This window comes from Anopheles marshallii, chromosome 2 (genome assembly GCF_943734725.1).
Source record: "Anopheles marshallii chromosome 2, idAnoMarsDA_429_01, whole genome shotgun sequence".
Lineage (NCBI taxonomy): Eukaryota > Metazoa > Arthropoda > Insecta > Diptera > Culicidae > Anopheles > Anopheles marshallii.
This window is the reverse complement of record NC_071326.1, coordinates 50,850,429-51,124,182: the sequence shown is the minus strand read 5'-3', so window position 1 is coordinate 51,124,182 and position 273,754 is coordinate 50,850,429. Positions and strand designations below refer to the sequence as shown.

The 273,754-nt window shown below is 41.2% G+C and overlaps 10 protein-coding genes across 10 annotated transcripts; 5 read left to right on the top strand and 5 right to left on the bottom strand.

The window, feature by feature from the left end:
- Positions 1-23,995: 23,995 nt before the first annotated feature.
- LOC128718102 (AF4/FMR2 family member lilli-like) lies at positions 23,996-45,592 on the bottom strand. The gene is given in 10 exon segments (XM_053811776.1): positions 23,996-24,523; positions 24,908-24,990; positions 28,294-28,896; positions 29,828-29,906; positions 30,080-30,550; positions 30,666-30,752; positions 30,754-30,783; positions 40,696-40,877; positions 42,625-42,817; positions 45,581-45,592. Coding segments are annotated over 10 exon segments (2,268 nt in total).
- A 22,474-nt stretch (positions 45,593-68,066) lies between these two features.
- LOC128708991 (uncharacterized) lies at positions 68,067-76,177 on the bottom strand. The gene is made up of 3 exons (XM_053803973.1): positions 76,166-76,177; positions 68,416-68,659; positions 68,067-68,329 (listed from the first exon to the last, which is right to left on the bottom strand). Exons 1-3 carry the CDS (start codon positions 76,175-76,177, stop codon positions 68,067-68,069), a joined length of 519 nt encoding a protein of 172 aa, XP_053659948.1.
- A 9,947-nt stretch (positions 76,178-86,124) lies between these two features.
- LOC128708181 (cytochrome c oxidase assembly factor 6 homolog) lies at positions 86,125-86,382 on the top strand. The gene has a single exon (XM_053803142.1). It carries the CDS (start codon positions 86,125-86,127, stop codon positions 86,380-86,382), a length of 258 nt encoding a protein of 85 aa, XP_053659117.1.
- Positions 86,383-86,524: 142 nt separating this feature from the next.
- On the bottom strand, positions 86,525-87,190 carry LOC128707850 (N-alpha-acetyltransferase 38, NatC auxiliary subunit). Its single transcript, XM_053802809.1, has 4 exons — positions 87,173-87,190; positions 86,987-87,058; positions 86,835-86,933; positions 86,525-86,773 (listed from the first exon to the last, which is right to left on the bottom strand). The coding sequence occupies exons 1-4, from the start codon at positions 87,188-87,190 to the stop codon at positions 86,525-86,527; spliced, it is 438 nt and encodes a 145-aa protein (XP_053658784.1).
- A 1,089-nt stretch (positions 87,191-88,279) lies between these two features.
- On the bottom strand, positions 88,280-89,867 carry LOC128707405 (retinol dehydrogenase 5). The gene is made up of 3 exons (XM_053802358.1): positions 89,694-89,867; positions 88,696-89,263; positions 88,280-88,620 (listed from the first exon to the last, which is right to left on the bottom strand). The coding sequence occupies exons 1-3, from the start codon at positions 89,865-89,867 to the stop codon at positions 88,403-88,405; spliced, it is 960 nt and encodes a 319-aa protein (XP_053658333.1). The 3' UTR covers positions 88,280-88,402.
- Positions 89,868-93,991: 4,124 nt separating this feature from the next.
- On the bottom strand, positions 93,992-95,217 carry LOC128719946 (probable galactose-1-phosphate uridylyltransferase). Its single transcript, XM_053813589.1, has 3 exons — positions 95,032-95,217; positions 94,503-94,937; positions 93,992-94,426 (listed from the first exon to the last, which is right to left on the bottom strand). The coding sequence occupies exons 1-3, from the start codon at positions 95,215-95,217 to the stop codon at positions 93,992-93,994; spliced, it is 1,056 nt and encodes a 351-aa protein (XP_053669564.1).
- An 18,739-nt stretch (positions 95,218-113,956) lies between these two features.
- On the top strand, positions 113,957-115,193 carry LOC128710124 (pancreatic lipase-related protein 2-like). Its single transcript, XM_053805165.1, has 3 exons — positions 113,957-114,014; positions 114,082-114,891; positions 114,973-115,193. Exons 1-3 carry the CDS (start codon positions 113,957-113,959, stop codon positions 115,191-115,193), a joined length of 1,089 nt encoding a protein of 362 aa, XP_053661140.1.
- Positions 115,194-116,887: 1,694 nt separating this feature from the next.
- Positions 116,888-120,302, top strand: LOC128719587 (segment polarity protein dishevelled). Its single transcript, XM_053813212.1, has 3 exons — positions 116,888-118,583; positions 118,909-118,944; positions 120,073-120,302. The coding sequence occupies exons 1-3, from the start codon at positions 116,888-116,890 to the stop codon at positions 120,300-120,302; spliced, it is 1,962 nt and encodes a 653-aa protein (XP_053669187.1).
- A 19,865-nt stretch (positions 120,303-140,167) lies between these two features.
- LOC128718101 (titin-like) lies at positions 140,168-231,695 on the top strand. The gene is made up of 8 exons (XM_053811775.1): positions 140,168-143,919; positions 144,186-144,300; positions 144,379-144,436; positions 144,494-145,050; positions 145,117-145,215; positions 145,356-145,584; positions 146,617-146,757; positions 231,442-231,695. The coding sequence occupies exons 1-8, from the start codon at positions 140,168-140,170 to the stop codon at positions 231,693-231,695; spliced, it is 5,205 nt and encodes a 1,734-aa protein (XP_053667750.1).
- Positions 231,696-233,152: 1,457 nt separating this feature from the next.
- On the top strand, positions 233,153-271,762 carry LOC128718100 (uncharacterized). The gene is made up of 6 exons (XM_053811774.1): positions 233,153-233,573; positions 265,506-266,342; positions 266,934-271,015; positions 271,091-271,253; positions 271,320-271,488; positions 271,585-271,762. Exons 1-6 carry the CDS (start codon positions 233,153-233,155, stop codon positions 271,760-271,762), a joined length of 5,850 nt encoding a protein of 1,949 aa, XP_053667749.1.
- The last annotated feature ends 1,992 nt before the right edge of the window (positions 271,763-273,754 follow it).

Here is a 273,754-nt window from a genome sequence, read left to right as displayed (position 1 = left end):
TTGAGATTAGTGTTTAGGTGTGGCAAACGGAACGAGCATCCGACACCACCGTTCGTTGTGTGGAGCTTGCACGTAGCTTGCAAGGCGAACGTGGCCCGGATACCGCTTGTCACAAAATGTGTAAATGCTAAGTAAGTTAAATAACAGACGAAAAATAGTTCTTCCTTCTTATGGCTTCGATCGGAGCCGGAGAAGCGGCTAGGGGACTCTTTAAAACTATAACTAGTGTTAGTAGTAATGGTAGTTGAAACAAATTAAACGAAAGCGACAGTCAAAGGGTAGATTGAACTAAACAGACAACTGCATCATAAAAGCCTTCAGGCTAAGGGCACTGTTAACATAATTCCTATCCTGATCACATAGTAAAGGAAATCCAAAGGAAACATATGTGAATAGAAAAATCCAAAAGGCGTAAAAGTACCCAGACGAACAAACAAATATTGGAAAGGAAATTTAAGCTCAGTACAAAGTATTTGATACAACATTTAAAAGTCAAACTAACAATTTACAGCTGCCCTATGCAGTTGGGTGGTGTCTATGGTGCGTGTCTGTATATGGGATTGCTTGAGTAATAATAGGTGAATTGTGAAACTATCCTTTAGCATCCTACACACGTTAGCAAGAAACCGCCGTTTTTCTTTTGTGCATTTTCTATGGTAGTGGAATGATGGAAGATAATGGAAACTAAATAATACTGTTAAACTTTCGGTTACGAGAAAGTAAAAAAAAGGAAGACATATAGGCTTGTGTACATTTGTTTAAGTTTCATCTCGTTTTAAAAGTTTATTGAAATGTTAAAATCGATCACATGTTTAAAGACTGTCCTATTGGAATTTGTAGCTTATTACGGAATGGCTCAAGTGTAGAGAACGATGAAAGGGAATATATTAATTAAACTACATCCAGCTGATTTACAAATCAAGTTTTTTGCATTTAGGTTCCATTGATCTATGCGCGAAAGGCGTTTGATTAAACGAGATTTTATTGCGTTCATTCATGGGAATTCATTAAAGGCAAAAGGCAAACATCTAATTTAAAAAGACCGTTAAAGAAATAGGTGCGTTTTAATTGATGTTATATTGCTCCACACAAAATCAACATTCCACCAAACATTAACGAGTAACATTGCGTCGTAATGTCCGTTACCTGACGGGCGTTGTAAAAAACTTTTAAAGCTTTTCAATTAGCGTACTGTTAGTTTTTTTTTCTCTTTTTGGTGCTTTTCACCACTTTCCACCAGAAACAACAAAAGCAAAAAAAAACAGAAATGTTAACTTTTCAGCAAACCAACCAACCACGACCCGTGACAAACTCATTCACTTCCGGGAAAATGTCCGTGCCCGATGTTGAAAAATCAGCGTCCCGTTTACGGTCAATCAGATATCCAATCTGAAAGATATCAACCCTTGACCTTATCGTACCATCCCATCAAAACTGGAAAAGTTTGCGTTTTTCGTGTTGTTTATTTTACGTTCTTCTGTTGATAAATTCTTTCGGAAATTTATATTTCTCCCAACGCAAAGAGTGTTGTCACTAGCGATCACGATGTTCTGTTTTGAGGAAGATTTTTCGATCGGCGAGATCGGTCGTTTGTTTGGAGGGCTGCTTTGAACTGGTTGCGGTTGCTTTAAATGCTCAAATTAATTTGTCATCCTGTGAGTTCAGTTTTACCGGTGTCAAATTTCAGGTACAGCAAAATGCTGGCAAAAACCACACGCCAATAGACCAAGCCTTCCTATCTAGCGTTCATCTGGCCCACTGGTCAAAAAAAGTTTTCATGTTCGTAGGCTGTAGGCGATTAGATCAGAGCCCAGAAGCGATGACTGAACAGGCGCAGCATCCTAATGCAATAAGGAATGAAAAAAATGCTATTAATTTGGCCCACTCGGCCATGACACGCTGTGTTCATCCCCGGTGTGAATTTTGACTTTTTCACAAGGTAAAGGACTTTTACCGGTAAACATTTCGCACATTTTTTGTTTTGTTTTCGTCGAAAAAACTGATATTTCATTATGACCGTTTCGAGCATCCCTGGTACACAAGATTGTCGCCTCACTTTCAGTTAAGGATCCAATCTTAAGGATGGAGCGCAAGGATACAAACCAGCCTGGGAAAGGAAACAAATCCAATGGATGCTTTCTTTTGAGTAGAGTTGGAGAAACTTTTTGCGATGAAATGGGTAAAAGCAACTAACCGTGAAGAAGCGAAGCAATAAAAAAAACAGCCGTACCAACTTTGAGGCAGGGATTTTAATTTCTGAACGCATTAATCACCTGTCAACGTCCGATGTCCGGTGTCCGGTTTCTTTGCTGGAAAGCAGTTTCTTTCGAATGGGTAGCTTTTTTTCTTATATTTGTCCCCATCGTTTTGTCTCGTCCACCCAAATATTGTTACCGATTTTAGGTGTGTTTTGAATGGTTTTCGTCCGTACGCAAGATAACGAACTTACCAAAAAGAATGTATCTTACGAAAAAACGTGTCCAAATGGATGAGGAATTGTAAGTCAGAAAGCGACAAACAAAAATTGAGACAACCTTTGTCAGCGTTACAGAGTGTTAAGAATCGAGCTTTTCCCCGACGTAAAACAACCCACACAAAAAACCCACAGACACACTGTTACACAATCAAAATCTGGATTTCTGGAAGCCTCCACGCCACTAAAGTTTTTATTGTCAATAGCCCCGATGCGGACTACGTTTCAAATTTATATTCTCTCCGCTAAGCTGCTGTTTTTTTTCCTCTGTAGTGAGAAATGGGTGATCCTTTCCTTACACCTCTTTTCCAGCCCATCTGTTGGTGGTACGAACAATCCTGCTATAGCTTTTACTTTCGGTCACGTAAAACGCATTACTTCAATGCTCTGTTTTCCGTAGATTCCATAAAAAACAACAACTTTTTAATGGTATCTTTGGCGGTAACACAAGAGCAAAAAAAAACTAAACTCCCGAGAAAACTACTACAGCAAATGTCAAAATGACATAAGAACCGGAAGAATTTTTTCTTCTCCTTTATGTCATGCCTCAAAATGAAAGGTACACTGCGGTATTTAAGAATCGATAGTAAAACTTTGTACGCCTGAACGAATAAGTTGACAAAAAATGAAACTCACGAAATCATTTTTCTTTGTTAAAACGCACAAAAAAACACGACAGTCAAAGCCTATTCACGCAAGACTACACGACAACTTGTATTTTGATTTTTCTTTGCAACGATTGGTATGAAATGTTTTCACTTCACTTAACTGTTTCGCTTTGACAGAAAACTTCCAGTATCGCATGACTTGAATCAATAAATCAAGACTGTTTGCTAAAACCATGTTTAAGCTGGGTGGTGCAAATTTTCGGAAATGGCCCCATCAGCGTACTGCGAAAAGCAGGGCAAATGGAACGCTGTTTCTAATCAATTTGTGCTGTTAAAACCCTTTTCCTCATTAAAAATACACGATCAAAACACCAAACCTGTGGCATGGGAAGAATTCACGTTCATAACATAAACAAACTCATAAATATCGCTGCAAACAAACAATTCATCAAAAGTGTTTAAATTGAAGGTAAGACAGAGCTCACACTCGTAACTCGTTCCCATTTCAGTGCTGTAAACTTTTTCTTTACATTAATCTGCTTGTGGCCTGTGGAAAATGGTACAGCTTTCATTCATAAAACCGCAGTTAATTAAGTTTTGTTCTTTTTTTGCTCCTTTTCATTTTGCTCATTCTTTCTTGTCCTCTCTTTTTCTCTATGGACCCAAGCCAATGGACGAGTAAATAAAAGTTTTTGTTTTGTTTCCACATCGCTCAACCACTCTCAGTGGAGTTGATTAATGAGAGGTGTAAAAATTTAATCTAAAACCCACCATACAGCAACACATACACACACCCACAACTTCTCCATATGCACCAAGGCTGAACGTACGATGGTCATTAAATGCTAAAACGTTAGATGACTGAATTTAATACACCCGATGACAGCTGCTCCAGTCACGCGAAACCCGTTCCTTGAAACTGACCCCCTTCTACACCGGTCCCCTATCCGAGGTTTAAATTTGACACTCAAACAATAACCACCCCCCTACGCGTAAATTGCACTTACTCACGTGCATTTTCAACCTCCATTCTTCCTTCCAGTGCTGGATCCCCGGTGGATGTCGAGAGGGTCGATTCAGTTAAAAGCGTTTGTTTATCCAGCCATACGATTTTATGCTTCCCCGCTACATGACCCCCATGCATCGGCACGGATAACGAACGATGATGATAAAGGGGTTTTAGAGAATTAGAAGGCATGAATACACACGGTCGTCTATCTGGCTCGATGGTACCGGTTATCAACGCGCCGGGATGCATTGCTGTACTCTCCAGCGAACGCTGGACAGGACGAGCTGAAACGAAGCGTACGGTTTGCGATGAATTTAATTGCTTTCGTAATTACATAAATGCACAAGCATCATTTGCATGCATCTAAAGTCCTTTGGAGAATGTGTTGTGCCAGTAGATCGGAGAGAACGGAGACTGCAAGGGCCAATTTAGCCAGGATATGGAAGAGAGTATCCACAATAATCCGTGACCGCTGGTTAGCCTGATGAGGCGAAGGAGGAACTGTCCTGCTTCTCAGTATGATCACGCTCTATCTTTGTGTACTCGCCTGTTCGTTCCAATATCAACTTACCTGTTCAGCAGCAAGTGAAATCAGCGGAAAGACGGAAGCAAACTTCGGATCCCCGTGGTGCTCAGGTAGGATGCAAAGAGAATTTTCCCTGTCCTGAGCAAGGACAAAAGACTTGCTTCGCGGAATGACAAGACAAACGAAGTAAGCTGTTTACTGGTTTACGGGTGTTGTCAATATTCGTAAACTGATCGTCTGCTGTGTGGAAAGAGTGTTAAAACTTAAGTGATTATTAATTGAAACCGTTCAACACCAATTCCTTAGAGCATGGTGAATGATTTTGTTCGGTTGAATGGGTTCGGTTTAACAATGAACACCATGTCAGTTTATTTGCCTGCGATGCTGTACGCTTATGCCTGCATACAAATGGTCTGGAATTTTGTGTTATTGTAAAACACTTGTTTATTTTAGATTTGACAAAATATGTAATTAGATTGACAAGTTGCTTCAACGATAGATAATAAAATTATGAAAAGTATTATAGCACTATACAGGTAAAATTGTACAGTGTTCAAGAGAGAAAACATATTACTTTAATAATTCAATCATTTTGGGTTAAAATCAAATTTAAGACCTTGATTTTTTATCATCAAAAAAGTAAATACCGATGAATTCTCGCTACCTGATCAACTGATTAAAGACACCTCTTGGTCGTATTCGCCAGTCACAAATACAAGTTTTGAAAAGGTGAATTTTGTTCCCTGTCATCATCATATTTCTTTAAAGCTTGTCATAATACTTTTCCACATGTGTAAAACATATCTACTGCACTTGTGTGTCGTTACCAGACAAATCAATGGAGCACATTCGACATCCTGCAGCTAATAAATATAATGAACCTTTGATACGCGCGTCATCGGACGATAAATTTCCAATGACAGTCATTGAAAAATCCATCAATCTGATTCTTCGTCTGCCGTGCTAGCACACAACACAAGCAATACTTCTCGGAATGGAAGGAAAACTGCTAATAGCATCCGCACCCTGCCCGTTTGTTCCTGTTGCCTGCTTTCCCACTCGCCGTACAAACGATGGCACGTAGCTCTGAGACATTTGCCAGCGTTCTGAATGAAACACACTTCGACCCGACCAATAAGTTTCGAACGATCTAGCGTTTGGCCATCCGTCCCTATTAGAAAATCTCATCTTTCTTCATTATAAAACATTAGCTTCATAAAATAAATCAAGCCTAGGTCGGAAACCAGCCAGGGGTCGATTTGGAGCGCTGAGGATGGGGATTTTTCTCTCTCTTTTACATTTTTCCTTTTTAAAACCTGACTTCTACAGACATTGCTGCAGTTGACTGGGAAGAGAGAAAAGGCAAGGAATGATTATCCAAAAAACAGGCATTTCTTTCGCATTGGCATTAAAAGGGCATACCCAAATGAAAAGCTCATTGACGCTCACCATATGCCCTCGTAAACAACCACTCGCACTATCTGCGTTCCGGTCGTTTGGTTTTGTTTGTTCGCTCGCTCGTTTTTTCCGGTAATCGTATTTCACCTATGTAAGGGGTCACCCTGTGGGTCGCTTAAAGATCGGTTACCAAATCGGTGATACAAATCGTTAGTACGGGAAATGTCGGAAGGTTGCTAGTGAAAGCAGACCGCTACCAACATCAGGCCAGGCAAGAAAATACACAGTTCCCTGGCAGTATGGACTGATGATCAAAGCAAATTTCCAAAGGACACACCGATACACCATACTGGGAAGAAAACAACACTGGTTCAAATATCATTACAACGAGAACAGTGAAAGTGAGTAGGTGTGTGTGAGAGCAAGAAAGAGAGACAGAGCGAGAGAGAGTAAGAGAGATAGAGTGAGAGGGAAATAAATGGAGTACGAGATAGAGATAAGGGGCGATGTAAAGAGTGAAAGAGAACGACATTCGATTAAATTTACTAAGGCAACAGAAGATTTTTTTACTCCATCCATGGGGGAGACTTTTCACCCTTCTCGTGAATTTGAACTGTTCCTGGGAATCACCCGGGCTCCCGTGGCCTGAAACTCCACCAGCTCCACCTCTGCCTAGATATGATTGGGTTCTGTTGTATTTTTTTATTCTCGCTGCTTTTTTCTTTCGGCTCATAAAATCCGATAATAACCTCCCGAAATGAACAAAGTCCCCCCTTTCTCGACCTATCCCACCGTACACGATCTACCCGGCATTAAGCTCTACACCGAGCCACATTTTAAGCCCTCATCAAATAATCCCCTCACCACGGTTCAGTGGAAAACGATGGAGGCTCATTCGTTTGTTGTTTTTTCTTTGTACGAGCGAGACGCGGCAAAAATAAACGGATATCGATATTTAATGGTCGATATGAATCGGTTGGCGTTTAAACTGATTATTTCTTTTTATGATTACCATAGTTAAACCGGGTTATGGAACGGAACGCGAGATTGACTGCACGTTCGATCCGGTTCGGCTCCAGTGATGACGGGTATGATGCCAAAGATGGTGATGGTGATGGTGATGACTGCTGTTACGAGCGTTATTTAAAGGGACAGCCCACCGACCAGGTGTTCGGCGAACGTCGACTAGAACCGGTGCATAGCTCGTAAATATTGCTTTTGGCAAAATGATTACAAACCTATAACAAACGGCATTATTTGGCACTGAGTGGTACCGGAAAGTGGGTCTTTTTAAACGTTCTTCACTCGATGGTTGTGGCACTGTTTAACGGCTTATTTATTGACCAACTGACACATATTTTTATTCGCCAAACGATCAGAATAACATCATGTTCTACGGTGGCATTGTTTGGAGTATTTACCATTCATAAAATAGCAAATTATCACACGATGAATGTTTAAACAAACATTACCATCACCACGGGATGGTATGATATAACTTAACGGTTAGCAAAAATAGAATATCTTTGTGTGTTTCATTCTTATTTTCAAGTTCATCCAAGCTTTTGTAACATGGTTCTTCATTTACAACAAGTCGTGATTTACTTTCTTCCTTCAAATTCGTCATCCACCAGGCGCCTCCATTGCCTTCGAACGTTTGTTATGAAAATAATACTGCGGATCAATCTTTTTTCGTACTGTAGCATGTTATCGTACAGGCAATAAACAACAATATTCCGACGTGGTTTCGAAAAAAAACTCCCTAAGGAAATAAAAAATGCATCACATCTCGACGATAACAAGTTCCAGCGAAACCGAAAAGCTCCGTTCACATTTCCGGCCCAACGTGTGTGATGAAGAGTAAACTTTGTGTCAAAACTGACACCACAAATATACCATTTTGATTGACACCAGCAGTGTGGAACGAGAACTTGTTGTTGATATTTTGTTATTTTGTGAATCTATAATGAACCTAACGGCTTGTTTTCATTCGGTGTATTATTTTTCTTCCTTTGGAATTCCTTGAAAAAGTCGTGTTATCAGTTGAAACATTCATCGCAAATTGTTATTAATTGCCAAATGTCATCATTACTTACTGGTTTTTGTCATTATGCATCAATACGCTCGCAATGTTTCCACTGGCAAACTTCCTCTGTACACCTGTAAAGCAAAATGTAAAAGGAACGTAGTACCATTCCTTGGCGATTTTTCCTTTCACACCAACTAATAAGCGTTGAACATCGTGAACATGTCTTCTGTGTATTCTGATGCACAATCAAAGCACAGCCGTGGCAGCGTCATTTCCTTTATTCTTATCATTCCATTCAACTAACCATCATGTCCATGAGGGGAAAGTAAAGTTCAATTATGGGATGCCAGAAACCGGTAACGATGGTAACGGCGCTATACAATGCAATCGGAACAGACAGCAATTAAACATTACGTCTAAACGAGACACCAGGAACGAAGAACATTCGACCACTATCCCTAACTTGTACCTGTTAGCACGTGAAACTCGGACGGGAGAACGGTGGTCGTCTGCATCCGAATGGGGTTGGCAGTTACTGAGGATCTTGAGTGCACCTTGCAAGTTAGCTGTCATCAGCACGTTTGCTCATTCACGTTCTCCATTTCACGTGGTTCGGTTGGGTGACCAGCTCATCGCACTTACCTACAAGCTTGCCACTATGAACGCTTCTAGCAATGGGACAATTTTTTTTTCGGACAATCGCCCTGCACCTCACGTATCCAGATCACGTACGTTTGATTTGCCTTTGCAGATTCGCTTGAGCATTCGAGCGTGGTTCTGTGGCGGTTATCGTATGCTGAGGCATCGCAACAAATTACACCATCACCATGACGATATGGCCTTTGGCCAACTTCTTTCCCCTCCAAGGAACCGCATCTGAGCGAGTGATGCAGGCCGGGATTCTAACGCAACTGGTGCTTCCTTCGTTATGGCATGGACAGCGAACAAAAAACATCGTAATCGGGTGCATCCTGTGGTGTTCTAACAAGTGAACCCGTCGTCCATCCTTTGTCATAGTGTTTGGGGTTTGGGCCGTTTCACTCCGCAACACATACAACCGCACAAGCGGAGACACATACTATACGTTCTGCATATGTAAACGACCGACAAACGATACACACATACAGAAACTCAGTTTTGAACTGCATTCATTGCACCAGATGCACGTGAGTTACAGTAATTCATCGTAGCTTTGGTTCGTTGCCATTTTTTATCATTTTCCACATCGCATTATTCTTGCTGATGCGATTCTGTAGCGAGGTGCGATCCGGCCCATCATAGATAAACCGTTAGAGTGAGGTACATGTTGCGTTGGTAAACCACGACCATAGCTTACCGGAATCAACCAACAAGCGAACATGCTTTTTTTGTGCATCGAGAGCAATCACAATGAATGGGGAAGCTGCAGGATGTATCCATATTTCCGGCTCAGGGTATTGTGATTTTTTGTTTTGTAAAGAATATTGGTACAACTCTATAATAAAGGTTTAGCACTACACTTTTGATTTTATGTTAGAATTGTCAATGCACAATCGGGATTCGAGAGGTTTCCCAACAACCATTCCGATGCTAATTTTGGGTGACTATTTCGTTTTTGGTATGGATTATTTTAATCATGCATGAATGATGATATAAACTTTGAAGTTTTTGCATAATTCTATTACTTACAGTTTTACTTACCTTTATATGGGTTCGATATATTTCAAACAATTCATGCTCAAATTAAAACATTCCGTTGTAGAAGTTTTACTCCCCTGAAATGAATAAAACTCATTGCATAGCATTGATTTGTTTGAGACCGTTTATAATATGTACGAAATTATTGACACAAAACGTTCACATACATTTATTATGATTCTTGATAAAAATAATACTTTTATGCTAAAAAGGGGTTAGCTTGAATAAAGCTGCCAACATTTTTGTGCATTTTTTACAACAACAAAAACACATACACACATAACCATGGCAGTCAAATCGTCCTATCGTGTGACATAAATAACGCGATTGCTACCGTGCCGGAAACGGATGCCTTTCGTTTCCGGGAGTATCGCCTGCGATACTTTTCACCATTCGAAAGGTTTCAATGTTTTTGCCTTCGTGTTCAGTTTTTTTCTTTCTCTTTCTCCTTTCCTCTCTTTTATTTGTTCGCGGTATTGTATGCTCGCTAGCATCGGATGCTCGATACGAACCAAGGATCACCTAAGGTGCTTTGAAAGCATTCAATTCAGTAAATCAGTTTAGCAGCTACCAATACGAGAAAGGATGTGTTACCGCGTCGGGAATTGGCAGGAAGCTAAATCAACGATCAGTGCCACCGTCCCGGTACGGAAGAAGCTCGAGCTTCAATAAGCTTGGAAGATTTAAACTTGGTTTCGGCAGCCTAGTAATTCGTTTGCCAGACACCATCGTTATACAACGAGAAATAGGCATTGTGTTCGTGCATTTTTTGTCATTACAGATGCCTTTTTGCCGAAGCCGAAAAAGATAGCTGTATAATCCATGGTTTGCATCCTATTTGATGTACCGTGAATACGGATTCGCTGGACTTGAACATCTTGGCGAGCTGAAACGATACTGCACCACAAAGCCACAGCAATTATCATGCGGTCATTGTGCAATCGCGGTTGGAATTCATAAACCATCGAATCGCTTTCAACCATCGTTACCATCAAGGAAGCAATTTCTCACCATCGACAGAGACCATTGCAAATCGCAACTATGCCACCAAATCTTTTCCATCTATGTCGGTGCGCAGCTACGGAACAACAGAACGGACGAAACGGAACGCCCAGCACACGTACCCAGTAATTCAATTCACTGTAAAACGATGCTTAAATTGGATCACCACCGAGCCAATGGAGAAGGCAGGCAAAAAAGGATTTACTATCTTCCGCCTCTGTGTCGCTCGACTGGTCTATGGACACCAGCAAGTTGAAACGATTTTTTCTATGCAGACATCCTCGATGCCATTGGTTGCCAACTGTTCTGTATTATGATATCGGGAACAATTTTTTTTACAGCTAGTCTGTTCTGTTCCAAACGATTCAATTGGTTCGTTTGGATATTAAAAACTGCTAACACCTTTATTCGGTATGCTGTCCAATATCGCACATTATTTGATATTTGAGCGTAAAGCGCTTTTCAATAACAGGAGACATCAGTAGAATGAGTGCTAATAGATGCAAAAGAAAAATTATAGTAACATTGTACTATTTGCGTAATGCTTCTTGAAAAAGCAGAATTTGTACTGAATACCTAATTACCTGATTATATGTATAATTATATGCTAAATATTCAAGGTAATATTGTCAAAAGTTTGGTTTGAATTGCAACTACCAGTGTGTTTCGAACGAACTAAAATCATGTTTATTATCTACTATTTATGTTACCAAATCTTGTCGCGTGTAGCGCCAGATACGTAAAGTAATGTGAATCAATAGCTATCAATAGCTGAAGCCGAATATTAGGAAGTGACGTTCAGTGGGAGGGTGTCTTGTACCTAAGATTATTTAAGGAACCGACGTCCTCAGCTTTGTATGAGTTCATATATGTCATACATCATTTTAAGCTATACCGTACTGAAATGTGATCTTGTATTTCACGTTTAGGGGCAAGTGTTCAATTGAAGATATGTCGTTTACTATATAAAGCATTTTTTGCAAACTTCTGCTATTTGGCGTGAATCGATGGGACCATCCCATAACCATGTTCATGTTAACGTAATCGATGTCATTGAAGATTCCCACTTGAATGATCCCAAACGATGTTAACGGATTGTCATTCGATCTATCAGTGTCGTCCGATTGTCCACTTAATCCAGTTAATGCAAAGTGGATACACATGAAATGCTCAATTCTTGAAACCAGTGCAGTTGAACCATGCTTATCGCAGCAACAAGAACATATAATTTAATGCAACACATACCATGTTTGATGCTTCATTACGTGTCGTTCGGATTTCGGTACATTTTTTTCCTTTTCCTTTTTTCACACCAATTTGCCACTCCAATTGCCACTTCTTCACTCTCCCTCCGGAGTGACGAATATCATTTTGTATTCGCAATTCCGCAATCCCAGGACGAACGAAAGCCGCGTCATCGTCACCATCAGCTCGTGATTATCATTTATTGAATTTGATTCGGACAAATTGTGCCTCACATAATCAATCAATCAGAGCAGCATAACAAAGCGCAAGCACAAAACTTCCAATGCTGCGTCAATGAAATGTTTCCTTTCGTTGTACAACAGGCAATCGTACAGTTCAGTGACACGAGGCAGGGTATGGAGACACTGTGGGTGTGATATGATTGGTCCACCCGAACCCAACGGTGGACGATGGTAAATTCGACAATCGAATGGAAGAAAATCAATTTGTAAACGTCACAATAAATCCGGTCGCATCAATAATCGAGCGCATGCTTGAATGCATCCATTTTGAAGCGTTGGGTCACAATGGGGAATTCGCCACAATTACATACTCTGTTAGAAACAGTTTATTTTTTTAGTTGAACACTTTCATCTCTTAAATAATGATGTAAAATTTCTCATAAAAAATTAACAATAAAATTCATACATTTATTCAGATTTATTTGATGTCAAAAATTACGGAACCACATATGCAGCAGTTACGATCGATAAAGTAATGAGATAAGAATTATTAAACCACATATTGATCACAAAGCAACAAAATACTGCCAACATTTCTGCATGATAGGTTTATTTACACTCAGTCGATGCCGCGAATCTATCCGCAAATATTTAACATGCAATCATTTCCAGTTAATAGCAACATTTAACTGTCGACATTAAACCACAATCCGTATAAACCATCCGCGTTAGTTACAACGCAATAATACCGACCGTTGGTTCAGACAGTGTGCAATGGGAATATAGCATTTTTTCTCGTTCACCATACTGTAGAATCCACCAGTCACCCACTGGTGTTATTGATAAAAAAGTCAAATGATCCATCGACAATAGTTAATTAGTGTAATTCCGTCGTCGAAATCGTGCCAGTGTAAAATATGCGTGGGTGACTTTTTGTTACTTATTTTTTGCTACTTATAGCAGAAGGCAATCTGAATGTGATTCGTTTATTAAATAGACTGCCAATTCATTCAATCTACACATTTGCACTAGATTGTACGTCCTGGTAAACAATTAGACAAGCTAATTCATTTGGTTTTTAAGTTCGTTAAAAGGCTCCTGAACAAAGCAAAATATGATAACGCTGTGCTGTCTTTCGTTTAACACCTCCAATGCAATTCTAGATATTCGGTAACACAAGATCAGAGGATAATGTTGAATAGAGTTAGTGGACGATCTTTGTTTCATTTAGGTTGTTATTGTAGTAGAGATGTAATGGCTAAGATTTTAATGAACTTTTCCTTCGAAATAGCCTCCAAAAACAATTCCTCTTGACGGAAACAACTCTAACTAGGCAAGTCAATAAGATAACGACCTCAGTAATAGGAACTCTACATCGTTTATGGTTTATTAACATAGAAATTACTATATGTTCCAAGATCACCTAAGATCACTTACTACATTCGTACAACGCCGTTGTTAAAGTTTCCTACGCCTATGCTGTCTATTTCGCCAGTGGTTACAACCTATGGACTTTTTTTCTCCGGAGTAGCAAAGTGGACTGTTAATTAACCATACCCCAGGTTAATAATCATCGTTAGTACACTGTATCAAGACAGTACTACCGTTCTTTTGATTACCGCAGTGTTAAGTCTTGATTGAAGTAGCAAGACTTAGCAATTTGAACTTGGAATCAGATATTTGAAAGACGTCCTATTAGAAATTGAACTTGGTAATATAGTTGCAATCAATAATGTAACTGTGAGGCAAGATGAACAAAACCCTCTCGTGAAAACCATCTGATGTACTGTCACAGCTTATATAAATATTTGGTTCGAAATGGCATGCACTACACTTACAATGTTTATTTTACACAATACTTTTACTTCGCGTTAACCTGAAAATTTTCTTCTCGTTGCAATTGATACTGAATAGTAAGCTTACCGTCTAATCGCATGTACTATTCCATCTCTACTCGAACTACTTCTTCTAGCTTCTGCATTGCGCAAACAAATCTTGAAAACATAACGCTCTCCTCCCGAAAACAATTCGTCTTCATGTCACTACTTTCGAGAGCCCTTTTAAAATTTAATCCCTACCTCACCACTGACCCATTTATGTTAGCACAGCATCGATAAGCCATGAACAGCATCCACTAGCCGGTAGCACGTGTTATAGAAATTGTAATTCAATGGTGCCGCAAACAAACCGCAAAACCACACAGCAACAGTCGGTGTAAACGCTGAACATGTTCAATAAGTGCTACACCATGTCAACAGCAGGGACCACATTATCCATCTTTGCTCGGTGCTATCTGACAAATTGATAAATGATTACTCTATTTAAAAGCCATCCAAACGACTAGGGGCGATAAGAAGGATCTAGGAGAAATGATGGTGGTTGCAGAAACTATTATCCTTATCGTCTGACTTTGTTTTGTTGTATCGATATCAGTAGAACGGTCATGCGTTGTTCATCGCCAGTTGAGCTTTGAACAGATCGCTTCCCATGAAAAGAAACCAAATAATGTTTTTAAATCACTCGCCTTTCACGCTCTTGAAAGAGTTTTTTTTAATTTGATTGAAAAAAATCAACCGTCAACATATAGTGTTTCCTATGTGGCAGACCGATAACATATCTATGTTCCAAAATTGCATATCAAAACCAATCTACATAGAAGAGAAAACAAAACTACCAAAGAAAGTTGAATCCAACACGAGAAGCATGTTAGACGCGAATCAAAAAGAAACATTGTACGGAAGGAATTCAATTACTTTCACAAGTGTTCGCTAACTACAGCAAAGTCACAACCAAAAGGAAAACTATTTCAATCTGCTTCTTGCTGGTTACCGGTTCGGGTTAAAGGTTTTGTGTTCTTTGCCTCACTGGATTGAATCGTTTGTCTCTACGCCACTACTAATAAGTTTACGTACCTGTACAAGCACCTGCGTGCTAGAAATGTGAAATATGTAAATTGTAGCAATAGTGACATTGCTCAACCGAAGCCACTCGATGCTTTACTCAACCAGTGCAGTATGGCTTGGTCAAAAAGTTTCACATGTTCGTTGAATGCCTAAGCAGAGCGAAGGACCGCAAGTGCATTTATTTCGAACTGAATTCGCGTTCTTTTTACAAATATTTGTAACTTCGCGTACTTCGCATGCTTAAGCACGGTAATCGAATTACCAAACAAACAAATTTACCCTCAACGCGAACCCCATGCTCGAAGTTAGTGTACGAGTGTAGCAAAACGTGTGCTGATTTAGTTTGAACAAACGGGACGTGTCACAGCAAAACAATCGAAGCACAATAAATCATTCAGTAATGCTCATTCTAGCTCTGTAAATGTAGCGATGTACCAGCCCCTTTTGCTACACTCGATGAGCCCCAGCAATTTCAGGTGTGGGAGAAACTTTTTCATACAAGCCATGTGCATTATTTACCTTACATCTAAGCTACGCTAAAAGCATACACATCTTCTTTTCGTTATCTACCTAAAGTAGCATTTTGGTAACGTACATAGATAGTCGGTAACAATAACGGAAGGATAGGCAACAATACTGTTGTTTTAGTTTCGTAGAAAAATGAAAATCAAATTAAAGTTGTACGATTTGTATAGCAAATGACTACGACTGTTAAATACTACGAATGCTGCATGAAACTGCCTGCAGTTTGAAAGCTTAGAGCTTTCAACAGCAAAAACACTCAAACTCATGTTGTTAGTTTCAATGATTTATTAGCGCCCCAATTCTAATCCTGCGCTGGATTGTTTAGAATTTTATTTATTTTAATTTTAGCACCTTGCTCATCCGTCATTCATTAAATATCAAAATACTCATATAAACACTATTAGCGAATCTGAAGATCAAATTTATCTCAGAACAAAGGTTTTACAACAGTGTAAATGCCAATCGCTGTATCAAAACCAGCGAATGTCATACACGAAATGTTTTCTTCGACATGTAAGTGCAAATTAACGTAGAGTTGGAAAACAAAAGGAAAGTGAAAACTAATCACCAATAAAAGATGGTATGAAACACACTTTAATAAACGCGACACATTACTATTAATCGTAGGTGCGGTGAGGTGGGAATATAAGAGTCAAGACCCGGTAAACGGTAGCAGCCAAAAATCAAACACATTAAACTAACGCACTGTCGCATGCAAACGGTATGACTTCAGTAGACCATGTTCATCATCTAGTAAAAAGCAGCAAATCTAAAATGCCACCTCTATTCTGTCCAGTGCGCCGTCAGTTGGAAGATGGCCCCGTTGAGGCGGAGTAAAACGAAAGTGTGCGGAAAACTTTCCAAATCAAATTTGTCTACAAACGATTGCTATATTTGTGGCACGCTAGAGACCATTCATTCTACCGTAGTGAACAAAACAATACAAATTTAAAATCAATCAGAAATTTACTGCTAATGTACATGTGCGTCAACATTCCGTGCTCCGTGAGATATATTTTAAAAAGCTAACGGAAGGTCGGTCATAAGGCCGGCAGTACGCTCTTAGTCCTACTACTCAAGAATTTGTAGCAAATGTGGTGGTGTGTATAAGCGCTAGAGAACAAGAAAGAGAGACAAATATTATTATATAAAATAAAAGGCAGACTAAACTTATGGAATTTCTCAACCACGGTGTACTATTAATATACGAAATTCGATCACACATCCGAAATTATTTTCGATACGGGTTCTACAAGAACCTCTATGAATCGTAGACTTTGTTGAATAGATAGCAAGTTTTTGAACGCATTCGAAAGTAAGAAGTGAAAGGACATGGATGTGTGGAATAACATTATAGAAACTACGATACAATGATTCAGTTTTGGACCTGCACCTATGATCAACATCATCATGATGAATTAACGTGTTGTGAGATTATGAGTTTCGGAGAAAGTGTTTTTGACGCAACGCACAATATTTAGGAATTATTAACAGAACGTTTTATTCAAACCGGCAGTTCGTTCGTTTCGGTACTGTTGCAAAAATTGATCATTTTTAAGTTTGGGACATATTATTCTCAATATAACGTCGTTTACTTCACTTATCATGAAAGTTATGATCATGACGTAAGTATTACATATTCTAAAGGTTATATAATAAAATATTTATTTATTAATAATGTATTAGGGAATGTGAAATATTAATTACAAACAATACGGCAATATCGATGCGGTGTGTCCTAACATGACTGACAATTTATTTACTAAAAATTTAAGATTTCTGAGAAACAAAGTCATTTAAATTCATAATTTTGCTTTTTTGCTATGAAAGTGAAGAAATTAAAGTGAAATATAATAATTCATTTATAGGAATGTATGACTATCAACTAATAAAAATATGCTTTCGCTGACCTAGCTGACATATCTCTTGATGTTTTCTATTATTTTGTTATGATTCTATTTCTGTTATTGCTAATGTCGATGTTCTACTGAAAATCGTACATAGTCCTTTGTTATTTGTACGTTAATAATATTTGTTCTATTTTGCTACCTAATTGTTTGCATTGTTGCGCATTGAGAAAGAGAGAAAGTTGAGAAAGAATTTCTATCTTTTCTCGTCTCGTGTAGACTGTGATGTTCTACAAACCATTCTAAAAAAAATTTCATCATCATCAAACTTGTTCAAATATGATGAACTTAATTTTTTTCTTCTTTGTTTTTTCTCGGGGATTAAGTTATATACGTTTAACTGTTGTACAGACTTAAGGGCAAACACTCGATAAACATATGAAAATGAAAAAAGTACTGTACTTTGTACTGGACCTTTTAGATACACGGGCATGTGGTCTAGAATCGGCATTATCTGTATCTAGGCATGAGAGGCACGAGCGGCGAGAGGCGTTGAGAGGCGTTGGTGATAACAAATTGCTTTGGCAATTACATAAAAAATAAGGGTCCCTTGAATTATATTTCGAATAAGAGAATCATAGGTCCTCGTGTAACAGTGTTTTCGTATTCAGTATTACCAATTTTCTATCGCTCTTTACTCTTACTTTATTTACTATACTTTTTGTTGGTACGGCTAAGAGACACTGTTTCACTACTTCTCAGAAAAACAACTGCTCAAGATATGATCAAATTCTGATAGCTGAAATCAGCATACTGAGCTCCAGAACAAGGGAGCACAATGATCTGTATCTAAGCACTATCCACTCACAAATATCAAACAATGAGTATCGTTTGTTAGAAAATCGCAGTTGTTATTAATAAGAAACTATTATATAAGAAAATCGAACAGGAACATCTTTATTAACACATTAGCCCAAGCTCATGTCTTACATGACCAAGTTTTACGTTGCATAGGTTTAACGGTGTTATAAACACACCATTTGATATAATGTAATCGATATAGTTTTCTTATTTAAGCTTGATATGCACGTTTAAATCATATCCATTGAGTATCGTTAGATTATTACTATTTTTCTAAATTAGTAAGGGAACTTAGTTTTCATTTTGAAGAGTCTTTTTTAGCTTCCCAATGCGTTCCATCCATTTCAAACACAATGAATATCCAACACAATCCCATCATTGTACTTTCGATTCACTGCACACGATGAGCAAACAAAGCTAAGGCGACCTGGTCTCCTTCATTACGCGAAATGTCAAACAGTTCAAACAGATAACGAAATCCCGCAAACTATTTTGCAGTGTTCGTTCGATTGGTTTTTCTTTTTATCCTTGTCAAGAACTGTATTCCCTGACCTCGATAACTAGGGATTCTTACTGTTTTGGACTCTTTCGATGTCCAGATAGCAACACAGTTGTTTGGAAACGTAAATGGAGATGGAGAAGAAAAAAAACTGGACGGAAACGGTAACATTCCCTTCGATACAATATCGAAAGAAATGGAACCCGTTTTCATGTCATCAACTTGGCATACTGTCCACAGTGGCATGAATCATCGGTCCTGTGTTGCCCTGTGTGTTTCATTCTGTTTGAAAAAATAACTTATTCAAAGCAGTCACAACTACACCAATTCTTCATTGTGCTCTTTTTATCTTTTCCTTTGTCAGTTGAACAGCTTGCCTTTGGTGGATGGAAAATCCAATTCAAAGCCAAATGTCGTTATTATGAGAGTCGTTTATCTCGACATTTCTTCTTGATTTTGGGTTTCTTTCATACTTGGTATGGTTCGACAACATCCTTGCTTGAAAGCCTTGCTTTCGTTTCTTGCCACACCACATCGTTTGTCTGTGGAAATTATGTTTCATAAACGATTTGACCGTTGTTTGTGATTGATTTAAACAAAAAAATCGAAGTGTTTTGCTTCTCATATCAATCGATTCAAACTCAACATAGGTCCTCGTGTAACAGCATTCCAGCAAATCCACAAGGACAACAAGGACGTTGATAACAACACAAAAATGTCCAACATCAGCTGTATATTTTCGAAAATTGACACCACATTTCACTGAGCTCACGAATCCAGTTGGAAATAGGCGACAGATCCGCGGTAACGTGCCTCGATAAGCGATGGTCATGTTTTTGATCAGGATAAACGAAAACATGAGCATATTCTATCCTTGTTATTTTGGTACTCTATGATGCCATGAATGGTACTATCCCTGTACGAACGCAACGTTGTGGATTTTCAATTTATTTCACTGTTTATCTGGGGGCGCAATAGCTTGAAATAGATATCCTACTTGACGATGTGAGCGTGAAGTGATCATTTTTTCTTTCTCATTCTTTACATCTTCTCCCATTTGTTTGTTTATTCCGGGTGTTTCAACAGGACATCGCAGGTCTGGTCCGATAATGGATACGGCGCAAGCTCGAGATCAAACGAGTGATTTGATTGAGTGTCTGTCGTGATCCGCGTGAAAGATGCGAGTTATTTTTGGGATGTATTATTTTTCCATCGATAAAACGCTTAAAGATCATCAGAAATTGAATGCCAACAATCAAAGAACGAACCTTAATAATTTTAAACTGGGCTTTTGTTTGCAGTAGTCAATCGAACTTTCTGCATAATAAAAAATCCCTGAGTATTGAATATAGTATACGGAATATTTAAAAAAAACCCAACTATTGGTTAAAATTAAAACCTTTCTCTAGAAGTTGTGTGAGCAGCATCGTGTGATCTTAACTTAAAATAGAGTTATTTATGTTTGGATTCTTTTGCATTCGGATGAAAAGTATCTTATCTTGCCATAAGTTCCATTTTCAGAATCCGGGTTGTAGTTTCTTTTTTTATATTACATATTAATTCATTGTAACACGATATATTGAGTTTTTCACATGTACAGTGAAACTAAACAATATTTATCTAATTCCATTCTGCAGTTTTTGGAAGAGATAGGCAAAAATAAATAACGTTAACTTGTCAATTTGAGTTTCTGGTTCTTGATGAAATATTCGTAGCTAACAAGCTCCCCAGTAAAACCTCTTGGTGGACTTACCAAAATTTACCAGCTATGCATTATAAAAAGTGTAACTTGAAAAATCAAGTGAAAAATTTGTTTTTGTAATGGTGTACAATCTAACGTACTGTCGTTCTTACTATTGACCGCTCAATCAATCCACTGCTCGTCCAGTAAGTTATTTGAGAAAAACTAGTTTTAAATGAACCACCACACTTCATCGTTCCATAAAAAAAAAACATGATTCTCATAAATATTTTACTACTACTACTCACCTTGAATAACGTACAATATAAATTCAGCTTTCCATCAGAAATTCACAAACCTGCTATGTAGCGACTACATGCAATCGAGTTCCCAGGCGAACCATTCAGTTGTTTCTTTACACGCGGTTTTATGAGACCTGCCAGCTTCCCGTGAGGCATCTACACATTTGGCATTCAACGGCATCGGTGAGCCTATGGAACTATTAATTCGTTAGTAAGCGATTTTCCTGCCGGTGACCGTACGACCAAACGCAAACGGTACACCCACTGCGACAAGCATCATAAAAGTCACCAACTGCACTGCCATACGTTTCATCATCGTATTAATCAGCGTTGCCACGGTACCTTACATAGTAAGCTTTTGAATAGTATCAACCTTTTTCTCCAGCATGCTGAACTACGCAAATCTACGAAAAAAAAGACCCGTACTATTGCGAAAAGCAGTACACTACCGATGAAAGGGAAAACTAACCATGGTATTAGTTTGCCTTTTGTGTGAAACTTTATTAGCGTCTGCTCGTGGAAAGAACATGAGTTGCCGGTGGTTCATTCACTACACCGCTGCTCTACTAATGATGCTAATTCAGGATTTGGACATCACAACGCAAGGGTGGTCTTTTCGTTCGTTTGCCGTTGGTCATTGCAGTCAATAAAACCCCCATGCCGATATCACCTCTGGAAGTGAAGGAGAGAAGATCCAACGCCACCCGGTTCCGTTTAATCGTTAATTACAGCTCTCGACGCCCGGCACAAAATATGGCCCTGAGACGCCCTTATATACGGCATCGGTCGTGTAGTAGCGCAACGCATAGCTTATGGCAAGGTCCGTGATTTAGAGGATAATTCCATTGAGGAACGACTCACTCGGTAAACTACATACACATGCCGAACGAATTTTCCAACCAACGACAAAACTCGCCTGTGTCGGGAGTGCGACTCTCGTTTGGGGCCCACACTGGAACTGGTAGGTGGTTCGAGACGGTCGATTTCGGGCCACCCGAAAAAGTTATACTTTTACGATCGATTTGGTTGATTTATATGGCTAATATTGTGGGAGCCGAGCAGGACTCAGCCAACCGAACAGTAAGCACTACCAGCACCAAGGGCAACCCCTTTCACGCCCGGTGCTCCAGTTCCATTTCTAATGTGTTCCCTTGGCGTGGTTCCCCTTTTTGTGTGCAACGATTGTTGGGTTTTGCCTACCGAAAGCTGAACACGAGCCTCTCACCTCCTCATTTGGCTTACATTTCGTGTGAAAAGCCAGTGAAGGATGCCTTTACAGTAGAGACCGCTTCCTTTCCGGCGAAACGATGGGGAATGAAACGGAAGCAGGTTCGGGAAAACTTTTGCGCCTCGTGCTGTACTTGGCTGCTACTTGAGCTGCTCGGCAGCTTTTTCTGTCTTTCAAACCTCGGGCATGTTGTTCGGGCTTTTAGCTTCCTCGGCAACTTCGAGCCCAACTTTTGTATACATTTATTTGTCTTTGCCAAAGGACCTTTGGGTGATTTATATTGGAGTTGTCTTCTGCACGCCCACATCCGCACGATCCGTCTACCGATACCGTTCTGCAACCCGAATGACGCTGTAACAGGCGTAGGCCGCAATTCGCACAATCCAATCAAGTCACATCATGTGCTCAACTTGTCACTAACGCTTCCCGCGTACGGGTAATGGCAGTTCCTTAGTAGTCGCCTTCGTCATTGCTCCCATACTATGGCCATATTAGTTATCGTAAATCGCAAATCGATCGACGGCACGAAACTTTCCCATCACCGCGATAAGACCGGCAACCTGAAGGGTGTATATTGCTATCATGCATTTCTAATGTGATTGAGACGACAAAGTTTGGGACCGTCTCGCTGGCTGATCATTAGCGGGAATTGTTTTCGCGGTGACGAGACTGTTTGCATTGCATCAGTTTGCCGAAAATGATTACTGCTTCAAGCAGCATTCAAACTTTGGAACACACAAAAAAAACGAAAGTTCTTTCCTAGCTCCTCAAGTACAAGGTGCAATTTTGCAAGCAAGCCATAACGAAAGACAATGGTTCTTGAAAACTAGTTCAAATGTTTCCCCGGTCTCGTACCTTACTTATGTAATAATATTTGTTTGTCTCGTAAAAGACACTGTGTAACTCTTGGTCGAAATGATATAGCCATAATAACCGTAGTCGTAGCAATCTAAAGTATGTTTATTTATAAAGATTTTATTTTCGACCAATACTCCTCTAACTTTTAGTGGTAGCATTAAAGCCACCGTGCTTCTTAACAATTATTTCTATTTGCTTCCATTGATCTAAACCCCGGACTGTTAAGAATTATCTTAAGCTATGTTACGATTAACAGATGTTCAATTAAATTTTCCCTTACTTACTGAAAATATATTTATACTTACCAAAAAAAAAAAACATTTACCCATAACAATAACATCCCCAACGATGGTCTAAGGTTATGTTTAGCTGTTAACTTATGAACATAAACGAAATAACCTTAAAAAGTATGGAATTCTTAATAATAAAATAACAAACTCAAACACATAAACAAATACAGGAATGAAAGAGTTTCCTTTAAACTCTTTTCGTGGAACAGTTTATTCTATTTGTTCTATTATGAAAATAAAATATATTTATAGCCTTACATTTCGCTTTCGCAAACAAGTAGCATAAACCTAATCTCCCATTGAACAGATAGTTGCTTAATTTTTTTTTACCTATGTTACAAAAAAACTCAAATGGCTGCCAAGTTGACAGTCAACTTTAGTCAACAGTATTTTTGTGTTACCTGGCCAATTGTGTAGGTGTGAGGAGAAACACTTTATCACAACAGCTTCAAAATGAAATGTTATAAAAAACGACACCGACCGCCATTGAAACCATTTAAGCTCAGTATGCGCCCAATCTAGAGATGCTTTCCGCTCATAGCAATCCGATGATGCGATCTGAAGCCGCTCGCATTCACGTGTTTCTACGTGTAATTGGTACCAATAAATGCGGATCAAAGCTTGTATGTAATCGAATCGTCCCAACCACCCTTAAATCTACGCGCTCGTGGTTTTCCCTCCTAGCTCTATCCAATGGTCTAAACATTATGTATGAGGCCGGTTCCACGTTGTTCCTATTCAACTGCTGCAGCAGCGTGACCTACATTCTCGGATTGGAGAACCACAGTAAGAACAGTGGAAAATACGCCATCGTCTGTCACTTTTCAACCCGCGGGGAATAAACGAAAACGATTAGTGCAACAGATAGATGGACCCTCGGCCTCCAACGTTGGTGGAAACGCCGTTCTGCGCGTAGGTGATTTTCCCCTGTGAAGCCTGTGGTTGAAAAAGTGCTCCGGCCGCAACCGACTGCTGCTGAGGAGCGTAAGCATACGCGCCGTACTGCGATGGTACCGGATGGTTGAACTGACCGGTCGAATAAACCAATGGAGTCCTTTGCAAAGGACTTGCTGCGGTTGAGTAAATCTGAACTCGTTGCTGTTGCTGGGCTTGCTGCTGGTACTGTTGCTGCAACTGATTTCGGTAATAGACATTGGGCTGTTGTTGGAACGTCTGTTGCTGCTGCTGTTGGACGTTGGCTGTGGCGGCGGTGTTAAAGTAGGATGGTTGCGTCTGCAGCAGACTCTGTGGTACAGGCTTCAAATGCGCTGTCAAAGGGACGGATGCAGCGTGCGAAGGTTGCGTGAAAGCGGTGTAGCTGATGCCGTTACCATGATGTTGGGTCGTGGTGGCGGTTGTAACGGGCACTAAGGATTTAAGCTGCAATTGAAGGTCATCGGTTTAGCCGGATTAGGTTATCGTTCAATAGACACAATATATTTATTTTTTGTTTTATCCTTTAATATGATTATTCACACTCTACATGTGATTTTGCTGTTAGTAAACTTTGTCCTCTATTGATTTTATTACGGAAGATATCGAACAACAAAACTTATTTAAATTGAAATATGAAAACATGATGTACGTGACATACTTCACATTTTGAATAATTAATTTAACGGCTTTGAACTAGATACAATACATACAAAAAAACGATGTAAATGAAGCTCACCTTCTTAATGACAGAGGAAACGAATATCAAGGAAACAAATATGAGGAAAACAAACCCTAAATGATACTTCAATTCGAGTTGATTTTACTTACTTGAACGGGAGTGGCAACGGTAGGAAGAAGCTGTTTTCCGGCTAAACCATTACTCGCACTGCCAGCCGCATGTTGATGGAAAGCTAAAATAAAAGGAACCCAGTTTGGGTCAAATATAATCGAAAAAACGTTCGGTTAGTGAGGAACATAATACTAAAATAACCTGTAATATGGGTATAATAGTACGATCCGAGCGAAGTGATCCGTCCTCTCATTAAACGGGTTGATCCTGAAACAGTAATGGAATTTGAGGAAAAAGCAGTGCACCAACAACTTCTTAGTAGCCAATGCGCAACTCAGCTTAGGCACTGGTTTGCAGTGTCTTTGTATGAAGGCGAGAAAATGAATGAGCTTTCGAACACCAGCACTCCTGGTGAGAGCACGAATGCCCGGTGGATTATCTCGAGCGATGATTAATTACCCTAGTCTTGTTGCAAAGTGCTGTTTCATTTACATAAAACTCATCATCAGCAATCCAGGAATAAGGCTTGAACGTCTCATTCGGCATGCCTGAACAGGGCCGATGGAAGGAGACGGCTTGGAGATGGTAAGCGCTACCGACGACTAAGAAATCTGAAACATCCGATTCGCTCGCATTCCGAAACAGGCGAGCATAGTCAGCCCCCATAAGAACTGGGCATGCAATGCAATAATCCTTTACCGATCCGGTATTTCTGTGTCGGCACAAATTGTTTCCACCGGCCGCCTAATGGAAGCTTTGCCGTTTTTAATGGAATCGTTTTTCCTCGAAAGATAATTCATTTCTATCATCTGAATTAACATCGGGCAATCGGATTGCAACATTTCATTGGTAGACGCAAGGTCTTTAAGTTGAAGAATTTATATTCATCCCCTCATTCACACATTTGTACGTACGATATAATTATCAATACTGACCCTAGCTCACTGAAACATTGCAAATGCTTTACTTTAAGCGTCGATTGATAAGCTTTAAACGGTCCACATAAATTACGGAAACGGACGAAATCATGCTCCTGCTGTAAAATGTGCCCACTCAATCAAACCAATGTTACAAATTATGTTCCTTCAACAGAAACAACTTCACAAAACCCGCGTGGAGTGTAGCGTTTGTTTGAATGCACAGCACCATAAACTTGCTACTCCGTCTTACAAACGCATCCACCCAAGCGAACAAAATAGAAAACGCAAGAAAATACGAAATGGAAACAAGTTTTCAAATTGGTACCAAGCACGCCAGTCGTTCATGGTTCCGCTGCTTTACCGACCGTTATTGATGGATTGCGACCAATGAAATGGCAATAATGAAACATAAGTGGTCCGTTTTCTTGCCGGTTCCGTATTTTCCCTGCCGTCTTTTGGCACTGTTGGAGCTGGTCGAATTGCCTTTCGATAATGTTCATTTCGGTCGAACCTAACGCAACACAACTTTGATTAATAGCTTAATTCGAACAGGAACATAGAAAAGATGTTTATCAAATAAACCGTTCGCCACAGGGTCCCGAGTTGTAGTTATGCATTTTCTATTTTGTTTTATTTCATTATGAGAAACGATATTTTTTTTAATTGTTCATTTAAAAAAACTACAATACAACACAACATATTGCATACGATATTGTTGTGTCTGGAAGAACGTCCAACCGCAGACAAAACGAACCAAAAAATTAGATAATTGAGCATTCGTCGCATGAAGCAAAATAATACGACCATTCACAAACAGATTGGCAAAAACTTTACCAGGCATGCAATTTCCAAAACTGCGGGCAAAAAACTTGTTTTCACACTGCAGACCAAACCATACTGCAGGTTTTATCGCTTTGGCTGAGAAAACTTTGCTCTGTTGGGTGCAGTTGACTATGCAACGAAAAACACTCCGTCGGTTCTAATTTGGTGCCTGTGTTCTAAATCTGCTTTTTAACCCTTTTTCGTACACTGTCGTGGTTTTAAGCTACCACTTCGATTTTCTTCAAAATCAGCGTTAACGTTGAGATGAAATTAGTTAAAACTCAAATCAAAGATTTTAAATAACACACACATTAAACTTTATTTTTTTGAAAAACCAACCATGTGCTTGATTGTATCATTGTAAGTAATCATTGTACTCAACAGTCCTAACATGCCTAACAATGCATCAACAGTTTGTCTTCCTGTACTGCTAGTAAATCGGCAAAGCAAAATAGCTGTAAAAGCTATATAGGTGTCCTAATATTCAAAAAATCTATATTAAGTTGCATCCTACTGAAAATCCTCTGCATGTCTCAGATTTTTATCCGGTTGAACCTGATATAAATAATAAGTGTTTCAATTTCATCATTGCCAACCGGGTGTGCCTTATCCTTCATATACCCAACTCACCAGCTGTAAGGTATATCATTTAGTATAAGCTCTCACCGGTACAAATCCCAGCCCTGGGGCAGCCATGCCTGAGGTTATACTGTTTTTGCATTAGAACGGTCTATTTGGTGTTATTAGTCCCATCAGTACAAACCGCAAAGGAAACCACCCGAAATAGTACACGAAACTTGGTCAAGTAAATACCTAAAAGGAACCGTAGGAAAATGGACAAAAATGAGCACAAGAGCAAAGGAACTGTATTGTAGCGTGAATGTGATGGACTAAATGGGCAAATGTCGTCTCGACTTCGAACCATATACACGCATTCTTTAAGCACCCTGCTGCTGTTGCCCTATTTCGGGACGGCTTGAAGATGGGAGATAATGCTGATTGCATCATCATCCCTGTTCCTCCCCCTTTTCGTGCTCGGTTTGTCGGCCGTCGAACAATTTGGCCCGGCTAGTTGCAAGAACGGTTTCACTATCACAAAATATTGGCACCAAAGTGCTTACGGAATGCATCAGACAGTTTGAGACATCCCAACGCTACTTGCTTTATGGCATGACATTCCGCCCGATTAAGCTCGTTCTTTTATCGAACTTCGGACAGCAAGGACGAAACAAGGACACAGCCGACGGAGTGAAAAGATGCTGCCGAAAAGATGGGTCGCCGTCAGCTGCAACTGAATGACAAGTGCTTGTGGTGCATTAGCTGAACTGCAAGAATCGCACCGAGAACCGACGTTCTGTGTTCCGTGTGTGTTCTGTGTGGAACGAAGAATGCATCGCGATGGAGCTTGGGTGAACCACATTCGGGAGCTGAGAAGATATCACATTTCAAATCACAACTAGGTGAAAAAAGGGTCACAAGGACATGCGGTGAGTTGTGTACCTAGTGCACTTGCAGGAACTTTTCGGGGGATTTTGTTGGTGAAGAAGCAAGTACGCGACCGACCTTGACGGAGGCTGAACGTTAAACGACTACGAAGCGTAAACGTAAAGGATGAACGAATAAATACGGACATCGCTCAAGACCGGATTAGTCCAGATTCCTTCTGTGCGAGTGGTTCGCACTGTTGAGCGATGAGGACGACGACGAGGATGGTGACGACGAGGACGTTGACGACGAGGACGTTGACGACGAGGACGTTGGTTGAATGGACTTTGGTGTGCGGTTGCCATCGCCGGTAGTGTCCTGGCGGCCATACCGATAATAACTGTAGTACTTGCCCTCGTAGTACTTGCCCTTAAGCCGCTTGTCCGATTCACCCGGTGGATGAATCAGCTGTATACGGTCCGTATTGCTGTTGGTATTGGGTTTGGACCGTGGTTTAGTCGGTGTTCCACTAGCACCGGAAGCCTTCAACAGGGCCCGTGCCACGTCGTACGCACGCCACATGTTGTAGAGATTCCGGTTGAAAGCGCTTGGTTGTCCCGATTTCTTGCTATCCTTCTCGCACGGTTCATCCTGGACCGGTGTTCGGTTGCTAGAAACCGTGGGTTCGTCCCGGTACAGCACACCGTCCTCGCTGTTGTCGCCGTCACTGCCGTCGTCGTCCTCATACTCAGTGATCGGTCGAACGTCACCGGGAATGGGTCTAGTGGAAGGACGCAGAGAGGTAGTAAGGAACCGGGGAGTGGTAGGATTAACGAGGTTTGTTAGCGTGTCCGGATCACCTGCACGTTTGGGAAAAAGGATTGGAAGATAGAGGTGGAAAATCGCTCCGTTAGAGACCGTCGCTCGGACCTGACCGCCTGTGCTGGTATCGGTTTCGTGCTCGGACCGGGTGATGAAGCTAACACCGGATGAGATGAAGCCTAGCGAGAGCGGAAGTGCACTGGCGAGCCGGTCCCAACAACCGAATGTGAGTCATGTAGGTGCAGGAATGTGAATATGAGTGACGCGTGTATAAATGCGACATTAGATCAAATTTGACTAATTTTTTTTGTAGCGGACACAAACTGGAACACAATTAACGACACAGAGTTACTCAGAGATTACTTCCCATGTGCGATTCGATTGATCGAAATAAGGTTTGCTAGCTGCTTATTAAGATATAACTCCGCTATCTAAACATAATAACAGAAATTCGAGCCTTCAATTCTGCAGTGCAGTTTTCACTAAACTACCAAGAAGTCGCAGGGCATACTATATCATTGAAATTTAAATGTCTCTATGCAACTCTCGCGAAGTATCTACCACAAATTTAGTTGCCTATGATGTGAAACAATTATGTAGTCTTTTGATATAATACATCTTTTCACGACCGAAAAGTTAAACAAATCCAGGCACCAAACTAAACATAAATTCATTCATTTTCATCTGTCCGTCCTTTGATATCTCGTTCAGACGAAGCGAATGGTATCAGAAATTGACACAATATTAGCAAACCAACACCACTAAATTTATTCCACCAATAATGCAACGCAGCATGATCGTATATTCTCCAGAACTCCCAACATATCCGTACACCATTGTGTGTCCCGGTGTCCGGCAAACGTTCGGCGATGAGAGTAATGAATGTTCTAACGATTGACTGTGCCGAGCCCGGAAGAATCATTCCGGGGCTGGGTGCAGTAGAAATTCTAACACGTCCGAAAGACTTACCGTAGCTGGGAACCGTCGAGTAGATCTGATTTTGCTGTAGTCCGCCCGTACCGTAGTATGATTGTGCTGCTACTGGATACTGTGGACGAGCGGAAAAGCAGTACGAACGAAAAGAGGAAATTAGGCAACATAGTATATGAGCGTATTTCCATAAATTGCTTCCGATATTAAATGCAATCCCCGGGAGAGTGACCATTTCCTCCCATCTACACCCTCTCCCGAAGGGAGGTTATGATTATGCGATCGTCTTACCTTCGTCAACTGGCCTTGGGTAGCATAGACCTGCTGCGCCTGGTGTACCTGATTGATAGTGGCAATCGGGGCCTGATGAACGATCGGAACTGCCGGCTGTGCTCCGGCCTGGTTCGCCTGGTAGTGGATGGCTTGTGTGTGACTCAGGGGAAGCTGTTGTTGCTGCTGTTGGTAATTGTGTTGGCCAGCATGAACGAGCGATGCCGGCACGGAGTAATGGATGGCTGCCGGATGGTGTGCGTAAATGGGCTGCTGATGAGCGTACGCTGTATGCTGTTGTTGTTGCTGCTGTTGCTGCTGGTGTTGATGAGCAATCTCATGGACGGTCGCCGTAGCCACCGGATGTTCGTGGAGTTGATGCGTTGCATAGATCGCGGACGGCTGAACTGCACCGGGGTTAGCCTGGTGGTGGTGATACACCTGATACTGAGGGTAATGTGCGTACGCTAGCTGTGGTACGGCATAGTTGTACTGTTTTGTGAAGATAGAGAAAATTAAAAAATAAACAATAGGATTCTTCTTTCACTTATTCATTTATTTTTTTCATTAGCCATAAGGATCCTTAAACTGCTCTCCACCGGACTACCTTCGTCACAACCAAACTAACGGGCTCTAGATGCAGATGGAAACCCTCGGAAACGGTTGCCAACTTGAGCGATGTCGGTGATGTCGGTCGCTACGTAATTCAACTTGTGTATCACGTGCTGTAAAATAGTCGTTCACACACAATTTACAAAAACGGGTGTTACGTTCCTTACCACGTGTTTCTGTCGAGCGATTTAAAATAAAGCCATCCATCCCACGCGAACAGTTGTTGCGTGATTTCGTGCCCAGTAGCTTATGTAAGTGTGTTTGAAAAGCTTAAAAGCATCAGCACGGAAACCATTCCCAGCAAAAAGGACTGTTGCCTTTTTATATCCTTGTTTTTGGCCTCCCGGTTGGTATATTTCAGGCAAATCAATGCAAACGAGCGTAGGTAAGTGGAGCAGCTTTCAGTGTGGTTCGTGACACGCTGCAAGACCGTAGAACGTCTTTGTGAACTTTAGCAAAAACAAGTGAACCATACATGCAAACACGCAAATAAGCATATCAGTTACTACCGCCTAAATATTGCGTGCTGATGTGTTGAGAAAAGCTTGTATTTTCATTAATTTAGATTCATTCAGTGTTTTTTTTTTGTTCAACAACAAAATAGTTGTTGGAAGGGTAATACGATCAATTTGGCTTCAAAATAATACTTGTTCAAATGATATTATGATAGGCAATGATAAAAATGATTTTCAATATCAGATAAATATTAGACAGCTTTCTCCTTCGCAATAACGTAAATTAATTCATATTTTCGTTCAAATTTGTACTGATGTGAAAACAGTACAGAACATACCATAAAAAATAAAATGTTTAGTGATCCATAATGCTTTCTTCGACGAATACGACATCACTAGGGGCATGTCGCTTAACATCTGAATGTGTTTTTTATTCAGAACGATTCTTTTCTGATCTCACCTCCATGCAAACCATTCTGATAGCCTGATGTTGATTGGTTTGCAATCGATACACAAGCTTCGCTTCGACAAACATGCCAGATAATTCAATGCAAAATCAACGTTTATTTTCCAAGACAAGTCGATGCACCGTATAGAAACATCCCAATGGTTTGTGTTTTGTTTCGGTTCATTCATCAAACAAGATTTCATCAAACAAACGTTTATTTTGTATGCTGGATACTAACCGTCATCTCTGTTTTCTTCTGTTTACCTTCGAAATGATACACAATCCGAATCAGTTTCCGAACTGCCAACGGAATTGCTCAACGCAGAGCAAAATCAATCGCTTTGCCTGGGCTGATTTAACTAGTGCTCAAATGGAACTGGTGCTGGTCTTAAAACGATACAACATTTGACTACTTTAACCGATGTTGATGCAATACGTAGGATGTTGAACACACAAGCTATTTTCTATAATGAAGGTTTCAACTTCAACAAAAAGGCATAATAGTTTTGATTCCATTTTTGTAAAGGTTCATCCCTGTTCACCAAACATATCACACTTTCTCAAAAAATGGCAACTTTAATCCAAAATCAGAGCCACCATCATCAGCAACTCGTTTATGTGAGCGGCCATCGTGTTCGGTGCTTCAATCGAAAGCAATTTCTAAATTCGAAACGTGTCGTGACGATCGTGCAAGATGCTTCACCGCCTTGGAGTCGTCTGAGCATCAGTTGAGACCGGATAAAATAAAAACGAAATAAAGTAACAGCCTCCAATTGTCACCTTGCTGCACCTGTTCGAGCTCACGCTAAGACATTTCATCCCATGCTGCCAGCTTATCGTATCGACCTGCCGTACTCAATGTGATCGGTGCAGTGGTGGTTCATTTTGGCGCTCGCTTCATACATTTTTACTGCTTCATTTTCTTCACCAGGTTGTGACATCGAACGACCGAACGAGTGATTTTGCGTCCCGGATCATTTTTTGTCCTCTGCCTTTGCCTCTTTGTTCTTTGTGATCCGTTTCATTACACTACGCGAAATATGTTATGCCCGTTTGTGAAGGTCAGACTGCACCGAAAATCGCTGCATCCGAATGGAAATCTTACACATACACACACTCTTCTGAGAAAAAATGGAATGCTTGAAACTTAATTAAATGCTTCAGCTCAACCAGATACGATGAGGCACTGTGTTTTGGATGGTTCGATGGGTCAAGGTTTTGTACTCCCTTTTGTTCATTCTGTTGACTTCTTACCTTCTATGTTCATAAAGCTAAAAAAAGCTCCAGTCCTTTTGGAGGGTCGTTTGTGCAAGTTTTAATTTGTCCTTTCATGCGAAATATAATTTGATTGCCGTCAATTCCCCAGCGTTGGGCCAATTCGCAGGCTCATTTCGGGCTGGCTTTTGGCACGGGTACGAGCAACCATCGGTTCGAGCTAACGATACAGGCCAAAAAGATAGGTTCCGCACATTAGCAACACTTACCACAGCCTGTCAAGCGGTAGTAAATGAGTTGCAAAAATAGGACCAACACTGCTCACCCGCTCCACGGGTTCCAGCTTTTCCGGTCGACTCGTTCGGTTTTTATTTTTTCACACCATTTACGCCACTTTATACTCGCTTACGAGCGGGATAACGCGATATTTTTCCTGCTGCAGCTTATCGTGTACCATTGTGCGCCGTTGGCCTTGTTGCCTAACGGAAGTTAATGAAGCTCATCTGTACACATATTCTCACCCGCCACGACACACGTGCGCACCAAAAAACACACTAGCCATCCAAAGGTATGGCAAATGCTGACCGTGAAAATTGAGCAAAATTTGCACGCGCCGCGTGCCTGCGTTATCGGTAGCATAAAAGCAGAAGCCAACGAAGCTAAAAATATACAATAGAGACGAAAAGGAAGCGACACTCTCGTAAACCGTGATACCAAACAAAACCAAACCGCCAGCGGGTATCGCCTGGTTTGAGCAACAGGAGCCTTACATAACGAATTTATTGCTTGCCCCAGCTCTTCCGCTTACGGCCGTCCCCGGGCAAAACTTTCAACTTTTTGCCCACGACCAACTGTTCAAGCAATATTAAATCGGCAGCCAGCTGAAGAAAATTGTCACCGGTGGCATTACTATTGCCATTATTATTTTAACCCAACCGAACACGAGGCGATCGCAATCCTTTCCAATTTCCATTCCGATTTGAACCAACAATGGGACACAATTTAATAAACGGAACACAAAACTTTAGCCCGCGAATCATTGGTCTGGAATTTCAATAGAACCCTCTTATCCCATCCCATTGGTTGGTGTGCAGGGGTGTCCCTGGTGTTGTTTATTGTTGCCGGGCCGAGCGGCGATTTTGGGGTCCTAAATGGGTTAGGACATTTTCAAAATTTTCATTATAAATGCCATTTCGCGGATGAATTTATGATACCAAAAAAACCTATTGCCTATTGTAATCCGACTGGGGATGTTGGGAGATGATCCCCAGTTGATGATGTTTGGCTAACCGGATATAATTTGAATATTTTAAAAGGAAATGTGAAACCGGAATACATGTTAACACAAAGCTAAAAATGTAGCAAAAACCATGCAACAGAATCATGTTTTGATAACTACATGCTTCTTTAAAACACGGAAATAGACCAACTACTCTGCTGCTTTCGCCCCTTGCTACAGATTACATTGAAAGCTACCGGGCTGGGTTTGTTGGAGAAAAATCGACTATGAAAATGACGATGAAATTTACTACATTACTATGCGGCAGATCCTTCAGAAATGCCGAGAGCACCCGATCCCTACGCACTCCCTGTACATAGACTTCAAAACGGCCTACGATACCATAGATCGGACCGAGCTATGGATTACCATGCAGCAGTACGGATTACCTGAGAAACTGGTACAGCTGTTGAGGGTCACTGTGGACGGGGTGCAGTGCAAGGTGAGGGCTTTGAACATGCTGTCAGAATCGTTCGAATCTCACCGAGGTCTGAGGCAAAGGGACTGGCTCTCCTGTTTAACATCGCTCTGAACGGTGTCATGCGAAGAGCTGCCATCGACATCCGGGGTACGATTTTCACCTGATTCCTCCAATTCCTAGACATCAAAATCATCGGATGGATCGGATCTGCGGTGGTGTGCGAGGCTTACTCCCGACTGAAACGCGAGGCCGATAGGATCGGATTGAAGATCAATGCGACGAAGACAAAGTACCTGCTTGCCGGAGCCTCTGATCGTAATAGAACCCGACTCGGAAGCAGAGTGTCAGTTAACGTCAACGATCTCGGTGTAGTAGAGGAGTTCTGCTACCTTGGTACGATTGTCACGATGTTGATGATCCGTGACGTTGTTGGCACGATTGGGAAATCGTGCCTGCTACGGGATCAACAAACTCCTACGATCCAGAAAACTCCAGCAACACACGAAATGCACGATATATCGCACACTGGTACGTTCGGTAGTTCTCTACGAATAAGAGTACGGGACTATGCTAGCCGAGGACTTCAATACACTCGCGATTTTCGGCGGGTGCTCTAGTCTATCTTTGGCAGTGTGTGCGAGCATTGTGTGTAGAGAAGAAGAATGAACCACGAGCTCGCTGAGCTGTTTAGCGGAGCTGATATCCTGACGGTAGCCAAAGCCGGAAGGATACGCACGTGATGAGGATGCCAGAGCCATGCCCTAACAAAAAGCTGCTCGTCAGCGACCCGTAGAGGAACGAGGAGTAGAGGAGCACAGCGAGTTCGTTGGTTGGATAAGGTGGAGTCGAACCTGTCGGAGATTGTTTACAACCGTGGATCGAAGAATTCAGCACTCGACCGAGTTTCCTGGAAGCGGGTTGGCAATCTGGCCATGTTTATACGACGTGCTTAGCCCTGAACAGGCCAAGCAGAAGAAGAAGACCAATAAGTTTGTATGGTAACAAATCTTACTTATGATCAACGTCAGCTTGCGGCTAGAATTCAATCATTGCCTATTATTTGCTACAATAATTTTAAACACTGCTGGTTGTGACATAAGTTATACCAAATTTTAAATTATCCTAGTAAAGATTGTCTACATTAATTTTGGGACTTATTCGATACATATACTAGTACTTTATACTAAATACTGAATTCTGTACACTACATAAATTAAACTTATTAATTCGGCTATATCATATCAACTCATTTACAGTCATTGAACATTGAGCAAAAGCTGCCAAATTGTATGGCGAGTGTTTGTTCGTCGAACACATTTCCCATGCGATTTGACAGCCCTTGCTCAATGACTGTACACCGACGGGTAAGACCTCGAAGGGATTATAAGGATACTTCAAAAATTTCCTATTCTTCTTTTAAAGTTTCGTGACAGGTTGACCAGCTACAATAAAATTACTTTAATTGCTCTCACTCTAAACAATATCGATTGTTATAATTTTTTATAATAACAATAATCAAAAGACAGACCCTTGCAAGAAAAAGTACCAATCTACTGGATGACGGAATATTTAACAGCAACAGGGCCGAGTACACCCGAGATAAGATGACCTTTCACTGTTTGGAGAAGGCAATGTCTTCAATGGAATGTGAATAGTATGTTTGATTCAGTTACCTTTAGTTATAAGCAATACGGCCTGGCCGTTCTTCTGGATTAAAAAAATAATGCCATAGTCTATATAACTAACAACATTTTCTCCTAAACTTTCTCGTTTATACTACTAGTCTTGGTAATGGATTTGTTAGCTTACAGAATCCCATTAAAAGCATTGTTAATCAATACACTACATCAATACACTCAGCTCAAACGTTTGCCACATATCAATTTCCAATAACCAACATTAAAATGACACATCTGCATGCTTATCACCATTCGTGCAGAGCTCCGAATGACATCTTACCCAAATTACCCACACGAGTATCTCTTCGAATGGCTGTAAAATACAAGAAAGGCGAGCTAATGTGCATCACACATCGACGACTACCAAGAGCAACAACACAACTCGTAACGCCCATCAGATCTTATTACAAGCCGCAAACCAACTAGCTTCCCCCTTCATCCCCCAATCACAATCTCATTGTGCTGGACGCCTTGGCGTACATAATTGCTCCTGATGCGTGTGATGCAAAATTAGATGCATGCAAAACATCACTTCGCACCAACCGAGCAATGAGCGTTTCCGTAATGAAACCGGCCTCGACAGGGACTGCACCGACGATGCAGCTTCTTTACAAATTACACTTGCCCTCTAGGGGTGGTTTCAAACGGTGGCTTTGTTTGTTCGGTTCCCGCTCCACTGAGCAAGAAAATGAGGCATAGATTATTCCATTACCGGTGAACCGGTTCCGGTTGTAAAATGTTTTTGCCAGCGTTTAAGTAGTGTGCACGGTTCGTTGTAAGCCGTCCGTGTCAACTGCCGCATGCTTGAGGGCAAGTTAGCATAAGGGATATAAACATTAGCTATACTTTGTCGTGAGAGGCGGATGTTCCGGGACTTTACCACTTTGTGCAATTAATGTTTGATTTTTCTATTAAACATCGATGGTAAATAAAATTTAAATAAACAATCCTTCTATACCATTGGTAGCAAAGTGAGATGTCTAGCATTGTGATTGGAAATGTGTCAAGCACTGTAAAACAAAGCGATTAATTGGGCTACGAATAATGTCGATAATTAACGGAGCAAACGCGGAATTAGGCAAAAGACAAGTAGAAAATGGCATAAGAAAATTGTACTTCAGCCCACATGCAGTTGGAAATCATAACCCCCGTCATAATAGAAAAGACAATAATAGAATAAATTAATAATTTATACGGAAATAATTTACGGAGTGTGATTGTATCCGGTATGATTGAGTACAATCGTACTTCCGACGAAATTTATTTTTATTTGCTTTTCAGACTTTGTTAATAAAACGGAAATTTCTATTTTTACACAATTATCTGGTGCAATTCAGGCGTAATTATGTCAAACACTTGATAATTTCCAGCTTCAGCACCACTCCGAACTTTGGCTAATGAGTACCGTAAACGTACAGCTTCTCTGCTTCCACGGTAAACGAAGAACATTCCCAGGCGGAAGTAAATAATGCCTACCCGAGTTTTTACTCCGGTTGCCAACCACACAAACCCAATAAAACGCGTTCCTCACGTGGAAAATCTCGTTAAAAAGTTTAGCTAGCAACTTTTTCGCTTCTATCCACACGCTATCCAGGGCTTCTATCCAACGCGTCCGGGGTGTAGCAAATCCTTTCGGAACGCAGCGGAACCGCGAGCATCCATCCATCAAACAATCGTACGACAGCCTGCCACATCGCGCACACTGGTTGCTTCGGTGAGCTGAAGTGAAAATTGGCTGCGAAGATGACGTCTTTTCATGCGAGAAAACAACCGCTCGCACTCAAAGCCGTGACATTTGCGATCTCATTAAAGTAAAACCGTTCACATGTTGGAACGCCCGGTTTTGCCGGGGCAGGCACATTTTATATCGTCACGCAGTACCGACGAATCGGTTTTTACACTTTGAAGGAGACTGGTTGACAGGGAGCGTTTGAAACAGGATGACACTTCTGGGGGACAGCACGACAGAAGACAGCGAAGGTGCGTTTTGTACGGTTTTGTTCTCCAGCTGCGTCCCCCGGGAGAAAAAGAAACATTCGTTAATTATTTCACCAAGTTTCATCCATAACGCACTGTCCCGGCCTTGGTCTCGCTGAAACCATTTTCAACCTTCTACAACACCGATCCATCCTTAACACTTAATACGAGCCGTTCCCGATGGGAAAGCAATATGTTACCATGCGCACGAAAAACCACACATACGCATACTGCTTGTACATCCTGCTCCCGTGGGTGCTCACCACGCGCCTGAGGTTCAAGCATTACTTTTTACCACTTGGAGGCTATACACCTCAAGACATGCGACGATCATTTGCGATGCCCCAAACGACGATAGAGTTGTACGTTCTCGGGCGAAGGGGGCGAAAAGTTGACAGCACTGTTGCGTAATAATTGATGACATTTAAATTGATTTCTTATTTTCGTCAACTTTCCCCGGGGGAAGAATGTCGCGTTCGGTCGACGACAAACGCCACCATTAATGAACGCAAAGTATTGAATAACAGGAACGTGGAGCACCGGAGCACATACCGACACCAACGATGGGTGGGAGTGAGATTGATTGAGCAAGTTTTAAGGTGATGGTGAAACTGACGTGATAATTCTGGAAAGTGTTTCCGCGGAGTTTCTATCCCAAGTGGTGACACTCAGTACGTGTGCAAGGTTATTTCAGCCTTTTGTGACTGAGTACAATTTGGTACCATCGAAATTTTAGCAAATTCATCGAAATAATAGACTCGAGAGTTGTCGATTGTCTGAATCAGTAAGAAAGTGTTGTTTTCGTCCAATAGGGCGGGAATTTTTCTTAGAAGCATATTGTTCATGTTTTACAATGGGTTTATTCAATAAACTACAACAAACATGGGCTTTTCCTATTCACTCCATTCAATCCACTCTCCAACATGTATTAAAATCTTCTGTCCTTATGCAATTCCAAAAATCCCGTTGATAACCGGAAACTCATTTAATACCAACATATGTGTCGAATTTCAAAGAAACATCCACCGCCATCGCTTCGGATCAGATAAATCGTCACGGGATGCTGCAAAAAATGTGATGCCTTACGGGTCGGAATGCAAATGTTCCCTTCGCTCCATATTGCCTTCATTATTCATTGCCTCGGAAAAGCCTCATGCTGCTATCTTTTCTCTTCCGTCGTCAGAGACCCGTCAACATATTGTCTTACTTTATTCTTTAAACCGGCACTCCGATCGTGAGATACGTGGAGTAAAATTTGCGCATCAAACAGCTTGCTCGATCAGTGGACTCCCGGAACCATTTGGAGGGATATGTGAAGCGAAAACAAAAAACAAGAACGCATGTTTTATTTCTCCATTAACAAGGGTTAAAGCATACACACACTCGCAGATACTGATTGCTTGTAAATATTTATACATGCAGCAACACGTGCGCCCAATCAGAAAAGGTATGCCCACAAGGTTTTTGAGGCAAAACTTTCACTTTCGATGCGAAGGGTGCGGCTTCGTTTTTGGGTCTACGGTCAAAGAAAAATTATTTTACTAGACTTTACCGGGTGCTGTTTTTTTCTTAGTATAAAAAAAGAAAAGTTCTCATAGCAAATAATCATCTGTTAACTATACCAACTAGGAATAATCAGGTCATATATCAGCAACATCATACACCAACACCATGCCACAGGTTGATAGCCAATCAACGCATGAAAGACCATTATCTGCCTAGCCCTTTTCTATCAGAAGCGATACCTTGCTATGAATAATAATAGCATCATTACTTCAACACTAAGTTTTGGTTTATTCGTAAGCTGGAGATCACTTCATTCTAAACCTTCATAAGCAGCTGCTCGTTTACAACGATTAACAAACGTAACAGATGATTTACAACATTCAAATTCGCAATACTGAAAATATTTATTACATTGTTCATAGAGCTTTTTAAAATTATATTATCCATAAAAATACAACTATTTGAAAGGAAATATTATCAGCTTTATTGTGTGAAGCATAATCGATTGAAGTAGCTTTAAACCCGCACTGTAACTAGAAACCCACAAAAAATTGTACTTGGATGCCATATAAATATAAAACTTTAAAGAATAATTTTCTTTGCTTGCAGTATGAACCAACAGTGCGAAAAATATGAATTATGTAACAGCTATATTCTATTTCCATTTTTATGTTTTATGTGTGTCACACGACAGCATAGTTTTTAGTACTTACTGTGTGTAAACATAAAGCCTACCCAACTGTCAACTAGCTTTGTTCTCAAGTGCCGGTAAAGCTTATCAGTAGAAAAATTGCTATCAGCTAAAAGGTTTCAGCCGCAAGCCCCTTGAGTTATTGTTTTCCCCCTATTTGCAATGCAGCGTTTCGTGTGCGACCTGCACATCCTGAACAAACGGAAAAGAAGTGCGCATGCATGTGCAACAACATCAGCGAGGTGGATATAATAATCCGCTAGCCGCTAGTGCACAACTCAGCGACATAATCTACTGCCTGTCGGTGGTCACCAATGCGTCCATTTTTCACGTCCAGAAAATCTACCAACTCACCTGGTGTCCTGTCGTTACGCTGGGTGTCTGCAGGAGGTGGCCGGTGCTGGTTACCGCATGCCCATACCCAAACGGTACAGCACCGATGGCTGCGTGTGAAGCGTGGCCAGAAATGGGCGCAGCTACGACGGTTGCTCCGGCAACGTGATGATTTATGTAAGCCGTATGCTGTGCTGGCGTACCTACCGAAGAGCGGTTACAGGGGGTTTGGCATTAATTTCACCTTAAGCTATCGTATGTGTAAACATCAAATAATTCCATCAACAAATTGCCACTCCCACTGCGTTATCACTCGTCGATGGATGAACAGCAGCCCTCAATTGAATTTCTCGTGAGACAGATAAATGACCTTCAATTGGTGGTTACAAACCCCAAACGCTGAGCATGGTTCAGATTGTGTTTGCTATTAATTAGCACGTCAGCACAACCCATCGCTAGACACTGTGGATATGGTTCGGTTCTGGTCCTGGGAAATGGAGCTCATCTAATCGCATCGTGGTTAAAACAAAGGCATTTAATCTCTATCAAGCACCAAAATGATTACGCTCACTGACCACAAACGGATGACGTCCTTAGTAATCCGTTTCGCATGTCCTAGGACAAATAGAGCAGATATTATTCTCCCCTACGAATTGGTTTCAATTTAGCTCTTACCATAGAACTTATGTAAAACCATACGAGCATACCATAGAAGCGTTTATCTGTTCTAAGTCGAACGTGTTCAATTGTGAGTTTTTGGAGGATATTGAATGCATCGTTATTCTGTGGGAAATATCATAAACCAATGTCATTCAATACAATCAACGGATTTAATAACTTAATCTGATCTGGAAGTTTGAAAAATGAAAGAGTTTATATGGAATTTATTTCAATTTACTAGGTACCTGATGCATGGAATCAACTAACAGTTCGAAGAAACACATTGTGAATTTCACTTGTTGGTTAACGGCCTTTTTATGCATGCTACGCATAATGGCTTTATGGTTTCAGAACATATACTACATAACCCACTTTTACCTTCTTTTGTTTACATATCGATGACATTCCTATTTCCATAAAACCTTTCTCATCAACATTTCAAATTGAAAGCGTACCAATGAAATTGAACCAAACAAATGCCGCACTGCTGCAGATAATGCATACCAAATCCTATCATCCGGGCGTACAAAAAAAGCTTACACATTTGTTGCATATTTCAAAATAGACCACACACATCCCCACGCATGTGCACTCATGTTGGCACGAACCAACGCTGGTCCGTAAGCTTTCACTGCGCCATTGTAAATGGTTTTGCATCCAGGGAAATACAGTGTTCTTCCGTCTGACGGCTATCCTTGGTGCAACAATTTCTCATGACCGACACAGTGGTGCAGGAAAGCATGCGATGAAAAATACATATCCTATGCTCCCCGTTGTAACTACGACCAGGCTACCATGTTGTTTATGATCGCGTTTCGGACAGGGACCGGATACCGTTGGCTAGGATCAGCGAACCACCATTACAAGAAGCAAAACTAACGACTTCAATCTGGGCACCTGTGCACATTCGCTCCCGAAGACTGCTTCCGTTCCGGCTAGCTGTCGGTTTTACATATAAATTCCAATAAAACATTCAAAACCGACGACGTGACGCTTGCACCTTCGGCTGTACGACCCTCGACAGCGACAATCTCCCAAGCCCATGCAACAAGAGCGGAAAAACTATCATCAACAACATGAACGCGACGTGCCCGGAAACGTTCAGCTATACTCGTTGATGGCCACCCTCTACCAAACACTAGATGTACCTTCATTTCACACTGCTACTAACCGGTACTGCCGCTGACTGATTGTATCATTTGCCCAGTGAGCGCGACTATCGCTTGTGGTAAGCCGTCGGTACTGCTTCTCATTTGCTTGCATAAGGACATTCTCTACTCTAGTACTTACCTACGACCACCGGTATGTCCGGAGCGCCTCTTTTGTTCTGCGATTTGTCCACGACACCAGCCACGTTTTTGCTGGCATTTTCACCGCCTGCCACGGAATGGGATTGTTCCTGTTGCACTGATTGTTGGTTCGGTTGTTGCTGCCCATCCGCCAAACAACTGCAGGACAGCAGTAATAACAGTGGTATATTTTGCTGTTTGAAAAGGATTGATTTAAAAAACGAACAAAAGCACAAGATGTTAATGCGAATTAAAATGTAAGTACCGCACCGTTACATGAATAAACAATTTGTCAATCAAAGCTGAATCTTCTTCTAGTTTCTGTTTTTTATATTCTTTTAAAACGAATTCATTGCAATGTGCATCATTGTTAATTGAAGATGGCAAAAACCATATTGAATCGAACGATAGTTCATGGATTATTCATACCCTCTTCTACAGGCTAGCATTCTTTCACGAGCACATTGTAGATAAATTGAATCACACGATTTACAAGCAATCCTTAGTTTCAAATCGAACGATTAAAGATGGTGAAGAATTTATTGTCTCTGCCAGATAATCTTCCAATGGCTTTTGTCTCGTTTGCCACACTGTGCATATCTGCTATGAATATTCCACGAAAAAATAAAGTTCGATACAGACGAAACAACCGGAAATAGAACCATTGCTGCAATATCATATTTCTATCTACCACCATCCACTAGACGATGGATACATCAGGACTACACCTGACTACTGTACTAGTGACTGTTTCAAACCGATCCTGTATGCATGATTTGCACCTTTGTAACAAGACCAAACAAACATGGTTGACAATTTTCATACAGGTGGTTGAATCGTCTGTTTCACTTCGCTATGCATATTGGATTCTCAGAACAATATAACACAATGAATTTGGCAGACCAAATATAACATACCTTCATAACAATTAAATATGTCAAATAAACATTAAATTCGCTGGTACATAGTGTTAAAGTTTTGAAAATCTCCAGTTTTTTACTGTGTTTGCTTCCCATGATACACACGGGCATTGAGGATTAATGTGCACATTTGTGATCGATTCCATGCAACTGGATTCGTTGTGGTCGTAAGCCGAACCTATTTTTCAACAATGACATTCAACGGGGGTGGACGGTGGAATCAATGTGCCACGTACCATAATAAATGACCGTTCCTCGGTCTGAGACCAATTTGAATCCTTCAATGCTAACTATAAATCAGAAATACAATTCAATCAAGTTGAATTTTTTGAACATTTGAATTCCACAGATTCGGATTCATTGCAGAGCGGATGGTGTTTAATTTAAAACAGTCGCTAGTTTGATAAGAAAACATTATGTTTGATGGAATCAGGTATAACTTAATATAAAAAAGAAAGCAATACCTCTTTAATAGCAAATATTTTAGAGTTTTTGGTCAAATATAATCAAACTGATTGATAAACCATAAATTATACACGAATGACACATGTATTCCGAATCTACTGACGGTTCCCAAACATCAAATCTAAATCATTTATTATTCGTATTAGTCAAATACCGTCAAATCCCTATGCTCCCCCATGGCAGTTAATCAATTCCAATCACGATTTTAACTTTCACCCTTACACAACGAGCCACACAACCATGAGTCACTCTGTTTCTTGGTTTGGATCTTTGGCTGATTTGAGTTGGAAGAACTTTCTTTTCTACTGACCGTTCCTCTCGTTGGCCTTTTTGCCGTAAATAGAAGCAATCACCATTTATTCCTATTTAGCGCACTTTCCACTTTGGATGTATTGACTCTCCTTCTGATTTTTTTTCACACCCCCGGCCCCCGGCCACTCACAAATCTTCTCTAGCTAATGGAATTATAGAACCAGAAGGGAGATAGATAGAATACAAAGAAATCGGACCGCGTACCGCGGTGATGGTAAATCGCATTCGGAAACCATATTTTATAGTTAGGACCATTATTTCTTCATTTGATAAATCTTAATCCTTTCTGCACACTGTAAAGCTCATTCTTTCCTTCTTACGCTCCCATATTCACTCGCGTACAAGACACACACACAAAACAGAACAGACTCTGCTCGGTATAACCGGGAAAGGTGAACCGCTGGTGGCACGGGAGCATCAACACAATTGCTTGACGGTGGTGCTCAGAGGCCACTGGAACACCGGGATAGTACCGGCGCTGCACGCTTACGAGCATGCATGTCCTGCGACACGAGTGTGCCACACAGGAATGATATTCTTGGCTAATCCGTACGAGCCGACAACGCTAGCCATCCAGAAACACCGCGCCACTGTTCGCACTTGGTAGCATGCCGGGATGAGCATACCAACCGGCAGAAGCATCAACATCGCATCGTGCAATCCCTTGCACGGTATTCCGCGTGCAGAACCGTCAGTCGCATCGTCGCCAGCTGTCCGTCGGTGGCTGCTAAGCTTCTCGAATATAGGACGGATTTAACGGAAATCGGTAACAAGTGTTCCTTATTTTATAACCCAACGAATTCTGAGCTATGTCGGAAAGCAGATGCAGCACCATGTGCATCCTGAACACTCGACAATCTGACACCTCATATGCACTAACGGAACCGGCTGCCAGCAACGGTGTGGTATGTTCACTTTGTTCGTTTATTTTTACTGCTTCCTTTCTTTAAGTCACTTATCCCTTTGCAGCAGTATGTTGAAAAAACGAATAACCATCAATTTGTTTTTACTCGTTCCTTTAAATACCGATAATCATATTCTTTATGTGGCTTTATGTAGCACTCCAGGTAGTTTGACATAATTGACATACTTCTTTTATTTCATCGTTTAACTCTTCTGATATAAATTGTAGAACACTAATTAGTTGTTTGTTCATTCTTTTAAATTAGCTTTTCATACACTTTATTTTTATAACAGCTTAAGTTTTGATCATATGCATAGAGACAAATCATAAGCGCTAAAATAAATTTAATCACGTACCATAAACTTCATTTTACACCAACTTCACTTAATCAGTTGAAAAACGTAATTATCTTTTTTTCCACTGAAACAACAAGTACTCGATAGAACTTAAGCAATCAAGTTAAAACTCTTTAATTGAAACACAAAATCCCAACCCAATCCGCACAAACATAAAATCAATTTTGTATAAAAACAAGTACAGCGCAAACGCTAGCTCTACAAATCGTTGCACCGTATAATCCGACAAGCCGCGAGAAGGTAAACATTCAACTGAAAGTGAATTTAGCGAACAATTCCGATTTATATGGATGTAATATTTTTAATTAGTGTCAGCCAACACCGGTGTTTGGGTGGGAAAGCTGGATAATTTTCCTATCCATTCCTTCCCATTCATTTTCCATCACCATTTTTGCTTCGCTCTCGCTCGTGCCGTTATCGGATGCACTTCCATACCGTCGGATGCATGGAGTAGTGTTGCAAATTGGCACGAGCGAAACATCAACACCATGTGCAATCCCTTCCACTCTGAACGTTAGATCGTCGGTTGTTGTTTTATTTTCCTCTTCTCTAACAATTTTCCCCAGCGTAACTCCGTTTCACTTGCACTTTTTGTCGTGCACAACAACGGCCTTGGCTGCATCTCGTCTTCTCTCCGATCCCAGGTCGGCTCCATGCCATAGTAGGTAGTAATGCTTCGACCCAGCCACAGGGCAACATAATCCGATACTAACTACTATCTTTCAAGCTTCCACTTTTGACTGACTATCTGGCTGAGCAATCGCAATGGTCGGCATCTGGTAGTATGGATAGCAGCTTAGCCTTGCGGTCACTACTCGATTCATTGCAAATTAAAATTAAGCTTTATTAGCCCCGACTACACACCCGACTGCCGAGTGTATGTGGCGTGATATAAACGACTGAAACACGCGGAAAACAAACCCAGCATACGGATGGTTTATTTGGAGGTGGATTTGTCGGTGCACCGGAATCTGTGCAGCGGTCTCAAACCGACCCACGGGAACCGAACACGCCGTGCAGCATAATTGTGCTCAAGCTATCTGTGCAGAACCAACAAGAAGGAGGTGTAGCACTGCAAACAGAGGCATGCAATGGCTAGCAAAGAAAATTGTTCATGAGTACAAATATTTCTAGTGAAACGATTGGTGTGAAAAATTGTGAAATTATTATTATACGATGATTGTGAGTGCGTATTTACACTTTCCTAGTGTAAATGGAAATGAATTTTGAAAATTTACTCCTAATTTCATTGATTTCAAATACAATAATTCATGCGATATAATACTTCATTACACATAGATAAAACTTAACTGTTTTTCATCTTCATTTTATAAGAAAAATGGTTATATATTATAAATGTTTGTTTGTTAGTATAATGCAAACATTCATTAAAACTACTTATGCAATTAAAAGCCTTAATACACCTTAATAATTGGAATATCCATTTGTATAACATATTTCGAAGATACTTTGAATCAGCCAGCCTTATGGTACGCAATGAGACCGAAAGCATTAAAGAAGCACTTTTTTGCACTTGTCAATCAAGAAACTATAGTTGCTGTCTATTAACATGATCAGCAGTAAAAAAGTGGTCCCATGCATTCCTCCCATCTTATACATCATTAGTGTATGCATTTCTCCGTTTGTGTGTACATGTCTGTATCAATAAATGTAGCGCCTCATCTGCAACTGCATCGTTAGCCCCGGATGGAGTAGTGCTTGTGGGCTTCTTAATTGCCGCGTGATGCATGTACACTGGTTTAATCGTAATTATTTTTAGCACAGTTATCAATGGCATCGGGTGAAGTATTCGTTCACAGATGTGTTATTGATTTTTTAATCCATCCCAAAGATTGATATGATGGAACAAAATCATAACATGCACATGCACTCTCACATAAACTGATCAAATTATCGGGTTTAATTTATCTAAGGGCAGTCTACTGCATAAAATTAATATAATCGTTAGCTATATATTAACATAATCGTTAGCTTATTGTTGGGATAAACAAAATGGGCCGCCGTCGGAAAGAAAGTCGTGCTGCTGTTTGATTTATGTCCGCAATCCTTTATCGCAACATCCAAATAATATTGGTGGAACTGGTAGCCTTAATTGACCGATGGGTATTGGCTTAAACTAAAATAAATTAGAGCTCATACGATATTCAATAACTCTAATTGGAGAGCTAATTCCATTTGTTGTTCCTTCCTGAGTGCAATTCCAAAAGACAAGTTATAGAAAATAACACTGTAACCCGTCAATGAATTATCACTTCATTAAATGTGCATGATAATTGCAAATTTCCACATTGATGTAGGAAAATCTCCCTCGAAATTCAGTTGTTCAGTATTATAGTAGCCTGTTGATTATATATAATGTATGCAAACAGTACGATAACCGCGATGATAAATGTCTCTTTTATCATAGTCCAACACCGATCTCATTATCAACGTGATCCAATCCTACTAAACTGGCCAGCATGCAAGCGTTCCTTGTACCTGTATAAAGCTCACGGTGGAATCGACTGCATTTTCAACCACACCGTTTTGAGGGTGAGATAGTACCCATTAATCGGTGCCTATTCATTCCTGGGTGCATAAATTACCGACCAATAAAGTAGAACCCAAGCAAACCAATGCACTTCCCGATTGAATGGAGTAACTATTTTCCATACCATCATGACCGAGCTTTTCCTAACAGCGCCACGCCAATGATGTAGTAGTGGGATGTGGCACACTACCAGCGAACAACCTATTCACCAGATTCCACAGTGAAACCACAGTCGACCGATTCCTTGTGCGAGGACCTGGAAGCTGAACTACTCATTCGGCAGTACAAGACAAAAGGTGCGTAGGCACCGTTTACACAGTCATTAGTGTTGGTACAAAGCTACAAACTGTGCAAGCAACAGTGACCAAAAACGCATCGAATTTACGACCCCTTCCACAACTGCGCACGGATACATCTTTGTCAGAGCGTGTCGCGATGGGCGCCATCAGGCGTGCAGGGAGAATGTGCATTTAATTAATTCCAACAGTGGATCCACCATGCCAACGTACGTAGATGGCTACATGACGTGCACGACACACGACACGACAGCAGACAACGGCTCACCAGATTGGCGTCAACGACCCACGGATACGGTGCTGAACATCGGGCGGGAAAATCGGGTTTCCCTACCAAACGCTTGGACAGTTAACATGCCTTGCTCAACGTGCTTCAAATGTTCGGTGCTGGTGAGGCCGTTTGCAACACGGAAACAAGCGGTCCGCTTTCCATCTTCCATCGAACCGACATAGACAAACGATTGGTGTAACCATTAAACGTGCAATGTTTTCCCACAACACATGTCACGCGTTCTCGGATCTTAACTGAGAAACGAGATGCACTACAACTATACCGTACAGAATGTTTGAGGGCACATGATTTGATGCACAATCACGGGTAACAACTACATCGAACATGTCATTGCATTAGCAGTTCAACTGTTCAGGTCATACATGACTACAAATAGGTTTTTAATATTAGCATTTAATATCGAGAAAAAAAAATAGGGAAATAATCATATTCTTTTTTAGCACGCCATTTGTTGGTAAAATGTATGGCAAATTCCGTCTGTATACTACTAAAACTATGGCTTGGCTATCAAATATTTATAATACCACGGGTTGTTCCTTGAATGATATTCAAGGAATCATTTAGCTACTAACATTGTTTTTAGAGAGAAGAAAAACCACAAGTATCGCTTGCAATCGACTGTGAAGGCCTCCAGAGTAATCTTTGAGGTTAGGATCAGATATTATTAGAGAATTCATTCACGATTCATAATTTAAAACTATTTTTAAAGGTTGATTTATATCGAAGCATCTAAGCAAAAGACGCATTAAGCACATTTTTGTTATTACTTAAAGGTATTTTAAGGTAAAGGATTTTAATTTTTGATAATAAACCTTGAAACCCCATTTTATATGAGAGCAATTCGATGGAAGATTTTCTGGGTGTCCAGAAGGTTACTGAAGGTCACAAGGTAACGGTCAGTTTTGAACGACTTTAACGAACATCATCAGAAAACGCACATGATAAATATCAATACAAAAACATTAAAATATGTTTTGAAACAATAACAAAAGGCGTAGCAATGATTACATTGTTCTCTTCATTCCACATCATTGCTTCATTTACATTCCATCTGAAGATATTCCTTTCCATGCTATGGTACTATTTGCTTCGAATGAAACCTTTAACGGCGATTTCCTATTAAAACTCCATCGTTTTCGCCGACACTATAAAGGATAGATTTTATTTCCGAACCTGATCGAAATCAAGGTACTTTACACCATCCAATATAAATCGGGCTTTTATTATTCTGCTCACCAAATCTCAACGTCCATTAGGAGAAATCTCTTTCTTCAAGCAGTTTCACGCCATTGCGATCTGTGTCTTTCCATCTTTAAGGTGGTCAAACAAAAGAAGTTCCATCAGGGAACGTATTCCGATAATAGGGGGTTTGTTTATCGTACTTGTTTCATCACTTGCAATCAAAGCTCTAAGAAAAATATCTCGAGAAATTACCCAAACCACACCGTCTATGCTGCTTCGGCGCTACATTCATTATGACAGTCACATAGGTACAGAACCCGATCGGTGGCAAAAAGCAACCGACACAAAACAAAAATAACAAAAATCTGTGGGATGCTATTTGCGTAGGTGATTACCTCGCACTTCTCAAGAAAGTACTGCTGATTCTATTCCTTAGAACGATGATAGACGACTAGCGCCAGCCACCGTCTATACTTTTCGATCAGGCGTCCCTTGTGTTGGTACCTACGTCGTCCATTGAAGCTTTTTCATTGGCGAAACTTTGCTCATCAAAGCTGCCCCTATTTATTGCTCTAGTGCTGAAACGAATATGCAAGAAACCATGGGAGGTTGTGGTGGTGAATATGAAAGGGCATAGTTCGGTCTACGACTTATGATACTGAATCGAATAACGAATGGATCACGCTTGATGCCCAGCATAGATGGGACCGGTGCTTAAGATGAGAAGGATGTTTGGGAAAAGTTTTCCACTTCAGAAACTTACCACCCTTAAAAAGGTGTCGGTGTAGATAGATTTTCAGAATGATCTTTTACAGCCTGAGATCAATTTGTGGACGCGGGATGACATCACCAAAGATATCTTGTCCGAAAAGCAGTAATTTACCATCCCTATCCCAACGTACACTCAGACCATAATCCGGTGATGCTATACATTGAAATTATCCAGGTGTAATAGCTAGCAAGTTGGCGAAATTGTCGTAAATAATATCCTCCGCCGGAAAGCTCCAACAGCTGCGAAGAGTCTTTCTATTTTTAAAGAAGATAATAAACCTTTCTAATTATTCTTTCATTCTTATGTTGGTATCATAAAGGCGTTCCGAAAAGGCATTAACTTGTGCAGGGCATTCTAGGCAACAGCATCATTGATAATAAATATGAACGTGATTTATGATTGTAGCGACTAGCAAACTATATAGTATGCATGAGCGGGCTTCAGTATTTTCAAATCACAGATAAGAAAAAATAAATTAATTTACATTATTACCTCAACTCATGGCTATTTTCATTATTATCGTTTGACTGGTACAAGTTCACGTTCATGTTACACGTCTACGTTATTACAGATAAAAATAGATAATACCAAATACATCAAAGAAACAACACAGTGATGCAAAATAGTTATGATTGAGATGTAGTTGTTTATAAAGATTTTAACATAAATGAGATGTTTTTCAAACTCCCTCCCAGTTATGAGCAACTGTTTGATCTTACGGTATTCACAGAATCTCCTTTCTCTATAAGAGGGAAATGCTGAAATGGAAGAAATGCTTGATCAATATCGTTGTTGTCGCAATGCTGTCTTTTAAATCCCGTCAGATACCTGTAGCCGGATTGCTTCCAGAAAAATATATAAGACTTAAACTGAAATTATTTTACAATTCATTTCATTCTGCTTGAAGGCTCTTCATTTTGTTCATGAATCACTTTATGAAACTCCTACTATGCTACTCAATCTAGCAGATTCTTGCCGGCATGGCCAATATTCCACATTCAGCGCATAGTGTATATCGTATGAAACAAGTGGACATGGAGTCTCCAAGACACGGAGTATGAAACAAACATCCAATGAGCTCCACGGACATCCACGGATATTTCACGAGTATGTTATCACAAAGTCCAACAGCAATAAAGAAAAACATTTCTCCTCACACCAATTCTAGCGTTCCAATGTGATTATTTTTCCAACGAAGTATATCCCGTAGGTTGGATAACTTCTGAGCGATGCTTCGGTGGTTTTGTTTTTGATGTCTTCATTTTTTCTCCCTCCCTGTTCCGCTCATGGCTTAATCTCGACCCTGTGATTCTATCTGCGAGCAATGCAAAAGTGCTTCTATTGAACGGGGATGAGTCGCAGGAAAAGCGAAAACTTAACGAGAATGAAATTAGTTTTCCACTTTCATGCATTCCGGTCGCCAAATTCAACATGGCCGTGTCTCCAGGGACACAGGGTAGCTTCTTGCCAAAATGATTGCCCTTTTGCCACGTTCAGCTATAGAACGGGGGGCACCCTCCTTATTGCCCGTTCTGGCTGCGAAATCTTACAATCGCTAAACTTAATCGCTTTTTAACTGCCTCTCTGCCTTGCCTTTGCTTGCGCTCTTTCTCATCAACATACACAGTCTCTGTACCATTCCTAAAGTCATCAGAATTAAAATTAGTTTAGCAAATATTTACACACAGTCACATACACCGCGGCCAGTAGCAATTCCCCGCATAAGTACGTTTATTTTAACTTGTATGGTGCATACATTCCATATGCCAGGGAGCTCTCGGCTCCACGGTGAGGCGATCGGCACACAAGATCATGGCGGAACATCGCCTTCTTCTTCATCTACATCCCGAACTGCAGCGCAGCCGATAAGCGTGTAAAGAAATTGCCCTCGTTCCCAAGGGAACTCAAATAAAATGCTATTTACAGGATTTTGCCACGAAAAAAGGTGACTTAGTGTCCCAGTATGAAGCCAATTCCGAGAGCTGTTCGAGATATGTTCTCTGCGCTTGATGGTATACTTTGGCGTTCTAACGACATCACCACCAACCACCACCAGCACCGATGTCAAAGCAAACGCAATCGGGGGCTCATTTGCTATGCGACAGAAAGACGGCTAAATTATTCAACGAAACGGGAATTCGTCCTGCAGGAGTGCTGAGGTCGCAAGTCCCCTGTGTGCTATCGCAGTGGAATGAACGCGAGAAGGCTTTTCTCGTGTACTACCTAAGGTCTTTTGGTGCGACCATGACCACCGCGGCTAATGACTCGCGAATACGTGCCCCTTCCCCTCTCGTTTTGCTCTTCCAAACCGAAAACCATTACCCCTCCGCATCCGGTGAAACGTATGCGCTCTGTATGTTAATGAGATTCATTATGAATTACGGATCCATTATTTGCAACGGACGATGCTGGTTGCATACGAAATGCGATGTGTGCGATCGAAAAACAAGAACCAAGGAACCAACACTAGAGTAGCTTTTAAACTGTTCATCCTTAATGAGTGTGTATGTCAACGATCGGACTAACAATTGCATTCTTGATAAAGATTTGACTTTTGACCTGCATCACATCCACCCACGATGCAGGTTTGCATAAATATACTAATTAGAGGATCAATCACGATGCCTACCTGTTAACAGATTTAAATTAGTTGAAATGATTTTTTATGGAAATTATATTATATTATATTATAAAGCTCTTACATTCTCCAAAAAACCTATAAATCACATTAATTATATTAATCACTTCAATAGTGAATTAGTTGAAATATGGAAGTATGCCTGTATTACCAGAATATACACGATTTCCCGAGCGACTAAATAAATGTTTCAAGTAGTATTATTGAATTATATAATATTTGATTTCATCATAACACTTAAATTATTTACAAGTAGCAATTTCATTCTTTAATTATAATTATAATTTCATTATTTTCCGAGAAAGGAAACGGAGCATCATTTAATATTTTATTGTTTATCTACATTTTTACGCATTCATGGAATCTTTTCAATATCCCTAATGATCTAAGATATATTTTTCATCTATTCGAGTTGCATGAACAATATTTTTAATATCTATTACGTATGTTGAAGTTTGAATACAATAGTTCATTTTGAAAACATCATCCGATTTTTAAAACTCAAATGACTCCGCGCGAACATAATTTCTCTAACTCATCATCTACATCTAACTTAATAAACTATTTAATGATAAAGATATCAATAAGCGATTTAAAAAAAAAATCATGTTGCTATCTCAAAGCAAACAAGTTCATCATATCAACAAGTGTTTCAAATTATGTAGACTCTCATGGGTAATTTGCCCATCTGGCCCTTTGTTCCATTAAAACGTACCTAATCGAGAGCTTTTTTACCGCACAAAAGTCCATTCACACCATCCCAAACGCGCACTCGTGCGAATCCATCGGAGAAGCTTATTAATTAATAAATTTCCTACGTTAAGGAACACAGAAATGTACGCCTAATTAGTTTATTTTACGCCCAGTCGCGATTAGCCGTGGAGATCACTTAAAGAACATCAAGGGCGACATTACGATCATTATGATCAATTTTTTGTCATTCCGATGCCGTTGATAAAACATCTTATCTCGGGCACGGGACAGCAAGCCACACGAAGCAAAATATACCTTGGTAGCTCCGCGTACGTGTCATTGAAGGTGAACCTCATCGGTAGAACGAAACGAGGAAATGCCAAACGTTGCCGCTACTGTGTTGAAAAATCTAATTAAATGATAATGGTAGACCGGTGCGATTGTGAGCATAAATTGCCACTAACTTTTTCCGAGCGATTCGATCGGAAGGGAAGCGGAAAAGCGAAACATCTTAAAATCTCCGATAGCTCGATCAGTAGATGAGATAAGCAGCAGTCGTTCCGTCTACTTCCGCCACAAGAATACGCGCTACTGCCCGAGAATAGTAATCAAAACGGGAAGCGGAACCGATGCGGAAGCTGATTTTGACTTGGCCTTCATTATTTGTCCGATTCGCAAGATGCACCAAGCAATCGAAAATGGAATCTGGTAAAGTTGCATCTATCAAAGATATTTTTGATCTGTAATGGGTGAATATACGAAGTTTGCTTGCATGCTAAATTGTTTATGTACAGTTTGTTGGACTGTGCATGAGCGTGCAAGCAGTAGCATCATTTTACACACCATTGGCTTTACTTCGAACACATTACCTACGGTCGATTTGAAATTAAGTTCCGCATTTGACTACGCTGGAAGACTTCAAATATGATTTTTTTTTTCAAAATTATAGAAAGTCTGTAAAGCATCATGCAACACAATCTGAACCACTACGTGCTAAAAGTACTTAAAAACGCATTTCTTCCATATTATATATGGTTCATTAATGTTGCAGTGGATTTTTAACGGTCCCAGTCTTTGGCCACTCGTTCTGCATCACCAAACAAACTAGTGTTCGTTCCTTGACACTATGTTAAAACGTCCGTAATTAAATATTCCTTCATGCTACGTCGACAACCTTTACCAACCAGTTCTCCGTATAGTGTGCGAACAAAATACCTTTTTCATGACTACAACTTACTCGATTCTTGGTGCTGCTCAAGCTCGGTTAAAAGGTGCGATTTGATATGATTTATGAAATCTTAATCGTCCATATAAGCATAAACCAGGGCGTTTTGTTATGGCTCCAGTTTCAACCTTGCAGCCTCGAACATGCACTTCAAGCACTGCTTGCATAAATTCAATTAATCATTCGTAAATTTGAGAACACTTCAGAAGGCACATTCGTTAAAATTTTACCACAAAAAACTGCTTCATCCACACTTACGTGTCCAGGACGGAAATGTGTGGCTAACGATACAGATTTACATATGCTTTCCACTTAAGTACGTGCGCCTCGCGCTGAGAGGAAAGGTCAGTTACTTTGCTCCTGCATAAAAACTGACTGTGGATGAGTTTTTGTACGTTTGCTTCAAACGAAGTTAATTCGTCCCGGATGTTGATAGCTCCGGGGTGCATGTAGTAGTACGCAGTAGCACAGTTCGTGTATCACGAAACCAGACACAGAGGTGAAATTTCGACTTCATTTACTTCTACTGCAACCGATGAAAACCTTGGATAAGAACCAAAGCTTGCTTCCTTCCGGGTGGCCCCAGTTCTAGCGTGCCTTGACGAAACATGCACAACGCCCTTGAGATGCATTCTTCCGGCCAGCAAGCCGGAAAGTTGCACTATGATCGTTACCGAACCTCTTTCCCACACGGTTAGTACCTTTTTTTCTTGATTCCCTTTTCCCACTCTTTACCCTGCTACGTAAGTCTTACTCGATACTAATAGCTAGCCAGATGGCGTGACGAACGGTTCGGAAGGGCCCACGAACAAAATGAAGCAAACTACGCCATCGACTGCATGGGTCGTGTTGCCTCAGTAAGCAGTGCGATTCTCGATACCGTTGGAAATGGATTATTAAACTCACCGTTACTCAATGTTTCATACGAGTTCTTAAGTACGTCTAATGGTGAGAATTATACTCATGGATTGCATATGGAACAGTGAAGTATATTTTAAAATGATTGAGAGTTCAGTTTTAAACAACTGATAGTATATGCTTGAGGGATACTTGAGTGTATGTAGCGATCAATTCGATAGGATTATGATGAGAATGGAAATAAAACCTTGAAACAAATTAACATTATAAAGAATTATACGTACTTCAAAGACATATGACTACGTAGGTCATTTGGCACTACGTACATAAAGACAATGTGAATAATTAATAATATTGGGAAACACTTAATATTGGAAAACATCATTGAAACTGATCTGTTGTTTCGCAACCACGAGGATCGAGTTTCATAATGCCGAGGATCAGTTAAGAAGAGAAAAACGACACCTTGGTTCGGTTTACACTCTATTCTACCCTTTTCTATTCTTCTACCCACTATTCTGATAGACTTTTCAGCGATACCTCGTTTTCGGTACGCGAAGCTTATCCGATCCACCTGATCCAAGTGAATGTTCGCCGTCTCGTCGGATCGAGGCGACTGGGTCGTCCTTCGTAGTGGCCAGGTACGGATGTCAAAAGTTGCTTTAGCAACAAGATCCTTTTTATTTTTCCTACATACATCAAACCAACACTTAAAATCTTCTGCAGTGGGCTCTAATTCATGGAGTTTCAAGCCGATTAAGGCACCTAAAACAATACAAAAACAATTATCTGTGCTATTCCGGGCAGTTCTTTAGAAAATTGAATTTAACTACACGAAAATCATTGCTGCGCAATATGACCAATTCATAGTGCCACAACCCCAGTATCAATAATACTTAATCTTTACGATTTTCGATATTGCCAGTACTTCGAAATGCCAGTCCTGAAGAAATCATTCAATATGGTTACTACTATCAGCCAACAATTATCTCTAAAAACGCTCATTCCATTCCAGGGTCCAACATGAGCAAATGCCTTACATTTCGTTTGTCTCAGCGATGTCTGGGAGGAGTCGCCCTCAAATGGACAGCGTTTACGTTTTTACTATTTTCCATTCATGCTAGATACTACCATTCGCCGGGCGTTGAAGCGTTACTGTTATCTAAAATCTAATTCGTGTTTGATTTCCCATCAAAACCAACACCCTATCCGTTGGGTGAATGAACAGCTTGTAGATGTTATTTGGTGATTCGATCGCCGCAGCACTTTACCCAGACAACAACAAAAACGACAGCATTTCCACTTTTTTCTATAGATTCAATGAAAGCAACGTATAGATGGAGGGTGATACACATTTTGGATGCATTTAAGGATATGGGTCCTGCCCTCTTTTGGGACGGTGTTTTCAGTCTTCAGATAGTGAAATCGACATCAGGATGGCAAAACCGTCGGAATATCTTGCTCCTTATTTCACACCCTGGCCTGCTGAAGCAACGCTTATCACATCTCTAAAACACACACAAAAACTGCTCGGAGCACGTATGCTATGTTCCCGATCTCGATATAGTCTGGTCTTAAATTATGAAACTCTTCCGTTCAACTGCAAACTGTGTTCACATTGTGCTTACTCAACAAGACCAACTGATTCCTTGGAGGTGGACCGATATGTAAAGACAGTATAACGTCCTCATTCTTTCCGGTAGCTTTTCTTTTCCTACTCCTTCCTTACTGGCAAAAAGGCGTGCTCGATTTCATGTCCTATCCTCATGCCTCGTGACTGAGTTTCGCAATTCCATTTCCGGGTTTTATGGTCACACGACCCGAACCCAAGGGAGTAAAGATTAAATGCTGATTTCTCAACCCGACCCGTTGTGCTAGGTGTCCGAGAAGATAAGAAACAGGTTTTTTATTCATTCCTGTCCGAGCCTATTACTATTTGTCTGCTTTCTCAAACGCCTTTGACACGACTGTCACTGTCATCAGCACACACAATTTCATGTCCGTCGGTATGAATGAAGCTCTAAGGATCTATTGACCAAACACAAACACGGGATTCAGAGTTTTATACCAACAAGCTGTATCTATGTCGTTTCTATGTAGCTACACTCTGCTGTGAAACATACTTGGAACGGACCAAAAGTTTACCTTTACAACAAATACAAATTGATTGCTTTATACTGTTCTGCACAATGTTTTGAAAGATCGACATAACATTTGCAACACACATTTGACCCTTTCAAAATAAATGCCATCTTGTCTAAGATGAAACTGTCTACTGTGGATCATTATTTGATAAAACAATTTCCAAAAATTCCCTCCACCAAATACACACATGAGAACACATGTATGCAATACAATTCTCAATAAATGATTTGAAAAGGAACATCTTCGAGTCAGCATAATGCATTACAAATGTGGAGTGTATTTAGATGAAATTATCAAAACAAGCCTTAGCTCTATGAGTCCGATGAGTACTATGGCATTAGCACCATAAGCTGGCCTTTTCTCTTTTAATATTTGGTTTACTAGACTTTTTATCATTCAGTTCTTGCAGTAGTCAACAATCAGGATGAAATTTTGTTGCCGATCTTATTGAGAATCTGCGCCGGTACCATGAAACGCCCGGGCCGTCGCAGACCATATTTATAAAAAACAAAATATTAAAATTATAATGCAGTTCGTACCTATAGTACAGTATACACCTATAGTTTTTTAAAATTGTAGTCCAGCCAAAAAAAACTCATAAAAAATAACAATCACAATTAACATATTTTCATTATCATAAAACTATGTTTCTTCTAGAACGGTGCAAAATGTTGAAGAATGTTAAGCCATTGATCCCCAAATCTCAGAATCACCGAATCATATTTTTCGCTCATCTGCAGTTCGCGTAAATTCCAGCTGATGCATAATTTTTCATTTTACTGTATGGAAGGAGAGTATCATTCACAGCGTCATGCTCTCTATTATCGCGGTAAACAGCACGAGGGATTATGAGTACATGTTTGTGGCGACGTTGGCAAAGGAAGAAGAAATTTACGATCTCAACCGACTTCAAATGCTTACCGGTTCCTCATGCTGCTCAGTGCTAATGCCTAACCAAGCTCGAATCATAACAAGGTGATTAATTCATTAAATTCTTCTACCTTCATTACTAAACCAGGCAGGCCACCAACAGACGAGATCCTCACCAGTGAACCCCGGTTTCTTTTTCGCCACGCCATCATTATTAAATAATCTTATCGAAATGTCATAATTCACTGCCACTGCCGCCGTGTGCGCACGAAGGTTTTCTACGATTGAGTTGGGTGCTTTCGATATTGCGTGCCCCAATCTCGAGTATCTTTCCCTTCATCAAGACCTGGCGCTTAAGTGACATGGGCCCGTTTGCTGGAATGCGGGCGACGCTGTTCGTTACACAATAATTAGTACAACGCGATTACGTTCGCAAAAGAGCCACATCACCTATCGCAGTGAAAACCATGGTTTGTCTCAAATGATGTGCAAACTGCGCACAATTATGATGATGATGGAGTTTCAGGTATTGGCTTAACTTCTCACGATGATTGCATGATACGAATGTGTTTAAAATATGAACAAGAAAAGGCAAAGCATGAGGCGAAGATAATCAAAGTATAGTTCACTAACGCTGCGTTGTTGCTCACAACTCGTATACATAGGAAACATGTGTATTTTATCTATCTTGTATTTATTACACCATTTCACTCGTAAAGGTCACGTTGGATGTTTGAGAAATCTATTCCAGAGCTTCAGATAGTTCAAATCCGTTTTAATTCCAAAAGAATTAAAATCGCTAACCGGTTTAATTAAATCGCTTTATTCTTGATTAAAATACGTCATGCGTTATTTTTCATATGCTGCTCGTCTACCAAAAGCTATCTAACTTTTAGAAGTATGCAAAACGTTACCATGTATGTCTCTGTTTGATGTCAACAAAGCTCAAACACGCAAAACATACCGGTACACTTTGCCATGTTTTTAACAACCCCTTGGCTAGCGAACACACGATAAAAGCAACACATAAAAACAAGCTTTATTTCATAAAATGTTGCTAATTAAGATTCAACCGCACATTTCGCAGTGCCTTCGCCGGGGCATTCCTGTCGCATCCCAAAAATGGATGCTGCTGTAGAGATGATAGCGCTAGTTCAACCTCAAAACGTCCCTAGTAACGTCAACCTTCCAAGGGCTAAATGTTTCGGTGCGCCATTAACGTAAATATTTAATTTGGCAAAAATTTAATCCTACTTAGCACCAGACCTGCATCGCTTTTACAATGTGTAACGTGTAATTGGGATGAAGCCTGGCAGAAAACGGAACACGCGCGCCTGTTCCCTATAAGCTGCATTCAGTTTCAGCTACTGCTGAAATAGGATTGTCCTGGATATCGCAACGTGAAATGTTTACCCATTTGCCGGTCAGATTCCAACCGGTTTTGGGTCACATTCCACTATGACGGTAATACAAAGACAGTTTCACTTAAGAGAAACGGTAAATTGCGTTCATTGAATCCATTTTACATCTCACGCAATATTAGGAGTGGATAGTTTAGGACAACATTTAATGTTACAAATAAAATACACAATGGGAGGAATAAAAAGATTAAAAGCAGGACAATTTACATGAATAAACATTAATAATAAAGTAATTTTAGAGTTTGGCTGACACACTAATTTGCTGTAGTTTGCTGTAGATTTGCATAAAATCGTCATGCATCAGTATCTTTTTAACCGCAAATATTCCAGTAAAATTGACAAAGAAACATATTTCAAATGAATTTTCATACAAAAAAAATAATGAACGATGCATTATAAAATCAAACACATTTAACGCTAAACTCATAGACACTTTCTAAACATCAGTCACCAAAGATCATCTCCCTGTGCCAGTCTCCTCTACCTTCAACCCTAGCAAAACGCCAATTACAAAGCGGCTGCTACTTGGACGTTATAAATTATTATTACAACGACCAGTATTCGGAAACGATCCATCCATGGGAACCTCGGAACGATCTGCACGAAATCAGCATAATTTATCGCCAAGTGTGGTTTTTATCCCCAGCGAAATTCCATGAAATAACATTATTTTTAATTAATTTGTTTCGGCTTCTTCGTTGCCAGTGACAGGACACCGTTGTGCCATTGCAGACGAGCTTTGACCCAGAAGTTCCTGAAGCCCGTTTCAAAAATTCCCAACACAAAACCACATCCCACAACGCATCCTCGCGTCACTCTCGGTGAATTCTAAGAACTTCGAAATGAGTACGGTGACGTAGGATGGGCCAGGGCAGGGGGCGCTAATTTATTGCTAATGAGGTTCGATGAGAAACATTACCGGATCCCGTGCCCTCTGCCAAATCGGAGATACTTTGCGTGCTCTGAGTACGAACCGTCTTTAGTACACAGGAAGTATACGATGCTCAGGGTCGACCAGCAGGTGATGTGAGAATGACTTTTGTGCTGATTTTCCCGATATTCACTCTCTCCGCTCATTTCCATCACCTTATCATTCAACAATTCTCCCGACTGCAATAGATCCTGCCAAAAGGAACACCCCCGGGGAACACTTTCCAGGGGAAGGACTTGGGGATGGACTACACTTGGGAATAATTAATTTCCAGCTATATTTCGTCAAACGCCAATTTCATTCTCCACTGTACCGACCACACCCGGAGGTAATTAATGTATTCTTTTGTCAATTCCTATTTGAGGCAGTGCTCCTTTTCCATTTCGCGTTGTGGAGGGTAACAACTTAACACCTGATTTTACTAAATTAAATGCTATTTCAACGACACCGAAAGATGGAGAACTTGCAACTGATTAACCAATTCAAACGATATTTGTTGTTTTATTCTGCTCTTCATGACAATTTCACTGAACTCGTTGCTAATTGACTTTTGTTGTGTTTGCGTGTCTTTCCACATTTGATTGGTAACATACGTTTCTGGGAAATTTTACACAATAACTCTATGTTCGTAATGATCAAAGTAAGTGTTTTAACGATTGATCGCATTCTATGAATGTTGCTCAACCTGCAGTAACTGCAAAATGTCCTATTTAAATTTCAAGTTTTGCTAACTCACTTTCAAAAAGCTAATGTTGCTTCAAATAAACTTAAATCCATTTTCATACAAAACGCAGCATGTGCCACATCGGAAGCTTAATGTTTCACGTTCGCCGTTATTTACTCCTCTTATCCATTTATGCTTCCCGTTTTACTAATTCCCGTAACTGTAATCGAGCTGGTTCTACACGAAAAGCCCCTAGCAACACAGCTCTAAGCAAGCACAGCAGCAAAATATTTCCTAGCAACTTCTACTTAATGCTGAACCTCATGGACTAATGCACAGAATGGATCGGTCGCCTAAACAACAGCCATTCATACCTGCCCCAGTAGTTTTAATTCTTCCCTGAAACTTTTCACAATTTTCCTCATGAAGCATTGCAGCACTTCGACCTTTAGAACTGACGCACGCAAAAGTTTTGCATCTACCGAAGAAATGTCTCGTTGCGTTTATTGGATCCTGATGACCATAATGCTATGACGACTCAGTTATAGTTTTGTTCAACCACAGTAGGACAACCCTCACTTTCGACCAAGTCTGTACGTTTAATTATGCTTTTGATTATCTCTCCGACATTTTAGGATAAGTACCGCCAACAGCGCTTGGTTTCGAAATAGACTACGGTCACAGTTGACTTGCGATTTTCCAAAACACTGCAAATAATCCAGCCTTTGTTTTGTAATTCGGCAAGGATTTACCTGTTGTGTGCTACCGCTTGAAACGACTCGTTGCCTTACGATACGCACGAATGCGACTGCTTTGGACGGATCCGGGTTTTGACTGTTCGCCATTGTTAGAGTTTACTGAAGCGTGACAGGATTTTGACGAAAAATGGGAAGATTCTTCTCACATTGTTTTGATTCGATCATGATTTTATTTGGCTTAGACAATTTTTACACTTAGATGCTTTTAACGTAGTACTGCATTTCCTATCATATGTTTTAAAAATGTTCTTATATAACTCTTGAATCTATGTGAACTGGTAAGTTTTGAGCATAATGCAATTTCAAAAATGCGATTAATTAGAACAACATAACCGCTATAGTGGTTTGAACATTAATCGAAATTTCTATTTTTTATTTAATACAATTATAACGGCTTGTAGTGACACGAAGAGTAAACGCGACCGCAGCATTGTTACTCATTAAAAGTGCGTGAACGTAAGTAAATCGAGCACATAAACGGAACTCACACAGGACTCATGAACATTACGATAGAAATAAAATTAGCTTTATCTTGACCAGCTTCGTTTCTCATCATTATAATATCACACGTTAGCTCTATGGGTAATATCCCCATAGGCTCTTAGCCGTATCATCAAACACAACTTCTAACTACAACTAAAATTGCAAAATTACTTCATCGTTTCTTATTACAAGTATTGGATGATATCACAAATGATAACAAACTAATCACTGTATGTTTGGATTTTATTGCAATTTGGAATTCTGTCAATTTGGCAATTTGGAATTTGGAAATTAATGCCAATTTGGATTACAGATATGTGCACAATAGTTTAATAATTTAAACAACCTGACATAAGTACAACAACTCCAGTACATACATGGAGTTGGGAGTTGCAATGATCTTATTTTCCATGACCACAAGAGGATTTTCTGAGGAGAGGAGAGGTTTCAAGGAGATTAGGATGGCTTATAACGGTGCGGATATTATTATTTCAAGTTGCATCTTCTTCTCATTACGATGCTCTGCAGCATATTGATTAAATATGATGTGTTCATACAACGACTACATTGAAACCCGTAGTGCACGAGATGGGGATTGCGAGAAATCGTATGGCAAAGGTGATGAAATTAATCATCCGTAAATGCTTTCTTATTCCGTTCCTCGAACTCGTACATGGTTTTCTTGTTTACCACCCGCTCGCCAACGTCCGAAGTAACCGACAAACTAAATACGCATTTGCATCCCAATGAAAAGCGATCAAAGCCGTACGCAATCTGTTTGTTTCATCTTGGAAAACACGCAACGGCCATGTCCTTTGCGACCAAACCGAACAGATAGTAAAGAAGCGCACAGTGCAACATTGCGCGTTCTGACTGTTGCTCAATCAATCACCTTCATCTTACCGTACGGCGTACATTATGATGGCTTCATCTGTGCAGTTACGAGCCATCGCTATAGGATGTGATCGAGCGTGGCTGAAAAACAGCCGACAACAGTCAGCCCATGACGTGCCTTCGAAGGCAAATCAGAGCAAACACAAAAAAAACACATTATGATAGCAGAGACCTTACACGAAGCAACAAACACCAGAGGCGAGGATAACACTCCCTGACAACGCCTACAAAACATTTTGTTAGATCGAACAAGACAAGACACCGCCTGCTGATGTGACTCCTTCTTGGAGTAGGCCCAGTGGTATAGGCTTCTCGATGTAGTGCTTGGATGGTTTCAGTTAGTGCTTCAAAGTACTTTCCAGCGCATAAACAATTGCGCTCAAATTTGTTGGATCTGTCCATCATTTCTTGTCCCAACTTTACAGCATCTTGCCCTGTGTGGTTGTCGTGTCGTTAGTGCTCCACCCCATTCCATCAAAGCAAGCTAGATATTCTTCGTCGAAAATGGGGAACGGACCGGTCTGAGAGCGAAAGCGAACCAAGGCACCGCGAGCTGAATCTTCTTCTGTCGGCATGAACGACGAGTACGATACGCAGAAAGACAGCAAACGTGTGGCGTGTCTGAATGGAGAAAGATCCCGACGAATCCAAAAACACAACCATCGCATTACATCACGGTTCAGTGGAGAGTACCAGCCGGCGCTTCCGCCATGCGTCGGAAATGGAAATGGAACACTTAATAAGACAAATTGCCATCACACGGCCGATGCCGAACAGGCCATTTCCGCTGCAAGGATAGCGAAAAAACAACCCAGGACCATCTGCAGCGAAATCGAACAGAATCGAGCCCTCGGTGTAAGTAGCGGAAATTTTTTCCAAGTTCTTTTTTTTCACACACACATTCTTGTCATGAAACACAGCTTTAAATATTCCCGATTCGAACTGTTTGTTGTGGGTGAAAATTGTAGAATTCGCATTCCACACATATTGTTTTACCATAAAAATATCATTTTAAAATATTTTCTTTAAAATGTACTACATGAAGTTATTCCAATGAAATAAATTCCACCACATAAGCTAAAACTACCTGCCATATTTATAACATTTTGCCTTCAAAATTTTCATCTTTTCGTTTCAAAATATACGGTATGACCATTCTCATGAGAAGGAAATACTTGGTATGACCATTCTCATGACCAAATTCATGAAAAAAATGTAATCCTTCCTCTCACCAACGAGTACAAATTTAATTAAAGCCAACAGATCACCGTATGTCTGCTGCTGAACATCAAAACACTACTGTTGAAAAAAAAGCACCAATTTGTGATGAAAATTCTTCATTTTTCTGTAAAGAAATTCCAATCTCTTTAATCTTAGACCCATCTGGTACGCAGTTCTTATGCGATGTTTTTTTTACATTTTTTCATGTCTCTGTGGTTGGAAGCTGTTAAAGAGAATGCGATTAAGAGCGCTGGGAAAAAGGCAGGTAGCGTGCAAAATGTAAAACAAGCTGATAATTACCGCCACGGACGATAATTGAACCAAATCATGCCAATTATTTAAGTGACTTTGATGCTACCTGTTTCCGGCCCGTTCGCCTCGAGTCCCTGATGCTCGCGCATTGGCATTTGGTGGTGCGGAAACGTTCTGCTTCCTTTATGATTATAATGGATAATTTCAACAGACGAGCATACTGTTTTTTTTTGTATCTTTTGCTATATCAATACCGTGCAGGATGGGCAAATGTAGTACAAATGACGTGATACAAAGGTAAATTTTAGTCAAAATTCCATTCGCGATTATAGATAGGATGCGATAATATGTCTGTTTTGTAAAGTATCGGTAAAGTATAAGTTTCTCAGAATTGGGATATAGAAGTTCTAATCCTATATCAAAGCAGTTTCAGGAGCATTAATGACCACGCTAATAGAAAGAATAGGGATTCTTTCAGATTTTGGTTTTCGCGCATTTATGTTTATGTATGTAATCTTCTACTTTACCGGCACAAAAAACTCAAAAGGTCTAGGGCATATGTGGCGTATATGGCATATGGCAAAGACTAGAAAATCAGTACTGTGTACGAAATATTGTTGCGGGTGGAATTTGGACCGATCCTGTCGTGTGAAGAGCTGCGCCGCTACCAGATACATCATAGGGCCGCCCCTTATGAACGCAACAGAAAGTATAGAAACCATCCAAAATTCCACTGCTTTTTAAAATAATCCTTTATGAAAATACATGTATATGAAAATTCTAAAGTTTTTAAGATACTTTCTTGCAAAAAGAAGACTATCCATCTTGAGAGAAAATATTTATCATGTTTTTTTCGGGATGATATGCAGATTATGTTCGCTTGCATAATCAGATGAAGACGCTGGTCTTCTGGTTGGATACGTTTTGCACAAACAATCTCAATGATTATTACTCTCTTTTGATGACGGTGGTAAATATTGTGGCGCGGCCAGTTTCATACGATAGGACCGGCACAAAACATGCATTAGCTGTTCCCCCGTTCCACTCCAGGTGATAAATAGCAATCTACTGAACCGATCTAGCTGAAATTGTTCAGGTATTTCTATTAAATTAGTATTTCAAAGAGTGATATCAAGTGCTACTTCATCGACATACCTGGTGCCAGAAGCAAACCCATCATATGTCTCGAATCACATTAATCATTTTCCGAAATTGATCATTCGTGCGTTATGTATGTTTGCGGCTGGGTATTCCAACATCTCACAAGGCACGGTATTGCGCACGATTTATGAAGAGACCGTAACGTTTGTGAGTAACAACCCTAGCCGTGGCCATGAGGTGCGAAATGAAACCATTCCGGATCTGAGAAATCATAGCTCTACTGACCGCCACGCTCTGTAATTGGTGGCAAAGTGCTCTGTCCAAATGCCATTTCCGGTAAAAGCGGAACAGTGTGTTTACCTTGAAAGGGATACATAGAGAGAGATACTATTTTTTACGTTCAATAATTTCCCCGGCTAATGGAAGGCATCAGCTTCCGTGAACCGTGTGCCGATCAGATGATATTCCGCACCGACAGATGGCAACTATAATTACCAACCCTGCACGGAAGACGCGGTGCAGATGTGCGAATTGGATATTTTTATCCTCATCATTTCACGCAACACCGGCATTCCGGACCGCAGGTAGCGTTCCGTCGGCAGACGGAACGATGGCATCTTCTGTACGGTGCTTCTGGCGGGATAACGAACACCCGCCAATATGAGAGCTGATTAATTATGGTAAGACGTGTTAGTTTGATGGATACTTGTCCTTGCGGTTGGCTGTCGGCAATGTATTGCATCCTGTGATTGGTTTCGGATTTAAGCTTAATTAGAGTGCAGCCGGGTTGATTTGCGGACGTCATATCGACATCTGCATGCAACAGCGGGTAACATAATTACCCTACCGGCACAAGCGATATCCAATAGGTAGTGAATGTGACATCCCATGCAATTTCTCTATGCAGTATGATTTGAATGAATAGGTCGTTTATTTGATATCAAATGGATTTGTAAATAGTGAATCATACACATCGTTTATTTTACGCAAATTGTACACCACGGAAAGGGTAAATGGTTGTAATGATTTTCAAATTTCCACACGTGATCATAACCGGCATACAAACCGAAATCTTCCCAAATCTTGTAAAACTATAACGTTTCCAGAATTTGAAATAAAACGATAATGAACCAGATCCACTTTGGGTGTCATTTTATTTCCATATCAAATCAATGAAAGACTCCATTCCCGACTTGCCCACGACGTTCCAATCACTCCTGCTCCATTTTCACTCACTGGCTAGTAAACGTATCCCCCAAGACTGCCCACACCAGTGTAGCCTGTAACTGCCGGTGTTCCCGCCGCTACCAGCGTCGCTGACGGATAAGTTTGGATGACCTTAGTGTATGTGCTAGTGGCAGGGTGAACGATCTTGCTATAGCTGGCCGGAGCTGCGAATGCACCGTATCCTCCCGTACTGAACGCACCGTAGCTGGCTGGATAAAATCCACCATAGGCGAACTTACTATGGGCTGCATCGTAGGCTGCCGTATGGTACGTGGCTGCGTGCGTAGAACGAACGGAAAAGATTAAACAAGTTATCACAATACTATCGAAACACTTTTTTAACCTCCACCGTTTCCCTTACCTGCCGCTGGAACGGTGTACGTTGATTTGATTACAGTCGGTGTGATGTACGCGGTGGCAGGATAACCAGCCAACCCGAGCGATGTATCATAACCACCAAAGCCAGATAGCCCGGTGTACGCAAGTCCAATGCCACGCTTATCCTGCCGTTTTTCTCCACCATCAACTGCCACCGTTTGCTGCAGCCCATCCAGGGGAGCACTTAGAATGACATCAAACACGGACGCCACCAAAATCATGCATACCTGTGAAACAATAAATAAGCATTATGGATAGATACATAAGATATGTAGAATACAGAGATCGTCAGAGTTGTATAGTAATATATGACCTAACAACAGGTCTGTTTTTGCCTCAAATCTGGACTTATTACCTTTATGGCCCATTTGATATTGAAATGATAAAAATATGATTTTACTCATATTTGATTTTGCTCATAAAATGATTTTAATACTTCATGCTGCAAAACTCTTTTTTTTTTAATTTCTTAGTTCAATTCTCCAATTTTTTCAAATTTATAATATTCATGGTTGAAGATCAAGCACACAGAAATTCACTTGAAGGCTAAGCGTATAGTTGCGTCTCATTCATAGGAAATGACAATAGAAAAAAGGATTTGGTCTTGTTTAAACACAAATCTGGAGTGGCGCCAGTCTTCACACGAACGGAACGAACCAAAATCACTTCCGGACCGATTCCCCGTAGCAAGGAAACAAAAACATTCAGGTAACAAATAATAAAAGTTGAAAAACTTTAAAATTTTAAAAAGTTTAAAAATTTAAGAATGAAAAAGAAAAAAATAATTCTTTAAAATAAAAAAATAATTTGAAATACAATTATAACAACATGGCCATGAGGCTAGAAAAAATATGAAAAGAACATTTTCAGCATCTTCCTCTCGAATGCGTCTCAACGATATGTGAGTACTTTTACTATAAAAATAATTGTGACCAGTGTTTTGAGTAGAAAAGCTTTTTCAGAATGAAGAACAACCGGTTGGCAACCAACCCTCTAGCGAATAGTTGCTCTGGCGGCATGTCATTAAAAGCCCCAAAGTTTCCACCTCTGAGTCCGGGATGGCCCTCTCTAGCGCTAGATTGAAGAGTAAATAAGCTAGCCCTTCTTACATTAACCATCATCTGGCATGTGGCGTTGGTCATTGTAACTCGTACTAGTCTAGTAAGTTTGGCCGAGATTATAAAAGCTTATTGCGTATCCAGTACAGTACAGCACATCGCAGTTGCTGCTCATCTTCATGATCGGCCACATGGATCTTTTACGAATGGGACAAGACGATCGTGTAGTATAATAAGAGAGAATATATTGTAGGCGATATTCAACACCATAATATGGAGTTAGGTTGGGCAGACGGATCCTTGCTACCACCCTACAAACATCGTTACCATCTTATGCTCATAGAAACTTTAGAAGTCAGGCGCAATAGGGCTCAGGTTATATTTATTACAGGACTACTACTAGGAACCATAGATGATCCGTCACTAGTATGTAGCATTTCGTTTGCTGTCCCACGATCGGTATCTAGACACCGACAAATGTTGCACGAGCCTCGCGCTAACAGAGTGTACGGTACTAACGCCCCACTTAAAGCCATGATTAGGCGATTCAACCAATGTTCATCTCAGTTCGTTTTATGATGTCTATGTCCCTATTTAAAAGTCCTTTGCGTTTATTCTAAGTTCATGATCCTCGTTAAACCGTTCTAAGTGGACGAATTATTTAATAAGTACTAAACATTAATAATATTTTTACAATTCTAATGTTATTGTAAACTTATTTTCTTAATACATTAAATATAAAAAAGTGAGGGCATATGTCTGCCGATTTTCATGGATCAAATTTGACTCATTGCTAAGGACAACTTACTGTACGCAAAGCACATAATGCAAAGTAATCACAACAATATTGTTAAAAAATGTAACAAAATACTGCTATTTATTTTTAAAAAAATGTAAATAGACTAAATATATATTATTGCTACATTTCTACACAACCAAAAAATACCATGTGAAGCATACGTAAAAAACATAAGTACGTACATTTACACGCAAGCGCAATAAATTGTAGCTTGTATTACAAACACTATCAATAAAGTACAAAATCCAAATGATTTCAAAATCAATCTCATCAAATTGCTTTGCTACCATCGCGATTGCCTTTGCTCTGCTGTCCATCGCAAACATTTGTCAACGCTTTTGTCTCGCCGGATCGTCTGGCAGCGTTCGACCCGTTTTCGTATAAAAGCATCCACAAAACGTGCAGATACAGCGCCATAATGAACGCTTTATTGGTGACTCCGGGACGACCGTCCCATTGAGAGTCCCGCCATAAATTGGACCGGAACCTCTCGCTAGCAGGTTTGCGGTTACCGTCGCAGCCAATAAACTCAGGACGCGGTTGCTGCCCGGTCAGCTACTGATCAACGAATAGCATCCACCGTACGGTCCCCGCTCAGCTGGGATTTGGGCCGAAAATCACGACGGCGAAATGAAATTTTAATCAATGTTCCAATCCAGCAGAACGGTTCGTCTGCATGAGCTGGTGCATCGGAAGTAACAGCACACATTAGCTACCGGCGTAACGGTCTTTTTACCTGCCAGAAAACGACCACTCTCTCGCTACCAGTGAGTACTGATAAACGATTTTCCTCGTTTTTGTTTCGGTCTGGTCTGGAAGGATGAGCTGCAGCGAAGCTACCGTATTGAACCGCAAGCTACATGCAGTTTGCTCGGCTGAAGCGCTTTTTCGTCGGAAGGGTGCTCTTACCAACTCCGAACAAGTCGCATTGCGACGGAATACCGTGTGCTGGCCAAACTTACAACGTTCTGTTCGCGTCCAGTTGATTGAATGATTGATTTTGGCCTGAATCTGGTTTCTGTTTTTCCAACTTACCACGAGTGAGAAGCGCAAGGTAGCAATAAAAAACACATGCGAACCAGTGAGGCAACAACATGGTTGACTTCAGCGTCAGGTCGGTTCACTTTCGAGCTGTTCTAAGTTAATGAGTTCCCAAGAATGCAAAACACACACCCTCTAAGCACACAAAAACGGACATTAATTGATGCTAAAGGGAAGACCGTAATAGAACGCAGAACTGCCGACTCTGTGCTCGGGTTTGAAAGTACGATGAAACCTGTAATAAGCATTGCCTCCTTTGCAGCAACGACGACTTACAACAAACAGGCCAAAGCTTGATGAGCCTTTTCGTGTTTATCATCTCGAGCGTGAACGGGAATTCATGGTTGGGCTTCAGAAAAGATGGCAAAAGTTGCACGCGCTGTTTCTGAGATTGCAACATTTTCAAGGGAACAAATAAATATGTTGTATCTTATGTTTTATATCGTTCATGTGTAGTATGCTCTTTACAAACTGTTCTAAAAGATTGTGCTTTCTTGTCTTCTAATTTGCTACCGCTCAGCACCTCAAGTATCAACCATACGCCAAACGTGTATTTTTTATACTTGTGCATTGAAAGTCTTGTACGTTTCGGTTACTCAAAGCTGATACACAATGCTTCCAGACTGTAACTTAAAAAAACATTCCATACCACTTTCTTATTTTTTCCTTACGAATATCATGCTCTCATTCTTCAACCCTTTGACCACCGGGTTTCTTCGGTTTCGTCTTCTGCATCCTAAAAGTTACAACACCAGCTGCGATGTCAACGGCGCCAACACAACATCCGGATGATCCGTTACAAGCGCTACCGCGATTGGTGGTGCCAAACTTTTCCTCCCAATAGGTTACCCGGCTGCAACACTCACGAAATCGTTTGCCAAGTTGCCGCAGCACGCTTGCGAGACTCGCTCCTTCGCTAGAAGCAGAACAAACTTTCCGTCCATCCGTCCGCCGCATCTAATGAAGTTTCAGAATCAGCGTCAGCTAGCACCGATAATGGCAGCGGCACTTCAACACCGACCAACACTGCATCCGAAGGAACTCCAGGCACGGCGTACGTCAGTAGATATTCATTAGCAACTCGCAGTCTTCAATGTTTCGGAACATATGTGCGGAGAACTATCTCACCTTTCCACATTCTAACAACAGCCCGCACACCCGCTCGGTACCGTTCGTTGTCTTTGGTCAGCGTTTCCGGGTGTCTTGTATGCGCCAACATACCGTAAAAACTTTGTCGGAATTCTACGACACAACTTTACCCCACAAGTGCACTCACGATAGCTCGGCTCGGTCGTGATTGCAACGATAGTGAACCACGTGATGATCGTCCCGGTCCAGGTGATGATGTTGCTAAACCCTCGACTAGCATTTACCCTCTTGGGGCAAGTGGAACTAGAATAAACAGTGCTAAAGTTCTACGAATGTTTCGTGATTACTTTTATCCCAGGTGTGGAATTAAGCGACAGCCGAGCGAATGAGACGCGATACTTGGTGATTATTTGGTTTACCCTAACAGAACGGTAACAGTTTGAAGCTATTGCTGTTTCGGTTTGAAAACTAATTTAGTTATCCTTTCTTGCAGCGAACAATTTCCTTTATCTGGATAATGGAGTTCTTGTATTACAATTACAAACAAATTAATTATTTAGTTGCAAATCGATCCACGATCAATTAACTTTACTCACAGACATCAGTACGCCTTTTCTATGAAACTTTATCCTCTCACTGCATGGCAAAAGCATAAGTCACCCTTTTCCACAAACCACTCACTTGAATCGAACGTTAAAAATCTATATTAAAACCCCTCTATGAAGCTGCCATGATCATGCACACCTCATTCGTTTTGGTAGGGTGTTAAACTTTCCTACGAATCGTACACATTCGAGAACCCATAAAAAAAGGCGTTCCAACTCAGTTGTCCAGGGTCGTCTGATGCTTTTTTGTATCGCTTTTTTACTGATTATTTTTCAAATCCACTTTCATCCTTTTCTCTCGCTCTCCTCTCTAACACGATTGCAGTAACCACGGTCTTGTTTTCAACTAGCATAAAAACACCCAGAATCCTCCAGTTTGTAGGAGAGCATAAAAAAATGGCGACGAAGCGTTGCCCAGTCTGAAGCGAAGAACCCGGCTCGAAAGCCTCCCCAGACACGGAAAAACCTTTTCGATGTTACGGTTTGACTATCTTCCCACTGTACCACACTCTGTCTCCTGCCCGGAAGTCCCGCGAATGCCACAGCATCCATCTTCCGTTTTTAGTGGACCCTAATACTGAACGAACCATTCTTTTTTTTCAGGCGTTAGTGTTGGCCCTCATTTCGGTACCGGCAATCAGTAGTTTCTCATTTCCTTTCCCTTTTATCCCAACCAGCTCAAACATGCGGTTAGGAGGAAAGGATTCGCACCAGCATTAAAAGCTCGACTGGCTTTTAATCCGTTTTTTTCTTGCTTCTCCAAAAAAACCAAGGGACGACGGTAACTTTCATTAACTTTTCCCATCCAAAGTAGGTTCCACTCGACAGGTTCATTATCGATCAGGCGCGAAAAAGTGCACACGGCGTCGGGTGTGACAACATGCTCGTACACAAAAAAAAGGAAAATAAGGATAAGATCAGCTACTTATTACTATGCCGCTGTACGATTTCGTTTCGTTTCGGGTTTGATTTGCTGGTTTTTATCTCTTTCGTTTACTCATCTGCTTTCGTATCGGGGTTTGTCTACTCCTACGAACTGGGAAAACCATCAATTTTGTACCTATGCCGATGGGATTTCCCATGATTCGAAAGCACTTTTTATTTGTAGAAGTTAACGGATTTGTTGTGAGTAGTGTTTTTTTTTTACTTTTTTGCTTTCTGTTCTATTTTTCCTTCCTTGGTTTTTGTGCTACATTTTTGTGGTATTTTTTCTGCGTGCTTTATTCGATTGTTGTAATACATTTTTCGTACGACCATGGAACCCTTTCTGCACCTTTTGCCGACTTTTTCCTTTTTTCCTATCTCTGTGTCTCTGTCGTCATGACTTTTTTGTGCGTGATCGTAAAAGAAGATTAAAATCAAATAAACCATCCCCGACTGCTACGGCAAACGACCGAGTTGGAAGATTGTCAAGCTCACAAACCAAGATTGTCACTTCTAGCCGGGTACCGAAAACTGAAAATCAAATTCGTATCGATTTAACGAGTGCCAAACAAACTCATCGCTTTTTTGTATCATATAAAATTAGTTTAAAGATTTAAAGTTTTTTGGTTGGAAGAACTGTTTAATAGAGATGTAATAAAAACAAATATGGAAAATTTATCAATTTTCTTGTTCATGTGGGGATAGCAAATTAGTCATAAATTGAAAAATTACACAATTTCGCAGCAAATTGAGCTAACTTTAATACGAGTTCTTTTCATTGTTATATTTCAGCCTTCTAATTAAACTTTCAACTCCTTCTTTTTTTTCGGCACAGCAACCTCAAGAGGTCTAGGTCTGTCATTTGTATCTTTCTTTGACTTAATTCACTGGTAGCTGGATAGTTAACACAGCGTACGGAAGATTAGTCCGGTTACGATTTTGGATCGGTCTTGCCGTGTGAAAAACGGCACCGCTACCATAACACGGCCTCAAACACAATGTAAATTATTCATTCTGTGTTAATTCGTATCCCAGACAATCCATTCAACAAGTCGGCAAACTCCCCATTGTCATTCAAAAGTGAAAACTTTCCGAAATAGTTTCAAACTACTTTATGCATCCACCGAAAATAAGTAAATCGAATGAATGAACTGCTCCTTCTTCAATCTACGTACTGTCGCTTTCAGCCACAAGCAACAACTTTTATTCGTTGGTACTGCACTGATAAAATAGAATACAAAAACAAAAAACAACCCAAAATCCCTACGTCTTTGGCTGCTACTTCGTGTGAAGAGTGACACTCGGCAAGCTATGCGCCAAACTGTGCCAATTAAAGTTTTACTCGCCAAAACTCGCATAAACAACACTTACCCGAGTCTGGCCAAAAAGTACATGAACTTTTCTACTGCGTACGTAGGACTCTTTCGTACGTCCTATTTGATAATTTATTGTTACTCCAGCCAAGGCGTCCTTGCCTGTCTAACATAACAAAGAACTAGTGCAAAAACGAAGGTTCTGACACAGCAGATTAAATACAGTAAAGAAAACAAACGCAACATTACACTTCTTTCTCAGTATAAATTTTAGACGCTTAAACTCGTCAAGTTCCGACGCATCTAAAGCGTTTCGGGAACTAGTTCCACCGTACTAAAATAGCTCCACTGAAACCCGTTCTATTACCTTCACTGTAAAAACCGAACAAGCATCTTTCAGGCTCTACTATGCGTCGTTATTTTATAATCTCAACTCCACGGTTCGATTCATCGCGTAGAGATGGTGATGCTCTTCAACGATCGTTTCCCTAGTGCCGTACCAAATAGTTCTTATGGTTTTCACTATTATCAACATGATTGTTTACTGTGCTCATTAGCATTTTCGCAACAAAACACACTTCATTGCAGTTTTTATGCATCCAATGCAAGCACCAAAACAATCACCAGCATCGCCCGAAATGTTCAGCATTTTTTTCTTCTTCTTGCAAGTTAATTTTCACCTCACCAAACACTGGTGCAGCCTTGGGCTGCCGCTCCCAAGAACCCACAGAATCACTCACTGTTTACAGAAAGTGTGCGCACGCGAAACCCCGTAAAGAAGTGTAATTTAACACCAGCAAAAGTGGTAACAGAACCAACGACCGTGCAGTTTTTACGCGTTCGCATTCTTTGTCCTTCGCAGGACATTCCGACTGGGATTGGTGACTCTTTAGAGGCTACTCACCAGCACTTTCATCTTGTTGATGGTTTGATTTTTTTACAGTTTCGTTTTGCGATGCAATTTGAGAATGCACTTCTCTGCCACTGACACACCCGATTTGGGGGAGAATTCACCGAACGATAGGAACTTACTGCTTCGTTGCGTCTGGCATTCTCTTATATTTATACACCCACGCCAAACCCACACTGGAGTAACCGATGGGAGGCCAACACTGTACGCCTTGAACTGGGAGGAGGTCATGCATGCTTTGGTAGGATGCAGTGGGTATGGCCATCTGGGGTGGTGGCCGGTGAGTCTAATGGAAAGGGTAAACAGATGAAAATGGTAATTATGCAACATGACGCCTTTCCCACCGCACGCGATGCACTGCAGGTGTTGGTAGGGCACTGTCGGTAGTATTTACAGTAAGACGAGTAAGCTCAGTAGATTTTCTGCTATGTTATCTCAGTGGCCTATAGTGTTCCATTCTGACTCATCAGCAACGTAGAATCAATTCCTTTCTAAATGAATATATTGCTTCTTCGTACAGTAAACGCTGCGGAACAGGCATATTCTTCCTTACAACCTGGATAATACAACCGTTATAACCTGGAAGTGCATAATTTCATCCAACTTTTTCAACAGCTTTTTATAAGACTACATGGCAATATGGTACATTGCATCTTTATGCATGAGCTTAAACACAATTCGCACATAATGTTTACATGCATATTTACATTTCAATTACCGGTATTGACGAAATAATCAAGAAAAATTTTAAACTTAACTGATGAATGTTATACTTTCTTATATTCAAGAAAAACCACCATGGCCATGGTCTTCTTCTTGGCGTAACGACCCATTAGATCATACCTGCCGTGACTGGCTTACTAGACTTGTTTTTTTAATCAGTTTTCAAAGAGTCAATCCTTACTACATTTTTCTTTTTTAACGACACAAAAACCTTAAGTAGACCACTTAAGACCTGCTATTTCTTGGCGCTACTGGACACAAAACGCTTGATAAAAATGTTTTACGCGTATCTAATCGATACCTATGTCTAAAATATTGGTTTGTGGTTTTAAATGACATTATGCGACCAGTTCAATTTAAGACAAATTGATAAGGTTTATTCATAAGATAAATTTTATACATCATGACTAATACATTTTTGTTTTCTGTCGAACCTGAGCGAACGCATTTTGCTATACCAAATAGAATTGAATAATTTGTTTAAAAGCTCGAGCAGTATGTTTCTTCAAAACGATTAATTTTTAATTGTATACCTCGTTCATTTAAATCAAATAGAATTCCCTTGAATCAAATGGTGATGCTGAATATATGTTATGGGCATCTTAAGTTTTACACAAAATTTACAACTTTGAGCCCAATTGTTTATTTTTTGCCCAATTGTTGTTTCTAAAACTCATGATGTACGTCACAACGTTACCAACGGTAATTTACCCTTGGATGCAGCTCACACCGTAGGAGTGTGCTGGTGCATGTGCTCAAAACCTGGGAAACAACGTTTGAACAAGCTAAACGCCTTCGCGAAAAGCTTTGAAACAATCAGTAGCGCTAGCAATAATGAACCTCGCTTTCAAATATCGTTTTGATCCCTCAATGTTGACCGGAAGCTCAAAAGCTTGCAAAGTTACCGATGCTTTCCCAGGTTTAACACTATGTCTTTCTGTTTTTTCTCTTCGCAACCAATGTTGGTCTGGTTAGAAGGAACGTTCAATAAAGGTTATCAAGCAGTCTATAAACAGCTTTCTTTCCGGGGTTTTACTCAGCAATCATTACTTAAATTACCCCGATTCATCATTCGTATAGTACTATCAACAAAGAAAACGAAGATTAAGCAGAATCACGATAGTGTCTCATTTTTTATGAACAGATTTTCCAATCAGCCTTCACGCAACTCATAAGCAATAATTACCCAAAAAAAACACATCTGCCTGCAAGCACTGTTCACCGGTATTAGATATTAGATCCATTGCATCACCAGTTCTCAGTCTGCCTACCAAAACAGACACGGCCAATGATCGTAGACCTGGGCGATTTCATACAAAACCCAACAACCTTACCAGCATCTCGTGGAATGAGTTGGCTGGGAACCAAAAGTTAAATTCACGATTTCATTGGCACGAGATCAACTCTAACTACCGTATGAGCTTATGATTATCACACCGGGTCATTATCACACCGAGGGTATGAAAGCGTAGCAAATAACACTATAAATCTATTGCTTTGTTTCTTAAATAATGGCTTAGCGTGAGCACACAGTAAACCTTCAAGCTGTTGCGTTTTTATCATTGTTAGTAAAATAAGAATTATTTTATTTGTTGTTCCCATTTTTATGTTCCGATATGGATTATGCACATTTATTTTATAGCCTAGACATCTCCCTCGCTATACTAGGAGCAAACGAAGCGGCTGTACCATTGGTCATGTTTGTAACTTTTGATTACTTAACCTTAGTCCATTAAAATTGTTGCCATGATCTTTTATAGTGTTTATGTGTAAAACTTTATGAATAACCACCATCCCACATTTAGAGCAAAGTATGCTGTTTAAATTGCACCTGTTATTAATGCTACGGTGACTAATACCACGTTATTCAAGAAGAACGGCTGTATGCCACTGTTTTGGTCCCTGCAATTACAATTTCGATTTTATTTTCTAGTGGCAAACCGTTCTGGTTTAGTAGGGACTTTGATTGACGCTTCGAACTGTCTATTATGGTATTTTCAGAGAAGATTTGCACGTACAGTCGATACCCGAGATACGCGGTAAATGCGTGCCCGTGAAATCTGCGTATCCCGAATATCCGCGTTCATTGGGGTTCATTGAGTAAAATTAGAAAAAATAACTTTTTTCCCTAAACATCAGGGGGTCGTTAAACACGCGCAAAAAATGGTACTACGTTACGAAGCACATTCAAGATTAATATTTATGCGTTTATTTCAAGAATTACAATAAATTGTTGTACATGTCAACCAAACAGAGTAAAGCTTTTTTGTATAATACTAATACAAAAAAACTTATATAGCGACTTTGGCTGTTCCGCCAGTTAAACAGATTTAACCGTCCAAGTCACCTTTCTACAAGGACATCTGTTTACAGTGGTTTTTGCAAATAAATTAATCACTTTTAAGCCCGAAATACAATAAAAAAAATATTTTAAAAAAATAAATGCCGAAACTAATTTTTTTCGTGTTTGTCACACACGAATCACATTTTCCAATATTTTATTTACATTCCAGTTCCAATGAGAAAAATACAATTTTTGCATAAGATAACTAATTCTGCAAGTTATTTGATAAATATACAAGAAGTACTAGCTGGATTGGTACCTAGCTTGCATAAAAAATATTCTGATTCATCCAGACGCCTAAAATTCCTTTAAAAATTTCCCGCGACCCACATGCATGACATGTCTGATCTAAAGCCTAAAATGTGTGAAAGTAATGTCACGTACAACACACAACTTCGCGTTACACTTCAGTAAGGAAAATCCTTTCGTTAATCAAGATTCCGCTTTAGTGCTCCCTACCGGGTCCGTTATCTATACGCCTCGGTGACAAATGGGTCACTGCGTACCTAAACTGCCGAATATTTCGTTACAAAGTGCATTGATAAAAGGGACGTATACCATTCAGAAATACACGCCTATTTGATCACACCCGAGCACCAAATGCCAACCTCTGTTTCGCTCATTCAACTGAACTGAACCCTGTCAGAACTTAATTAGCCGTAAATCAGGTAATAATATGCACATGGAACCCTCATTCTCCAAGGACTGCAATGGCACACCACTGCAATGGGTGCTTTTAGCATGCAGTGTCCCAAACCACTCACTGAATACACTCCCTTGCAAAAGCGAAAGCCGAAGCTCGATCCTGAAAAACCCAACAGCAGGAACTGCACACCTCTAGTCACCCGGTCATTTTTGCTGGATGGCGCCTCTGGAACTGTATGCACATAGGCGCCCGTGTTTGTAAAGTTCGCTAGACGTCGCTCCAATAAAAGGCTTGACATAATTATGCTGATTTGTGCCTCGAATGCACTGCATGCGGAAACAATAGGCTCGAACCATCTCCAACGCGTACATACGTACATACACACTCACCCCGTCATTCCGGGGTGGAAGAACTGATTTCAAAGCGGGAGAATAAATCGCACGTTACCTGTTAAAACAACGACAAGGTGCCAAAATGAATTCCAGGGGAGCAGAACCGCTTATTTATGGCAAATAGGGTTGTGCTATCGGAAACGAGAAAATCGTCGTACAGTCTGATCAGCTGGGTACAAGAGAGCTTTGAAGCAAGGCACGAGATAATTCGCAAATTTCATGATAATTCGCCATTCACGCTCCAGCGTTTGTACGTGTGTCGATTGCACTGTGCCAGTGCATTTGGGACTGCTTGGCGCCGATTCACGCATAACAGGTGCATCAACGAAACCCTATGAAAATCATAACAATGCATTTGTTATACTTCCTGCTGCGCGGGTTCAGAACGATAGAAAGCACTGTACTGGGAATTGCATGGTTCCGGGACGTAGTAGCTTTGTGCCGGTTAGGCCACAAATCAAATGCATCCCGTGAATCGTGACGCAATAATGGGTGATTGTGTACAGGTACGAATAATATCGACACTTTATCAGCTGTTGACACTTGCTAATAAATTGAGTTTCGGGCTGCACTTTTTGGAAGAGATCAACCATGTGTAATGAGGTTTAGCTTCCCCCACGACACCGTGATAGAAAATATATTGCTTCACCAGATAGAAACGGTGAAATTTAGGCCTAATCTGCAATTGGAACAAGGACGAAAATTTGAAAAATTTGCTGAAAATCCTTCCCTAATGGAGACATGATGTAAGCCAAACTATCAGGCTTAGAGTTAAAGGGTATCTTAAATTGAAAATAACTGGTAGGCTAGATTTCAACAATTGAAAGGGGAATAATGGTGAAGAATATAACCTATGAAATAGTTTTCAAGTCTGCAAAGTCGTTGTGGCCACCTTGAAAAGACACATGCTATAGCGAAGGAAACCTGACGAGACGTTTGATTTGACTCTATCAAGCGACGTGTAAGGGAGCTCGTTCGTAAGTAAGTAAGTAAGTAAGTAAGTAAGTAAGTAAGTAAGTAAGTAAGTAAGTAAGTAAGTAAGTAAGTAAGTAAGTAAGTAAGTAAGTAAGTAAGTAAGTAAGTAAGTAAGTAAGTAAGTAAGTAAGTAAGTAAGTAAGTAAGTAAGTAAGTAAGTAAGTAAGTAAGTAAGTAAGTAAGTAAGTAAGTAAGTAAGTAAGTAAGTAAGTAAGTAAGTAAGTAAGTAAGTAAGTAAGTAAGTAAGTAAGTAAGTAAGTAAGTAAGTAAGTAAGTAAGTAAGTAAGTAAGTAAGTAAGTAAGTAAGTAAGTAAGTAAGTAAGTAAGTAAGTAATAGTCTCAGGAAACTTCTCTTCTCAAAACACCTGTCGTGACGAAAGAAATTTGGACTACATCCTAACCTATACAGACTCTGATACATGGACTTCGTCCTATCCTCTTAGCCGCGTTCGAGCGGAAGACGCTCAGAAGGTCCCGTGTGTGGAAGGACAATAGAAGAGCCGCTACAATGACGATGGGCTGGTCACGTCATGAGAATGACACCGGACGATCAAGTCCGTAAAGTCCTTTTACATCATCCCAATGGTTGAATGACCAAATGGCGTTATAGGCCCAAATTGAGACGGAGTGGTGGTCACCAGGAAGATCGGGACAAATGGCTGACAAATTATAATAATTAAGTAGTATAATTAGAAAACATTGCAAATCCATCCAAATCAAAACGAAATTATTCAAGATTTAAAAAAATAAACTAGCTGCAGATGAATTTAATGTGTTATATTTGTTTTTGTGGTCATCGAGCCAACAAATCCTTCAACTACTGAATTGCCTGAGCTACTATTCTTGTAGTCTTGAAACAATTTGCAAACCTTTTACCTGGGCCTACAAAATTAGATGCTCACTATTTTATAGTTTATTACATTGATTCTGAATAAATTCATTACATAAGTGACATAGGGACGAGTCATCAGATGCATTAGTGAATAATTTCGTATTACCGTACCAACAGTCTGTGACAGCACAATCATCCATGAAGTCTCTCCTACATTCTGGCATAGTTTTCCAATCAGGCGGAAAGAGCGTAAGATACAAAGAAAAGCTCCACTTGCCGGCTTCTCCATCTGACCAGTGTGCAAATGCACGTAAATGCGATGCATCCGGTGCCAGGTGCACGCTCGCAAACTTGTTCGTCTTCCTTCGCAGCAAATTATTATGGGTTTTATTGTTTTTTTTTTCTCCCATTTGCTCCATCTACTTTCAGCTGGTATGTTGGCTGTACGATGCACAGCTTTTCAAGTGCATCATAGTCGTGCGCCGGAGTGCGCTTCGCGAAAGACGCGTCGAACGGCTAATATTGACTAAAAACCGGAAGATCTAATTAGATTTAAACTTCATCATTGAATTTAAACTATTTGCCCTCCATTTAAGCGGGAAGGCAGCAAGCCTGGAATTAAAATAACCGGCATAGCGGCGATTGAAGCGAAAAAAAAGCTCGTACACATACACGCAATACGCAGCAGAAGGGAGCACTGACAGCAGCCACAGTTTGCCCATCAGCTGTTGCGGATGCACTCATCCATTCATGAAGTCGCTTCACTCGAGAAAGGCACAATTTATGCAAATGCAATTGGCGAGTTTTCTTCCCGTCCGGCTTCCGGGGTAGTCGCATCTATACTTGGACGAGCGTGTACTTAGGCTCTGTTGGCTTTTATGAATTAATATTGGTTAATTTATTTAAAAGCTGGCTTTTTTCTGCGTGTTTTACTGTGTATTCATTTATAAGGTTTTTACCATGAAAATAAGGAATATTTTACACACAGCATTCAAACATCAAACCTCCATATGGCAATCAAACATTTGAAAACGCTGTGAGCTATGAGTGTAAAAGAAGCCTCTTGCCATCCTTAAGCCGTATTCGAAGTATTGGAAGTGTTCAACACTTCCCACAACTCATTTGCTAGATCAATTTGGAACAAAACCTGTCGCAGATTGGATTCACCTGAGGTGGACGAAAGCACCTCAAGAAAATAGGTCGGTGGCCTGGCCATGTCGACACAACGTGGTCAACTATGAACGGGTCAACTAATTACTAAATAGTGTTAAATATTACATGTCCTGAAGAAGTTAAGGAACCTGATCTACATATTTTGCTAAGGATTATGTAAACTGTGTAAAACTATGCTGTAGCGACTTGAGCTGACCAAGCATCTAAGGACACCTCTGACATGTTCAACTATACTTGAAATAGTCAACTCACACGCTTCTCGCGTGTCTTGTCCATATCTTTAGAATTCGATACAAGATCGTGTCTACCATTGGACCATCGGATGTCATGATCGCCATTGTATTATGTGCCAACTGTATCGTAGGCGTTTGTATACTACATAGAATGCACAATTCTCTACCTTGGTTCAAGGTGGTCATCGTCAACTGATACGCTGTTTCAAAGTCGAAGTGACGTTTCACAATCTCTAACAATCTGGTACTTCTTCTGTATTCCATGGTATCCTCAGATGACCTTCTGATGATAAGTACTCTCCCCTAGAACCAAATTCCCAAAAGAGTCTCAAGAGCCATACTAGTTTACTCTGCAATACTCGCATCGGCAGAAGAGCATTCCAGAGAGGAACTTGCGGGCGTCTTTTACAACAACAATCATACCTCGAAAGTTTTCAGCAGATCTTGCCGATGCTGATATTAGTGCCTTGGTGACTTTTTACATGATTACCAGATATTCTACAGACTGTTGTGTTTTTGACCTCCACTGCTGTTTATGACTTTTACGCTATCGCTATCATTTGCATCTGCTACATTCATTGAAGTAAAACTTCTACCTATCTACCAAAATTATTTGTCTAATTTGTTGGATATTCTGCTGAGCTGAGATAGATTTGCTTCATTTGGATCCCCCACACAATAAAAATTTTCAACAATAATCTTTCAAAGTGTTAGAAGACCATAAGCTATTCCGTTGTGGTGTTTTTGATTACTCAAATATGAATATGGAAATGTGGTCTTTATAGTCAAACAAACTCATCATGAGTCATACAGCAAAACTGTAATTTTCGTATAGATGTCGCTGACGTTTAACACATTTCAGTTCTGCTCGGCCTTGCAAGTGATTTTTTGCACAAGTATGGAAATTTCATTATTGGAAACAAATGAGAATGATTAAATAAAATACGATTATGAATTCTCCGCTAAACAGCTGGAATGAAATAAAAAAAAATCACACACCAACACGCATTCAAAATCTGTTCAAAGCAATTAGAGCTAAAAGTTCCGCTGAGGAAAAAAGCACACACCAAAATGGCTGGTCTCGATATCTTTTATATTTCCCGCGATGGCAAAAATTCCTTTTCCTCTGATAATGGCATTTTTCGCTCATCAAAAGGAAATGGGCAAGAGAAATTGGGTGCGAAAAAAAGGGTCCAGTCTCGCTTCATGCTGTCAATTCAATTTCTTCTCCAGCCCAGAACCCGCCCAATCGGTCCCTGGCGATGCTGGGAAAATAATCGTAAAAAGGATTTCCCATTCGGATGCCTTTGAACCTCCAGCGAGTGGCAATCATGGTACCATGGGCGTGAGTCCTTTGTGTTTTTAGCACTTTCACATTGTAAAACGATCTAGTTTTAATTGGAGCAAAATAGCCGTTTGTAAGCCGGATGCCACGAAGACAAACGAACGGACGATACAATGAAAAAAAAAAAGCTTCAAGAACAACAAACAGCAAACATTTTTTGCAGCCGCAGCCAACAAACAGGCAAAAATCGTTAACGCCCCATTACAAGCTGGCATTCACTACAAATAGCCCGCTTTTTCCCGGGGACCTGCTCGCTGCAGAATATTTCGGGTGCCTAATTAATGCCGATAAACATCAAACAACGGTTGTTGATAGTGACCGAAGCATAAGCGCTTGTACGGCAGCACACTGCGTTGCATCCACTGCAGAATTGGGGTGATGAGCAGAATGTTTAACCGTCACCGCGCTTCATTTGCCGTTCTGCTTTTGTGAACCGATATTGGGAAACCCGTCATTACAGAGACGGCTACCCGCTTGTATGTGCTACAGACCGGGTAGGATCCATGCCCGTTGCCGGCCCCCAAAACAACGTGTGGTATCTCATTAGGTTCATAATAATTGAAACAAATTCAATTTCATTCTCACCCGATAATCGATTGATCCGAAGCGCAATTATTGGAAACACATTACACAGCAGCTGTATAAATATTTAAATGAGGATTAACACCAATGGTGCATGCGTTTCATTCCACGGTACGGAAGTACCACGACTGAGAGTAATCTAAGTTTAATTTACATTAGCCAGCTGATCTGCCTTAGCAGATAGATCAGGCTCACCAAGTTTTGTATTAATAACGCAATTCAAAATGGCATATCGTTCAGAACGGTCAAAACATTTTCATATTGCGACGATCTATAAACGTTAGCGTTCCGAAATATGTTTTCATTTTTAACAATCAACAATCATATGCGAAACATTTATTCGACAACTGGATGCAGACATATAAATTTATAGCATGCTTTGCCAAGCATTAAAAGCGCCATCTTTTAGTGAGTAGGGTAAGCCAGACTAATGGCTAGTCAGTCATTGATTAAAAATTCTATATTGAAGGCAATTTTAATGTCTTCTTAAGTGTATAGAAATTTTGATGTTTTGGATCAAAAATAAAACAACAAATAACGTTTCGAATAATACTTTTCATAATTTCAATAAAATTAAATTATTCCTTCAGCCAAACGTCATCTAACCTTTAACGTACATATCCGAATGGTATCCCACCGTCCAACACTGACGTTTTGTTTTTTAACCAAAGATTGTTGTTGTGAAACACCGAAAACGGACCGGAAAAAATGTCTTTTCCCGATAAAGAGGCTCGTGAAAAGTGCTGGAAAGGTCGAGACGAATATTGGGCCTGTCTGGATAAGCACGCACCCGACTACCAATGTACATCGCAAGCACCAGAACCTAAAGAATGCATCCAGCTACGAAAACTGTACCAGCAATCCTGCCCTGCCCAGTGGGTGAAGCATTTCGATCGGAAGCGAACCTACGACCAGTTTAAGCAAAAAATGGCCAAAGGTTACGAACCACTCAACGAAACAAAATAATGATGCTCAGCTGTTGCATCACCTGTACAATATAGACATTTCGAGTAAGACACTACGTTTCTTTCGCTGAGCAGTACTAATGTTAGGGGAACGCTTTGAATTAGTGGACGTGTAGAAAATAAAACAATCGTGTATTTGTTTGTTACCACGTGAATCTTGGGTTTCGTTCTTCTATCGACACTATGTACCGGCCTGGTATCATGACCAGTCCAAGGATCCGTTCTTCTCCTCCTATCTCGGTAAATTCGCTCGTCGCCTGTAGCACAACGTTGGCATCTGCGTCGGTGCAAACGAAATAACCACTCAGTATCCGGCCATCCGTCATTTTGATTCGAAACAATCGATTTAGCCACATTTTCAGTGTTTGTCGTTTGTTCTCTTTCACATACTCCTGTAAATGGTAATCAAATCGTACGAAATCTAGTTCACCATCTAATTTGTAGCTATCTTACCTCATCAATGTCTGAGCTACTGTCCGTGTCATGGACCCACGATTCCTTTTGTTGAATGTCCATTTGGGCAAACGCTTGATTCAGAACCTGTTGGTATTTCTAAAAGATGCTTCATAAGTATCCAAATGAAACACTGATACTTGCTAACATACGGCCTTTGTTGTATCCGAAGCGGAAGCACTGTCCGAGCCCTCCATCCCTGAAACAGGATTCGCCTGGTTTTCCTGTAAAGAGAGTCCATAGTTAACTCATAGCATTAGTATTCACAATCTTAGTTTCAAACGCTTCAGCGGATGCACTTTTAAAACGAAAATTGAAGCAGAAACCTAATTGTTTACCTTATCCGACTGCTTCATTTTTTTGTTTATTTTCTGTGGGGTGCCGTTTGACAGTTTGATTATTTTATCATTTTCATCGGGGTATTTCGAGTAGCGTTAATTCGAGCTGTTTCAAAAATTCTACAAGCAAAAAAATTTGGACCGTTTGTTGTCCAGTCTCGCTTTGTAAATATAACATGGTTTTTTTATGCATTTATTATCTCGTCTCAATATTCGGTTGACACGTAGGCACGAGTCAAACTAAATAAAAATGAAAAACAAATCGTCCAATAATAGTACGCACCACTTGTATTAGGTAGCTTCAAATGCTCCTTCAATGGTATTATTTCGACCGACAAACTATGAATCGACACTATTGGTCAAACGGGTGGTGCTGATCTTTTTCTTCGTTTGAACAGCCAGGCCGTATCGATTTATTTTTCCACGTAGCCGGATAGTCAGTCCATGCTCCGGGGGAAAGATTCGAATAGGATATTGTCTTAAAATTAATTCTTTTGTCTCATTTTTCACATATTTCATTTGTTTTCCATTCAAAATATACAAAGATAGCTTAACCTCTGCTTAATAACAGTGATTAAACCAAAGGGAGATGAAGATAGAAAATCGAAATAAAGGAAAAATTGGGAGGGAAAATGTGAAAGACACAATAATTGGGAAGAATGGATACGAAGAAGGCGACGGAAAGCGGAAGTTGCAACGGACGAGCTAAAATTAAACAAGTAGGCAACATTACTAAACAAAACTCGCACACGCACATTGCTGCACGGTTTCGGTTCTGTCGTGTGGGACCTCTTTTTTATTCCGCCCGTGGGTTTTGAATTTGAAAAATAATCTTACGCGCACTTTTTTTTTCATTACCAATGAACGAAATAAGATATGTTATTTATTTCTGTACTTTACACTAAAACAATCATATCATTTGCTTAAAATAAACAAACTTTACACAGGGAATGGAAAAAAAAATATCGCATTTGTCCACGGTTTCACGAAGGAAGCTAACCGTCACAAAATTATTTCGCCGTCTCCTTACCACTGTAATCCAGCGATCTATTGAAGTTGTGTGGGAACGACCATTGCAGCTGATCGGTGCGAATATTAACCCGCTCCTACTGCAACACTTAGCAAAACAAAAGTTAGACAAACGAATAGGCACAAAGAAGTTCTGAAATCTGTCGTCCACTGTTGCCGGAAGCTGACTAACAACGGTAGCGCTACCGGTGCGCTGGGCTTTCAGACACTCTGTATGGGTTTCGAGTCCGCGCGGCTGGCGGAAATCTTCAACGATGACCGGCAGGGCAACCTCATCTGGAACTTGCTATTTGGCACCGAAAGGCAGTAGGTCTCGCTGGGACGGGTGTCGTACAGGGCCCGTTCGATAACGCCCAGCGCCGAGCTCGTGAGCACATCCGCACTATACTGCGTCGGTACACCTTCCTCGTCCGAGATAGCTATTGTAGACCAGGCATTATAGACATTATAGTTAGTTGTAGAATTCACTCTCGCCATTCACAGTTGAAACTTACTGTACGGAACCGGAGCCTTAAACAACGACTCCGCCGGAACACCCCGCGAGTCCAGCGTCACCACGTTCACACCATATGGCTTAAGCTCTTTGCGTAGCGCGTCGGCACATCCCTGGACAGCATTACGTGTGGCCATAAACACGGTCAACCCATCGTCATCGTTACCGGAACCGAGCAGAATCAACCGACCACGAGTGGGTCGCAGCAATCCGATAAAAGCACGTGCCGTCCGCAGACATCCCATGACGTTGTTCTTGAACATGTTTTCCCACTGCAACGAGTCCTGCGAATCGATGCGGCCACGATACACCGAGCCGGCCGTATTGATGACGGCCAGAATCCCGCGTTCACCCGCATTCAGATGGGCACCCATCGATTCGGCCGCCTCGCGCAGCACGTCTTCGCGCGTGACATCAATCTTCATCGGTACGACCGAACCACTGACCGGCGTGTCGGAGTTTTCGCGCATCTTCATCCAACCGCGCAGCAGCTTTGCTGGCAGGGACTCTACCGGGTCTTTCATGCCGGCGAACACCCGATGTCCTTTGCTGGCGAAGAATGTGCAGATCTGCAAAGAAACGGGCGCAAAGTTAGTGATTAGGTGGTATGGAAGCCAATGAAAAGTTCATTTAGTGGAAAGTAAATGTCCAAGCTATCCGATTGCTATCAGAGACAATAAAGCTCCAACTAACTGTACTATTTGTTCAATGTACCATGGCAGTGCATTAGAAAATAAATCTATTCAAAATTAAGTGAAAGATAAAGCGGACAATGTGTACTACGCTTGGGAGCCTTCGGACAATTCGTACGCTTTGATAAACACGGTACGAACAACAGCCAAGTAAAGCCAACATTGGATATAAAGTGATAAAAGTAGTTATCACCCTTAGTGGTAGGCAGAGAAAGTAATGATAGCTATAAGAGCTTTAGCTATAAGAGCTTCGAAACAAACCATTTGCATCTTTGCTCAGTGCAGACGTGAAGGACGCCTTGCTTACCTGCAGTCCCAGGGCGGTATCCGCACAGGTGATCAGTATCGAGCCTTTCTGCGTTCCGGTCGCATCATCTCTTGTTCCTCGCACCTTGCACAACAGATACAGTAGCAATGCGCCTGCTATCGAAAACAACGCTATCAGCTGGATCGTCAACACCAGAGCCGTTTGGACTTCCATATTGAGCTTCCAACGTACGACACCGAGCAAGTTTCTTCCGTTTTATCGCAGGAGATCCTCACGATCGAATCTGGAAAAATAAAGCATAGCACAAACAATTTGTGAAAATAAGCACTTTTTACTAGTTCACGTTAATACGGCATGACAATAACGTCACACACCGGCTGATGAATGTGCACGATGGATATTACTGCAAGGCATGGTTTCATAATTGATCTATTCGCTGAGGCCTCCAGCACCCCAAACAGCGGGCAGCGCGAAGGCAAAATTATTGGACTATTTTATTTTCTTTTCAGCGGCGCAAGCTTTATGATCGGCATGGAATATATTTCCATTTTGTTTTCCACTTTTCGGCACTCAACTCGCATTGGTCCCTCGTCGACTTATCGAGCGTTTAACAGCTGGGGCGGAATAGAAAGCGAAAGTCGTACATATACATATACAGGTGCGAATCGGTGCTCGATCGTAACAAACTTGAAGATGCATCACAAACCAATCACTTGTGTAATACCATTTTTTGGACCTTTCCTTCAAACCGTCTTATTTACGTCTTATCACAGCCAAACTTCATTGTGTCTTTGGTTCCGTCTTTGCAATGCATTCGATGCGAACGGGCGAAAACAACAGAAAAGGCACTGCTTCAAATCGAGAAACAGTCAAACTATTAATAAACCCTCGTTGATGATCATCTTCTCCGGCGTAGTGTGGTTGTATCGAACCGATCGATGGCAACATCTCACGCAAATGCACCTAATGTGGCCCGGTGTTTGGAGTGGTTTGAATATCTAATTATTTGCTACACTGCTTGTGCAACTCGCATTATTCGATCTCGCCCGCTGTTGTCTACCGGTGCGCTTTGAGTTTCTGCTGCAGGCTTATTGCATAACGGAAAACAAACATGCTGTCATTACTATTCCCCACAGTCGTATATATTAAACGTTATTTTTTTTATTATCTTAACTATACATACAAAATAAACACTATCTTTTATGGTTGAAACGCTCAAAATATAACGGGTGGAATATTTTCCAAACGGTCGAACATAAACGAACAGCATTCGTAATGAAGTTGTTTCAACGCAGGCTTCTTCGGGTGATTTATTGCACGGTGTGATGCACCATTTCCAGAAATGTACTGTATTATTCAGGGTATCTTCATGTAACGACTTCACTTGATGTATTTTTCAACAGTGAATTGATTGGTATAAACAACATATTCATAACGCGAACTGAACAGTGTTATTTAAAGAGAAATACAATTCTTCTACCACCAAATCATTCTTATTGTTAGAAGAATAAGACAGTGATATCCGTTTCCTGGTGAGATGTCCAAGACGATCAAGTGAAATTGACTAAAAATCCTGTTTCGTAAAAAAAAAGCAACACGCTACATAGCCCCCATTCGGATGAAACTGATCGCGATCAGAATATTCCATCAATACAATGGATCATTAGCTGATTCCGTTTGCGGCAAAGCGACACTAATGCCAGGAACTGCCTTTTCAAATGTGGCCAACCGACCCCCAACCACAGTCTGGTGTCTCCTCATCCAGAACATCTCAGCCCCACCACAACGCACGACAGTTGTTTGTGAGTTAATCCGAATCACATTTGATATTCTGCGTCGCTGTCGTTTCCTTGTCCTCGATAGCTTTTTTATATTATTATTCTGCTTGGTCCACTGAGCGTTTTGGAAGCGTTTGTCGAGTCGATAGTATGAAATCATCCACAGCCACTGTCAAGGTCACGAACGGTACGCGAAGGTGTGGCTTCCCACCGGAGATTCAATGCCCGCCATTGTGTTGTGGCCCACCGGAAGATGGATGTCTATTAGCATTTCCAGATGGGAATCGACAATATCAACCGTAAAAGCTGCTTACTCAAGCACTTTAATATCACGTGGAATGTTTTGCCTTGCATCGATTTGTTCGTATCCAATCTCGCATGTTCTGTTCGAAAGTAAAGGGCATTATTTCCATTCTCCCACCGTAAACTCTTTAATTGCAAATTGAATGGAGTTCGTTGCACATATTGGTTTGATAAATACACTTGTTGTCGGAATGATTTACCAAAGTTGTGGTGAAAATGCATTGCAGAGCGATTGTTCGTCTAATGAAGGGGACTCAACTCCTTTGAGCTTAGTACAGACTGATTACGTCGTGATTTGTTTGCATCAAGTAAAACATTCACGATTAATAAAATTGTAGTTAGCTTAGTTTTGTCGGTATCTTCCTGAAATAGAAATAATTGTTTAGAGGAGATACATACGACAATTCGCCAGGGTGTGCACGTACGATCCTCCAGTAATAACCTAGTTCCCGAACACATCCCACCGATAGCGACAGAGTGCTGTCTAGCATTCCGTTTATTCCCCTTACAACTGGGCAATGTTTACAATGGTGATCACGCAGGTGACCGAGGTTGTTTCGCTTCATTGTGGCAACCTCCTAAGCTTCAGCCCCAGTTAAACGCAACTAGGCATTCCATCATTAGCCTTTATACCGCGTACCGAGGTTGTGTTCGAACACGAACAAATATGCAGTTATACAAAGTTCATTCGGCCACAGGCACGCAGTCGGTTGATGGTACTTAATACTTGACCAACTAGCGCAGGCCACGGACATGGAGTTTATCGTACGAACTAACGGATCGGTACAGCAAACCTCTTATGGAATGATTCCAGCTCTTGACCATCACACGACTGACCGAATCGTAACATGGACCAAATAACCTAACATTTAGAAGCAGTCAAACATCGGAAACTGAAGACGTATTGCAGCCGCACATTTCCCGCATTGGTTCATCTACTTGGGCATACTAGCTTAATAGTGCTGGAATATCTTGTTTTGCGGGCTTAAATTAAAAGACGAGCAAGCAAACGCTCAAGAATGGCCCCATATGGGTCATCAGTGGTGCCTCGAGTCGTAGATCGCATATTTTGCTGACGCAAACATGTGTACTCAGTCCAAGGGTGTGGCACGCGGCGTCACTGCTCGGGTTACCGGTGTGACTTTTTTCCAAGCTAACTTTCCCCTTCCCACTGCCATAATGGTTCCACATCCATGCTCTGCAAATATGGCATTCGTATGGGTGCGATCATCTGTCGATCAATAAACCTCGGCCTTTGCGGATCTTACAAACATCTGCGTCGCTGAAGGAATGTGATAAATTGCTTTGCACAATGATGTCAAATGGATGGGACCGATGATCGCAAAAGCAACAAAGTGAAGGGATTGACTTGCCGCTTCATTGGAGGTATCGTAATTTATACAGCAATCAAGACTCGAAGGAAAAGCACAACCCAGAGTTGTGGTTTATAGCCAACCTTATACATTTAAACATACACCCATCGCCAAACCTACAGTTACACATCTGTAATCAACTCACGGTATCAATAGTTATTTCGACAACATTTATGGTTCTCTAAGAATTCGTCACATTTATATTGCGATTTCCCCCAATTCACGGTTAATGGTTTTATAAAAAATTTTCAACCATTTTATGGTCCGTCCTTTTGCCCCATTCATTGACCAAGTCCTTGTTGAAAAGTGCTCATTGGAACCATAAATTGCTTGCGAACCTAACAGTACTACGTCCTACCCAACCCGAGTTATGGGAGATACGCTTGCATGAACTGTTCCCTTTCAAGGTTTGGCTGTTGGGCATTTCTTCGCGTCCCAAAAGCCCATCTACCCAGTTCATCGAAGTGTTAAATGTGCACGCTCGACTTATGTCCTTGGAATGATTGCTGTCATGTGACGAAGTTTAAGTGCGTCTTCTATCACACAAAAACAATGTAAATGAGCGAAAAACAAACGTTTTCTATTAAATGGTTGGGAGAGCAAACGATATTCGATACTTTTTACACATCTTTTACATGACGTGAATTTTTCTCAGCAGCATTTTATCTCCAGGAAACCACCATTTAATAATAATATCCGTAAAAACAATTAAATAATTCCACTCTCGGCATACATTAAGGATCGAAAGATACTTTATTTATGAGCACTAGAATATACGTACACCCACAGAGACCCTCACCTAAGCCCTTATCTAAGCTATCTGTCCAACAGTGAATACACATGACCGTGGCACGATTAGATAGCTCACCCATCGGTACCCAAATCAAAGCTGATCGCTGTAGTGTCGTTGGCCGGAGAGTCCGCGCAGCCTGTCAGCAGCTTGTTCAGCGGTCAAATCACGTTGCGATTGACAGAGCAACTCGAAACCCACCATAAACTTTCGCACCGTGGCCGATCGAAGCAAAGGTGGAAGGTAAATTGCATGCAGGGTCCAATGTTGGTCACTTGTTGCACCACTCGCTAGCTCTGCCGTGGGTGCTCCATGCCAACCCATGCTGTACGGAAACGAACACTTGAAGAGATTGTCATATTTGATGGTCAGCTGCTTGATCACGATCGCTAGACTGTTGATCTGGGACACTGTTAGATCTGAGATACGCTTGTTACGATTCCGTGAAATCAGCATTGTCTCAAATGGCCATACTGCCCAGAACGGAACCACCACTAGCCAGTCTGGATTTTCGATGACAATACGCTCCTGAAAAGCGCCAAAAAATTTGCAATTTGTATTACGATATTATCATTAAAGGCAGCATTACAACGCGTTCATTTACCCCTTTAACCAATTCTTGCTTCACGTAATCATCGAGCAAAGGTGTTCCGTGTTTGGCGTAGTATTGCCGCAACATATCATCTTTAATCTTCGGTTCATTCGGTAAGAACGAGCAAGCCCAAATCTGGCAGTGCGGATGCGGGTTTGAACATCCCATTGTGGCGCCTTTGTTTTCGAAAATCTGCACCCAGCAGTAACGCTGCGCTAGCGTTCGATATTCCGCGATCCAAGCATCAATAATATTACGAATCTCCTTTGGCGTCATCAGCGGGAGTGTTTTGTTCGATTTCGGATGAAAGCACATCACCCTGCAGGTACCCTGTGCCGGTGCTATCTGGAACAGTGGATCATCACTCGCTGGTGGTTCCGGCACCTGCTCCAACAGGGCCGGAAAATCGTTCGTAAACACGAACGTCGACTCGTAAATGGGATTTTTCTTGCACAACAAAACAATATCAGTATCAGTATCGATCGTACGACGAGAAGGCTCAAGGGCCTTAAGTCAATGTGACCTTGAGATGCACACTTACGACTCCATTGGGACGGGTCACCCCCGGACAAAGTGGATTAGCTGGGTCGAACTCGGGTAGATCATCGGACTGCTGTTGTTCCTCTTGTCCGGACCAGGGCCGTTTCATGCGATGAGGACTCACCAGTACCCACTGACCGTTCAGTGGATTGTAACGCCGGTGTTGATGATCCGTTGGATCGAACATTTCACTGCAAAACTAAGCGATGAACTAACAGCCAGCGATAATGGAGTACTGATTGAGGGCATAATATTGGCCAATGTGAGCTAAACTAGTAGCAACAACCCGCAAAACAGATAAGCGTTGACATTTTGATAAGCTCCGATGTAAACAACAGCTGGAGGGGTCTATTACGAACTGATTGTAAAGCATTTCTGATCGTACTTATTTTATGATCGTTTGAAAGCTTGTTTACGTATCCTTTCTAATAACTGTTTTTCGCTTTGTTTTATATAAACACACTTTCCAACCAACCATTTCAATAGCATTTTAGGCTGCCATATATTTTTGATTCTGAAAAATTCATTCTAATTACAACCACAAATCCGTTTCGTTCAGTTCCGAATAGCCACCAGTGTTACCAATCGTTAAGCTGCATATACACTACTGCAACCAAGTGAATGATCACGATTGTTTTAAACGTTACTATTAGCTAAATGACTAACAAACCGCCATATTCACTACTATCTAGGCACAACTATCACATAGTAGTGTTTTGAATCAAAAACCGTTTCGGGGAACATACGTTTGCCCTCTAATTAGTATTGCCGCTCATGATCGCCAGATAGCACCTTTTCAACCAGAAATGTTCAACTTTTTGTTACGATACCGTTCTTTCACTGCGAAAGGAAACAGTTTTCTACGCCATATACCGCTAGGTCAGGTGAGGAATAGTTGATGAACGTTGCCTAACTGGTCATCCCACAGCTGGGCGCACTAAAATCAAGTGGAAGATAAAATGCTGCCGGCTCCAGCGAACCTTAACAAAACAAGCCACACACGCTCAGCAAAGATAGGCAGTTTGGCGGAAATTAAGCAGCTTCGCTTGTGATGTAATATATTTCTCCCATTGCCTGCACACCTTAAGACTGTGTGACGCTATTTCGGTATCGTTCGGCGGTCAGTTTCTCGGCGATTTCTTTCACCCTCTCGTACGTTTCCCGTAGAGGTTCTGCTGCAAAAGGTTACCTCCAGCAAGCAAGTCAACGACACCGGGTGTGTGAATGGAATTTCCCGATCGCGAGATATCCGGTAATGAGCATGGTAGATTAAAGATTTCCCCAGTCTGTTAATTGATTTTTGATGAATGAAACTTACATATTCATGTGAGGAGAAGGAAAAGAACAACAAGGAAAAAGAGTAACCTGTGGTACACCAAATAGTGATACATGGCGATAATAATTTAGCAAATTTTCTTCCTTCGCACTCGAAGCTTGGAACAGACAAACAAATCAGAATTTCACAAAGTCTCCACTGACGACTTCGTTCGGTGGTGTAATAGAGGCACGCGAGTCAGCAAAACAAAACGCAGGAAGGGTGCACAATAGTAACCGTGGCCAATGCTAATCGTTAATCGCCCTGCCGATGCATTCCACTGCATTAGCGCAATGCACCGTTCTCCTCGCACAAAAGCTTGCAGGGACAATAGCTAGCACTGCACGGTTTCGTCCGAGAGTCACCGAGCCAGCCAGGTCTTTGTGCACGTACTGTAAGAAAGCTTTCATTTTTATTCACTTTTTACGGTTACGATCCTGTCCATTGCAGTGTGTAACGAGGTTCATGTACGAGTTATCCGTTCATACACGACGTAGCAAATCGATTGATCTATTTCGGAGCCACGTGTTATCACATAGCTTTTTGCCGGTTTTCTTTTCGCGTTCGCTCAGATGTTGTGGGCAGCAACACCAAAAAAAAAAACAAAAATGCCAAACAAATGGTAACACTACCCCAATGCTTGCAATTGATGTTTTCGGTGTCGTAAGCAGTCCACAGGTGGAAACTCGATAGGTCATCGTCACTTTGGCCAGCGCTTTGAATGTGCTTCGGTAGTCGCGATGCCACCGCACGGCTCGGTTGTGCAATGGCGGCATAAAAGTGGTCGCGAGAAAGCGTCCGACGTTGCTTATGCTGATGGAAGGGATGTAACAATACACGTTCGTTCGCCTCTTCCACGCGAAGTGCAAAGATCGATAGCCGGATTGTCATGCGTATGCCGCAGATGATAGGTTTTACAGGCCCCCGTAGCGATAATAATGAAAACTCTCGATGAACCCACGGGTGAGCATAGTTTAATTTCCACCGCTCGGTATACAACATTAACTATAAACAATTCACGCGACAGCAACTGTGCGGATCTTTCGACGCGATCGAACGGAAAATTATTCGATGCACATATGATGGTGCGATTTCTCTTTCCGACTTTGGGCTAGCGTATGCCGCGTTGCAAGCCGAAGGCCAAAGGAAAAACCACCCAACCATCTTCACGGCTTCACGGTACACCCGCTCGTCGTCCTGAGTGGTGAGTGAATTTAATTAGTGTTATTAAATTCAGTGAAACTGTAATATTTGTGCAAACCGTTTTCCTGCCGGCGGAAGCCAATCGAGAGGCGATCGGACAACATTGGAAGGAGCGTGGCATGTTTTTTTTGTTATTGTTTACCATTTTTGCTCTCGCCACTTTCGCAATCATCTGGCTGCGCGTACGCACCACGCTCCACGTACGCTAGTGTGTAAGAGGGTGACTTTTCCTGTGGCAAATCTTAAAGCACCCACCGGAGCTTGTTTATGGCACGTCCATCGAATCTCCGACGATCGATAAATGATCCTCAACATCATCCTCCACCAATCCATTCCGCTCGGACAGCAGCGTAATTGCACTGCCAAACGTGTGTGTGTGTGTGTAGAGGGTGACGAGGAGGGAGGTTACCTTCCGGTTACGTAAATATGATCATCATTTTCCTTTCGCCTAAGTTCGCCACCGTTCCCCTGCTAGTAGCCCTACGGTGCGTCGTATGTTTATTACCGACGTGAAACTATTTTTCCAGCTCCATTTTTCCGATCGGTTTTCGATTTTCTTTCTGCCCGAGGCTCATCTGGGTAATGTGAATATGTTCACGGTTGTCCGAACTTGTCGGTGGCCGGAAACTGGTGAAAAAGTGAAAGGTTTACATGCCAACAAAACAACAATGGTTGGTTAATCAAGATCTGATCTGGTCGCGGATAGAGTCGCGGCCAGTTTGACGGTTCATAAATTTCCTTCCTTTCGATCTGTCAACATTGAACGCCGCGAACCATCTTCTAAACCGCATTCCAGCGAGTTGTTTCCCATGAGAACGTGTTCATCATGGGAGGAAGGTGCTTTGTCACGCTTCAAGCCAACTAACGGCTGGAGACTTGTCCCATCTTGGACACGCTTATTCAGAACGTTCTCGTCTAAGCTGCCGGAGCTGATAATAGCTGCTTTTGTCACACAATACTCGTCGGACCAGTCTTGTTGATTGCAAAAAACATCCAAACATAAAGCAACGGCAACAACTGCCCCGTTCATAACCAGTCCTTCCGCCAAGGATATTCTGATAAAGGCCACTATGTAAGGCCATCGAAAGAAACGCACAGTAATTTAATACGGCTGGACACAGCTAGTCGGCATTCTTGACACGTCTTAGCGAAGGCCAACCGTATGCGGTGGCCTTTCGGGGAGCTAGTTCCTTCTTGAGCGTTTGCCAAGCGAACGTGAACCAAACAACGAAAACCGTTGATACGCGGAGGGGACAATCCGGTCAAAAGCGAAAGTCCCGCTCATCGAAACAAACGTTCTCCATACGATTAACCAGTGCCCACCATGTTGACAATATTGAGAGTAATATTTGGTAGTAGTATCACCGAATTGGGTACGCCTTTTGAAGGACCGAATAAACCACTTCGGACGATAAATAAGCAACCGGTTTCGCCTAAGTGTCTGTGCAGTGCATTACTACTCTCTGGTGACAATCAATACATTTAAACGAGGTTGCACCCTCATGTAAACACAACATTACGCAACTGATCGTGCCTTCGCACCGTCCTCCTGATCACCTTGTACCGATTTGTGCAGAAGGTAGAGCGGAAGATTCTAGCAGCAGATTTAAACGCCGATGCAAACGAGCATACACTAAGCACCTCGAACTTGAGTGAGCGCTGCTCGGACACAACCACTTGCCATTCAGACTGTGAACGTTTCTGAATGTGCTAACGAGGTACGATGCACCTTACCGGTGTCTTCAACCCTCCTCTAACGCTTCGTAACGTATCCTAACAATAGTCCACTGTTGGAGTGTCGTGTAACAAAGCAATTAGTCGATGCTGACTTCAAGGCACACGGCCATTATAACCATTATTTGAAGCACAGCTTAATAACTCCCTAATCCGAAGATCACGAAATTGGACCAGTTTGGAGCTCACACGTTCGGTGACTTTGTTCGCAGGGGATGGCTGTATGTGAACGGTATTGAAATAACCTAGAATGACGTGTCCAACATCGTGAGATCTTTATCAACGCATTATGCAATAGCGTTGTACAGTGAGGTAGGTGCTCTACAATATAGAAGAAATCAGATTAATATTTGGAGATCCAAGCTAGTTTCTAAATTGTAGTTCATTCTCGTTTACAAGAATAATACAAACAAACTTGACAATCGTTGACAGTAGCGTCTTGAAAAATAATTGTAGATAATGAATTCAATACGATAAAAAATGTGTAAGATTTATCCACTATTGCTAAGGGGAATTATTTTGTATAATTCTCTCCATAACCATTAACATGAAAGAGTTAGATGAAAAAATACAACTATCAAACGTTTCAATGGCCTGTTAAAAGGTACAACTGCTACCGGTTTCTATGCGCCAACCATACTGCATCTTAAGATAGTATCCATTACGTCGCTACTTTCATATCTTTCGCCAGTCAATCGCCACTTTCTAGGCAGGAAAGTATGGAGTTACACTAATTTTACAACCAAACACCATTCTGCTTCTCTGCTTCCTTCCCTAACGTAATATGGCCGTAATATTCCCTCTAAATATGGCTTAGCATCGTGTTCTTCAAATGTTTTCTGCGTAGCTTGGCAAACTAACAAAATGGTGATCGAAAAGCATGCAACAGAAAAAAAACACTATCTGTTTGTTATACGGCAAGCTCAACATTGATCGAATTGAGACCTAGATACAACTCCACGCTGCCTGAAGGAACGCGTTGCAGTTTTCCGCCGACGCCGAGCAGCTTGGAGCAACGTGAACCGGTGCAGTCCGACTACTGCGGTTAGAAACATACCTCGCTCTGTAGGGCGCCTGTTCGATCGCAATTAGTGTATGACCAAAGGAACTGAACCTACCAAGACCGCCCTTCATTGGGCTGGATCGGAGGAAGCGGAAGAAGGTACATGATTTATGATTATGGCTTTACAATCCGCAGACCGTAGTCTAAAACGGAGCTGGATGCATGCCATTTTGTAGAGGTGCACCGCGGGAAGATGATCGGTTTTCAATCACGCATAAGAACATGAAGCTTTGGACGTGAAGTGGGTTAGGTGGTTTTAGAGCTAGCTTTTTCCGTTTTGTTTCGTTTTATGTTAATGCGCACGCAGCAAAAGATACGGCCGAGAAAATTGGAACACTCATTCACAATCCAATTAGCAAGGGTTGGGTTCGAATTTGAAATTGAAACGAATGAAAAAAAAAACCGTCGGACATAAATTACTGCCTTCTGCAAACGATCGATACGATAGTAGATGTGTAGTTGTTTAAAAAAAAAACACGTCTGAGCTCATTTGTGACACATATCAGGCTTAGAAACATGCATTCCGTTCCCCAACGCTAGAGACGGACCCTCGAAACTGATAAGCACCACCGCAGCACCGCATCATGTTCACGTGTTTCAATCGATTATTGTGCGGTACCGTGCATATGAAATGAGGTGAAAATACCTTCATTTGTGGGTGTATTAAAAGTCACTGGGCAGTGAGTGTACCAGTCCAAATCGATATCACAAGCTGTTTCCTGAACCGCTTCCAAAACGATGAAAGTTTATTCCACATACCGTACAATGGCGTTAATCGATTGCCGTGACGATCATGATGTTTATCGCATGATTTTCACGATTGTTTCGACTACGATTATGATTTAGTTGTTGGAAGTGACCGTGTGATGATAATCGGCTTATCAATAAAACTAATGCAAATAGATGCTGGTTGTACGAGAAACTGTATATAACGTAGCTGTATTATAAAAAGCTGTTCTCTTTTGCCGATATTGGGGCAGATCATACTCTAAGTTAGAAAGCTTAAGCTTTTAACCTCTATCTGTCAAATAATAAGGTACCGGGCTGTATCATTCTGTACAGATTCGTAAAGGACATAGCATTTTGACATAAAGAATGACACAAGGGATCATTTTTGTGAAACTGCAATTTGAGAAAAGTCGATTAAAGTTTTGCAATTTAATTTTAATTTCAATTCATTTGAAATAATATGTAAGTCTGATTATTAAAATAATGTTTTTTCAGTTGCTTTCGTTAAAAAAAATTTTTTACATTTTTCGCACACGGAAAACATAGCCTAGCCTGGCTCAGACCAGCTAGCAAAATTCTTTGTAATGACTTTTGTCGAGCTTGAATTAGCTGCTTTCATTGGGAAACCAATCTAATTCTTCTTTCTTAGGCTTAACTTAGCTTGCCATTTGTATGGCGAGCTGTTAGCGGATAAGCCTGGAAACGTCAAAACTCATACAAAAAAACTGGTTTAGAGTATGATTCCGGCCATTAATGGAATATCGTGACAGTCTGGAGTAACCGAACAGATCACATTGATTAATCTTGAAGTGTACGATTACCCGTCAAATTTACATTTCATCATTTCATTCAAATTTATTTCATCTTTATATTTCCAATCGATCTAGCCGTGCGCAGATATTAAAAATAAATTAGATAATAATAGATGCAGACTTGGTGTTAACTGGAAACTCTGCTATCAAACATTTCGTTAACTATTGTAATCAAGCAATTTTAGATGTCTACAACCTATGTTCCCCTTTTAGCTAGCTTATTCAATACCATGTACGAAGTAATAGCGAGGTAATGTTAAACATAAACCATAACCTCCATTCATCCATGCAATATAATGTACACCAATAAATGATATTATTCTAGTTGTAGAAATTACAATCGCTTGATATGTTCTACTATTCGTTTGTCATTTGTCACTTTCGAACACCAATTCTGACACGAAGAAGTATATTACAAAAAATAAAACCATTAAGTGTTGTTGGCTCCGGTTATTCATAGTTTCTGATAAGACCATAATTCAACATAAAAATGTAACATTCAAATAAATAGTGGATAGTAATTCAGACATAACATCAACTATTCAATCTTCAAAATCATGTTTTAAATTATAAGGTGTTTTGTTTTTAAATGTTTGAAACGATCGACATGCTAATCGGGTAATATTGAAAGCATTAATATTGATACAAAGTAATACAAGCTAATCAAATATCTACTCCCATCATTTTTCGTGTATACGTTTCCAGCAAAAGTAGCTCACAATACTGGTGATCTTTGAAATTAACGCATCACAACCACGCTATAGATCGCGTCATCTTTCCCGACAATGACCGCCAGCAGAAGAGGAGAGAAATTTGGTCTTCAAACATATGTTTACCGTTGCTCGCTTCTCTGTTCCATTCAGACAGCCTATAACAGCCCATCAACGAAAATGTACTGCCCAACCAATCGACAATCCATTCACGTATAGCGGTACACACCCCGACCAAAGAAGGCGCATCTTCACCCATAAGATCACGTCTTATTTGTTTACACTAAGTGCCCCAGCGCGGGTAGAAGGTTCATTGTCCAGTCAGTTCACAGCTTTCCTCGCTCTCCGACCACCTTCAGATTGTGCACAAATGGTGCCCTGAGTTGCAGCCATTTAACGCTAAGTTTAATACATGAAGTTGCCGGTGGGCTCTCTCGAATTCGGCACACCGAAAGGAACGTGAAAACGTCGTCGCACAGAACAGGTTCAGCGCGCAAAACGAGGACACCGAAGGCGGCATTTCGATGACCACGATCCGGCACCTTCGACAACTTTCACAAAACAAACCCCCGCTACAGCCGGGGATTGTATTTCCGCGGATTAGGAGGGGGGGTCGTGTTTTACATAAACACACGCAAGGGGTTGATTTTTCGGGGCAATGGCGCATACCGTCTACATGCAGGATGTATCGCTATATGCTGACCTTGCACTGACTGCTTCATACACTAGCCAGTGCCGACGGTTGGACACAGTTTTACCTCCAAACATCTCATTTCGAACGGTACCATTTATGTAGTGAGTAATTTAAAGGCATACATCATTCGCGACGTGCAGACTACTTCCAACACGAAGTGTGAGAATTTCGACAATAGCTACCTTTAAATTACACCATTTTTTGTTCGCAAAGTTGCAGAATGTTTGCTAGAACTTTTAGCGACGGTTGAGGGGATTTTTGGATGTACCCTTGTCGTACGGAAAAAAGAGCTAACTGCTCGGAAAGGAAACAGCGAATGGCGTTTAGTGGTATTTAATTGCACTAGTGAACGGGTTGTCTTGCGGTTCGCGTGTCCCAATACTATCCAATTCAATCCAATTCACCTGACGGGCTTGACTCCCTCTCGCCGACGCCTGATCCTCGGTCCACTTACCCCACGAATGCAATCACGGTGCAATTTATGCCCGCCCTCCGCCCGTCCGCACGGGTCCAATCAAAAGATTCGACCATCTAGAGAGAAAAAGCGGGATGGCAGTAGATACAGCCGCCCAAGAAACAGTTACAAACCTTAGCGAGCTGGTGACCACAGCCCGATTGAAGCCATGGGACACTGCGGAACGGCCACCCGATGGACGTTTCGCATCACTGAGTTTGAAGTAAATTGTTCCTTGGTACGTGTACCCTTCTTACCCGCGAAACCGGGGCGTTCCGTCTCCCCACACGGTGATGTCACATGACAGTTCGTGTGGGAAAAGCGAATCCCAGCAAATGGCTAACAAATAGACAACGATGTGACACAGTTGTGCAAGAGTGTGATCAAAAAGGCCTGAGCCCGATTTAAAGCAACGATACTGTTTGGTTCGTGCCAAATCCAATTTGACTAGAATTTGCGATTGAAAATTTATTCATCTATTTGTGTGAGCTTATGGTTATTATGAGAAACACGCTTTAAGCTGTAGGAACTAACTCTACCGTAAGGAAGCGTTGTAAGTATGACATTGAAGGACATTAATGTACAGAAATCGGTCAATTACTGTATCATCACTAACAGAGGCTCGTTATGGGTATAGATCATCCTTTTGTAATTGAAGAGCTAGAAATTGTGTTGAATTTTCAGCAAGTTTGATACTTAATTTACTGCAAAAACTAACCTTTGGAAATACATTTCACTATTACGTTCATCATTGGGAGATCAAGAGATTGTAAGCCTTACAGCGTTTCAACTATTATATCAAATGGACTACACGAGCTTAGAGCGCTTTGACACATATGAGGTGAGTGAATGTGCGATCATCTGTATTCAAAATATTATCTAGTATTTTTCAATAAATTCAATGTACTACACAACGTTAGTAAATGGCAGTTCCTCAGGTAGTTTAAACTATACCATTTGTAAAAGTGTTCCGTATTTAGCTACCATAAATCGCAGGTATACTTAAGCAGACTAAGAATTATCAAACGTAGAAAACTTCCTTGACAGAAATCCTCCATACTGGTTTTGATTTATGAAACAATATTCTGTTATAACATTACACCGCTTTAGTAGCTTTCAGTTTTACTAATCAACCCTTTTTTCCCGCTGGGGCATTCCCTAACTAAAGAGTGTATCCAAAACTTTACGAATAATACTTACAGTGCCTAAATAACTTAACGCCACAACAATTCTAACATTCGCTGTACTTGTTATAACAAGACATGTATTGCCACTTCACTGGCTAACAACTTTAAGTTTAAAAGTGTAATTAATATTATACTAAAAGCATTGACTACTTCAACAATATGCTTCATTCTCTTCACTAAAGGCTAGATTCTGAGCACAACAACACAACACGAGTAATGCATCTGCAAAGACTATCGGTAAGTCTTCCGCGTCTGTATCGAAACGCCGGAAGCATAAACCCTTTGGCCATATTTACAGGACAAGAGCCCTTCGCCTTTGCAGGTGCTTCAATGAGCGCGCCCTCTACGGCAACTAAGTAAAGGCAAACATTCCTCAAGAAAAGCTACGCGATCGCGATGAGGCACGAACCAAGAGCGCGAGGTCTCTTTAGTTGGTCGTTTCCCCCCCTTCACAAATAGGCTCACTTCCGCCTGCTTCCGATTTTGCGGAAAGTACAAATTACCATCACCGTTTACCAGCGTTTGCTTGCGCTTTCATTCCACAACGTTCGCCGCCGGTAGCACGGGGTGCCGAATGGCGTTGTTTGCCGTTGCCGTTCAACTCCGCTCCCTCTGCGTCTAGGGGCAGAGGTTTGGCAAACGTTTCGCACACGCCAAGGTACAGCCTACCACTTCGTGCACGAAAGCGAAAACGCTTTTACTCCCGTTTGGGTAAACGTAAACGCGTAAAAAACAACAACCATCAACGCCCAGGCAAACGAAATGTAGTAGAAGACATGAAGTGAACGGTGCTCTGGGTTACCGGGATGTCTATGGGTAGTTCGTTCGACTATCGATTATTTATTAACCACCGGAGTTAGCGGCTGTCTTGTACGTGGGTGTTGCTGTAGCTGCATTCAGACGTTAATCACGTGAGAGTGTTTTCGTCACTTAAAGCCAGTCTACTAAGTGGACCTACATCGAAGGAAACTCACGCTTTATTTACTTTAGACTCATTCGAACAGCTTTCCAATGGATCATACTACACTTTTTTATTTTTTATTATAATTAATTAAATCTTAAAGCGAATTCGCTTTTTTGCATGTCAGATAAACATGTGTGGAGCACAATTTGTACTCCATTGTTGTGCTACAGTCCGTCATGTACTTCTATTGTAATGCTCTCAACATTTGCTATCGTTTTATTGAACACAATACAATAGTATTCGTCGAATTAGCTACTGTCAATAATTTCAGTTGTCTGTGCGTCGTTGTAATTTATCCAATCCGAAGTATGCGACGCGACGAGTCACTGTAAATTAGAGGAAACACTCTCGGGCTTACGCCATTTCCTTAGCCAACAGGGCGTATCTAACGCAACGTATCTTCACCGGCTAGAAGGAAGAATGAGGGAAAATTCCCACCCAAAAGGTCGATGGTGAACGGTGGCGGAAGCAACGCAGATCCGCAGATCCGCCATTACGCGTGACGAGTGCCCTTGGCGTCACAGCTGCTGGTCACTAATTCAGCATACGGCATCGTTTTCACGATGCCTTTCCATTTCCCGGAGGGCCAACGAAGACGCTTGATTTGGCGTCCGTCGTATCGTCGTATCGCAGGAATTGAGGACGATTAAATTTGTTTCAATTGTCACCGCAATTTCACGCACGTTGGGTCGCGTGAGTTGCGAAAACGATGGTCCATTAAAGGGTGTGCCAAGAAGAAGGAGCTAATCTATGGATATACCATGGGAGACTATTACATTGGTACGCTGATGGAAAATTACACTGCTTCAGACGTCACTTAGACGGTCGTCTTAAAAATAGTCTGTGCAGTATTTCAATCTGAGTTAATGATTCAAATATATGCCAAAATGCAAGTTTAATTCATATATGATTCAACGTTATTCATAACGGCAGTAATCTCCAAGATAGTATCATATTTTTCATAGATTGTTGGGGTTTACCTAACACAAATCACGTGTATAGATTTAAGTAAGCATGAATCAACCTAAATAAATATACCGGTAAATGTTGGAATAAAATAGTTAATACAACTATCCTTGCTTTACTTTAATAATCTGTATTACTTTAACTTTACCAAACGAAATAAACATTTTAGGGTAATGATTGGCTCATGCATCCGATACCTAATTGTATTGCATGACTGTATTCATCTCTGTTTACCAGGGGTGTGTTACACTAATTAGAGCATTTGCTACAGTCAGCATCCATCCCCGATTACCTCGGTGCTTCCCCACTCTCTTGTAGCATGGAAATTATCGAATTATTGCGATTTGCCACCTCCTATTTGGAGCTTTCTCATCTCACCGGCACCTTATCATCTCCATCCCATCCCGATCGTTCGGGAAGCGATGATGCATTTCTTTCCACTCGTATTGCATGTGCTTTGCTCGCGAGTGCTTCTTTACGTGCCGTGTTTGCCTGCACTTTTTCACTTGTTCACCGGTGCATTCAGGCGTGCAGTTTTCAGAGAAAACACTCGCCCGCAGCTCAAACGATACACTCACTTTTCGTTTCACCCATTTTCACCACCGCCAAGATGGGTTCAATAACGATCGAGACGGGTCAGCTCGCTTGCTGATTCACTACTGCGCTGAAGATTGAAGATAAAACGAATCGTTTGCTTAACTATTCCTGGAGTACCATTAAGGGGGGGGGGGGGGGGGGGGGGTAGCTTGACTTTGGCTGGTCGGAAGTGTGAACAATAATGACATTGGTGCATTTTGTATCGTTATTTTATTGCTCGCGATAGGAGAAGACGAATGCTTTCCCTTCACTGCAGCGAAACGGCGATGAAATTGATGCGATTTTGCTTTCTTACACAGCTTTTTCCTGTGTTTATTGGTGTGTAATCTGAAAGGCAACATGTGCAATCGTCAATGAGTTTAGTATAAAACGTCAATTATACAGTTAGAAACCACCGTGCGTAACATGCCGGTGACGACTGCCAATAGCGTTATGGTTGCTATTGTTAAAATATGGATTATAATACAAATTGAATTATGAGAATAGCTTATATGATCGAAGAAAAAAAATACTTATAAGCCTCTTAATGCTCTTAATAAGAATAAATTTAGTAAACCTGTCATGGCAGGGCCCTTACATCAGGAAGAAACAGTATCTCACATTATAGTAGGATTTCATTATAGCAAGAATTTCGTATCATAACAATATGCTTCTTATTTGATAGCACTACAACCTACAAGAGATTTCCATTTCTGATTTTCTTTAACTAAACGATTTCAAATACATTAACCCGGCCGATATCCTGCCGACAATATGTATGAAGGATGTTTTAAAGTCATAGCACTATTGCAAAATGGTTATAAATAGGATGGAAAAGAATTATGTTTCAAACTAATGAACGAATCATTTTATGTCTCGATTTTCAAACCATTCGCATTAAAAATTTTCCAGATTTAACCCCCAAGCCATCTTTTATCTGATAATAATAATCTTTCTCTCCATACAAAACCAATCTAAAGCAAAAATCCATGTAGCCAGACCTATACAGCCAGACGATAGGCATGACAAACCGTTGTGGAGGAGATATAAGGAGAATCTTTATATCTTTAAACAACATTTTTACATTCAACGGACCTGTCGATACTTTAAAACTTGTTCTTAACATTGAACGCGAGTTGGGAAAAATCATCCTCTTGCCGCTGTGCCTTTTTCTTCTTGAAACTTTTCTCTTTTTTATCTTTTTCTTCATTTCTTTCGTTTCTTCATTTTCTTCATCTTTTCCTTGCGCTCTGTTCTAGGAGTTTATATGCATGCCTGGTATACTTACAATTTCACAATCACGACAATCTTATTCAGAGTCAACTGGACCGAGCGGTATGCAGATCCACCTAAACGGCAATGAATAAATCAGCGAGCAGTTTACCATTACCTCAAAACGAACAACAGTGTACTGAGAACCAGAACTGACAAAGCTTACATTTCAGACATTATTCGATAAATATTAGTAAAATAAATTAGTAATCCATCCATACATTTCATAATGTAAACAACGTAACAATGAAAACATACGCCCTACTTTAAATCGTTCCACCCACGTCCAAATCGATTAAAACGCTTGATGCAGTCGCGCCGGCGTGAGTGGCGGAATATTTTATTACTCTCCACCACTGACCTCACAGCGCGGTTGATCAACATTTTATGTTTATGGCTGCATGCAAATTTTTCGTTCGCTCAAATGGTGTCAAAAATTCTCATTTAGGCACAGCTTCCATTATTTCACCTATCTCCCCACTAATTCCCGACACCTTATTCCCCTGCCGATGTTGGCTTAGCTGTGTTGCGTGATCATGGTTGGGTATTCGAAAATGGGCTACTAGGGTGACATTACATTGCATTGTTAGAGTAGGGCAAAAGAAATGGGGCTTAAGCTAAACTTTAACATAGCCGATCAATCACCTCATAAGATCCAAGTACCATAACTGTTGTTCGTGCAGTATTTATGCTTTAATGTTAACACATCAAGTATCGAGCAATACGGTCTGACCGTCCTTATTGAATAAAAAAAAAGTATCAGGTATCGAGTTTTAAATGATAAAAGGTAAAACTGCAAGCAACATTACGCTCACGTTTTTCTTTATGCTCAACCATTAGACCACTGATGGAATAATAGGGAAGGAAAGGCAATTCCTTTTAAATTACCATGCCGCCTGGTCGGCACGTTCTTCTATAATAATGTTAATGTTATGCTTAGCGAGTGCATTCACCACATCGCGGCGTGATGGTGCATTTGTTCTTTTTATTCTAAAAAAGGCCGTAGGACACGACTCTATCCACCGGAAAAAGGAAATGAGCAACACTGCCGCTTGACGCTAGAATAAATTCTACGCTTCATTAGAACCGTAATTGCTCGACTCGATTTCTCCATGGTTAGCTCTTGTGAAGCAAAGAGATACCACAGAGTAAATGGTTGCACAGGAATGAAACATTCCAGTTGAGAAAAAATATATTATTCAACAAAATCAATAGCGGATGAAGTGAAAATACAAAACATATACTTCCTTCCCATGTCATTTATCCCAACAACTGCAAAAGATTCAACCGTCTCCAAACGCACAATCGTTCAATCTTCAGCATCGCGCGTTGGAACACCTTCAATTCGTACAGGTGACATAAAAACTCGTTTGGCAACTTTTCCTCGCGGATGCGCCCAAACATCCAGCCACCGTTTGATATTCGTGAGCCGACCGCAACAGCTGCCAAAGGGGTTCGCCTTCGACTGTTGGTTCAGTTCCCGCAGATCCTCTCAAGCGCTCCAAAGACTAACTCGATTCCTCGCATCGCGGGAGCCTGTGTACGATTTCTTGCCTTCTGCGCGTGGCGGCCATGTTTTTAGTTTTGGTGGGCAAATTCAACACAACCACCGAAGCACCCCAAAAGCGTACCACCCTGAACCGACAGACTGAAGACTTCAACGGGCAGGTATGACACGAAATGCGCTGAAAACCGGCTCTGCCTGAGGCTACAGTGTCCAACTGCCTTTCAGGTTCGTGCCTTTTCTCCGGCCAGATTGCCACATATTAAGTGTTGTTTTTGGGACTTTTGAATGTATGGTGTGAGAGCGTCCTGTGGAAATATCGCGCAATGCAATTACGCATGCACGTAGCGTCTGGTATCAGGTTGTAAATGAATAGCAAAACTCTGATGTATTAAATGCTATTATTTACAGTTTCTGCTAAATATATACTAAATATATACCACTATGTTAGGTACATATTTTCCATTGAGGTTTACATAAAAGCATTATTACATTATCTTTAAAATTACCGAAACTACTAAAGAATCGTTGAAATTGGTATCTAAACAAACGCACTTAACTTGATGTTAGTTAGCATCAAGCGATAATGATTGATTTCAACAACATCACCTTACAAATTCCACAGCCATAGCGATCGATCGCGTGAGCCTGCGTCCAGCGCGTAGCAAATCATTAGTAGAATGGACAACGGAGCGGCTAGCGCCAATTAAGACAAATGAAAACTATTTTACACACGCCAATTATTTCCCATGTCGTGGTTTAAGGTTTGTGCGCAATTAAAACCCCTGTTCAGGACTTGATATCTTTATAACATACCTATTCAAAAGGCTGGCTGGTTTATTCTCCGAATTTGGTGACTTTTTTTTAGCGATGATTAGCGGCCCAAGGGCTGTTGCAACGAACTTTAACGATATTTGACGTCGAACCTAATTAAACACCACCGTCAGCATTCCGTGCAACGACACTTTTTATGTGGTACCTTTTCCTGCTTAGGAAGTTGTACCCTTGTGTTAATTCACCACCTTACACCCCTGTAAAGGAAAGATTTTCGTTTTCAATTTGCACACTACACTGCATTCACTGCGAGCAAAGTAAAATAAACGTAGGGAGAAATCACAACACATACACTTTTGAAATTTGCTTCATTGTAATGCTTCTTCATTTTTAGTACGATGCACTATTTCGTAATATAAAAATGAGTTGATAACAATAACACTATTTAATGGTTTCTTTGCTCTTCACCTGTACGTATGTTTTGTTTGGTTAAAAAAACTCAACCCAACACAAATCACTGCATTCCTTTGCGCCCTGAACTCCAGATAATATCATTCCTCAAGAAACCGGCTCAAAAAGGGAGACACAGATATAGAGAGAGAAAGAGAGGGGAGGGAGAGAGGATAGAGAGAGAGCATGAAATAGAGGAAATAAAATAACTCAAGTTTCACATCCATTTGCTAGTTTCATCTCACCGCAATCGAAGCGGAATATTTCGCATTCTTTACACCGTTCCATCTGACCCTTTCGAATAAAACCTTACACTCCTGCTCTTCCCGGGCCTAGAATTCGTGTGGAGTGGAACACCTATGCTGTACCGATGCGCAGTACACGCACACCCTACGCGATCGAATTGCTCGAAAATTTTGTTCCAAACAATGCGAGGCCTGGCTCACCTCGGTAAGCTTTCCGTGCGTCAATATTTCCTAAAGTATCTGAATGGCGGCATGCCTATCTCACGAGCGTTAAAAGTAACCACTCAAAGGAAGGCCAACCCTCGGGGCCCCCACTGGAAAAGGGGAGAGCATTTATGGGTAAGATAAACATAACCATCAAACGGGGCGAGGTAGTGAACGTGAATGCTGCAGGGTTGAGAGATGGACAGGTATAGCCTGTTATTAGCATGAGGAGCCTGCCGCCAAGAGCGCCATGCTCGTTCGAAGCCACACAAACCCGTCCCCAGATCGGACGAGGACACACAACCCAGAGCCTGCAGCGTACACGCGTACGCATCACATAACAACACACACACACACACATACACACACCAACCCGTGCAACACACGTTAGCTGCCAGTTTCTTTCCGCGGAAAGGGTTGGCCGGACTGGCCGAGCGATCCAAAGCGAACCTACTGTTATGAACGCAAACGCTACACTGGATGCGTGATCGCGAGTGTGAGTCCGCGGTCGATCGGTGAGCTCTTGCTTCGGCATGTTTACAGTAGTCTTCCCTCTTAATGCTACACCTGTTGAGCTTGTTTGGTGGCAGTTTACTTTGTATGGGTTTACTGCATGCATAATTAAAATGTTGAAATATGTGATTTATTTTAACCTAAACATGATTAATGAATTGACGCAGTAAACTGTACGCATTCGCATAAAGCTGTCGCGTTATTTTGAAGGTGACTATAGAAGATATTTTAACGATTGTTCGTTAAAAGCGATTCGTTTCAAATCTATGATGATTATCAGTAACTTTATCATGTTACTGATAATCTCCACAGAGGATCATGTTTGAAAAGATATTATTTTAGAAAATTATTATTTGTTTTTGTGAATGGGACAATTTACTAACGAGTAAGTTGCAGTAAAATTGGTAAAGTAAACATGTAAATTTTGTTAATTAATGCTAATGCATCATGATAAACATTGGAATACTTCCACCCGTTGTGTTAGGATAATGCAAAACTTCGATCGGAAAACAGTGACATTCGAGACAGACAACACAACAAACACCGGTCACAGGTTTCTGTGTCAAACATAAACAGTGCGTAACAAAGCGTGCGAGATCGCAACGAAATGGCAATTCAATCCATCCCACCCCCTTGTCAATAACCATACTGATCGAACACGAACAGTAATAACTGATCAAAGAAAATAAAACAAAAATGTTACAAACGAAACTAAAACCGTCGGTGAAATGGAAATGGAATGGTGGAATGTCTATTTTCAGCTGCGACGGTTGTTATTCCTACGGCAGCGTTACGATCGATTAGTGACTGTGCTCCATCTCCCACCAGCTGCTTTCATTGGCATCATTGCTTCAAATTTAGGTGAACGGTGGCAACCATCAATGTATCTCTTCCCTTTTGGACAGGAACACTTTACGAACGGTGGAAACGAAGGCTCCACACACACAAGGAACAGGTTTCCTGATAGTGTCCATTAGCGGACAAAGGTACATTAAAACTATCCACCATACCACCAAACGTGCGGTCTGTTCGGTCTATGAATCCAGACCTACTGCGGGCATCCTCTGCACATGGAGTAATTTCCTTCATCCCGGGGAATTCGCTACCCCATTCGAGCGGCGTATGGGGAACCGTCTGGATGTAGGTTACGAGAAAACATCAATCCGTGCAGAATCGACCATAATGAGTTTCCGTGAATCTGGTCCCTTTTGTGGCAAAATAGCTGTGATAAATACGACCCGTCGATTTTACCAAAGACTATCCGCATTCTGGTAGCGATTCTGCTTGCCCGTGACTACGCCGTGTGGTGTTTGTAGAAGCGACGCTTCATTTAACGGAAGCAAACCGAAGAACTGCCATTGATAATCGAGCATCACACGACCAGTGCGACAAGAGATAACGCTGCATCCGTTTATTCTAAACTCTTTTTTCTGCTTTGGAGAGCTATCAGCGATCGAATAACAGAGTATAGGGGTAAAATTCTTTTGACTTTAATCTCGTTCCATTGCACCAACAGCCTCCGAAAGTGTATAGTGAAAGTTTTGGTTTAAAAAGAAGATGCTGCCAAAATCAAGTTACTTTTTGATATTTGTACTGCTGGTAATTTTTTTCACCGGTATCTATCGATCGACAGATTTTGAAAGTGTTTTGAGCAATAATTTATATTAGTATTACACATTTAGCAGGATTCTTACCACCCAAACGTAGACCGATTCTTTACAATCGATTGACGTTCAACTACACCGAAGAAAGCACCTCCTGGTATTGTGACGATGTGTTCTTCAGTGTATTGAAACGGCACATCAGTACTTATGCGGATGCTGAAATCTCCGAAGATCACAGTTTTTTGCATAACATGAGTTCCACCGAACCGGCCAATATTAGTTTCCATCTGTTCACTCGGCAAAATCCTACCACTAGCCAACGATTAGTTCCGACGTTGGAATCGGTTAATGGTTCCTTCTTTAATGTTTCCCGACCAACACGGGTGATCGTGCATGGATTCTGCAACTGCCAGCACTCCCACTTCTGCCAGAGTGTCAAGGATGCTCTACTGTTTGCGAATGATCTCAACATTATTTCCATCGATTGGAGTGATACGGCTGGTTTGCTGGATTATATTCTGCTAAGATTGAGATTGGACCAAGTTGCTGCATCACTAGCGAACTTTGTGGACTTTCTACACAACTCGACAAACCTTGATCTAAGGCAAGTACATCTGATTGGCCATAGTATGGGAGCGCATCTTGCTGGCCTGAGTGGGAAGCGAGTTACCACCGGGCGTGTGGGAGCAATAGTTGGTCTCGATCCAGCCGGACCACTTTTTTCCAGTAAGGATCCCAGAACACGGTTAGATAGTACCGATGCGGAATACGTGGAAGTGATACACACCAACGGTGGCACTCTGGGAATCTACGATCCGATTGGCACAGCTGATTTCTATCCAAACGGAGGCAAACATCAACCCGGATGTTTGCCATGGATTTTCGGAAGTAAGATTACCGTGGAGGCTACTGGTAGGACAATGATTCATATTTGTACGTGGGTGTGTTTTTTGTTGTATCTATTTTTAGTGTCCTGTTCACATGGTCGAGCATGGGAGTTGTATGCAGAGTCAGTCTACACTCCGATTGGTTTTAAAGCCGTACCCTGTGAGAGCATTCAAGAAATCGAAGGAAGTGTGTGCCGAATCGATCTTCCTAAAGTGAATATGGGTGGTGAACCTGTGAATGTAACAAAATCAGGTCTTTACGTCCTTTCGACCAACAATCGGTTCCCGTATGCCAGGGGATAGAGCTACAAAGCAATCAAAAAACAAAAGTATCGTAAATTAAAACATCGATTAATCGGTGAGAAAGTAACGAATGTTTCATGTTTTGAAAATAAACTTTTTCGAAAACATTAATATCATTTGAAATTTCTTGCTGGCAACACTGTCGAATCAGTCTAGAAATATCCGATGGACAACGTCACCTTGAAAGACCTGTAGCACCGCACAGTGTGCTGTCAAGAACTGTCATTCCTCAACAAAAACTTTTGCCTACAATCCAACAAAGCCCAATAATTCTGAACTTTTCTTGTGAATAAGTGCATCCTATCTGCTGCATTTCAGTGAAATTCGTTCACAACACGTTGCAGCATCCGCAGCTATTGTAATCACAGCCGTATAATATGGCACACACCGTGTGGAACGTTGCGATGTATTGTAGTTCGTAGTGGAAGTGATCTGGTGGTAGAAGATGCCTGACGTCACGCACAGGTCGACGACGACGGCTGTGCTGTGTTCCTTGGAAGGTGTGTATTTGTCTGCCATAGTATGTGTTTTCTTCGGGCCGTAGTCTGAAGCAGATGTAGATTTCCAGCGCGGAAGCATCCTGTGCAATATTCGGCATTAAACGGCAGCAACAGGAAACTTTTGTTTTCCTGGCTGCATTGTTCTTCTTCTTTGTTTTCTTGTGTGTATGTTTCGAGCTGTCACTCCTGCGCCTGCACGACGGCAATCATGGTGGACGCTGCAAAATATCGATAAATAAAGAAAACCCCACTGCATACAAAAGCACGGGCTGGGTTACGGCGTGGAGAAAGAGAAAACAGCATAAGTGCATCTGCAAACGCTTTTCCGTGCCGTTGCATTCCGAATTCATTATTTAGAATGATTCCTATGATCACCGGTTCTTTACCGAGTAGAAAAGTTGAATTTCCTGTTCTGGCGTAATGCAAATCAATGCCCGAGGCCACAATCTGCGTACAGATCCCTTTCATCGCCCTGCAGTGCATCGATGGGACAGGTTAGCTAGTACCATGAAATCCATCGGAGGAGTGCATCACCATTTGCCCTCATGAAGAGTGTAGTAAGATCTGATTCCGACACAGACGAGACATCGTTTAGCTTTTCTTATGTCTGACCGATACCGGGGGACCGTTAGCTTCCGCGGTCAGTTGCAACTAGAGCACTTCCTACGGTACTGATTAGCATTCCGGTTTCGTAAAACCCCCACCGCAGTATGCCAATGGGATGAGCTGTAATCACCACATGGTTGTCGTCTGTTGCAAGGGACTTTAGGTGGCTAATCGCTAACCTAATAGGTGTATGGGGTAACCGGATGCTCCACTTGTAGATTCACCGTGCTTCAATGACCGCTTTCGTTATGAATTGACAACGCATTTGGCTTTGCAATCCCGTGTAGAACTAACGTTAGCATAAATCGGAACAAAACTAATGGCATTCTTTTTTGATTTGATGTTTTTTTCAGATACGTGGTTCGAAAGAATTCCTTTTAAAGTCGTCAAAATTTAGCCAAAACAAACTCACGTGAACAGTGCAACAAGAAGTGGGCTGCGAATAAAACCAGCTAGAAATCGTTTTATAAAAGTGTCATACCAGTGACGGGGAAAACACATTTGTTGCTAGTTTTGGAGCACATAACACCGTAGTGAATAAGATCGCCGTTTTCGTGTAGTGTTTGGCAAAGGTACACTGACCTCACAATGGACGATAAAAATTCAACCGGAAGTGGCGGAGGCGGTGGTGGCAGCAGCACAGGCGGTGGAAGTGGTGGAGGTGGTGGTGAAACGAAAGTGATCTATCACATCGACGACGAAACAACACCGTACCTAGTGAAGATACCGTTACCGGCGCCACAGGTGACACTAAAAGACTTCAAGCTGGTACTGAACAAGCAGAACATCAATTACAAGTACTTTTTCAAATCGATGGATGCGGACTTTGGCGTGGTAAAGGAGGAGATCGCGGACGACTCAACAATACTGCCGTGCTTCAACGGGAAGGTCGTTTCATGGTTGGTTACCGCCGACGGTTCAAATCAGTCGGACTGTTCCGAGCTTCAGCCGACAGAGATGATCGATGGGCGGCCAACATTGGCCCAGCTACGCAGTATGAACAAACCGACGATGAACAATATGATGAATATGCCAATGAATCCGCTCACCTACCAGTCTGCATCGGTCGTATCAAGTGATCTTGATTCGACCAGTCTCTTCGAAACGGAAAGCGAAATTACGCTTGATCGCGACATGACCGAGTGCAGCAGCGTGCAACGGTTGCAGGTGCGCAAGAAGCCCCAGCGGCGTAAAAAACGCGCTCCATCGATGTCACGCACTTCGTCCTACAGTTCGATCACCGATTCGACGATGTCGCTGAACATTATCACGGTGCAGATCAACATGGATACAGTGAATTTTCTAGGCATCTCTATTGTGGGACAGTCGAACCGTGGCGGTGACGGTGGCATTTACGTCGGTAGCATAATGAAGGGTGGTGCGGTCGCACTGGATGGGCGAATCGAACCGGGTGACATGATCCTGCAGGTGAACGATGTAAACTTTGAAAACATGACCAACGATGAAGCCGTCCGGGTTTTGCGCGAGGTGGTGCAAAAACCGGGCCCAATCAAGCTAGTGGTGGCCAAATGCTGGGACCCAAACCCGAAGGGTTACTTTACGATTCCGCGTACCGAACCGGTTCGACCGATCGATCCGGGTGCGTGGGTTGCGCACACGGCGGCACTACGTTCGCAGGACACGATAAACACCGATCTGCCAGAATCGGTGCTTGAGCGGCTGCATGCCGATATGGACATGAAAGATATTGTACGTGCAATGACAAAACCCGACAGTGGGCTTGAGATTCGTGATCGGATGTGGTTGAAGATCACCATCCCGAATGCATTTATCGGTGCGGACGTTGTCAACTGGATACTGGAACACGTGGATGGAATCGGCGATCGTAGAGAGGCGCGCAAGTACGTCTCAGTGATGCTGAGGCGTGGCTACATCAAGCACACCGTCAATAAGCTAACTTTCTCGGAACAATGCTATTACGTCGTTGGTAATGGCATCCGACAGGACATCTCGAACATGTCACTCGAGGACACGGAGAGCATGCTGAGCGATATTGCACCACTGCCAAATCCGCCTATCTACATGACGTACTCTGGCAACTACAACCCGTCGCATGGCTATCAACCGATCCAGTACGGGTGCACCGGCGAGCGGCATCCGTCGTCCGGATCGAGCAGCTCAGATATCCTCACGAGCAAGGACACGTCCGCGTCCCAGAGTGACCTTGCGGCCGTCATACAGCAGACCAACCAGATGACGATCGCGAACGCATCGAACAAATCTTCCGGATCCTCGAACCGCGGTAATGAGCAAGACATTTCAGGTACTTCATTTTTTCGGTCCATTTCCATCCACCCTTCACGTGCTTGACGGCACTTTTTTCCTTTACCTCTTTGTGTTGCACCGCAAAACACTATTACACTTTATATGCGAGCTGGGTGGAAGTAACGAAGCAGAGTAAATTTTTAACTTTTCTGTCTGCTTTCAACTTATATAAAGTCGTTTCTCGATCAATTACTTTCCTTGTCTCGAATACCTTTTTACTCTTCCTTGCTATTTACATTGGATCATGTAGTTTTTATTCGTTTTTGCATATGGTTTTGGTTTTATTCAGGCATAAGTTATTTACCTTTTCTATTGTTCTTCAGCTACACTTCGTTTCGGTGAAGGAAAAAACAACGGAGGTAGTGTCGGTACATTTTTTATTTTCAAAATATTTGTTATTTTTGTAGCATTAGTAGCATATTGAATGTGTGTGGTTTTACAACTACAAATTCTAACAAAACAAGAGTTACATTTAAAAAAAAAAACAAGCAAATAAATGTCTTGTTTGAATATCCTTGTTAAATATTCTAATATTTTATCTACCTTTTTTATTTTTTTTTGCCATTTAACCTTTTTTGTTTCCTATTCCATAATGAATGGGCAGACCGTATTGCTACCATTAAGTTGTTATTTTTACAATATATTCCAGTTCCTCTTTTATTAAAAAAAAGCTTTATCTAAGCTTTCCTTTTTGTAAATCGCAAAATGTCCATTTTTATTGGTGTTTAATTAACTGAATGGAGCATGTTTTTCTTGAACTCTTTTAATTTAATAAACTGCTATGTACAGCCAACTTTTTCAAAACAAAATCCTATGTTTTATTCGATGTACTGCTTAAATTTGTTTGAACAAATCGCAATTTTTTTTATAATACCTTCGCTCGCTACCTACATCCTGCATCTTGCATCGTTCTCACTCACACTCATAGTTTCGGGCTATCTGATTCACACCGTCAGCCAGCATTACACGAATTTTCTTTGTTAATTTTTTACTTTCAGTTTTGAGCTATTTATGATTTGCTTTCATTTCGATTCTTTTTCAAATAATTTAACAAAACCGAAACAATACGAAAATGAACGGAACACACGAATGTCCCCACCACCACCAACACCATCTTCACCTACCACAACAACATCAACAAACTGCAACAAAAAATGAAAAACTTTTTCATCATCACTACAACCACCTTTACCACCAAAACATCAAAAAACTATTTGAAAAAACAAAACACCAACACCTACCGAATCCCTCACCGTTTGATAAATGATATAAACTATTGTAAATGATTGGAAATGAAATGCATTTGTAATTAATATTGCTGCGGCGATATATCCTTTGCCGCCCCCAACGCTGCGCCAATCACCCTTATTACAAACGTTTACCCCAACCTGAACCAACCTCGTTTTCTCGTTTTACCATCACATCGTACCGTTCCGTGTGTGGTGTTCCATTTCCCTTCGGTGTGGGGCAACTGCATGACACTGCAGACTTTAAGACAACGAGAGTGGGCAGCGGCGGCGGCGGTGGTGGCATCGGTGGCAAGCTGATCAGCACGAACGATGACGAGGGATACGAGGACAGCATCTACTTCCAGCATCAACCGATGCAACCGACTCTGCAGCATCAGCAGCAGCAACATCAACTACAGCATCAGCAATCGTTCGGCCGGAATGGCAGTGGCCGAAAGGAACCGGGACACATATACAACAATCAGTAAGGCAAGTAAGGCAGCTATAGCAGAAGTATGTGGATGTATTAGCTTGCGGTGGGTGTGAGTGTATGTTTATGGAAAAATATGGTTTGTTTCGCCGGTAGGTCGGTTCCCGGTGTGAAAAAAAGCCAAAATCAGAAAAACCTCACATTAAATCAACAAAAAAAGAATACAAACACACAAACATCAAAACAGGAGGGAAGGGTTTGTCGGGACGCAAAGAACCTTATCCCACAGTTTTAGAGTAAAAGAGTCATCGTGAGAAGTAATTTGTGTCGTGCAATCCTTGCAAACGGACGGCGACATTCGTCGACCGGTGTGTAGGCGCAGATGTACACGCGGGGTGAACACTGACCGTATTTAAACTATATTGGAAACGCAGGGAAAACACTGAGCATAAGTTAGAACACAAAAGGAAAATTTGCTAAACTAACTCTGGGACATTGCGACGAGTGCGGCAGGAGCAGCACGATAATGTGTGGCGGCGGCATGATAGCAGCAGCTAAACTAAGCTAAGGGTGAGAAGCAAGCCAAGAAAGCAACTCGCTTGTAGGCTAGTCGGAAGCAAGCATGCAAAAAATGCATTCCTTGCCGACGCTAGACGATGTCCTTAAAAGAGTTGGCAGTTAAAATATGCGAGATGCATAAGCGGCATGAGACACGAACATTGACAATGTTCGAAACGTGAAGCAGGGATTGGATAGAAGCTACTAATAGTAGAAGAGCATTTTTCGTAGGGAAAACTTTTTTTCCAATTTTTCATTGCAATTCCTCTGACACATATATGTTGTTTTACTTGTTGACTTTTTTGTCAACTGATGGCCAATGTTTTTTTTCTCACAAGGCTTTCTTGCATTATGTTTTTCCTTTTAAAATGCTTTTTTTTTCTTTTTGCACCGTTTCGTCGTCTGATTTCCATTCGTGTAGAGTGTTTTCCCTCATTTCCTTACCCTGTTTCTATGACTTGTCTTTCGTTTGTTTTGGGTTCTGTGCCTGTACACATCTGTGTTTATTGAGATTTTATCGTTTGTTTGTGTCGTCTTTTTTATACCGTAAACCGATTACTTTACATTCGCTTCCGAAACCATTGTAAATGTGTTTATTATTACGAATATTTTTAATTATTATATTATGATTATATTGCGAATATCAATTATTTTAAAAGTGGTAAAAAATATATATACATATTTTACAAAATGGAAAAAACGTTAGAGTATTTATACCGGAACTGATGCTAAGCTATATATTCGTGACGTGTGACGGTGGGAATTTAATCTTAAAACAAAAGCGTATAAAATGATATACAGTTAGTGCGAGAGGAATGACGAAAAGAAACACAAACTATAAGTTTAAGCAAATTATACGAACAGCTTGCGGAAGGCTAGCTGAAGCTAAAAAGAAAACCTAAAGCTGAATACACAATTAAAAATTAAATTGAAACAACTCACCTTGTACACACACACATGCATACATTATCATGCATCTTTGGTATCGTGAAACATCTACTCGTCGGTGCAGTTGCATCGCTATCGGAAATCGTCAGTGAATGTTGTAGAGTAATTATGTCAGCAGAGCAATCTACTTCTACGCACGATGAATGCAATCGGAAGTTATATTTCGGTTTTGAGTATTTTTTTGGCTAACACTCCATACAAACAATTGCATTTATGTGTTCGACCCACCCAAACAAATGGTATGTTCTGGCCAAAAAAGAACTCCAGTGGATTGATTAACAATAGTAAGTGTAGCCGGGGTAATGAGGAATTCTTCTTTGTTTATTACACACGATACAATGAAACTATTAGGATTGCGAAAAACATGTGGCCAAAAATTTCTGCATACGTAATTCCTCGCAATCGGCGTTTCTGCGGATGCGACATCCCTTTGGTCGCGCCACACTGGCGGAACTGCAAAACAGTGCGGTTGGATCTTACGGATTCCGATTATATACGAATTTACTGTACACGGGAAGTTATTGTAGCGAGTCTTTATGGACTGCAAGGAACAAAACACAACATGTGACCATAGGGACGAACCTAGTGAAGGAAAATTAATCGAAAATAAATGTGAGCACGAAAGAGAAAAAAAATCAGCACAATGTGCATGTGTGAAAACGGGAGGAACATAAAAGGGTCCTAAGAAGAAAATGCGCAGAGTAGAAATGAATGCCGGATGATGCAGGAAGAATAATGGGAAGTAATAAATTGAACGAAATAATTAAACTTGTAACACATGATTATTATTTGTACCAAGGTAACCGAAATAATCGAATCGGATCAAATTTCGATGACAGAATGTGGTTATGGAGCGAACTACAGGTTAAGCAAACTGCCCGTCGAGTTTAGGAAAAATATATGGGTCGATTTACAACGGCAGGTTAAGTAAACTATACGATGCCGGAAATTGTGAGACACAAAAGAACGGATGATCTGGACCGTCCGTTCAGTTCTGAACGAACCAGTTCGCTGGAGATCTATCAACACTCTTCTTGTAGATAAATCTATGCAACGGTACGTAAGGGATCAATTTTGAATTTTTGAGATCTTATGAATTGCTTAAGTGTCGACTCATGATTGTGAAGGACTATTATTTGCTGACGATTCACATGATTGACTCTTCTCAAAAGATTTATTAGACACAAGACTAGTGCAATGCATTTAATACCAAGTTGATTACTTGATAAACTGCACTGTAATTTTATGTTTGATGATGACTTTTTAACAATAATAGCTAATTAAACTTCTTTGCTATTCTGTTTGATTATTTGTTAAATTTAATCCATCGTTATGTTAATAGCTGCGCTACTGTACTGCAGATGGCGCTCACGCCATCAGTTTGTCTCGCTGGTGATGATTGGCCGATGACGAATGACATCAGACGTCTGAGTTTTGGTGTTTGGGTTATTTGCTTCGAGTCGATCTTTTTGAACTTTGACAGATGCGCACCATGGCTCCAACTTGATTTTATTGTACACATCCTACATCACGCTTATCTCTATCTAAAACACCCGTTTTTAGTAATATTGTGCTTTGTTCTATACTACTGAAATCGATGCAGTGCGTGTATGTGTTATATCTGCCTGAAAGCATGGGGAGAAACGCTTATTTATTTCCTTTTAACGACAAGGTTAGCTACTGTCAACAGAAGTGATTCGCCGCCAAGAAAGACACGGTCCAGCCTTTGTGGTGTTCTGTCAGTGGACCTGTCAATGGTAGGGTTTTGTTTGTGTTGTGTGCGCATGTGTGTGTGTTCGATTTTGTTGGGTTGTCGCAAGGACGAAACAGCTCGCTCCTCCGATTTTCCGAAATTGTGGTGCAACGAACGAACCGGAGTGTCCGCGACCGGTCGCAAAGGACGCCGGAAGTGTCCGGCGATCGTACCGTGTCGGAGTACGATCGTCTCAAGCGCAAGTGGATAGTTTAAGTGAAAAACAAATTTTCTTCTGTCCCGAATAAGGGGCGCATCCCGCAGTAGGGTTACACTGTAGGACGAAAAGAGAGCGAGCCTCTTTGTGTGCCGTTTCTCATTCGCTCTCGCGCACGCGCACGCTCTGTGTGTGTAGTGTTCGAAGCCGAGCAGGGGAAAAGTTGCATCAAAGCAAGCAGTGTGGTAGAGTGCGTGTTTAGGTGTTTTTGACGAAAGGGTGTTTTTTGAACGGGAGGCTGTGAGAAGAGTGGTTGCCTCCCGCATCTCATCCGCGGCTTTGATTGTGCGCTGCGGTTGTCGCACGGTGTGTGCGTACGTGTGTGCGTGTGTGTGTATCATGGCGCGTCTCGTATCATTCGCGTACGCGAACGTAACGGGTGGTTGGAATGATCGGAAGAGAGGAGATATAAAATAAACATCTCCATTGACGCGAAGTGACAGCGCGGTTGCTGCGTTGGTGTGCAGCGGCAACGAAGCTGCAAGAAGTATGTCGAAGGAAAAGTCATCCCCCAAACCATGATGACAACGACATGCAAGTGGTCTAGGAAAGAAGGAAACGAATTACTAACCGCGGAAAAGTGTCATTTCCCGGGCTAAAGGGCAGTGAAAGAAGCGCGTACCGCTAATACTACAATCAAAGTCGAACATCTCTCCGCGAGATAAAAAAACATCGTGAACATTTAGGGAAGTTGTGTAGAGAAGGAGAAAAAAGTGTCTACGAGCATTTGGAATACAGCCTGCAGAATACGAATTGCACAACGACGACGTCGTTGTGCACATTTGCATCTGATTTGTGCAGTGCGTCAAAGTGAAGTTGTGTGTGGCAGAAGCAAACAAAACGAGCCTGCCGATTAATACCCAACAAATCTGAATCCTCTTATGAGCGGTTTTCGTCCGTGTTGAAGTTTAGAGCGAAGTGCACGGGCAATAAATTCTCGTTCACGTTTCTGTTTTCGGCATTTCCAAGTCAATTGTTGCTGTTTCCCGAGTGCGTGTGTTGTGTATCGTCGGTGTGTACGTGTGTGGGTTGGGAGTTGTTGTTCGTGCGTCTACTTGTTTTTCTTGTGTGAGGTTTTCCTCCCTTCACACCAGTTCACCGTCATTCCCCACAGCCACAAGCCAACAGTTCATTACCGAGGAAAACACGAAGGGAGTCGGTACCCTCGCCACAAATCATCATCTCAGCAACCCGCGCGAGAAAGATGGCGCCACATCATGGAATGTAATCTGTTGGTTTCGCGGCTTAAACGAATCATACGCTTAGCACCGAGCGCGTTGAAAACGGATTAATTCTACTTAGCTCTTCGTCGTATAGCCTCTTCTTGGATCGTAGGTAGGCCAGCACACCAACCACTCGTACCGCATGTTGTTGCATGTTTCCTTTAGAACTCGATGGTCAGAAATGGTTTACTAACTATTCCTGCCAAAGCGGCAGGCATTGGGCATTTCTTTTTTCCTTCCAATACACATACTGACATCCACAATCATGATGCGCTAGTTTGAGATTTGTTTTTCTTATTCCCGTATGACGGTATTTCAAATCGGCGTTGATAACATGGCCACGTGATGACACACAATCTGGACACATTTTTTTGACAACTCTAGTTTGTCCTTTTTCCATAGTCGTCAAAGACTGTATCGCTAGCTGGCCGAGACCGGAATGCCAGATCTCACCGTTTTGTATTTATTGGTTGAACATTGCAGCATTATATTTGGTCATGTTTTCCAGCGTCAGGACGAATCAATTGATTGCAATTTTTCAGCCTTATTTGCGTTATTCAATATGAAGCAAAGTACGACAAAGTCCGGCCGTTTGCTCCAGGAAACAACCATGCTTGTTTCACAATCGACCCCTTAAGTTCCATTCAAATGCAAAAAGTCATACTCTGCATACGGTAAGATTCGAAAAATTGCATCGGAGTGATGAAATCACAACTGGTTAACTATATCGAACCTTAAGCGCGTCTGTAATTTTCCTTAACGATAATTGTTGGCCACATGGCTTCGATCAAAAACATTTTGAGTAAGAGTAGATGGTAAGATGCTTCGTCGCCCACTTTATAGTCCAGATTTTTTTTCTTATTAGGCTCTGTAACCCTACTCACTTTTGGCATCCCTTAGTTAAAAGATGGTTAAATCAATGACTTAAATGACTAGTTGTGTCTATGGACAATCTGTATCACATGATCTGCTGTATCGGACTTTCTACGTACAGCTCGTACAGCTCATCATTATAGAGGCTCCTTTATTATCCTATTGCACATAGGGGCTTTTTCTCGAACAAGGCATGACGTAAGTGAGTAGCGAAACTGTTTGAGTACTATATAGTCCCAACTTCCTTCGTCTCAACAGAAAATCCCTCATAGTGCAGCTAATCTGGTTGGCAAACTGAACCCTTGACACGTATCTCAGCATTAATGATATTGTCGGTGCTGATCTTCGGCTCAAGATGGTCAGTGAAATGTAGGACCAAAAAATACAATTTCCGATGACTCCAAAGGTGCGATCAGCGTTGGTCATTGTCATTCGTACTAGGCATATTCAATCCATAAAACTTTATTCTGATTATGCAATCCTATGCGATCTTGAAGTCCATAAACAGATTGAAAGAGTTGAGCTGCTGCTCCGTCATCTTCTACAAGATCTGCCACATTGTTAAAATCTGATCACCTTGCTCTGAGGTATGACTTCTATTCTATGACTTCTATATGACTCTATTACGGAATCCTCTAATACGCACGGAATTTTCTTCGTACTACGCGGTAACATCAAGATCAATTTGTAGTGTTTTTTTCTATTAGCCACATACTGACAAACTTTCCAAACCCAATTTCTCTTGAACAACACTATTGAACTTGTGGCAAATCGGTCACAAACACTACCACAACTACTGCAACACACGGCATCAGAACCAACAGCATCAACACAGCGTCTTCGCAGGAAATCCACCAGCGTATCGATTGGCATCCGAGCAGCAATTCCCTGAATTCAGTTCCCCGTCCTGCAAAGCTTTCAGCGCAAGCAGTTGCGCTGAAGACAATGCACGGGATTGTATTCAGGAAAACAGCGCGTATACACACGTTCCTGTGCAAAGCAGTTCTGCACACACATCAGTCAGTCTGAGATCAACTGCCCACGAGTAATGACTCAATTTATGGCAATTTATGAACCTATGAGGATTCATTAATCTCTCACGAATTGATTACTGATTTAAATGACTCCTCACTAAAGATTCAAACGAATGGCTCTTCTCAAAAGATTCATTAAGCATAACACTAAAAATTAAACAAATAATGAACCATTCCTATTGTTCACTGTACTCCGAATAAAACAATTTTTTTTATTACATAACATTGGATCCTCGAAACGGTTTCACAATTTTTTGTTGTTTCTAACTAACATCTTTCAATTGACCAATTGACCAATATTGTACCATTTTTTTACCATTTGTTCATTTATACTGATCCGTTAACCTAAAGTTTTGGCATTGTTTTGGAATTATTAAAAATCTTGTAAAAATTGAAATTATATACAAAACGATTTTTTTTCTTGGCGTAACGGCCCTATTAGGTTATTTCTGCCATTTCTGGTTTACTAGACTTATTTTACCATGTAGCCGGACAGTCAGTCCTTACTACGGGGGAACCGTTCGAATGGGAGTTGTTCCCGTCTTGTGGGACCGGCGGTGCTACCAAATACACCACCGGGCCTCACTAAACGAACTAAATAATGTAAATTAACTAAGTAAGAAATGCTTGATTATTGTTTTGTTTTAGATTTTTTGAACATTCCCCAAAAATTCTTTATATGTGTCGCGTTTAAATTTTGTATCGCCAATCTGTATGCTCGTATGCGGTTTCTGTTTGTAATACATCAAAATAAAATAGAGCATCTTAAAATTGCTCCATTATGTTGAACGCATCAGACACTCTGGCTCTTAATTTTAATGCAATCATTATAAATTTTATGATTCATTATGTAAAAGTAAAAAACAAACACATTTTGGACATTCTGGTTTAATTGTTGAAAATATTCTTTCTCTCATATTTTAGCATTACAACCTTCACCTGTCATTTCTAGCTAACCAGGTCTTCAAAGGAAAAAAAATCCTAAGCCATATAGTCAGTCATGCATACGAGGGACCGGTATGGAGTAGCGTTTTGCGAATCTGAGTTAGAATCATGAATCGGAAAGATTATTTTCGAATCTCTACTTTCCATTCAAATCCATCTTCGATTGCATTTACCTATGCTACTAAAAATGGCATTGTTTTGAATAATATGTATAAATTATAAAACAAAAGATTTCCTGACTTATTATACTTCTCTCCATTACTTGCTGAACAAGTATTAAGTATAATAGTTTCTAAAAAATATAAAATTTGCTGCAAGATGAGTCGATGCACTGGAAGGCCAACAGTACTTGCGATATTTTTTTTATTTATCTGAAGAACGGCGGGAGAACTTGCGATATTTCGTATGTGTACGAAACGATCTTTCACAAGTTAAACAATACAAATGTATTAAATCATGAAGTTCCAGAAATTTAGCGATCCTTTGCGATTCAATTCGTAATACAAATGACTCATTACTGAGTTTACACATGAATGACTTTTAGGGATCTTCAATTTTTCAATTATTGAGTGAAAGGATTGATGCAGGAATGCATGGAATGAATGCATGCAATTTGGTAGCGTTTCCTGTCATCCTGACGTTCTGAAACGAGTTAAACAAAACTTTTAACGATTATAAAATCGGATTCGTTCAGTATGCAAATTAATTGAAATATTAATTCCAGAAGCTTTCTGCTAAATAGATAAATGTTTCATAATGGTGATTGAAGTTAAAAAAGAATCGAAGCTCAAGAATCAAACAAATACATCTAGCTGAACATGAATCTTCATTTACAGAAGATCACGCACGCACTCTCTCAGCGAAACTGTCGATTGAACTATGGAATTATTGTTTTGACTAAATCTGTGATGTTTCACAGCATCATCATCAGCCGTGACCGATACGAATTCGCTTTTCCCTTCAATAAAGCGAGGATCGCTAAAGAGACGTACCGAAATAGAACGCCACACATTGGTAGAACGGACGAGCATCGAAAACAAAACCTTTTAAAAGACAGATTTCCTCTTTGACAAACACAACTTCAAACAGGGTTAGTGCCCTTAAACCGATAGTTCGCTTCCGAATCGGCTGGGATCAGGTTTTCCAGTTGAAGGACGCACAATAAATGGTTCGCGTGCAAGGATGGTCAGATTAGTGGCGTATCCGGGTCCGTAGTGACTAAAAGACCGAAGGTTTTTTTTTAAATTATATTTTTCGCTACATTCTCACCTTGCGTATGGAACGTTGTTGTTCCCTACACAAGCGTATGTGGAATGGTGGTACACCATGCATTTATGTTGCGATGTACAAGTGGATATTTACTTAGTTCGTTCTCATATTTAGCTGTTTTTTTTGGTCCTGGTTATTGATTGCATACAGGAAATTTTCGTAGTACCAAGCACATACGATCCATGTCGATGTTCTAGCCTTACTTATCGAGCACAGAACACCTCGGTATCATCTCGAGCGCATGCCAAGGGTATGATGTATGCGGTCGGAATCATGCACCAGGAATCATGACTTTCAACTTCAACACGCGGTAGTGCCTTGATTCATGTGTGTGTGTGTGTGTGTGTACGTGCAGAGTGGATTCATTCACACACCAACCAAAGCACCACATGCGGGTTCTTCATCCCGCTGTAGTCGCAAACACCTTGATAAATGCAGGTGTCGTGACGGAATAGGCCGATGTTTACTGGGCTCTGTAGACTTAACTAACTGCTACCGGATTTTTGTTTTGTTTTTCGCTCAAGGGAAAAACTGCCTGCACTAACGTACTTTAGCTACGCAACTCTGAACAGGTCTTTACTCGCTGCCTCTTTCCAATTTTTCGCCTGACGTCGCACAACAGTGCTGGTGATGATGACGATCATGATAGTCATCGCTATGTTGCAGAACGATGACGCCAGCAACGCGTTGCATGTACGAGCAAAACGAGAAGCTTCTCCTGTTGCATCCGCTGCATCCGCTGGAAGCACAAAAACAAATAAAAAGCATGCAGAACCGATGAACACGACGGCTGGAGACTGTGCATCTACGGTTGTACGCGTCGCGCTAAATGATTCCTCCCCCTATTTCCGTGGCACAACCCACCAAAGGCCGGGTGCAGCAGCATGAGTGCTTCCTGTATGTTGCTGATTGTCGCTGATAATAATTCGTCTCACTGTCCCTCCTTTGGGAATCACTCTGGCGCGCATTCCTCTTTCATTAGGGTTCTTACGCTACTCCCTCAGCAGCCGACGCTCGTTCCCGGCGGGCTGTTTGTTCCTTTTAGTGGTCTCCTGCAATTTTATCTACCATTTGCCTTCCCTTCATTATCTTCGCTAGTTCACTCTCTTTCTCTGCGGTGTGATGCCACGCTTCGGAATGTATGCCGAAGTCAGATGGAATAATTTGCTGAATGAACATTACATGAAAAAAAAAGGAAACGGATACATTCGATCAGGTTCTGCCCGGGCGGTAGAAAGAAGCCGTGTGGACGCATTTTCTTCTCACTGCATGGTGGCATTTTCTTTCATTCCTCCTTTGTTCGGTGCTGAAGAATCTTGAAGCACCATCATTCTTGGCTAATGGTTTCGTAAGTTCCGCTTCACAGTTGCTTTTTTTTAACTTTGGTGATTGAACAAATTCCTAGTGCTTCATTGACTGTATGATCGTATTTCAATCATTCATTCGCACCTACCCGTATCAGCCAATAAGCAATCGAGTTTAGAATCGTAGCAATTTGATGATCAAGTGAAGTTCATCAATCTGAGAAGCTAATCAACTAGCAGTATCGACTTGTAACGGAATGCAGTAGCAATGTTACTTCCACACATCAGCACAGAAATCGAGGAATGCGGAAGGTTTATTTGTTGTTTAAAGATTGGTTCTTCGTTTTTTAGTGTAACCCAAAAATTGAATGCCTTAAATGCCAGTGTGACAAAACTAAGAACAAAAAAAAAACAAACAAACATACTCATACCACGCGACCGCGTCTGTCGTCTGGTTGTTGAGAAATTTGAGCAGTTATGCGAACACAAAACACACAAACGTTGGACCTTGTTTAGGTTATAAATGAACTAACCTTGTCAGCTCTATCGGAGCGCTAACTAAATGTGACAGCTTTGCGAACAGTTCTAGCGCGTCGTTGAGCGGTTGGGCCGTATCAAGCGTGGTTTTATATATCCCAGTGCGAGTGTATCAAATTTCTGTCGCCGACCAAGGATGTCGTTAGCGCTCCACCGAACGTACAGACGCGAGATAACGAAGGACGAAGGAAGAACGTGTAGGTCTAGTGAATAAAGATCTTGAATATGAAGTGCCTATTACTTAGATAATGTTGAAATTAATCTTCGTTTCCTTCAACAATACTTTTGGACCGTTTAATTATGATTTTGTGTTTGTCCTAATATGGTTGCATTTTTTTTCAGCCATCAAGAACGGCCTCGGTATTGTTCTTCCTCCACAACCTCAAGAGGTCTAGGCCTGCCATTTCTGGCTTTCTTTGACTTATTTTACTCATAGCTCGATAGTCAGCCCTGCGTACAATGGGGTTTGGTCCCGGTACTGTCGTGTGTAGACCGACGCCGCTAATAAATGCACCACCGGGACGACCCGGGTGCACTAACTTAACGTATATTATTATTGCTCGTTTTGAGAAGAGATATTCACTTTAACATTTAAATCGACCACTCACACCAGACGATGACCATTTTGTCATCGAGAAGCATAATAATTTGTTGAAATCTATCACAAATTTAGCATCCGTTCCAAAACACCATATTGTCGTCTAATTCTTATTACTTTCGTTTTGCCTCCAACTGTTCAAGTCAGCTCCCCACGGGCTAGAATGTTCACAGTTTTGTCCTTCACATCATTTGCCGATATCAGTGAATAAAATTTTTCCTTCGCACCAACTAATCGGTTGCCATTAATATTACATTTTCAGGATCCCTTCCCTGTCCGGACCATTGCTCGAGGGCTATTCCTGTTTTGTTTCTCGAACCCTTCAAATGTCGTCACTCGCTCGTTACTGTTACGTTCATTTGCTCAGAAGCGCCGTGGAATTTGTACGGGAGCGTGATAGAAAGTAAATAGGCTGATTTTTCATGTATTCCCAAACAAACAAAAAAATAATCAACCCATCCAAACTCACATTTCCTGTATGTCCGAGGGCGCCTCTACTCTTGTGTCCTACATTTTCCAACCGAGAGTTTCATCGCTTTCTCGATTAGACCACTCTTCTCTACCGGGAAAAGGGAAAAGAGCAATGATTTGGGTTTCGGTTTCTTTCTATCGCATTATCGAAGTAAATTACTCCCGATAATAACTTTATGGTCTTGGGAAATCGATTCCAACTTTAAGGAGACACACCCGAATCGCAGTTCGACTGTGGAATTGATGGAAAAAGTTGTTACTCCCGACATGGCTAGGCCGTTTTTTAACGCTCAGTACTTTAGTTAGTCTCAATGGTTTTGATATTCGTTATCTTATTGTGCTCCTTACCTTACTCTTGCAGGACCTTTTAAGATTCGGGGATCGATTTTTCCCTTCGTTCGCAAATGCATGCTCCCTTTTTTTCTGCCATGATTTCAACATTTCAACAGTTCCACAAATTATCACCCATTACAAGTCTTGGAAGGCGGCGTTCATGCTCCATTTTTTCCACCCAAATTCTAAGAATTCTAAGGCTTTTTTATCCGATACCAGAACGATTAAAGGAGCAAAATAAAAGCTGCCAGGCCGAAGAAAAATTAACCCAAGAATGAATTCCAAATTGGATAAGGATTATTGGAAAATTTACCGGCAATTATTGATTCTCCATCTCCCTTCTGGTGGCCTTTTCTAGTTCGGTAATGAACCTGCCACATTGATTTGCTAGCGATGGAAGTTTGTTCCGTCTTCGGGTCTGGGGACACGGGGACTGGTCAAAGTTTAATTAGCTAAGTTGCTAATCTTTCACTGCAGGTGCGGGCACCGGTTATTGGCATCACCTTTACTAGCAATTTAGTTGTTTGACGTGGACCGTCCAATATGGTTTATTTTTTCGTCTGTCGTCCGTTTTCAATTTTCTCATCACAGCCCAACGATAGGTATCACCTATGTCCGTGTCGCAGGAGACTTTTAGTAGCATTATTACAAACAACCTATTGTTGCTTTCCAAACAAAAATGTGCAATTGTTTGCAAAAATGTTAACTTCAAGCCGAAAAATATTTGTGAACAAAAATGTAGAAATTTGCTTAAAAGTATGGTCATTGACTTTGCAATTAATCATCCTTCCTCCTTATTGACACAACAATGTCCATAGCTCTAGGCCTGCCTTTGCTGGTTTTCTTTGACTTTATTTACCCATAACCGGATAGTCGGTCCTGCATACGGAGCGATTGATTCGGATGGGATTTTGTCCCGGTCCTACCGTGTGAAGACCGGCGCCGCTACCAATACACACCCGGCAATCAATAGCAAAATGAAAATTCCTAAGAATTTACTGAAAATCACACGTGTTCTGCTGTGCAACATGTAGAAAAAAACGAACTTCTTTTTCCGTATCCATCCCATCGTTGAAAGTTAACGTCCGGTACAACATCACACGCCTTTACGGGATACTGCTTACATGCACAAAACAGACTTTGAAGTTAACCGTTCTGCATGATGAGTATGTTGAGTTAATGCTTCTTGTGCTGGTGAGGTTTGCGGTATTGCCACACAGCCAAATTTTCGTAGAACACTCATTTGCGTACGTGAAATTGCTGTATACTGCATGGGTCTGCAACAAATAAAAACGGCCTATTGTTGCCGCATGTGATACGTATGGTCTTTCGTTGTTGTCCATTTAATATTCATCGCTTCAAAATGCTGTAGTTTTCCGACGAAAGAATCATTAAAGGATACAATGGTGGAGGTAAAAACACAAGTAATTTGTGTGACCACATTCGAATGCCGGTGTTTGCGGCATAAATGTGTCCATGACGACGGTTATTAGGATGAGATTCGTTTCCCATTCATTCGTTCGCATATACCGTCGGTTGAAATCGAGTGTTTTCTTGCATCGAGAAATCCCCAAATTGGCTCGTAAACGGAAATACATGTTATTGTGCTCGTCTGGTGTGGCCAGAAATCGATGGGGGAAGTTTTGCTCCCCGGCACGAAGTTCCATTCTGTTGTGGACATTGTTTTCACTTCAATCGTCTTGCCTTCTGGTTGCGTGAGCAGAGAACTGTAATGCGCTGGAGCGGCACATCGGAATTCAGTGTTAATAGCATGCCAGCAGTTGGTGTGGGTGTGTGTGTGTGTGGAAGGTATGCTCTCCAAACATTGCCCAGATGTCATGCATTGATGTATTCCGGAACAATATCGGTAGCATCTTAGGCTGTTGGTTTCTTTTATTCTAAAAGATGGGCCAGTTACATGGCTTTATAGCCGACAGTAACTTGAATCTGAACGACAACGGGACTCGCACGTTGTTGTGCGTGGATAGGCCAGCAGGAGAAACAAATGGCATGCAAAATATGGCGTTCACTCATCTTCATCTTTGGCGTTCTTCCGCTGCGGTGTTTGGAAAACGGTTCGGAAATGGCGGCGTATTCCACCATGCCGCGGTGTTAAAGAACAAAGATCCATCCATGGTCGTCAACGTTGTTCTAAGGGTTTCGGTTTTACGTGATCGAAATGTGCTTCGGGCATGAAATAACGTATCGCAATCGCAAGAAATCGTTCTCCTTTACACATTGGTAATAGCAGCAACATAACACTAGCCGAACGGCGGATGACGGTTGGTGAAACGCCGGTGGATGGATGAAAAATTGTCGTAAATAATTCAGTGCAGTTGCGTAAGAGCTATTTTCGCGCGCGTATCTTTGCCAGTAGCCCTGTTCAAACGAGGTTTCGGTTCTGGTGGCAACTGATTTTTGCGACGCTCTACACTCATTCCAAGAGAATGATTTAGAGAAAAAAAGGTACGTGCTCCCTTGGGGCATTGCTGTGTTGAAATGAAAAGAAGATAGGGAGGATGAGGAAGCAAAAGTATTTCCCTGGCAGCACACGTTTTAGGCAGTTGCGTATTCACTTTCTCGATTGGATTGGGTGTTCAATAGCGACACTTGTAAATTCTTAAAATGACCTTATCACGCTTTTTTAGTGGCAAAAAGGAAAATATCCTTACATTCCTCGTTCCTCGCCTCCATAGCATAATCGATAAAACGTTACACTAACGTACAATTCGCGAAGAATATTCCATTTCATTTATTATGAATAGTTTGCCGAAACAGCTTGACAAAGTAGATTATATAATTAAACCTAAACCTAATACATATGTCCAACATAGGCCAAGAATGACAAATTCTCAATTGGAAACAAGGATAACTCAACTGGGATTGAATAATACGCGGGATCGAAAGGAAAATAGGAAGGGATGGGATCTACGTCCTAATGAAGTGCAACGTGTAGGTATGAGTAGATGGAGATGAGAACGAAGGGGTTGCATGGAAACATAGAAGGAGATAGTAGAGAGCTTAGTAGTTGCATCTTTACCTTGAGTCAACTAACTTTTCAGCCGCATTGATTGAAACCGTAGCTGGGGCCCACTTACACATTAACTTGCGGGCCATTTACACAGTGGCTGTAGGCTTTCGAGGGCCGCAAGTGCCCCGCGGACCGTAGTTTGAAGACCCCTGATCTGTACAATCGATCGGAATGTTGAAGTACGAGAAGAAAATGTGGATTTGTTTTTACATTTGTTAATTTTGTTACTCATCAGCCTTCGTCCTGTTAGAAAAAGTTGGTTCACATAGATAGAATTTTTTTTTTATTATGTTAGAACATATTTACTATATGTTCCATAATATTGATTTACAGTGTCAAGATAATTTTCACTGTTTGGATCATTTTGCCATCTTTCAGTTCCAAAACAAGCAATTATTTCAAGTAAAAATGTAATTATGTACACACAAAAAAACCCCTTTCGTTCGTTCGTGAGTAAGTGAAAATGGGTTGAAGCACATATGGGTGTAAACATGACACGGTCAGCAAACAAATTTGTGTCGATCGACCTCATGCCACGACACTCTCCAGTGGGGTTCCTTCTTATTAGTATTATTGTCCTATTTGTGCTTCGACAGGCGTCGAAATGCTTTCGTCTCGTGTGTCCGAACCTGATCCAAACGCCACCGGATCATGTAGAAACAGGAACCGCTATTCGGGACATACACGTTCTGGTCCGTGCATCGCTACACGCGATTATCATCATCATGGCGCTGTTCGTCCGTCGGACGGACGATCGGCGGCGTTGTTTGGAACATGCAAACATGAGTCACGTGCATATTTATTCAATAAACATTATGCGTTTGTTTCGGAGGCTTTCGCGCTTTCCGCTGTATGAGAGGCTTTTCGACAAACACAGACATACTAGCCGCGCTTACCGCGAGGTGGAGTCACTTCAAATGAAGGAGAAAATTCGGTCTTTCAGTAGTGGGTCAAATCGGAGTGTAATTTGGCTTGTCTCTGTTGCGATTATAAACGTGCTATCTGGTACGTTAGGTGGTTTTCCTGTTTCATGTGTAATTGAGATGATTATTTTCAATGCGCCTTTGTGCATATTACTGTTTGGATACGTTTTATCGTATTCGATGATGGTGTTTTATAATACAGCATGTTGAAATGTAATTCTTAGTTTAGGATCGTTTGCCATAAAAACAGATTATCAGCAATACGGTCTGGCCGTTGTTCATGAAATAAAAAAAGAAAATCACAGTTTGACTAGTTGATAAAACTTTGTGATTTGATTACTGGAATTATCGATGTTTAATAGCGCCAAATGTTTACTTACTTGCTTAGATACTTACTTATTTATTTACTCGGTGCTACGACCACTTCGCGCCAGGGTGAGCTATATCTGGCGGAAGCATCTACGTCATCGCACCATCTTATTTTGGGTCTATGACGCCTCCTCTTTCCATGCAGACGACTTTAAAAAAGGACTTTAAGGGCTAGGTGGTCCGATGCAATTCTACTTACATTAGCCTCTGGTTGTACGATAGTGAGTTGAACGTATAACGAGCTGGTAAGGCTCGTTATTATCGCGGCTCATCCATTGTCCTGCTACACAAACGGTGTCGCCAATCCCTCTTAGCGTCTTTCTACCGAACCTGAGTATGAGGGTTTTGTAAGTATTGGACAGAGCTTCAGAGACGTAAGTGAGTACCGGATCATAAGTTATGTGTAGTTCAAGCTTCAATTGATTTCAAAGGTTGAAGGGGTTTTGGGCGGTAAAGTTTCCCAAGACTGTAGAAAGGCCGGTTGGAAACCATCACCCCTAAGTATATCTCAACATCAATGTTAAAGAATATGAGTGAATGTTAGTTAAAATAGTATTTTTCTTGGTGTAACGACCTACTAGGTCATGTCGGCCATTTCTGGTTTACTAGACTTACTTTTACTGTATATCAGGACTAAAAATAAGTTCGTGCGGTTTTGGTACAAGCGTCGATACTTATTTTATGTTACTTTGGCGGAATCTGGCAACACTGCTATTTTGAAGTGTCAACTTCAGGCTTTCTTTCCTCTTAGCTTTCAGTTTGCTGAAATGTAAACAAAGTAGTTTCCATTAGCTACAAAAAAAAATCCTCAAAAATGGCAATATTTGTGAACCGAATGAAGTGTTTTTGCGGGGAGTTCAGCTTCATTACTTCTACATGAACAAATCGATCAAAAAAGTTATCGTGTATTAATAGAAGTTTATTGTGACCATACTCTATCAAAAAGACCTTATCAAAAGAAGGCTTGCACGGTTCAAAAGTGGGAATTTTCCCTTGGAGGACGAAGAACGTTCCGGTTGGACCTTGAAATATGAAGGTAGAGAACTCGAGGTAACGGCCGATAACACCTTCATAAGTAAAATGCGAATTTGCAAAGGCGTTTGGGTTAACTCAGCCTTTTGCCAACCTTTTTTTGTGTTATTTTTACGGAACTTATTTATAATCCTGATAGTTCCAGTATTCTCGTACGTCTCTGAGACATGGACTTTGTCCAAAACTGACGAAACCCATTTAGCTGCATTTGTAGAAAGACAATGTAGAAATTACGATACAATGACGAGTTTTACGGGTTGTAAGATGGATTCACTGTCGTACAATGAATTAGATTCACTAGGATCTAGTAGACACGTCATGTCATTAGAATGACACCGGAAGACCCATCCCGTAAATCCCGTTTAGGTCGTCCACATGGACAGAAGAGGTGAAGTAGGCCCAAATTGAGACAGTGTGATGGCGTTTACCAGATAGGCCGAGATAATGGATTGACTACGACGGTGCTCGACGGTAAGCTTTTTATATGACTTTTGCAACAGGCCGTGTAGCGGTTATAGCACCTGATAAGGAAGTAAGTAAGACTGATTTCTAGGATTTGGTGCGATTCTATCGTGTGAAACCGACAGCGCTACAATCTAGATGAACTGTACTTAAAGTACTAAAATTGTTCAGTTATAATTCCTCGCGGTCTGATCAATGATGATAACTTCTTCCAACGGTTACATCGCTTATTATATGATAGTGAAATTTTCTTCATTTATTCATTATTCCCTACAATTCGTTTTAATTGTTACCGATATCGCTTCTTTGCCATTAAAAAAATAACAAAGCGTGAAAAAAGGTTAAAAAATTGTCTGCGTCATTTCAACAATTATGCTCGCACGTTGTTTGCATAGCATGTGAGAAGAAGAAAAATCTATCATCAGAAAGTGAGAAAAACATTGAGCCGAGATAATTAGAGCTTTCCCGAAGCAGACAAATGGGAAGGCAAATATCATACAACTGGGTCGCTGGACCGAACGAGTGCGCCTGAACCAATCATACATTTGCATATATCGATAACTGACAGCATGCCAAGCCGTTCAAAGGCGATCCGCTGGAATCCGGACTGTAGAGTATGTGTGTATGTATGTGGGAGAGGAAGAATTTCCCGTCCTCTCAATCTTGCAGCAACCGATGCCTGTCGATTATGTGTGTACAAAATGCACAAAATTGAATAATTGCCGCTATCTGGTTTAATGATCTTGTTGCGGTTTTAATTATCGTCCCAGTCGGGTCCGTACCGGTGGCTTATTGTAGCGGTCTATTGTTTGCTGTTATTATTCGATCGCGACTCGATCCGCGTGATGCTGCTTCCTGACAGCATCCGGCTCTGGTATGTTTTGTACCTACCCCATTCTCATCGTTGGCGCAGGTAATTATGAGATTTTAACGTTTAGCAACGTTGGATGGTGAGAATACATGCTGCATGATGCTCACCAAGCGCGGAAGGCATCGAGCAGCAACACGCAATGTTATTCGTTGCTAGCATTCACGCATTTCTTTTCACTACGGGAGTTATTTGCCTGTTTGCTTAGCCTTTCCCATATGAAGAAGGTGAATAAAATTACGATATGGTGAATGATTTAAATATTAAATAGTTGTCGACATATACCATTCCCCAAGACATGATGCTAAGATGCTTTGTGAATATCTCACTAATTGCATTAAACGCACATGTACATGATGGCATGATTGTGTGGGTTATAATTTACAAGTGTGTTTTCGGTTGTATGTGCTGCATGCCGTGCCCTGCTCAAATTTAATTTTCCTTTCCACACGTCGTACTTGTCACAGTAGCTCCGAGCAAAGGTTTACACATCGTGCATCAAAAATTAATCAGCCAAATTTTATCGCTACCTAATGGCTGTGATTTTTCGCCACCTTCTCATAAATCATTCATTAATCAAATTTCGAGGAAGCTCGTTCGTCGTCACTTTCGGTGTGCCCCCTTGAGTAATGAAAGATGGGCGTTTAATTGGAATGCTTATCAAGCAAATGAAACTGATGTGAGAACTGGGGCAGTGGAACGTTGCGGTGCCCTGTGATAAGTTTGATAAGATGGTTCAGGCATCCTTCTTTCAGTGGTTGAGAACTTTTCCAACATGATTTACGATCCTGTGGTTATGACGCGTACGGTATGCATACATGCATGATAGTAGGAAGTACAGATTAAAATAATTTGTTTGTAATGATTGTGATTCATGTTTGTTCTGGTCTTAGTGGCGTTTGTAAAAACTGTTATATTTCAATACATTTTAATTTGAACTGCTGATTACAAAACGAAATTCAATTTGGTATTATTTAAAAGTGTAAATACGTAACTAATAATTTATTTAAAAGTTGTAATTTTATTCCAGGCGAATTCGTAGATAACGGAGCAGAGAACTAATTTTATTTTATTTTTTTAATTTTTGTCTTTCTCTCTCTCCCTCTCTAGAAATCCCTTATTCTCAACAGTGCAGAATCTACGCAGAACAAATCAGTGCGCTACGAATTTCCATGATGAAGCCTAAGAAGCAGCAACCATCATCAGTGAACGAAAAAAAACCCTCCGGTAGTAATGCGGCAACAGGACAGACAGCTCTTACAGCTGTCAGTGGAACAGAAGCAAAATTTACACTCAATACGAGCTCCTCCAGTTTAACAACCGCACCAGCTAAAAAACCGATCAAACGTTTGCAATCCAAAACCAAAGAATGCTTAACGAATGTAACGGCAGGTTCGGGAGGAACAGTAGCAAACACTTCGGGAGCAACTGCTGGAGGAAAAGTGGCAGAAAAATTATTGACTAATACTCAACAAATTGGAAGCCAACAGCAAACGCTGTCTACTAAATCGAAATCATCCACTACGAACACTGGAAAAACCAAGGTGGTGGCGACGTTAGGAAATGCATCTAAAACTGTCACCGCTGCTGGTTCGGCAGAATCGTCAAAGCATGGCAATAAAGTTTTGACAACAGAGTCTATAACAAATACTAGTTCACCATGCCCTGTCACTGGGACGGTAGTTGGAAAACCTGAAACACTGATAAGTTCATCTGCAAAAGGCAATAAGCATACCGTTCAAGCGATTAAACCAGATTCGGTTAATCAATCGACGGTACAGAACCAGAACTCTACGGTCAAAGGAAATGCAAAGGATAATACGGAACGTTCTAAAAAACCGGTGAAAGAACCAGGAAGTGCATCGAAAAGGTCAGCCGGCCAGACAGAAAAATCGGACGTTGGAAAACGAAAGCAATCTAGCACCAGTTGTAATCCTTCACCAGTCGCTAGTTCTGGGGAAGGTCGGGTGGCTGCAACTGGCATTCCTCTTACGTCATCATCCATTGATTCAAAGTTACGGGAAAAGGAGAAGAAAATTCAGAAGGAGTTGAAGAATCTCGGTGTTCCGGATAAAACGATCAATCAATCGATTGACGCGGCATATTTGTTGGAGTCAGCAGTCGAATCCGTAGTGAACCCGTCGATCAGCGAAATGGTCAAGACAAAATCTCGAACCACTGTAGCCCAGGGCAAATACGGCGGTGGTGGAGACAGTGCTGTTGCAAGCAATGTAATGGCAAGAAAATCTTCAATAACATCTGAAGAAGGTGCGGATGGAGAGACAGAAAAATCAGTAAAAGAATCGATATCCGGTAACACTGGTAAGCTTAAGAAATCAGTAACGCTGAAGGTGGACCGCCAGCCAGGAGAAGGTTCAAAGAAAATGGGTGGAAAGACAACATCAGCGAAGGAAGTGGGTGAAAAACTTGTCTCAAAATCGGGACGAAAGGATGATAAGGTAACGGCGGGTATGAGTAGTACTTCGGGAGGTACGAGTGGTGCTGGGGCGAAATCGCCATCTGCCAAAGCAGCTGGGCAGGGTGCGAAATCTAACAAAAAGGCGAACAATTCATCTGGAACCACCGAACCGAGAAAGAAATCTGGTATCGCTGAAATTGCACCAAAGGGCACTGAGCAGCAGAAAAAAGACCTATCATCGGAACTTCCAGTTGCCAAACAATCCACCGAACAGGAAGGTGCTATATCCATTGGTCGGGGTAGTTCGATAGAGCAAGAAGATCACGAAGAAAAGAATGAAGAGGTTCACATTAGAATAGACAGTATAGTAAAGGCACTGGAGCGAGAAGACATTGAAACGCCCAGTAGCGCAAAGAAAGAATCTGATGGAGAGACGAGAAAGGAAGAATTAGCTGATGGGGCAATAGTTATTCCACCGATAGTTTCTACAGAAGGCACGGCTCCGATTCATGCGAAAACGAAAAAGCAGCCGACACCACGCAAGCAATCCGCCAAGAAAGAAGGTTCGATGGCAGCTTCTAAATCGAAGGCAAAGGAAATGTACGAAAAGAAAAAAGCCACTGTAGTTGATCAGGCCAGCAAGAAAGAGGTTAAGTTTGAGGAACAAACTCCGGCATCCCCAGCAAAGCGAAAGTATGTAAAAAAGACCAAATCTGGGACCACGGAAAATACTGCCGGTGGAGAGAAGCCGGCAAAAATGGCAAAATCTGTTACAACCAAGAAAGCTTTCGCCACAAGCAAAGTAAAACAAATAAATGCAAAGACGAATAATAAGACCCAAACAGTGGCACCAGCAGAAACTGATAGTGGCACAGCATTGAACGACTCATGCAAGGACGATAAAGCCGTTAACACTCCTTTGGCACCTCAAGAACCAGCAGCAAGTACGATCAATTCTGTGCCTAACCGTGACCGCTCATCGACGGAAAACGATGACGATGTGCCGTTACGTCAGCTTCAACAGAAACAAACTCCTGGACATCCTACCACAGAAAGTACTGTTTCGGGTAAGGACAAACCTTCGACCATTTCTCAGTCATCTACGCCACAGCAACATATAACCGTACACGATCAAACGACAGAGAAAGAAGATCGTTCGGACATTGGGTCTGAAATAAATGTTCCTTCAAGCGCCAGCGGGCCGATTCTTGCAGGATTACTAAAGAGTTCCGGTAAACAAGGAAAACGCTCTTATGTTCGCAAAAATGCTACGAGTGGAGGAAGTGGCAAAAATTCTAAAATAATAGCGACCAGTGGTCCTTGCTCTGTGACCACCACCGAAGAATGTAATTCAAAGGAACGCAAATTGGAAAAGAAGGATGTGTATGATTTTGATGATTCTGAAAGCGAAGTTGAAGCACCGGTAAAGCCCGGAAAACCGAGTTTTAAACGGAAGTCTTCAATGGACATAAGTCAGTCGCGCGAGGATATCTCACGCGACGCTATAGAAGATTCACAGTCGATGAAACAGGATGTGCATGATGGAAAAAAGGAGGAGACACCAACAGTCAACGACGTTGTTGGTGATAAGCAAAAGTGCAGTGCGGAGGATGAAATGACTAATCGAACCGTTCCATTAAAGAAACAAAAGCGTAGGATAGAAGCAGCTTTGTCGGAATCGGCGGTTTTACCGAAAAAGGAACAGAAAGGTGACGAAACCTCCGACTCTGAAGTAGAACAAAACGATGAAGGTGATCCGGATGCGCCTGAAATGAAGGCGAAAAAGAAAGCAACTACGCTGACAAAAAAGCTCAAACAGGAAGCGAAGGAAGATCCACATTCCTCAGCAGATGAAGCGGATGACGACGATGAAGGAGGTGCCGATGATGCAGGCGATGATGATAATAACGATAGCGGCGATTCTGACGGCTGTTCGTCCACCGATACAGTAAGGACACGCATCGTAAAAAAGCGCCAGTCGGCAAAGAAGCGCAACGTAAAGCTGTATGGTTTTTGGTCTGGTCCAAAACGACATCGTGTTGCATCTTTGAACGCGTTAGCAAAGGTGCACTGCTTGTACGAGAATGAGATGCGCGGTGCACTTGAAGCTAGCTTGATGAGCCAGTCGAGTGGGTCGCGTGTCATCCGCACGATCACAAAGGACGGTGAGCGTATTAAAAAGGAACGTATATGTCCGGAAGAGGAGAGTGCTGGCGAAGAAAGTCGCTCGGGGGAGATGATGTGCGGTGAAATGCCGGAACAAGGCAAAGGCAAAGCGCCAGAGCAAGGCAAAAGCAAGGAACTGGAACGAAAGGAGGGCGATAAGAAGCGTGAGGAAAAAAAGGAAAGTATGAAACAGGAACGGAAAGAGGCGCCATCCCAGCAGCATAAGCAAACAGATGGTATAGTTCGCGAAGAGGTGAAGCCGAAGGTCAAAGAGGAAGCACCCAAAAAGGACAGCGATCAAGATAGTGCGGAATCGAGTGAGGAGGAACCGGTCGTTATGAGGTAAGCGATTGCGTGCCGATGGAGTTGTATCGTTCGAGTCGAAAAAAAGCAGAAGCTTGGTTAGTCGCACTGAGTATCGTGAAAGATTACTATCGATGTTCAGGGCAATCCCTCGGGCTTCTGCTTCTGTCACTCTGTTTCGGTAACTTGTTGTATCTCACAGTAGGTGGAGCAAATTGTTCCTAATTTCAGTGCGGTGTTGTAGCCCTTTTTTGGATAATTTCCGGTGGATAAAAGAGGTGTATTTCCTTTCTTGTTATTCTCAGAAACCTTCGCTATGTACCAGGGCTTCGTGGGGCTGGCAAACATTGGGATCCCGATGCTTCCAGTTTGGAGTCAGAAATCGAACAACTACCAGACAGTGACGAAACGTACGCTCAGGTTAGTGTGCTTGTAAATTGTAGAATTTGATTAGTGAATTTTAAATAATTTGCTATTATCAATCATTTTATTGTTTAGGGTAAAGATACTGATCCTAGCCGCAAACGAAAGGTAAAAAAGAAGGTGGCGCGGAAGAGCAAAGCAAAACCAGCGCCTGTCCAGGCGAAGACCGAAAAGATTGATAAGGATAAAGAGAAGCCGGAGAAGGTGTCCGAAAAGACGGAAAAACAACCTAAACCACCTGTGAAGAAGATTAAAAAAGAGCTGAAAGCTTTGATGACAGACAACGATCGGCAAGAAGATGGAACAGTCAGCTCGTCCTCTACAGCATCGGAGAAAGTGGCGAACACCAAAGCTAAACCAGATGAAGGAATCAAGAAACGGAAGCGCGAACCAAAGTGCGAAAAAGCAGATACGGGTGGTGATTATAAGGACTACATTGGCAAGAAGCGCATGGCGAGCCTTAACGCAACTGCGATGCTAGCGGCTACTTATGAAGTACAGCGAGTTCTATACCGGAATACTGACTCTAGTGATTCAGAATGTTCTGCCGAAAAGGTACCAAAAACGAAAAAGGGTGGCAAAGAATCAAAAGACCAAAAAGAGACTGCGTCTAAGGAGTCTACTGCACCGGCGAACAAAAGTGATGGAAAAGAGAAGAAGGAATCGACTGTCGAGAAGGAGTTGCATACCAGTCAACAGGCAGCTGCGACATCCTTAGATAACAAACATCTTAATGTGTCTGCTGCAGTGGAATCAGTTAGCTCCAATCCAACAGCAGCGTTAAGTACCCCTGGAGGGATCACAGTAGCACAGCAGGAAACATTGACTAAGAAGAAGAAAGTGGTCATAAAGACGGAACCGATGCGCGATCGTAAGGACGATCCGATGGAGGTCAAACGTGAAATAGAAGAGGTAAGAGCTAGCACAAATAGTCATCCCAACGTTGTAATAGGATGACTGTGAAAGAATTGTATTATTGTTGTTGATTAATTAATTCGCATATCTCGACCTAATATAAAACATGTTTCAATTGAAATTCTTCATTTTTACAGCCTCGTCCTGTGTCGAGCAATTTAGTTATCGCCCAAGATACGGAAGTCACTATTACCGGTGTGTATGTGAATTCTTCGTTAGGAGCTAATCAGGAGGCGTACTGTAAAATGCAGTACAGAGTGCAGCAAAGTGTGACCGAGGAACGGTTGGTACGACCAGGAGAAGCACCACCCAAATCATACACTCCCCTGTCTGCTCTATCCAGCATGCGACCACCGAATGATCAGAGTAAGTTGGGAGAAAAAATGTGTATGTATAAAACGGGGAAAGAAAGGGACATATTGCTACTATTTAAGTGCTATTTGCACAGTCCTCGATACAAGATTTCTGTTTTTTATGAGAAAAACACAGATACAAGATGTTGTGTGCTTTTGTTTAATACGATGTTCTATGGCTGGTAAATGCATAGGATAAAAGATTACATAGACCAAAAATAATTCATTATTCATTAATATGAATCAGATTAACCCAACAGTTAGTTTGTTAATCCTATAGTGGTAGGAGTTTACTGAAATGGAAACACAAGACTACCGTAGATATATGCTTTCTCCATTTTTTTTTATCAGGAGAACAACTTGATTTTATTGTCATCTTATTCGTGAATGGTATACATGAGTGTAATAGCTGTCCCTATTACAATCAACAATCAGCTAGGAATTTTTTTAATCAGTTTATACGTGATGTGACTTTCCTTAGATCATTTATTTAAACATCTTACGGTAGGAGTTGTTGATATACGACGAGTGTCAATGTTCACATAAAAACAAGAACTTAGTTTGAATACACCTGGTACAAGATACCGTTAAACTATTAGAAGAAGGATGTGTATCCAAACCAATGTGAATTGTTCTTTAGTTTGAGATTCCAATAGATTTATGCACTTTTTTATAAAACTTCTTTTAAATGTCATGATCATGAAATGTGTAATGATCACAATGAAAAATTAAATACGATGTATGAGATATGGCACGGTTGAATAATGCCGTTGGAGTAATTGAATTTTAATGCGAAAGCAAATATACTTGCTGCCACAACCCATACGAATGCAGGCAAACAAATGTGGTTATGTATTGACTAAAATAAACTGCGTGTAAAAAAATCGTTCAAGCATACATGCTCAGTCGTCGTCAAATAGACTTTTTTCTATTTTTGGTTAAATCTGGGAAACACCCTATGCAGTACAATGTGGCACAGATGAAGTGGGAAGATAATTAAACAATTATATGTTTCTGTTTTCATGTATCGCTAACAAATTAACAGCCCTATCAACACCACCCCTGTTCGTGCCGCCTGCTCAATGTGACTCGCCGCTAGGACCGCCGAGAGCATTTTATCCGCCACCCACATCATCATCCGGTAGTTCCAGCGCCTTCTGTGCACCTTTGCCTCACGACAGTCCAGGTAAGTGTAGATTTATGAGATGTTGCGATGAATTTGTATCCGTTTCAAGCTATTTTTTTCTATTAGTTGTTGTTTCACAATGATATATTATTTGAGCCACAAAATTAATTTATTACGCTATATCTCAGAAATAACATATACGTTTTACCATTATTTGCAACAGTTGGCAAGCGTTCAACAAAAATTTCATAATAACTTCTACTTTAATTGTCTTAGACTCTTCTCAACACATCAATTTTTCTATACAATTAGTATTTGTGATTATTTTTACCAGCTGCATTAAACGGAGTTCATTCATTTGAATTTGTTTCGTATCAGTTGACATAATATTAGCTTGATTATTTATTATTTAAGAAAACATTTGCCAAGTTTCGGTATTGCCACGAGCAGCTCGTCCGTTGGCTTCAACATAATGAACCGGTTCTTGTTTTACGTCGCGTTTCGATTAATAGTATTTCATCCATTATCGTTAATTATTATGCTGCATATTTTCTTCCTCATCTACTTACTACTCGAATGTCAAAAACTCACGATTGCCTTGTCATGGTTGTATGATTCGTTCCATTTATCACGTACCGCTGACCCTGTGCCAGCACACGCCAACCGCCTAGTGTTACCGAAAGAATAGTACAGGTTTTTCCTAAAGGACACATGATACGAGGAAGCATCCAAACCGACTATCCCTTTACGTCTCGCACACCACAAACTCGAAAAATCATCATATTCCGGCAGCAATTAAGTATAATGGATAGGACAAACGTTTTGCAGTTTATTATGCGCGGCCGAGGCGTGCTTGTTGGATGACGATCGGTTCGTAGAGAGACGTACCGTATGTATGTGGGGTGGAACATGCCTGTTTTTCCCAATGGATCAGTCCACCTGGGTTGTAAATACACTCTCCGGTGGGAATATTTCAAATGACATTTCAACTGAGCTGATTGCCGAGAGTGGGATGGAGTGCTATTTTGCAAAAATTAATTTCATGATAATCAAGCTTGTTGTGTGTGTGGTACAATTTCCTTTCCCTTACTTTCTCTTGAGATCGGACAATAATGTCATAAGTATCTGTTACGAAAGGTTAATCATTTTATTGTAATACAGCGTTTTCATGTCAAGAGGGATTGTTGGTAGAGTTTTTAATTCGCTCTTTTTTGGTCTCTTAATTTGATCATTTTTGTTTGTAAAATAAATAGTTCTTCACAAATTGAAACATCTAGGTTGTATCCAAACGTGTGTTACTTGTTAGTAACTAGAGGAAACTGTGTATTGGAACTGTGTGTACTAGCTTTTTAAAAGCAATTTAGTAAGTGAAAAAAAGCAATTTAGTGAAAATCAGTGAAGCATTTGTAGCTTCTAACATATTGCTCCTTCAAAACAGTCAGATATATTTAATGTTATCTGAAGTGCTCCGTATCCGATTGTGTTTGGAGATTTGGTCTCCCATGGGATTTGGTGGAGTTGTATGTGGCAGATTAGTTGTATGCGTGTAGCCGTTTTCAATATTGTGCCAATATGCACAGAATAAGGCATTGGTTTGTTAATATTATTTCGATATTATGAACAGAAACACCGAATTAAAATTGAGGTTTGACTGAAATTAAGTTGAATTTTTATACTTTGTTGTCGCGATCAGAATAGATTGTTCTAACATGTTCGAACACCGAAAAAGAAATGTTTTTTTTTAGTAAGCAACTAATGGCCAACAATGTTACCCATAAAACGGTCATCCAAATGGCAATCGGAACAGTAAAAATCTTAAACTCTGGCTGTTCTCTTTAGCTTTAATACAGTGTCTCCACTCGAATGCTTCTGTTGCTTGTGAAGCAAATATCGAACCGGAAGAATAGAAAAAACAACAAGTAAAATGATGTCGGTTTGGTCAATGTACTGACCAAAACAGCACGATCAGAATGGAAAACCGGATGTACACAATAAAAGTGCGATCGACACAGCAAATCCGTCGTTTCCTACAGTAGTTGCGGTTGATGAAGAGCGAGGAAAACGGTTAAGTTTCTTTTTGATTCTATGGTAGGCTTCAGGACAATCGGCTTCTGCGAACGCAACGAATGGATGAACCTACCGATACAAACAATACGCTCGGTCAAGGAAAAGAACCGAGCTATGGTTCGGTTAGAAATAAGCGACGGGACAGCGATGGGATGATACATAAAAAAGAGCACCAACACTCGCAGGGATCCGCAGTGCAACTATCCACAAATTACAGATTTTCGTCGGTCATCCTTTCGCTTCAAATCGATGTAATTTGTATGTGTGTGTGTGTGTTTGTGTACCCAAATGGTTCCGTTTCTATTCTTCATCAAAAGTAGGATATCGCCATTCCTACACAACAATGGACGCACACAATAGATCGGATATCTGTGCTTTTGCCTTCATTTTTCCACATCCTTCGGCTATGTCGATGGATCGATCGATTGACGTCGATTGTATTTTCGTCGTGTTGTACGCCGGAACTCTCGGTCATTAATGAAATTAGTCATGTTAATAATTCGAAATATTCGTAGAAGATTCTTCTACGTTTATCTCTCCCTATATAAATGGATTCTTCGGGAGTTAATATGCAAATGTTATTATTATGCTTTTAAAATATGTTATCGTACACGAAAGAAGGAAAAAAGGAAATACAATTTAAGGAAAAAATAGGATTATTCTTCAAACTTGTACCACTTTCTACATCCATTTCCGAACCGCTACATTACTGCCTTTGCAAATTTTATTCAGCTTTAAAATTGTTTTGTACAATTCTTGAAGGTCAAATTGTAGATAAATATTTGTCCTCGATAATGACTTCCATTTTATTGATGGTTGATGGAATGCGTTCATTTCGTGATTTTCATTTTGCATAATATGACGTGGAAAAGTAAAGGAAAACCACTCTCTGCTCGGGACCATTTAAAATCAATGATGAATTGGTGTTGATATTTCAATTTACGCGTCACTACGAGACGGCATCAGGAACCATTCGAACGATGATTCATTCACCGGATCCAACACCGGTAGATAAAACCGTCGCCACTGCCTTACCGGAATTGTACGGCTAAAGGTGTTGGTTGAATGACATCCTCGCGACCCATCCATCATTTCAATAAACACACGAGCGTAACGGCGCACTGTACACAAAATGGGTAGCCGAGGATCGAAATGAAAGGCGCCTCCATCGTAGCGACATGATGTAGATTTTTCGATTGTATTTTTTTTTACTTGGTTAGTTTCGATCCGGTTGACGAAGAACCCAAAATGAAGTAGGCTTATTGTGTTTACTCACACTTACTAATACGTTGATGACAGCAGTAGCGATGGTAGATGGGTTTTAGCAAGATGAGAACTAGCTATGTTGTCAATAATTTATAATACATGGAAGCACACTTGTTTACCTTTGCCAACTTACCACACCACAAAGGGTTTAATTTTTATGGATTATCCAAAGGAAGGATGGAGCCTTTAATCTAATATTCTTTAAATTAGTGTGCTGCTATATTATGAAATGTCATTACGTAAATATATAAATTACTTATTTTCATCGCTTTTTACCCAAAAGTATGATCCAGTTCGTAATTTGAACATGCAGTCCCCTAAATACACGGTATCTTTAATATGCAGATTGGGAAATACGCGGTTTTTTTTTTAATTTGACTGCTGCAGTTAGTTTACAACTCAAATTTCAAGCAAAACCATTTTTTTGTAATAAATTATTGATAAAGCCGAGAAGGCGATGTAATAGATTGACTTTATATGGTTTAATGGGTTTCTCTAAAAGGCGGCGGCTGAATATATAAGCAAACGCAGAAGTCCAATTTATAGTATTCAAGGATAAACGAGTATATTTCCGAATAAGATATACGCGGAATATAGCGATTGAAATATTTAATGCAACTCGAGTACTTCCTGTGAATCAAAAATACAGACTCGACATGTTCATTCGGCGTAACCGAGGAAATTATATTTGAGGATAATAATATTTGTATATACATATTTATATATACAAATAATATTTGAGGATTTTTTTTTTTTTTTTTGGATAGTTACAATATTCTTTAACTAGGTGTAGTATATCTAGCAATATCCCAAAATTCGCAGTGGAACTTTATATTCATTCACATTGGGACTTCTGAGGATTTAGAAGTTAAGAAAACTGCAACATAAATATTAATTAATTCCATAAAAAATTTTAGTTTTTTTTTAGCTTTTTAGTTATTTCATTCGAATTTTGAGCAAAAGAAATTCTCACGGTTTTCTGTTATCACTTTATCACAAATAGAAATAATATCGAATCCTTTAAATTGCTAACTTAGAACATTCGAACATCATTCGAACATAGAAATGCTTACTTTTTCGAATCGGGTTTTCCTTGCTTTGCACACTGCAAAACACGCATATTCAACCAAAATTGACCAACGAGGTGTTACTGGCACTAAAGACATTCTAAAATTTTCATCTGGTATCATTTTAATTAAAATATACGCTATAGCTTGATAAATACAGCATTTTAAGGAAGAGCAGTTTTGCGTTTGAAATTTTATGTGCAGAGATGTAATGGCTTAATAACTCTTATAATCATTACCATCATATTTGAAGACATCCAAAGAAAGAGCAAGCGAAACATTTTAATTAGTAATGTTTTATATTGCAAGCATATACATAAATATTGCATAAAACATCACTGCATCTTGAAATAAACTTATGCTTCAAGTTATCCGTTTCTAACGAAATCAACACTTTCAACCTTCTGGGTACAATATTCGCCAATAAACATATCGTTCCGATAACGGTAACACGCTTTCGTTAGTGTTGTTGAGCGTGATTAGATGAAGGTGTTATAAAATTTTATTGCTCTTATTTACGGCTTTTTACGCAGTTTACACTATATCTAGTTGCCGAGGTTGGCGGTAGTTTCGCTGTAGTTTCACAATGTTTCTCATAGCGATAAAAACCTTTTACATATGATTGAACGTGTGTTGACCACACTCCAATCCAATCCAAAGTCCACAATCCAATGATTTTGTTTACTATTCCCCTTCAATGGTAAATCAGACGGTACAAAAAATTTATTAGTTGTTAGTTTTGGTATCGCTTTATCTATTAGTAGTTGTAAAACCATAAAACGTGTTAAAATCTTTAATGAAGTTAATTTAAGGGAATTTTGTGGTATGTTGCTAAGATGAAGTGATTTTGGTTGAAACTTAGAAGGAGCCTAGGTAGGAGCCTTTACCCTCCGACTTGGTTTGGTCTTGAACATATACACTTACTTACATCGATCGATTCTGTTATTTGAAAGACGTTTCTATCGGTTCATTCACCGACGTTCTATCGTACTGTTGACTAATCGCGATGAGGAATTTGGTAGTATATTTTTTTAGAAACAAATCGTAATCTGTATTTTTCTAGTTTCTAGTTTAGTGTTTAGTTAGGTGTTAAAGGTTTATGGGTTAAATTTTACTTGGTCATTCTCGAAAAAAAATCTTCGTAACGAATTACGAATAACGATTTTTCTATTGTTTAAAATTCCTACAAATATACCAAATCGTTGTCTTCATATCGTTGCTATGTTAAAGTATTCGCCTTATATCAGATAGGAAATTTAACTCACAATGTAACTTAATAGCGTGAGAGCTTCTGATACCCTTTCTCAACAGATTGAAATGATAAAAATATGATTCCTTAGCCTTAGTATGCATGCCGCACGTAAGCGTTCCTGGAATTATTCGCCATTTTTTGGTCTTTGCTAGGGTAAGATACAAATAACAAAAAACCGCGTAACGAGTTCAACACAGCTCAGTTAGTGTATTCCGAGAATTGGTACGAGTATTCCACCAGGTCTGAAAACAAATAAAAGCTCTTTGCGTTGTGCCCCAATGTTTTGAAGTTTCACAAGGTGTGTGGAAAATAAATACAAACATGTTTACACGAAATTTTTTCGTTTGGCTTTTTGTTGTGGTTGTCGAATATAAGCAACAACAAAAAAAAAGTTTCATAATGCTATTAAATGTGAATTACTATCCTCATGATCGACGACGATGGTGGTAGACTGTAAACAATTTGTTCGGGTTTGATTGTTTTTCCTTGCTGTAGAATATTTAACATTTTCTCTATAGTCGAATCATAATAACAAACCCATATGTTGTTGTTTTGATATTGAACGATAATGCTCAAGTCAAGAAATTATCGCTATTTTCAAAAATAATATCAATCTGTAAAATATGTTTTAATGAAACATTTTACTATGTCAATCTACCATTACTACAGCACCAGATGTGATAATGTAGAATGCTATTAGATTCTAAAGCCTGATCATTTAATTGGTTTCAAATGAAACAGGATTGCTCAGTATTATTGAATCAATCACATTTGAGATAACTCTTATCTGGCATGTATATCTAAAACTAAGTTTTCCGTTAAAAACAAAACAATAAACCGTCTAGTTTCAATGGGCGCAATTGAAATAATTAAATACAAACTCATGCGTTGTATAGTTAGTTTCATTTTTTTTCGTTTGTTACAACGGCCTTGCCGTATCGACTTATCGGATTAGCCGGATAGTCAATCCTTGCTACGGGGGATTGGTCCGAATGGGATTTTGGCCTTATCCATTCGTGTGAAGGCCGGCACCGCTACCATCATGCCACCAGGCAGCCCCTGTTAGTATAATGTTCATGTTAAATAATACTAAGTTCTTATTATCTAATGTAAGTTAATCTTATTATAATCTCTCATGTTTGCTTAACTAATATAACATAGTAAAAAATAGATGTTGCAAGCAACAGTATGATTAAATCGCTGTGGCGCGATGCGACAGAGTTGCGATAGGTGGCGCACGCTTAAAAAATGGGATCACGGTCGGTAATCAACGATATTCACGAACGTGTACCAGAAAACGACGATGGCAGAGTTGAAGGCGAGTGCCATGAATAAAGCTGATCTTTTCGAGCCACCAGCTAGAATAGAGTTTTTTAAACTCCAGAAAGAAACAAAAGATTAAATAATTGTATTAAAAAGCTATTCGCACTCGCCTTTAGTTAGAAAAGTGGTCGCTGGACGCTGGAATAGTAGCTGTTACAGGACGCAACAATAGTCGGGAGCTAAATATGAAAGAGGATTTTATTAAAGATCCATTTCATTGTCATTGCCACAATCGTAATAAAGTCCAACTAGCACTAGCTTAATAAAATCCAACTCCCAACCCTGCAACGTTTGAGGAACTTTCCCTTTTCTTAGCTAAAGTTTGTTTTGCGTTAGCATTGGTGTATATTCGGCATCGTCTCGTCCGATGATCACGATTGTGAAAACTATCGCTTACGTGCCTCAGAAACATCCGTAGTTGCTGTCAATGCAGTCACTACACCTCATCGGACGGGGAAGCGTATGAAAGTACTTACGGTACGAATTGAAATATCAAATGGCCATCGGGCTAGGGGGTACCGTCGGGTACGGTTTTCACGAGGCTGCAGGCTCGAAGATTGTGTATCTATCATCCCTTTCGCTTAACGGGAGAGACACAGCAATGATTAAATGAAAAAGAAACATTCCACAAAACCATTTAACGTGCGGTTGGCAGAAATGTCGAACTTACCGTAAGCATAGGTACCGATTCGGTACGGTGTGGTGCTGGCTGCCATGAAAGTGTGATGAGTTAGTTGACGCTATTGCCGTTCATTTCCAACCATCCTGTCTAAGTGCAGTGCATCCGGGCGGACCATAAACAGCGGCTTGCGTTCCAGGCAGACTGGTAGAAGTGCGTTTGCATTCTCTTTGCTGTCGGTGCAATATTCACATTATGCACACATTCACTCGATGTTTTATGAAGCTAAGCCGTAATGCGCTGTAGTTTCTCTTTTCCAGCTCCTATCATTGACGTGAACTGGAATGTGATACTTTTAGGATCTCGTTTTCCCTACTAGATATGTTCGGTAGTGTACCGTGAATATTGAATCCGGCAATAGCCGTCCGTCATGTTCGGCGATTACTATTTAATAGCAAAAATGGTATTTGTTACTATTTCGGAAGATTGATCTTAACAATGTTCAACTTGTTGCATATTAACAAACGATGAAAAAAGACAATGAAAGTTGTTTGATATTGGTATTCAAAAGAAATCAAACATATAAGATTTCACAAGTCTATTTATAATAGATTGATTGATTGTAACAGATTAATCAATAAAACATTACTCTACAACTTTATCCAACACTTGAATCTTACTTTAACAAACTTGCGCCGTACATACCAGACAAGTTGCCAAATTAATTGAATTGCATCTGCGCAACTTGTCATTGTTGTCATCCATCAAAGGACGGTTTAGTGCTTCACACCATGTGCTTAAGTAAGTACCTGCCATATTGCAACAACGGGGCTGTAGTTGAAACCAACAACGGAAACAAATTATGCAAACTCACTGTGAATCTACCCTCTCATGAAATTCGCGTTGCTAACAAATAATTTTTGTTTCAAGCAATCGTATGAACGAACACATTGGTGTCATTTTTTCTCGTGCTTATTCCACATGTGTCCGATAATCCCTTTCCGTTCCATGAAGTATGTAGCGATTTCGAAACGGTGCATTTCACGGTGTGAACCCTCTCTTTTGGTACTACTGCTGGATTGACGTTTCGTCGCATTTTCGCTTCAGACCATACGACGCTGCTAGTGAGTTAAAACAAGGAAATCGTTTGCCGTTGAACGGGCCCGGTTGCTGGTGTACTGTCAATATTGATACATTATTCAATAATGAATGGCATATTTATGAAATATGCAACCGCAATGAAGTTTCGTAAAGCGTGGAACTAAGTGGATGGGAATGGTGTCAAAGAAGCCACGGTGTACGTAAAATTGGTGTGAATCAAATAGCACATACGGCTCCATGCGGTATGATAACATTTTTATTGGGATATGTTTTCACATCCGTTTCGTTTTGCTCAGACATATGATGAAAAGTAGTTGGTGGCATGAGGAACAGAAAAATGGTTGTGGAATAAAATTTACATCAAGACCAATAAAGTTGCAATACATGTATTTGTTGAACAATGTCAGCAGACAGTCCTTCTTTCGTCGAACATTTTCTTTTACAATTTCGAACACATAAGAATTATAATTGGATACTTTATGTTTGTATTTCTTTATATTATTTGATAAAGAAAACAATACTTAAAATCGAATCTATCTGTTATCTGATCTATTCTGAATTATTTAAAACATTAAACATTATTTTTTTTCATGTTCTACTCTAATATTTTATAGTTTCTCATAAATTAAATAAGCATTACGCATATCTCCAGATTTATTTCACTTCATTTTCGAAATTTATGACAATAAACTACTGAAGAACCCTTCATTGTCCTTCATAAAAAAGAAAAAAAAGCCGCCTCTGCTCCTTATGTTTGTTGCTTACATATGCAACTGACCATAGACTTAATCATCGTCACTTTTGTGGTCAATATTCATTCCAGACCTTTGCTTTGGCTTTTGCTAGCCGACCGAATGGAACGTGCGGTTAGTTACTGCCCACAGGACCTACCCACGCTACACCCTTTCTGCCATCGATATGCTTCTGTTTATGGGCCGAAGCATTACACTCCATGCAGAAAAATGACCGCTTCTTGCAGCACCGGAATGTTGGCAAACTGATATCCGTTTTCTCTTGTCGGAAGGATACATTTTCCCATGCCCACACATACACGCTTGTAGCAAAATGAGTGGGGAAAAGGAATAACTACACACAAACAAACAAACAAACCAGGATAGGAAACCTTTGGTGCTCGTTGCCGGGGAACGGGTTTTTGGCATTGGTTTATTTAATGGAGTATAAAATTGCCCGGAATTTCGGGAATAAAAAGCTCGAGTGCGCACTCGCGCCTACCCCTTGTGCTCCGAGCTACGTCGGTATGCTGTTCGGATCCTTGTTGGGGTACGGGCTCTAATTGACACATTTGTAATGGGTTGTGCAGTAGCCCGGCTTGGTATATGTGGTGAACCGGTGCTCATATTCATAACCCGTTCGTAACCCGCTGCAATTTTTATTTATTCATTTTACCAACATCATTGGACGATGAAAAGTAATGAACCACAAATGCAATAATTTTTAACAACCATATGTCGGATATCTGTAGCTTCACACCGGATGCTCAGTGGTGTGAATTTTTCATAAACAAATGCAAAAGAGATAGTTCCTCTACCAGTTGAAGAATTTTTAAAATTGTTGTTATTAATAGTAATCAACATTGCAGGCATGGATATGGGTACAAAATGATTAATGAATGGGTTTTGGAAGATTATATTACGAACGCATTTTGTATGCGTTTTGATAGTTATGTTAGAAAAGCATGAGTCGTTTGAGATAATTCTATGGCTTATTCAAAACCGTTTGGTCTAACACCCTTAAGGTAGCCGATCGAATTTCGTACTAGGACTTTCTAGATGATGAAGCACAAAATTGTTCATCGAATAGACTATTCGATAGTTAATTAGGATTAAAGTCTTAAAGGCCTTTCGTTAAAGTTTACAATATACAATACAAAACTGTACGACACTATACTATGCTATGCGATGGAATGAATAAACTTAATGTTTTATTTTGTTGTTTAATTTCAGGTGAGTTCCTCTTACGTCCTCATATTCGCTGTGAGATTACAAAACGGTTTGTATCATCTAAATTGTTTGCTCAAACATCTCAAAGTTATATCTACCTTAGCACATCCTTTACACCCATTTGCGGCATTAAATCAACGGGCGGCTTTTACTGCTGCTAGTAAAAGTGATTGAAAAATTCGTCCCCATTAACCGTGCATCCGACCAATGCGGAGCACCAAGAACGTTGGGAAGATTTAGTTTGGGTATCCCGCAAGGCATTAATCGTACCACTAAATTGACCATGACATTCTACTCATCCCCAACCCCTGCTGCTAGCCATACGCACGCAGCTACTAGCGTGTGTATATTTATGTGCGCCCACCCAGCAACCGACGAGGGCAACCTGTACCGCTCGTATTTAATTCCACCTTTCATTCCTTTCTTCTCGTGTCGATTCCATTGGGCGGGCCTAGCTACCCTTGTGTACCCGCCCGGCAAAATCGGCGTCGTTGACGGTGATCATGACTATCATACCACAAATGCAACTCATTACGATGTTTATGCACTGAATTGCGCTTGTATCTTCGCGCCTGTACTGTACGCGCGTACCCGGCTGTAATGTGGTGCAGTAGCAGCAGCAGCAACAGGAGTAGCAGCTTCTTCATTGATTGTGTTTTTCACACCGGCTGTGTATATACGCTGTCTGGCTGATATGTATGTTCGCTGCTGCGTGCGTTGGTATGCTGCGGAATTTTAGCCACATAACTGCGGCAAAACACGCACTGACGTATCGGAGCAGGGCGCGAATATGCCGAAATGATCGCGTGTAGGGTTTTCCGAGTTTAATTATGCGTGTTATCGGTGTGTTATCTTCAAACGACCACTATCATGAACGCTCGCAACTGAAGCGTTCTTTCTGTTGCTTCCGCTAGGCTCTTCGTATGTATTTCGCGAATGAAATCGCTTTAAATGCTTCGTTTATTCTCTACAGGGCGAAGCGAAGAACGACGGCTTGTGCAAGGGCAATGTTGCTGGCGATATAACATAAAATCGTAAATCTTCTGCCAATTAATTTCTGGCCCATTTCTTTCACTGAGTCCTTAGGACGCTCCTTCGCCTAAGGTTTGAAGCATTTTTTGGTACCGTTCCGCGTCATGTCAAGCGCGCATGTTTTCCATCAACGTTAAGGAGTGTGATGGTTATTTACGTTCCATCATGGTTTGATCATTGAGTTTTCGCAAATAAAAGAGACATTTAGCACAAATCTTGCAGCTCATACAGCTAACACGACTAGCTGATTGGGTGTGCATATTATTCGTTTTGTAGATTCGACAGCCGCTGACTTGATAATAATTCTGTTATCCGCAGCAACGAATACTATTTGCAATAAAAATTATACAAAATTCTTCCACTGTTAAGACACTTTGAATGTTAGATGATTTGCCATGTGAGAATTAATTTATTGCTTTATCCTAAGAATCTGTAAATTTGTAGCTTCTTAACACGTTTCCAACCCTTTGATAGTTATCTTATTACATGTACTACATTAGCAAAGTGTGTAAACCTCATTTTGATTGTTATAACCGATCAACATTTGCATCATGTCAGATGATAATTAAATAGTACCTCTATTGCCCGGTGAAGTGTTTCGTAAATTTTAGACCAACGAACGAATCGGTATAATAAATGTAAAGGCATAAATAAATGTTGATAATGGAGGGAAACAATCGTGTCTCTGCGGACAAACGAACCGTTCTGAGCTGAAGTGTGCACATTAAAATGCATAATTGTAGCAGGTTCTTAATTAAAACAAATGCTTGTCACTTTGGCACCTTACACGGAAACTGTTCTGAGCTACAATGGAACAAGAAAGGTGTAGTTTCTGTTTCCCTCCCCGCATTGTTGAGGCTGCCAAACCGACCGTGTTTAAAAAATGCACCATCATTTTATGCGCCTTCTTCACGCAGTTGTCGTGTGCCTGTGTGTGTCTGTCACGAGAGGCCGGAAAACATTCCCGGATGGCGATGGTTGAAGGTACGACACGGGATGGTAAAGGATGTATACTGGCAGGAAAATTATATAAACAAAAAGAAAGGCAGGCTGCATGTAAACGGCTTCATGCATCTGAAAGGTCTTGGCGTAGTTAGAGTAGAACCGTTTTACTGGAAGAACCCCACACCGCGCTGGTTGGCATGTTTGACGAACCGTGAAACATTCGGTATTTGACTGTGACCGGCCCCCTTGTTGAGTTTTTTTCCGGTTCTTTACTTCAGGGCAGAATCAACGTTCCTTAATAGTAGATCCGTGCGAGATGAAGTTTTGGCGAACCGGAGAGCATGCTTTCTCAATTCTTTTCCAAACTGTAAATGCACATACACTAACGCACCGCATAATGGAAGAAGAAGGTGCACTAGTGTATGATAAAGCTTCTACTTACTGTCTCATTAATGGCAATTAAACAAGAGAGTGTAGTTAAGAAGTACGAAAGGTTCGTGATGGTACACGGGTGTTCACCATTAGAGAGAACTGGAACGCGTTGCTGTGAAAATCGGGACGGAAAGTGCATCATCACCGACCCGCGAAGAGATGGTTGCTCGAAAAGCGGTGCAACCAGAACACAGAATGCGAAACAGCAAACACAGTGCGAAGAAATGGCAAATAGTCTGCCTGGTGGTAATTATGCAAAGTCGATTTGAAACAAGCTCAGAAACTCGCGTGCCCGTGACGGAAAATCAAAACCAAACGAAGGGAAAACAAGTGATTGTAGTGTATAAAATGAAAGAAGCAAAAATCGGGAGACCGTAACGCAATTGACTGAAGGTCTGTATTAAAGTTAACATAAAAATGGTCCAAATTTAAACCACACAATGTCAGCTGTTTTTGTATGTTGAAACACATTAAACTATTCAGGGGTTGTCCTATCTGAGTATCAGCAAGAATTGTTAACGATTTGTAAGATATGTTTCTGTTTCTTAAACGAAATATTTGTGACGCGGTCCGGTGGCATGTTGGCAGCGGCGCCGATCCTCACACGGCAGGACCGAGACAAAATCCGGACCGTTCCCCCGTAGCCATAACTGACTATTATCAAGCTTACGTGGTAAAATAAGTTGAAAGGACCTGGTCGTTCTAACAAAAAAAAAAAAAAAAAAATGGTTGTGATTGTAATGTAGATAATGGACATCGAATTAAGTATCGTTTTCTGCACCATGATTTAATAATCAAAGCTAATTTAATCTAATTTCAAACCCCATAGCGAAAATGTCGTGTAGTTGACAATATAGTTTATAAAATTTTACAATTTTAGAACTTTAGAAGTCCAAATACTATAAGCCCATTTAACACCGAACAAATATTGCCTTATGTTTAGAATTTAACGTTTAACGTGAGTAAACTAGGACGTCAGTGGTTAGGTCCTGCAATCTTTTCCAATACAAATTATCCTCACTACCGAAACAGCAGTGGGTCAAATAATTGAAATACCTTTGTGGCTTGTGATCCATGCAACCTGATCCGGTCATCCAGCCGAGATAGCCGGGTTATCCTTCCAATCAAATATAAGCTTCCACGACTGGTGACGGGAGCTCTCGAAAGCTACTGAAAAGCAACACCGATGACGGTAATAAAAGCGTGTATGACTGTTTCGTACGGCAAAGTGCCGTAACCGTTCATCGCAAAAGCAAACAGCGGACATAGGCCTCACTACTCGCCGGTGGCCATGTGGTAGTCGGATTCGAAGTCAATTCGTCTGATGGAGAGATCAACTGTACCGTTTGCTGAGCGCTGCGGTGGACGAGACCTGCAAGATGATAGGCTTATGTAGTCCCTTCACACATGCTTCACTGGGAAGGCTTGGCAGACAGTCAGGTTTGGACCAACATTCAGCGATATTGCCCGCCGGCAGAGTTCACGACGAGGCGGATTATGATGATTTCTAGGGTGGAACGAAGAAACACTTGATGCTGCCGTGTTGTGTACGTGCCTGTGTGCACAAAACCTTTGCAAGCTTCGGGCTGAACTCGTACCAACACGTTGATGAATGCCGATTACTTGGTCTGTGTGCTTTTTTTTAATCCGTTATGTAGAGTTGTTGTGAGGAGGGTAGATACCGTAATGACTCCTCTGTTCAACCAACTTGTCGGTCCAGGAGACTTCTAACTTTTTTATTCTACACCTACTGGAAGTTCGTCTCACTTTTGGGTCTCACTTACTAAAAGCTAAAATAAGGCATTATGTTTCGTCTTCTCGAACCGAAATTCGCCCATCTGCGGGATGCACCCGTAGTTTACATAGTGGTTACAATGGGCCACCTTCTCCAGCAAAACGGGAAAGGAAATAGCTTACCCTTTTTCACCACACGCACACGCACACATACAAGCACACTTTGGGGAAAACGATCAGGAAAAGAGTGAAAATATAGCCATGAACAGCTAGGTGTTTTCGCTGTCGTGCGCTTCCCGTGCACGACATCGTCTATTTGGTGAAAATATGATAACGAGAAAAGTGTTGACAGGGCAAGCCAAAGTGTACGCATACGTATATGCACTCGTATGCGCGTAGGTAAGGTTCATTTCGGCAGGGGCCAAGCAAAAGTTCGCCTATTCCGCCTAGCAAAAGTTCGCCTATTCGCCTATTCTAGCATTCAGAATTTTCTTTTCATCGTTGTTGTTTCTACGGTGGCAACGAGGAAAAGTTTTACGACTCTTAGTGAGCATTGATGTTCCAACCCTTGGCGTTTCTAGTTGTGGACGGAGACCCTGTCTCAACAGGAGGCACCACAGCAGAAGCATGACGAGCCATATAACTGTGCTTCGTCCAAAAGTGGTAGCAGTGGAGCAACGAAAACCGGGGCTAGGGCAAAAGGGGTCGTATGACAAGTGGGTGGTGAGCATACATAAAACTTTGAGAACCGTAAAGCATTCAGCTCCACAGACGGGGGTGATATCATGGGGTAGAACTCCAACCGAAATGCGTCGTCTGAATCGCGAGGCTTAGTTCGATGGTGGTCGTCGCTACTGCTCGAAGCGTAAACGGTACACTCTTGAAATTATATTATTACTGTGTGCTTTATTGGATGAATAGAATAACCGTAATGATAAGTACAGTGAATGGGGTCCACATGTGGCAGATACGCTTGTTTGCGAACATCGCAGGGAGAGCCTATTACCAGAGCAAATGGCACTGTCTGTAACGATCAAATAGGCTTTCCCTGCAGTTGAACGCTTTAGCTTTGCACGTTAGTGATTGCTTTTTTTGGCCATAAATAAATAATGCTCGCTAAGTAGGATGTCATACGGCAAGAATTTATGCATCTAAGGATTAAAAAAATCAATAAATGTTAGAAACGTGGGATTGTTTCTATCGATAGTTAACTGCGCGTGTCGCGTGTTGCATGCAGTTAACAAATATTTAATTTATGTAGTAACAATACTAGTATTGTTGTAAAAGCATTGTTTCATTCTCGAATATTTCATTAATTGACAATCTGTTTTAATAGATAATATATCACAAAGATGAATCCAGTTTTATAGCATTAAAATTAGGATTAACCGCTGAAGGTACATTCCGCGAAAACGATTAACCATTAACGGCGGTTGCGATTAATTCGAACGTTTCGGTATTGGTATCTGCATCTGCCACCTCAAAACCTCAAAGCATTACCAGAGCAGATTGAGAACCTTAAACTGAACGATAATTTCATCGGATCAGATTAATCTTAAGCAGAGACGGGCTAAGCCGGAAAAACATCTCCAACTTTTCCACGGCAAAATCGTACGCCGAACTTCGTTCGTGCGCTTCGCCTCCCTATTGCTCTATTTGTGTACGCCTTTCTGTCTATCTGTGGATCCTGCAGAAGAGCTCGAAGCGACGTAATCGAGCCAAAAGCAATCAACAGCGAAGAATGAATCTTTGCGAACACATTTTGAAAGGAAGCCCGGTCAGAGGAACGCGCGGTCCGTAGCATTCGAGATTGACTCGATTTCCCACGATGCCGTGATTAGATTGAAGAATAGGTCCGGTTATGGTTTGCTCGACGGCTCATTGTTGTTGGTGGTACGCGTTTGTGTTTTGTGGTAATGATTTTCTTATTTCCTTTTCTGTAAGATGTTGGTTGTTTTTTTTTTAATTTCAAACCGCACTGCATCTCTTCGCTATCTAGAAAATGCTACCTTTTTTTTCTTCGCTCTCTCGTTCTCACTGTCTCTCTCTCACTCTATGTTGATTCGTTCGCTTTCCTTGATCGGTTGTTTGATGCCATCTGGTGCCATCTGCCCCAACGACAACAAAGTCGGTGACCGAACTGGCATTAACCGAATTAAGTTAGCCTCTATTAGCTGGCCTCCCAATCCAACGGGTGGGCTATTCTGCTCGATGAGCGATGAGTTTCGGCGGGTTGGAGTAAACGCGACAGAAGCCATCGTCGAGAAAAAATAGCAAAAGTTCATCGGACCCACCGCGTTGGGGAGGCGCGTTGCCGTAATGGCGTGAGAATTTAGCACTTCTATGACTGCCACCAACCCTGATATTCCTTGACTTTCGGGTGGCGAACGAAATAAAAAAAACAAGCTGGCGGTTCCGGAATTTGGTTCCAGTCCGTCGAACAACAAAACGCTTCGACGAGAATGGATTTGTTCCTTTCCTGTGTTTTGGGTGGGGTGGGCATAAGTGGGAGGCCAGTTTGTGCGTATGGTGCACCGTCGTGAAAACGCTTTGATCTTGAGCCGTTCCGGCGTTTCGGTCCGGATACGCTTAACCGTGTGCCGGAAAAGTGACACCTACATTTCGTACACAACGGGATGAGCAGTTAACAAGTTGTCAGAAAAGGTGCACAACACATGACGATCGGTTTTAGGTTGTTTAAAGTTGTTTTTTTTATTTATACAAATTCGTTTTTCTAAAATAAGTTTGATGCGTTTTATAACCAACCTTGTAAGATAAATAATTTATGATTTAGTGTAATTATTTTCTAACCATTGTGATTACATATATTGTAATCGTTAATCTGATTGAATACAATGGTTTCATGTATTGTGACAATCATGCCCATAAAAGTACAGGTTAATTGAATATACACATAGCTACGATCATAATTTAAATGTTTCTTTTGATATATTGCTCTTCATTACCTTATTGAGGTGCTTTGGTGCGACGTTGAAAACAGATACGAATTTGAGTTATCATCTGGAAAACACAACGGAAGATAATGTTGGCATTAACAGAATCTTTGCTAAGTTAGCACAGTAAAAATATTCCATTCCCAGTGAAAGGTGTTAATATTGCAGAACATTATGTTCCAATTTGATATGGAATCCAATTTCTTGCTTATTTTTCGTGTGTTTTTCGCGTGCACTGAAGGCAGGTGTTGATGTTTTGGAATAGTTTATGTTTGTTGGTGTGTATTTTTTGTCGTTTCACAAGATTAGTTTCCAGCTTGCCCTTTTTTATCTCAATATGGTTAACACAGCATCGACTTCATACGTTACGCACCGTTACCCGTGAAGGATGATCGAGTTCGGGATGGTAGGTTGTAGGCAAACCGCAGTGAGGTTGATTGATTGATGTGAATGTAATTTGAAGGATTGATTCTGTTGTGATGCTGATGTATTTTTTTCTCAATTTAAGTTTACTCTCGGTAGTTCCGTTTTGTTCTCGATGTTTGACGTGTTCGTGTTTGCAAATCGTTGCGTTTGGATATTTTTATCTTCTAGTGGGGAAACACAGAAGGCACGAGCACGCGCTTCGGTATGCGTGTATTAGTTGGCAGATCACTTTACGCTACCACGTATTTTACGTTGTTTTGTTATTTTGTTCGCTCAAACGCATGCTTGTATTAACCATTCTTCCGTACCGGAAGCTGCCTCCGGGATGACACGAATTTTTGGTACTGTTTTTTTTTGCTCTTTACATAAAGCTACCAATTTGTTGTGGGTAAGTTGGATGAACTTTTGTTTGTTTTACTATTGTCGACAATATTCCTGAAAAGTATTTTTGAACCTGAATGCTAAAGATCATGCAATAAATAACATGAAGAAATAGATGAAGCGAAGTCGAAATCAATTATTCGTTAAGATTAAATGAAAACAGTTATGTTTGCAATTAATTGTTCAACAGCATGAACATATATCTGATATAATGGCCCATTGGAAGTCGGCTGGTTATGAATCCAAATGTGTTTATAACTCTTGTTTTTGTTTGTTTGCTCCATATTCAAAAACAAACATGCTGCGATCTGCAGGTTGGAAACATTATCGAATTGTTCTGTAAATCAGCAAAGAATGGTTCTTTCTGAAGCAATTAATAATGATGACCTGAACTTAATTCTAATGCATCGTGCGTTCTAATTAAGCTTTACAAAACCACCTAATGAGAAGCATCGATTGATGAATCTTGTCTTGCAGGCACTTAGCAAGACTCTTTTTTTATTACATTTATAAAATAGAAAGAGCAGGAAATTCAAATACTCACGGCTGTGTAAGTTATTGTTTTGTGGATGTTATGAATGGTAAAATAATAATTGTAAATGGTCGGTCACGTCCAGCGGCTGGCGAAGGAGATGCACGATCCATGGTATGGGCTTTGTAGCTATTTTAAATATTCTTCTGAAATAAGTCTCAGTAATACTGTTTAATTTTATGCAATGAATGGAATTGTAAGTAGTGAATTCTTGAAAACGAGTCCAAGAAAAAATAATTTACTGATTGTATTTATCAAATAATTTGTTGATTGAAGTTTTTATCCTCATGCCGATTATCTTCTACGATTGCATATTTTAAGCAACCTAAATTTTCAGTCAACAAAAATTTAAGTTTATTAGTAAAGAAATGAATGCTATACAATATAAATATTTAAAATCAAACCTCGTGATTGAATCGTCATTGCGAATTTCTTCATGATTTTTTATCAAATTCATAGCTATAAGTGTAGAAGAGGAGGATGTGGTGGGAGTGAAAATTCCACGCTTCAGGCTAACCGCAATGAGTGACCACAAGATTGTAAAGCCAAACGAGAGCGTGCCTGATCAAAAATTCTATTCCTCCCATCCCGTGCGTATGAGCAATGGAGATGAAGTTTACATTCCGCTTCCATTCGGTTTGCCAATGCCACCACACAATATTCACTTCCAGTTCCATATGCTCGGCTTTGCCGGTGTACGAACAGATTGAATAGATGGCACATGGCTGTGTCGCGATGTGCGGTGATGAATGTATTCAGCAGCGATAGCATTGCGTGGTTAAAAACCGGGCCTTCCTTCCCCTAGATGCCACTACGACGTACGGCTTGTCGACATTCATAGCATCCGTGCAAAACGGTCGCTCGTGCCTGCGCCTGTGTATGGTTTGCGCTTGTCATCGGTCAATTCCTTGCGCACGGATAGTCGGACGGTTGATGGTGCTAGATAGGTTGCCATGCTGTTGTTGGTGCTGCTAAACGGCAGCACGGGGCCAGTAGTGAGAGCATAGGAACGTCGATGAAATGCGTGTACGTTCTTTTGCGTACGCATTGCGATGCTCACGAACTCCCGCAAACTGGTCAGGGCCATCAACGTGCCGCCGGTCGTCGTTGTCGTCAATTGTCGCTGGCGGTTGTGCCAGTTAATTAAATTATTGGCATTGAAATTAATTCCCGACGATCGCGTTTTGCTTCGAGCAGATGGTAAAACAGCTTGGGGAAGTTAGAGGAACAACGTAAATGGTTCTTCGCGTTACTATCCGAATAGTTTGCGATTACATGCTGCTTCGATTATTTCACCCCGCATCGTTTTCGGGCAACTCCTGTACGCACGAACGGTACCGACTTCCTATCAAATTCAACGTGGCTGCGTGACAAAACAACGATTTTCGGGCTGGCGACTCGAAATTAATATTTTCAATTAGGTGAACTGTGTTGAAGGATAGTATTGATTTGCATTTCAAATTATTTTCAGTTCAGGTTCATTGGATTGGACTTTATCCAAATAAAACTGAAAAAAATGTTTTCAACAATATTTATTATTTTGTTATGCATTTTTAGTTCTGATCTAAGGCTAACCCAACTATTCGAAATTTGTTTAAGGATCTATATGCCGGCTTTATCAAACCAGTTTGATAACAAATTTTATTGTTTTAATTACAGCTACAAAAGTTATCAATCCTGCTGAATGTTTGATCATATTCCCAATATTCCCGTAATTCCCATTAGACGCGAGAAATCCTTAATAGACGACATTCGATTGCCATCACTGCGTACGTAACTCTGACATCTTCTTTCGCGTATGCGAAAGCGTGTTGTATTGGTGGGTTGTTAGAACTGAAACTAGACACGAACGACACGTACCTTCGCATGTAGGTCCCGTACAAGGACATATTAACTATCTACGTCGGTGTTGCCGTGCGAAACATAATCGACCGGTAATTTGATCGCAGAGCTAGTTAATTATTTATTGAACGTTGTTTACTCCTTCAGCCAGTCGCTTGGATGTTTGGCGAAACGCTTAAACCTTCAATCGGCGGTGACTTGATTATCGTTCATGTTATAGTTGCATTATGACTGCTCGCGTCCCGAATATTCTATGAATGATGAGAGCACTGATTTCAAGTTCAAAATTATTTCCTGCAACTTTATAGAGTGTTTATTTAGTTTACCTATGTTCTGATGACTAGTGACTGAAGATTAATAAACTATTTAACATTGGTGTTTTAACGTATGAGATACATTTATACCTTGTTAACTATAGTCTATATAACTGAATAATACACATAAATTAGTCATTTCATTTTATAATTGTTATTTGTGTTTAGTTTATGTTTTTTCAGTGTAACATTAGCATTAAATAATAAAGTTTCGGGCTCTTTTACATAGGCTGTTATTTTGGCTAGGCGACAAAGTGATAGTTTCGTTTGGGCATATACTCATTATCACCACTAACAACTTTGTACTGGTATATACAATTGTGTTATCAAACGTGAGCTCACTATTCCCTGACTTGCTGGTGTCATTTTCAGCAGTACCGTACGTGCGGAAGCACCGACATCTTAACTGTGTGATTTATGCTCGATCGAGTGCGAGTGAAACCTCGTCTGATTTCCATCTGCATGCCTGCACTACCCCACACTCGAGTCAATTGATACCATACTGTAGGCCATTTCCCGAAGCGTCTACTCGACCCAGAGCGTGAAATATTGTTTACCTGATTTGCATAATGGTAATCAATGTTCTGGCCCGCTTCCGGAGTGACAGCACAGCAGCAGTTTGCTGATGATGTTCGTGGCTACTGTTTTCTGCTTATGCGATTTTATTACAGCTTCCGGGTGCCCGTTTGTCGGAACTATGTTGGACGTATGGTTAATTTTCCAACCATCGGCCATCATCCTGTCAATGTTCGTAATTTAGAACAAAGGGTGGACAGCGACGGGAGAAAAACTTTCCTTTTTGCAGAATTCATCTCGCCGTCGGTATGAAGTCGTTTATCACTCGGGACGGTTTTTGCAGATTTTATTAGTTTCCGATGTCACTTTAAATTCTCGTATCGAGATTTGATACGACCGTACGATGACGATTCAAACAATCGAACAGTATTTTTTTAATAGTATAGGATACACATTCGACAAAGTGTATCAAAAAACTTAATTTAAACTTTATCTATTCAAGAATGTACCTGTTATCATGATCATTTAATCATTATCAAATAGATACCGGCATTCGTCTAGATTCTACATTTCAGATTACTACTTACTAATTTGATGCATCTGCATCTGCTTGATGTAAGTAGAACCACACTTGTCACTAAAGGACATTACATTTCCTCAATTATAACTTGTAAAAAACTTTTTAAATAAAAAGTCTCAAAGTTTTACCATGTTTATTATGTTTCATGTTTCATTTATGTTTAAAAGAGGATAGAATTTGTTTACTATTGCTTTACATTATGAAATTAATAAAAGAATAATAAATAAATATAGGTTTAAATATATTGCATCACCAGTGGTCACTAGTACGAAATCGTTGGATGAATAATCAGTTCCAATGTTGGATAGTATTTTACCACCCAATTGATACTGACAGTGAGTGGCAAGCGGTGAAAAAGCACTGGAAAGACCGTTATAGGATTGCGCAGCCCGTTGCTCTTTTGGTAACAAAACCTCCATAGCATTCAATATGCTCAAGCTTAGAAATCGATAAAACCAAGGACAAACCAAACGGGCTGTCAAACTAAGGATCGATTCAGGAAAGGAGTCCTTCGAAGGACCTTGATCGAGCCGCCAAAATGCCGGTATTGGTTGGATTTGGGAGAAGCAGAAACACAAAAACTCATCCTCCCAGTCAAGTGCGACGACGCTAGACGCGTTTCGGTGTGAATGTTGAACCAAACAAATCCTCTCTACTAGCACTCCGACTTGGATTCCCCGGTACATATTTATCGTGTGCTGCTTTCTGGTGCGTCCCGAGGTTCAACTCTTTTATCAAGTGTAAGCAAAGGACACATGGAACGGTGGCATGATTGGACCAAAGCCAACCAGGTTTTTTGAGGTTCGCTGGATTCGATGCAAGCAAATGTTTGTTTGTGAAAGTATTAGCGTTGTAGTGTTGTCGAGAATGAGGACATTCGCAAAAGCGACACTGGAGGTGAAGCGAAAGGACTCGATTCGGGAACCTCGCCGCGTCTTGCTCGAACGTATAATTGAATCATAAAAATTTATAACACCATCGTCTTTCGTCGCAGGGCATCATCGGACGTGAGTGGCCACTTGCTGCCTTCGTTTAGGCGAGAACAAGAAGAAGCTGATTTGGGTCACGCCGTAGGCGCGCGTCATCCCTCCAAGGATGTCGCCGTATGCCAAATGGAACGATCCGTGTTTCCTCACGACCTGTATCATGGATGTTGCTTGTCTATGATGGAGCTGTGCCGGTGGTATGGATCAAAATGACGATGATGATGATGAGGTTTTCTTTCCCTGATTTGAACATCTTGTGATTTTGCGAAGTAATTCGTTGCCCTTGATGGCGTTGGTGTTATGTATTTCATTTATTTTTTTTCTACCACTCGAGTTTTCCTGCTCGGTGGTATTGTTCGATGAAGGCAAACCGAGTACCGTACGGAGCAGGCCTATCGATGACTGGATTAGCTGCTCATAAATGTAAGCATGACTTCATCGGTTCACTTAGCACGCTCCGACGCCGTCGTTGCGTTGACGTCGCTCCATGGCGCCCAGCGAGACCGTTTTTATTTGGTATCAACGGAGAACGAAAGAAAACTACTAGCGAGTGACGGTGCTGGGTGCTGACATTGTTTGGCTTCCTTCCATCGCTGCCGTTCAAGAGGGTTTGCCGTACCGCTGTTCACATAAGCCCCATGAAACACATTGTCCTTTTCGAAGGCGTTGGCCTGTGCTTTCCTTTTCTTTTCTTTTTCACACCTATCCAACAACGTGTTCCATGTTACTGACGAAGGCGCGTTTGAAGTAGTCTGCTCTAAAATGTGTAAACCGTACGCAAGTGTTGTGAAAAAGTGTGTATAACCCCTTTGGTAATGCAACCGTTGACTCAGTGAGTCATCGCAAAATCCAACCGTATAGTCATGAATCATTGTTTTCCACCGCAGCTTATCAAATGGATGTTTTTTTTTTTGTGCCGTAAAGCAGATGGAGGAAAAGCCGTCGTGAAAGATACGCATGACACATACGTTCGGCTTCCATTTTTGGTTGATAAATTTCCCACTTGTATTTTATATTCCATTGCGCAATTCTCTTCCGTTTTTTTTTTGCATCTGAGGCCCTTCATTCAAGATTCAAATCGAGTTCTTTGTTGATATGGGCCCCGAAATTGAGATTGTTATTTTAAGCAATAATTCGAGTTTACCAAGGATGCAACATTACTCAGATCGGTCACGGAAATGTGTGTGTGTAATATTTAGTGTCGATTTATGGTGTTTATTTGTCATTCGTAATTTACCACCATGTTCAAAATTATGAATTTCGTACCACATCAATCCATGCAAGCCAGGATCGTCCATGTACAGGGTTCTGAAATATTTGCCGTTTTGTAGCATGCACCTTTATTTAGATTACTGTGTTGGAAGTAATGATAATGTTAATGATTATGTGTTCCTTGAAATAGTGGATTTTTGTATTAGTCAAATGTAGCATGCTTAACGCTTTTGTTACTCACTTGCGTATGTTTAATTTTCCAAAGATAAAATGCATAGCTTATAGATATCAGTAATGCGTAACGCCTATGAACGTAATACGTTAATGTTTTCGATTACGACATAATGGATGTATAAGTTGTATAGATTTCCCATATAAGTATTCTCATATAACTGTGATTTATAAAAGGACTTGAAGATATAGAACATAAATACTAATAACATTAATTATTGTATGATTACAGTTCTTTGCAGTCTTTCATTTTTTACAGCCTTAACTTTTCCCTCTGTAAACTCTGTCATTCTGTATTTCAGCATTTAGTTAAAGAAAAGTTTTTCTTTTTTATTTAATTTCTTTTCAAAGTAGCACATCTTTTGTAACACAAATATAAACTAAAAGGACATGCCCCTCCACTCAAAAGTCAGCCGCCTTTAAATGGTAAAAGAAAACAAGCACTCGTTCTCAAACACTCGTTTACAGAGAAACTATGCTAATTATGGCGGAAACACCATTGCCACCTGTATTCTTTTCTGCAATAATGAAGGCGAGGTTTTCCGACGCCCGAAGAAAACCGTGGCTGGATGAATAGGAAAGAAATCCTGAATCCATCTGAACTCTACCGTTGGGATAGGAAGCGTTTGGGGGTTTTCCTTACCGGATGCTTTGTAAAGATGCTTTTACTGCGGGCTATACCTTCAGGTGTGGATTCATATTTCCACTTATTAGCCGTTGAATGGAATTGCCCTGAGAGGTTTTCCGAATGGGATATGAATTTTACCGTTCCTTTCCATCGTCTCATTCCTTTTATATTTCTCTTCCACGATGAGGAAGAGTTTTCTACTGGTGTAATGTATAAAGGAACCGACATTGCATACCATTATACATGAGGACTATGTACAGAAGGACAATGATTGACTTTTAATTTGTGGTGCACACTGATGTGTGCTTCGTTACGAACGAGAAGATCAATTCACGTGACTGCAGTTTATTCTCTGCATCACTTCCTTTGGGCTTCCCTTGGTGTTTCGCATTATCTGTGAGTGTGAGTGAGTGTGAGATAACTTTAACATTTAATACCAGTCGAATAACTACTTATCATTATGCCACGTGAAATCGGTTATCACCTCTACCTCTAGCTGTAAGGACTTGTTTTTAGAGCGCTTATTTCAAAAGTAGAGCACTTTCTCTGCTACATACAAAACTTTATTTATAGTTCAATAATCCGAACTCTGCTCGGGTTCTATGGGTAGTATCTAGTGTAACAGTAGTTGAGGATTCTAGCTTAAGTTACTCAATTCGACAATTGAAAATTTTGTCTCGCAAGAGGTGCGCCTTCGAGTAGACTTTTTGGGAACAGCATATTTAACAAAATCATATCGATTTTTTTATCACAGCTCTGTGCTTTGTGGATTTCACGATTCTTGAAATCTATTCTGTCACTATTATATTGTTTATATTGACTTTTTTCGTTTATTTATAGAGGCTTTGAGTTTCTGAAAAACTACAATCGCCTCTCATATTGACTATTTGCTTATACATAATTATAGTTTTTGTTAGTAAATAATAAACATAGCAACGCATTGTGAACCTTCCAAAACACCTAGTTTTTTGTTTTGCTATTAGCAACATCAGCGACAGTTATATTTGATTGTTGATTTCATTCGGTTTAAAATTAAAATAATGAGTTCAAATCACTTCGGAATATTGTCAGCCGGTCAAGCCATACATTAACCAGAACTAGAAAGAAATCCTCTATAAACCTAACCTGGTACCAGCCTGCAGCGGTCGGTCAAAGCAAAAAGGAAGCGGAACAAGTTCAACCAGAAGTTCGCTTGTTGGTGTGCATGACAAACTAGGATAAAATCCCTAAACTAAAGCGTGTGTGTGTGTGCCGTACTCCACTGGCGAAACGAATGGGAAGTTATGATGAAAAAGCCAGCCAGTTTGCATCAACTCGTGTGGACGGATGGGAAGGATAGGTGCAGTACGGTACTAAAAGAAAACCGTACTTCTTCAGCGACATCCGTGGCAAATGGTCAGGAAAATGAATTTCCAGGAATGTAGTTCACGGCAAGTGATATTGGTGTACACTTCCGCGGACAGTAAATGGAATACCTAAGAGGATTACATCGCGTCAATCCGAAAACCTTTGCAACCTCCGCTTGGGCGATTTCAGTGTGTGTTACCTGCATTACACGTTGTATTCAGACCTTTCCAACAGCGCGTTTGGAGAAGAGCGCATCGAAAGTCCACGGAAAGTGTCATCCGTTCCGAAAAGTATGCTTATGCGCTGTGCTTGCCTGTATGTACCTTTTATATAGAATTATCTCTTCTGTATCGCCATCATCGTGCCACGGGACGCGGTAGAGTTAAAGCTCCCAGAAGATTGGCATTTCAATCTAAAGCACAGTTCGGAAAGCCTTTGACAATCGTTTTGGAATGAAACTGCAAGGTGATGTAAACATTTGGTGTTTCGCTTGCACACCGGGAAATAGCTGGATCACATTTCACGTTCCCCGGATCACGTTCCAGCGAGAAACCGTTTCCCATGTGGTAGTGATGTCGAATAGTTCATTACGACCAAATCGAATCTGTCAGTGAGGGTGGTATATTTTGTGTTCCTTGTGTGATTGTGGTGAAACGATGATTTGTTATGTTGTCATTTTTCTGCTGTACTTATCTATTGCATGAAGTAAACAGATAACAAGGAAAACTAATCAGCAAAGTAACCATAGTCAGTTGGTTTTGATTAACCTGTTTCTGCGCACGTCGGATGAAGCTCCTATCATGCAGACTTTGTTTTTGCAAATGTTTTGAAAATTTCTTTCATCCCATACCGTTGAAGCGATCTTGTATGGGCGTAGAGTTGATTTATTTTTATGCCCTTTCATCATCCGGCAACTGAACGAATTTTAGTCCCGAGTGGCATGTAACAACAACGCTTGACAACTGTGTCGTAGCCAAACGTGTTGTGTCAGCGAAGCGTTGTTCTATCTGCCGTTTTCACTCGTTCTCATTTTGATGTGATACTGTTCACCAACCATGGATTACAGCCTTATCCATGCTCGAAACAGTAAACGGATTCATAGAGCAGAAGATGCGTTACATTATAATCCCTTCCTGGCTACTGTTGACATATTTGTTTGAAGGTGGATTTACACATCGCTGTTTGTTTGGGAATATTTGTTGCGAACACACACAAATTCTACTCTGTAGACACATGGGTATGGGTATTGTTCGTATAACAAAATAAGTGATTAAATATCGCTTAGCTATTATAGCGAGATAAATTGGTGTTGGTTCGTATTTCGCTTCTCCTCTCGATCCTGTTTGGCCTTTATCCAACGACACCTCATTCACCTCGTGATGTATCAAACCGAGGTAAAAAGAAAAGTAAAGACATGAGAAATGCAATACCAACATTTAATTACACCTTGTAAAATCTGAAAGCGTACACATCTCTGAAAAGCGTTTCATCTCGCACGCCGTGCTATTTGCATTGTACCTTGGCAAAGCTCTTGCTGTATGATAATTCACCATCAAATACTTCACGTATCAGATATCGTTGAACGATGAAAACAGAATCTCCTTGTGACTTGGATGTCTGAAGGGATGTGAAACATTATACACATTTGAGCTCGTTATCCTAACCTGTGTGTAGTCCTGGATGACCACTCGTTGTTACTGTTATGCGGATGATCTATTAAAGCCTTACAGTTACGACAAAACTTGTATTCTTGTTATGTAGATATGTTGAAGTCACTTAACTGAGGATATTTCATTTACATAAAAATTACTCTTACACAATATTGTGAGAACATCAAACGGACCAACAACAACACGAAAACAAATAGGAATCAAAAAATGTTTATCGCATTTACTGATCAGTATGTTCAATAGTCATGATAGGACAGTCAGTTTTGCGCACGGGGGATTGGCCCGGATGGGATTTTGGTCCGGTCCGTTCGTGTGAAGACCGGCGCCGCAACTATCATGCCACCGGGCCGCCGGAAGGTGTGATTTATAGAAATTATAAATATAATAAGGTAATAAATATAATAAAGTATAAAATGGTATAATAATAAAGTAAATAATAAAATACCAAATATTAGATGCCTAACTAAAAACGATTCGTTTTCCTGTACAAAGTGTTTCTAATGATTTGAATTTCCGATTTCTATTACTATTCAATACAAAACATTGATTATTTTGTAAAGAGACATTCCATCGTTACAGTACCCTAGTTTTGGCCGTTTTTAAGCGACCAGCAATGGTCTTGTTTCGCATATTTTCTACTTACCATGGCAGCAAGGTACCCTGACAAAGAAAAAATATGAACTTTTTGCAGAAAGACGGTTTGCATTAATGTGTGTAAGTGTGTGTATTTGTGTAAAGAGACCGTTTTGGTGAAAGTTTTGGAAATTCGCATACTTCGTGGTAGCGAGAGACACCCTACTCCGTTCCGGGAGTTGCACGCAGCAGCCCATGGAAGGTTCACCGTACCGAGCGGATCACCGCAAGGAAGTAGGTCACCGATCGACGAAGCGCACAGCGGTCCCCGAGCGTATCTCGCGAACCGAGTCCACCACGCGTTATTGGGTGGCCAAAAGGTGTGAGTGTGCGCACGCCGAAGGAGAACGGGTGATATGTGCCAAAAATGTGCCGAAACTGCTGCAGCGGAGCAATAACGACAATGCGCCAGGGTTTGCGAGTGCGAGGATGCACGAAAGGCACAGAAGCGAGCGGTTGTCTTTGGCCACTTTGAGGTTTTATAAATCTCGTTTTCATTGCACCACAAGCTGAGCGAATGCATATGTAAGTTGCAAACATGCACAGCATTCAGCACAGGACAAAAAGGTAACACGGAGAAGAAACGAAGCATAACGAAGCGCAGCGCTGCAGTTTGTGTCTTGTCTGGTTGTATGTTAAACCATGTCGCATGTTGCTCTTTCCACCAGGCGAAAGGACATCGAGGTCAAGTAATGATTTACGTTGATGGTATCGAAGAAGGCGCGACCCTTAAATGCCAGCCAAATGTTGCACATTTGTACACGTTTCGTGCGATGATTTCTGATTCAATTTCTTTCCATTATGGCCCTATTAGTTGGCGTGTATCTTTCGTTCATTGATAAGCAAATGTCGTTGTGAAAAATTCATAATGTTTATTATTTCAGTGTTCATGCATTGAATTGTACAGAGTTTGTACAATACCGTAGTAAAAATTAATTAATCCCGTCGCAGCCATTTTTGAATTTTCCTATTTATTTTCCTATTGGGGTTACTATTATGATCGTGGTACAAATTGCAAAATATGTGCCTTTTTTGTTAAAAGACGCACTTCCACTATTACGCGATGTTCGCGGAATGTGTAAACAATGGAAAGTGAAACATCTGGCTGGCACAAAGAGGAAAATGCCAATCCATTTTATCAAAAGGTCTGCGCACCAAAAATGACACCAGCGATGAATGAAATGTAAACATAGCCCCAAAAGCTAACAAACACACCGACACGTTGTATCGAATTAATCCACATCGAAAGTTTCTGTTGCGTTTCTACTACCGCTCAAACAACACATGGCATACCGTGTCCTGATCTCCACATTTTTGTTGTTCGCTTGCTTCAGCGGGATATTGAAAAATAAAACTTTTCCCCACAGTCACCACCCTGCTTTTGTCCTCTTATGCAGTTTTGATATGTGTGCTCAACCAAACGCACACACACACACTCGAATGATGGATGATGGATGGGTTATAATTACAGCAGCATTCCAGTGAAGTGTGCCGCAGTCACGGTTCGCACCGTAGAATACCATATGCTATCTAGCAACATAGGCGCAGATTTTTACAGATTTTTGTGTTTGTGTCGCAAGTTACTAATCCATGGTAGTATATGAAATTACTTTTGTGAAATATTAATAACGTGTGTGGTCAAGTATGATGTGCGTCCGACTTGTGAAAGTTATTAACGAGTGTGATTGTTTTACATTTCGCGTAAGTTCAGTCAGATTTGTTGACGATCGTTTTAAGAATGGCATTACATAGAACAACGAAATTGTACTCGGTTGTTCAACTCAATCAATAAGCTGATGTAATGTGTGGCATTAGTCTGACGACGAGCTCTTAACTAGTAAATGCATTCTAATATGTTTTTCAAATGAGTATTAATCAACTGATTTGTGGTTTATCACATATTAATTGGTATTATTTTTTAATAAATTATTTAGTACTACACTTTAATATTCCAATGAAAGTTTTCTTCAAACTAAAATCTAAACATTTTCTGTATTTTTGTTGTTGCAAGTTTTATTTTCTTCATTATCCCAGGAATATCTGCTTAAACATTCAACATTCACTTTGTCAACAATCAATGGAGCTACAGCCAATAGAATCTTTAAGTGAAAAACGAATATCTTAAATGTTGAAATGTGATTTTTTTTTCAAAACAACATTTCTGATATCGGTGTATATAATTTATAAAAAAAAAAATCAGATCTATAAAGATCAAGTCCATTGATTTGAAACTTTCAGCAGTTTCCTAAAACTTTCCAAAAATTTGTGAAGATTTTGTTAATACACTGATGAGTGAATATACGATAATTGTATTATTCGTGTGTTTTAGTACTAGAGTTTTTATTAAAGTTTCATGCTCCTGCATAGATATCTGGATATCTTAATGATATGTTAAATTATTTTTGTGTAAGTTCAATGGATAGTATCAAGGTCAGGGCGACAATAATATGCTTACTTCACTGCTAGCATTATTTCCTGGATTCATTCTGTAGCTGTATAGTGTTCGTTTCCTGCATTTGATTTGAACACCGTTATCAAATCCTCGCTTCAATAGGAACCGCCCAACAATCTGTTGAGCACATCACCGATGTTGTTACTATAAGCTACACTTTAGCATCGCTGTTTGCACATGCTTCATGGCATTGTGCAATGTTGGTTTAGAAAATACCTCACCCCAGATAATCTGAACCTCAAAGTCGATAAGCAGAAATCTCAACCCCTTGCGTTTAGCAGGAAATGGGACATTTCGCACCAGGGATCTTCCCCAACACCATTACCTACTTGTTTCCCACTGCTCTAAAGCTGGCGTCTGAAGGAAAAACCTGTTAACCGAACAATCCATTGTAGATAAAGCGACCATAAAAGTCTCTATAGACCGGGCTAATCGTTTAGAATAATTGTTTTCCTTCCCTTTGGCCTCTTCCGTAACTTCGGTGAAATGTCCTGCATCTTCGCATATCTTCCGGTTGTCTATGAATACTGACCCTTTTCCCATGCTCAACAATTCATCAGCATCCCTGCTCCTTTTGTATGCATAGCTGTCTAGTGCTGCCACTGTGAGGAAAGTGGTTTAGGAACGCTTGTCAACCACCGTGCTCTTGGGAATCGTTCCCGAGAGTATGATGAACTACGCAACGACTTTTGCGCTGGTGTGTGAGTTGTGTCGTATCCTTTTGCTTTCGCTTCGGCAGTGTTTGTATTACTCACCTACCACCAATGACGCACGAAAACATCCGCTAGGAAGGAGCAGCAGCAGCAGAATCTTCCCAACAACTCACTAGATAATATCTTCCAGTTCTTTATGTGCTCAGCTTATGATGGGAAATAAAGTTGTTCTCTACCCAGGCTCATCCACACGGCAGTAGCCGAGAAATGCTTCCCACACGTTGACGCAAAACTTCCCCCATTTTCTGAACGGGTTGTAAAAGAGACCGAAATTTCCCATTACGCCAAGAATCTGAGCTTCTTGTAATGCCTGTGGCTTTACAAGTGCCTTCGCCGCTCCCTGGCACAAGTGTTCCCTAAACGCTGACCTCGTTTAAACTCCACCATCTGTTTCTTCGTGTGAGGACGACATGTACCGTGAGGCGTTCGACACAATTCATAGCTAAAGAGAACACTTCTTCCTAAGGGAATGGTTTCATATTAGATTTGGGATAGTTTGAACTGGTCAAAAGTGGCCAGTAGTTGGACACTTGCTGCGTCCAGTTGTAACGACCGATTCAATGTGCACTGTGCAGCGCATCCTGGAGTCCTTGTGGTGGCTCTATACTTTGCTTCCGACAACAAGTTAATAAGTGTTCTCAAGAAGCTTTTCTGCTTTTAGACCAATGGTTAGCTCCTAATTTTCCTGTCTATTTGAACTTGTTCCACTGAATGCACTCCGTGTGCCTGCTATTTGTTGCAATTCTAGCTTCAGCAATAGTGCATACAAGATGAGGCATAGCACGAATTTATCCCGACTCTTTGGCTAATGTAACACAGATTGTGACCAACTTGGGGTTGGGTGAGTATGCTGTACCGGATGTTGTTCCAAAATGTTCTGTAACCACACGGGCACTGGTAAATGTCTTGATAATTGTTGTTCCAGTTTTATCTGGCAAATGCGCTGTGGGAAATGTTGTTTTTATACAACTTTTGGGCTTCATTAATGCTTAGAACGCAACATTTGACATGTGTATTTCGAAGGAGGTAAAAGTTTTCAGACTCTGTCGTATAAGTAAGCACGTATTCCGCTATTATTCGTATTCGTTACGCTACGTATTCCGTTTCTCTAATTCATATTTGATGTCTTCTCGTTACAGGTATGTTTAATCACGACTTATTGGCCTATATACCTTGTGTGAGTAAGCAAGTTCTATTTTGATCAATAACAATTATTTCTAAATGTACACTGTTTCTAATCAACTTAAATGTTTAGTTTAATGGAATGAACATTTCTCGTACGTGACTCAAATCGGGTTTTATTGGCATTAATGCTTGTTTGCAACAATCCTTTGACAATGATGTTTAGAACTTGAGCCAATCGATGCGAGTTCTGTTTAACTCCATCGTTTCCCCTGATCATAGTTTACTTGCTGCTGGTGTGCTGTGTGCGTGAGAAGGTGTGTGTGCTACAAATGGCTACTATGTTTCATCGCACGCGCCCGGTCAAATGGGTCGAAAATTCGCAAACAAAAGTGCCTATCGTCCTGCGAACCTTTGTCAGGACGGTGTTGTGCCAGCACGAAACATGGCATTCCCTGAACCTTTGCCAAATAAAAACGAATCCAGACGAACGGTGCCAGCGCAACGTGTGTAATAAAATATTATGATAATGGAGAAGTCCGTTGTCGGTGTTGCTGTCGCTTCGGAGCTTGGGCTTCATTTCCGGTGATTTCCGCTTGTACGTGTGAAATTCGTGGACTATTTGCGAGAAATACTTAGTGTATATTCCAAACAGCAAAAACTTGGGTGCGGCGTGGGAAAAAGGAAAGCAGAAGAAACGTGTAATCAGCATGAATATCGCTATCGTTTGACCGTGTATCATAGAGTGTATTCGCATCGTTGGTAGAGATTTTGATTGCTCTCGTGACCTGTTTTATCTGCCTAGCTGCTGGATGCAAATTTGAGTTCGTGCACGCGATGTCAAATTTGTTTTTTTGCAAGCTGACAATTTTAGGAAAGGTAAATAAATCCTTACCGTTTTATCAGTGGCTTGGTTCATTGTTTTCACGTCGATGCCATATGTTTTAATGTTACGCAAGCAGTAATTCGTGTAGTTGGTCTCATGTCATACTATATGTGAGACAATTTTAATTGCAAATGGCTAAAAATGGCTTTGCTGAGACAGATTATTCGTGTCACAACTACCATGCTTCCTGAAGAAAACACTGCTAAACCAGAATTCGTTGCAGATTTGACCACACAAATCTCATTACTAATTTATCTACTTGTTTATCTCAGTCATGACGGTCACAATACAAGCTTCATCAAGTTATAGAATCATTATAAGACGTAAGATCCGTTGAAAAATTAGTCTAACATTCGTAACATATTTTTCTACATGTGCGACACAAGAGTGAAAGAAATAAAAGATGTTTGCTTCGCTTGGGTCGTCCGAAGTCAGAAACGAATTTGTAGTGGAAACCGAACCGGACCCGACTGAGAGCCGATGAAAACACGAGTTTCTGGTCAAACGACGAGACGAGTTTTAATAAAAAAAAGTACAGATTCAATTCGCTGTATAAAGTAAATCAAAAGATTTTGCTAGTCAAATGCACTTCTCGTCCGATTATCTATTAAATTTACTTTACAATTTATGCGCGTGTGTTTGGAATGTGTTTTGTATTTTATTATGTTATTTTGCTGCTTTTGGACAATCAAACAATACTGTACTAAACGTGAGCTGTTACTAAATGAGCAGTGGAATCGTTTCCTGCACAATAGTTTATCGTTTACTGACAAGTCCGCCACCTATCGAATTTATGCTGTGGTCCAATGTAGCTCCTCTATTCTTGGCTGAGCAATTGCTTCCCTCACTCCACCTTTCGAGCGGAACAAACGACAGTCTGCGCTGCTCACACTACACGAACACGAACCAAGGGCAAGTCTCGTTCGGTGGGTTTGGCAGTCCACCATCGGAAAACATCGGATCAGTTGAGTTTTCTTGCGTCTGTTGAACGGTTGTGGACGTATTGCGTCTCCGCGTGCTCTGAACAACGTACTGTGTATGAACTCACCGGAACTCGCGCATCCGCGGTATCGCTATCAACAAAACCAAACGCCTCCGTGTGTTGCGTGCCATTCGATTATACCAGGTAGAGCTAGCTTACGTCGACGGCGCGAGCTCGTGGTGATTTTTGTTTTTCTTTTGCGCCGCACAGTTGATACGCGATAGTGTGCAAGTTCTAATTGCGCGTTTAAAACACACTTCGTCGTATGTGTCGGCATTTCTGCGGTGATGGATGGAATTGGTGTATTCGACGGGCGTTTTGAAGCGTGTGTGCCGTTGAGAGGTGAAAAAAGATCGTATAAAATGGAATCTTCTGGAGTGCTGTAAAGGAGAGGCTTAAAGTGGCGTCGAAACGTGTGTATATCGAAGTTTGAAGAGCAAATTCTCATTTAAATTATTCAAATGTTATGCTCTTCATCTAGCTGCACCTTCACTGGATAATGTGGTGTGAGTGAAACAACTTGCATATAGATATGAGTGCACGAAATATTCCGTCACAACGTTTGTGCATTTCTGATGAATCTTTCCCCCGACTTCAGCTTCAAGTGATGAATAAGAAGCGGGTCATTTAATTTGATTAAGCAATCGTGATAACAAGTTCCGTTTTCCCATGACGGTACCCTGATGCCTCTCCCTTTGGAAAGGGCCAAACAGAGTGCCGGCGAGTGAGTGTGTGTTCGTTTGTTTCGAAATATGTTCCTGATTGGATAAAAATGTATATTTTCTCCACGCTTGACGTGCGTTCTGGCGTTGCTGTTAGTGTCGATTATTAAAAATTCATTCAATTTCGCTTATGAGTGTGTGTTTGGGTGTTTGCGAATGCATTTTTGCAAGAAGCTATGGGCTTATTAAAAAAAGTTATTTGGCGCGGCATCAGTGCAGAATGTTGGTGTCTTGTTGTTGGGAGTGAATGAATACCCTTCCATCCAGCAGTAGTAGTCAATAACGTCGAAAAGTATTCCAATGTGCGATGTGATAATCGAGAAGCATATTTTCGCATCAGGTTATTTCGGTTCGTCGATTGTGGGCTCCATGGTGCACACTGTATTGGTCATGTTTAGTATGCAGCTGCTTGACCTGTTTTAATGTTTCCTCCCCCCTACTTTCTCTCTCTCTCTCTCTCTCTCTCTCTCTCTCTCTCTCTCTATTCCTCTTTCTCTCTTTTGTTATTCTTCGCTCTCGCTTTATCTTCATTCATGGTTTTCATGCTGTGGAAATGAGTTAATTTTAATTTATTTTAGTTTCTTTTTTTCCTGCTAGTAAAAAAGTGTTTTTCTTGTTAACAAAGTTTCTTTCTTAAAGTGCATCGCTCGTTGCATCCCTGTGCAAATGTGCAGTAGTTGGCGCTCAGTGTGATCACATTATACAAGGTGCAGATTGAAATTATTCCACCTATTCCTCACTGTTGTGATCGGTGCAGAGGAAGGAAAGGATCTCCTTCGCAGTGCGACATCGAAGTTTCTCACGTGAATGACGAGCCTCGTTCGCGCTGTGTTATCAGTGTCGTCAATCGAAAATGGCCTCAACTTGACGGCAATGTTTGTCGTGCACTGTGAGTGTGAATGGTGTGCTTGAGCAAAAAAAAAGTAAGGAAAATATAGTGAAAAGAGTGGAACCAACTAAAGCCAGGAAGGCTAAGGAAGGATCTCTCAGTGGCTACGGTATACACTACTTCGGGTGGTTGTGATTGTGGTGGAATTTAATTAAAAAATCATTTGCGTCTGGTAACTTATCGTTCGGTAACTGGGCGAAAGTTGGCAAACGACGGTTTGGTCTGCGTAATTTTCTACCTGCACACCAAGTGCAGTAGATGTTTGGTTCCAGCATATCTTATTCTTGTGTGCGATTGTAGTTCAGTGAAGATTATACGACGAAATTTATAAAGCAAAGTTGTTGTATGCAGTTGCTTCCAATATTTGCAAAAGTGGTATAAAGTGTAGTTTAATCCACATCGGAAGCTCCGAAAGCATCGGAACTGCAATTCAGTGAATATTGTTGAACATTCCTGGTACTAAACTTATGGTGGATGTCATCAATAGCACGGTTAGTAGAAACATAATAATCAGCTTCTTTCAGTGACCTTTTCATAACACAATCTACGCGTGCTCGATATTTTGACCAAAAAGGGATATGAAATTTGCAAACTACTATCTATGTTAAGCTAGTTACCACCAAATTTTCGATGAAGTTAATTTTTCGCTTAAAAAAGACAACAAAACGTACAATGAAAAATCAATCCACTCACAGACGGGCAACAAGAGTAGCCTTCCTGTAACGGTTATGAGCTTTTTGTGGAAGCGTTTTCGTCGCGGTTTCGGTCCGGCAACGGTCGTAATGCGACAATTTATGTTGCGACATAAAACCCTCTTATCCTATCCGTCACCTTTCGTAGTCGTGATTTTTTTTGTGTTCTCTTGCATGTTATTATAAGGTTCTGCTTTGCTGGGTTTGTTGAGCTAAATCATAAGAAAAAGAAAAAAAAAACAAAACGAACAAAGAATAATCTTTCCAAGAGCGACTATCAGCATCGTTTCGTCCTTGTTTGGGCAATCTGCTAGATTTTTCTCCTTTCCACGATGAAGCTTAGCCACGAGCCCAAAGTTTACCTACCACAACCGTTCCTCGGTTTTGTGTGGTTGATTTTTGTTCATGCTCCGTCTAATTCGGCTCCTTCGGCATCGAGAAAGTGTTGAAAAACAATCTGCTTTTTTACCACCGAACGCCAGCACCCGACCTAGCATGGTCGCGCGCATCGTTTTATCGGAATTTATTAGTTTCTTTGCCCGTGGCGGCGACGGCGGTGATTTATGCTCAACGCTCAAGGCGAAGAAACGTGCAACTCCCGCATGCACAACACCCCGTTATGTTAATATGCAAAGAAAGAGCGGGTATGTGTTGGTTTGTGTGACTGTGTATGTGTGGGCTAAGTATCCGAACGTCAGTCCTAGATGACGGTACAGTGCATTAGACGGCTTCTGGAAAGATGTGGCAACAGATTTGCTTCTAATTTGTTGAAGAAGGCTGTTACAGCTCAAAGCGCTGAAACATTTTATCTTTCGTTACAGGTAGCTTTGCGTTGCCGTTCAGTAAGTTCTACAGTAAAACATTTTACGACAACAGAATTGCTTCAGCATGCTGCTTCATTGTGAAAATGTTTTTATTGCTCACTTGCGCGGTTGTTGTGACTTGGTAGTCGTCACATACTTTCAGAGCTCTTCTTTTCCTCCACTTTTAAACGAGTTAGGTATGTGTTTGTTTGGGCAGTGCACTCCAAGAGCACGCGGTTTATTATTGCGTTTTCATAGCTTTTTTTTCTAGTGTCGCATCATTTGCCATTTTATTTTGCTGCAAGATGCTGCTTTGTCTGTTTTCAGTGTAAGCAAACCAAATATCACTTTTGTGGTTTACGTCGTGCCGATGTAGGAGTTTGAATTTTATTTTATTGGTATTTCTGCGGCTGTTAGTTTGAAAAGAAATGTTTCCTTCAATTTGCGTTTTTGTTTTTTTCTCGGTCAGACTGGACTTTTGTTGCTGTATAGTGCGTCATGTATTATTATTATGTATTAAATCTCGAAGAATACGAATACGTTTTTCATTTATTCTACACGCATATTCATTGACGAATTTACGTTCTTGTCAAGGGGAAGTGATCCAGATTTTACCAATTTCAATATAGTTTCGTGTCATGCTTCCCGCAGTCAATCAATCAATCCGATTCCTTTCCATCAAAACCATACCGAGCACTTACCGCAGCAAAGCCATTCTTCGCCATCGTTATGCGAACAAATCTATTGCTTTCGTGTTTGGATGTGCCAAAAGCGCGAATTGCATGCTGCACACCACTATATATACATATTCTGCCCCTTTCTGGAAACATTCACGACTCGATTGCGGAGACACATTCGATGTGATCGCTCGAACATTACGGATCGATATTACAAATTAATATGCATGGCATGGAAGCGCACGGCTGCGAGAAAGTAAACAGGAACAAATAAAAATCTCGGCAATAGATTTATGCCGGAGCTTTCAAGAACCGAAATCAAATTCTTGTCGCTATTGACTTGCAGACTTCACGTGCCCGTCACGTCCTTAGTTATGGCATGGAATGGTATTTCACAATGCGATAGGTTTGGGTACATGGATCAAATAGCAATTGATTTGACGGATTCCAGCCCGAAAGCCCTTCCTGTATGCGAAATCATAATACCGACCCTTGACGGAAGTGAATCGTAAAATCAGCTTCTTCTGGTTCTTTTTAACTTACTTCGTGGATCTGTTGCTTTATGCTCTGTCTACGTGTTACCCCACAACGTCGGAACCTCACCCGCCCACTCAGTCGATACCGCCTACGAATCAGATATGTTTATGCTTGTAACAATGAACAGTACAAACGATATCTGTGGTGTCGCAAAAATATTTGCCTCTCCATCTCCGATTGTGTCCAATTTGTGTTGCCGGTGCTCTAGAATCCTTCCGGGAAGGTTTTAGCTAAAGATGATTTAGTTGTTCGTGAAGTTTATTTCGTATTTCAACGAAGCATTTTTGTGGGGGACATGTATCGAGACCAATCGAGTCCGATGATTGATTTGTAATCCTCGTATCTTAATTCGTTTTACCGATGTACGTTCTTCAACCGATTGCGGGATCGTCAGCATTGCGAACGTTTGGGAAATAGATTCGGTAACTAACTGGATCAGAGATGTCGTGTTATCCATTTCTCGGCATTCATTCTTCCAACACATCCTTCCTACCTTCTGCGAAAATATTTTCAATCCAATTCAGGTTTATCCGTTTTTAGGACAGTTCTTGCTTTCTACTGCAATGGATAGTTCGTTCAGGTTAAAGTTGTACAGTGATAGCAGCAATGCGGTGCAAAGCAAATTTCTCCTTTGAGCACAATAAGTGTAGATTTCAGTGCAAGTTTTGAATAAAAGCTACCAAACTATGCTCCTGAGGCTAACTTTACTGCATGCTTGCCTTTACGTACTGCAGTCATAAATCAATTCTCACGCTGTTAAAGTGAAAGTGTTAATTTATTCATCAATATTTCTTCTTGTTGATCTTTACAAATACCTAATTGCATACAATTTTTTCGGCGTTTTAGGTCATTTTATAAGCACGATATTGTAAAGCAGTGCTCCCCAAGCTTTTTTTGTAGTATCATGGCACTCAAATATGTCGAATTGCCAGCATAGAAAGATGCATTATTTGACTGATCGGTGCAACCTCCTGAATCCGCGCTATCAAGCCGGACAGTCGGTCAGTCATGGTGGGAGTCAAAGAATTATAACCTCAATCGAATGTTAGTTTGAGCAATAAAAGATGGTAAAAGAGTGATAGAATTGTCAGATTAGCTTCTGCTCATTAGCTCCGAATATTCTGAATATTCTCTGAATGTATGTGTGTGTTTGTGTGTGTAACTATATAATTAATCAACAAAGCAAACTCAATTAGATTGGCGCTTTAAATAAAAGCATTGAACTAAGGTAACAATTCCACAGTTGATATAAGAGTATATAAAACCTTTATTCAAACGAAAACATCGTCAAGTTAAACTAGCTTTTTGTGTTCTGAAAACACCTTACTAACGCTGAGTGCCAGTTGTGTGTTGGCTCGTGAAGAAAGTATGCCCGATAGGCGACAAATTTATTAATTTCATTGCAATTTGAGCAAATGAACGACGTGCTACGTCCAGCAATCCTTTACGACCGTATCCAATGCACGTTGTAAGAGTCAGACAGGCAGTTTGTGTAAAAAAGTATGAAGTGCTCTTTAAAAAAAACTTTCTCAAGCAACACCGTGAAAAGTTTTGCATCGGTGATGCTGGTGGCGGCGGCATGTCTGCGGTTTTGCGTTCGCGAAACGCAAAGCAGAACTATCCGCGCAACTGTTTCGTAGCATCCTCGTACCAACCAGAGAGACAACCTAATCCTCCCTGCTTGCCGAATGAAATGGGTTTTATTTGCTCGTTTTTCTGTGGTGTAATATGTAGCAAGACACAGGCTGGCGAGCCACTGTTATGCGAGTGTTTTATTCGGCAAAGAACTTTGGGAATGTAAATGACGGTTTGATGGTGGTCCGCGCATACCCGTGAAGCAGCTAGCGAACCGGTGGTGGTCCAAACACAAAACCGCGTCGCAAAGAATGGTGTAGAAGTGAGTGAAAAATGAACGCAGACACACACAAAGTGGGCACGAGAACTACCAAACTAGGGTAGGCCGGAAGCGTTGCACCGGGTCTGGTTCTCGGAGTGGATGTAGAGCGCGCATGGGAAACTGTGGCTTGCGCGCCTAGGTTACTCCAGCATGCTCTGGTCTTATAACGAAAGTTTTATGTTAATTATTTCTCACGAAGCTTTCTTGTGCTTCCATTATTGCTTCACGGCGGCTCGAAACCTTCCAGAGGTGACTGACTGGTTGACGAGCGGTTCTGGGCACGATTTGTACACCTTTCCTTTATTTATTCCGTTCGTCTTCTTTTATTTCTGCGGTGAACAGCTTCGTTGAGAAGAATCTCAATCGCTAATGGACTGAACCGGACAGAGGTTTGTCAAATGTGGTGGAGCGAGTGTGGGCAATTGCTGCGAGTCCACGGGAAGTTAACGCGCTTCTTTTACCGATTCAAGAATCGCACCCTTCTGCCGATTTCAATTCCGAAAGTTCAGTTCGTGAGCAACGGTTCAACGGCAAGTTTTTTGAACGTCGTTCACGGTTTATTAACCGTAGGATCAGCGTACTCGGTCGTGTGTCCGTTTGTATCTGGAACTTCTGTCTCTTCTAGAGAGACGTGCGGGGTTTCAAAGGGCTTGAAAACAATCATTCGATGTTTGAGTTTTTTTTATTTGACAGGAGAAGCGAAGAAAGCCGTCTTGAATGGCACCTCTACTCTAATATGAAGATAGGAAAACTAGTGGTTTTGAAGATAAAGTCAACAATATTTCAATCGATTCGAAAAGTTAAATGCTCACCTTGTTATATATCAATCTTAATCTTTTGCTACAAATATAAAACTTATCTCAACTAAACCTCCCAAAGATTATCACAGCTAATGTGAGTTTAGTTGGCTCTTACTCTCTCTTAGCAATATCTAAACTAACGCTTTTATTGTTGCAATTAACATTCAGTTATAATTAAACTAATATTTTTTACCATAATATCTATCTGAGCAGTTTTTCTAATGTTTTTTTTTTTACAAATGTTTCGTATCTTCAAATCACAGTATTAGAACATTATACAACTTTTTCTACATTCTACTCTCCACAATCGGCCATATATGTGTGACCTAACACGTTTATGGCATTAGCTTCGATAGACATAAAATTGAACAACTAACCTGCCATATCTCCCGAATCATTACTTCCCGTTTATTTTTCATGTAGAATTTTGCAAACTAAGTTCAGCACGCGTAAAACACCAACATACTGCTCCGGTAGTCGTTTGAAGAACGAACAATAAAAAAAGTAGCAGCTGGTTTGATTTTTTTCCCACTTCTTCCCACAAAATCGAACTTTTCACATCGTACAAGATGCCAGATCGCTGCTCGTATCAGGTTGTTTGCTATCCCTGATCAGGTTCGTGTGTAAAAGAAAGGTGAATCTCGCCATGAATGCGAAACGTGACAAATTATGGGGCCATCTTTGCATTTCGGACCGAGCTGGTACCATGTGAAGCCAAACATCGGGGACCAATTTTCCGAGGGAAAATGGGCAAATATCTTACCGCAAGAGCAGCAGTAGTAGTAGTAGTAGTAGTAGCAGCATCATGAACACCAGGTCGTCGATCGTGCTTGTCCGCAGATGGGCAAAAGCACGAAGCAGAACGCGCGCGAGCATCATCATTCCGGCAGCAGCAGTAGAAGCGGCAAAAGCATAAAGCTGTCTCCTTTCCTTTCCTAAGCATTCCATGCCACTTACTTTATTCAGTGTATGGGAAAAGCCAATTGTTTCGTCTTTGTTTCAAAGGGTTTAGAGTTTTAGTGTGAACGTTCTCGCTTGTCTATGCAGCTGCTCTCGGTCATTAGAGTGCCCTTGGTAGGGCAAGTGCATTGACTTATTCCTGTTGTTACTATGCAGTTGTTTTAAGGCTGGAATCACTGTTGCGTGCCAATTGAACGGATTGATTTAATGGAGATCGAATCGAGCAATGTTTAAATTATAGACTATTTCATATTTTTGTATAAATGCCAACAAAAAACATCACGTACGACGAATTGATAAATTCGATAAAATATTCCAAAGCTGGACCAGCGCTCTTACCCACTCATTCGTTGTCGAACAACTGGTTGAACGGTGAATTATTTGCTCTGTAAACAGTAATGTGAAGAAAAAATAAAACACACAGCTTCTACCGGGGCAACCATCTTCGGGCAAGAACCTCGCCACGCAACCGATGCGAAAAGTATGATGGGGCTAGATAAACAATTTAAAATAGAAACACATAAACATAAATTTCACATCTCGCACGTAGATAGACCCCAGTGCGTTCAACGCGAAATCCGTGTACAAGCGTTCTGCTGTCTCCATACGGCAACATTCTGACTCGTCTTCTTTTCCTGCACGTTCGAAGGGCGACCTCCAAGGTCAACCGGTCGGCTGATTGGTCTTTGGTGTGCCTTGCTCCACGAATGCTTACCGCTGATCTTTGTCTCTATCGCTCGATTTCGCTGTAAAAATGGTCTCGCTCGCTCACTCACTTACAGCTTCTTAAATCCTGGATTGTCCTAGCTAGATGTCCACGTTCATGAGGTTTTCCGATTTTTTTTTTCGTTCTTTTCTCTCTTTGTAGCCAGCAACTCGTTTTTCCACCAAGCATCATTATGCTTGCTCCTTTACCCATGCTGGCCATGCTTTATGCTCCCCTTGGCTGAAGGGCGTGTTGCTAGCTGTGTGGCAGTTTAGCGACAGGCAGCATATTGTGTCGTATCTTTAATCATGATCACGTACACACGACAACGACAAAGACGACAACGACGACGGCAACGATGATGATAATGATGATATGAATGGACGGCAATGTCGAACGGTGCACACTCCGGTCATAATCTCGCCGAATAAATCGAACACATTTCGTCCACTTATTTTCTTACGTTTGAATTTTCCCAACCAGAAGCCAGAACTCCCCATGGGAAACTAGCAGCAGTGTGTTCTGTGTTGAGATTTATCCCCCCCTCATCTGTTTAAAACAACACACACACACATACATCCTTTTGCAATGTTTCATTATGCTGAATGTGTCCTTCAGATTTCACAGTGCCCTCCACCACTGACGGTTCTTCTGCAATACCCATGCTTACTTTATCAAGATGCTTTATCTCCACCCGTTTCGACGCGATCGTTGGTGTGTTTCAACTTTCTGTTTCGTAACTTCTCACGCCTTTTTGTACTATGTGAAGAGCAACAAAAAACAAACGCATGGAAAAGCATTGCAAACTTTCGAATACCGTCCGAACCCGTCCACCAAACCGCGCTTAAGCGTTATGAAATATTTTCAATTTGTAGAAAATTATGCTCCTCCGGGAATACGGGTGGGTTATATGGTCTTGTCGTACCGTGTGCTAAGCCACCGTTGTTATACGAATGCTTGTGGTAGAAGTGGACCGGGGTTGGCTTACCCGTGGTAGAGTGGTTGAAAACAAGAACGTGTGTCCCTTACTTTTGCTGCGAAAAATATGAACCCATCGGGTTTGCGGTTGATATGGGATCAGGTTGGCACAAACAGAACTGAGTTTTTTCGGAGTTTCTGTACAGTCTGTATAGTGGTTGACCTCCGTACGACCGAACTGTGCTTTTCTCGATGTGTTCTTCGATCATGTTATTTTTTATTATTTTTTGTGCACAATTCGCTAGCAACATCAGGATCGCGTATCATAGATAATACTAACAGATCGAAAACAAGCAACCACTAGCAATGTTTGAATGGTATCAAAAGCATACTCAATTATATTATGTTTAGTATCATTTTTGAATGATATTGAAAAACATGGTTAAGTTATAATTAATTCTGGTTATTGTGATAATCGATCGGGCTATGTGAATTTACATAAATCATCAAAGGGTTATCATAATTAAGATCGCGCCTTAAGTTAGCTTTATGTCGCATGGTGATTTCTGTGCACAAAACTTTGGTTCTTGTACTATGCATGAAGTCTGTTTTCGGGCAATGGCGCAATGAAGCTAGAAAAGAAATATTTCTCCCTTGTTGCCTTCAAGGTCCTGGCTGTGTTTCTCACCATCAAGATCGTGTTTGGTGCAAAACCGGTTGAGTCAGCTTCTAAAAAACCAACTTCAGTTGGTTAGTCTTGCAACAGCTATTCTGTTTCATTTTATTTTTGTCTGGCAAGAAGGCTGAAATTGAAATAGCATGGCAAAGCGTAAGCTAGGGGGCAATCCTTTTCACTTTTCGCGACAGAAGAATGTGCCAGAAAACTGCTTTTTTTGTCCGCACAGCATAATCTCATCCTTCCCGTAGTGACTCTCATTCCTGGTAGGTATTTGTGAATGTGTGTTAGTGAGCATCCTTTGGCAAGCCTCCCATTGTATGTCCGTACATGTGTTCGTATAATCGCTAGCAATGTCTCTGCCACTACATACGCTTCGTTGTATGTTGAACACAACATGAGCAGGCTGAAAAGAAGATCCAACGCTTGTTTTTCTGGTGGTGAGGAAATTTCTGTCTTTAGCGGGGCCATATCTTCAGCGTATGTGTGCCACCCCGAGCGTAGTGTACGTGTACGAGCCTTTATATAACTGCGATTTTCTGTACAGCCATGATGGGTCCGGTTGCTAACACATAGCGTGTGTCCTTTTTCGTCGTGTCTCGAAGTGTGTCCGCGCTGTGTGTGTTCTCGATTCCTGTGTCCTCAAATGTCTTTTACCGATGGACGTTCCACATCGTGTGCATGCATATCTGTCTGCTTCCCATTCCCTACGCCGAGTTCTAGTGTGTTTTTTGGAAAACGTTTTATAAAGTTGGCGGAAAATCCAAAATACTTACCTGTCTCCCATAGCGTTGAGACCAAAGTTCACAATCTGTCTTTCGATGATTGTTGGTGGGCCACTCGTATGCAGAAATGTAGATCTATATGTTTTGTAGAACATATGGTATAAAAAATCGCGACATTATGGTTCAAGAAGTGCAGATAATTAAAAATATAAGTGTTGATTCCAACGTAAGTAGTCTTGTTACCATTCGTCACGAATTAGTCGTAGCTACATGTTTCAGATATCCGTTAAATCAATAAAATGCTGTAGCAAATAGTTCTCAAGCAAATAAGATATTCCACATAGCAATTATTCGTGCCACCAGCTAAACTCATTTCAGTATGCTTCCTTTTCAACCGTTAGGTGGATTAAATCTGCTATAAATGGTTTTCCATGGTCTAGTGGTAGTCGCATTGCACATCGGTATATCTTCTTTTATACTTCAGTAGTGGTGGTCGTAGTTAAACAGACACTGCCGTAAATTGTGAACATGAGCCAAGTCAATATCCACAGACACAGTTCCCTTTGCCGAGCAACATTTTCAGGCGCGTTTAACTATTCTCTTTCGTGTGGAATATAAATTCGGTTTTATTCGTAAAAAAATGGCGTCTCGACAACATTTCCCATTGGCCATAATGTGAAAAGCACAGTGATAATGTAGGGAGATGAAAATTAAAAATATTTCTTACACCTTTTTTGTGAATTGCTGGAAGTGGTTAACGAACAGAAGCGATAAACTTTATCTCTTTGGCTGGAACATGAAAATGTTAAACGCGTAACATACAGAGTCTGGAATGAAACAAATTGGACACTATTTGAACTCAGTATTTCAGTATCTATTGTATGTACTATATAATGCGTTCTAAAAGTCCATTTCCGTCTAAAGTTTTTGACATTGTGTCGATTTAGCACACTGGGTCGTTGTATACAGCACATTAAAGCTTCACACATACACTTCTAAACGACTTACTGGCACGTGCCGAAAATGGATGCTCCGAACGGTGTCATGTGGAACGCATCACCCGCTACTTATAATGATAGTGTTTTTATAAATGATAAATATAAAACGATCCAAAATAAAGGGAACAGCATTTGAGCCGCAGAAACCGAACCACATAAAGATATAGGAGGGAAAATAATCGGTCCGCAACCTGTCGTAGCATTTGGTTGTGCAGCAGGGTAGCTTACTTCATCGATAAAGAAGCAAAACAGAAAATGATGGCTGGCCTGCATGTGGTACGTGGTACCCAAAGAAAGGTAACAAAGAAGGGTAAATATCAAAACTGACCGATCTGCTGTTGTTATGTTGCTGTGTGCGGCTTCTTCCTGTAATAATGATCCTTTGGGATCGTGCTGCATATCGAATCCTATCATTCATTCGTTCGTGCGGTTTAGCGCTGCACGTTTGTTAGCGACTGGCACTCAATTACCATCTGCCTGCTGTCGTGATGGTGGCCCGAACCCGCGACATACACGACCATCGGTGCCAGCTGACATACGTTTATGTTAGCCGCTTCCGGTGCGGATGGGTTTCGATGCCGGCAACCTGATCGTATCGATCGACAAGCTTATTAAACCGATCCATCTAGCATACGTAGTCCATTTGAAGAATTATTGACTTCAGAAGCGTATCAAAAGTGGTTTCAGTTTTGTTTCTTTGACAATGAAACATTGAGAAAAGTGCATAATTTTACTCGGATCCTTGTTGTAATGATGGGAAGAGGGACGCTAATGGTATGCATTTTACGAAGGCCAAATTTCAAATGTCCTACGTTGCTATACCGTTCATATTACAACTGTAAGGAAATCATACGAGGTATAATTATAACATTAACCATTATTAACCTCTTGTGTCGGTAAAAGTTTTCATATAAACCTTTCCTTACTAAATGCACTAAATGGTTGTAGACCTCATCTATTTAATGAGATGAATGCAATACAGCAACAGTATAATAAAACATGTACTGTAGCATTTAAAAGTCTTGATACATAGCTTAATATGCAATATATGCGAAATAAAAATGAAGTCGGGAAATGATTCTTTAAGAAAAGTAATATTTTGGTGCCATGCCGCCAAAGTATGCCTCCGCAGTGTGGTACAGCATTATCAACTCGTATTTGTTTGACTTTTGTCGCCGCCGAATCCGCCGACATGCCACCATAGCTGTCGGCATTTTAAACTGAATACCGATAAGCGACCCAATACAAAGAGTTCAGTTTTGTGCGTTTTAACCCCATAGTCCATTCAAACCGATCCTGACCCTTTCCGTACCGATTCGACCACATGAGATTGCGGTGCGGTTCGGAGAAAAGTGAATAGAAATTGAAAAAAAAACTAACAAAACCTTCCGAATGGAAGTCGCCGCGACTCATTCGCGCTCGTCCGAAGCATATGCGTTAAAATGCTGATAAGATAAGACGATTGTTTCGAGCTCCGGTGGCATTTGGGTAGCTTTTTTTCCTTCGAGAAATTTGCGGTTTGTTTATGTGATGTGACTATTTGACTTTTTCTTTTGGATTTGTGTTTGTTTTTCGTTTTTTTTTTCTTTCAATTTAAAAATTTGTTTTTCGCCTTCTGCATTGCACATTTGTGGCGTGTGTGACTTTGATAGGATGATGGACTTTGTTATCGGGTGCTTCTATTGAGATTTGGCGCGTTTGCATAGATAACTTCATTGAGTAACCCTGTCATGAATTTCTGCCAGAGTTGACCATTCTACTGATACTGATACAGATTGCAATGAAAATCCATTCGTAGGAGATAAAGAAAAAAAAAAGTTTAAAGTTGTTATGAAATCCATAAATAGTATTAGGCTATAATAATATATTATATGCGTGTAGTAATTGTGACAAGTAAGTTAATATATTCCTAACCTTCTTTAAACTTAACCAATTGTGGCTGCTTATTAACATCCTAAAACTAGTTATTTCTCTTCAATCAATTCCCCAGGATTTACTGAGTTGAACTTGGTTCCTCACGACAATATCCTTTTCGAATGTGTCTTATCGTCAATTTCAAATAGCTAATTGCAAAGTTATCTAATAAAATAATAGCCCCTTACGTTCACCAAAGTAGCTTGTTCGCAATTCTTGGTTCTCTGATATTTCATGTTGATGTGATAAAGAGAAAAACAACCATGCTATCTAATCAGGCAATTTTGTAGGCTTCATAAATAGGATTTGTTTGAGGTTATCAATGAAGTAGCAATAATTTAGATGTTAAGGAAACCGCTAATAGCATGTCAGTAAATAATCAATATGTGGTATAAATATAAAATCTTATTGAAATTTCTTTGCGTGAGTACCAGTTTTAGAATTTTATAAGGAGGATCAATGAACTCATGACCACCTCGAGAATTGATTTTGTCCCAGAAATGTCGCAAAACATTTCAATCGATTATTTGTGTTATGAATTCTGATTATTTTTACCACATACATCATTTATCCCTCCGTAGTTTCGACATCTTCCCATTACAATGTGAAAAATGCATGCTCAAATCCATTATTTTATATCATCAGCCAAATAAATATATTTGACCATGACTAAATTGTGGATATTTGCATTAGTCTGTAGGTGTGTTGTTTGTACCTAAATCAATCATTAGCTTCCCTATGCCATTTCTTATGTTTCGTATTTCGTAGTCGATGGGCCAGTATGATGATTAGAAGAATTTTGTGAAAGTTTTCGCTTTTTTCTTTATATTTGGGGTTTACTTGGGGCAATCCAAATGGTAATCTCTAACTGCCGAAATGCAAATAATAGTCGATGATTGTAAAGCTTCCGTGAAGTGACTCATCGCTCTTTTCGTTTGAAATAGCAACGAATGAAAGATTACAAATTTGATTGATGATATGCTATTGAATATGTGAGTTTTTTTTCTCCAAGAATTAAATATTACTAGTTTAGGAATATTAAACGAAAAAAATCTTATTGGAACTTGCACGAGAAGGCATTGAAAACACAATAGATGGTGTGTACTAAAGATGGTTCGTTTGTTTCAACGATTTTTGTGTTACGTTTCCGATTGTGCATTTTTTATTCGCGATTAGAAGATATGTGACTCATTTCCCTTCCATCGTGTTAATATCATAAAATGACATTGCACAACGATGAAGATCATATTTCGATAGGCATTGATTGACACCGGTTGATTGATCGTTACGATGGGTTTTATGTTCATGAAATCCTATTATAATCTCGGGTCGAAAGCTGTGCACAACAAAGTCCGAAACCTTGGTGTAAATTCAATTTATATCCTCACAATCGAATCAATGTACACTTGTATTAAAATCGACCGACCGACCCAGCACCATTTTGTCCCAAAATGACTACATTGGCGTGATTTTGTGTTTTTATTTTAACATGATTTACAAGCATCCTGTTGAGCAGGCGGCTGAACAGAATGATAAAGCAAACAAATAACAAACAGTGATTACACACAAATCACGTGTGGTGTGATTGGTGGTGCGCAAACGTTTGTTTTGTACACTCCCTTGGCTAATATCTACCGCAGCTTAACCAATCCTTCCAGCGTGCGCCGTGCTAGTTTCAAATCGTTCTCCAAGAAAAAAAGCCAATTTTAAACCCATGAAACCCAGATAAGGTCAGCAAAGGGAAAGGCACAAAAATTGTCACCGGTGTGGATAAATTTTATTGCCATCTTTGAGCGCTTATTATGGTATTTAAGTGCTTTTTTGCGCTTCACCTCTCACAGCAGGTTTTGCGTAGCACGGCAATAATCGGGGTTAGTTTTATTGGTATGATTATGTTTGTGGCATTATTCCGTTGGCCCTATTCCGTGGCGCTTTCTTGAAATGTGATTTCCTGCCGGTGTGTTTGTAAAATGCATTCAAAAATTTGTTACCGTGGTCAAAGTTGGGATGAAATGTGTTAAGTGCAATTCATGACTTGACGGAACGTAACACTGACGTCGTACAGATAAGAGGCGATCAATAAAAAAATACAAAAAATGTCTATCATATCACGCAACCAACGTTTAAGCGGTTATTTGCATGTGCTCTGTCGTATGTTGTTGATAAATGACCCAACAAGGCTAATAAACGTCACCCGTTGGACTTAATGCGGCATACGAGGCGATTTATTTTGCCTGCATTTTATTACTTCCCTGTTTGGTTCACGTACATTTGCATACGGCGAATATAATTGAAGGATGAATAACGCTTTTATATTGTTTCAGCTTGCTAACAGCACTACCTAATCACTGAGTGGTTTCTGCCGCAACATGAACCGTTGACACCCATGAAATGGGATAATTCTTCATTGCTCACTTGGAAATTTCAATAGAATCGTATTGCGCTTTGAAATCTGCAATAAAAGAGCAAACAGGCTGCTAAATGCGACATCCTGTTTCGATTGCGTAAATCGCTCTTACGATGCCGACCGATTCCAATCGCCCATGAAACATTTATAACCCCACCATAAAACGTTTCTTGCTTACAATGGAGCACACATTTTATACTCCGCGGGAGTTTCGTGAAAGCCAAACGAACACTGGGATAAGGTTGTTATCTCTGGACAATCATCATACGCATGGCAAGAATTCGAATCAGAAACGTTCTACAGCTAAAGGACAAACTAGTGTGGAGAAATATGGGGTCGAGAAGAAAACATGAAGCTGGTGTCATTTATCTATCTTCAACAAATAAGGGAGGCTGTAGACATTTCATCATATCTGAAGCTATTAAAATAGGCACTAATGTAATTCGTGGCGTTTTTTTTTACTTTTGTGTAAAAAAACCACAATCGTATGCTTCCTATTTTTTATTTAAATGGAAATATAGAAAGAAAACTAATGTAATTCGTGGCGTTTTCTTCTTTTGTTGAAACACCACAATCGTATGCTTCTTATTTTTTATTTAAATGGAAATTTAAGTAGATTTGTACACCATATCTATAATCGTTTTACGACGGCATCATGCACATGTAATTAAATTGTCTCAAATTATGGTTATGTAAACACACGTGGAACTGCCGGATACTGCTCTATTAGTTGTTGATAATCCCAGGAGCAGTCTTTTTTATCCCACATTTTATTATCTGGCTGTACGTAAAAAAAAAGTTTGATCCAGACTAGAATTGTGCATTGATCTTGGTTGCAATTGCATTCCTTTTTCCGTACCAACACACTATGGCAATGCTATAAATCGACCCAACCGCTGGGGCATATGCAACGCAAATCAGCCCATTTACTACCGATGCTCGACCGCCAGTTGTATGTGCATACCTTCGCCTTCGCCTATATAACCTTCCCGCCGGCAGCTCGACAACAATCCGCTGGATTGTTCGATCGCACGCGCAAAACCTGGCACGCAACAGTTCTGTTCCGACGGGGATTTTTTTATTTTCATTCTCCTGAAAGGCAAACGTACAGATAATCTGAGTATCTGGATGTATTGAAGGAATGCATACGGAGTAGGCACTATGGTGCATAGGCAGCAGCATTGCAATGGACGGAATACAGTACGTACTGCGTGTTAGAGGTTGTTTGGCTACTTTTGCTTCAGCTTAAAAATGCACTTGAGCAAAGAGTCTAGTGCAAAGTAAACGAGAAGGAGATTGAGAAAATAAATCGCAGGCAGTGAACGGTGTCGTTACTGTGAAGAAACTAACTGCGTCTGTTTTTTTTTTTTTGTATGTCGCCTTCGTTTGGACAACATTTTTCTTATTTGAACGCGAAGGGAGTCTCACATGGTTAAAGGGCAGTTTTGGTTTGAGTATGTCCTTCGTATGCCTAAACACACACAGCAAAAGGATAGGACACGACATGATTTTTTCCATGATTTGCTCATTACAATTCAAGGATATTAAAACCGTCTGATAATCGATATTAACTGGCCTGTGCTTAATTTGCAAACTTTCCGGTATTGTAACCTGTTTTAATATCGCTGGGTTTTGGCTATTCGATGCAGTAAGGAAAAGAAAACATATTTTTATACCCGTTGATGTTAATTTTTGTAGATATTTTTCCATGTTTTCAAATGTATTTTGAATAGCGAAATTGCGCATATCGTCGCTCCTGTCTCTGACGCACGCACACAGAAACATTGTCGAGCGTCAAGACGCGCGACGCGATGTACGATAATTTCTACACCGCGCAATTTCCATGACGCGCAATAATTGCGCAATTACTATACATCTCTGCGACAATTTCGACGATCCGGTGGAGGGATGGAACATTCTGGTGTGATGGCTGGCGCTTGGCCGGTCCTAAGGTTACTTGCGCGCGGTAGAACGAGACGGTAAATACCTGCGGAATTGCTTCTATCCACGCTGAAAAACACTGTGAGCGAACGACCCGATCCAACTGGCGGCTTTCGTCGTGCATCGTTGGTCGGAACTAATTAAAATTAGATTTTCATCCCAGTTTTTGCTTTCCTTTTGCCTTCGGTCTGTTGTTTTTTTTTCCTTTTTCATGGTCATGGCACACGAGACAGTGTTGGCCCCGAATGAATTGGGCAGTTTTCAAAAGATATAAGGTGGCATGGTCAAAGTGTTAGTTTGACACCTTTTGCCGGCGGTTCTAAAGCTTAAAAGTCGGACATTTGTTTCACTTGGTTCACCACGCCACGGGTGACAAATTTTAGAAGCGCCTCCAAGAAAATATATAGGCTATGCTCGCAAAAGCCGAAATAACATACATGCTTTATGATGGGGTTTTAAATGAATGTTTTTAGACATTTTTTTTTCGATGAAGCTTTATCAAGTGTGTAATTTTAAACACTCAATTCTAGCCTTTGAATGACATTAAGTTGTTTTAGTTGATAGTTCGGATCTTTGGTGGAATACGTGACATCCAATGATCACAACAATATCGCTCAACCGATACTCTTACAGATCACTTCCGTTTTTAAATATCCAACGGAAGATTATCTAACTATAACGATGTACTAAATGGAAGATGCAAATAGCAAAGGGCACCCCTTTGTTCCTTACCTTTCTTAATGCGCAAATCAAATGGTCGACGAGCACCTAGCGCCCATCGTACACGTGTGCTATTACGATGTGGATGAAATTCGGTTCCGAACCGTGCACGAAGCGCCAGATCACGACCATCGGATGGGGGTTGCTCGCAAGTGGCAATTAATCACTCCATCCGCAGTCGGCATCTGCTGCTGTTTAGCAGTTGTTGGTGGATGCGGATCAGTTACCATGGCTGGATGCAGTGGGGAACAGTAGGAGGCGATGTTGCTTTTAACGGGTTGCTTCACTGCACACGACCGCCAGCACACAAGTGACGTTCGCACGGTGTGCGAGATACGAACATGTGACGGTAGTAGCCATTACGGTTGAGTTCCTGTGCCGCACCCTCGATCTGTTGCGATTAATTTTGCATGGATTCCTTTCTAAGTTATTCGGTTCCACAAGCCAGCAATAGCTTACATTGAATCTCTTTATCTTCACAACTGCAAGTATTAGAGCTTGGATTAATCTTAATAAAACATTAGAAATGTGATTAAAACTTGGAACTTAAAAGCTCTTGTAAGAACACGAAAGTTGCATGTTTCTGTTTTAAAAAATCCGCAAATAGTAATAGTCTCTCTGCAAATCTTATTCAAATCGTAACCGTTTCTTCTCCTCTCCATCGCACATTATTTATGTTACAAGTTATTTTTTGTTACACAAGTTTATGTATTTCCAATCGGTTACAGTGTTACAGCATTATGGACACCAGAATACATTTGATTCGTTCTCGAAAGCTACCGGAACCGGCGTAACATCTGAAGCGATACGATTGAGCGAGCTTATCTAATGACACAATGTAAACAAAGTGTTGAAACCATCCCCTCGACGGGCATCGCATCCATGCACTGCACACTAGACGCTTCTGAACGATGATTTATGAAAGTGAGGCGCGATGATGGCGAGTTTTATGGATTCCGATCGGTGGTTTGTTTTCTCTGATTCCCACACCTCCCCGCCCAACCCTTCCCGTTGGTTGCTGTTGCACAAACACGATTCAATTCTTTGTTGTTCATTTTATATTGCTTTTACGTATGCTTGTGGAGGTTGAGCACGTGGCAGTGTTTATGGATCGATTTAAGGGATAAAAAATATGCTACACAAATCTAAAATCGATTCTATTTGCCGGTCGTATCCTATCGCCCGACGTTAAATTGGGGCCATCCATGTGCAAAGGACAAGCAAAAAAAAAAATGGAAAAGAAAAACTAACCCCCAACACAGCCTCATGGCGGAAGTTGTAGACATCTTTTCTACCTGCGTTGATGCAGTCTCTACCGTCTCTGGGCGTGCCGTAGGCCCATGAGCGTAAAGCCAACTTGGCAAATGGTCAAATTGTATAAATAAAGCAACGGACGATCGATTTTTGTGCTTGTTTAGATTTTTCTCTCCTTCCCTTTTGAAGGCACAATTGTCGCAAACCATGTTGCAACAAGGCACGGAAAAAGTTTTATTAAAATTCATTTCAAACCGTCGGGTAGCATATGTGGGAAATGGCAATGATGATGATGCCATGTTTAATCGATCGTACTCGAGTAGGCATTCGATTCTAAAGAGGTTGTTTCAATTGTGTTAAGAATGTGATAACAATAAGCAGACATTCACTTTAAATTATAATCTTACTGATGCTTTCTTTTTGATTTAACAAAAAATGGCTAGAATATTAATGTAACGCGTAGCGTGAATGTAAAAGTTGAATATCGCACAATCATTTTCAATTCCAGCTCATAACGCTGGTAAGTAAAACTTCCGTTAGGAACACTAAGTACTGTTTAACCTCACTTGTCGTCTCGCTTTGACTTTTCACCTCGGAACCTCCAATTGCACAGTTTCCGCCATTTGACATCCAGCACCATGGAGGAAGTGCGAAAAATAGCAGTGGCAGACCAATCCAATCGGTACGTGAGGACGAAGAACATTCGAAGGGTAAAGGTAAAGACGGTGTGTGCCGGGCCACCTTAGTCAGTGTGACCGTAAATAAGTATCTTAAACACCTTTGCTAATTGTCAACCATCAAATTAGCGAGTAAGCAGGCAAGCAATTGAGCGAACGAACGAACGAGCCGGCTAGGGCGACATGCAACGATGCAATCGAAACACCAGGAGAGCGTATACATATGCACAACCGACGGGCAGTGCCAATGAAAGCATGTCAACGGTACTTGGCCATCATACGCGAGGCAAACTTTACACCGAGTCCAGCACTGTTTCGTCTGTCTTGTTCGCTCGTGAAATTGGTCAAGTGATTCCTTCACTGTCCTTTCCGTTTTGTCCCCCGGCGGTATTTGGTGACTCCCCCGGGGATGTCGGCACTCGTCGGCATTTCTTTAGCAGCGGCGTTGTTTAACTTTGTTCTGCTTCTTACTTTCTGTTCTGCATTCGCCTGCTTCTTGGCTCGTATTGCACACACCGCGAGCTCATTTGCATATGTGAGAGAATGTAACAATTTGCAAACATAAATCCCGGCCCGGCAACACCTCCAATAGGAATCGTGTAGGTACGTTTAACTCACGTTACGGCGCAAAGTTACCGAAACCCTTCGTGTAGAGAAGGAGATGTTCAACCAGATGGGGACACAGAGACCATAGAAAGGCGCCTTCACGGTGTTGTTTGAACGATCCGGGAACACCAGGAAAATTACACCCGAAGGCACGCGGGAGATCACGTGAAGACACAGCATAAGTTCGTCCTCAACAAACGATGCCTATAGGACTTGACCCTCGAGTCACGACTTTTGCCGGTTGGATTGACAATAAAAATGCCCATGGTGTGGTGGCGATGCCGCCGTACGTCTGTTCAGATGTGGAACGAATGACGCGAAGAGGTTGCATTGGCTGGTACTTTATAGTCTTTTTAGCGATGAAGTGTTTTTGGGTTGCTACTTTATTGTAACCATATAGCGGAGAACGACACGGGACTGCTGACAAAATCACGATTTTCGCACATTTGGCAAGACGCACACGTCACCTTGCTAGGGTTTATGATTACTGGGCAAAGACTTTTCATCTTGCAGCAGTGTGAGAGGAATTTTATAGGTAGCAATTACCAATCGATCATTCACTTCACGCGCCACCCTCAGAGGTGCTCCAAAAATCGAATGATACGATCAAATTCGATCCCGGCCGGCCGCGGTAGCTTCTATGACTACAGCGACAGATACATAATTTATAGGCTAAAGTTTGTCCACAGGTGGAATTCTCCAACATAACATAGTGTCTATAGAGTTATTACCACGGCTGCTGTCCACGGTAGAGACGAATTGCATTAGATCCAATGGATACTGTGAAGCAGAACGCAGCAGACACACGCTAACGTACATCTGATCACGACTATTCTGCATCCATTTATTTGCTCTTTCAGCCGAGACTCTTGGCATTTTGCCCGTTACAGTTTTATTGTTTGTCAGTAGTCTGCATAGTGAATGATCGCACACGCGCAAAATTATCGCAAAAAGAGAAATCTCTAGATTACTTTTATTTTGCAATAATCGTTCCCATTTGCAGAGCGACGCAGAAAGAGTGAACCATGTAGTACATTTTTCCCTGTATTTATTTGTGTTGGTTAAACTCTTGCTGGAACTCTTCCAATAATGGCTTCCTATATGTCTGCACATTTTGCTATGTACTATATGCTACTATATCTAGCCGACAGAAAAAAGGTCGTTTGTCTTGTTGAAATGATCTAAACTGTTCGTACCTTATGCTGCATTTATAGGACAGTTTTGTTGCCGAAATAAAACATTTTATTAATGCCGAGAGATAGGCGCCATGTCTTCAAGAGCTATACATTTATCTTTCTTTCACCCATCCTACTCAGTACCAGCATTACGTGGTGTTATTTGTTTTCATTATAAATAGTCTGGATAGCATAGAAGCAAACCTCTCGTAGGTGGTGGTAGGAAATCGTGAACATGACAAATTGAGTGGCGGGATACAAAGCGTGGTGACGGGATCTTTGCGGAGCGGTCGTGATCCGAATTCACGATCGATCTTCAGTTGTTTTAGCCATCCGAACGGCTTCGTCAATCGCAGAGGCTCGCATGCACCATGGTGGAAAAGTTATTTATGTAAATGAAGGTGGCGCGAGGGTAAAAAAGTAAATATTTATAAGATTAATTGTGTGCCCTGTCCGTATGCCTGCCAACCCGTTACTTTCTCGTTTTTGCGGAAGGTAAAGGTAGAACGGATCAACTGTGGTCTCAATCGATATCCACGAGGTCGGCGATGCGTGTGGTATTGACAAACGTGTAAAAAAACGAAAACAGTTAGCCAAAGGTCTAAAGCACATGCTGTGAGATCTTCGGTATCGTTCCAAAGTGTAGCCGGTGATTTATAAGGCAAGTATCAGCCGATTGCCCTTGTGAGATTGTGCGGAGGAATTTGATCTCTGATCCACACTTTGTGCGCTTCTCCCAACCACATGTAACGGTCGGTTAAATGTTGTTTGTTTGTTTTTTTTTCCCTTTATAATCCTTCGACCAGATGATGAAAAAAACCTTCGTGAAAAGTTAAATTTTGGGATGCCAGCTGCAGATGGAGAAAAACAGAGTAAGATATTGTTTTTTCTTACGAATAACTTGAATGAAAGCCCAAACCGAAAACCAACGGGTTGCAACGATAACAAAATGAAGAACATACTTTTCTAACTGATGAAGCCATCACGAGCTATATTGTGCGCTTTTGCTAGCATTGAAACTGTTCGAAACTTTCGCTTGTCAGATAAATACCAGTTTGAAGATGGGTTCACATCGGCAAGAGTAAAAGAAGTTTTTATTGTGATGATTTGTTGTTGATAACTCGCTTCATCAAGAAATACTTTTCGGTGCTGTTCTGCCGAAGAGAATTAGGACGCACACATTCAATGGTTGAACAGAAACGATTTCCGATGTAGTGTGTCCATAAACTGTAAAGTAAGATTGCCGATAAAAGCAGCTGCTGGCGTATTAGGAGCCCGGTGTGCGTTGTGCCGGTATTGCAGATGGAAGGCGATGAAAAGCGAAGCGAACGGTAAAATTCGACCTGCCCGTGTGCTAATCTGCTAACCTTTTTCAATCTCGTGAAACGCACGATGGTCCTTTCCACGGTTTGCTTTGCCGACGATGGGTGTGTGTTTTGAGTGTCCGCATGGCAAAAGGTGCGGATATTTTCTAATTATCCTTTTTTCCAGTTCAGTTCATCTCCGTCAACACGAGCGTTTCGCTTGACTAGCTTCTCAAGGATCAATCTGGAAAGGTAAAAGTACCGGTATCAACATGGTACAAGGCGCAAAAGGTAGAGAATATAATACTGACTCAGAAAAACTTCTACTCAAAAACGCGGCTTAAGATATCCTCAATGAGAGTCCACCACCTGAAGCAGAAGATTTACAGACAGAAGGACGCTACCGTTTCGTTCGTTTCTTGTTGTTTTTCCTATGTCCATCATCTGGTAGTAGATTAAATTAAAATTCTGTGCAAAATTGGTGTTACTGTACACAAGGTCTAGTCTATGAACATAATAAAATTATCATCCTACCGGAGAGATTTAGCTTTCCTTAATAAATTTAGCACAGTTTAATTTAAAAATCAAAATAATAATCCACGAACTTTGCAAAGTACAACTCTTCTAGTCGTTGTATTTAAAAAATGGAATGTAATAATGCTACAATTAACACATAATCAGTTTTCTCGATTGATGATCGCAGCCACAATCCGCGACGAAGATGGAGATCGCTAGCGAAGAAAAACATAAAGAAGAACGATTAGAAAAGAAGGCTAAAAGAAAACCTGGTGCCCAATACCAGGTGCTTCCAGGTGGTGTGTCCCGTCGGCGGTCCCTCAATTAAATTAAGCAGCTGCTTCCTTTTCAAAAAAACGGTCTCCGAAAGGATATGGCTACGTGCCTGCTGTGTTTTTGTTTCTTCTTGCCTTGCATTCTCTGTGCACCGGTTAACGTACAAGGGTACGAGAGATATGAAAGGAAGTTTACCTTCTTAAGAAGCATTTAATCTTTCCGTATTTGGAGTTGCAAGATCTGGATCACTGATCGCATCGAAGAAGACTAATGGTTGAATGAATTAGAAACATAATCGTGAACAATGTGAACCAATGCGTACTTTCACAGGCAGTTGTAGAAAATAATGAAAATGCTTCAAATGCTTCTAATGTTTATAAATTTGCCTGTGAATAAAAATAATGGAGATATCGTTCAATTTATTACGCAAATGTTGAGTTACTCATATAAAGATATTGTTACGCAGGTACAACTAATCAAAACCCTGACGTTTATAAAAGGGTGTGCTCACAATGTCCATACCATAAAAATCATGAGGCAGCAAACCACACCCCAACATACCGCGTTCCGTGCTCTCTTGTTGCTTCGTTGCCAGAAGGTAGTTGGTTGCCAACTACTGCAGTGGGCTGAGCATTGCAAAAAAATCTCTGTGTCTGTTCGCAACCCCTGGAGTAAAGGTAGATCACGTTGGGCAGTAATCGCTACCATCTCCGCTCAATAGCAGTGCTACTTTTGATGGCAATCTTATAATTACCGATTATTAATGCAAATACTCCATAACACATCAAATCCAACTTTACCGTCGTTTACATTGGAAAATGGTAAAAATCGTTAGCTACTAAAAGACTTGAAGTCTTTTATGGTTTGCGATTCATGTCATGACATTGTCCTCCCAGGCACCAAGTCACGCGAATAAAGGCAAAAACTAAACTTGATGTGCCCTTGAAATTGAAAACGTGTCATTGAATTGTGAACATCTATTCCGCTCTTGAGCTCTTTGTGATAGAAATTTGTATGCTAAGTAATCCTAATGATTAATATCAACAAATTGGTAATCTGTGTTTATGGTAGAAAATTGTAAAGTTTGCTCCAGGACATTCCAGTTTCACTTCAGAATATTGTCGCCTGCTAGCGGAACATTAATAGCCGCTCTTGCTACACGCGCAATCTGAAATCGCTTAGCATCGAGATGCGAAGTGCAAAATTGCTCCAACAAATTACCCGCGAGCATGAAAAGCGTCCGAAACGGGGCCGTTACCATCAAATCGTCTAATCAGTAAACCGCATACTTTTCCTCACGCCAATTTCATCCTACGGAAAGGAACCTTATCCTGGCTAGCGAGAAGAGACCAACTTCCGAAACTAAATTGGTAGCGGATGAGCGGACGGGACAGGGGTCGGTTACACACGCGATCAACATGACGCAGTTCTCGTGTGCCTTCCGTAATTGGCGACCATTTGCCGTAAAAATGGTGGCCATCGTAATTGATCTGGCTCGCGCGCGCGATTACCCACCGGTTCCGCCATTCTAGTTGCCGTGTCGGATCGGCTTGATGTGGGAAGTAACATGGAGTTGTGTATGATTAAAAATTTTATTACCTCTCGCACGTTTCTTCGCCGCGCAGCGGTGGCACCACGTGCTAATCGGTATTTTCATCGCCCACTGGCTCCACCGATGGTGAGGGTATTTCGTTTGTGCCCTCAAATGATGTGCAAAAATATGATTTAGCTTCCTCAGCAGCTAGGCCGCGGCTGCTTGCTTGATGCCGTTGCACGTCTGGACGGGGAATGGCTTAATATATACACCCGGGGCACACGAAGGAACACCAAACCCAAGTTAAACGGGTCCGCGTCCGTTGCGGAGAAGGTGTGCACCTTGATGAAAGGTAATTTATTTAATGTAACGATTAGATTTATGAACGCCAAGCTTATGGTTCGGTTCGCAGAGCGATCCGTCTACGAGAATACACTGACCTTTAAACATGCCAGGATACGAGTGGCGAACCGTGCGCTGTAAATTTAGTGGTCAACTGGAGACATCTGGATGGTATTCACATAATAAACAAAAATAAATGAATATTATTGAGGGTATCTAACCATCTTTATCAGTGGAAAGGTCGTGTTAAATTATGCAAAGTTTGTTTTGGGGGATTTGCATTATAACTTGTACTTTAGTTACACAATTTTGTTTGTTTACTAGTTCAACTAATTTATTCATAGTCTATGGCATCAAGACATTTGAACGTGTGCTTGATTAAACGTAGTATCCTTTAATTTTGTCGCATTATTTTAACATAATATTCTTCAAATATTACTCAAGTACTATGTATGCGCAAGATGTTAAGGCATACGTGCATACATAACGACAAAAGAACAAATAGCAGTATAATGTTATGCGATCAAGTTAAACAAAGCTGAATAAAACAATACATCCTTCTTCAGTTTTGCAGAACTTTAACAATTGTATCATCTTTATTTGGAGTGCTAAAGTCATACCACCTGCACTTTGATTTTTATGCAGCCATGTGCAAGAAAACTGCATCCGCGAACATAGCCTTCCTGTGTGGTTAGCCGCACAAAAAACTTCCTCCTAAGTGTTTGGCGGTAAAAAAAACGGAAAAGTTTCTTATTCACCGCAGAACGTATGTGGTTATTTAACTTAGACATGCATATTGTATTATGTCTTTTCCTTTTCGTGCCAAAGTGTACACTTCTTTGAAACTTTCGACCGGTGCAGAGTTATGCATAGGTGTTCAGAACAGAACATAAGAAAAGCCATTAGCATAGAACATGTGCAGACTGTTTGAAAACTTTTCTCATAAGATCATTTTGCAACAAAAATGAAATTGTTTATTTAGTTTTCTCGTATTGTTCTGCTTGTAGGTCTAACTTTGATGGACCGTTTTGTATTGAATGCACTTATTATAACGACCTGCACTGTGCCAACCTACTAGTAGGTTGGTGAAAGTTTCCACAGATCGACCCACTCCCATGTCCCTCAGTGTTGCGCATTTTCACCCCTACCAATCATTTGTTCCCGTTTTACTTTCGCCATGAATACACTCCTTGTATCCATGCAACTGCACCTAACCCACAAAATCAAATGGTTAAAGCTCTCGCCATAAGCATAAAGTGTGCTGTTTAAAATATCACGAGGGTTATATAAGTTGAGGTTTTTTTGTTTCGTTTAAAACAATTGGTAGTTTACCAATTGACATTTTTAGATAAACACTTAACTATTTCAAGACCACGCCAATTAGGTCAACCTGTTTTTAATGGTCTATTCTTCTTCAAATTGGTTATTTAAATTATGTTTTGGTTTAACAATTTAACATTTTTTCATATAATTTTGTTAAATAGTTAAGCTATGGAAATTACCATTGGAATAGTAGAGTACTATTCTTACTTAAATAAAATAATAAATACAGTACTACTCATATACTGCGGGCAAATGTGTTCCACGTTAGAAACGAAGTTCCATAATTAATAATCTGTAACTTCCGCCTCCAAAGCTACGAGAAAGGCTAGTTTGTCCCGGTGCATATGTGTGGTATTAAACGAATGCACGTGCTCCTAGTGCGTGCTCGTTGGCGATAGGAACCGTTTTCAATTCAACCGATGTCAGTTTTACCTTCCCTCCGAAGCGCCCGCTGTCTCTCAGGCCAATGGTTTTATTAATGTTAGCCACCCAGAAACGGATGGATCTGAGCGGTGTGCATGGTAGTATGCGTGAAAGGCCACTTCCGGTTTAAATAGAGAGCAACGCCGGCCAATGGAGACATACGGATGCACTTAACTGCACCGAATGAACGACCGAACGAACAAACGGACGGTTGGAGAGATTTTATCGACTGTCGACGCCATTACGGTGGCCCATTTTCGAATGTCCTTCTTTCTCCCACACTTGTACGTCACCGTGCTCCACCAAGCCTGATACTTCGGTGTCTCTCGGGTATTAAATAGAGGGTTAGAGAGCCGTGGGTTTGGGCGATGATTTGACCTGGGGAACTCCCCGCTTGAACGGCTACAGCTGGGTGACAACGACGAGTGAAATGATTAACGTTTCCAAATTGCTGCATTCATTCGTGTCCGCCGTACGTTTTCCGATCTGACTTGATCGTTGCGGAGCAGCTGCAATTCGAACGTTTTCCGATGTGTCGTTGATGCAATGGTAAAATGAGACCTTTTCTTGTTTGCCCAGCAGAGCTGATCGGGTTAGCAGAGAACTTAAAATGCGGTTAAAAAGCAATGGAATACTTTTATTGTTGGGAATTTTTAGTTCAATCGCTACACTGCTGTTGACGTTTATGTTGCCTTTATTTTATTTCTATTAAAAATGTGGTAGAATCACCTCGCTATACTTATTGGTTTGTAAGATGTTTTTATTTTTGATTTTTAATTCTATTGATATGCGGTGCTCTTATCATTTACTGAAGAAACATTGTTGGTGCCCAAACATCTTGTGCATCCTTCCATACCTCCATTGTAGCATATTCATACGTGCAAATGAAACCCTCACACTTCAGAAAGTACACTTAGATTGACGTCTATTCAATCTGCACAACGAGTCAGATCGTTTAGACGCACCATTTCTCGCGAGACTCTCATCATGCAATGGCACATTCGCGCAGTTGCCATCTCAAGTGCGTCATCATCCTCCAGGGAGAACCTGGATGCAACGCCCGCACATGGTCTTAATCACTGCAACACTAATGAGTTGCCGACCCGGTTTTCACAACAAGTAGTTGACACTTTAATTCCAGCAAGGGATGACAGTTTCTTACGCCGTACGCTTTCGTATATGGTTTTGATAACTCAGTCCATGGGCTGAAGCAGGTTGTTGTAAGTGAATAGATGGTGCCTTTTTACTACGACAAGTGTTTGTGGAAGCTGTTTTTAAAACGATGTAGCATAAACTTGAATCACAACTTGTACTTCACTTCCCAAAAAGAAGGATGATTCCGACCCACAATCTTGTATCTGCTTTTGTACGATGTCTTATCTTTGGTACGTAAAAGACGCACGGGTTTTTTTGCCATTTACACAATATATCAAGTATTCACAATTTCTCAAAGTGTATTGAGGCTCACTCGGGTTTGTTAAGTGAGTTTAAGCGGTAATATGATTTGATGATTCTTCACACCGTAACAATGTTTTGAAAGGCTCTCAAAGAATCATGAGTCTAGTTTCGTTTAATATCCTAGCCGGGAAACTCATGTACACAATGCAATTAGTAGTACGCTTAGATACACAGAGTATTCTTGAGAATATATACTGACGATGAATCCTTGCAAAAAAAACGTGTATAATATTAACTGTGACACAATTTACTTCATCAATCGACAAACAACATGGTCAGAGTGCTTGTCAGTTTGAATGGAAAGCTTATAGTACAGAAACCTCCAAGCATCAAAAATCACTCAGAACAATTAGCTAAAGTTATAATCGACTGCAGTGTTGAGATTGACATAGCATATTTTCCTCCTGGTTGTTAAAGATGGGAAATAACTTATTAGAATTAGCAAACGTAATTACATTTCGTGTCAAGAATTATCGATCGGAATAACGCTACTGAATATTTGAAAAAGGAAATAAGTACATTCCTTCAGATTGCTTCGTCTGGGTTTTCTTCTAGCTTTCCCTTCTCGTCACCGACAGTGAGATGGAGTGAATGGAAAACATAATTAGCGAGCTACCTTTTAATCCCCTTTAACGTTCAGGTCAGGTTAGGAGCACGTTGCTGCAGTTAGCGAAGCACTTCATTAACCTTTTACCTTCCATCCATCACGAACAAGGAAAGCAATGAACTTTATCCTTTTTCATTTGAATATGATAAACGGTATAATACAATATTATGCAAGAAATTTTTTTTTAACAGACAATACAAGGGAAAGTTTTTTAAATTATTATTTGATTAGAATGATCACTACCTAATAAATCATTTCTTTCTGCAAGATCATCCTTCAACATTCAAGATCTACTTAAAACATCGTTTAGTTTTGATCGCAAGACTTTTGCTTCTAAAACTCTCTTGCACTTGCGCTCGTACTTTTGCTTCTAAAAGTAATTCTACGAGGAAAAAAAGTTGCTCTGTAACTGCTTCGTAACTGACCTTCGCATTCAGAATTTTGTTACAGCTGTAATCAAGATTAGGCCGGTGGGCGCTACCTTTCAACTTTTTGTTCCAAACGCTCTGTGTTACTAATTTCGTCCCTTAGCACCGGATTAGGCTCCCTATCCCTTTCAACACCCTTTTTCCACAACATAATAGTGAAGTTTAGTTCGGATGCAAGTGTTAGTCGCTAGTCGACGTTAATCTGTGATTGTAAATCTTTATTAAAATTACTTCATTTACGCTGATTGTGCATGCTGAGGTGACCGCAAGTTACCTTTTTTTCGTTCTTGGTTTACCTCTTCTGTGTGACTTGTATAGTATGTACTGCCCGGTCCTTGTAATTAATGTTTTCTTTAATTCTGTATACTTAGAAGTTTTGCTACATGGTTTCGTCTTGGTATTTTGTCTTTCGTTCATCATTGAGCTTTGTAATAGAAAATGATAAAAATCCACCTATCTACTGCTCCAGGGATGCTATAGGGTTGCTATAGGGGATGCTATAGGCTCTAGAATAAACAAATTTAATGTAGCTTCAACTAACTCACAAGAAATGGTGAATGAGCAACTGGGTTTTCATGCTTTTTTTAAATGAACCTTCTTGTATCTATGGGCCTGTTTCCATGTTTTTATTTTATTAATAATTGTCACTTTCTACCATTCTTGGCTGAACCGTTACCACCGGAAATTATTATGGAAATGTTGGGGACAATAAATCACATTATCACCCATGTCTCGCATATTGTTCACATACAGCCTCGTTTAAAGTTACGAGGTAGAAAGGGAAAATACTCGTTTGTTAGTTATGAACGACAGAAACACGTTTCAATATTCCGCACAACAAAATGTACACAATTCATTCTATGTTAATATAAAAATTAAACAAAGCGAAGTGATCTAAGGGCCACTTCCCAACCTTGCATGGCTCGTTGACCCCGACACGTTATCCATCATCGTCAGTTTTGAGGAGAGCGATGCTTAGGAAAACTTATGGCGTCTGAAATGGAAAACTTTTACATTATCCATACGATGACGTACATGGCCAATATTGTGTACCATGTTCCGGCTAGATGAGGCACTAGAATTCCCAAACGGGAAACAACGTCGAAACGAGACGCCCATAGCTGATGCTGCAAAGTTTGAACCGAATGGACGTATCGCAGGAAGAAACTCCATAAAATGATGAAAAGAATCAAAACACCATCACTGCCCGCTTATGAATCGCAGGTTGGGGCTAATAAAAAGCACTCAAAATATTTTATTGGCAAAGTTTCCTTACCAATAATCTTTCGCAGCCAGTCTGTGTAGTATATCTGTGGGAAGCTTTTCCTGGCGTCGAGTGCTTCTTCGCCTGCGGCAGAAGCCAAGCGGACAGGTTTCATCGAAAAAATTGGCACGAGAAGCTGTTTGATAAACTTGACGCATAAGTTTGTGTTGCGGCAGATAAATACGATCTACAGGATAGAGGTTGGTTGTGAGGTTTTCAGAAATAGTATTAAACAGATTAAAAAGTCTCCAAGAAGGTCTGAGTACTCACCTGTTAAGTTCTTTCGCTTCTTGTAGCAGCAGATGATTTAAAGTTTTTCATGATGTGGTTGTAGTTATTCGATCTTCACAGAGATTAATTATCTCTACAGTAAATAGTAAAATAGTACTGATATTCGTCGTAGAACCACCCTTACCCAACCATAACAAAACGAGGCAAAACGAAACACACATACAGTAATGAGTAATGGGTTTGTTAGACAGAATTGTTTGTTGTATAATATGATAGTTAACTTTATTGAAATCAGCTCACTTCAAATCGATCTGCTTGTATAGCTATTCCTGAAAGATAGTACGATTATCTCAATTCATCTGCTCTTAGTTGTACATTATCATCACTTTCACTCCTTAAACTCGTTCCGAATAGATGTACATTCCTTTGATATCCGGAGTCGAAAGGCAAGCCGATGTATCCATTTTTTCTCTCTCGTACCCGAGGCCAAAGATTGTAAGCTGATCTGCTAAAGGAGCCCATGCTTTCACACCCCCGTATCGATTTCGTTCGGGTGGTTCGTAAAGCAAACAAGAAAATAACATCCATTCGTGTTCGACGCCGGGGCTACTTACGATCTCTCACGTTTTCTCCAACCCGCGCACACGTTTCCGAATACCGCCGTCTCAAAAAAGCTCGATCATTATCCGCGTCGATGGCTAATTTGATATCCAAACAGCGATCCAGCTACGGTTTCCTGGTCGTGGAACGAACGTCAAACGAATGCCCGAGCGAATCTGTCTTCTTCACTGTTTCACTCCAAAAGCTCAGCGTATTCGCGAGATGCCCTTTTTTGCACGTCGTTTGAGGTGCGTGCTGCTATGCGAGATGGCACAATCTTGTCTTGACCATTCCGAGAGACCAAGCCGCTTGTCGCACGTATACGTATACAGATCTCTTTCCGCTTACAAACAGAGGGAAAGGAGACTCTTGATGCTGATTTGGGGTTCCGATTTCGGCACCATGTCTGAAAGGCGAGTTCTTACATTTTGTCCAGGGTCTGGTGTGAGGTCTACTGTTTTTTTTCCTTTTTTCTCACTCAAGAATAAGGCCATCGCACTGCGAGTCAGTAAGCGCGTGCGTGTTTCGCGAATTAATCATATTATTGAATCTCAGGCTGCTGGCAGTACTTTTTCTTCCGCTTTCGTTGCTCGTGCACTTGATTCTTCGTCGACAAAGTCTTGTAAATCTTCACGGTATTTTCATCTCCATAAGAAGCACAGAAACTTTTGTACCATTCCATTACTTGTTGGCTTGAAGATGCTGTTCAAGTCCGTGGTCGCTTCGCATAAACAGTCAAGAACAATCTGAAGAATGGTATCCAAAAAAGGTCCCAAAGTGGAGAACCGAACGATGGCCGCAACGTCAACTTGAAACGGTGCGTGGGTCTCCGGACCTCTGTTACCTAACGGCATGGGCGCGTTTTAGGCTGTTTTTTGACAAGAAGTTTAACACTCAGCTTCGTTTTCTACAGAATGAATCGCATTTTCCATTATTAAATAATGTCTGTTTATCGAAAAAGTTGTGTAATCATTTTACACATCCAGGAGTATTTAGAGCATTATGAACCCTATTGATTATTTAATATGAACCGTAAAGCACTCAAAAGATAAATTAATTAGCTTCGAATTTACTACTACTGTGGGCAATTATGTTATAACTTGTAATTCGAAGGCATACAACTTTTCTATCGATGCATCTTTATTACTCACCTGCTTTTCTGATTTTTTTATTTTTCTAGTAGAGTAGAGAACAAAATGAGTTTCATCAATGGTCAAGAGACGGAGATCCCAAAATTACAAGGGCTTTTACAAGGAAGTTAGATGACCTCCCTGTTAGCTTGCCCTGGGCCAAATGTGATAGCACATCATAGTCTTTCTAAAAGGCGGCAGCCAAGATAAGGCAGTGAATAAAACGGGCACTGGGAGAAAATAAGATCCTCGAACAACATCATCACCGTTTGCGCCACAGGGCGAAAGGTGGCTACAAACACAGCGCACGTACACACGCACCCATACACCTTTTTTTCTCATCGTCATGCATGTAGAAACCTTGCGAAGGGTGGATCAGCAACAGCAAACGACGATGCTGGAAGTTTTGCCTCAGTCCCGGTTGTGTGTGTCCGGTTCATTTTCGTGGATAATTTTTCATTCCGTGTTCCGTTTCGCTGGTTTTGAGTTTCACCTGCTGCCTTTCCCCCTATAGTCCCCGTTCGAACGAACGACGACGACGGAAGCGTCTCGGAAGTGAGCAAGAACGGTGGAGTGCGAACGAAGAAACGTCTCGAAGATGGAGAAACCCTCAATGGGGAAATGTGTGGGCATTTTTTCTCGTTTTTTGTCGTACATTTCTCGGCACGGCAAAATGTGAATTCACGCAAGTAGTAGCTATGCTCGTGGGGCATGTCGCTTATGCTGCTTATGCTATGAAGTCCAAGCTCAGCGACAGAGAAAACCACAACGACGACCGACCGGTTGTCGGCCGCATGTTGTATCATTTGGTCAGTTGCTGGTGTCGGATGGGCGAATGATTTATCTGCCTGCGTTGCCGTTAGTCGCGCTGGTTAGATGGCTTATTAAATTATTGCCTCATGCTTGAAATAATTGATGAGACGTCGCGTGGTCTTATCGGGGCGAGGTAGATAAGCAAAGCATCGCACCAGCACCGTCTTGTGCTATAAATATACATATTTTTTTGCAGAAAATTGTTACCAATTCCGTTGTTGCTGATAAGCATGGCGCAATTTCAAGATTCATTTGAAATTAGTATTAATCGTTTTATCAGCAAACAGCACTGCTTCGATTGCGGTCCATCACGCATGAAAGCACTATTTTGATCCCATTAGGAAGGTGGTCGTGTTACCCATTCTTTTTATAATTGAAAATTATTCATCGCCGTATGAAACATTCTATGGCAGCGAAGCTTTATGCGCTTTAGCATGAAGTTTTGCTAGTTCTTACAACACGAGTGTCAAGTTGTAATAATTAGCTTCCCTGCGCACAGACGCACACTGAAGGCTTTTGATAAATGAATTCTGTGCCCGATAAAAGTGTGACGATTAAAATTGGATCACTAGCGGGAAACAGGCATCAAAAAGGACATTCAAAAACAGCCGGCGAGCCAGCAGGCAAGAGCCATAAAAAAAACTTGACATCTCATCAACTTTCGTCTACACGTTCTAGTCGCCTTGTCACATACCATGCCAAGGATGGAGTGGGAAGGTACTTTTCCATCACGGTAGCTACAAGAAAAAGGCTGGAAGAAGTCAAAACAAATTGCTTCTTCGTTCGCTGAACCATGCACGTCGGACAGACACAGCGTTCGCGGAGTATTCGCCACGTAAGTTCTGCGTCCGGAAAACCGTCTCCACAACTTCGGCTTTCTTCTCTTCGGAACCATAACGGAATGGCATCCTTTTTTCCCTTATTTAGTGCAATTTTCCTCTGCTGTCACGAAACGACTAAAAGGTCGTCGGTGGAAGGAGTCTCTTCCCAAGCGTTTTTGGAGTAGTCGGCATTCTAAAGTTTGTCTCCTTCCACCACCAATGGTTTCCTTCCTGTTTCCTCCATCTCCACTCTCGTATTGGTTAGAAAAAAAAGGAAGAAATTAGAAAATCAAAGTGACGGCAACGGCTTTTCCAGTGTCGTTTCCCCAATACTCCGTGCACGCGACCTCTTGTCAACCGAGCAAAACTCTTGAAGCAGAAAGCCGACGAAAAGTTTTTGGGCAAAATCGATTTTGGCTTGCTGGCACTTTTGGGCCTCTCTTACGGGTTGGGCGTATGGTATTCGAACACTGCCGGCTTCTGGAGAGTATTTTCTTTTTGTCGGTCTTGTTATGCCGCGTGTGGTTAAGGCCTACTCGTCGGCACTTCCACTTTGCAAAGTTTTCCTCCTGGGTACGTGATTGGCTTCGTACGCTCGGAAAATCTTCCGAATTTCTACGAACGCATGGTACGCATTCGGAAGATGGTTCGGTTTCTCGATCGAAAGTCGTCCCTCTTCGGGTTGGGTTCGGGCCCGTCGTTTCGTGTTCGGGCTGTGGAATGTTCTGGAATTTACTCAGGAAGTTGGCAGTTGAAATGGCATTTTCCTGCACTCGAGATTTTCCACTCCCTGCCGTATCGTACAGTGGATTTGAAGTTTAAACCTCCATTTGTTCACCGCAGAATCGGTTTTTATGGAGATTTAACGAATTAGAAACCACTCAGTCGCTTGCCTTCCTTCCGTGAAAGGCACAACGTTATAAAGTATGGCGCAAATCGTTACGAAAAATAGCTTACCGTATGAATGGGCGATTTTACGCTTTACCATGAGCAACAAAAAAATGTAAATTACAGTAAAACATCCTAGATTTCTTACCCAGAGTCAAGGGTAGAATAGCAACACTCTACCAAACGTTCGTTCATCAACAGTCGTTCTTAAAGGTCTAATTCAATTTCGAAAGCCTTCTCACCAAACGGATTCAACAGCAAATCGCAAAGCAGGAGCCCAACCCAGAAATGCCTGTCACGTGTGAATGTAGGGCTTCTAAACCGACGACAGCAACTGCTCCGAAAGCAAACCAAGCTTACAAGCTTGACAAAATGGTGGCACTTAAATGCGTGTCACCTCATAATCACGATGTTAAGCTGTGAACACCCTTGTCACAATCGATTCGGGTAATTTGACACGCTTCAGGAAAGAAAAGTAAATCTGAAACGTATGGGGGGGGGGATCTGGAGGGTAATTTTATTTTACCTACAGCTAGGAATCATATCAGTTATGTAATAATTTTTTTAAAAACTCAACATGTTTGCAAGACGTATTTGTTAATTGATTGAACACGATGATTCATATCAAATTATATAACTCATATATTTTATACATTTTTTTTATTAACAGTAGAAAGGGACCGTCTGTCCGTATATCTTATAAACTACACTTTTCTAGTAGTGTAACAATTAATTAAATGCTAAGAGGAGGGAGGAGGGGCATTTCCTTTCTTCCCCCTCACCATTAGGATGCACCATATCCCAGATATTTTGTATTTATATTATTATAAATACATGATTATAAACACAATAAACATATTTTTGTTTATTTATAGGAAATTATATAAAATTCCTACAGATATCAATTGCTTTTAGTATTGTATACCGCTTTGATCTTGAAACTTGATTCCTTTAAACAAAGGAATTTCTATTTCCATTTTGTTGCGAGTGGGTGTGTGTGTGTGTGTGCATGTTCGAACCTCTATTACCAGCAAAGTAATCTGATCGGTGCGTCGGACAAACGCTCCAAAAACGGTAATCTACAATCCCCGAGTAGGCGAGAGGTTAACAATAATGTGGCTACAAGGTACATAAATCAATTACCAATTCCGATGTCGTCAGCAGTGCTGTGCTGGGGGGAAATGAATGGCAATGGAAACATTTGCAACGTTTCGCGACGACAATTAAGACTGATTTAATGTGATAAATGAATCCCGATTTGGTAGAAGACGTGCCGTTCGATACTCCAGTTTCTTTCTCTTCCAGTCTTCTTTGGACGATATCCGGCAATGAATCTTCGGATTGAACCTGTTGAAATCGGACAATAACAGTATCCGCAATTAACCGGCTAGAGAATGACCATTACACTGCTGAAGGGCTTTAGGGTAGCCTATCAAGATTGCTACTTTATTCAGCATTGCTGTTCGGCTAGTTTACAACAATTTGATCATCTATCAAGAAACTATTAAGGTTCGCAGCAATCGATTGTTGATGCCCTATGTCTTTTAGTGACATTCGAACAAGGCTATTCTAAACCTGTCAGATGAGCCTTATTGGCTAACGCTGTGTGTAACATTTGATCACTTATTGGAGCGTATTAAGACTTCAAAGTTCCGTTCCTTTGATGCATGCGTCGTGATACATGATATAATAGGGGTGGCTTAATCACATATCAGCTCTGGGAGCTTAACTACCAACACCATCCATTCAACTCTACCGTTCCGATATCACCTTGAAACCGGAGGTAGCGATGGTAAAATAATTATCAGCAGACCGAACTGAACTGATGCCGGTAGGAAATTCCCGAATCGGGCTGACCAGATCGTGTAACCGCTTCCACATTGCCCTCCTGTAGTCGACGTCCACGATTACCTGCCTTTTCCGCATCGTCCAATGTGTTGATGATTGAAATCAACAGCATAAGCACAAACATAGTGAAAACATAAAATCGGTGATGAGTAAAACGGAAAGCAATACACAAACTTCCCCATCCAGTGCTGATGAGTTTGGCCCGTTGATGGATGGCCGAATACGAACGGGAGACCAAGGCTCACGACTCGTAACCACTTAAGTTCTCGTCGAACGGTTAACCGTGTGGTAGATGGATAAGGAAGCTTGGTGGGAGCGACGTTCATTGGCGTATGAAGATTGCGTGCGTTCAAGTTAATTAAGGCCTTAAGTGGAAGTAGCAGCGGTGGGTTTGGAAATTCAATCAGAACCAATTTCAACCTAGCATACAGGGCGACGCGGCATGGTAAGATCCCTTCCCGCCGTCCCCCGCCATCAGCTGCTGTAAGTTTTGACGCCTTCCTATTTAACCTCACCGGAGCGCGAACTCTCCGTTTTGCTTTTCCATTGCTCACCGTGATCGTTACTGACGTTGATGAGGTCTAGGTCTCACACGTACCCACCCAACATGTAAGGTGTGCTTTTTTTTTGTTTCGTTCTCGTCTGCTACGAAGAAGGTGGTGCACACGCCGGTCGACTTTATCCGACACGTTTTCATCGGTGTGTTTCGATAGACTCAGAAGCTCCGAAACGTGCAAGACACCTGGGGCATCGCACCGTACTATTCCCCTGTTTGTAGCATTTGTTTCTGCTCTCTGCATCATCATCATCATCTTGATGTCATTTTCCTAGTTTGTCTAGCTTCGCAAATCGCGGAATACGAAAAAAACACGCACCAAGGTTGTCATTTTGCGCTACAAAAACGTCCATCAATTCGACGGTTGAACGAACTTGCGTCGCTCTTTGGGGAACAGCTTTTCATCGCCGTAACATCAGTCACACCCGTCAAGGTCAGCAGTTTATCGGTAGTAACTTGGAGATTCGTTTTGCAATTGACTGGTCATGCGGATTTTGCTTAACAATGGAGGGAATATGAAAAAGCTAATCGTTTCAATTACCACGTAAACGTACAATATCGATTATGCTGTGCAGCTTGTGAGATGTAAAGTGTTGAAAGGTGTTTCATATTCTGCCTCTGTACAGCATGATTTGTTTTAGATCCCATGGCTTTAAGTTTCTTTTTTTACAACATTGTTTATTCACATAATACTAAAGCGCGAAAAAAGTCGCGAACTTTCACCGTTTTCAGTTGGTTGCTGAAAAGTGAACAAATGGACAGTTTGAAGCACGAATACAAACCATTTCCCATTGGTATATTTTCGGTATGGAGTTGTTCGCTTCAGTGTGGATCATCATCCATCATCCAGTTTGATGGCAGTTTAAAACTCTACCGCTTGTCAGCGGTGGAAGTTTTGTGAGCATTATATTTTGTTTGGCACAGTCTGAAGCTCCTGTCGTCCTAAATTTTCCACTCCGGCTTTTTTCGTTTGACCTCCAAAAGCGAAATTGGCTTGAACGGTGTGTTTATACAGCTTGGTGTCCTAAAATCTAGCTGCGCTTGTTTGGAGCAAAAGTTCTTGCGAATCTTTTTTCAACACCAAGATTCGTTTCCCATTCTATCGTTTACACAAATAATTTGACTAATGCAAAAATTTTGCTCGTAATGTATTTTTCTTTGCTAAATGTCTATATAATCGTTTTTTCAAGTCTCTCATCATAAGGGTGATAAGTTTATGTCTCATTGCTTCAGTCATGTAGTGGGTTAATATTAAAATCCTTTTAACGTATCCATGTGCTACTATTATGTAAGAACTTGTATTAAGAATCCATAGATACAGCTATGGAGTAACAGTTTTATTATTTTATAAATCCATAGCTGTAAATTTATTTAAATCCGTCTTTTGACCATTAAAGGAGAGCACAGTTCCTCTAGCAAATCCGAAGTTTGGATAAACATTTTTATGAAGTTGTTTGGTAAACTCGTTGCATTGTTGTTACTGATTGATCTTACATTAAATCGTTAATTTGCTAATATTAAATAAAAAAAATTTAAAAAATCGGATCTACGGTGAAAGCAAAGCGAAGCGGCGATCAATCACAGGATCACAGGATCCACCTAGCAATTAATTAGTGCTTCGAAACGATCATAAGAATTAAGCACAGTCCAATGCGTAAGATATAGCCCATTTTTAATCCTTTCGTTAACAGCTTCAAACAATTAACTTCCACATAAAATCTCAAACTAGAAAAACTGCCCACCAAAAGTTCTCATATAGTTCTCATGCTATCTTCCTTCTTCTACATTTTCGTAATGTAATCTTAAAAGAAGAGCACCACACACCGAAGGTAATCCTGAAATCGTATCTGTGCAACATTACTGTTCTGATATACATTTTTCAATAAAAAAAGTATTTGGATTAGAATTTAAAATTTTATGCCCGCGGTCTAGTATGCGTGTGTGTTGCTTTCCGGGGAACGAACGTAAAACAAAATTACCCCAAACGAGATCGATACGCTTCCCACCTTGTCCAAACCTAAGCGGGATGAAAAACAAATAGATTTCATAGACACCGCTGCCGGTGCCGAAAATGGTGAATCGTGATTTAACAATAAAAAATGACCGTGAATTTGCCGAGCAGCAATGGTAGATGTTGCTCGTAAAATTTGAAAAGAGTCTGATCGTTTCCACGGCCCCCGGATACACGCAAAATAGACACAGCAGGTTTGAATGTTTCAAAAATGTGGAAGCAAGCTAAGGAACGTAGACACATGCATTAGCACGGGATGTTAAAAGAATAAAAAATAGAATTGCAGCAGCGAATAGACAGCTTAGCCTCATTTGATCCGATTGATGCCGACGGATTAGCGCCCGCATTTGCAAGCAACGCAGCCAACTGGTTTCGATTAGATTTATTTTTACATTTCAATATTATTCAAATGAGGTGTGACCTAAACATTTGCTTTGTCAGCTTCGTTGATCGATCAATTTGTTTCGCTCACATTTCTTGCGATTAAGTTCGATCCGAAAACACAGCTTTACTGACGTTTTGAATCACACCTTTTGTAATACCGTGCTGGTATGCTTCTTACAACAAAAAAACTGTATAATGAAATTTAACACGAAAATTGATCCTTCAATGAGCCTTACGCAATGAATATATCAGTGTCCGTTTCATACTAGCATATTTTGTTATTCATCGTATTAAATTAACGACCCTTCCCGTGAGTGTTTGGCAAAGTAAGCGATGATACAGGACGGTTCGTTGGGAAGGGTGTTATAATGACCTCACATCTGTCGATGATGGAGAGCACACCATAAACAGCTTAAACATAAGCGTGTAAGTGCTCTTACGCGCCGATGATAATAAATTCTACCGCCGGAAAGTAAAACAAGCACTAACATAACATGCTATGAGTGAGGTTGGGAAATAATAATAAGTCGCTGCCTCCTTAATCCGTTGCTCACTCACCGTTGATTTGGAACGTTCGGTAGATTGTTTGGCGTTGAACTACCTTTTTAACATCCTCGTAAACACTCGTTGGTTGCACTACAGACAGTTATAGAGTCTCGTCAATGTCCTGCTTCCTGCTGGAAGAAGAATTATGCCTCAGCAAAGGAATATTTTGTCTCATTGTTGGTTTCAGATTCCCTTTTGCAATAAAAGTAGCAGAGAGCTCGATTATAATTGATTTATGAACAAAATTGATGCCAGCTCCACTTTGACGATGTTCATCTAACTATATTTCTAAAATGTATGTAAGTTGGTGCTTAAAATTGTAATACATAAAACAATATTTAACCACAACTGCATCCTTTAATTTTCTTATTTCCTAAATTATCTTTTGTTGTTTGTTGTAATGTATTAAAGTACTAGCGAAATTAGCGAGTAAGTGAAAAACGGCACTTCAATAATGGGGATTCCATTAGATAATTGCCAGAACTAATTCTATTCGATAATCGAATAATTTTTTTTCTCGATCAATCATCGAACTTCACGAATGTGGTTTTCCAATAAGTTTGGGACAATCGATTAAGGGAAACATAATAAACATTTAGCATCTTCGCATTCAACAACAATCAACCTCGGCTACAACCTGAAACGTCTCTCAGAAAAATATGTTTGAAAACGAACCCGTTCGTGTGAAGTGGTCAACGGTTCTTTGGGGTTGTTGTGATCTGTAGAGTTTAGTTATGGAGCGGTTTATGGTACGTTTCATTTTGTGTTCACATTTCTGCGTCCCTCATCGATTGCGTAATGTGGTCTTTTGGACGCGGAGAGTTCAAATTTGCATGCTCACCATACACGGAACCTAATGGGCGATTTATAGTTTGAACCGGTGATTAGTCTCTTAATTTTTCAATCGCTTCAGTGTGATGCCGCATTATAATGGAATGGTAGTACAAGGAAGAGACAAGCCAAAAGAACCGATAAACAAAGATGGATTAAGCTGTTTTGTGCTTTTTTGGCTAGCTCTTATGATGTAGCTCTAATTTAAATGGTATTCGGTATTGTGAGGTTTCCTATGAAAGGGACAAATACAGAATGATTTAATTGCGTGGAATTACTAAAGACTTCATAAATCGTGCCAAAACGGATTTCACACTCAATCCTTCTCTGTGAAAAAATGCACTCTAAACACTGTGGGTATTTTGATACTGCCAAAATCGGGTAAGATATCATCCTACCTCACCAGTATTTCACTCATTTGCTCTTGTTTATGGGATCAGAAAAACTTATATTTTATTTCTTATTTCCGTACCGGTGTCACTGCAATGCGATCCGTAGTTATATTTTTGGTTTGCAATGTTTTTGCTATTTTTTAATCGATAGAAAACGATAGCACACAAGAAAATGCTTCCTTAAACCTTTTTGTTTCCTTCTGCAATCCACCAGAACATCAGTCGGTATACGATAAATGTAGGACATGCTGTTTGTGGACTATCCAACATTCGGAAAGTTGTACAGAGCGTGGGTTTGGTTTGCTCCGGTTTTTCTCCTGGTAAATTTACCAGACGTGCAAAGAGCAACATCTACTACAATTGGTGGACACGAAAACACACGTTTCATAATCATGCCTTTGTCGTGGACCGATCTAGGATACAGACATGGAATGCTTGTCGTAGCTCGAAGCGACCAAATTGAACAAGACAAGAACGAAAGAAACAAATCGTTTTATAGAACCGAGAACGTTTTTCATTGATGATGTTTTTTTTCTATTCTTCTGGACACTAATGATACCGGTCAGCTCGGAAAATGAGGAAAACACAGCAACAGAAATAAATACACATCTTCTTTGGCAGGAGGATTTTATTTCATAACGATAATCCTTTCATTATAATTCAATTCCTTGTATTTCCTTTCTTCGTTTTGCTTTTCACGCGTGCTTGTTTGTTTTGTTGGTAGACCGATCTGTTGAAGGTGTAAGATAAAAATAATGTCCTTTTTGAGTATTTCTTTTTGTTGGGTAAATTTTTGGAAAATATATATTTTTCACTTGTTTGGTTTTCAAAACCACAACCACAAATTATGGACCAATGCTCACTGCTATACATACTTTACCTTTGCTATGAGTAAAGAACACTGACCCTTATGCGTGATTTTCTCGCAAAAATCAGTTCTATGATTTCATAAAGTTTATGCTTTCCGTACGGAGATGTACCTGTCCTTGTGCCCGTTCTCACAAAAATTAAAAAAAAAACCTTTCAGTATTACTTTTTTGTGATTTGGCATCGAGTTTTGCATCTTGCTAGGTAGACGAATTGTCAGAAAAAAAATAAACAAGAAAAGAACGCATGAAATATGTTTACCGCCAAAAAGTCATACTGTCTTGGCAACTAGTGCATAGTGCTGTTATATCTTCTCCCTGTGCGCAATGCGTTGATGCATTGCTGCGGCAATTGTTTTTTTTTATTATTATGTTAATAACAACTTTTTTACGGTACACAAGACTTTGCTATTTTCGTGCTGCACCAATTGACGAGTGTCCTCTGTTAACCCACTTTATAACAATGTTCAGAACTGGAAAAGGTGCCAACTGGCAGTCTTGTCACGAACCTTCCGGTCAACCCTTTACTGCACATAATGGAGATTTATGCCAAAAAGCGAGTCGAACCACCAGCCGAAAAACGGTATCACTGCGGGATGCCCTCGAGCTGACCGGGGGCATAACGGACGTTGAGAATTCGTTGATTGGATGCGAAGATGCTTATCGCTCGTGCCTCTTGTTTACTGTTGGCGCACGTATTTGTGCAAGATCGCTCTCGCTACGACGAAACATGCCTTGTCCATGAACGTCAAATAACCGCAGCAGGAGACTGGGAATCCGAAATTGCGTGACGAGCTTCTTGTGTGCGAACGAAAAAAAAGCAATCTTTCGTAGCGGCAAACGTTGCAAAACCGCGTTAAAGTTTGGCAATCTTTACCATCCGTACAGGAGTTTGTACACCTGTGTGTGTGTGTGTGTGTGTGTTTGTACATTTGTATGTTAGCTTGAAAACTGAAGATCATGAATTATTCAGCAAACCGCACACGATCGTCTCGCGTACGTCCCCATTTTTGGTCAACCGGACACAATTTGCCTAGGGTGTCTTACAGCATCAGCTACTTAAAATACCACCGGTTCGCTTCCAGCGTGCTAATGTGACAGGTTTGACGCACAAGATGTGGAGTGGTGGAAGTTACAATTGATTCGTATAACCTGCTAGTCTATAAACTATCGCCAAAACATTTGTACAAGGACGAAATACATAAGACAAGGCAGAACTCAAAGAAATCTCAAACGTCGACAATTCATTATTATAGTTAATACAGTCAATATCTTTCATTTAAAAATATCATAAAATTCCATCGTTGATTTCACATTTCTTGATTGAGAACAACCATACTACGGCACTATTGTTGTTTTGTTCTTCCCCTGGCAGATATGTTATTGGTTTCTAGGCTAGAAAACAATTCTTTCTCCATTTGGCTCTTACCTTCGCAACTATGTGTAACTGTTTTTTGTAATCATCCCACTAATCATCCCACAAAATTAAGGTTATAGTTGTGTTGGAAGAAGAAATTATTCTTTATCTCAAAGTATGCAAATCCCAATCGGGCAAGTTTTGTGATCGGTAGCGATAGATAATGCACCATAGTCCAATCAATTTGCGACATCCAGACGTTCAAAATTAACATAACACCATTTCGGCATCCGCTCTACCGCAGAGTCCTCTCTCTGCTGGGTGTGACTTTGGACTTTGGTTTCGAAATTTCAGCCAACAAGCAAACACGCAAATTCTCATCGTCGGCGGCCGCTTCCTTTGCACAACATATTAGCAAAAGTTTCTCCTCCCAGCAAGGAAAGACAAAGAAGAAATATGTTGGAGAGCAAAAAAAGAAACAAAGTTTCCGACACTTGTGAACTTTTGGTTCACGCGAGAAATACATACAGCTTTTGCTGCTTTTATTTGGCGCGACAACCTTCACACACCAGACACAGACGCGACGGTCACGTTGGTGTGTTTTGACGATTTCGTACTATTTATTCGTTTCGTCTTTACCTTTTTTCCTGTTTGCTCAATTTGGCACGCTTCGTAATGATCACTATGGTACGCATGATGATGATATTTTCACAGCGACGAACAAAACACCAACACAAGCCTATTCTATTCTCGACATTGATTCACGATACAGGACGACCGCGGAAATAGATTCCGATATGTGTGCCGAAACTGTGGACTATAACGAGAAAAGAGCGTGTGCAGCAAAAAAAAAACACATAAAACGGATCATTATACCGTGGGTAACACAATACCTCGGGCTCGCTCACCACCACCACCACGATTGCGTAGTTTTTGTGTCAACGTGACAGATACATTACGGATGCAAATGACAGATTAAACGATGCGAATGTCAAACCTCCGAAAAGGCCGTCAACTGACCTCATGCTTCTCGCGCATGCTGCTTCCCATACACCGAATGGTTTTGAAAGTTGATACAGAGCCATTTTCGGCAGCAGCTATTGTGTGTGCGTTCGACCGTTGACATTTTGGCTTGGTCTTGCTCATGCTTACTCCCATGTGACATGTGACGTGTGCGGCGAATGGAGATGTTTAAAGGCAAACATATCATCCTGAATAACAGGTTAGGTTTTCAATAAAATTCGCATGATTGCTGTAGCACTAGCCCTTGAATGTTTTACTGATGATTCAAACATCTGAGTTCATCCTTTTATCGCACCAACGACGAAACCGCATCGGGAAGCATTTCTCCGACCTCCTTCATGACTAGTATCACCAAAAAAAACTAGTTTAGAGCACTTAGTCTTATTTAAACAGTCAGCATGAAGGTTCGTGCAAATGGTGCTTGCCGAGGTCACAAAAAGCCAAGCAACACAAATATGCGATTGTTCACAAACTAGACACTACCCCGAGTTTCCCATTTCCACCTGGTTTACTGCAAACAACACACGTATGTGTGCGCTGCAAGTGCCTACGGCATGTGCGATGCTGTGCAGCGGGAATCCGAAGAACCATCAAGATATCTGGGCGTCTTCACGGCCACTCTGGAAGTGCTCCCCAAATCGGCACTGAAATATGATCCAACGAAAAGGGGCCACGAAACAATGATCATAAAATTCTCACACCCAACGCCACTCCCGGTGCATACGAGTTGTGTTGCGGCGGGGTTTCACGGTGTGTGTTTTTGCTGCAGGTTTTCTTTCGTTTGAGCAGGAACTACCACCAACGAGTGCGATAAATGTTGCGGAAATGGCACTTTCCAAAACGCCTCCCGTTGCTCCACGTTTAGCTCTCACGGGCGGTACTGCCAAACCCTTATCGTAGGTGCATACACACAGTAGCAGGACAAGTTTCGCTGCTATACCCACGAAGTACGGTTGTACTTCGAATTTACCGAAAATTCAATTATGTTGCCACCGAAAGGCAGCCAGCATCGGGGAAACAAACAAACTATTTGCATAAATCCAACCTACAAACCGCTTGCGCGCTGTTTCTTCTTATCCCGCTGTTAATCTTTCGAGTGGACGAAAGCTTTCAGCAGTTGTTAAAACTGCCGAGACTTACTGCCATTGCCAGTAAGGCAGACATTATTCCCAACTCATCTTGCCGCCTGGTGGCGATGGTGACTTTTTATAGCTCACTTCTCCGTGAACCATAAGTCCCAAAGCCTTCCTTCCTTCCTTTGCACGACTGACAACAACAAAAAAGCGCATACACTATGGTTCCGGCTTTCACTTGGACCACAATCGTAGCGTTCACAGTGATGCTTGGAAATGAAATAACTTTCATTTTGCCAACTGTACAAGATAAACGGGCAGTGGCGAACTGTAGCATAGATAGGAGGTAAATGTTAGAGTAACGAAACTGGGACAAAAGGATATCATGCTATGTTTCTATTGTTGTGCGCTGCCGGCTCAGGAGGCGGAGTATTGCAAAATTAGTGCACCCGGTACAATATCGAGGCTCATGCTTCTAATAATTTGGTACAGCTTGCGCAGATTTTTCAGATAGGGCTCTGTTTTGACACTCATGAAATTCTGACTGGCGAATTGCCAGTCATTTCATTACGATTACGTAAATCGAATAATCTCGATCATAGTATGAAATGAATTCTTAATAATTTCTGAGTTTTCTGATTTTCAGAAAATTCTGAAGCAATTCATAATGTCAAACATTAGCGAAGTTACGATAAGGCATTACCAGCAATTGTCCCTAATACGTTTCATATTACCCTCATTCAGTCTAATCCTGTTTTCATGTATGCAGTCAACGATCTCATGAAATTTAAAAACGAATGAAATTGCTGTGACTCTTGTATGTTTGCGAGAGTGTCACCTTAGCCCAACATATCGCAAATAGTTGTTGGCAAACACCACACTTCGGCTTTCTTCAGAAACACTTTCTCTCAATTCCGACGTGTTCAGCTTTCAACCTTCAGCAACAATATTGGCATCCTATTTGAATCACAAAAATGCGACCGGAAAATCGGTATCGAACCTTCAAGACTTTGAAACTAACCCCAAAAACAACCCCGATTGGTGGAGCAGTACGGCTGGTTGCTGGTCGATTGAGTGTTTCGATTTAACATAAAGGCTCTCCCCAAGTTACGATGGCGGGGGAAAAAAAGGAATAAAAAGGCAAAGTTATTTACCCTCTGCTTGAGGTTGTTCTTACAGCGATTACCTCATCTTGCGGTGGTGGAAAACACATTTAGTCAAGCGTTTATCGAACGAAATTGATTCCACAGTGGCTCATTTTCCTCTTGAAAGGGATCGTACCCGCTGATGCGGGATGTGATTTAGGCCTGTTAAAGTATGTTTCCGTTTTATCCCCTAGTTCGATAGAAGGGTCGATTATTTTGGGGTTTCTTTTCGTTTATGGTAAATCCGGATATACGATGAACTTGAAGGAATGATGGTAGAAGATGGCAGTAGAAAATGTTTGCTAGACTAAACATTGTTCTTAAGCCGTTGTTACTGTCACTAAAGATGAGTGTAGAATAATAATGTGTTTTTAAAAAGGTACTATCGATTGTCTCAGTTTAGATATAAGAGGATTATATTACTAATAGTCTAAGTGCAATGGTTGCTTTACAATTTCGGAAACATTTTTTTACGACAAATGAAGCGCATGAACAAATAAAATAAAATATAACTCTTATCGTAATCATTCATTGATTTCACGTAAATCAAAATAGCATGTAAAGCTTAACAACTCTGCTAACCAGCACTTTCCATCAACTGATTGCTCTCTATACTGCCATAAAATGAAGCCATCCTTGCCTCTAGGGGTAAAAGAATTACTTTGCCGTAAAAATTCAACACCCTCCGGCACTGAAACATGCCTTTTTCCGTCGCATTTAAATAAACATCGACGAAGAAAATCTACCCAGCGTCAGCAACTCGCGTTGCTAACTAACTCAATCTGCTAGCGTGCTCTTTGCTTGCCCTGTGTGCTTTACTGGGAGCGTTTTTTCTCCCTTCTTGAATTCATTAGCGATGATTTGCTACGCTCAAGCCCGGTCCGAATCGTTTCTGCGCCCGAACTCCACACCCAAATACGTACGCCACAATGGACTGGCACAAATCTGGGTGCTGATGATCATTACCGACACTCTGATGACGCTGGTACATCCGACAGCGACTAGCGAACAGGAACAGCAAAAATCCTCACTTTACGGTTCGACGTTGTTACTACCCTTCGCCAGCATGGCCCATTCCCAACAAATGACGACACCAAGTGCAAGTTAACCAACCGAGAGTTGTGCCCACATCTCTTTGGGCCTTGCCCTGCATAACAGCGCTTCGCTCGGAAGCGAGTTTAATGCCAACAAATTAACGCATCATTTAACGCCGTGGTAAACGGTCGATAGTACCAGTTTTGAAATGCTTTACACATCCATTCCAACGAACGCCACCGTTTGCCCTCGATAATATAATCATGGAGTGTGCTGACATGGAGTACTCCAATAGCAAATCTATTCGATCCTAATACTGGAACTTCGGTGTCATTCCAATCCGTACTTTTGACTGCTCCCCCGTTCCATCCATATATCTACGATGGTATCTCATTAATCCAGTCCATTGAACTCGTGGAAACCTTGGTGTAGCGTTTACAGACTTTGTCAATATTTGGTCGAGGGTTTTTTTTTCCGCCCGACGAAGAGAGTACTGTTGGAAGAAAAATCTGTTCTCAATTGCCAGACAATTTTGGTTTTTTTTATTCCTTGATGATCAACATTATAAAATTATCAGTTTTGATACTTTTACCTAACTAAGATTTGTATTTTCCGTTTGGGTAAAATAATTTGTATCCCAGTGAAATTTAAGCCATTTCTTCGAAGAAAATAGAAAGAAAACTAACATCTAAACAACGGTCAAAATATCGAGTCAGTCGTAAAAAGTGTTATGATCATGGGGTCACATGATAACTCGAACCTTCCAGCTGAACCATGCAAATTATTTCACGTTTCTTTAGATCCTGTGCTGTCCAACATTCGGTGCCAAAACTTCAAGGTGGCTTGTGCGTTCGTTCTAGTACACGGTGAGGAATGGCGGCCGTGATGGATCACTAGCTATCCTTGACTAATTAGCGATAGTCTGTGACGTCCCAATGACAAATGCATCTTTCGCACCAGTTCACCGTGTTGAACGCTTCGCTTTCAGCCATCGACAAGCTGGTGATACCTGTGTCAAGATGAGGGAGATCGACGTTTGTGGCACAGCCGCGACACCTGCAGCGAACCGATATGGATAAAAAAACGTGTATGCAGCCCTGTTGTTGCGTTTGTTAAGTTTTGTTTGAATGTTTTTGTTGTGGCAAATCCGTTACTACGTTATCCAGTATCGCACCAGATATTGGTGGCCCCTATTGGCTGCAAATGCATATATACTGTACCAGCAACAAGAAACAAAACCGTGAGTGCATTATAAAAAAATACAGCTCCAACATCGTACACATAAGCCTGAAACGTGTTGGGTTAATCGGTAATCAGATTACCTCCTCCGTGAAGACCTGGCGTAAAGCATAGTTTTTACCTGAAGTGAACGGAGTGTTTTATCAATGATAGCACACGTTTCATTTTGAATTTGGACCTCATCTGCAGTATCGCATCCTGCTTGATTCAGACATAACGTTACTTACTACATCCAAAATCGATGCACGATTCCACTAACGGTGGGAGATAAGCCAAGGATCACCTCGTATCATGAAACAATGCACAAACTCGAGTAGTACGGAAGGTGTCGCCGAAAGTCATGTAGCTCCACAAACGAAGGCTCCAACGATGACGGCAACGACGACATTGACGTCGGGGACCACAACGTCCACCGCTACGACCATGTCCACGAACGCTAAGATGAAGCACACGAGTGGCTCCACGCGGGAGTCGAAAGCTGATCCCAAAGCATCAGGAGGTAAATCCGCCTCCGACGTGCACCCGTTGAAGCACCAGCAGCAACAGCCACAGCAGTACCTTCATCATCCACACCATTATCCGCTGCATCACCATCAGCTGGGTGCGAAGATGAACAGCAAACTGGGTACCGCCGGTGTCGATTCGCTGTCCGCACTGCATATGCTCCCGGCGCACCTGAGGGATATGTTTCTGGCCGCGCAGCTGTTACGAGGTAAGGTTTTCGCTGTCAGGCAGCACCGTCTCACAAATCCCCCCGGACGGTTCAGCAATGAAATGAAAACTTCTTAAAGAAAGCAGCTGCCGGTAGCATTTGTGGATGGTATCTACTAATCTGATTACGCTTCAAGATAAAACCCTCGGCAATAAAACGATCGCTTAGTCAAGGATCGGAAAACTTTACGCTCCCGGTGTACCGGAGGATATTACTTTTATTGGATCTAAGTACGATCATAATGAAATAATTTCAACCCACCTAAAAGTACAAACATAGCCCTGTGTGCAAACGGATCCATTCCTAAGACCCTACTGTCGACGCCATCGAGCTCCGGTGTAATCTCGTTTAACTTTTGTAATGAATCGTGGTAGGGGTTTTCTTTTTTTTCTAACCTTTTCCCTTTAACAAAAAGATGATTTCGTTACGTGCCTTGTGAAAGTTTTACTTACTGAAGAATACGGTAACGTCTTTCTATCTGCCGCTAACGCAGCAAGTAGCCTCGGTTCAGTTTTATGATGAAACGTGCAAAAGTTATCTTCTGCTCGTACTACTTTCACCTCTCCTGCCTTTATCGTTTTAATAATTTAAACGCCCGCTCTGTCGGGAGGCAAACCTTATTCATTTTCGTTCCGTTCGGATTCGAAATGGAAATCAGAACCGTGGCTCCCGATGAATTAATTCCACCGTTCGATTGTTTCGAACTCTATTTTGCAAATTCGCTTCCCTTCGCCAATTGTAGCATCCGGGGTATTTGGAGAGCTTTTTACACTCCGCAGATTGAGTGCTCTGGTGTAGAAAACAGTCGCGTTGAAGAGGCATCACGAGGAGAAGGCCAATGAAAGTATGAATTATTGCCAAGGCGTTGTGTTTACGATTCTATAGCCTGTTGTCGAAAGTTTTGCCTTGTGTCCAAAAGTTGTACCTTTTGCCCGTACCGCACGTACCGCAACAAGATACGCAGCGTAGTAACGAGTGCAATAGAAGTAAGCGCCTTGATGAAGTGATGTTAGCACTGGCCGGCGAGGTGGTACGTGAAGGGAAATGATTGGAAATAGAAAAACAATTCACGTACACACGGACGGCACACCCACACCAGGTCAGAATAAATGAAATGATCGTCCAGAACTTTCTCGTCTAACGACGCGCAAACGAAGGTGGAGCCGACTTCATTTCCAACAATGAATGGAAAAGACCAGAAATCAAATCGAACACCATTTGTGGTTGGGTAGGGGCATTCGGCAGGAATAGTAAACTATCGCTTCTCCATCCTCGCTCGACGTGCCCAATCATAACTGCCCACGCTCGTCCTGCTCTTCGTTGGCGTTTGGCGAACGGTCTGAACATAGACTTTTATTGAACCCAAAAGGACGCTTCTGTGAACCAGCCTAGCAGGAGTGTCTGCCACCGACGCCTGCAATGAAATATTGGCTTACAATCGTTCACTGGCACCAGCTCTCGGTTCCAGCGCTAGCATTAGGTCACGAGCGAAATTGACCTGCCTTGTGTGTGTTCTGTGACAAGACCGTTGTGCGAGAAACTTTCCGCAGGATGCTGCCAGCATAGTAGGGATCACCTTTGACCACTTGCCCTTGTCCGCCACCAAACCCCATGTGCCCGTCTGAATGTCCTGCATCGTTGTGTGTTAAGAGACGAGAGGGAAAGTTCATCTAGCCATTGAAACTTTTCCAATTTGCAATCCTTTCTCTCGGGAACGAACCGCGAACGTGGGCGGAAACAGGTGCTGGACAAGTGCGCAAAAGCTTTAGCGCTTCAGCCTCGATGGTACCCGAGTCAGCATCGCACACCGACGCCATAATTGTTCTATATATTCTATCCACCAATAGGTGGAATGGTTTGTTGTAACTAAATTGAATTGCAACTAAGATAAAATGATGACATTAAAGTGCGCCTTCGGTCGGGACCTTCAGAATTTTCTTTTGGAGCGCGTTCCGGCTAAGAAAGATTGCAAAGATACATTTTCTAGCGTTTTGCCGTGTGCGACTATGATTAAAAAGTTAATTGAATGTCTCTAGCAGCTTCGCTCGACCCGGTAGAATGCCGATGAATGATAAAAGTTACTCTGCTCTAGCACGCTTATCGTATGAAATTAATCTCCAGGAAAACGCTGTTCGAAATTCGGAAATCAAAAACAAAATTCAACCATCCTGCCTAGGCCAACAAAACCGATTCGTACTTATAGCTGAAGCTAAACAAAAACATTCTATTGAAAACGGTAGTAAAATTGTGAATCAGACTAATTTGATCATAGATCTTGAATGACGCATACTGAAGCGGTAATGCTATCTTTATACCGTTTGCGTAAATGTGAGACTTGTGACTTATATTATGTTTGTGCTTAAATGAATGTCCAATTATTATAACATCTATTTAAACTAAATGAGTGTTTAAAACGTCATTTCTAATGGTTGAATTTATTTAAGCCAATTACCTTGAATGAGCTTAACCCGAGAGCTAGTTTATTCCGGAATATGTGGTGATGTTTTTTTTCCGTGTGGGAAGAATTTTCTCGATAAATCGTGATTTTTCTTGTTGATGCGATTCGGAATGGTGGGAGGTTTTACGACCGCACCGTGGTTCGTGTTTCAAAAGTGCAGCAGCGACATTATTAGTCATACACTTTGCATCCATACGGAAGACTGGATGCGATGACTCACTGGCTAACGCGTGTGCTATGCGTGTGTATCGTTTGCGCTCTATTATCAACGGGAACCCGAACGATGTCGTCAGCAAATACATACCAAGTTGCTGAGTACGAGTGCACTAAGGGTTATATTCTACCCGTAGTCTGTAAGTGTGGAGCTTCTCGCATCATCAGTCAGTTGCGCTGAGTCGACCGCGCGAGCCAGTTGAGCTTCGAAGTAAGTGGACGATAATTTGGTTGTGACACTAGTTTAGTATCGTACTGAAACTGTATCATTAATTGGTACGTTTCAATAACATTCGTTGTGAAGTGAGGCATTTGAATGTGAAATAAGTGTGATTCAAAGGTGTGTAATAAGTTCCTTAAGTAAAAAAGAATTTATTGTTGTGAGTTGAGCAAGATTTCGCAACATAGTTCTCATCATTCTCGACGATTTTGTAGTCCGTGTATTCTACTTAGAGGTGATTTAAAAATAAATTTCAATTGTTCTTAGCTAACTTCTTAAAGTAATGTTCTCCTATACTTTGCATTGTTTATTGTACAAAGCAACAAAATTAATTTACTTGAATAATTATTATTCTTAACTGTGAGTTAACGATGACTCAAACAATTTTTATCATACATACGTTAATCAATCTCGCGTTGTGTAGAACAGCAAAGCGTTTGCTCTAGAAAACAAAACAAGATTGAAAAATAAAAACACACACACGCATTGTACTCAATGTTTTTGCTCTAAAGCGAATAGGTTCGGTTGGAAATAACATAAACACATGATCACTGCACTTGTTGCCGCGTGTTTGTTTGGGAGGCTGGTTGAGTGCCCTCACCGCAGCCAAATGTGGCACAAAACGTCGTGCACTATGTGAACGCAGCGGAAATTCCCAGCTCAATCCCTGCCGCGGTACGGGGTTTGTTTACGGTGCGTTGTGTTGTTGCCGTCAGCGTTGTCGATTTTGTTTCCACTTCTTGGTGGACTTTGAAGGTTTTCAAGGGTAGCTAAATGCGTCGCTTTCGGTTCATGTTTACTGCTGCTTGTACCACCCCAAACCGCTCGCAATCGGTTTTACACGAAAACACGTGCTCCGTATTGCCATCAACCATCTCCAAAGAGTTTAGTTGCACTCTCCAACAGCCAAGGGGAAAAACAAAGCAACTGCGCGTCTATCAATGTGGGACGGATGGTCGCCGGTTCGGTTGGTGTCGTCGGTGTGAATAGTATCGGGAACTGAAGCGTTGGGAAGGGATGAGATGAGTTAGCAGCACTGCATTACGTTGTCAAACTCAGTGCTCTTTTTTTAGCCAAACTGCTGCTTTGCCACGTGATCAATGTGAAACATACAGAAACACCAACAACGTACAAAACGGCTATTCATGTGGAAAGAATTAATAATTTTTTGGATTACTTTATTGCACATATCCACTTCAAATTATTTTATAAAGATTGTGAAATGTTTTGTCTGTTTAATGTAGGCAAGCCACCCAGCAAATAGTAAGATGTTTTTGCTTCCTCCATTGAAACATCGTACTGACTAATGAACTATTTTGCACCATTCCATTTCCAATGTCTCACTTTACACACCGCGACACGCGGTTCTATCGAACACTAATGCGTCGCTCATCCATAAACTGATTCGTTTAATCGACCGTCGCGCAACTGCATTACGCACACTCCCACATTTTCTTTCATTCGCTTCCACCCCCTTGCATTACGCACGCGAAAGAAGCACGAAGACATAAACAACAAACGCAAACAAACGATTAGCGGCACCATTTAATCATACTTATAAACAAATTAGCCAACTTTCACGGACCGACACATAATCCGACCCGCCAAATGGAACGACTCGCGACGACGATGAAAGGGAGACTCTAGTCCTAATGTGTTCGATCACTTGCGTCGGAGTTGCGTGGCCACGAAAAGCAAATAGAAAGAGTACGTAAGCAGAGGAAAGATTCCAGTGAAGAAAAAACGCTGCTGGGTACACGCGCTTCCTAACAGTGCCACTCGTGCCGAGTAGCTTGTGGCGAAGAAGTTGAACGATTAATAGTAAGAAAATCACCAATTAACCCACCAAAACATCGGTTGCGCGGAGATGGGTGGTCAATCGGGCCTGCATCAACCGAGGTATTCAACGAACGGGTTTTTCGAGGGAGCCCTTTTATGCTTCCATCGTTCGTGTGGCGATTGATCTACCAACACCGTCACCACACACCGTACCAAAGCGTCATCCGCATCCACGATGTGGCTGATGAGAGGTTGATGGCTCGATGGTCATTTGATTCGGTATGTCTTCTTCACGTGGTTTATCAGTAAAGCAACTACTGGAGGGTAAATTAAGTCAATTCTTCCCTTCGGTGTTTCTTCTCCGTGCTCAGGGTTAATTCTAGTTTCCTTTATTTTTTCTGCTTTATGCTCCACTCCCGGCTGTAGTAGTGGATGTAACCGGCAAACAAATCAATCACTAGCACTGTGCGTGTTCGGTACCGCCTCACTAAATGACACATAACAGCTGGATGTATCCGGCTATTCTTCATTGGCATCTTTGCTTAGGAGTGTACGATTATTTAATCAATGCCTTGTGGAATTTCGGAAAAGCATGAGAACTGGCAATATAGAAAGAAAGCATCAAACTGAACTCAGAAATCAAAATGAAATGGAGACTAAGAAAAACATTCCAATGCTGCACGGCTTGGGAATGATTGTTTCCGTCCATACACGTGTAAGTTATGCTGATTGAGAAGACAAAACTTCATCAATGCATTATTTTAACATATTGGCCAGTGGCCAGTTTTATCGTCGTTGCAATAATCCCCTATTGTACTCTCGAACTATTTTTTTCACTATAGTTTTATGCAATGATAATGGAATAATTTTATTTGGTTTTTATATAAACAAACTCTACTTGGTTTATTTGAAATTATTTCCGTTTAACGAATCAAAAATGAAAAAAGTATATTATGCTTTCTCTCTTCTCATTTCTTTCGCTGAGAAACAAATCAATATTCATATAGCATTAAACGCAATTTTCGCTCTATACAATTTTCATTTTCCTCTCACGAAGCGCATCTAAAGTGTCGGACTTTATCCAATCCAACAATACCCATTTACCTGCATCGGTACGTTCAGTCCCGAACTAAAAGAATAAGCGTTCCAACACGAAACGGCTCGTCTTCACGGCAGGACTGTGAATGAACGACGCTAATGGAAATCAATCGCTTTGTGAAGACTGGACAGTCATCCAAACACACCATTTCAGCCATCCAAACGCTCTGCTATCTAGCTACAACCTACAGCACTCACCTGGTGGCAGCCTCGTTCGTAGGCGTTTGGGTACGATTGATTTATAACGAGCATATCAGTCGAGCCGTTTTCGGCGTGGTTATGGATCAATGTGTTTCAGTCGTTCCTTTTTTTTACGTGTGCCCCGACCATCATTCACCATGGTGAACCTAGGATTTGATAACATTTCAAACGTATCACAACTCATGCTGAGAGGCGTTGCAATGGTGAAAAGGTATCTTTGCCTATTCTTAAGAAGCATTGGACGTACTGTCTTGTTACAACTTTGGATAACAATTCGTAGGCAGCTAAGTTGTCCTTTATAGAGACTATCAGAAGCTTTCGCCAACAGGCTGGTACAGCGTGGCTAACTAATTGGTGTTTTGTCTCCCAGTGACATCACTGCCAAGGAAGTTAATTAACTTCACCGTCTTGTCGATTTTTACTGCCCACAAGCTTAACGACAAAGAGCTGCGTGCACCTGTATGGTTGGTAATGTTTTATTTATAGTAAACTAGCTTAATGTCTTTTGGGACTGTCGTCACAATGGCGTCCGGTGTGTCTCATAATGTCTTCATTGGGGCGAGTTTATTGATTTATTTATCCGTCAAATTGGGTTACATGGCGACCAGTCGCGTTCTTTTCGTTTTTACAAAAGTGCTAATTCGAAGCGAAAATATAGCTTTAAAACTGAATGCGTAATTGTTTTTGTAAGAACTCTGCGTTAATAAAAACAATGCCATTAAAATAGCAATCTGCGAATAGAAAGACAAATTTCTTAGGCGTTCTCTTTTGCATCGGGTCAGTAGATCCCGGTATTTAAAACAACTTAATTAACATTATTTCCGAGTACCGGAGCTACCAAGACCGTTTATCATATTTAACTCAACCACATTGGCCGACTGTCTTTCGCACGGCTCCCTCCGAGCGCTAAACGGTTGCCAGTTGAAGTAGCGCCAGTGTAATGGAAGCGCACAGATGGCACCTTACAGAATCCTCATTTAGCATCCTTGATCCCTGGTCGCAATTTGGCAACGGCTTGCTGGCTGCTACTATGGTCAGCATCAGGTCTGCGACGCGAGAAAAAAAACAGCCCGAGAAATCGAGGGGTCCCCTTGGTCTCCGGTCTCCACGCTGTCAGCCAGTGATGCAATGCTGCTGTGCATTTCGACGGTACTTCATTTCGGTTTAATTAAGTTTCTTTTTTGCGCTCCTTTTCACCTGCCCCGAAAGCGGCAGATTGCTGTTAATTTAATTCACTTCAAGCCAGTAGTCCCGGTTGCCGTCTTTTTTTTTCAATGTGCGTTCCTGGTGAACTATATCGAAATAAAAAACGGAGCAAAACACCAGAACGGCATCCATCACCTTGTGCCTCAACTTCAACCCTGATTGTTGCAGTGGAAATATCCCTCTGTCCTTGTGTGAAGGAAAAAGCTCAGAAATTGTTCATTTCCATTTTACTGTGTTTTAAATTTCATGAGCAGAGCAGCGTCGTAATTGCCGTAGTAAAATGCACAGTACGTAAAAGATGGTATTCAGGCAGTGTTGGATGATTAGAATACGAGAATAGTCGTATATAAAAATACACAAACGAGTTTCTCGCGAGCGAGTTAACAACATGGAAATGTCCGACTCATACAGAAGTGGCAAAGACAAATTTCGCAAATCACATCCACGAACGACAACAAACGATTATAGGCGCGGTAATTGTTAAATTAAGTTCCTTCCTACATTTTTTTTTATTCGTGTGCTACAAACGTTATTTCTTGATGTTCCGCAGTTATGCAGAAAATTATACTCCCCAGAACAGAGTAGATATGCTCTCGTTGATGCGGCCAGCCTACCATCTGCCGAATTGGGCGGTCATTTGGCACAAAAGTCTGCCAATTTTCTCCCTCTTCGGTTGATCTTTACGTTTAGTTTACGTTTTGGTGTACAAGAGTAAATACTGCATGTTTTGGAGGCTATAATTTGCGGTCACTTTATCGGGCCCCGCAGTTCAGCATCGAGTTAGGTTAAATTAAACCTTTTGCCGTGCGAGATATTCTTGGATTCTTGCTGATCAAGAATCCGAGCTGCTTAAAAAGGATTCGTGGAAACACAGATGTCCATTTGTTCGTGACCGGAGAACAGAGTCGAAGAGATGTGCAATCTCAAACCGACAAATAAACTCAAGAAGTGGAGATCCATTAGAAAATACACCTGCCATAACAGCCCAGTGCCTGAGATGTCTCATCCATGGGATATCGTCTGATTCTACCTTTTCGTTTGATGCGAATAACTGGATGCAAAAAAAAACTTCATGGTTGTTTAAGAGTTTCTTTATGTCAGCAGAATACATAGCGTAGGATAGGAAGACAGGGAGATTGATATTTTTCTGCCCTTGGTGATTTTACTCGGCTGCTACAGTTTGGATTTATTTCCTCAACGTGCCCACTCGAATGCAGTGCGACGGAAGATTTCGAACAAACATCAAGCAAGTCGCTTATGCGCATCGCTTACTCGGAACCGTTTCGTTCACGGTACAGCAAAGTAAAATCGCGATATAAGTGCGTATGTCTTTCATTCAACCGCGAGAGTCGTATGCGACGAGATGACAAATTTAAAACAAAATATTTGATATCTGTTTCAGTCCTTTCAACGGTCTCTACTTACAGTAAATGATCGCATTGGAATTAGTATATCCAGAGTAAAAACTGTTTATTGCACAACTTGATATCGCAGCTGGATGAAGACTAATTTTGGTTTCTATCATCGTCACTTGGAAACTTATATAAAAAAAACCCGTTGATTTGTTGCCACCAAGAAGAATGGCACCAAAGACTTTGAACGAAGCATAAAGAACATGCAAGAGCATTCAGAACAAATCAATTCCCCTGCGATTTTCAGGGTTACACTTCTCTTGAATTGCTTTGCGCCCACGGTAAACGACGACTTGATCGCTTTGGACTCGCCGCCGTGTCTGCAACGGCAACGATCATCTTCTCGGCTCCTATGTTGTCTTTCAGCATCCCAGTTTTGGGTGTCCGCAGCAACATGTTTTCTTTCTTCCTGTGTCGATCACGCGTGGCTGTGGCTACGGCGATTGGTCGATGTGTACTGCTGCTGCATCACTATCGTGAGAGAAAAATCGAAACGAACAACCATCGCCAGTGTGATGGGAAAATGTTTCCGGTTCTCAGGGTTCGTTTCTACGATTCTACGTCGGGAAAGTCCAAGGTCCGCACCCGTTGCTTTCGTACTCAACTTGCACGTGTGTGATTGATTTCGTCATGAGCTCGATCCAATCTCTGCAGGTCCGCGTACCATCGGACCTTCATTACATTTAATCGGTCTCTTGCAGGAAAGGATGCAGTAGAATAAGCATATTCTTGAAACAGGTGACAAACTTTACCATGCATTTGAAGCAACAGGATGTTTCTTTCTCATGCCAGTAACAAATACCAAATCGTGAAGCCACTTGAGGCGGAAACAGATGTTTGAACGAATGCAACGTTGACATCGAAACATAAGGAAGATTCATTGCTGTTATGTACTATATATTTTCGATGAAATGTAGTGCAGTAGCCAGTGAGAGAAGCAATTTGCTTGAAAAGAAATGGAATCGTCATTGGCATTAATTTGGTCGATGTAATGCGAAACTAGAGTTATTCTGCAGCTGGTAAAATACTGAAACCGTCCAACAGTTTTTTTTTTTCTCACGAGGGTGTTTTTGTCTAACGAGTGTGTATTTGTTAGCTATAGCAAAGAATCTAACAAATGAAGTAACAAAATGATGCATTGATAAACATGACTAATCATGCGAATGTTTGTTGTTTTCTTGTTTATTTATAGGTAAGAATCGTCGGGCAGAAATCACAATAAGATGCTTCATTAGACACTCGCGACGTCAATATATCTTCCTGGTTTGTAGCCAAAATGTTTTTGTTTCCCTAATTGCTTCAAGAATCAGCATTCTACATAGGATACTAGCAAATGCAAATATTTATTGTTGCAAATGAAATGTATCCTACAGTCAATTAATTGAGTTGTAATGATTTGTAACGCAATACAGGTTTGAATTGACAACTAAGAGTGATTGTTCTGTTTGTATGACTTTAGACCGTCAAATACATTGAGAGGTAAAGTAAGTATATCGCACATCATCAACTCTGTTATTTGACAAATGTGTGAATGCTTGGCTCGCTCAGCAACATACTCTTTTGTGAAAAGCTATTCAAGTATTGTAGGTTTAATACAGGTTTGAATTGACAACTAAGAGTGATTGTAGGGGCGGCCCGGTGGCATGATGGTAGCGGCGCCGGTCTTCACACGAACGGACTGGACCAAAATCCCATCCGGGCCAATCCCCCGTAGCAAGGACTGACTATCCGGCTACGTGGTAAAATAAGTCGATACGGCAAGGCCGTTCTAACGAAAAAAAAAAAAAAAAAAAAAAAGAGTGATTGTTAACTGCTTTGCGTTATGTTTATTTGATTGGATTTACTGATTTACAAAACGAAAGCAACAAAGTTATCCTTACCCAACTTGTGTTTTGTTCTATATGTCAACTTGTTATCCCACTTGTCTTTTGTTTTGCATGTTTTGCTTAAAGCTCCTTGGCTATTCGGATAAACAACTGATTTGAATTTAATTTCATTGGATAATTGATTGAATGAACGATTTACTAAGCCATGCCTTCCGTGTAGTATCATATTAGTCTTATATTTTCCTCATATCCGGATAATTAGTCCTTGCTGCCGGAGTTTGACTAAACTGAAAATCGATTCAACATCTATGGAACATTAATTAAAATGTCACATTATTCGACTGTAGTTCATTAAAAGTAGGAGAATTTAATATTGTACTTATTTTCAAGATGAACTCCACCAGTGTGGAATTGTATTTCAAACTGAGTGCCGCTTTAAGGGTTACTTTTAACATAACTATCGAATCAGTTTCTTTTCGCCGTCTGAAAGGCGAGCAGCAGCCCATCTAAGCAAAGTGAAAGGAACTCCACAAGCTCTAAGCTTCACTTGATATTGTGACACAAAATGGTGATTTTCCCACTTTTTCAACCATATCTCGGACGGATGAACGGCAACCATCAAAACGTTTGCCGGCATCGGCATGCTACACTGACTGGCGTGAACCAGCCTTATCTTAATGTGCTGCACTTTTTTCTGCGACTGTTGCACAATTTTCTTCGGACCACTGCATCCCACAGTGCGCACCTTCCATTGCGAGGCAATGTGCAAAGTAAAAGTACATTATCATTATGCTTAATCCACGGGACGACATTTTGCGTAGTGATTAAATTGCAAAACGACGCTCATAATGAGTAAGATAAAATGGGGAATCAACGATCAAACGATGCAGCGTAAAATTGACACTTATTCGAACTTCATTAGTTGACATGCTTGTGAGGTGCCTATTATTTATTAGAAATACGTTGCATTGCAAGGTTTCAATACACTTTATAAGATTCTATGTTTGAATTCGAAGTTTCATCCCAAGTTTTGATCGTTTATTTTACTATTAACTGTGACGGCTGTTTTATACGTTTTGTTCATTTTTTGACACAATATACTTGGGCATCGATATATTGGTATAAGATACGGACTCTACGGTAAGATGACATGCACAACAAAGTACAACTGCTGCCCTTTTTGCAAACTGCACCGAATGCATCGCCAGGCGCTACGCTTTATAGCAACTTGCATATTATTATCATTATTTCTATTACTACTATTATTGTTATTGTTATCATTATTATGATGTTCAATAAAAAGAGAGCGGTCGGTTGCTGCATAAGCACTGCTGCACACCTTACAACGGGAAAGGCTAACCTGCGAAGAGTCTACCCCATCGCCGTCCTTCAGCTGGTAGTGAGACGAGCAGTGGTTATGGCGTAAAGAAAAAAGCTTCATCTCGAAGACATGGGCGTCGCTGAACATGCTTGAATCGTCGCAAAGTAAGAGGAAAAATGCCTGGCACGCTCATAAAAGATACAGGAAGCGTTCGGGGCCATCACTGCCGTACGGTTAATGCAGCCGATGCAGACACGGTCTCGGATATGCCGTTGCACACAAACCGGCGGTGTTCTGCGGTTGCCAAAGACAGCAGCAGCTATCCTCATTACATGCATTTTCAATTTAGCCAATTTCACGCGCCACGGACCGCTGGGACTGATGTTTTATGTTACCCGTTTTTTCACCGTCCTACGTGTATATGTGTGGTTCCGACACTGGAGCTTGTGTGACGATGTTGTACGGCGCCGCTCGAAGTAAAGCGTTGCCCTTCGGTTATTGGCCTACCATAACGATCGCGATCCTGCGCCGGTGGATGACAAATTTGTGCAAACGAGCCACTTGCTCATACCTATCTGGATTGTCGTGTGCAAAAAAAAAAACACGGTTCTGCAGCCGAAAAAATACAAACAAACTAAGAGTGCTCCATCTCGTACGCGAGACGATTGAAGCGATACGAACCTGAAGAAACGGGCGCTTTTGAGTGTAATCGGTTTTCACTTTTTCGTGTTTCACTTATCACCAGAAGACCGAATCCACAACATAATGACAATAACCACTTGCACGGTGTAAACAGGAAATGTAATGCAATAACGTTAAAACATAAGCTACAAAACATTGTGTTGTATCGTTCCTCAATAAGACAGTGTCTGGTGATTTGGATACAGTTTTTTATCAGTTTTTTGCCATTTTGTTGGTTGTATTGGACTGGTTTCGGAGCAATTTGGATGCAAACAAAACAATAGATGATAGCAATTTCTATTTTTATTGGGATTGCTTACATTACAACCTATTTTTGCTTTTCCTTGTTTAAACCAAATTAGTTTAAAATTCAAGCTTCCTAGAGTATTCTGACAAACTTTCCACTATCTGCCTTTTACATTTAATCCAACGTTTTATTTTATGTTTTATTTATTTATTTATTCATCCAATATGACGGACTTTGCCGTATTATCAACTTCGTTTTGTTGAGTTTTGTGCAAATCTTGCAGGGGCATTTCCTTCTTGCAATTTACCTCATCCCGGGCATACTCGATTGTATTGGTTGTTGGTGTATTTCGATGTCACTTGGGGGTTTTGTCATCGTACTATTGTTGCTGTTCGTTATGTCTATCCTAATGTTTAATCTGATGTTCTTGGTCCAGTGCTATTGTTGTAATCTAACTTTTTGGTTATACAGTTTTTTAATCTATTCCTGTTTATTTTCCCTTGTGTGTAGTGTGATTTTACAGATATTTTAATGTTATGCCGTTTAAATTAAGATTTCATAAGATCGGATGATTATTCAACAGATTCAATTATATTTGCTCTCTATTCTCTTTATAGCATATGCGTTAATTTGACGGAAACTATAGATTGGCCTTGATTTGGCAGTATTTACAGTAGTTGTAAAATAAACTTGTTTCGCTATGTTGCAGCAGTTTCAGCCATTTCTATTTCTTTCAATTTACAAACATACCATTTATGTTTAAGCGAACATTGACCAATCACATGAATGTGTTTACTTTATACAATATTTAAACTGGCACAAGTTTGCATAACCAGTCGATTTTGAAACAGCAAAAAACACGTAGCCAGAAAGGCTCGTACTCTGTTTCTCTTGCCTGTCTTACCTATTTTTCACACACACACTCGGCACACTCGCATGCACACTCTGTTCGATCATCCGTCTTGGTTATATTATCTCTTCGTTCGAAAATGTCACGTTGAAAGCACCACGGCACTGACTGGGGCTCCCCATATGCAACATGGCGCGCCCCCGGGGCGATGCGGTCCGCGATCGCGTAATCAACTTCGCGCGACCAATGCTGGGAAACGCGCAGCGGTCGGCGATAAATCCCGAAAACCCGAACTCTCCTTCAACGCCAGCAACGAGACGTGTAAACCAAAACACACTTTCACATTGCTCCGGTGTCACAAGCAGCGCCGTGGCGCTCATGGGGACCGCACTTAGCTAACCAAGCTGCCGATGCGGATCAACAGGCAGTGATTTCGTTCGAAAATCAAGTTGCAAATGTTAAAGCAGCTAGTGAACGGGAAAGGGTTGTTCCGAATGGTGCGGTGCGCCGATACAAAGGTAAACTGAAAAAAATACAACATACTTACATAAATGATTGCTGCCAGAGCTTTCTGTAAACATACATGTGCGCGACCTCGGGTTTGTACGGATGCCAGTGACACCGCGGTACGAGTTATGCTTACCTTCACCCCAACGCTTATGATGCATGGGCTACGAAAGGAGCCACCTGTGTACATGTGCTTGTTTGTGGACGGATTTTGATGCTCAGGTCGGTTTCTGGTTGAATAACGTGTGAAGGAAGCGGATTTAGCGACAGGCGCGAGCATCATCGATACTCCCTGAGGACAGCTAACGTCAACGAGTGACATTCATTCAGCCTATTTTTCCGCTTTATTTTTTGTACTTTTATAGAAAATTAAAATGGTTAAATAATTCATATTTTTTCTGTTTGTAAGCAAATTAAGCTGTCCTTCAAACATAACCTTTTTTTAAACACACCGTTTTTATACCAAATAACGATGAATGAATTATTTTGAATTTACGAGTATTAATTAAATAAATTTGTTGATGAATTTGATTATTACTGAAATTAAATTCTTTAAGCTTAATCATAATCCTTGCATGTCAAAATATTTGGATCTACAAGTAATATACCAGTCTTTTATAAGAATTGAGCACTCTTATCAAATTATAGTATTACAGAGCAAAATTTCAAGTATAATGTATAATCATTATTGGTTGATCATTTGTAGCTTCACATGATTATGTTTGTGCTTTTTGTTTGACGAATTTGTTTTTGAATATAGTTCAGAGCTTGACAGAAAGTGTATGGAACAGGACTGAAAGGTTATGGGGGTTTTTTTTTACAAAAAAATCATAAAAAAGCCTAAAAAACTTTGTACTTTAAATAAGTGTAGGTTCTTCAGCAATGATCTTTCTTCCAAATGTACATGATCCACCATGAGCAACAACCAAAATTAATATTTATACATTTTCATTGCAAAAAACTTCCCAATTCGCTGAAAAGTACAAATTTCTAAGCTCATGAATGGTTCGTATTCAAAACAATAAAGTGAAATATATTGTACAATAATCAATACAATGCATCCCTCGGTGAAATTGTTCTTAAACGTCAACAGCAACAGATGTTCCGATTTTACAGTAGTAAATAGTTACAACCAAAACATCATGGACCAGTACTTCCCTCTTATGGTCATAACCAATTCCGGTAATTACGTTTCCTAATCGATCACAAGTCTTACGAAGGATGCTGATATGCTCGCGACCGACCCGCATTAAGTATTAATCTCCATCAATCGATCGTAAACAACCCATGGCTTTCGTCTGCCGGCATTTTGTACCGTGCTCGAATGCAAATGAATTAGCTTAATCATGCTAAATTGCTCTAGCGCTCGTACCACCACCATTAGAACCGTGGAGATCGCCATGCAGATGGTCCGTTGAAAAAGTCACCCGTGTGTAGGTTGATTAATGAAAACGGCTTAAGGTGGAACTTTTTCGATCGCTGGTGGCGCTGATTTGCAATAAATCTTCCGATCGTGTGAGATTGTTTCTTCTTTTTTTTTGTATATATCTTTCCGTGTCCGTTTCACGCCTTACTGTTGGTTGCTGCTGTTGGCTAGTGGGAAGTGAGGTCAAATTTATCGATGAGATGTCAGATGTTGTAGGTTTAAATATCGCCACAGGATAAGCGTGAAAACAAAAAAAAAAGTCTTGTAAATCTCATATCTTTGACCACGAGATGTTGTTATTAATCTCTAATATTTCTACTCCCACCATCATTGCTCCCCACACGCTCTTTGGGACCAGCAGTCAGCAGGTGGACTCAATAGGAGTTGCTATTTATTTTGAAGTCAATTTGTTATGCACAAACAAACAAACAAAATAAAAACGTGAAAACAAAGTTGAAATGTATTTTTTAATTTGCTTAAATACTGTTTGTCACGCAACGTGATTAGATTAAAGAAAAACACGATAACCTTAAGGGTGCAGAATTTATTAATATTCTGCAGCAGCAAGCAGCAAGAGCGAAACGAAATGCTGGTAACATAATCACTGCACGTCGCGGAAAGATCATACGATCAGTTGGCCAGTAAATTTTAAATTGACGATGTTGATGTTCCATCCAAGACTCCATCCATCGTTAGTTCCGCTTGCTGTCGCCAACCGGGCCCGTACGTGCCCCGATCCGTGCCCAAACCCATCTTAATCCGACAGCCAATCGGAATCGATTTATTGCCGGATTAAGCAAATGAATATAAACGCACTCTGTGGTGTTTGTCTGCGGGAGTGCAGAAAAAAAAGCCAAGAGTCGTCGACCAAACTCCGAAAACGGCACACACACACACAGTATATATCAAGGTGTTTGTAGTGTGATTTCGATGCTGACGACCAAAGTACTCTCGCATGGAACGGTGCTGGTAAAAGGGTAGTAGTTGTGACGAAGGTGAACCTGATTTAGATCAATCGAAGCTCCGTGCACGCTGCGCTCGATGCACACAACCCAACAGGGAGAGACCGGATTGCACATCACGCGAGCAACTCGTTCGTCGAATCTGCTGCACAATTATGTAATCGGTTGTCCACGATACCCCGGCCGCCTACCGCTGTCTCGTCCACGTTTCTGTTTTTGTCCACGGTCTAGCCGTCTTTATCTCTTTTCGAATCGCAACCGAATTGCCCGATGAGAAAAGCAAAATGGTCGTTGATGTGAAAAAGGGAGCGAGATGCGTCGCGGGGGGAGGGGGAGGGTGGGTCGTTCAATGTGTGGCGCCATAATTCTCTTCCAAATGGCAAACACACTGGGCAGGAATGAATAAATTATACCGCGTCGGAAAGGAAAGGAAACCTGAAGGTGACAATTTGGAAATGGTTTGGCCTTAGAAATCGTCGAAATTGTCTTTGGATCATGATTGCAGGGAGTGAGGGTGATCGGAGTGTGTTGCAAGTGACGTTTGGCACTTTGCAAGAAGGGCCTGATTTGCCATCGTTTATTTCCACTGCAACGAGACACCAAGTGACAACGAAAAGATTGCTTTCAATTTAAGGAATCGATTCGAAATTACCCCTGTCCTCTTTTCACAGAGATCGGTGGGGCTGTAGGTGGTGTGGTAGATTGTGAAATCATTTGTCTTACAATCCAATTTTCAGTAGGCCAATGTTTTATCTCCAAACAAATAGGACACCATGGAAAATGTGATTTTTGCTATACGATAGATTAGAAGAGACTGACAATGACCGAGCTAAGACGGAAGGCGATCATCCTAGTATCAAAGTCGACATTTTGCTCACACATTTGTGTCCTGATGTGTGTCGTTGGTGTGGTTGACCTTCAGATGTTTGAATCATACGACCTTTACGATGCATGGTATAAATTTCAACGTCTGCTTCTACGATAGATAGCACACGAGAAGAAAAATACACATTCACATACATACATGATGGTTTCCTCCGAAATCAGAGGACATGATTTGAATGTAGCTTCAACCATCCAGCCGGTGGCGATCGATCCTTCCTCCAGCTCCCAAATGCCGGACTGTGAGCGCATATGTAAAACTCCTTCCCCATCGGAACGCTTCGTTTGAATAATCGATGAACGTACGCGGTAGACGGCATTGGCAGACGACGTCTTGTGGAACATCGCCTGCTTTTGCGGTGGTTACAATGGTGGCTGGTGGGCAGATAACATATGTTTGACATTTGATACATATTATAATGCTGATCAACTTGGCCCATGTTTACGAGTGCCTTTACAAAACTCGTCGTCGTTTCAGTTGCCTTCGTTTTGTCCCAGTGAACCGGAATCGTCTTGCAGTAAGTGAGAACACTGAATTAAATAACATCAGTAATGTTTGTACAGAAATTAAATAGCTATCAATTCCAATTCGGAAATTCTGTAGGCATTCTTATGTGTTCTTGATTCATCTCTCAAAGACCTGCAAAGCGCTTTATATAACTATGGTCTTCCATAAAAATGTGTAAACTGCACATTGTGCGCATAAAGCCACTTCAAAATTAATTTTTCGACAGAAAACACCCTTTTCGTTTAACATTAAGATTCGGAAGTCATTTATGACCCTCCGTGGTTTTATGTTATGTTGCACGCATTGTTCAAAACAAGAATCTCACAAAAACGTGTCGCTAAAGCGTTTTGTACTGGGGTTTGGTTATGGTGCGGTTTGTCGAAATTAGCCTTCAAAAAGCACACAGCAATCGTAAGCCCCAATCCAAACAAACTACCGCGAAGTACACCGAATCATTCGCGAATCACGGTCGCACCGGATTGCGGCCAGTGGCAACGTGCTAAATGAAACTTTTCCGCTTTCTTTTTCCTTTTTTTATCCATTCCAACACATACGTCCGTTCTTGCCACATGGAATGTGTTCTCGGCTCCCACACAGCATAGAGCTGCGTTGAGCATAAATATGTTGACTTATCTCTGTTGCCTGGTGTTGAATTCATATTTTTCACCAAGCCATCCGTAACCGTACCGGCGGCCCCAACACTCTGCAGGTACACCCGGCTCGGAAACATCGTTCTGCTACGCTCGCTCTCTCTTATCCACAGGCACACGGGATCAAAAGAATCCGGAAGCTAACATGGGTCGGGAACGGTGGGGAACATAAAGGGGATCTAGAGAAAAATCCCAACGAAAAAACAGACCTACAGCACAAAAAAAGCCACCCACTTCCGACGACGAAAGATTTATGGCGCGTTTTCCGAGCAAAGGATGGCAACTCATCGGTGTAGAACCAGAAGAAGCTGCGTTTGCTGAAATCCGGAGTAAATAATTGTTTATGGTTTTTCCCTCTACCGCCGGCCATAACAGGGTTTGTTTTCGCCCGCTCTTTGCTGTTTTGCTGGTACCGCTGGAACCCGCACTCCTTCTCCGTCAATAGTGTCGAAATGAACGAATGCAGCACGAAAATGCTGCTGCTGTACAGTAAAACCAAGCGCAAACGGGAGCTTCAAACAAAATAACAACTGGAGAACCGAAAGGAAATATTTTTACTGGATAATTTTCCTCCACGCTGGGCTTTTGATGTGCCGGATTACTTTGGGCTTTTGGCAGGTCGGTTGAAGATAGCGTAAACAACACTTAAAGCCTGTATTATATAGTTGCTTTAAACTGAACCAAGTTCGTACTTTGGACTGAATGTCTTCGAAAAAAGATGCATAAGATAAAAGGTTGTGTTAAAACCTTACGAGCTTTTGATTATGTTAAGAAATTGATAATAATCATTCCAAACACCTGCCGATGTTGTGGAGATGCGCCGGGAACTAGGGATATATTTTCTGTCACATCAGTCCTGCCCTATCTTCGTTCTGTCCCAGCACCGTTCATCTCATTTGCATTCTCCAACATCATCAATAGCAGGAAGAGAAGATTGAGAGTATCGCTTTACAATGTACAATCCCTTTGTTAGCCCTTTGGCATCACACTTTGGAACGTACGTGTGAATCGGTGTGGCTGTGAGTGTGTGTGCATGCACACTGATATACAGCAACGGGTACATCAAATCTGTGTCTCGCTTTGTGCTACCGTTGAGATATTAGAATGCAGATTTGCCATCATCAAAAGCACATCGGTGACATTCCTTGCCATCTCGAAAACGATGTTGTCGTCGTCATCGTGGCTGTTGTTGGGTGGTACCGACACCACTGCTTTGTGGCAGGCTTCTCCAGCGAGCGGCAGCATCCAGCACAGTAGCGCCTGATGATGGTGGTCACCGTTAGCTCGATTGTCTGAGCGAACGGTTCTCTGCTTCGAGCGCATTTCTAGCCTGCCGGCGACACATTATCATAAATAATCCTCATCAGCAGCAGTTGCACGTTTTTCCCACCGGACGTGAACCCCGTGAGGTGCGTGAGTGGCCACCGACTGTTGCTGCACTTCGTTCGGGCACACGTCCATCCAAAACCATGCGCAGCATGCAATCCGGTCCAGTATCGAGGCGGACATACCCTCATACGGGGAACAAATCTCAATTCTCCAGAAAAAGACCACTCGGGATGCTCTATTTGGTGTACGTACACGTGTGTATGTGTGCCATATTGCTCTTCGGGTGGTTGTGGATTCTGAACCTTTCGGGCTCAACAAACGCCCATTATTAGAGCATCCGATTCGGTTACGATAGTGTTCACGCCATGTGCAACCTTTCCTCCCCACGAATGGAATAGGACAAGATTCGGTGCTCCAAGAAGCAGAAACGTACTGCTGTGTACGTTTATGATCCCCTCGTGAAGAAGAAACGGTCAACAGTTTTCTGCTGTACGGTGGCACCATACGGCACCAACAATTGAGTTGAGTTGGGGATTTAATGTTGGTCGCCCAACATTTATTCCTGAGTACGGTATATGGAAGCCAGAATATGCATATCATCGTTAACTCATCTTTGCGTCCCTAATCACCGTACGGCAAGAAACATACAAGATATGGACCAGAAACACTCTTTCAGCACCGATGGATTCGATTAGTTTCCAGTGTGAAAGAATGTTCATCCTTTTTTAGAAGGTGACATGTTGCACTTGTCGATTTTTACCTACCATCGTTACCCTCTATTCTAATAAATTTCAATTTCCAACATCCTAAGGAAGCGTAAAAATTACACAACATACGAAGAGTCATTTGAAGTAACATAAGTTCAGAGGGAGGAGCTGCATTTTCCTCTGCATTCTGTGTTGTAACAGAGATGTAAAAATGAACCATAGGAATTCGTCCGGAATGCCGTGCAAAGAATGTTGCAAGCACCCAAATGCTGGACCAAACCATAAGTATTCCCTGGGGATGGTAGAAGAAGGGACGATAAACTAAGCCGGAGAGTTCGGTGTGGACATGCTATCGGAGCAATTCATTAGAATTAATTGCCTTGGTGGTTGACACCGACAAATGTGTGCATTGTTAGGTGCAAATTACTCACCTCATGTTCACGAACTGGTACTGCATGTGGACGGGACGGAATGTCTTCCCGTACAACATTCCCTGTCATGTTTGATGGTTTCAACACATTCACCGAGCAAGTTTTCGCATGCATGATCCTACCAACTTACTTACGCGTCAAGTTGTCGTACCTGTTCCAAATAATTCATCCACTCTGCCCCGAGCAGTCTAGTAAGTTTATATGACAAAGTTGACCGTACCAAGGTGTATCCGATCGCACTGAAGAGTTGATTAGCACTGAGTTTCTTTGAAAGGAGTTGATGCAAACGCGCCTTCTGTCAGGGTGTATCGATGCGGGTCTCCGTGCATACTGTAGTGCAAAGTTTACGTTACAAGTGCTGAGTAAAGTTTATACTACGGCAGCAACTACATTCCGTGCGACTTGTTCGGGCACACATGTTTTGTTGAAACTAATCGCCAAAACAGATTGGCTTTAGGTGCTAGTACTGATCCCTTATGCATACCTGCTCGGTAATGGATTTGTCGACCTCGAAACAACGATACTTGTTAGTGACCCATGCTCTCGTTTAATGTTTGTCTAAAAAAGTAACATGAAAAAAAAAATCCTCCTGCATACTGTCAACATGGCACCATTAGGACCGAGAGTGTCCTTTTTGAACCAGCTTGGAGCTGTACCTCGCACCAAAATTTACACTGGTGAGAAGCTTGCGGTGCACAAGCACGGGCGAAAAGTTTGAAATTTCATACATTCTCCCGACAACTGCTCCTTTATTATTGCAGGCACCGCATGAGCAGTCGTTTTCCATTCCAGGCAACTGAAACGAGGGCACAATCATCCACCGCTTGGCCCAACGTTCCTTGCCATCCCACGCTGATGCTTTCGACGACGACGACGGCGAAGACGATGACGGTGTCGTTGCTCAACAGGGTCGCTTTTTATGATTCGTTTTCCCACCTTGGCATCATAGTTCCAGTACTACACGCGAATACTTTCTTTTAGGGATCTCACTTTCACCGCTTAAACTAGGACAGAGCCCCCCCAGCTACGACGGTGTGCAGGGATCACCGGTCGCAAATGTTCTAACACTTTGTTCTGACGTCCTCAGTCCGCTTGGTCGGTTTTATGCACCGTATCGACTTGGTGAATCGTCTGTTCACGGATTCGCTTGACACGATGCTGCCGACAGTCAACCGCTGATGCTAGAAGTAACTACTGTTCTATATTGCAAAAGCATTAAAAGCTTTTTCTTCTTCTTGTGGTGACTTCTCTAGCCCCAAGGATAGGAGGAGCACAATTTTGAATGAGACGGTTGCTTTTGGAACATCAGAATGAGGTCAATGGAGTTGAAGAACAGAGGTCCGTTGAAGAATAAATTTCCATTAGGTGTAAAATTGTTCAAACTCGACCTCGTCATTTTGTACTATAAAATTGCTGAAATTAGAGAAGTATATAAAAAGCAATTCAATTTTAGTTATATTGCATGCATGCTTTCATGCTTTGAAAAGTGCAGATATAAAACTAATCTGCGGCTCTTATTACACAGTTACAGAACTATCTAGCGGTATCGGAATCATTCGTATAATTAAAACATGTCATTTTCTAGTTTTTTTATTTCGTGGAACTACTTAATCTTCATTATAGGATAACTTTGCATATCCAATATTTATTAGTATTGATCATTTTATTGTTTAATATTCATGTGCTTTTGGCGATTGTTTTATCAAAACATGGGTGCTGTCAGAACTAAACTTATAAACGGCGAAAATTGTGATACTTTGTTGTTCTTTTTATTTTTATTCGTGTTTGAATGAAACATTACGCAAGAGAATTCTTCAACTGACAGATGTCATTTTTGTTATATCGATGCTTTCATGCTCAAGGACTGAACAATGGTTTAGACTGCTCGTTGTTCAAGAAGTCATAAATTTGAGATATTACATCTTAATTCCAGATAGAGATTACAATAATAATTTTATAACATGTAAAACATTGAATGTTTCCATTGAATGATATTTTTTTTCGTAGAATACACAATACACGTAGATTTTTTTTACATTTTTGGTTCTGCTCTGTTTATAATCCATACGTGCTAGTTACGGGGTTCCCTAAGCTTCACAAAACATATGTCAATTGTTAATTCAGTAGCTGACATGTAATTTGTACATCTTATTACGAGTCTCAACCGAGCATATACCAGGCGCAGTGAGACGAGATGTTCCGGCCGTTTCAGCACTCGCCATTTCATATTCCGTCGTGCTTTCTGTGCTATTCCACAACAATGTCTATTCATCACGACTCCTAACGATGGCAACCCATCTTGGTCGTCCCATCCCAACTATTGTGTGTGTCATCAGACACTAGCCTCGAGATGATCAAGACATCGATCCGGGACCTTCTTCTGGGCTTGCCGATTTCCCACTAGCAACCGTAATGCTCTTTTCACGCAACTGTTGCCCACAACTGACTTAAAGGAGGAGGAATCCAACAGTGAAAGACCTTTCACAGGCGGCTACACAATCATTTTGTGCGGCTTACTTTTTTCCTAAGTAGCACTCACAACAGAATGACATGGATCTGCAAATGAAGAGTAATGTTTGCAAAAGCAACAACACCAACAAAAAATGCGATAAAACCCGACATTCTCGCCCCTGCTCGGTAATGTTCCTTCCGTTACCGTTTGCTGTTTGCAGAGTCTCTTGAGCAGATGGACAAAGAGAAGCTCCGTCCAGGAAGGTTGTTTGGTCCTTTTGCAAATCGGAGTACAGTTTCTTAGCATACGGCAGTAAACAGCAAAAAATGTTGACCGAGTCTTTCCCTCTGCCGTCCAGCTCCGAACACAGCAGAAGGACGCAGGGATCATGCGACACCAATGGACCACGCTCCCATTCTTCTTGCTGCCCAAAAAAACGTTTAAGACACTTTGTCACTGCGGACTCCCAGTTTGTGCGCTCTCGATTAGTTTATTTCTTTCTGGCACTGTCGGTCGGAAAAAGGGTGACAACGAAAAGCAACACCAATCGGGACTAAACGCAAACGAGTGTCCTAGATTAGGAGTCCATTGTGCATGGGTTTGAGAATGACTGGCCACCACCCTGGTCTTGATTGTCACCGACGGTTGCACGCAGATTGAATCGAATGCAGCAATGTACTCGGTACAGTCTAGCAGTTGTGTCAACGTTGGCAATGAGACGTCAAAGTGCTTGGTGAGTGCCTTTGATACAATTTGTGAATGCTCAAACATTGCATAAACTTGCTGCAATATTAATATTAAAACGATAAAAATACTTGAGTTTGTTTCAAGTTTGTGTACATTTGTTTCGCTACATCTCTTCTTAAAAACTGTTCTCAAAGAAAAATATTCACTTACAGTACTTCTTCATCATCGTGTAGGGTTTTTATAAGCAAATTCTCATATAAAATAAATTTAAAAAAAAATCCATAGAATTATTTCATTCATAAAATTTAATAACACCTTCTATGGTTTTAGATTTTTATAGTGTATGTAATACTTCTCATTCGTAATATTTCATAAACCCAATTACACAATACTCGTGGCTCGTGTTCAATCAGTATGCTCCGTTTTCTCAACATTAACGGGCGGATAGAATCAACCAGCTGAAAATTGCCTCCAAATTGAACTTAATAACTGTTTCACATTCCCTACCCGCTGTCTTAACTTTATCCAATTATTAACAAAGAAGCAGCGTCGTTCAGCGACCTGTAGCAATGATCCAAAATTTGGTTTCTCCACTCGCAATAATGCTCTCTGCCATTCTCATATTCTCATATGAAAATGATTGACTTTCAACGGCTGCCACGACACCACACCGCGCGAGCAGCTAAATATTTTATCAACCATCAAAATAGAACCGTCTCATAAAAATAAAGTGCGTTATTATGATTCCATCTTGTGCCGCTCACGCGAGCAAGAGCAAACAAAACCGTCGACCTGCACACCACTCGGTCGGTTCCACACGCAAAGCCACCAATGTCGATATTCGGCGTGTAGTAAGGCTCAGCAAGGCAGGACGAGCAGACGGAATGATGTGCATCCCGTGCTTCCAACGTCCATTATGCCGCAGGGGTGTGTCTGTCAACTGGCCTGGATCCGTTTACTACGACGTCGTCCTACTTTCGTTTGATTTCGCTCTATTCATCTGCCCGGTTTGTTTGGTTGCCGCTTTCTTCCACGCTGAAAGGACGCGCTGAGTCTTATGTCGATGCAGAAACGAATGTGAGGGCAGGGTGGCAAAAATACCGCAACAGGAACTGCAGCGGATGTGCGGGGAATCCCGCTGGAAAGACCCGGACAAAACGGAGAAAAGGATAAAATGGAATATTTACGCCTTATTGTGTAATAAAAATCCTCTTTTCATTCATCTCTGCTCGGTTTAATCTTTCGTGCGCCACCGTACTAAGGGCTTGCATTGCTTGTGATTTCTTCCACACGCGCTGGCACACTAAGGCACACACTCCTCTTCACATCCGTACCGATTTACCCCTTAACCGATAGCTTCCTGTCCGTGTTTTTGTGCACCTTCCGTTCTTCACTCGTCAGGATTCCTACCAGGGATGCCAACTATTTCTTCCTAGCTCTTTTAGCACAGCTGCGCCTGCCACGTCGAACGGGAGCCACGAAAAAAAAACGTAACGACTTACCGCTCGCGAGGTCGCGTCTGCTGCCATTTATGCCAACCCAGTCGTGAAGGATGTTTGTTCCTTATTGTTTCTTTTTCTCGCAAGCATCACTTCTTCCCGCTGGCGTTATGTGTAGTGGTTTCGAGCTGTTCCTTTTCTTGTGGCGCGTAAGGGCAGAAATGTGCACGGCACGATGGGATACGGCATGGCGCGATTGAGTGGTATGTGGCCAGATTCCTTCGCATGCCTTAGCGTATCGTTCCGCGACAGTCTTTTAGCCCGCACGCGGTATGACACTGCTTCTTGGCGTGGATAACGTTCGTTAGCAAGGATGAAATAGAAAGCAGCATTAACCGTTTAGTGCGCAGTTTTGCAATGATGTGGTAGCAAGAATTAGATGGTATGATGATCTCGTGTTTTTTACATGCTTCAACCTGTGTGTGGTGGTAATTATTTCATCATTCATTGTGGGTTCTATCAAACATGGTCATATTTAATAGTTTTATTCGTAGCACAAAATTATCGTTTCCCCATCACAGTATTAGCTGTCCGTGAGCAATACCTTTGCTTAAACATACTTTGTAGAAAATAGTTTTTCCAATTTGATCTAACAAAAAATAAACGATATTTTTTCTTATATAATCCTACAACATATGTCGGTATTGCGCTGCCTTGCCTAATAATTCACTATTTCTAATTGAAATCAATCAATGCCGGATAGGTAGAGTAATTATTAGGACAATTATATAAAAAGAATACAAAAATAAAATGAAAAAATCTAAATATAAATATAAAAATAAAAGCCTTCTCAAAATCACTTCCATACCTTAATGATGGCCCTTGACTAATATTAAAATGCTTTTTTACACGCTTCACATACTTAATCCCACGCTGTTTATCATAGAAGGCTCCAGCAATAGAATAGTTCAATCCGGTAATAGCTCCAGCGAGATGTTAAATTGTCATCAAACATCGGTAAACTCCCGGAGGATAACTAGATATTATGACCCCGAAATAGAACTCACTCCATTTCCGTCTCAACTTCAAGCTGCTTGTTGCTGGTTGCCCTGATTAACCATATTCAAGTTCTTCGGCTGCCGCCACTGCTGTTCCAACAGGCTGTCATAAAGTGTCACCAGAAACTTCATCAAAACACAAACGTACCGCCATCAGTGCGATCATCACATCTTTATAAGATTCCTCTCCTGCCCTCCCACAACGGTGTAAATGGGCAATTGGAGACCATACAGCAGCCATGCAGTCTGCGCTCTACCCGCTGCGATGGGCTTTTTGGTGGTGGTGTAACACTATATCCTCCGCCAACAATCTCTATCGCTTCCGAAAAGTGTTTCGATTCACCGCCTATGGATGGGTGTCTCCGGGACGAACCCTACCAAGGCTCATTGCCATCATATTTGACGCATCAAATTCGAAACAAGCTGTGCGCTGTGCTGCTGGCTGACTCCTTGCAAATGTATGTATTTATGTATGTGCGCCTCCGGCATCGTTCCGATCCGGGCGTATCGTCACATGGGAAGACGAAGTTAGCGATGGTGATGATTTCACTTATATCGGGTGAGGACAGATCCCGCACGTATCGTAACATATTCTGCCCCGTAACAATCCCCCTCTCAGACCGCATCTCTGTGTTTGGGGAGCGGCACGCTTTTGCAGACTCTGTCAGACGCCATTGATTTTATGGTTCCATCCAAAGGCGCCGGAAATGATACTATACATGCTTGGAACGGCGCTCGATGAAAATCCCACGGGTGATTTGCACGATAAGTACCATCAGGGTTTTGTGTCTATCGCGAGTGCAAAGAACCAGTGGATCTCGGTAATACGACGACGGCTGTTATTACCATGTGAATAATCATGCATACTCCCCAAACGATGCCCAATCAAAACCCGGAACGCAAATTGCTGATTTTTTATCAGCAAAACATTTACAAATGCTTCAAACAAACCAAAGTTTGATCGAAGTAATATTTCGATTCGCGTATTGGTAACGATTCTTCAACAGTTCTTAACATCTCGTGTGCGCGTCTGGTAACGGTAACGATCCGGGAAACAACTTCACCGTTTTAATCCTCGTTGATCAAGAGCAAATTTGTTAAACTTTTCCACTTTTCACACCGAAATTTCCTCAACGCAACCTTTGCCATGACAAGTTGCTCCCATACCCAGAAGGTACAGCTGACTATCAACCGCGACTTAACTAAAGTCTCGTAATCTTCCCCGTTCCCCTCCCAGTGGTGCCCATCGAGCAGCCACCCGCAGGCTGTGACCGGGTGGTAGGGAGAAATTTTATGTAAATGAAACTCGTGCAGCGTCGGATGTGGAGTTTATTCGCGTGGAAATTATTCGGGAGCTACAGGCAGGAGCAGCGTGTCGACCATGAGGAGTTTTGCCCCGTTTCACTGTTACTGTTGTGTGCCGGAGGGTGGTGAGCACATCAGCGTGGGGAGCTTTTTAATTTGGACTTTATATATGTCCCGTAAGCACTCGCCGGGACACGATGTTGTGTGTGCCTGATTTTGGTAGGGTAATCTGGACGAAATTAATTTGTAATGCGTGATTAGGTGTAAATTGGTTCGGAGGGATTTACTACCATGTCATATACATTGCCACCATCACTGTCGATGTCACAACGAAGAAGCATCATCATCATCTAGATTGTACGCATCGTTCGGTATTGCTCGCTGCGCTGTGGCACAGTATCTTGAATGGCGCCAAAGGCCCCAAACCATTGCCACGGATTGGCAAGTAATTAACCACCAGATTAGCGACACCTTTTACGTGCTGCTGGGTGGTTATGGAAGCATAGCCTCTCTCTCTCTCTCTATCTCTCTCCCTCTCTCTAACTCTCTCTCTATCTGATAGCATCATTATGGATGGTTTTCGCCCAAGAGTCAATCGGTGTAATGGGAGTTTATAGTTTGATTTGGTTTTTGTCAGGTATATTAGCTTATCTCTTTTGGATGTAATTAGACACATGGTGGATCACAATTTAACAGGTTTTTAGAATAAAAATATGATTCCTTTTCGTTATTCACAATATTTGCGCAAACATCTTATCTTAACAATTTGAAAGAGGTCGATTCATCATTTATTATCGTTTACTTTAAACGGTCTTTTTTATGTAAACCTAATGCCTGGTGAAGTTGAGTAGCTCGCTATTGAGTAAGTAATAAAAAGTTTTAAAATCAACACAATCATGTAAAAAGCATCTGAACAAAACTAAACACAATTGCCATAAATCGGTAAGTCATATAATTTGGTTTCAATTTCGTTTGTTGGCAGCGGTTTGCAACCCCCCATCCCCCTCCCTCCTCCCTTCCCCAACACTTCCCACCGGGCGAGACGGTGCAATGTTTATTTTATTATTATTCTTTACCATTGAAGGTTATAAAATATTCATCATCAGTATAACCTCGACATCGTTGTTCACCGGAGGCAGGTGAATCCGATTTACACGGTGAAAGATTAACTAACTGCTGGCGGGTGTTTTTTTTTGTCCAACCCACCAAAAAGGTATGTTTCTTTGCCCCACAGTTCTTAGTTGCTCCGGGGCAACGTTTCATTGCCTTTTTAACACCCTTTTTTCTTATGCCGCTGTTTTCATTCTCCTTTTTTTCGGTGACGTAATCAATCCCTCCGACGGCGAAGAAGGAAACTTTTGCACGGGACATGTCGCCGAGTGTTGCCTGCTTTTTTTTTCTTCTTCTCCTCGCTCGAACTCGTTGCAACCCTCCGCGACGGTGTGGCAATTTATCGCAAAACTGGATTAATATCATTTTTATTGGGCTTAAATTACTGCGCTGTTCAGGCGAAAAGAAACCTTGCCCTGGCCGATCGGGTGCAAAACGGATCGCAATCCGGATCCCATCATCACCGACAAACCGTAAAATTTACTCACTCTCGTTGGTTGAGCGTAAAGGAAAGACACACCGTGACACAGGTCTAAGCGTGTACTTTTATTGCGTTTCAATTTTTTCGGTCCCTAATGACCGGGGTGAACTTCTTACGCTTTGTGGAATGTGTGAACTTTGCAGAGGAAAAGGTTTACCAGGAGTGAATTTATGGTAAAATCAGTGAACAAGGGCAAAAATCACAGCACTATACTGGTCACGAAGACTTTTTCTGTTGTTCGGTGGACCCTTACCCGTAAAATGTCGTGAGCTACGTGCGTAACACATTTTAATCTGGGGTTGAAAACTTGTACGCTTTATTCCATTTCACGCCCAGTGCCTTCAGAAGGGGAAGCGGCGTAGAAGCATAATCCACCAAACACAAACCCCTGCTAAACTTCGTTGTATGTTATACGGGAAAGAAGTTCGCGGTTCCTACCGCAATCACGAACCAACCCCTCACAAGATGTTCTATTCCAGACACACACCAGTTGGGGTATACGAATTCTACATCCAACAACATGTTTGTTATGTTGCATAAGGAATCGAGCGGTCCAATAGCTCATCGTGACACGGTGGAAAGCGTAAAGTGTCTATATTTGGACATTTGGAACACCCTTCGGAATTAACTCAATTATCGTAAGATTTCTTACTTCACACGACGACAACGATGATTTCTAGGCAGATGATTTCCCCTTGGGTATAGCTAACATCATCTCATCTTCGGAATTGAAGATGAAATTGAGTTTTAGGCTAAATTCATTATCACCCGTTGTCAAAATGTTTAAGGATTTACAATGGTTTGGTGGCAGAAAGATCGAAAAAACACTCGATGCAACAAAATTGCAAAAAAATAATAGTTAATTCATACATAATTTTAGTTTAATTTCTATTGGAATCGCTGTTATGTTATGTCTTTAAAAAATGTTTCGTATTTTTGTTGTTTCCATTTTTGTTCTAGTCAAACTGTGCTATGGCTTAGTCCTAATAGTGCTCACAACAGCCCACGGATGTAAAACTCGCATAAACACACTAATATTACCAAATGAGAGCTCACTCTTAATGGAGTTTTATATCTTTTTTATGACAAACTCATGCCAAACGATAGCGATAGTGCAAACATGCGATCATTTCATGTTTCCTTTGCTACCGTGAAAGAGATTCCTTTGCGTGGCAAAAAAGAGCAAAAATATAGCACAAACAGTGTGACAACACTTCGCGACACTAGCAAAGCGTACAACATAAAGCATAACACCGAATTTTCCACCCGAGTGCCAAGTTCAGACTCAACAACCCTTGTCAATCGGAAGCGTAACGAAGGCATATGACACATCAACTTCCCCGAGCAAACCACAATCACACCGGCAAACGACAGCGGACGAGTCAGAACGGGGACAAGAACAAAAAATCCTTGTGGTGCATATCAGTAACAACACAGAATGCTACAGAACAATGAATGTTGTCGCCCCTCATAAGAACTCAAGCTGCTGGTCATTTTTCTACAGAATGAAGTAAAGCCTCATGGTGTGGACTAAGTCAAAAGGACACCAAATTTGAGCCCATCGCAAAATTCATTCGTTCCCGGTCATTCGCATCTCTCACCGTGGGGATGTTCTTTCTATGTTCACATTGGAACAAGGAAAACAACCACACATTGGAAAGCGTTGGGCAATTTTTGCAGTAGAATGAATAAAATTAGAATATCTTTAATTGGTTGTTAAGGTGGTACGTCATCACCGGTCAAGAATCTTTGAGGCCACCGGTCAGGTTTTAACTGGAAATTTTACTACCCTATTTATCGTTATCATCTTAGTTAACCATTTCAGTAGAAAACTATAATGTTATTGTGCTTTCGAAATGGCGAATATTTGTTTGTTGTTGATTTTCTGCTAGAATATGCAATAAAAGTCCTATTCAGGAACTACGAGTTAACGAAATTCATATCTTTTCGCCAATAGCGCTATTTATGAACAAACATTCAATTAAAAAAACGGTCTGAAAATAAATCTTACCAGCGTAATGAATAAACGCCACTTACGCAGTTATGAATATATTATCCGGGTGAGCTTATGGAACAGATTTTACGCATTACGTGACCAGCGAACCAGTCAAACCCTTTTTCTTACCCAGCATCAAAAGTGCCGTGTTAGGTTAAGCAGTCGATTTGAATATTAATAGAATTAGAATGTTTAATGCGATTTGTACGCAGGACCGAACACGCAAAGCGAAAATGTGTCCGGTTAAAATGCGTGTTAAAAATGTATATGTATACTTGTAATTCACCTCAAGCGTAGTAAATCTGATAGGAGATGTTACATAACGTTGCGTTTCGTTACTTTAATTACTTGTACATAAACAGTGTTTTAAAAACTTATTTCCGGCGATAATAATTTACAAGACATTATGCGGTTGAAATGATATATGCAAAGTCTAAATGTTCCAAGAACTGGATTTTCATTTGTGTTTTATTTTCTATCTTCGTTCCAGGTTACTATCAACCGGCTGGTCCGCTGATATCACCTCATCTACTTGGCCAACCACCGTCCCAGCACGGTCCGAAAAGCGGTCCGGATGGCGAACCGCTGCTACAGAGTCCACAGCAACCGCCTGCGTCTTCCACAGCCGACAGTACGGACAGCGACGTCCTGCTGACAGGTACGCCCGGACGCCCCGCCAACGATCACCCGATGGGCTTCCATCCACTGCGCCCGAGGGCTGCAGTCGCCGTAGCAGCCGCAGCCGCAGCCGCTGATGATGCAGATCGTTATTTTCGTTCCATCTTTCCAGGTGGTGGAGTCGACCTAGGGCATCGCTCCCAACCCTACGGTGCATCCCGTTATGGTCCAGGCCCCGGTAGTGGAGGTCCACCCGGTAATCTCTACCCCCGACCGATGCAGATGCACTGTCCACCAGCGTATTTGTCGAACAGTTACTACTCACCGTCCCCGTACGGTCCGCAACCACCTCCACCTCATGGACCACCACCGGAGATGTACTACACGCACGCATATCCGCCCCATTTTTACACAAAGTTTGCATCTCCGTACTATCCGACATCCCGACGATACTACGCAGGGCCGGGACCCGTTCCCGACCATCACCTATACGAACAGGCACCACCACCCAGCAGTGCACAAGGGCCGCCTGGCCCGCCACCCCCGCCATCCGGGGCACAACTCGTACCTGCTGGACCACAAGGTCCCCAGCATCTGGATCACTATCCGTACCCGCCGTATCCAGGTTACGGTAGTCCCGGGCCGGGTTCTGGTAGTCAGTGTTATCCACGCAACCTGCAACACCCGCCGCCTCCGCCTGCGTATATGGGTAAGCCAATGTATGACAGCGAACTCATCTCTCATCATCTCGCTTCCGAGTACGTCACCAAGTGCAAACATTTCAAATCCTTGTGTCTGTGTGTCTGAATCGCCATACGTGCCGCGGTTCCTTTTGCATGATGTGATTTTTGGTTTGATTCATAATGGTAGAAATGTATTTTAGTATTTCAACTTTAAGCTATTTTTCTACATACTTTATATTTTTATAATTTAGCTTAAAAAAATTTTATTAGTTTTGACGTATTCTAAAGTGTGTCTTTGTCAGTAATTAGCTACGAAAAAAAAATAATCCAAGATCATGCATCAATAGAGTCCAATAATTCTCATGGTACTTCGATCGCAAGTTTATCTGCGAGTTCTGGCTTGAAAAAAGTTAAACCTCATCCTGGTCACTTTTTCCTGCCATGTTATAAACATAACAATATTGAATATTTAATTTTACACATAAAAAGCCTGTCTAAAAAGAGCGCTGTCCAGCCTCAATTCCATTCCTTCCTCTTTTAAGGAAGCTACAATATTAATTATACTTGTATAGCATTTCTTTAGCTAAATCTGATTTTTTTTATCTTTTTTCATTCAGATGCGCATTACACAACCAATTGCCCATGTCCGATGCAGTGTCCAAAAAACGTCAATGCTGGGTCCCTTATTGGTATCAAGGCCAGTAAGGGCCCAGTAGCCACAAACAACCATATCGTACAAAATCAGACGGGCGCAAGGATTAGCACGACCGAACCAATCACGATTTCGTCGAGCTCCTCTTCGGCGTCATCTTCCTCGTCACCGACGCCAGTCGATTTGCCCGTCACTACCTCGGCAACCACCACCCCCGTTAGACAGACTTTGGCCGATATCGAGTCGTCACCAAACGCCACTTGCAAGCAGCAACCCCATCCGTCACACGGGTATCATGGACATCACCATCACGGGTCTGCACTGCAGATGGAAATGCATCCACAGGGAGCGCCAACTCACCATCCACACACGTATCCCTATCACTTCCATCATCACCATCCTGGTCCGCTGCATCACTCACAGCACGGACCGATCCAGACAGATATAGCAGAAAATACCGCAGTTACGGCAACGTCCACCTCTGCAATGACTACACTGAGCTCGTCTGCGAAGCATGCACCAGGCGTGGTGGCAACGGCTACCGCAGGAACCGACACTAACCAACCGGATAAAATGTGCTACAAAACGGAGCTGCCAATTAAGCCAGAATCCGTAACGGAACTTCTTTCGACACCAATGCATTACGGTAGCCCATACCATCATCCTTACCATCATCCGATGGGGTATTATCACCATGCAAAGCTAAGCGACCTCAAAGAGGAACAACACGGTACACTAACACCACCATATTCGATTTCGGGCAAGATGAAACTGCTCGAAACTCCCGAGATGAGCCCCGTCCGAGTGTCAACCGTATTAAACGCTGCTCCGGTACTTTCCGGCGAAATCCTACAGCCTTCACATAAAGTAACAGAATGCGGTGACAAAACACACTGCACGGACGAGGACAAGTTAACAAGCATTCCGGTGTCGACTGCGATCGTGAAGCAGGAAATCGAAGAATTCAAACTGCTAGAGCCGCTTGACGGCACGGTATGCAAGAAGGAAGATTTCGAGGAGACGGGCCCCGCTATCACACCGGACCTGTTGGATGAGGCGATTGTTATTAAAAAGGATCGAGATGAGATAAAACCAATCACAAGAACGGCCTGTCATCCCGAACACCAACGAGCGCATCCACATGCGTCAGTCGATCATCACCATCTGCATCACCATCACCATTTGCAACAGATGCACGTTGCCGCGCATCTACCGCACCACCTACATCACCACAGTGCCAGTACAAATCTCTTGCATGGGACACCACAACATCATCATCTACATTCGCATTATAGCATGCAGGGTCAGCAGCAGCAACCTTTAATTACCGGTCTGCTGGTGGAGAAGGATGATGTGGAAACCGATGCCAAACTACCTCCGGATAGCAAGAGTTTGCTCACAGAGCTCGTGCTGACGACGGAAGCGTCTATGGTGGAGTCACCGAAAACGACGCAATCAATACTTACAACATCACCTTCGGCAACAGAGACAGCGATAGCGTTGACGACCAAATCAGTAGTGGACTTGTCGGCAAAGATGAACGTAACAAACGACATCTCTGATAGTTCTAGCCAGCAACCAAGGGGAAACAGTAGTGATAATAGTTTTAGTCTTAGTGATAGCCTAACCCCTAGTGTCGCTGGCGCTCCTGAACAACTGAGCTCAATATCAAAGAACATTGTGAAAGTACAATCACATGACAGCAGTGCTGGCAGCCTAGATCCTCCTTCGCCGGTACCTATACCGGCCTCCACCGTTAAACGGAGACCGCTGCTGGTGGCATGCAAAAAGGCAACACCTAAGCATTCACCCCCAAATAGCTATAAGAATCTGATCAAACGTACAAATGGCCTGGAGGGTGAAGATGGACACCAGATACAATGTCCGGAACCGGTAGAACTAAGCGAAGAAGAGGAAGAAGAGGATGAAGAGGATGACGAAGAGGAGGAGGATAATTACGAAGAGGAGGAGGACGAAGACGCGTTGCAAGACGAACAGATTGAGGATGTTGAGGATATCGAACTGCAGGAGCAACGGAAGGTAGAGAAAGAGAAAAGTACAGCTCGACAAAAGGAACCTCTAACGTCTGCGAGAAGTCTCAAACAATCCGCTAAGAAACGTCTAGTCCAGCGGAAGTTATCTGCTGAGCACAGAAGAAAGGGATGCAAGAGAAATCTGGTTCGATCAACGGGTACAGCGCACAACAAACTGCACCGCAACCAGTTATGCTTTGAATCGAAAACATTGACTGTGCCTACATTAATAAGTACGGAACGTGCACGATCAGTGAGACGATATTATCGCGTGTTCCGTTCCAGCATCGATTCACTTAAGCGTTTGCCTGTGTCAATGCGTAAGAGGCTATTGCATCGCTCAAACATTACGCTCCTCCCATTGCGTCGAAGTGCTCACAAACGGTCATGCAAATCGCAACGATTGTCAACGGAAACCATCAACGAAGGGAATGACATGGTTCACCAGTCTGATGCTCAAAACTTACCAACGGTTTGTGGAAACGTTAATGACATCATCAAGGGAGGACATAAGTTGCCAAACCAATCAGAACAATACCCTTCGAAAGAACTGTTGGGGTGTGAAGGCACAAATGATGATTCCGTTAATGAAATCACAGAAACAGTGCCGAAAGCGTTAGATATTAATGCGATGAGACAACCGCTTTCAAACGTTGATCGTACTATTGATCTCGTTGCCAAAGGATACTTTTCCGAACCAGAAATACTTAACGGTACAGAACTGCAAGCCCACTCTCGGGCTTGGTTGAAGAAACTGAAACAACAACAAGAAGGTCGTTCGCATTCAGAACAGAGCCGTGGTGCTAGGTCTCGTGATCGAAAGAGTGAAGGTAGTAGTACGAAAAGGTGTAAAACCAAGTGCTCTTCTTTAGTTCTAGATGCCATCGCATCTCCCACGGCAACAACTCCCATTACTAAAGACAAAAAACCAAAATCTAAAGCATCAAAACATACACCCGTAGTGGTACAGTTACAGATAAAGGCTGATTTGAAAGCGGAAAATACAGTCGAACGCAAAGAAAGTAAGAGCAAAAAGAAGGCAAGCTCCAAAGAACGCAAGAAGGATCAAACTAACAGGAAGAGAAAACAGCAGGAACTAAACGGTGATAACGATGATTCTCACGCACGTAAACGAAATAATCCTAAATTGGAATTAGTTAAATCAGACAATTCTTTGTACCAGCGTGCCACATCGACACCTATCTCCGTTCCTGTTGCTGAGGTGTCTCTACTGTTGGGTCAAGATGATCGTGAGGAAGATGGTCGTAAGGGATGCCCCGTTGTGTTTGATGACAGTGTCGTTACACTAATGGATCAATCCTCCGTGATGGATGATCGCGAAACAGACTTCGATGACGCGGCGACCATGTTGGTGGAAGATGATGTGGCAAGTGTTGATACGAGCGTTCTGGTGAATCGGCATAATAATAACAATAACAGTGCCGTTACGGATAAGAACAACCAGAACCAGGAACAGCAACGAATTGCAACAGATCAGCTAGTTCTGGTCGCACCTATTCAAGCAATCATCGCCGAAGGTAAGGAAGGTAGTGAGCTAGAACCTCCAGAGGGTATGGAACCGTTTATGGACGAGCAATTAGAAGAAGAGGAAATGCACGCAAATGTGCAGCTAGCCGATTCGAACCTTTTATCCGAACCTATACATCCTACGGTGGTGTTACAACCGCAACAATGTCCCCCAACGGAATCATCCATTGGAGACCAAGCTGCGTTAAGGCTGGATCTTAACTACGACGATGATTATGAAGATCTGGAAGAGGAGGAACTTATGCCAAAGCGTGGCTCAAGCCGATCCGTCAAGCGACGGCGTTCTCGATCGAAGACAAAGTCGAAAAAATTCAGCACGAAGAAACGGCATCGCCCGTCCACACATCGGACATTGGCAGCTGAGTTGGAGGAGCTGATTGTGCCAAAAAAATGTACCACTATTCCGCGTTGGAGCAATGGTTGGACCTGGGAGGGTCAGCCGTTCCAAGGAAAAATATTTTTGAACGTGAGTATTCGGTGTTATTCACATTGCTCGGAGTGTTTTTAATTAATGCCACGATTCTTATCTCTTCCCATGCAGAGTGATGATCCGCCGGTACTGCGCACATGTTATCCGGCGATGCGACATTCCGTTGGGGACATAATCAAACCGCGAGACTGTGTACTGCTAAAGGCTGGTAGTAAACGTGCGGAGTTGCCATACGTCGCCAAGGTGGCCCACCTATGGGAAAATCCTGATGATGGTAAGTTTTATTCAAATTAAGTAGTAAATGCTTGATTTTTAACTAATCATTCGTTAAAACTCGTAGGAGAAATGATGATGTCTTTGCTGTGGTACTATCGACCGGAACACACCGAACAAGGTCGTCAGCGTACTGATGGCCCGGACGAAGTGTTCGCCTCTCGCCACAAAGATCATAACAGCGTGGCGTGCATTGAAGACAAATGCTATGTGCTTACGTTTAGTGAGTACTGCAGGTAAGAAGAGAGCCAAATACTCAGAACAATTGAGAAACGCTCTAATTGTTCATCCGAATACGTTGATTTCATTACACACAATTTCATGTGTTACAGATTTCGACGACAGCTGAAAGGGTATGAGGAAAACATCGAGGAACAGCCGTCGATTGTGCCTCCTCTAAGGCGCGAAAACCCCCGCCTTCCGCCACCGATCGTTTCGCCTGAGCTGGTAATGTACTGCCAGCGGGTGTACGAATTCCGCCAGAAGCGACTCCTGAAATCCACCTCCTAGTGAAGGTGGGAGTGTGTGCAGCGAAGTCAGACTAAGAGCACGACGAGGAGCAGCGTCAGTGCGGTTCCCAAAACCATTTCCGGTGCGAGTACCGACTAACGATTCCCGTTGCCAATCGTCCACAAGCATGCTGTACACTAGTGGCAAATGATTAGACAACAACTACATATCCTGGATTCGTGTGTGCACATTGGATCCAGCTGATCCATATCTGGTCTAGTCCTGAATGCGCAGATACCTTTATTGCATGCGGTAGTGTTGGTATGCTCGTATTTTGTTTTGCGGAAGCGCAAGTCATTCATCGTCGCTCCCTGAATGCTTATCTTATCATCCGTATTTCAAATATGTATTATTTTGTATTCGTAAAGTTTGTAGGATAACGAGCCGCGTTGGCGGTCTCCACCAGCTTACTATAGACACATGTTTCCAAAAGTTTTGTTGCTAAGTTTGGTGATTTGTTAGTAATTTTATTTGTACATATACAGCAGCTACAAACCTAGTGTGTCTTTACCGTACAATTTAATTGTATTACTAACTAAGCTGTCCCAGTATGCGTAAATTATGAAACTTTAGTTTGATAAGATCCTTAAAATGTTCCACGTTTTATCCCAGTGTGCGGTTAGTTTGTTTCTGGGGAACATTAACGAGCGTCTGGTCACGTTACTAATGAAGGATGGATAGTGAGACAAACATATTTACCAGACAATCTCACATACTAACAGAGAAGGACCCCGAAAGAAACCCCGTCGTCGATCATATATTCTAAGCCCAGAGCCAAACTGAGCCGATATCGAAATGACAACGACATCTGATCGATGTTGTAACCCCTCGTTACCGTACGACAAGACGCATTTGTCCAAACTGAATTTGCATTTGATATTCAATGTTATACGCTGCGGCAGCCAATTCTTACGAGGGAATATTCAAGACAAACTACACTATACGACAGTGTTCATTGTATCAAGGTTTGTCAAATCAAGTTTGAAACAATAACGTACACTAACTAAACTGTAGATGGATGATGGTAATGAAAGTTGACGAAAGATATAATAGGTATACAAACATTATAAAAACATATTATATATGATTATATACATACAACATTATATATATATACAAACTGTAATGTAGAGGAAACAACAACACAAGCTAAGTGTAAGAAACTAATTGTTATTAAGCCAGGTTAAGCATATACAGTACCTTATTATTTAACTAACTTGTATCGTAAGACAGCAGCCGAAATGGAGCATAGCTTTTACTGACTGAAATGATGATTGCAGTTGATTCACATTAGACAAACAAAATCAACTGAGCACACTGTATAATCAACCAGAAACGGCTTAGCAGCATATGGCGTCTGCAACTAAACGCTGAAACAGAAACACTGTCAGTAAAAAAGCCTCAAGTTCCATTCTTCCCCAATTCGTTTTGGAGTCTAAATGGCAGAAATACTATACAATTAAATTATTGACAAACAAAAATTTAACAAAACTAGACTATTGTCGGTCGCAGTAACGATTTGTCAAAGTTCTTTTCTGGCTGCCCAGACATAGGCGGTGTGTGTTTTTCAATAATTTATTTTTTTATTCGCAACGAACAACTACAGTCGATACCCGAGATACGCGGATAATGCGTTTCAGGGAAATCCGCGTATCTCGAATATCCGAGTATCTCGAGTTTCCTGTAAAACATCGTACGTCGTATTAAGGGATAGAATACTTATTCCTACGTTACGAATTACATTCAGAATTGATATTTAAACGTTTATTTAAAGAATTACAATAAAATGTTATGAAAATTAACTTTTTTAATGATGAATTGTAACTAATTTTTGAAATTGGTAATTTAAAAATTGAATTTTGCATGCAAAACTCTGTGCATTGTAATTTTTTTAAAAATCCGCTTATCTCCGAATCCGCGTAAGTCGAAAACCTCGTAACTTGGGTATTGACTGTATTAAGTTTTGATCGTCTTGCGCTGTCATGGAAAATG

Coding starts and splice junctions, on each gene's coding strand:
- LOC128707405 (XM_053802358.1), bottom strand. CDS start 89,867: ATGGAAGTCCAAACGGCTCTGGTGTTGACGATCCAGCTGATAGCGTTG. Junction 89,264..89,693: donor ATACCGCCCTGGGACTGCAG/GTAAGCAAGGCG, acceptor GTTTCTTTGCAG/ATCTGCACATTCTTCGCCAG. Junction 88,621..88,695: donor TAAGGCTCCGGTTCCGTACA/GTAAGTTTCAAC, acceptor GGTCTACAATAG/CTATCTCGGACGAGGAAGGT.
- LOC128710124 (XM_053805165.1), top strand. CDS start 113,957: ATGCTGCCAAAATCAAGTTACTTTTTGATATTTGTACTGCTGGTAATT. Junction 114,015..114,081: donor GCTGGTAATTTTTTTCACCG/GTATCTATCGAT, acceptor TTACACATTTAG/CAGGATTCTTACCACCCAAA. Junction 114,892..114,972: donor TTTGCCATGGATTTTCGGAA/GTAAGATTACCG, acceptor ATCTATTTTTAG/TGTCCTGTTCACATGGTCGA.
- LOC128719587 (XM_053813212.1), top strand. CDS start 116,888: ATGGACGATAAAAATTCAACCGGAAGTGGCGGAGGCGGTGGTGGCAGC. Junction 118,584..118,908: donor TAATGAGCAAGACATTTCAG/GTACTTCATTTT, acceptor ATTGTTCTTCAG/CTACACTTCGTTTCGGTGAA. Junction 118,945..120,072: donor TGAAGGAAAAAACAACGGAG/GTAGTGTCGGTA, acceptor ATGACACTGCAG/ACTTTAAGACAACGAGAGTG.
- LOC128718101 (XM_053811775.1), top strand. CDS start 140,168: ATGAAGCCTAAGAAGCAGCAACCATCATCAGTGAACGAAAAAAAACCC. Junction 143,920..144,185: donor GAGGAACCGGTCGTTATGAG/GTAAGCGATTGC, acceptor TGTTATTCTCAG/AAACCTTCGCTATGTACCAG. Junction 144,301..144,378: donor GTGACGAAACGTACGCTCAG/GTTAGTGTGCTT, acceptor TTTATTGTTTAG/GGTAAAGATACTGATCCTAG.
- LOC128718100 (XM_053811774.1), top strand. CDS start 233,153: ATGAAACAATGCACAAACTCGAGTAGTACGGAAGGTGTCGCCGAAAGT. Junction 233,574..265,505: donor GGCCGCGCAGCTGTTACGAG/GTAAGGTTTTCG, acceptor TCTTCGTTCCAG/GTTACTATCAACCGGCTGGT. Junction 271,489..271,584: donor ACGTTTAGTGAGTACTGCAG/GTAAGAAGAGAG, acceptor CATGTGTTACAG/ATTTCGACGACAGCTGAAAG.
- LOC128707850 (XM_053802809.1), bottom strand. Junction 86,934..86,986: donor CTTCGGATACAACAAAGGCC/GTATGTTAGCAA, acceptor AGCATCTTTTAG/AAATACCAACAGGTTCTGAA. Junction 86,774..86,834: donor GTAGCTCAGACATTGATGAG/GTAAGATAGCTA, acceptor TACCATTTACAG/GAGTATGTGAAAGAGAACAA.
- LOC128708991 (XM_053803973.1), bottom strand. Junction 68,330..68,415: donor GTACACCGTTCCAGCGGCAG/GTAAGGGAAACG, acceptor CTACGCACGCAG/CCACGTACCATACGGCAGCC.
- LOC128708181 (XM_053803142.1), top strand. CDS start 86,125: ATGTCTTTTCCCGATAAAGAGGCTCGTGAAAAGTGCTGGAAAGGTCGA.
- LOC128719946 (XM_053813589.1), bottom strand. CDS start 95,217: ATGTTCGATCCAACGGATCATCAACACCGGCGTTACAATCCACTGAAC. Junction 94,938..95,031: donor TGACCCGTCCCAATGGAGTC/GTAAGTGTGCAT, acceptor TTGTTGTGCAAG/AAAAATCCCATTTACGAGTC. Junction 94,427..94,502: donor AGCAAGAATTGGTTAAAGGG/GTAAATGAACGC, acceptor GGCGCTTTTCAG/GAGCGTATTGTCATCGAAAA.